The sequence below is a fragment of the Schistocerca americana genome, chromosome 2 (assembly GCF_021461395.2).
Source record: "Schistocerca americana isolate TAMUIC-IGC-003095 chromosome 2, iqSchAmer2.1, whole genome shotgun sequence".
NCBI lineage: Eukaryota > Metazoa > Arthropoda > Insecta > Orthoptera > Acrididae > Schistocerca > Schistocerca americana.
The window spans coordinates 693,068,823-693,273,272 of record NC_060120.1 but is presented as its reverse complement, the minus strand read 5'-3'; the positions used below and the strand labels follow the sequence as shown (position 1 = coordinate 693,273,272).

The 204,450-nt window shown below is 40.9% G+C and overlaps 1 protein-coding gene across 1 annotated transcript; it reads left to right on the top strand.

Annotated features, from left to right (window-relative positions):
* The first annotated feature begins 72,246 nt into the window (after window positions 1-72,246).
* LOC124595503 (neutral alpha-glucosidase AB) lies at window positions 72,247-193,147 on the top strand. The gene is made up of 17 exons (XM_047134266.1): window positions 72,247-72,463; window positions 88,824-88,919; window positions 100,487-100,723; window positions 100,824-100,997; window positions 103,914-104,120; window positions 105,482-105,583; window positions 112,752-113,001; window positions 122,277-122,416; window positions 136,468-136,655; window positions 143,390-143,628; window positions 143,882-144,139; window positions 164,227-164,476; window positions 174,308-174,459; window positions 174,606-174,719; window positions 186,376-186,485; window positions 192,615-192,718; window positions 192,806-193,147. The coding sequence occupies exons 1-17, from the start codon at window positions 72,450-72,452 to the stop codon at window positions 192,913-192,915; spliced, it is 2,745 nt and encodes a 914-aa protein (XP_046990222.1). The 5' UTR covers window positions 72,247-72,449; the 3' UTR covers window positions 192,916-193,147.
* The last annotated feature ends 11,303 nt before the right edge of the window (window positions 193,148-204,450 follow it).

Below are 204,450 nucleotides of genomic sequence, written 5' to 3'. Positions count from 1 at the left end.
GCCTCTGCAACTACCTGCCCCAGGGGAGAGCATATATTACCAAAATGATCCACCATGCTGCTGCAGCATCCAGTCTACAGGACAACAAAAGAGGCAACCTGTCCCTTGGTGGAGTCCTGAATGCCGCTCTGCAATCAGGACCAGGTGTGGTGCTCTGCGTAGGTTCAAGGTCAGCCAACTGCACAGAATCTTGAAGCCTTTCGGGTGGCGAGGACAAAGTGTCGTCGAATTATTCGAGAGAGCCGCCACTGGATAAGCAGCTGCCAGCAGCAAGTCATATACTCTTAGCTCACTTATTTGTTACATAGTTTAATTCGTAATATCTTTGCATGTTTTTGGGTACTTGCATTGTTTAATTCATAAATTTCGGGCTTATTATAGTGTTTGAGTTGTAGCATCGCGTTTTAGTACCTAAATAGTATAAAATCGCGTAGTCTCCTTCTGCCGGCGAGCAGTGTGTCAGCAGCGCGCACGTAGCGCATTACTGCATTTATTAGGCAATCTTGTATTTTAATAACCGTTTAAATTTTGTGTCGAAGTGTTCGTGCTTTCTGTAGATTAGTTCAGACGTTCTTTGCACAACAGTATTTGGCATGGATAGGGACTGCGACTGCTGTGTTCAGATGCGGGCTGAGTTGGCATCCCTTCACTCCCAGCCTCAGGCAGTGTTGGCTTCAGTCACACAGCTTGAGGCTGTTGCCAGTGGGCATCACTGTGTGGGTCCAGATGGGGGTTTGTTGAGCACGACCAGCTCATGGCACGCATCTCGCGGTCGGACTACGGCAGTGGCTGCCCGGGATACTGCCCACATTGAGGCTGAACCCTCACCCGTGGTAGAGTGGGAGATCGTCTCGAGGTGTGGCAGGGGGCGAAAGACATTCTGGAGGGCTGAACGGAAGGCCTCTCCAGTTTGTCTGATGAACGGGTTTCAGGCTCTGTCTCCGGCTGATACTGATCTTCAGCCAGACATGGCTGCTTGTCCTGTTCCAGAGGTTGCTCCCCTCAGTCTGCAAGATCCGGGAGGTCACAGAGGGTGGGTTACTGGTAGTTGGGAGCTCCAATGTCAGGTGCATAATGGGGCCCCTTAGGGATATGGCAGCAAGAGAGGGGAAGAAAACCAATGTGTACTCCGTGTGCATACCGGGGGGAGTCATTCCAGATGTGGAAAGGGTCCTTCCGGATGCCATGAAGGGTACAGGATGCACCCACCTGCAGGTGGTCGCTCATGTTGGCACCAATGATGTGTGTCACTATAGATCGGAGGAAATCCTCTCTGGCTTCCGGCGGCTATCTGATTTGGTGAATACTGCCAGTCTCGCTAGTGGGATGAAAGCAGAGCTCACCATCTGCAGCATCACCGACAGGACTGACTGCGAACCTTTGGTACAGAGCTGAGTCCAGGGTCTGAATCAGAGGCTGAGATGGTTCTGCGACCATGTGGGCTGCAGATTCCTCGACTTGCGCCATAGGGTGGTGGGGTTTCGGGTTCCGCTGGATAGGTCAGGCGTCCACTACACACAGCAGGCGGCTACACGGGTAGCAGGGGTTGTGTGGCGTGGACTGGGCGGTTTTTTAGGTTATATGGCCTCGGGCAAGTACAGAAAAGGCAACAGCCTCAAAGGGTGCAGGGCAAAGTCAGGACATGTGGGGACCAAGCAGCAATCGGTATTGTAATTGTAAACTGTGGAAGCTGCATCGATAAAGCACCGGAACTTCAAGCGCTGATAGAAAGCACCGAAGCTGAAATCGTTATAGGTATGGAAAGCTGGCTGAAGCCAAAGATAAATTCTGCCGAAATTTTTACAAAGGCACAGACGGTGTTTAGAAAGGATAGATTGCATGCAACTGGTGGTGGCGTGTTTGTCGCTGTTAGTAGTAGTTTGTCCTGTAGTGAAGTAGAAGTGGATAGTTCCTGTGAATTATTATGGGTGGAGGTTACACTCAACAACCGAGCTAGGTTAATAATTGACTACTTTTACCGACCTCCCGACTCAGCAGCATTAGTGGCAGAACAACTGAGAGAAAATCTGGAATACATTTCACATAAATTTTCTCAGCATGTTACAGTCTTTGGTGGAGATTTCAATTTACCAGATATAGACTGGGACACTCAGATGTTTAGGACGGGTGGTAAGGACAGAGCATCGAGTGAAATTATACTGAGTGCACTATCCGAAAATTACCTCGAGCAATTAAACAGAGAACCGACTCGTGGAGGTAACATCTTGGACCTACTGATAAAAACAGACCCGAAATTTTCGACTCTGTAAGCGCAGAACAGAGAATCAGTGATCATAAGGCCGTTGCAGCATCCCTGAATATGGAAGTAAATAGGAATATAAAAAAAGGGAGGAAGGTTTATCTGTCTAGCAAGAGTAGTAGGAGGTAGATTTCAGACTACCTAACAGATCAAAACGAAAATTTCTGTTCTGACACTGACAATGTTGAGTGTTTATGGAAAAAGTTCAAGGCAATCGTAAAATGAGTTTTAGACGGGTACATGCCGAGTAAAACTGTGAGGGATGGGAAAAACCCACCGTGGTTCAACAACAAAGTTGGGAAACTACTGCGAAAACAGAGAGCTTCACTGCAAGTTTAAACGCAGCCAAAACTTCTCAGACAAACAGAAGCTAAACGATTTCAAAGTTAGCGTAAGGAGGGCTATGCATGAAGCGTTCAGTGAATTCGAAAGTAAAATTGTACCGACTTGACAGAAATTCCTAGGAAGTTCTGGCCTTACGTTAAATCAGTAAGTGGCTCGAAACAGCATATCCAGACACTATGGGATGATCATGGCATTGAAACAGAGGATGACACGTGTAAAGCTGAAATACTAAACACCTTTTTCCAAAGCTGTTTCACAGAGGAAGACCGCACTGCGGTTCCTTCTCTAAATCCTCGCACAAACGAAAAAATGGCTGACATCGAAATAAGTGTCCAAGGAATTGAAAAGCAACTGGAATCACTCAACAGAGGAAAGTCCACTGGACCTGATGGGATACCAATTCGACTCTACACAGAGTAGAAACCCAGAATCTACTCTGTAGGAATCAACATGGATTCCGGAAATAGCGATCGTGTGAGACCCAACTCGCTTTATTTGTTCATGAGACCTAGAAAATATTAGATACAGGTTCCCAAGTAGATGCCATTTTCCTCGACTTCCGGAAGGCGTGAGATAACAGTTCCGCACTGTAGCCTGATAAACAAAGTAAGAGCCTACGAAATATCAGACCAGCTGTGTGGCTGGATTGAAGAATTTTTAGCAAACAGAACACAGCGTGTTGTTCTCAATGGAGAGACGTCTACAGACATTAAAGTAACCTCTGGCGTGCCACAGGGGAGTGTTGTGGGACCATTGCTTTTCACAATATATGTAAATGACCTACTAGATAGTGTCGGAAGTTCCATGCAGCTTTTCGCGGATGATGCTGTAGTATACAGAGAAGTTGCAGCATTAGAAAATTGCAGCGAAATGCAGGAGGATCTGCAGCGGATAGGCACTTGGTGAGGGAGTGGCAACTGACCCTTAACATAGACAAATGTAATGTATTGCGAATACATAGAAAGAAGGATCCTTTATTGTATGATTATATGATAGTGGAACAAACACTGGTAGCAGTTACTTCTGTAAAACATCTGGGAGCATGTGTGCGGAGCGATTTGAAGTGGAATGATCATTTAAAATTAATTGTTTGTAAGGCAGGTGCCAGGTTGAGATTCATTGGGAGAGTCCTTAGAAAATGTAGTCCATCAACAAAGGAGGTGGCTTACAAAACACTCGTTTGACCTATACTTAAGTATTGCGCATCAGTGTGGATTCTGTGCCAGGTCGGGTTGACAGAGGAGATAAAGAAGATCCAAAGAAGAGCGGCGCGTTTCGTTACACGGTTATTTGGTAAGCGTGATAGCGTTACAGATATGTTTAGCAAACTCAAGTGGCAGACTATGCAAGAGAGGCTCTCTGCATCGCGGTGTAGCTTACTGTCCAGGTTTCGAGAGGGTGCGTTTCTGGATGAGGTATCGAATACATTGCTTCCCCCTACTTATACCTCCCGAGATCATCACGAATGTAAAATTAGAGAGATTCGAGCGCGCACGGAGGCTTTCCGGCAGTCGTTCTTCCCGCAAACCCTACGCGACTGGAACAGGAAAGGGAGGTAATGACAGTGGCACGTAAAGTGCCCTCCGCCACACACCGTTGGGTGGCTTGCAGAGTACAAATGTAGATGTAGAAGTCTTTGCAACAGTTCCTGAACACCTTATTTGTTCCACCAAATGTTCTGTGGTGTCTGAGACACTCAGGAGAATTTCTGGGAGAGGAGGCAGGTGCCCCATGGCTGCTGTAAAGGGGAATGGCACTGTCCTAAACAATCCAAGACACATTGCCCAGACTATGGTGTCGTATTTGATCACAGTTACTGCAACAGCCAGTCAGGATCCAGTTTTCCAGCTCCATGGAGCGGTTGCTGAGAGGTGTAGTTTGGAATTTCAGTCCACCTCTGATGAAGATTACAACCGGCCATTTTCCATGTGGGGGCTGGATTCTACAGTGTCTGAAGCTCGTGGCACATCCCCTGGTCACGACAGGATCCCTTACAGTATGCTGGGGCACCTCACAAATGACCCTTCTCGCACTTTTTAATTCCATTTGGGCGTCAGACCACTTTTCCGACTCATGACGTGAGGCAGTTTTAATTTCTCTTTTAAAACCTGCGAAAGACCATGCATGCCCAAGTTGTTACTGTAGTGTTGCCCCCACTAGCTGCGAGGGGAGGACCTTGGAGCGGACAGTCAACTGCCGCCTTGTCTGGATTTTGGAATCAAGGCATCTCCTTAGTCGCTTTCAGTGTGGGTTCAGGAGATACCGCTCCACTTTTGATAACCTGGCCCTTCTGGAGGCACCTATACTACAGGCTTTCCTACGCCAGAATCACCTTCTTGGTATATTTTTTGACATCGAGAAGGCCTACAATATTATTTGAAGGCATCTTACCCTGGAGTAACTTTACAATTGGATTTGCGTTCCCATTTTTATTCAGTCCTTCCTTTCGCCACGATATCTTAGATACCGAGTCCGTGATGTCCTGTCTGATCGCTTTGAGCAGGAGAATAGTGTCTGTAAAGATAGCGTTTTAAGTGTGACCCTCTTTGCCATAGCCATTAACAGCATTACGTCCATAGCGAAAAGTCCTGTCCAGTGTTCTTTGTTTGTGGATGACTTCTCTGTGTTTTCCTCTTCTGCAAGCCTCGCAACGACAAAAAATCAGTTACAACTAATTATTCGACGCTTGGATGAATGCGAGCGTAAGAGTGGTTTTGCGTTTTCAACCGAGAAGTTTGTGTGTGTTCTTTTTAACCGTTTTCGTTTCATTTTAAACTTTGAATTGAGAATGAGGAACACCGACCTTACTTTTAAAGACACAGTGAGGCTTCTGGGCCTAATATTTGACTCTAAGCTTACGTGGTTACCAGATCTTGACCTGAAAAAATGTCACTTAAGGCTTTAATTATTTTAAAATGTCTTAGCCACGGTACGTGGGGAGCAGACAGGTTCGATTGTGGGTGCACGGTGTATGGGTCTGTGAGGCCCTCTTATTTGAAGATGTTGGTCATGGTGCACCATCAGGGGATTCGGTTGGCCACTGGGGCATTCACAACAAGCCCGATATCAAGCATCTGTGCACAGGCTGGTGAACCGCCACTTTGTCACGCGACGACTACTTTCGGTGCACCAGGTGTATAAAACACTGTCCACACGTTACACATCCACCTATCATACCATTGCTCAAACTCCGCTGGAAAGGCTTTTTTGTAACCAGCAACAGGCAACGAGGCCCTCTGGGATTCGTGCACAGGATTACCTCCTAGATATGGATGTGGCCAGTTTTCATGTTTCACATCATGGTGGGAGCAAATTTTGCCCCTTGGCTTTTCCAGAGGCCCAGACTTATTTTAGACGTAACGAATTTTGAGGAAGGTCGTACATAAGATTTTACATTTCAATCTCTGTTTTTTAACATTTTTAGATATGCATCACAGTTTCACAGTAGTGTACACTAATGGCTCCAAACAAGGGAATCCCTTGGCTGCTCTGTCGTGTTCCCTGACCATATCACTAGGATTCGCCTTCCTGCTGGGTACAGCTTTTTCTCAGCGGAGCTCCACGCGATCCTGTAGGCACTGGAGCAGATGCGTCGTGTTTGGGCCAAACGGTTTCTCGTTTGCTCTGATTCCCTTAGTGCCTTACAATCGTTACAGAACCTGTACCCAGCTGAGGAGTTGGTCCAGCTGATGTATGACAAACTGTACTTGCTCCAATGGCAGGGTAAGCAGCTGTGATTCTGCTGGGTGCCATGTCATGTAGGGATATGGGGAATTGAACAGGCCAATCCAGCTGCCAAGGAGACCTGCAGAGGGCAGGATGTGGCATAGTGTCCTATTCCCTTGAAGGCTGTCATTCCTGCACTACAAAGGAAGTGTGTGAATTTGTGGGACAGGGAATGGTTGGCAGTGACGGTCAATAAGCTGTGGTTGGTGAAGCCAACAACCTGGCTGTGGCGTTTCTCCTGCCAGTTGCTCAGGCAGAATGAAGTCTTAGAATTGGGCACTGCCCTCTCACACATAGCTTTGTGCTACGGTGAGAGCATCCCCCATTTTGTGATGCTTGTGGCATGCGCTTCTCTATCCACCATATTTTAACAGAGTACATTTTATTTCGTGATGCAAGGGCAGAAGCAAATATTTGTGTGGATCTGTCCTCTATCTTAGCTAATGATGGGACAAGTGTAACTAATGTTTTAAAGATTTGTGATGTGTCTGGACTAAACTTTTAGGCTGGAGGTTTTAGAGTGTTGCAGAGTGGCTGTCTTCGCCTTGTGGTCATCCAGCCATGTCCATCTACTATATTGTTTTAACTCCTCCTACTACTTTCTTCCTGTGTTGTTAAATGTTTCACTACTGAAGCAATACTTCGTTCTGTGGTTATGTACAGGTATACACATAGTTTTTGAATAGTGGCATGTGTGGGGGAGGCAAATAATGGAAACTGGTCAATAATTGCTTCTTCAGTGTAAATCAGGTGTTTGACGCTTTCATGGGTAGTCAACGCTCACAGTAGTTAGGTTTGCACCCTTTGATTATTTGGTAGTACTCAAAGTTAGTTCAGCATCGTGATAAGTGACGTATTGCAGCTGTTTCCTTCTTCACATACTTCCACACTATCACATTCATATGTATCATAAACTTGTAACTATTTTATTTTGCGGTGCGGTCCTTTCTTATGTTTATATGGTACCTAACACTCTACAAGAATTTCTTTCTTCACTTTCAGACGTGTTGATGCATCGTTCCCTGGAAGAAAACAAACTTAATACTAACTTAAAACTATATCTTCATAGATAAGTGTATAGTGGCTCGATGGCTATTAATACCTATATCATATATTCAACAATGTATTTATTCACTTCAGTGTGCTTTCGTGTTATCGCAAAATTTGTTTAATGTCATCTGTGCATCTCTACTTACATTATAAATCTGAAAGATAGTGTATTGTAGGTGTGGTGCGACGTCTTATTCAGTTTACCACTTATGCTGTACTCGCTTGTTTAACTGCAGCAAGATATAGTAAGAAATTTAGCATCATTCAGTTTTATAAGCTGTTCCTCTAAATTGTCTGGACGTGTTCAGACTGGTACAATAATCTTATTAAAGTTATGCACAATGAGGACCAAGTACACTTTGCTATCTGGCTTGCTTATGGCCAAAATAGGACTACAATAAGGGGAAAATGATGGTTGTATTATGTCCCATTCAAGCACTCTTTTAATATCTTTTCTTACTGTTTCCCTTTTTGGCCACGGTATAGGGTATGAAATAGAACAAAAAGGATATACTTCCACTTTGTACATATAATCCTTAACGATGCCTGGTCCTTTTTTCATATATATATATATATATATATAATATGTGTGTGTGTTTGTGTGAATTCCCATGAGACCAAACTGCTGAGGTCATAAGTCCCTAGACTTACACACTATTTAAACTAACTTATCTAAGAATAACACACGCACACCCATGCTCGAGGGAGGACTCAAACCACCTGCAGGAGGGACCAAACTGTCCCAATTGGATGAAAATTAAGGCTTGTATTGTGGCTCCTTTCGATTTTTGACCCATGGCAGTTTGTACCTTGCAATTGTGCACTATCAATGTGTGTATACACCCACGTTTCTTCAGTTCTTGAAAGAATCCCTGTGAGGTCAAATTAGTCATTGCACCTGTGTCGAGCACAATGGATACAGCAAAGTCAAATAGTTTGGCTTTAATAGTAGCTTGTACCTTGCTCTCTGTCAAGTTTTTCTGTGTATACTCTTTACTTTGATACAGATCATTTTTCTTATCACTACTTTGATCGTATTTGATGAAGCAAGTGTCGATCAAATCCGTGCCTCCACTCTCCTCCCAGATCAGAGAAGGGGGGCCTATCGAGACTGGTTCAAGTTTTCCGGCATCGCGGTGGCATCGGTCTGTGGGTTAGGTGTAACTTCTAGTATATGGACTGTTGGTGTTTGATTACGCCAATTAGTATCCTGTGAGGTACTCGACTAAAGTTCTCTTTGCCGTTGCGCGTTATTCCACATACGTGCGTTACTTTGCTGGCCGAATTCCGGTGTCTGTGGATCATTCGCTGGCTGGTATTGTTTTGTGTTTGCCAAGCGATCGGCCGGTACCTCGTGTCTATACATATTCTGCAGTTTGGCCATATGCTACTCGCCCTTTGTAGTTGTTTCTGTTAAGTTTTTGCCCATTTCTTTTATATCCGCCCCTTAACTTTAACTTTATCATAGCCATTGTGATTACTGTTACCAAAGGTCTGTGTGGGGTAAGGCTGCCACCCGTGTTGTACTACTAGTCCGTTATTCACATGTTGGTCCGTAAATCTATGGGTCTATCTGTCTACTATCAGGCTTGGGTAGTACTGGTCTCTCTTTGTATATCAAATCTATTGAGTCCAGTACAGATAGAAAGTATTCAGTGTCGTGTTTCAGAATGGTAATGAGTTTTCCCCTAATGTGGGCAGGAAGATGGCTCTTTAAAATTTTCGGCACATCTACTTAAGGTAACGGGTTCGTCCAGTATCTGATTTTATTCAAATATTTTTCAAAATAGCCCCTTAAGCTTCCATGTTTGCTATTGAATGGAGCTGGGCTGAATACCTCACGTCTGAGCCTATCTTGTATGGCCTCAGACCAATATTTATTCAGAAAGGCTCTCTCAAACCGTTCATGGTAGTGCAACGTTCTGCCACGACCGTAGCCCATAGCAGTACGTCACCCTGTGTATCCAATAACAAATTTAATTTTCTGGGCTTCAGTCCAGGTACGAGGTAAAACATTTCGTAATGCTCTGATAAAGACAACTGGGTTTGTTCTTTTCCCTCCAGAGGTAAATGCCGGAAATTGTCGATGCCTAAGTAACCCTTCATCTGTAAGTAATGTTGACAAACATCCCACGCTGTCAGTGATAGGCGTGTTTGTGTTCGATTGTGGCGTAGCGCATGGCAATTGCCCTTTCTCGACAGGTACAGTTGCCGGCAAGTGTTGCATTCTGCAACCTTCGCTATTTTCCTTCGATGGGCTAACCACGTATTGTGGTTAATCAGTGAAAATATCTCACTTCTCTAAAAGCATTGGTTTGTTTTCTGTCAAATGTCCGAGAATGAGTCATCGGTCCTGTATACCCCAACTGCCTATGACTGGTGCTCGCCCTGGTGGTGATCTCCTTAGAACTTCTTTTGCCGCTACGCTCTTCGTCACCTTTCCGCTTGTTGGCTGTCGCTGGAGCTTCAAATTTACCCTGGGTTGCAGGATCCTTATAGGGCATAATTCGAAGGACGTGGACCTTATCTCTGATCTTTCGTCGTCTCGTGTCGGGGTCGAAATCTTCAACTTCATAAGTAACATCAGACAACTGTCTTACAACCGTATAAGGTCCAAAGTAGCGCCTGAGGAGATTCTCAGAGAGACCAACGTTCCGAAGAGATCCAGACGATGTCACCAGGGTGGTAGACAACAGGGCGGTGGCTCGCGCTATACCTTCGGCGATCGTTTTCTTGAGCCTGCAGCGTTCGGAGTCGAGCTAACGGGCGAGCTTCCTCAGCTCTGGTTAACACCTGGCCGATGTAGTCGTCGTCCACATCATCAAGATGTAACAGAAACACAGTGTCCATCGTCATAGTCGTCTCACGCCCATGCCACAGGAAAAATGGCGTAAATCTTGTGGTGTCTTGTTAGCAAACGTCACGAAAGGTAGCACCTCATACCAGTTGCTCTGCTCAACATTGACGAACATTCATAGCATGTCGGCCAAGGTCTTATTAAGGCATTCAGTAAGCCAGTTAGTTTGCGGATGGTAGGCAGTAGTCATGTGATGAGTAATGTTGCGCCGACGGTTTATCTCTGTCACGAGATTCGATTGAGAAACGTTTCCTCGATCTGTAATTAACGGCCTTGGGGCACCGTGTTTTAATACAATGTCTTCCACAATGAATTTGGCAACCTCGGATGCTTCGGCTGCTTTCACGGCTTTTGTAATGGCATAGCGTGTCAGATAATCTGTGCAAACAATAATCCATCTATTGCCACTAGCAGACGTTGGAAATCGTCCGAGGTGGTCTGTCCCAACACGGTGGAAAGGCGATTCGGCTGGTGGAATTGGTATGAGTTGGCCAGTCGGTTTCTGAGGAGCTGCCTTTCTCCTCTGGCACTCTCGACATTGCATAACATAGTGACGGACACTCCTAATTAAACCTAGCCAGAAAAATCTCTTGCGGTTCATGTCGTATATCTCAATAAATCCTACATGTCCGGCCTCAGGTGTGTCATAAAATTTCTGTAGAACATCTGAGCGCATGTGTTTAGGGACCACTGGTAGCCACCTCTTTCCAAATGGATCAAAGTTTTTCTAGCAAAGCAATCCATTAACTACCTTAAATTGTCCTTTCACATCCTGTGACCTATTTAAGGCAAGCATAATTTGAGATATCTTGGCGTCCTCCTCCTGCTCAGCAGAGACATCCTGGAGTGCAGCAAGACAGTCACTATCTTCATCGAAGTCTTGTTGGTCTTGCACAAGGTTTCTTGAGAGACAGTCAGCATCTTGGTGTTTTCTTCCACTTTTGTACACTATGGTAATATCATACTCTTGAAGATGTAGTGCCCACCTGGCGAGTCGTCCTGTTGGATTCATAAGACCTGTCAACCAACAAAGTGAATGGTGGTCTGTAACAACCGTTAATGGCCTTCTATAGAGATACTGTCGAAATTTGCGCATGGCCCAGAACACAGCAAGACATTCTCTTTCTGTAGTTGAGTAGTTTCGGCTTTTGTAAGTGTCCTAGAAGCATAGGCTATAACCTTCTCTTTTCCATCCGAAATTTGCTCCAGAACAGCACCGATCCCATACGTGTTGGCATCTGTGTGTAGTTCTGTAGGTGCTCTCTCATCATACAGACCAAGTACAGGGTCAGTCATCAGAGGTTTTCACAGCACATCAAAAGAATCACCCAGAGGACCACTCCAGATAAATTTAGTATCAGCTCTTAACAACTCTTGGAGTGGCCTGGCTTTGATACAAAGTCTTTGATAAAACGACAGTAATAAGAACCTAATCTGAGGAAGCTTCTCACATCTCTAATACTTTTAGGCATAGGAAATTTCGTTATAGCTCTTTTCTGGATCTGGTCGCACACCTTCGTTTGACACAAGGTGTCAAAGTATATTGATTTATTTTGCTCCAAAGACACACTTTCTTGGATTAAGTTTCAGTCTGCCTTGTTGGAGACACTTAAGAACGGCCCTCAGTCTTTTTATATGTTCATCAAATGTGTCTGAGAACTCTATAATGCCATCTAAATTACAAAGACACATCGTCCACTTCAGGTGACGTAGAAGATTATCCATCATCTGTTCACAACTTGCTGGTGCATTACACAAACCAAACGGCATTAGCTTAAACTCATACACGCCCTCAGGGGTGATGAATGCAGTTATCTCACGATCAGCCTCATCTGCTTCGATTTGTCAGTATCCCGAGTACATGTCCATGATTGAGAAAAATTTAGCCCCCTTCAGACTATCTAGTGTAACATCAACTCGTGGAAGGGGGTAAACGTCCTTTTTAGTTACCTTATTAAGCTTCCTGTAATCAACACAAAAGCGCCAAATGCCATCCTTCTTCCTGACGAGGACCACTGGTGACGACCATGGGCTCTGCGAAGGCTGAATGATGTCATTCTTCATCATTTTCTCTACCTCGTCGTGAATTATTCGATGTTCCGTTGCTGACACACGGTATGCTGTCTGGTTTATTGGTTGATGGTCTCCAGTGCTAATCCGATGCTTCACCGACGATTTCTCTAATTTGCTCTTCATCTGCGGATTGAATCATTCAGAGAACTCTTGAAGAATGGCAAGTAGCTTCCCCTGTTGTTCCTTAGTGAGATTTGGTGAACTCGAGCTAGAAGATCTTGTCCTTTGAAAAAAAAAATTGTTTACTACTACTACTACTACTACTACTAGGCTAATTACTGTTTAGCTCTACTGGACATTTATACTGAAATGTTTCCCACACCGCCTTGTATTGTCTTTCTGTTTGTGAGTAACTGTATGTTCACTGTTGTGGGTAAATACATACACCGTACACAGGGCGATGTGTGAAACTAATTGCGATTACTCGCTTCCGCTGTTGTGGAAATCTGCTCCAGCTGCTGCAGATACCGTGTTGAGCTGAAAGTGGTAACCAAAGTACGGAGAAATATTCTTCGGGGCTCTGTTGCATTGCAATCAGATTGCTTTCAGTTCTGAGACATGTCCAGGTACAATAGTAGATTTGAATGTTCCATGGAGTGACTTCTTTTCCGAAGAAAGCATCGAACTATTTCTTTAGAACTGAACGCGCCCGTCGAAACTGTTCTCAAGCTGGTATTCATTATTAAATCACAATAGAAGTATACTCTGGTTGTAGAATAACACGTACCTTCTTGAAATGAACAATATTTTATTGTTCTATTAACTGATTTCCTTCCATATACACGTATATTTTACAATGTGAATCAAAATCTCCCAATGGCGTCGATTTTTACATCAGAAGAATGGTTCTTTTCTTGTAAAATTACTCTTAACAAGAACAAAAGCTCCATATCCTAAGAATAATTGTGAGCGCTGACCGCCACAGAGTAATAAACAATATCTCTCTCTCTCTCTCTCTCTCTCTCTCTCTCTCTCTCTCTGTCTCTGTCACAGCTAGTTACGCTGCATGATACATCACATACATCACATCGTATAGTGTTAATTTCACCCACAGCCTTGGCATGGGAAGTTTCTATGACGCTCGTTAATTTATCTTTGTCGCGGTCTATAAGTCATTCAGTCTACATATTTACATATAGCTTACATGTATAAAAAAAAAAAAAAAAAAAAAAAAAAAAAAAAAAAAAAAAAAAAAAAAAAAAAAACAGAAAAAATAAAATTATTCAACATATTTTCCAACAGCATTGTGTTTTACGTGCTGTTTTATCTTCCTGGCTTGTGTATTTTAATGACACTCATCTCAATCTGTTTTCGCATGTGCGCTAAAGTTCTTGCTGTCATGCGCCCATACAGACATATCCATGTCATGTCCATGTAACTACAAGCTTAGGCATTTCATACAGTGAAGATAGTTATAAAACAATAAAATAATAAATTACAATTATTCCACATAACAAGTTACAAATCTGATAGAACTGCATTGCTCACCAGTTACTAGCTAACAAAATTGTACTGCCAGCCTTGTCCCTTTCTTTTCTTGGGAGCTTGTGCTGTGTTTCTTATGATGGAAACGCGACAAAAAAGAAAATGCACAAGCGACTCTAGGTAAACAAGTATATGAACAACAGATATACAGAAAATGCAAAGTGATGACAACGTTTTCTCCGCAAATTTCAGAAGAAGTCACGAGATTTCACATTTTGTACCTGCTGCGATGCCTACGGCCTTGTCGCAGTGGTAACACCAGTTACCGTCAGATCACGGAAGTCAAGCGCTGTCGGGCTGGGCTAGCACTTGGATGGGTGACCATCCGGCCTGCCAAGCGCTGTTGCACTCAGCCCTCGTGACGCAAACTGAGGAGCTACTTGATTGAGAAGTAGCGGCTCCAGTCTTGGAAACTGATGTACGGCTGGGAGAGCAGTGTGCCCCTCCATATCCGCATCTGGTGACGCCTGTGGGTGAGGATGACACGGTGGCCGCTCGGTACCGTTGGGCCTTCATGGCTGTTCGGGAGGTGTTTAGTTTACTTTAAACTGCAGCGATAAGGCTAGCAATAAATTTTGTTACCCTTTTCATCACAATAAACACAGCACAACCTCCCAAACAAATAAAGTGACTCAAAACACGTGGCTTGCCCAATGAGGCAAGGTGTGGACACAATAATCTCTGTGCGTTCCTTACACAAATTTTTGTACTTCCCATTTTATTCCCGTGCGTCTGTGAGTGTTCACAATGAAAGAGGAATCGCGTGGAAATAACTAACTCTGGCTAGGCGCACTGACTGGCAACACAGTGGGCTGTGGCAGTTGCTAAAGGAAGCCTTTTCTTCTATTCGAGCAGCTATGCTACGTCTGCGCCTGAGGTCTAGTGGTAAACTGCGAGTCATCTGAATGCAACGTCTTGCGGTTGAAATCACTGATTGCCTAAAATTTTTAAAGCACCTTTTCCCTTAATTTTTAACCCCTGAGCGTAATGGTAGCACAGCTACACTATAGTTCACTTGCGGATACAACAGTAGGAAAAGTTCCATTCGAACAAAGATTTCTTGGCTAATCATGTGCCTATGAACGCCGCATGCATCAGAGCTCTGTGGAGCCCATTTTCTGGCAACAACCAGTAACTGCTGTGGTGGTGCTGTGTTTCCTCGCCCTTTGCTGAAAGCATTAGCCACCATTAGTAGTGGGACGAAGAGAGCATCACCCCACTCTGGATTGTTGCCAAATTTATTCAAGATAGCAGCGATAGATATGGCAACGACGCAATGACATAATGTTGAGAAGTTCAAATTTTGGCGGGAAAATAGGTCAGTTGGACTACCTCCACTATCCTCATCCCCTCCCCTCCCCCCCCCCCTCCCATCACCTTCCAGCCTCCACTCACCCAGAAAATGGCCGGAAGTTATAATTTTGGTGGAAAAAAGGTCACTTGGACTACCTGCACTAACCTAAGTCATCTGACCACCACCTCTTCCTTGGAATTGGCGGTAAATGGACTCAACCTGTGCTGAGCTGCTGCAAAGGAAGATGTAAGTCTTTATTCTGCAGGCAGTGTTTATTTAAACAATTTGAGGCAGTAACTCCATTCGTGTGTTCACCATGAAGTCTGGAGTCCAATGAACCTAGTGCACAGTACCACCACCAGAGGGCAGTGTCATCCCTTCCATGACATAATCCAAGAGGGAGTCTGTGGAAAAAATGGCGGAAAAAGGTCTCAGCCTGTTCTGGGTTGCTGGATAGGAAGGAGCGTCTTTTATTTATTTTGGAACAATTTATTTAGGGATGGATTTCATGTAGTTTATTACACTTATAAAAAACACTCCTTTGTGCTTCTGGCCACAATACAGAGCCTACAGACCAGTAAATAACTCTCAAGTCACCAAAATAATGCAGTACACTGATGTGCAGACACAAACACGTAAATTGTGAAAATAATGCATGTAAACTGCTCTGCAGACACGCTCACTAATTCTAAACTGTCCAAATAATGCATAGCACAGCCTACAGACCTGTTCACCAAATGATGCAACAAACATGTCCACTACACATGAAGTTGTCAAAATAGTGCATATATAATGCTCTGTCAACACACTCACAACGATTGAACAGCCGAAAATAGTCTACTGCACAAACACTCATTGCACATAAAAATCACTTTCGAAACTGTCATCAACCGCAACATATCAAAAGCTCCAACACAGGCACATGCAGATGCTGCCACGAGCTACCTCCAGACAGACGAACGCAGGGGCGCAAGCCTTTGCTCTCAGGTCGCTCCCACCTACAGCCAGCAGGTGAAAGTCGCATATGTTTTCGGGTATACAGTTAGAATTCTTCGAGTGTTATGCTGATATCAAGCCTTATGTAAATAAGAGCCGAGTCACCCTCTGGACAACGTGTTTACCGTTGCTGGTACGATGCCTCTCTTCATGCACTTCAGCGAAGACCTAATTGCCAAGCGACTCATCCTTGCAGATGCAGCCAGAAGGTTCTCAATGTTATACTGACATCACACGTTGCACTATGAAAATCTGTTCCAATGCTTCCCAGAATAGCACAGGGTGCGTTGTACCTAGAGATGCTAATGGGACATGCGAGCAACAGCTAGCCATGCACACGTTTACCTGTCCATCGTGCCTAACGCATTGCCACAAAATGTTCACTTAGCAACTCACCATCGCAAGCGCATCTAAAATGTTCTCAATGTTAAACTGATGTCACATCGCTATGTAAATAAGAGCCAAGTCGACCTCTCGGAAAATGTAAAGTGTCGGCGAAATAGTTAATGGTCACTTTTGTAGGAGCTTTCATGATGTCTCAGCTTGTCCACATGAAAATTCTTGTTCTAAAAGAACATGTTTACGAAAATTGCCCAGAATAACCCTGAATGCATTCCTCCTGATGGTCCTAAAATGGCACTCCATCCTGGAAATCGTTAAGTCTGGCTTTCAACAAACATCTCCGATACGCAAACATTCTCACCACTATGTAAACGCTCCTACATCCTGGCACAAAGGATGTCTTTTGAATGAATGGAGCATTATGATCGGTTCTTACTGACTTTACCCACAAGATTACTTATGCTGCCAGTGAGGAAGCACTGTCTGCCTTTTTCTTTCTGCAGACGAGACTTTGAGGGAAAACTATTTTGTACAGATTGCCATATTGCACTGACAGTTAACCCTGTAAATGTGGCCTACAGATCGCTAAACACAGAAGACCTGTACTCAAAATTACACTGCTCTGTCACTGAGGACAGAAGCTTGAATATTAGTGTGAAACTGATCTCCAACCCGACAATATATCACCGACTACCATGTCGATGTATTAAACATACAATTCGTATAGTGCACCACACAAAATGCCCCTTTTGCCTCATACATATAGCTATCGACCACCAGACACTTGTACATATACCATGAAGACAGACAGCATAAGCACATGCACCATAGGTATACTCCTCGCAGCACAAGATATTTTCCTGCAAGGTTAGGCAGTGATCCACTGCAGCCAATAGTCACAAGTCATCCGCTCCCGATGCGTGACCAGAGCGCCCTCAATAGACCGAAATCACTCTCTGAACTGTTGTACAAAGACGAGGCTCATATCCCCTTGGCACAAAAGTGTTAGTGTTTCTGGCTCTGACCTGCATGCTTGCTTGCTCTCTACACTCATCTCCAGACTCTGGAATTACAGGACCATATGTAATTTCACATGTTTCGCCAGAATATCATACCATTTACGCGATACTCCTAAGATATAGAATGGAAATTATTTCTCCAGAAACCTGAAATTTTAATGAGGTGTAACGTGTTGTAAACCACTGAGTAACTAGAAACTTATACCATCTTTGAAGACCCTTACGTGAGAACTCGAAAAAAAAATAGCGGAAACTGATATTTCCACTTGTGAATACCGATGTCGGTGACATAACAGATTCCAAATCATTCGCATAATTCACAAAGTCAACTAAGGTGCTTCTCATGTCTAGAGAACCAGCAAACGTGTCTTCCACATGTCTTTCACCCGCTAGATGCACCCACCACAATTTATGTTCACTCATCTAAATAAAGGCGCGAAAGTAGTTGTACCAGTCAACTGGACAATTTACATGGGAGGGAATAATGTTCCATCGTGAACAGACGTCCATGTTGGATCTTCTCAAATTTCCAGGCGAGTGCGAAAGCTGTCCAACACAAATGAAGTATGACTCCGCTATTCGGCCATCTAGAGGTCATCATGGTTACGTCCGCTAGATTCCTGCATCCCAACAGGCCTCTCCATTCTGACAGCTCCTATCATTAGCTGGAAACGTGAATCAGTCCCTCCACAGGCCACCGGGCGAGACAGAATCTTCCTTGGAAACTGGCAACATATATATTTTATCACTGTACTTACAATTAAATATTACGATCGCGGTCTCAATTGGACGACATTCGACAGTGAGTGAAGTATCGCAAATACACCCTGCTGACGGCTGTTGCTCTGGAAACAGACATATCTCTGCCATTTTTATTACTAGACGTACTTTCCCCTTTGTTATCACAGTATTCCACTTCAAGTCTGGATAAAACCACTTCATTCAGAGGTAATGCCATACCTCGATTTATAAAGCTGGTATAGCTTTTAACATGGATACATGTCTGCACCTGTAGAACCAAGACTGCTTGTGACAGTAATATGGTCGTTTCTATCGTGTTTTTTTAACATATAGCGGTTTGTAAGACGATTATGCCTCTCTTTTTTTTAAGACACAGTGGTAGCACTCACAAGAAAATCTTATGACACATGTCCACCCATCGCTGATTTCTGTTTAGTATTATTTCGTATTGCCAGCAATCAGCTATTGGCGGAGTATTATACTTAGTAGTAGGGGATGCATAATAGGTTCACCTTGAGCATCAGGCTTATAAAGTATGTGTGTTTGTTCTGACACGTACAAAGGGACTGACTATATCCAGTCATAAGGAAGGTATGGATTTGATGTGGAATACTGCGATAGCAAATGGGAAAGTATGTCAAGTCATAAAAATGGTACAGATATGTCTATTTCCAGAGCCACAGCCGTCAGTAGGGTGTATATGCGACACTTCACTCATTGCCGAATGTCGTCAAATTGAGACAGCGATCGTAATATTTAATTGTAAGTACAGTGATAAAATATATATGTGGCCGCTTTTCAAGGAAGATTCTGTCTGGCCTGGTGGCCTGTGGCGGGACTGATTCACTTTTCTGGCTAACGGTAGGAGCTGACAGAATGGAGAGGCCTGTTGAGATGCAGGAATGTAGCTGACTTAACCATGACGTCCTCTAGATAGCCGAATAGCGGACTAATACTTAGTATGTGCTGGATAGCTTTCGCAATGGCCTGGTAGTTTGAGAAGATTCAATATGGACGTGTATTTACATTGGACCATCGATTATGGTGTGTGCATATAGTGTATGAAAGACATGTGGTAGACACGTTTGCTGGTTTCCCAGACATGATAAACACCTTAGTTCACTTTGTGAATCATGCGAATGATTTGGAATTGTTATGTCACCGACATCGATATTCACAAGTGGAAATATCAGTTTCCGCTTTTTTTTTACTGGTCTCACGCAAAGGTCTTCAAAGACGGTATAAGTGTCTAATTACTCAGTGGTTTACAGCACGCTACACCTCATTAAAATTTCGGGTTTCTGGAGAAATAATTTCCATTCTATATCTTAGGAGTATCACTTAAATGGTATGATATTCTAGAGAAACATGTGAAATTACATATGTTCCTGTAATTCCAGAGTCTGGAGATGGGTGTAGAGAGCAAGCAAGCAAGCATGCAGGTCGCGGCCAGAAACAGTAACGCCTTTGTGATGAGGGGAGATGAGCCCGTCTTTGTACAACAGTTCAGAGAGTGTACTTAACGATTTCCAGGAAGGGTAATACGTGATGGCTGGGGTGCCACATTAGGACGATCAGGAGGAATGCATTCGGCGTTATTCTGGGCAATTTTCGTAAACATGTTCTGTTACTACAAGAACTTCCATGCGGGCAAGCTGATACATCACGAAAGCTGCTACCAAAGCGACCGTTAACTATTTCGGTGACACTTTACAATTTCCGAGAGGTCGACTTGGTTCTTATTTACATAGCCATGTGACATCAGTATAACGTTGAGAATCTTTTAGCTGTGTCTGCAACAGTGAGTCGCTCTGTAATTAGGTCTTCACTGGAGCACAAGTAGAGAGGCATTGTGCAAACAACAGTAAAGATGTGCGCATCTAGAGGGTGACTTCGCTCTTATTTACATAGACATGTAAAGTCAGCATAACACTTGAAGAATTTTGACTGTATACCCGAAAATAGACGCGACTTTCATCTGCTGGCTGTAGGCGAGAGCGGTCTGAGAGCAATGGCTCATGCTTCTGCATTTGTCTCTTCGGAGGTGGCTCGTGGCAGTGTCGGTGCGTTTGCACATTGGAGCCTCTGATACGTTGCTGTTGACGATAGTTTGAAAGCGTTTTATACTTGCAATGAGTGTTTGTGCAGTAGACTTTTTTCGGCTGTTTAAGCACTGTTAGTGTGTTGGCAGAGCGTTATATATGCATTATTTTGACAATTTCATGTGTAGTGGACGTGTCTGTAGGCTGCGCTATGCATTATTTGGACAGTTTAGGATTAGTGAGCGTGTCTGCAAAGCATCTTACATGCATTATTTCGACAATTTACAAGTTGTTTTCATGACTGTTCATCAGTTTACTGCATTATTTCGATGACCTACGAGTAGTTTGCAGGTCTGTATTGTGAGCCCAAGCACGTCAGGGCGCGTGTTTTTTATCAGTGTCATAAATAAACTACATGAAATCCATCCCTAAATAAATTGTTCCATAATAAATAAAATACACTCCTTCCTATCCAGCAGCCCAGAACAGGCTGAGTGCTTTTCCCTCCATTTTTCCCACAGACCCCCATCTTGGATTACATCATGGAAGGGATGACAGCGCCCTCTGGTGGTGGTACTGTGCACTAAGTCAGTTGCACTCCAGACTTCATGGTGAACACACTGGATGGTCTACTGCCTCAAATTGTTTAAATAAACACTGCCTGCAAAATAAAGACTTACGTCCATCCTTTTCAGCAGCCCAGCCCTGGCTGAGTCCTTTGCCAGCCAATCCAAGGAAGAGGTGCTGGTCGGATGACTTAGGTTAGTGGAAGTAGCCCAAATGACCTAATTTCCGCCATTTTCTTAGGTTAGTAGAGTTAGCCTAATTGACCTACTTTCCCACCCAAATTTGAACTTCCCGCCATTACCTCACTGCGATGTTGCCATATCTATTGCCACCATTTTGGATCCGCTATCTTGAATAAATTTGACAACAATGCAGAGTAGGGTGACGCTCTTTCGGCCCTACTACTACCACCGTTCATCGCTTTGGAGAGTATAAAGTGATTTACTGGTGAACAATGCTCCACAAAAGTCTATGATTTGCATTTAATGCTCGATAGCAATGGACACAGAGGACCATTTTTAGTATGATGAGTGTTGTATTACACTAATATGGAAGACATGAGTGTGGCTCAAAACTTATTTTATAGTTTATGATCCAATCACAATACCTCACTACATTGTTTAGTGTTATTATTAATACGTTCTATATCGTTTCTTTTCCTATTAAAACCGGCCCTTCACGCCATTTTTGTCAGGAATTCGTATTTTTTATCAAACTACAGTGAATAACTGTGGTGTAATGTGTTTTACTTCCGTTGTTCGCTTTATTACGCTACATGCATGTGATAAACTGTGAATACCTTGCTCTGCAATATTTGAGGCACACTGCACGTTTTGAGGTCCATGTATGGATTCATAGATAACTTAAATTTGATGAAAAGTGATATTTAAGGTATTCAACTAACGCCACCTCGCATTGGCCAGCACAGCACCATCATTTCAAGGGGTATTCACAACGTCCGTCACATCACGGCATGTCAAGTCAATTGTCACGTGATATCGTCTCACATACGTACCTGCAACTGTTATTTTCGCGGTAACTGCAATCTTCGCAACGTGATTTTCAACTGTTTTTACACGCGAAGTGCACATTCACAATATGGAAGCTTATAGACGTGGATGCTATAGTTCTCGTCATGCAGAAGGTAGCCCTACTTTCAGCTGTTCTGCGGATCCTCCACTGATAACTTCTAGCAGCCAATAAGATTCATTCTCTCTCCGAGCCGCTAGCCACGAGTTACAAAATTATACTATGAGAATCTCTCTCCTGCATGCTTCCCTGTTGCCGTATTCCGCGACAATGCAGCATCATTCAGAGCGACCGAATTATTCATTCAGATGTCGATGTTACTTTCTTATACCAGTATAGCTGTGAAAGTGTATCTGTAAATGTTTTAGTGTGATTTCAAAATGAATATGTCAGGTGGCGGCAATAAACTTGTATTTCCTCACAAGCAACAATTGCTGTGCCTATGGAGCAGCGTCTTACTTTTGGGACTGGGTTCATGATTTCCTGTCAGAAGGCACACAGTGTATAGTAACTGACGGAAAGTCATCGACTAAAACAGAAGTGAAGTCTGGCGTTTGCAAGGAAGCGTTGTAGGCCTTCTGCTGTTCCTGATCTAATAAATGATTTAGGAGACAATCTGAACAGCCCTCTTAGACTGTTTACAGATGATACTGTGATTTACCGTCTTATAACGTCATCAGATATTTAAAACAACTTATAAAATGCTTTATACAAGATATTTATATGGTGAGGAAAGTGGCAATGGACTCCAAATAGTGAAAAGTCCGACGTCGTCCATGTGAGTACTAAAAGGAATTTGCTAAGTTTCGGTTTACAGCATAATACACACAAACCTAAAGGCTGTAAATTCAGCCAAACACTTAGGTATTAAAATTATGAATAACTTTAATTACAAAGACCTCATGGATAATGTTGTACGGAAAACAAACCAAAGACTGTGATTCATTGGTAGAATACTTACCAAACGTAACATGTCTACTAAAGACACTACTTACAACACGCTTTTCCGCCCTCTTCTGGAGTACTGCTGTTCGGTGTGGGATCCACAGAAGATTGGATCGATCGAAAATTTCAAAGAAGGGCAGTTCGTTTTGTATTATCAGGAAATGTTGAGAGACTACCACGGATATGATACCTTAACTGGGGTGGCAATCAAAAAACAAAGGCATTTTTCGTTGTGGCAGGATCTTCTCATGAAATTTCAGTCGACAGCTTTCTCCTCGGAGTGTGAAAATACTTCGTTGGCGCCCAACTACATAGGGAGGAATGATCATCATAAGAAGAAAAAAAAAAGAGAAATTACAGCTCGCATGGAAAGATTTAAAGTGCTCATGTTTCCTCCGCGCTATTAGAGAGTGGAACAGTAGGGAATAAGCATGTAGGTGGTTCGATGAATCCTCTCCCAAACACTTAATTGTGTGAATTGCAGAGTGATCATATAGTTGTAGATGCTTCACAAGCAGACGTGGAGGTTTATCTCCCACATTTATAACTTTTTCAAATTTGAATCCGAGAGCCAGACTCTGTTTTTGACGTTTTGAAGACTTGCAGAAGCACATGTTGGCAAGAGTACTGCACAGAGAATAGTGAACAATAGTGTCGTCGCTGTAGAAACCTCAAGAAAATTTCTTTGCTTGTCGCCTGGAAAGCTTCGAAATCGCAAGATACCTGTAACACAAATACCTGTGGATGGTTTTGACAACAATATTTTGAAGCACTGCGTGTTTGAAATGTGTTTAATAAGGGAGTACCAGACATCATAAAAACTTGTTACAATTATGCCTGAGCAAATTGGCTTCAAGGGTAGCGCTTCGTCAGTGCAAAGAATTAGAAGATATTTGGTTGAAAAATGTTAAGAAGAGCGTTTTTAATTGAAAGAAGTGACAAGGAGCAGCACGAACCGTGTCCCTGATAAAGAGGCTCGATACAAGAGGAGTTAGTTCTACAGTGTGTTGTATTGATGAAATGTGGGTGAGTCAGAATCATTCCGTGAATACCTGCTGGAAAATGAGTGATGGTACTGGTGGTTTTAAAATTCCCATAGGAACAGGTTATCGGATACTTCTTCTGATTTGGTTCCTGAGAGTAAACTTGTATTTAGGTGTAAGAAAACAGCAGTGACTACCATTCGGGGAAAAAAGCTGCCATTTTCAGGAAGTGGTTCACTGAACAGTTCTCGCCATACCTTGCTTTGAAGTTGGTCATTGTAATTGCCTTGCCAGTTATCATTCAACGGTTACAGAGAAAACACCAAGTACAAGCACCAGGAAAGGGGATTTTGTGCTCTGGCTGAAAAATAAAAATATTCCAGACAATATAAGCCAGGCTCATGCTGAACTGCTACAGGTCATTAATTTGCAAAAGTCGTGCGACAGACTGTACAATTTTGACTTTCTTGCATGTGAATGTGGTCACACAGTTTTTTGCGTTTACCCACATATCACTATCAGTATAGTCCAATATAGTTAATTTGCGCACGGGTTACAAGCTATGTGGGGGGAAAAAAAGCAAAACATACCAGATAACAGACACTGAAACGCTTGTGCATGAAGCAACAGACAGCATCCCCTTCACCATGGCCACACTTTGTGCAGCAAGCTGAAAAATCCCAGAAAGAAGACTTTGGCAGGGGATAACGGCTTTGAACCTATCATACTAAATTTACAATCAGATGGTTCGGATAGCAGATGGTATTATGATGTAGACTTTGAAACAAGGTAAAGTAATAATCTTCTTGGTTTAAAATTTTTTTTGTCAACATATCAATTGCAAACGTAGTAATTGAGGGCTTCCTAGCTTTTATTGATTAGGAATATGTAACCTATGAAGTATTCGGACTATGATGTTCGACACGCTGCCCAAGGAGAAGTTAAGCTTTTCCCACTGTGGTGTATGCTGTAATTACTCGCAAGAATGCAATCAGATAAATTCATCCAAAACTCCAATATTTCGACAAGGAAACCCCTGTCATTATCAAGGCATGGGTTGTAAAATGCCTTAAAATGAAAGGGAGGATCACGTGTCAAGATACCGGTGGTTTTCGACGTTATCGGTCAGCATTCCGCCAAGTTATTCACAAAAGATGGGTAATTGTTTGCTTGTTCAATGGGTCATAAATGCGTTCCGCACTGTAACGTCGAACGAATGGTTTAAACTCATATGTCTGTTGACACCAAAAAATATGACAACATACTGACCATTTTTACGATAGTCTTCTGCTCTAGTCTCTGATACTAGTAATTCTTTTTTACACATAATGATGTACATTGAACTGCAACGAAACATTCCCACATATGAGCATTAGACACATTTAAAACAATTTTATGGAGGAGAAGCAGTTGTCAAATAGATAAAATGATTTCAGTTTTTTGCGTTTGAAGTTTATTTAGTTGTGTATTTTTTTATTCATAATATAGTCCAAATCGAAATAAATGACTATTATTGTATCGATATTCGTTGATCTTGTAGTTAGACAATCGTCGGTTTGAGAAAAGTTGTACTTGACATCTCACATAACTGCGTCAGCTGTTACGTCATACAGATGTTGCTATGGAGCAGTGGACACAACCTCAAGACGTGAAGTAACATTTCTCTCCTGTAGACGACTGATCGAAATGGTTTTAAAATGTATTATTCCCTCATTGATTTGAACGTATAATGCGATGTAGCGAAGGCAAATTAACTTGATTGTTATCCACAGCAACACACTTCAGCAACACTAACTTTGCCCTCTCTCTGCCACGATGCATGTGCAGACCTCATCCCCTCCACGCTCCCCCATCGCTCCGCCTCAAGGGGATATCCCGGCCAATAAATGCCTTACGATCATTTCATTTCATTTCATTTTATACACAGAAGCACCGTCCTACGTGACGTGGGCTACAGAGTCCACATTTGCACGAAAATGGCATTTATGGAACTTAAATAGTTTGGAGCTTGCAGTGACAGCACATGTGATAGAGAAGGAATGCAGAAGTGCAAAACAACACAAGAAGAATGTGGGTCCGAAAAATGTCATTACTTGCCACGAAGGGAAATTTCACACACAATGCAAAGAGCTTGAGGAAGAGAAAACTACATTTTATATTTTAGAAAGTCCAACCATCAGTTTTGTTCATTTGTTACGTCAAACTGCACACATAACCATTAAAAGGAACACTATGTTACGAGGTGCCATCACATCCCCTGAAAAACTGTTTGTTTAAGGTTTAGTTGCTACTCCGGTGCAAATTTTTGTACAATTGTCAATCTCCTTCGAGATTTATATGTTTTCTTTACGTTTTGTATTTGGCTTGTAACAGTTCCAGTGCCTTATTTGTACTGGGGTTATGTGCTGCCCCTAAGTAAAAATGAGTAGCTATGTAGCGAAATGCTCGTTGTTTTCATCTAATATAAGATCTCAGAGGGAAGGTGTGAGCATATTTGCGTTTTATGCAGTGCTGTTTCCAGATAATTTTAACATTGGCTATCCAGCCATCTAAATCCAAGGCATTCAATTAGATTTAAACTAGTGTTCCTCTTACTGTTAAAGCCTGTGTTATACAGGGTCTCTCATATACAAAACATTTAGTTGCCTGTTTATCAGAGATGCTTGAAGTGGTGGTCATGGGCATTTGAGACAGTGACTACTTCACAAGCACTTTGACTAGAGATGATTAACCACTACATGATGTATACTGCTTTTATATGGGACACTCTGTATAATTTCAGCACAGGGATACCAAAGCTAGTGATACTAGTTTCTGCTCATGTTTCATACAGCATGTGAAATATGGAAGTATATAATATCCCATCACAATTACAATTTCCCCAAGATATGAACGAATAAAACACTTACTTTGATATTTTCCAAAATAGACTTATTTCAGTGGAATAAAAAGTAATTGGAAATTAGCCTTTTCTACACCTCATAAACAGTAAGATATCAAACACTTAATACCGCAAAACTGATGGTGTCTGAATGTATTCCTGAGCCACATACAAATAGAATTTAATGATTACCATGAGAATGCAGAAGTATGTTGGTGGTAATGAAGGCAAGAAGAGAAGGTATTACCTAATTATTCGGTGTGAGGCAGAAATCAGTTCATTTGAGGATTCAGAAGAGAACAAATTAAAAATTACGTGACCCACAAAGTAAACTGTATATGTGGACAAAGTACACATCTATCTCATCTTCAGTTTGTTCACCTTGAGGTGTATACATAGAATACATGGTAACCAGCCTCTTCATTGCTGTCATGATGTTCCTCTCTTGTTTGGTTCCTACAGGATGCAAAGAATCCAAATCCATATCACTTATCATTCCATATAATTTTTCCAGTGACACTTTTTATTTGTTGCTTCGCATTCGCAAAGTAGAGCACTGTGTCTGCTCCCTTGAGGCGTTGGATTGAAGTTGCCATGAGATTTATGAATTGTTTTCATAGCCAATATTACAAGTGAAACACACAGATGTCTACTGGGAATTTTCATATCATTTTACATAGCTATGGAAAGAAGAAAATTATGAAAACCTAATATCTCCATTGGCATAACTCATTGGAAAGTAGCAGCACAAAACAATCAGTCTTCCATTTACAGTTGTAAAACTGTAACTTGCAAAATAATAACGAATGAAGTTTATTGCGTTACAAGAGCATATTGACAATCAAATATAAAAGTTGACTAATCATCTGGTTGGCGCAATGAAAAGGTTGTCGTAGCATTTTGTTACTCAGTTGTTGTTAGTTAGTTACATACTTACATGTTCCATGTATGATTCTGCATGATAAGTCCTAATGATGTGGAATGAATCATTTTACATTCAAATTATAAATTAAATTGTACATACTGTTACATTCTGAACATTTGTAAGTTTTTTTATTTTTATTACAAAAGAAAAAAGATACACAGGGTTGAGTTAGTAATTCCTACCTACCACTTATTATGCATTACAATTTAGAAATTATTATGTGGAACAGGAGTTGTCAATTAGAAACACTCTCAGTTTGTTTTCAAATTTTACTTTGGTACCTATCAGACATTTTATACCACTGGGTAAGAGATCAAAAATTTTTGTTGCAGGATTGTGCCCACATTTTTGCACTAAACATAATGTTAATGTGAAGTAATGAGTGTCATTTTTCCTTCTGGTATTGTAATTATGAATCTCATTGTTCTTTTAGATTATTTATAAGAAACTTCATGAGGGACTAAATATACTTTAATGCAGTAGTCAGAACGCTAAACTCCTTAAACAGATGTCTACAAGACGATTGTGGGTGAGTACCACATACCATTCTTATAGGACGTTTTTGTGCAATGAAGACTTTCTTTCTTAAAGATGAGTTACTGCAGAACAATATTCCAATTATTGAATGAAAAAAATACAAAACGTATTAACTTATTGATTTGTCTCTACCCAAGATTTTCAATGATTCTAAGTGCAAATGTGGCTGAACTAAGTTGTTTTGCGAGACACAAAATGTGCTTTTTCCAATTTAAATTCTCTTCAATAAAGAAAGAATTTTGAAGTTTCCACCATATTTATTATTTTCTCACCATGAGTTACACATCATTGGTGTAGTACCCCTAGGTTTGCAGAACTGAATGTGCTGTATCTTTTTTTTTTAATGAAGTTTAAGACCATCAGCCAAAAACCAGTCAATGATACTTTTAAGAAGTTTTTTTACCACTTTTCTTACTCTGTACATACACTTGAATTTATTATAGCACTAGTGTCACCTGCAAAAAGACCTAATTATGCTTTTTTACATATATGAGGAACACTAGCCGGCCTAAGACCGAGCCTTGGGAAACTGCCTACATGACTTCTCCCTAGTCACAATTATGTCCCCAGACTACATTACTTGAACTACTAAATACAACTTTCTACATTCTGTTGGTTGGATAGAACATTAGCCATTGGTTGGCTGTACCATCAATCCCAAAAATGTCCATTTATGTAGGAGGATTTATCTGGCTATTTGTACAGAAAAATAACGAAAAGAACTTAAGTGGTACACATCAGTAGTCCAATGAGACCTGAATCAACAACAACTGTTGCCTTTTATCAACTAAAAATGTGTGCAAAATGACATTCACCAGAATGTCAAGAGACAGTAAGATACTATGCACTGTTGAATTCAAATGGACTCTATCTACATCCAGTCTTACCATTCACAAATCCAAACCAGGAACACCATCAAAATGTGAATGTAATATGGATAACAGACTAATACATCGTTGTCATGGAGTAATAAATCAGATTCTAGATTCACAAGAAAAAATTGAGTGTATGACTTCTGAACCAGAAGCAAAACAGAGGAATTAGGGCAAATATGCAGTTGAGCACTTTCATATGTTTTCAACTCTAGATGTACATTAGGTAATGTGTAACTTTTCCCACTTTGTTTGATACCGAGATAATGGGCAATATATAAATATGTGGCACTGACAGTTCCCTCGATTTTCTCTTGTTTTGTTGGTGATGTAACTTGCTATTTGCGTAGCAGATGACTATGGCTACTCCTGTGATGTCACCAGGAGACTTATGACATGGAGGGTCAAGAGCTGTAACTCATTTGGGAGAGTTAGTAGTGCTGTTAAAGTGGTAGCAAAAGGAAGTGATAAGGTACAGCTTTTGCAGCAAAGCTGGAACTGATTTAGAAAGCAGCTTCCGTTTTAAAAAATGAACACCTCACAACTAAGTGGTTGAGATATTGCTGCAGCACTCTCAACTGATGTAGATAGCTCACAATATGAAAGATGAGAATAGGGGTAGCTTATGTATGAAACGACCACTTTGGGATGAAAAAAATAGACTTTACAAACTCCACGTGATATCTTAAGATGAAATTTTTCCGCATATTTTACTGAGATGACAAGAAAACATCAAGCGAATTTAGCAGAATAAATCAGTTTTACACCTTCAAACCACTGTTATGACAAGTTGACAATCAGTGTCTACAGTGTTCCATGATCTTGACTTTGTCAGGGGCAATATCGGTTCAATACATCCAATCTGCTCCACAGATATCAGATATTCTTTATTTTTGAATCGCTTTATAAATCGCAGCTTGAAGGTAAAACGATTTGATGCTATGTAACAGTGAAAAGTTTTGTGCATGTCTGCATTAAGTTTAAACTGCCAGATGACATCAAAATCATCAAGGCAGGCAACAGTAAGAGAAACGTGAAATCCATTCAGTACACCATCGTGTTAATATCAGCCAGAAACTGAATGGCACCTAACATAGCAAGGTATTTTAACTATCGAACAAAGATATAATTCAAATATATAATTTAAAATACATATATATAAAATACATATATAAAATACATATATATAATTTAAAATACCACCAGCACCAAAAGTATACACAACATCTGTCTTTTAATAGCGCACTGATTTATTTCTATTTGCAATTATGACACTTCACCATGGAAGATAACAGATTTATTATCTATGGCTCGAAAATAAAAAAAATTATTACCTATGACTGAAACTTGACATCATCAGTCAAAGCCGAAGAGTTGTATTCTTTTCTTCAGTTGGCCCGACATGTGCTGTGATGTTACAGTGAAACAAGTACAGTGGTGGTGACTAAGGATAACGCAATTTCAAGGTAGTTGTGCACATAATGTCAAGACGTTCAGCATGTGCTCGTGAGATATCAAATAAAAAATTCAGAAAAGCCGACTCCCAGGTGCAATAATATTGTAGTTCACTAATATATTACTCAACAGTCGAATATGTAGTGTGGACTCGGTCACTGTCACATATAACTCTGTATTTGTGACCATGACCATGCTTTTACCATTGGCACAGCTGCTGGTTATAGTGTTACAACTGTAAATGAACGACTATGTTCACGAATTTTGTTCTGTTGCTGATCCAGTGTGTTATGCCAATGGATAAATTATGTTTCATTGTGCTTTTGTTTACACAGCTACATAAAATGATATGGAAATTCTGAGTAGCCAACTACGTGTTTCACTTGTAATATTCAATATTGGGTTGAAGCTTGAGTTTATAGCGTTTTCTGTCATTTTAATAAACATAACATATATACATAACAGAGACTTTAGCCACCAATAATATATTTTCCTACACTATTTACAACAGCCTGTCAACGCTGATTTAATAAATACAACAGATACGATTAACAGAGACTTTATTTACAACAGTTTGTCAACGGTGTGGTACCTATTTCATAACGCGACTGTAGAAATCAATTGGTTTTGAGGCGCAGAACTAGCCGAGCGATGTTCAGAGCGCATTTTCATCTGGGAAGGAAGTTCTTTGAAGATTGTTCGATGGAGAGAGGAAAACGTAAGGGTGTAAGATCATGTGAATATCTAGCAGAATGCTGGCAGGCGTTATCATAAAGAAGTAGCTTCACTTTGCGCCAGTCTAACTGTCCATTGTTCTTGGAATGCATCTGCAAAGATATCTCACTAGCTGACAATAAATGTCAGCGGTGATGGTTACACCTCTGGGAAACAATTTGTAGTGTATAAAACCATCGCTGTTCCACCATATACATGGTATTATCTTTCGTGAATGTGTGCAGGACTTTGCATGGTGAATTGCTGCTTTGTTTGGGTTCAACCATTCCCATCTTTTCCTTAGGTTAGAATAAAGACACTATTTGTCATCACCAGTAACAATACAGGATAGGAGTGGTGGGTGTTGGTCATGAAAAAATTGATGACATATTGATTGATGCACATATGGCCTTCTGCTGATTTTTGTGATTTTGGCTTAGCATGGTGTGGGTTCCTGTTGTCATGTCCTAGTTCATGAACCACGGGCAACGTATGAGTGGCCAAGTAAGTGGTTCTGACAGTCGGGATACCAGTTACTTTGGAACAAGGCTGGGCATCTCGGACATATTCTGAGTCGTGGTCACCTTTGTGCTCAGACGGCAAAGTCTACCAAACCCACCGGTTAGTCCCTCAACCATTAGGGATAAAACTCAATGGGACCTGGGGCAAGTAAGGCTAGCAACCTGCTTGCTTGGTACTTTAAATATGATGCTGCCAACAATCAGAGCAAAATGCATCGGACCTTTGGAGGTGACGGAGTCCCACCTCTAATTGACAAACCAGGGAATCCTAAGATACGACTCAGCAAACAAATGGTAACGAGATGGGGAGCTATTAATATCAATGGGGGCTACTCTGGGAAGAAGGTAGAGCTGCCAGAGGCTGCAAGTAAGATGGGGTTGGACGTTTTTGCTGTTAGTGACATTCGGGTAAGGGGTAAGAAAGAAGAGGAAGTGGGAGAATACAAGGTCTACCTGTCAGGAGTCAAAGCAGGAATAGGACAATGGGGTGTAGGGCTTTACATCAGGAAAGAAATGGAACCCAGCGTAGTTGCAATAAGGTATGTAAACGAATGACTGATGTGGATAGATTTGACAGTATCTAGCAAGAAAATTAGGATTGTGTCAGTATATTCTCATTGTGAAGGGACAGACCAAGATAGGATGGATAGTATTTATGATGCACTCAGTGACTCAGTGATGTAGTTGTTAGAGTAAAGGACGAGGACAGTGTTCTCCTCATGATTGATTTTAATGCCAGGATTGGAAATCGAACAGAAGGGTATGAAAAGGTTATGGGTAAATTTGGAGAGGATATGGAGGCCAACAGGAACGGGAAACAACTCTTGGATTTCTGTGCCAGTATGGGCTTAGTAATCACAAACTCCTTTTTTAAACATAAGACCATTCACCGGTATACTTGGGAAGGCAGGGGAACCAGAACTGTCATTGACTACATAATAACAGATCAGGAATTCAGGAAGGCTGTGAGGGACACATGTGTATTCAGAGGATTCTTTGATGACACTGATGACTATTTAATCTGCAGTGAAATTGGTATTGTGAGGCCGAAAGTGCAGGAGCTCAGGTCCATATGTAGGAGGATAAGAGTGGAGAAGGATAAGGAAATCAGGCACAAGTACATAACAGTGATCTCAGAAAGGTACCAGTTAGTGGAATGTAGGCAATTACAGTCATTGGAAAAGGAACAGACAAGGTACAGGAACACAGTACTAGAAGTGGCTAAAGAATGTCTTGGAACAGTAGTGTGTAAAGGTAGGATGAAGCAAAAAGCTTGGTGGAATGACACAGTCAAGGCAGCCTGTAAAAGGAAAAAGAAGCCGTATCAAAAATGGCTACATACTAGAACTCAGGTAGACAGAGAAAGTTATGTTGAAGAAAGAAACAAAGCCAAACAGGTAATTGCAGCATCCAAGAAGAAATCTTGGGAAGACTTTGGAAACAGGTTGGAGTGTAATTAGCAGCCTTCTAAAGGGAGGTAAGAAGGAAATGACAAGTATTTTGGACAGGTCAGGAAGACTGCTGGTGAATCCTGTGGATGCCTTGGGCAGATGGAGGGAATATTTTGAAGAGTTGCTCAATGTAGGTGAAAATACGTTCAGTAATGCTTCAGATTTCGATGTAGAATGGGATAGGAATGATGATGGAAATAGGATCACATTTGAGGAAGTGGAGAATATGGTCAATAGATTGCAGTGCAATAAAGCGGCTGGGGTGGATGAAATTAAGTCGGAACTCATCAAATACAGTAGAATGTCAGCTCTTAAATGGCTACACAGGATAACTGAAATGGCGTGGGAGTCGGGACAGGTCCATTCAGACTCGACTAAAGCAGTAATCACACCAATTTTTAAACATGGAAGCAGAAAAGATTGTAACAACTACAGAGGTATCTCATTAATCAGCGTTGTGGGTAAAATCTTCTCAGGTATTGTTGAAAGGAAAGTGTGAGTATTAGTTGAGGACAAATTGGATGAAAATCAGTGTGGGTTTGGGCCTCTTAGAGGTTGTCAGGACTAGATCTTTAGCTTACGGCAAATAATGGAGAAGTGTTACGAGTGGAACAGGGAATTGTACCTATGCTTTATAGATCTAGAAAAGGCATATGACCGGGTTCCTAGGAGGAAGTTATTGTCTGTCCTACGACATTATGGAATAGGAGGGAAACTTTTGCAAGCAATTAAAGGTCTTTACATAGATAGTCAGGCAGCAGTTAGAGTTGACGGTAAATTGAGTTCATGGTGCAGAGTAGTTTCAGGGTAAGACAAGTCTGGAACCTGTCTCCACTGTTGTTCATATTATTTATGGATCATATGTTGAAAACAATAAACTGGCTGGGTGAGTTTAAGCTATGTGAACACAAAATAAGCAGTCTTGCATATGCGAATGACTTAGTTGTGATGGCAGATAAGATTGAAAGTTTGCAAAGTAATATTTCAGAGTTCGATCAGAAATGTAAGGACTATGGTATGAAGATTAGCATCTCCAAAACGAAAGTAATGTCAGTGGGAAAGAGATATAAACGGATTGAGTGCAAAATAGGACGAACAAAGGTAGAACAGGTGGACGGTTTCAAGTGCTTAGGGTGCATAGTCTCACAGGATGGCAACATAGTGAAAGAACTGGAAGCGAGGTGTAGCAAAGCTAATGCAGTGAGCGCTCAGCTACGATCTACTCCCTTCTGCAAGAAGGACGTCAGTACCAAGACTAAGTTATCTGTGCACCGTTCAATATTTCGACCAACTTTGTTGTCTGGGAGCGAAAGCTGGGTGGATTCAGGTTACCTTATCAATAAGGTTGAGGTTACGGATATGAAAGTACCTAGGATGATTGCAGGTACTAGTAGATGGGAACAATGGCAGGAGGGTGTCCACAATGACGAAATCAAAGAAAAACTGGGAATGAACTCTGTAGATGTAGCAGTCAGGGTGAACAGGCTTAGATGGTGGGGTCATGTTACACGCATGAGAGAAGCAAGGTTACCCAAGAGTCTCATAGGTTCAGTAGTAATGGGTAGGAGGAGTCGGGGGAGACCAAGGAGAAGGTACCTGGATTCGGTTAAGAATGATTTTGAAGTAATAGGCTTAACATCAGAAGAGGCACCAATGTTAGCACTGAATAGGGGATCATGGAGGAATTTTATAAGGGGAACTATGCTCCAGACTGAACGCTGAAAGGCATAATCAGTCTTAAATGTTGTTGTTGATGATGATGATGGTTTAGAGCATGTGATACCCACACATCCTATTTTTGAACGTTCCCCATTGCATGCAAAGGTCGCACAATGGTGGAATCATCACAGTTGATCACATTTGCTGGTTCTCAAACACACTCATTTGGGTCTCACATTGTGGATTAATGCGTTTAAGCGAGCTTCATCTAACCCTGGAGGTTTTCTTGAGTGTGGAGAGCAACTAACGTCAAAAGTATCCTCCTTAATACGGGAAAACCATTTTCTTGCCGTCCTCTGGCCAGTTGCATTATCATAAGACATGGTGCGAATGTTTCAGGTTGCTTCTGCTGCTGTCACCTCTCTATTTACTCAAATAGATGAGTATGTCGGAAATGTTCCTATTTCTCCACTTGGCACTACATTTTCTAGCGTCCACACCTCCATTCAACATCTCCAAATGACAATATATTAAACCCAAATACCAACAGTGAACTACAAATAAAAAATAACGGTCGATAAATAAACCCAAAACAACGGGAACACCAATATGCAAAACAAAAGTGCCATGAACTAATACAAGGCACCAACCTAATACAATTCGTTAAGTCTTCCGGCAACCATGACTCGATATTTAATGGGAACAGGCTAGTTAGTACACATTATATGTATAGATCTCAAGGTAAACATAAGAAAGCGCACAATTGCACATTGTCAGCGTTTACAGTTTACTGTCAGTGTAACATAAATTTCAGTTTTTTCCCTTCTGAATCGTCAAATGAAGTGATTACTGGTTCACATCGAATAAACAGTTAGTACCTTCTCTTCTTACCATCAGCCCCACCAATATACTTCTGCAATCTCATGGTAGTCGTTAAATTCTATTTGTATATGACCCAAGACTACAGTACATACAGATGCAGTCAATTTTGAGGAGCAAAGTGTTTGATGTTGTGTCGTGAGGTGTGGGCCAAGATTGATTTCCAATTATCTTTTATTCCATTGAAATAAATTTTCGTTGCCAACTATCAAAGTAAGTGTTTCATTCGTTTGTATTTTGGAAAATTGTGATCATGATGGAAAAATTATATACCTCAGTACTTCACATGCTGTATGTTGCATGAGCGAATACGAACATCACTAGCTTTGCTGTCCCTGCGTTGAAATCATACATATAATACCGGCATTAACAGCCTCCTTGCACTCCAGAAAGCTTTAAACATTAAATGTGACTGAAAGTCTGAATATAGGCAGCTGGATGACCAACGTTAGAAATTATCTGAACATAACACTGCACAAAAAGCAAATGCGCTAGCATTTTCCATCTGAGAGTCCCTATAAGATGAGTATGGAAAGCATTTTGCTACATAGGTACCCCTGGCACATTTAAGAAGTGGCAACATCATTGCAAATATTTGGCAATCCTATGATAGTGAGTTACTTCCATATAAGGTCACGAATTTCTCTGCTAATTCACTTCGTGTTGCCTTACAATTTTGATGACTTAGGCTACATAATGTTCATGTAAATGAGATCATGGTTTGAAAATTTAATTTTGGACTCCAGTAATGCCGCACTTCACGTAAGTAACAAATGCATATATCTTTAATGCTGCATTATGAGGCTTGCGATGCAAGGGTAGTGTTGAGTTGTCAGTTCTAAGCGGTGCAGACCTGTGCACTCTAGGTTCTTCTTTTCTATTTTATGTTATAGAGCTGCAAATTACAAGAAAAAATTCTATAACAAAATCTGAAGAAAAGCTTTACATATTAAGTCTTCTCTCAAGCTGTAGTCAGTAAGGTGTTTGAAGTTCATCAAAATCAGAAGGGGGAAGAAGCGATCTGTGTGTACTTTAAAGAAATCTGTATAGAAATGATCGCTTTCAAAACTACTTTTTATTGACTGGTTTCGACAGGTAAGACAGTTATCATAGTATGAAAGCTTTCACAACCGGATGACATATCTTCTGGTAAACCTTCCGGGAGCTGAAGAGTTTCATAGACCACGACCTTACATCCCGGAAGGTTTACCAGAAGATAAGACAGTTATCTTCAGATCTTCAAAAAATTTTTTGGTTGTACTTCATGTTCCATTATGCATTCATTACTGGTGCCATGTTAACATTTTGGTGGAGAATATGATGCACATTCTACACAGGTTTGTAAAAACTGTAATCAAAGTCAGGTTTGACACAAGTAAAAATATACACAGCTAAAATGCACTGTGAGGAACTTAGCATGTCTAGACATGTAGCACTCCTTTGATGCTCGACAGTTGTTAAAATGCACAATATATAGTAAAACTGCACATTTATTCCTATGTTTACATTTACATGACAAGTGAAGCAGACTGTGGAACCTTCTCACTCGAAATACATAGTGCAGATGACAGCCTTACCTGTCGAAACCAGTCAATAAAAACTTATTTTCAATTCAATTCGATCTGTTTATACATCCATTAACAATATACATTGCATGGATGTAGTCAATTACAATATAGTTTCTTATATTTAATTTGTTTCAAAAACTTGGATAACAAATAAAAATATTTTATATCAGTATATATAAGTAATATTACTTTTCCATATTCAGATATTCTTCAATGTTATAAAAACTATGTGTTAGTAAAAATTGTTTAAGATCTACCTTGAATATATGAAATTCTTTAATTTTCTTTATTGTAGAAGGCAATGCACTAAAAAGTATTTTGAGCTGGTAGATTACACATTTTTGGTAGAGTGCTCCTTTGTGGGTGTCTCTGTGAAAATCATCCCTGTTCCTTGTTTCATGGTTATGAACCTGATTATTTAATGTTGAAAATTCCTGGTGAGTTTTCAGAAAGCATACTCATTCATAGATGTATAAGCTAGAAAGAGTCATTATTTCAAATTCTTTAAATATTTCCCTGCATGGCACTCTGCGGGGAACGCCTTACATTATACTTATGGCCCTTTTTTTGAAGTTTGAAAACTTGTTTTGCCATACCTGTATTTCCCCATAAGATCACACTGTATCCAAACAAACTGTTCATGTAAGGATAATAGGCACACAGCAGTGATTCAGCAATCCCAAAGCATTCTTAGCACAGAGCAACATTTACTTAATTTTCTACTCAAAACTTCTAGATCCTTTTCCCATCTCAAGTGCTCATCTACCCATATACCTAGGAATTTTGTGTATGGAGCTTGTGCAATAACATAGTTGGCTAATTCACCTTTTACTTTTCTTCTAGCTTTCCTTTTAATATAACTGAAATTCATCAATACCGTTTTATCCTTATTTATGATTAAAGCATTATCGCTAAACCATTTACCTATCTCATTTATTTTCCTAGAGACACTCTGCTGTAAATTATCCTCAGTGTGTCCTCTTATAAAAATGTTAGTGTCATCAGTGGACATCACCATTTCCGCAACTGTCAGATGGTTTGGCAAATCGTTTCTGTACATCCTTAACAGCAGAGGGCCTAACACAGAACCGTGGGGCACTCTGTAGCACGTTTTTTGAAATCTGAAAGATACTTTTTGCCGTCATGACATATTTGCACTTTCTGTCATCTAACAGAGAGATAAGACTCAAACCATTTGAACGCAAGTTCCAGACCCCATAAAATTCTAGTTTCATAAGCAATAAGTGAAGGCTGATTAGATCAAACGCTTTAGATAAATCTAAGAATGTCCTACAGCTTAATTCGTTCTTGTCAAAGGCATGTAGAACCATTTTCATAAATTGGAAGACTGCCGTAACTGTGTATCTGTTCCTTCTAAACCCATTTTGAGCATTAGTCAGTATTTTATTTATATTCAGGAAGTCAGCTAGCCTTTCACACATTACTCTTTCAATTACTTTAGAGAAGCCTGACAATAATGACACTGCCCTCTACTTATTTATGTGAACTGTACTATCCTTTTCGTGAACTGGCTTTATTATGGAGAGTTTTAGTTTTGATGGGAACACCCCTGTCTTGAAAGAAGTATTAATAATGTCAGTTATGTGGTTACGTATACTGGTAGAACTATGTTTGATTACCTTGTCTGTAATTCCATCAATACCACAAGACATTTTATTTTTTAGTTTATTAATATCATTTGTAACTTTACATTCTGTTACTGGGTACAGAAACATTGTATTTTCAGAAATTGGTACTTTTATGTTTTTGTTGTTTGAATTGCACAGTCCTTAAATTAGGTTCGGTGCTATGTTCACATAATGTTAATCGAATATATTGCCTACCTATTGAGCATCTTCTATCACTTTACCTTCACTTCTAATTTTGCAATTATGGGTCTTGGTTTTAAATTCTCCTATGCTGTTGTCTAAAATCTTGCAAATCGATTTTGATTTATTATTTCCCTTATTAATATATGAATAATTGCTTAGACCTTTTGCCAACTGTAAAACTTTCCTATAGACTCTTCTTTATTTCCTATAGTATGGTTTTATTGTTATATTTATTTTAGCATGTTTGCTTAGGTTTCTAAGGGTGGTTGATGATTTTTTTAATCCCTTGTGTTACCAATGTGCTTGTCTTCTCCCCGACTTTAATTCTTTTTAATGGGAATGCTACATTATAGCAATATTTGTAATCAATGAGAAAACTGTCATACTTTTTGTCTACATCATCAGTTTGTTCTATGCCCCACTACACCCTTTTTAGCATACTATTAAATACCCTTATGTTGTTTGCATTAATAAGTCTTCTTTGTACATATTTTTCTGTAACTTAGCATTTCTTATTTTTCCCATTCCTTATTATCAGTGTTAAAGCCTTCTGGTCAGAAAAGCCTGTATCTGTTACTTCAATATTGTACTCACAGCTTTGTTTGTTGGTAAATATCTGATCAAGTGTTGTTTCAGACCCATCCCCCACATCTGATAATTTCCTGCACAAGAGGTCGCATGTTGTATGCGTTAAACAGATTTAATAAATGTATGTTGTTCTTATTACTTTTGTTAAAATTAATGTTAAAGTCACAAAGAACTATTGTGCAATTTGACCTGCCTCTCAATTCATTTGAAAGATCATCTATATAATATAAGAATTGGGTAAAGTCACCTGATGGGGGCCCGTAGATGCAAGCAATGATAGTTTGACAGTCTGTAAGTTTACAAATACAATATTCAAAATCTTTTACTGTACACTTCACCTTTGCTAAGTTGTACCTCCTTAGATTTAATATTACTTCTAATATAGATGCATACACCTCCACATTGAAACGTAACATCCCATTAAGACCCACTTAAAACGAACATTTTCCAGTCTTATTCAGTATCGCATATGTAAACAAAATATGTAACTTGTTATGAAAAAAATTATAACTGAAAAAATCACTGTTTTATCTCGTTCACTTCAAAGTGTAGAAGCTCTGTAAATGGAAGGTACAATTCCCTTGAAGGGAGTCTCTACTAATTAATAAAAAATGTAAATGTATTATTGTAAATACATATTAGAGAAGTTATTCTTGAATAAAATAACAGACATGTACTAATATCGTAGTGTATTAGCTGTTCTGGAGTGAACATACGTTTATATATGTATTTTCAGTTTTTCTATGTCAATTTTAATTGTTAATTAATCAAAAAAAGATTCTGAACAATGCCGAGGATTGTTCAGGATTGTTACGAAAGTATAAATAGTTACAGCCATGTTGGCAAAGGGGGTCAGTACTTTGTGTATATTTGGACGGAAAACATGTAGCTTATTGAGCATAATTCATTTCATTATTGTAAGTATGATACAACTTATTTCAGATTTCTCAAGATGCTTTTATTTACTTTGAGACTGTAATAAATATTCAGATGAAACACTGTACTGGATTAAATACTGATTTTACTTTATAGTAAAAACGTACGATTGCTGTTTTCCAGGACTTCTGCATTGACAGATTGCCAGCTACGATGAGTAAATTATCGCATAGTATCGTTTTATGTGGTGTATGGAGCTGGGATGCAGTGTAATTCAGTAAACTAATCTTGTATTTTGTTTGAAAGGTAATTCGCTTGTTGAAATATTATTCTATTTTTTTTCGAAAAGTGAACAATGAAGAAAGTGAGTAACACTACAAAGGACTTAATGATACTTATGTGAAAACCTAACTTGGAGAACTAACCGTAAATACAAAACTTATTTGAATTTTTACTTTTGGAAATTGTTTTTTCGTCTGCATTCTCATTACGGAGAATAATAGGGAGGTTAACAACAATATGGAAGTTGATCATAATGGGGAGGTTAATGGAAACATGCAAAATAGCGTAGATATTACTAGTAATAATGTTGTTAATCGCGACAATGAAACCAGAGAGGATAGTGATCATAGTAGTGTATGCTAACCCGTTCGTGGATTTGAACCTAATGTATCAGCCTTGAATAGGTTAATTCACCTTATGGAAAGACAAAAGCAGTCAACTGATGAGCATAGAATCACTCTTGATCAAAAGCTTGATTCGGTAGATAAAAAATTAGACGAACAGGGAAACCAAATTCACGAGACAAAAGAGAGTTTAAAAAAATGCTTGGAAAAATTAGACGAAAATACCAGAAATGTATCGACTATAGAAGGGGAAATGGTCACCTTGAAGCAGGACCACTAAAAATTCGAAGAGAGACTAGATTCCGTGGAAAATTTCGAAAAAGTTGCTACTGTTGAAGTGTTACAATTGAAAAAGCTCAATAAAGATTTCGTAAAGAAATTCACAGAAACAGACGAAAGTATACAAAATTTCACTAAAGTTGCAAATGAGAATTTTGCAGAATTAAAAGAGAAAGTTAGCACTTGCTTAGGTGAACTTCAAATCTAAATTCCAAGAAATTGAAGATTCTGTTGCTGTGAGGTACAGTCCATTGTGGTACAATGTCAACATAAAAACATTTTCAGGGGAGGGCAATATACATTCAGTTGATTTCATGTACCAATTTCAATGGCAAAATGAGTGATAATTTGAGAATTAAATTTTTTTTAAAAGTTTTTAGATGGGAAGGCTTTGTCATGGGCGAACCAATCAATCAAAGCCGAAATGTCGTTTAATGAGGTAGAACGAGCTTTCATGAACAAATTCTGGTCAGAAACTAAACAAGCCAAAATTAAGTCAGAAATTTTGAATGGGTCAAATTTCAAACAAGGTAGTGGATGCATGAAAATCTTTTGTCAACAACAATTATGTACTTCGGTGCATCTTGATAAACCACTGGATGAGATGATCCAGATAGGTGCATTAAAACATAGATTGTCCAACAGGGTACAGTGGAGTCTTTTCTACAGACCTGATGATACAATTGAACAATTTCTTAGATATATAGATAAATTACACTTAGCATGGGAGAGAAATGGCAGATGTAAAGACAGACCTGATGATAGCAGGAATAACAATAACAGCAGAGTCAGAAATTACGGCAGAAGAAATGGGGTGAGAAATGATAGGCAGAGACCAGAGAACAGGAATTTCGAACCAAGAAATAGGCAGGGGGGGGGGCAAAATCAGGGAAACAATAGTAACAATTTTGAAAATAGAAGAAATGGTCCGGTAAACAAAGACCTGCCTCTTTCGGAGCTTGGCAAAATGGGGCAAATAGATATGGGGATTACAATCAGGCACATTAGATATATAGATAAATTACACTTAGCATGGGAGAGAAATGACAGATGTAAAGGCAGACCTGATGATAGCAGGAATAACAATAACAGGAGAGTCAGAAATGACAACAGAAGAAATGGGGAGAGAAATGATAGGCGGAGACCAGAGAACAGGAATTTCGAACCAAGAAATAGGCAGGAGGGGGGGGGGGGGGCAAAATCAGGGAAACAATAGTAACAATTTTGAAAATAGAAGAAATGGTCCAGTAAACAAAGACCTGCCTCTTTCGGAGCTTGGCAAAATGGGGCAAATAGATATGGGGATTACAATCAGGCACATTGTAGTAATTTCGGAAGGGGATTGGGCAGAACAAATAGAACATACCATAATGTTGTACCCAGAATACAACCAGAAGTGAACAGAATGAACTTAGATATGGAATTTAGGAAAATTTTTTGACTGGAAACAAAGATGAACAAAAAAGTAGAAAATCTGAGTTTATATTAGAAGAAAACACTTTGAAAAATTTCTTTGACAATAGTAATGCAGTAGTTGTTGATAGTAATGATAACAGTTCTGATGAGTATGGTTTGGTGAGAATGTTGAGTGACTGTGAAATGAGTGAAAAAGCTGATACTGGTGCTGTATGTGTGGAAGCTGATGTCATGTGCTTGGCAATGGAAATGAGAGTGACAGAGTAATTCCAGATGACGTTGCAGTAGATAATAGACAGGAAAATGAGGATGTGGTAGAACAGAGTACTCACTGTGTTGAGGTTGTTGAAGAAGTGTGTGAAGAGAGAAATGAGTTTGGTGTTGAAAATAATATTAAGTGTGGTGTTTCTGATGAGAATGTTTCAGATGATGATGATAATCATGTTGATATTAATATATTACTTACAGAATTAGATGGATTGGTATATGTAGAAGTTAAAGTTGAAGATTTTATGCTGAATGATTCTGGAAATTCTGGTGTGTGTTCGAGTAATGAGTTAGACACCAGTAGGGCAGTGCCTGATAGCTTAATGTTACCAGTTGACGTTAGTGATGTTGTGTCTGAATGTGTTTGTGAAAATGGAAAAGAAGATCTAATTAGTGATAGAGTACTAACTGTATTTCAATGACTATAGAAGCAAATGTCAGTATGGTATTCAAAAGTGTAAGGTCTTAAGTGAAATTTGTCAAAGTGTGTACTCAGACGATAAAATTGCCATGAAAAATATGGCACAGTCTCCTGGTGGTAATATGATTAATCAATGAGTAGAATCTGTAATAAAAGGTAGTGATTGCGATAAAGGGGTCAATTATTGGGACATAGAAGAGGATTTGTTATTTGAAAATGAGGTCAATGAAATGAGTTAAGAACTTGGAAGTCCATATATTGTAGTACAGATTAATGATTGGATAGGAAACTGTCTTCTGGATACAGGCAGCCCAATTACAGGAATATCAAGAAAGCTAAGAGAAGTGATCAAAAATAATAAAAATTTCACAGAATTTCCAGTAACAGGGGTAAGGATATAAGCGGCATCAAGAAAAAGCAGTAAGTTGATTACCAGACAAGTCTTACTTGAATTTAAGATTAATTATATACAATTTATACAAGGATGCTTAGTAATTGATGATCTGAATGAAAACTTGATACTAGGTATCGTTTAGTGCCTGAATCTAGACACTTGAATAAATATTTGGAGAGAGAAACTGACCACCCTGAAAGTATAGATGACCTACTAAATAAGTTTGAAAATGTAAAATATATGACTAGCCTTGACTTGATTTCTGGATTTCATCAGATTAAATTAGAAAGAGATTCTAGAAAATACACTGCATTTTTGTTTGATGGGAAATGTTTTCAACATTGAGTTGTACCATTCGGTTTAAATATATCTGTGGCAGAATTTATTAGGCGATTGAACTTTGTTTTGGGTAAAGAACTCTTAGAAAAGTTAATTATTTATGTGGATGTCATTTTGGTGTCAAGTAAGACCTGGGAGGAACATATTCAGATTTTAGAGGAAATTGGAGAGAAAATGAGACAGGGGGTATAACTTAGAAATTAGAAAAATGTAAGTTTGCAATGAAACAATTAAAATTTCTTGGCCATTGCATAAATGAAAAGGGATTTTGTCTGATGGAGAAAAGATAGAGGCTATCGCAAAATCCCCAAAACCTAGAAATAAAAAAGATTTAAAGTCTTATTTTGGATTAGTAAACTTCTATCGAAAATATGTGAAAACACAGGCATTTAGTGCTGAGTTGTTGAACAACATGTTAAGAAAAAATGCAGTGTGGGATTGGTCTGATGAATACCAGTTAGCCTTTGACGGAATTAAGAAGGAATTGGTAGAAAGTGAAATCTTTTATAGACTTGATTTATCTTTACCATTTTGTTTGATGAAGACAGTTGTGATTGTGGACTGGGGGTGCATTTATTCCAAGAGAAAGAAATTAATGGGAATACTGAACATCATTCTATAGCAGTTGCAAGCAGAACATTACAAAAACATGAGAGAAATTACATGATAACTGAGAAGGAACTTTTGGCAGTTGTATGGGGATTCAAAAAATTTAAAAGTTATTTGTTTGGGCATGAGGTCAAAGTTTATACAGTTCCTAAAACATTAACTTACTTACAAGGGTGTAAATTGTATCATGGGAGAATTACCAGGTGCTGCGACAGATAGCCAGCTACGATGAGTGAATTAACACAAAATAATGTTTTAACATTTATAAGTTTCCCTGCAAAAGATACTTATTAAATCAAAGTCTGGTATATTTGCTGCACAAATCTGAGTGTCCTGGAGCCAGTGGTCACTGATACACAGCACAGAAACCTCCTTAAGATTACAGTTTAAAATTTCTTCTATCTCACACATTTTGTAGCCTAGTCCTTGTACATTCTGATACTATGGAGCGAGTAGGGGAGATGCCAGCTTGAGATTCATTGGAAGAATCCTCGGGAAATGTAGGCCATCAGCAAAGGAATTAGCTTACAAACCACTCGTTTACCCAATATTTGAATATTGCTTGGCAGTGTGGGATCCATACCAGATAGAACTGACAGAGGAAATAAAGATGATCCAAAGAAGAGCAGCACATTTCATTACAGGTTCAGTTAGTAAGCATGCAAGTGTTAGAGAGATAGTCAGCCAACCTCAGTATCAAATGCTGCAAGAGAGATATCCCATATCATATGGTATGATCTACTGCTAAAGCCCTGTGAGCATCATTCATAGAGTCATAAAATTAGTGAGATTCGAGCCCACATGGAGACTTACCAGCAACTGTTCTTCTTGAAAACCATATGTAATCAGAGCAGGAAAGGGGGGAAATAGCACTGGTACACAAAGTACCCTCTTCCACACATCATAAGGGAGTATACATGTAATTGTACAAAATTCTTGTATTGAAATGAAAGAATGTACAGCAGGTGTCTGAGAAATGTTGTCACACTTAATTCAAGATTATTTGATATTGCTCACCCTTGTCTTCCAGCATGCACTGGATAAGTTAGTTAAGAAGTTTGAGCCTTTTGTAGCCATAATTAACCAACATCAAGCAGAATAGCAATAATCATTCATTGTTAGATAGGAAACTAAACTTTGAGAAGATTATTAACATGTGAATGTTACATTTTAGTAATCATGACAGGACTTTAAGTGATATATTGCTGGAAGAGAATTAGAAAATGAAATACTAATACTAACAATCAGAAAATGAAATTATTTAAGATTAATTTTGAATGAAGATTTAGATGAAAACAATGTGGTACATCAATAAAAAACAAGTCAATAACAGATCGTCAAGAAGTGCATAGCTAAACTCACAGTCACAGACAACAATTGAAAAGGAACAAATTGCTGATAAATTATGAATAAAGTTACTGACATAATATATGTCACTGATGAGAATTAAACCCATGAGTCGGAATATTGGCAGATGACTGTTTTCAACTGACACCCTATGACTATACATCAGGTGGCTGTATCAATGGCAGCTGTGGAACAGTTTACCATCCCAAAGCTTTACTAAACTGCAGTGAAATGCATCATTCAGTGTGATGATGTGGTGTGTTGCTCAACTAAGTTTGGGGAGCTGTATTGAAGCCAATAATGTTTTAAATTTGTGTTTGGTTAATTTTATTTTTTAGTAGAAACTGTCTAACAGAGTGTTTGTGACTGTTGTTAATTAGGAAAAGTATTTATAAACTTAATATTGCCGGCTGGAGTGGTCGAGCAGTTCTAGGCGCTACAGTCGGGAACCGCGCGACCGCTACGGTCGCAGGTTCGACTCCTGCCTCGGGCATGGATGTGTGTGATGTCCTTGGGTTAGTTAAGTTTAAGTAGTTCTAAGTTCTAGGTGATGATGACCTCAGAAGTTAAGTCGCATAGTGCTCAGAGCCATTTGAACCATTTGAAGGTTTAATTAGTTCTAAGTTCTAGGTGACTGGTGACGTCAGAAGTTAAGTCGCATAGTGCTCAGAGCCATTTGAACCATTTGAAACTTAATATTGTTTGTGTACCAATAATAACTAGAAAGGAAGAGGAAATGCTAAAAGCTATCTATGAGCTAAATAATAGAATTGGGCAGTTAATAAAATACACTACTGACTTAAAGGTGCAAGGTACTGTGTTAAAATCTGAACTAAATAATAAACTAAATACCTCTAGTGCTGACTTAAAGATTGAGTTAAATGCAACATTATATGTTAAAGGGGCTAAATTTGAAAAATGTGATACTGAGACAATGTGAAACTAGGTATGACTAACAGTAAAACAGATCTATATGTTACAGACTCCTATCAGGAATATGTTGAAATAAATAATAAACAGAAAATTACTATGTAATTTCTAAAATTTAAAGCAGGAATTACATTCTGAGTTAGTTAAACTGTGTGATTTACTAATGAATGAGCCAAACAAACAATTTAGAGATGTGAATTTGCTGAGGTACACCTATAAATTTCAGACACTACAATAAGATTAGGAATATACTACAAGCTCCTATGTATCGCTATTGTAGAGATCTTGAGGACAAGATTAGATTAATTACAGCAAACATGGAGGCATTTAATCAATCATTATTCCCATGTTCCAAACATGAATGAAATGGGAAAGAAACCCTAATAACTGGTACAATGGGATGTACCCTCTGCCGTCCACATCACAGTGCTTTGCAGATATAGAGTTAGATGTGGAAGACTAAATTGTTTATAGGAAAAAAAGATTCGGATGAACTGCAACTTCGGGTTCCACTCTTGCAATATTGGAGGAACACATCAGTAACTAACTGAATAAAAGATTCAGCAAAGTAAGTTGAGTTATCTGTAAACATACCTGATTTCCAGATAAACGAGAGGTTATTTAACTTTAGTACACAGCTACAGCTGAATTGATGGGACAGACTTAAATGATTTTTGAGGAAAATTTAGAACTAACTGCATCTACTTTGGTCATCAAATAGAATATTATGTTAATTTTCAGAGATATGTGTTTTTTGGGTGTAAGATTAAGTAACTGAATCTTTACATTAGTATTAAAAGAGGAGGTTACTGATTAAAAGAGAAAGGAAAGATTCAGTGGCATGTTCAAGTTGAAACTGTATGTTGCAAATAATGAGGAATATTAATATTTTTGGAGAATAAAGAACATATGCAAAGGAAAACTTGAAGTGAAAGTCGAATCTCTCAGCCCCATATTAAGCAGAAGGATGTAGGTGAGTCAATAGGTCTAGCCAGATATGAGTATTGGGATTTGCTTTTCAACAACACTAGCATGCTGTGTTTATAGTTCTGTGTCAAGGCTTTAGGGGATTTGTATTGTTTGTGAATTTTGTAGAGCGATGCTTACAAGGACCTAAGTTGATTTCTGTATTTGAAGAGCCTTTCTTCAGAGTCAATAAATGCTCAGTTGTTCAAAATTTATATTTTTGTAGTTACAAATCAAGCTTGTTGCCATGCATGACTTGCTGAAACGGTTTTGTCAAAAGCCGATATTTACTTATTGCTATAGCCCAGATCACAGAAGAAAACGATTGACTGCCGTATGGCAAAACAGGCAACCGCACAAATAGTTTGTTGGTCTATGTTGTTGTGGTCTTCAGTCCAAAGACTGGTTTGATGCGCCCTCCATGCTACTCTATCCTGCGCATGGTTCTTCATCTCCAATTAACTACTGCAACCTACATCCTTCTGAATCTCCTTAGTGTATTCATCTGTTGGTCTCCCTCTATGGTTTTTACCCTTTATGTTACCCTCCAATACTAAATTGGTGATCCCTTGATGCCTCAGATCGTGTTCGACCAACTGATCCCTTCTTGTAGTCAAGTTGTGCCACAAATTCCTCTCCTCCCCAATTCTATTCAGTACCTCCTCATTAGTTACGTGATCTATCCACCTAATATTCAGCATTCTTGTGTAACACCACATTTAGAAAGCTTCTATTCTCTTATCTGAACTACTTATCGTCCACGTTTCACTTCCATACATGGCTACAGTCGATGCAAATACTTTCAGAAATAACTTTCTGACACTTAAATCTATACTCGATGTTAACAAATTTCTCTTCTTCAGAAAAGCTTTCCTTGCCATTGCCAGCCTACATTTTATATCCTCTCTACTTCGACCATCATCAGTTATATTGCTCCCAAAATAGGAAAACTCATCTACTACTTTAAATGTCTCATTTCCTAATCTTAATTCCCTCTGCATCACCTGATTTAATTCGACTACATTCCATTATCCTCGTTTAGCTTTTGTTGATGTTCATCTTATATCCTCCTTTCAACACACTGTCCATTCCGTTCAGCTACTCTTCCAGATCCTTTGCTGTCTCTGACAGAATTACAATGTTATGGGCAAACCGCAAAGTTTTTATTTCTTCTTCGTGGATATTAATTCCTACTGCTTGCTCCTCAATATACAGATTGAATAACATCAGGGATAGGCAACAAACCCGTCTCACTCCCTTCCCAACCACTGCTTCCCTTTCATGCCCCTCGACTCTTATAATTGCCATCTGGTTCCTGTACAGATTGTAAATAGCCTTTCGCTCCCTGTATTTGACTGCTGCCAGCGTCAGAATTTGAAAGAGAGTATTCCAGTCAACATTGTCAGAAGCCTTCTCTAAGTCTACAAATGCTAGAAACGTAGGTTTGCCTTTCCTTAACCTATCTTCTAACATAAGTCGTAGGGACGGTATTGCCTTCACGTGTTCCAACATTTCTACGGAATCCAACTTCTATGTATCACGGAATTGGCAACCGATTGGTTGGTTACGCATTCACGCGCGGCTGGCCCGTACACGTCATTCTGACGTCACTTCCGAATGCTTTCAGAGGAAGACTTAAGTCCATTCTACACGGGGCCTGTGAGCTTGCAAGATTACCCATGACGCACCATTTCCGCCAGTGCCTACCGTATGGACGGGGCCACTTGCACCAAGTCGACGAGTACGATCGCTAGAAGGCGGAATAGGGCGGATCCTATTCTCACGCGTATTTGCGTGCTTCGCACATTCGCAACCGACCAAGTTGGAAGCACAGCTGACAAACGGGACAAAGTTCTGTGTGAATTGGATACCTTGCACCTGTTCAGCTAAACGTAGTACAGGAAATCTTTCGTCTCATAAAAGTTAACAAGTAAAACGTCTGCAATTTTCGGTAAGTACACTACCGGACATTAAAATTGCTACACCACGAAGATGACGTGCTACAGATTTGAAATTTAACCGACGGGAAGAAGATGCTGTGCTATGCAAATGATCAGCTTTTCATAGCATTCACACAAGGTTGGCGCCGATGGCGACACCTACAACGTGCTGACATGAGGAAAGTTTCCAACCGATTTCTCATACACAAACAGCAGTTGACCGGCGTCGCCTGGTGAAACGTTCTTGTGATGCCTCGTGTAAGGAGGAGAAATGCGCACCATCACGTTTCCGACTTTGATAAAGGTCGAATTGTAGCCTATTGCGTTTGCGGTTTATCGTATCGCGACATTGCTGCTCGCGTTGGTCGAGATCCAATGACTGTTAGCAGAATATGGAATCGGTGGGTTCAGGAGGGTAATAGGTACGCCGTGCTGGATCCCAACGGCCTCGTATCACGAGCGGTCGAGATGACAGGCATCTTTTCCGCATGGCTGTAACGGATCGTGCAGCCACGTTATCGATCCCTGAGTCAACAGATAGGGACGTTTGCAACAACTATCTGCACGAACAGTTCGACGACGTTTGCAGCAGCATGTACCATCAGCTCGGAGACCATGCCTGCGGTTACCCTTGACGCTGCATCACAGACAGGAGCCCCTGCGATGGTGTACTCAACGACGAACCTGGGTGCACGAATGGCAAAACGTCATTTTTTCGGATGAATCCATGTTCTGTTTACAGCATCATGATGGTCGCATCCGTGTTTTGCGACATCGCGGTGAATGCACATTGGAAGCGTGTATTCGTCATCGCCTTACTGGCGTATCACCCCGCGTGATGGTATGGGATGCCATTGGTTACACGTCTTGGTCACCTCTTACTCGCATTGACGGCACTTTGAAAAGTGGACGTTGCATTTCAGATGTGTTATGACCTATGGCTCTACTCTGCATTCGATCCCTGTGAAACCCTACATTACAGCAGGATAATGCACGACCGCATGTTGCAGGTCCTGTACGGGCCTTTCTGGATACAGAAAATGTTCGACTGCTGCCCTGGCCAGCACATTCTCCAGATCTCTCACCAATTGAAAACATCTGGTCAATGGTGGCTGAGCAACTGGCTCATCACAATCCGCTAGTCACTACTCTTGATGAACTGTGATATCGTGTTGAAGTTGCATGGGCAGCTGTATCTATACACACCATCCAAGCTCTGTTTGACTCAATGCCCAGGCGTATCAAGGCCGTTATTGCGGCCAGAGGTGGTTGTTCTGGGTACTGATTTCTCAGGATCTATCCACCCAAATTGCGTGAAAATCTAATCACATGTCAGTTCTAGTATAATATATTTGTCCAATGAATACCCGTTTATCATCTGCATTTCTTCGTGGTGTAGCAATTTTAGTGGCCAGTACTGTATTATTTGAAGCTTTATCTAAGTTACACAATTTGTCAAATGTTGCTGCTATTCTTGGCCATTCCTCTTCAGTTGCTGGAGCCTCTAAGAAAGTAGAAGTGAAGTAAAGTTCTCACTTTTCTTTACGTTCATAAATACAAGAAACAAGTGCCTTCAAATACTTATCCGTCAAAGAGTTACGGATTTAACAGCATACATCTATTATCCATTTAGACAGACTCGAAACTGAAATACCATGCGCATACAACAAGCTCTTGTAAGATTCGCCAGGAATCGCAATGTAACTGTTAACCTGGAAAGGACTAAGATGGGATAATTTTCGGCTAATATAGTATGAAATAATATACATACAAAATTAAAATCTTGCTTTCTGTTTGGCGAAATTGCTTCCCTCATAACGGTGTATCGCAGGCGAATATTGGGGTCAATGAAGGATGACAGCTTGTCAAAACAAGCTGCATCCATTCTCACAAAATTTTAAACTGAAGTGGGTCCTCCAGTCTCAAATCCTTCATCAATAGTTTTTTTTCCTGGCCCCTTCTTTGAAGCCATGGTCGAACTCAGCAGCTTTTTTTTTTGTCGCGTCTTTCTTCCGATTTTTTTCTTTATGATGAAAACCCTAGCTACGGTAATAACACCAAGGCAATATCTTCTTCCATCATTATGAGCCTTGTCTTTTGAAAGTATTAAAGCGGCTTTTATAACGAGACCGCTTACATATGTGAGCGACTTATAGTTTCATATAAACTATGTGAAAACAGTTAAATTCAGTAGTGACCATCTAAAGTACAAATAAATGAAGTACCCTTAGAAAAAGACATAAAATACCCGAAAGTCTCGAAAGTGAACAAAAGCCATCGATTCATGTGCTGGAAGTTTCCAACAAAGAGCAAACATGTGAAGCAGACGCCGTGGCATGTGCCGTATAAACGGTACTTTGTGGTTGGACGTTCTACCGCATGGAGCGCTGCAGTGGACAACGACATTCTTGTGAGAGTTCCACGGGCTTGAGTGACTTCAGCAAGACCCGCTTCTGTAACATGATCGTTCGAACTGTCTGCTTCAGTGGTACTATCACACAATGGTACCAAATCTTAGCACACTAAGCATTCCTGGAAAATTTTTGTACCCTGTTCTATATAAATTAGTTGTATAACATTGCTCAGGATTTATAATAATTATTGTAATAATTTTACAGTTTCTATTCAGAGGTCTTCGATGACATTAGTCTCATTTGGTCATTGAAATGAATTAACCTGGACTCGAACCTGGATCTCCCCCTTAATGAAAGAAGCAGCATTAAAGGCCTCAGCCATCCGAGCACGCTTCCCATCCGAGCTAAATTCCCAGCCTTTTACACACTAAGGGCATAGCGTCACCTACAGTATAACCCCTCACTCGTCATTTCAGATTTCTGCAAGAGATCGGGCTTGGTGTGCACCAGTCTTGAATGAATGGATCTGTGGTATCTGATAGAACTGAACATTTATTTCCACATAAAAAACGTCTGTAAAAGATAGCTTACAAGAATGGAGGGCTTTACAGTTACTGTGAAGAGCAGCATTGTATGCTCTGTATCTCTAATGTTGAAGAGTTCCTGTAATGACAGATACTAGTCACATGGAATGTGTATACACATCTGTGCACTCGCGTTTGCGAGGACAGATGATACATGACTCCCTCCCTAGTGTTAACTATATCGCGGATTAAACTTCAAGTGTCGTCCTGAACACGTTACCACTGCTTTCTTGAAACCTGGCATTGTGCCGCAGGAGTCGGTGGTTCCAGTGGGAAGTGAGATAATAGTCTTCGGCCTCGTTTTTTTCTCTGAGGCGCCTGGAGCCTGTAGTGTCTAATGGTGCCTGTGGGGTACTTTTTCTGGTGCTACATTCTTGTCTTCTAGTTTCTCTCTTGCAGTACATGTTGTGTCTAATGCGCGGAAATAAGCGGGCTTGTGTCGGCCCAGTGTGACGGTGGTAGGCATACCATTTATTCTAATCTGAATGTGTGGCCCCCTCTGCTAATCACCTGATGTCGTTCATCGTTTGGTGGCTGCAATAGCTTGCATACTGAACCACTGCGTAAGAAAAGTCTGCGCAATTCTAAAGATCTGCGAACACAAACGAGCGTCTCCCAGCCGGAGTACCGGGGCACCAGTGGTCTGAACTGGCGTATGTGCTCTCATGATGTAGCAGCAAAGTCTGAGGCATGGAGTGTATCTGCTGCCATGCTGTGCAAGAACTCTCCCAGCAGACGTAGCGTTTGCTCGTACCCTGTCTCTACTGCCGCAGCCTTTAGATCGCTTTTGAATGACGTCCGCAGTCTGAGGAGTACAATAGGTAGTGCCTCCATCCAATTCTCCATCGCGTGACTTAGCAAAGCTGCTTTCAGTTGGCGATGCAGGCGTTGAACTATATTATTTGATGCAGGATGATAGGCTGTTGTGTGTACATCTCACGCCTAATAATGTAGCTAATACTTGGAAGAGCTAGGTTTCGAATTTTCGTCCTTGGTCTCTGGTAATGCGCAGTGGTACACCGAATCGGGGGATCCAACCTCGAAAAAAATGTCTGCGTCACGGTTTCGGCTGTGATATCCTTCATGGGGATTGCTTCAGGCCACCTTGTAAATCGGTCCACAACTGTAAGACAATAACTACAGTCTTCTGAGACAGTGAGCGAGCCTACGATATCGACATGCACATGTTCGAAACGTTGAATCGGCCCAGAAATGCGCCTAGCAGTGCGCTGACATAATGCGTGATCTTATTCCTCTGACTCGCAATGCATTGCTTGACAAATGTTTTGCAATCTGCATGTACAAGGTGCATCCAAGTTCCAAGGCCTCCGATTTTTTTCCCCGGACTGGAAAGAGATAGAAACATGCTCAGTGTTTTAAAATGGGGCCGCATTCATTGTCAATACGTCCCAGAGATGGCAGCACCGTACGGCAGATGGAATTTTACCGCCAGCGGCGAGAATGAGAACTGTTTTAAATACTTAAAATGGCGACGTTTTCCGTACTTGAACAGAGTGCAATCATTCGTTTTCTGAATTTACGTGGTGTGAAACCAATTGAAATTCATCGACAGTTGAAGGAGACATGTGGTGATGGAGTTATGGATGTGTCGAAAGTGCGTTCGTGGGTGTGACAGTTTAATGAAGGCAGAACATCGTGTGACAACAAACTGAAACAACCTCGGGCTCGGACAAGCCGGTCTGACAACATGATCGAGAAAGTGGAGAGAATTGTTTTGGGGGATCACCGAATGACTGTTGAACAGATCGCCTCCAGAGTTGGCATTTCTGTGGGTTCTGTGCACACAGTCCTGCATGACGACCTGAAAATGCGAAAAGTGTCATCCAGGTGGGTGCCACGAATGCTGACGGACGACCACATGGCTGCCCGTGTGGCATGTTGCCAAGCAATGTTGACGTGCAACGACAGCATGAGTGGTACTTTCTTTTCGTCAGTTGTGACAATGGATGAGACGTGGATGCCATTTTTCAATACAGAAACAAAGCGCCAGTCAGCTCAATGGAAGCACACAGATTCACTGCCACCAAAAAGTTTTGGGTAACCGCCAGTGCTGAAAAAATGATGGTGTCCATGTTCTGGGACAGCGAGGGCGTAATCCCTACCCATTGCGTTCCAAACGGCACTACGGTAACAGGTGCGTCCTACGAAAATGTTTTGAAGAACAAATTCCTGCCTGCACTGCAACAAAAACGTCCGGGAAGGGCTGCGCGTGTGCTGTTTCACCAAGACAACGCACCCGCACATCGACCTAACGTTACGCAACAGTTTCTTCGTGATAACAACTTTGAAGTGATTCCTCATGCTCCCTACTCACCTGACCTGGCTCCTAGTGACTTTTGGCTTTTTCCAACAATGAAAGACACTCTCCGTGGCCGCACATTCACCAGCCGTGCTGCTATTGCCTCAGCGATTTTCCAGTGGTCAAAACAGACTCCTAAAGAAGCCTTCGCCGCTGCCATGGAATCATGGCGTCAGCGTTGTGAAAAACGTGTACGTCTACAGGGCGATTACGTCGAGAAGTAACGCCAGTTTCATCGATTTCGGGTGAGTAGTTAATTAGAAAAAAAATTCGGAGGCCTTAGAACTTGAATGCACCTCGTATTCCACGTCAGATGAAACTTTATTTGACCAGTCTAATAGTCGCTTGTACTCCTGGATGTGCCAGATAGTGTACTGATGTAATTGCTTGTGCTCGAAAGTGTTGCGGTACAAATGGACATGCTTTCAATCCAGATAGGTCACAACACAATTCAACATTCGCTTCACGTATCACAGCATGTTGAAACTTCAGTCGTCCTGTTTGTTTCAACAAATCTTGTAACTTATCTTCGCGTTGTTGAGCTTGTGTGAGGGCATCAAAATGTTCAAATGTGTGTGAAATCTTATGGGACTTAACTGCTAAGGTCATCAGTCCCTAAGCTTAGACACTACTTAACCTAAACTATCCTAAGGACAAACACACCCACCCATGCCCGAGGGAGGACTCGAACCTCCGCCGGGACCAGCCGCACAATCCATAACTGCAGCGCCTGAGACCGCTCAGCTAATCCTGCGCCGCATCAAAATCAATGATAGCTACTACAGCTTCAGCGTATGAGCAAGTGTCTGCTGTCGCATTCACAGTCTCTAAACGTGATAGCGCATTTGCTGATATGTTTCCTTGTATGTAAATAATGCGAGTGGTGAATTGCCTAATGTAATCTACATGGCATAGTTGCCTCGGCGATGCTTTCTCTGGTTTTACAGAAAACGCGTACGTTAGCGACTTACTATCTGTATAAATAGTGAACTCTCGGCACTCTAGTAAGTGTCTTGAGTTTTTTTGACTGCCGCGTAAGCTGCATACAGTTCGCGGTTATAAGTTGCCCAGCGTTGCTGTGAAGGTGACAAGTTGTTACTGAAGAATGCTGTGGGCTGCCAATAGTGCTTGACCTGTACCTGCAGTGCAGCGCCAATGGCAGTAGACAAGGCATCAGCCATTAGTGCAAGTGTGCTAATTGTGCAGCCTCTGCAATTGCTATTTTCGCGGCTTGAAAAGCGTCATCTGACTTGCTTGTCCAATGCAACCTGTCGTTTGGCTTCGGAGTGTCCTTAAGAAATTCTTTTAGGGGAGCTATTACTGATGCGTAATTGCATACAGATCTTTGGTAAAGATTTATGACCCTTAAAATCCAGCGTAACCAGCATACCTCTCTGATTGTAATGGGGCGAGGGTACTTTTTTTGGTTATGGCTTCCATTTTATCTTGCTTCGGTCGAATACCATCCCGTCTACGGTGTAACCCAGAAAATGCAATTCCCTCTCTCCTAAAGTACGCTTTGAAGGATTAATTACCAAGCTTTGTGTGAGTAAACGATTAAGTACCTGTGCCAGATGTGTAACAAGTGTAAGTGAAACCAAGTTGATTAATTTGATTGATTGATTTTAACAGGGAAGCTAAAACAGCTTAGGTCTGACCCGCCACTGCTCTCACCGAAACTAGGTTTATTGTGCGGTATCACTCCCTGTATATACAGTAAAGCCAGCTAGTGCCCTTAAATAGTACAATGAGTCCCTCTACCAGTTTTTTGTTAGACACAATTTCTTCAGATCCTACATTTAGGGTCCTCTTCTGTTATACACATTGTGTGTAGGTGTTTTTCTGAAATTCCCATGGCCAGTCATCAGTCCAGTCATGAGTTTGATCTCTTTCCTGTTCAATCCCAGGATTACAGAGCTTCTTTTAAAACATGGCTTGGTCGTCATTACCTTACCATGTTTTTGTTTTGGACTTGGTCCAGTATCCTACGTGCTGTTTCCTATGCCAGTTCCGTAGTTCTTATTTGATCATAGCCTTGGTGATTGTCAGGACAGATTCCGATCAAATAAATGGATTTGTTGCCCCCATCCTAGCCTATCGGCTTGTTCATTTCCTCCGATCCATGAGTGGCCAGGGACCCACACTAGGTTTACCCTATTGCATCCCCCTAGCTCCACTAGAGCCCTGTGGCAATTGGAAACAATCTTAGATCTTGTTGCAGGAGCTGCCAATGATTTCAGGGCTGCCTGGCTGTCTGAATAGATGTAGATACTATGGCCATTTCAGCATCTAGGCATATTCTCCTCCACACATGCCCTGATTGCAGTAATTTCAGCTTGGAATACAGAGACCAGTTTCCTAGCGAGATGATGCTCTCCAGTCTTGGCTGAACCCCGTACACCGCTACCCCAGCGCCTTGGTCTGTTTTCGACCCATCAGTGAACCAAATGATGTCCCCCGTATGGTGTCAAATGGTTTTTTCCCACTGCTCCCTACTTCCAATTATTATGTTGTAAGGCTTGTCGAAGCAGCTGGGAGTTATTACATAGTTAGCAGGCATTTCCCCAGCCATTCCTATATTTACCTCACTCACTATGTTAGTGTGTGATTCTGGATATCCGAATAAGACCCAGTTTTTGCCAGTTTTAAGTCTGTGTGCCCCAGGTGCTGCCTCAATCTTGACCCAAAGGTGAAGTGGAGGCATATCCAGCATGGCTTCCATTCCAGCAGTTGGTGTGCTGATAATTCCGCCTGTTATGTCTAAGTAGGCCAATCACTTTACCTTAGCAAGCTCCTTAGTAGCAACCCACTGTTCAACCTTCTTCCACCACACTACAGCCCCATAGGAAATCCTAGGTCTAACCATTGTGGTGTATATCCAGTGCATACCCCTGGGGCTTAGGACCCAGTTTTTGCCACAAGCCCTCCCAGTACTCACTAGAGTACTTTTTGCGTTGGAGCAGATGTTCTTAATGTGAGGGGTCCAAGTTAGCTTCTCATCCAAGGTTACCCCTAGATATTTCAGTATCCCCTTCATAGGTAGAGTTTCATCGAAGAGCTTTAGATTCCAACTTGAGTCTTGAATATGTCTTTTCATTAATGGCACTACAACAGTCTTCTTAGGATTAACTCTCAGATCCTGTTTAATGCATCATTTTTGCACAATGTCCAATCCTCTTTGCGCCATATTCCTAACTGTGTTAGTGAATTTGCCAAGTATTACTATGACAAGGTCATCTGCATATCCTTGGCAGAAGCATTGTCTAGAAATTAGTTCCTCAATGAGTTCGTTCACCACTAGATTCCACAATAGAGGAGACAAAATTCGTCCTTGTGGGCAGCCTCTAGTGGTCTTAACTACCATCTTTTCGTTCATCATGGTAGCCTCTACCTTCCTTCCACTAAGCATGGCCCTGGTCCACCTACATACAGTGGTCCCCAGGTCATGCACCTCTGCTGCCCTTACCGTGGAATCGAAGGTCGAGTTACTAAAGGCCTCCTCGATATCCAGGAATATGCAGAGGGATATTTCTCGGAAGTGAAGTGCTTTTACCACCTTAACAACGAGTTGGTGGAGAGCTGTCTCACATGATTTACCTGGTTGGTATGCGTGTTGGTTTGAGTGTAGAAGGGCCCTACATAGCCTCCTCTCCCCAACATATACATTAACCAGTTTTTCCAATGTTTTGAGAATGAAGGAGGACAGACTGATTGGTCTCATATCATTGGCCTTGGTATGATCAATTCTCCCTGGCTTTGGAATGAAGACAACCTTCACTGCACTCCAGGCATTGGGAATGATTCCTACTGCTAGGCTAACCCTGAATAGCCTGCCCAGGACTCTTATGAGCGTTTCTCCTGCCTGTTGAAGGAGAGCTGGAAAAAGTCCATCTGGTCCAAGTGACTTGAATGGTTGGAATGTTCCTACCGCCCACTGCATTTTGTTGAAGTTCACACACTCCTTGGCTGATTCCCAGTCCTCTCTTCAAGTGCCTAAGAACCATTGTCTCTCTGGGGTCACATACTGGTCTGTGTTGTCCGGCAGAGCATATTGAGGAAAGTAAGTTTTGAAGAGCAATTCCGGTGTTTCATATGCTGTCATTGTATATTCCCCATTGTCCTTCCTCAACATTCCTCCTGGATTCGTTGGTGCTCCAGTGAGAATCTTTCGAAGTCTGGCTTGTGCAACTGTGCTTACCATTTCCTCACAGAACGAATTCCAGGATGCCTCCTTTGCTTGTCTGATTGCAAGATTGTAATTTGCAAGGGCCTCACGGTATTTAGCCCATTGTCCTTTACGTCTCGCAATATTAAACAGTCTCCATACCTGTTTTCTTTGCATTTATAGTTTGTTATTCCACCAAGGAACACTCCTATTTGTGCACTTCCTGGTGATTGTGCAGTTGCCCTGATATGAGGTCACTATGACAGAGGTAACAGCCTCTGCTACTTCTTCAAGTTCTACTGGATTCCTTATCGAGGTTTTAATTTCTGATGAGCCTAAGTCAAGGTCCTTGCTATATGTTTCCCAGTGTGTTTTCCTGGGATTCCTATAGGTCATGGTCTGTCTGGTTTCCATTTCAACCTTGAATTTGATATACATGTGGTCCGATGAGGATGGCTCCAACACCACATGTCATTGTTTGACATAGCTATCCATTGTCATGGAACCAAACGTAATGTCAATTACTTCTTCCCTTCAGCTATTTCTGAAAGTAGGTTCATTGCCCCTATTCAGGACTTCTAAGTAGTTAGCTGAAAGCAATTCAAGAAGGTTCACCTCTACTCTTGGTGTCCTTGCTGCCCCACACTAGGTTGTGGGCATTGGCATTGCATCCCACCACCTTGCCGATGGCAAGTCTCTACCAGTCTCCTCACCTCCAAAGGAGGAGGAGAGCTGTCTTTGTAAGGAAGATATGCTGAGGCCAAAATAATTTCCCTTGTGATACCTTCCTCACATTGCTCCATTTTAATGGTCATTAAGTCCCTAGATCAGAAATCCATCAGTGGCATTTCTTACATAGATGCATGTTCTGGAGTTTCTTAGATTCCTAGCATAGATCAGCTTACATCCAGTGCCACCGAGTCCTGATGTACCCCCTTTGTAAAAATAGGGTTCTTGTATCAGGGCCACGTCCACATCCTGTCTCCCCAGGCAGTGCGTCAGGGCAGCAGAGGCCCCTTTACTGTGCTGCAGATTAATCTGCAGCACCTCCAGGATCTATCTTGCTGCCATCTTTGAGGTTTTCGAGAAACCTGATGGTGACCTGCAAGAACCCTAAAAACAGTTTCAGGTCCTGCTCCCACATCACCTTCAGGGACTTCTCACTGACCTCCACCATCAGGGTTTGTCCTTCCGGAGCAACCTTCTGGTTAATCACTCTCCGATATTCTGTCGAGACTTTTGTGTTCTGGGCCCCTATTTTCCCGAACAGAGTCTTGGGAGATACTTCCTTAAGGATTTTGGGTACCCATAATGATATCTTTGTGGTCTTAAGAAGCTCCGCTGTCATCTTAACCAGCAGCTTCGCATCTTCCCACGGGGATATCATGGGCACCTTGTCCTTGAGCCATTCCACCGTGTGCACTCCCTCACAGACAAAAATGAGTGCACCACGATCTAGATAGACCCTCCTGAAGTTGGGTCCTGGACCAGCGTCCCCCCCCCCCCCCCCAATCTTTTCAAAGAGGGCCATCTGTACCAGTTCCTACTGCTGCAAGGTGATGGCCACCAATGGATAACCTTCCTGGATAACTGCCATCCTAAAAACCGACACTGGAGTACTATAGGTCTGTTCCCTATTTCTTGCCTCGGTTTTTTCTGGACTCACTTATCCAGGGAGGAGGGAGTCTTTGATTCCTCCCTTATCCGCTTACTAGCTGTCTTTGACGTTGTGGGGGTCTGCATATCCCCTTCAACCTGAGACAGTTTCTTCCTAGGGGTCTTAGGTTCTAGTCCCTCCACTTGTCTTTAGGAAGCCATTCTTTCCCTTCCTTTTTCCTCTGTTCCCTGAGTAGCTTCCTCCTCTGGGCTCCAGACAAGCCTTTGATCTTAATCTGGTCTAGCTTCTCGGTTACAGTTCGCACTTCTGGCTCAGGTCTAGACCCTGATTCAGTAGTGGGAATGCCTTCCATCGGTTCTGTCCCCGATGTTTGGGTATCTGAGGTCTCAATTTGCCCCTCAGTTTGTTTTTCTTTATTTTCTATAATCGTGTCCACATTGGTCCCACAAGATTTGGGGATCTAGAAGGTCCACACCACGAATGCCCCACTCAGTGTAAGGCTAATTACTCAGAGAGGTCACCCAGTATCCCTGAGGCTCCGTTTGCGACACATCTTCCCATGTGCCACGCACCTCTCGGCACGGATCGCATCACACCTTGGCCTGGGTCAGGGAACAGGGTAGGACTAGAAGTGGATAGGGAAGATGGGACGTTGTGGGACACTCTTAGCCTGATCCATCAGCTAAGGCCTTTCCGGCAGTAGGTCCTCTACCTTCGGCATAGCCCTCAGCTTCCCACAGATATGCAAGCGTCTCCGCCTGCACAGACAGTGCTTCATCAAGGTGGTGTCCCCCAGAGAGGAAACCAAGTTAATTGTTGGATGTTTTTACTGGCAACCCGATTCTCCTGACAGTTCAAGAGTCTTCAAAGAATGTCTATAGTCAATAGCACGAAAATAACCAGATCATTCAACACTGGCTGGAGACGCCTTTAACCTGCCAAGTATAGAGTGTAATGTATATGGATTCATTTTTTTTGGGGCGGGGGGGGGGGGGGGTGGGGGGTACAGACAGACATTCACGCGAAATACTTTTTCTTTTGAACACGTTTTCTGAAAATTCTCTTGACCAGCTATCTCGGCAGCCTATATGCAATGGAAATATCGTAGACCTTGTAGCTACAAATAGGTAGGACCTTATCGACAACGTCAGTATAGAAACGGTGAGTAGCGAACATTATGTTATTATAGCAACTATGATTACGAAAGTTAATAAATCAGTGAAGAAGGCTGGGAGAGCGTTTCTGCTAGGTAGAGCAGATAAGCAATTTTTAACATCTCACTTAGACAATGAATTGGCATCAGTTAATTCTAGTAAAGTGGTTGAGCGGAATTATGGGCAAAGTTTAAGCAGATTGTAAATCGTGGTCTGGAGAGTTACATGCCTGGATGATGGATGGAAAAGACCCACTGTGGCTTAATAACGAAATTCGGCGATGCTGAGGAAGCTGACGCTGTTGCACTCTACGTTAACTACCACCGTCACACCTTAGCAAAATATCTGCCAGAGAACCCCAGAAAATTCTGGTCATATTTACATTCGCTAAGCGAGTCTAAAGTTTCCATTCAGTCCCTTGTTGAGTAGTCTGGTGTGGTAGTTGAAGATAGCAAAACGAAAGCTGAAGTGAAGGATGTGAAAGCAAATAAATCACCATATTCAGATGGAATCCCAGTTCGATTTTACAACGAGTACTCTACGGCATAGGCCCCTTACTTAGCTTGCATTCATCGTGACTCTCTCACCCAGCGCCAAGTCCCAAGCGACTGGAAAAAAGCGCAGGTGACTTCAGTGTATAAGAAAGGTAAACGAACGTATCCGCAAAGATTACAGATTGGCATCCCTAAGTTCTGTTTGCTGCAGAATCCTTGAACATGTTCTCAGTTCGAACATAATAAACTTTCTCGAGGCTGAGAAGCCTATGTGCACGAACCAGCTTGGTTTTAAAAAGCTGCTTGCCTTTTCTCACATGATATACTGAGAACTGTGGATGAAGGGCAACATTCAGATTCCATATATCTAGCTTTCCGGAAAGCGTTTGACACGGTGCCCCACTGAAGGCTGTTAATGAAGGTATGAACATATGCCATAAGTTCACAGATATGTGAGTGGCTCAAAGACTTCTTAAATAATAGAATCCAGTTTGTTCTCCTTGATGACGACTGTTCATCAGAGACAAGGGTATCATCAGGACTGCCCCAGGGAAGTGTGATATGACGAGTGACGTTCTTTATGTACATAAATGATTTTGCTGACTGGGTAGGTTGCAATCTGCGGTTGTTTGCTGATTATGCAGTGGTGTACGGTAAGGTGTCAAGTTGAGTGACTGTAGGGAGATAGATACCAGACGACTTAGACAAAATTTCCAATTGGTATGATCAATGGCAGCTATCCCTAAATGTGGGAAAATGTGAGTTAATGCGTATGAGTAGGGAGATCAAACCTGTAATGTTCGGATACAGTATTAGTAGTGTCCTACTCTATTCTCGATTACTGCTCGAGTGTTTGGGATCCATACCAGGTCAGACTGAAGGAAGATATCGAAGCAATTCAGATGCGGACTGCTAGATTGTTATCGGTAGGTTCGAGCAGTATGTGTTATGGAGGTGCTTTGGGAACTCAAATGGGAGTCCCTGGAGGGAAGGTGACATTCTTTTCCAGAAACACTATTGAGGAAATTTAGAGGACCGGCATTTAAAGCTGACTGCCGAACGACTCTACTGACGCCAACATATAATGCGCTCAAGGCTTGTGTTCACATCTACCCAGCAGCTGGCAGCCGACACCGGCTGCCCAGTTATGGAGGTGAAGAGCTTACGGGACGTTTCACACCTACCCGACAGACGACGTGGCCGGCAGGACGACAGCCGAAAGCCGGGCCGATGCCGTGGGATGCCGGCGGCCCCTACTGTGTCGGCCTGGTGCCGGCTGTCATGGGGAACACCCGGCACGTGTAGTGGGACGGGCAACAGTGGACTTCACATCTACTGTCGTCTGCCGATCAGTTGCGTTTTGCTTTGTTCTTTTGGTTCAGCCTGTTCTGAAGATTTCTAGTGTGCCATGGCGGAAATCGATGTCGAAATTCTGATAACATTAACGCAGGATCGACCAGTTTTAAGGGAAAAGACTTTAAGTAGTTATAAGGACAGAATACAAACCAGGAATGCGTGGATCGAAGTCTGCAAAGAATTGAACGAAGGTTTTGAATGGATGTGTGACAAGGATAGAGACAACTATGGTAAGTACATATCTTTATTTTTTATGTTAAACCCACAACATTTTTTATAATCAGTGGTACATTAAATTTTAGATAATTGCCATTTCACAGATCCTTCATTCACAACATTTTTTACAATCAATGGCACATTAAATTTTAGATAATTGCCATGTCACAGATACTTCAGGTGTTATAAAATAGTCCGTCATGATGTTGCGTACATTATTGGCAGAAATTCCCCCACATGCACATTCACTTCTTGTTATACTTTCAAGTCCAGTTATGGGCAGAACATCCTTGCAGTTGTAGCCTTCGTTTTTAAGAACAAAATTGTGCAAAACAACACATGCCTTAACAATGTCAAGAGCAAAATCGGGTTTTAAATTTATAGCTCTGTGGAAAATCCTCCATTTATTAGTCAGTATCCCAAATGAACACTCTACATACCTCCAGGCTCTTGAAAGGCGACAATTGAAGACTCTTTTAGCAGCTGTTAATTGGTGTCCGGAGAACGGTCGTAGAAGGTGTTGTTGCAGTTCAAACGCTTCATCACCAACAAAAGAATAAGGTACCTTTGGAGTTACTGTACTAGGGAGGCATCTGTCTTCATGAATTACCAGCTTCTTTTCCATCAATGATTCCCACAAAGAACATTCTTCAAATATAGTAGAGTCATCCTTTTTGCGATAACTGCCGATATGTGCGTAGATAAAATTATAGTCTGAGTCTGCCACAGCCATCAGCACTATTAATGAACATCTTTTGTAATTATAATACATTGAGTTAGATGGATGGATGACACGAACATGCTTTCCATCTACAGCCCCCATGCAATGAGGAATATTTGCTCTTTGCTCAAATTTTGCAGCAATGTTTTCGAAGTCTTCTTTGGTGAGTAGAGGCATGTATTCACAATGTAGACGCCAAATAGCTTGACACACATATCTGACTATTTTACTGATAGTGGAAATGCCAACTCTGTAACTATAATGAAGATCTGTGAACGTACAGCCAATGGTCAGATATCTGAAAAGAAAGTTTCAGTATTGTAGAATGTCTGTGTAGCTTTCTGGAAAAGTAAATTGAATATAGCATGTGCTGTAACGTAAGCAATAAAATGAACTATCCTACAATAGGCCCAATCCATGCACAGTGATCTAAAATCGGAAAGTATTCCTGCATGAACATCACAGATTTTGATTAAATTTTGTATGAACATTGACACAATATCACCAATGACAAATGGCAATGTTTAACGTTAACCAATTAAATACTTCTGGAAATATTTTCCCCTATTGTGCACCTTTCAACAGTCTGCCCCTATTTTTTGACAACATTGAGATATATCTCTGGCAATATATTTGTGAAGGAAACAAATCTACGACATATTGTAGAACGTTTTGACCTTCTTACATGAAATAACAAAAAAAAATTGCATGACCAATCTTCATAAAGGCGATTTGAAAAGAAGACTGACGAAACAGTAGTCGCTTGAAAGAAGTGTGAGATCAGGCTTTTCATATGTCGATTGCACGATAAACCTTAAACTTCGTGTGTAATAACTTATCAACATACGGTTTTACAATGCAAAATTTCATTTTCCTACTGCTTTCCAATACTTTTTATATTGTAGACAACACTGATTTTTTAAAAACGTTAATTTCTGAACCACTAGACACTCTAATTTTTCCAGCTTTCATAACGCTTTTATATCAGACAGGTTGAAAACCATTAGACTTCTTTTTGTAAGGATGGTAGTGTGATGTACCTCTTCAGTTAGCATTTTTGTTTCAGGCAAATTGGATATGAAGAAGTGGGCGAATATTCGCGATTCTTTCCAAAGAAGCGAGAGAATGTATAAGTCATCTCTAAAATCTGGGAGTGAGAGGCAACCACCCAGAACGTACATATACAGTCAACAGCTTCAATTTTTGAAGAAAACGACAGAAGCACGTCCGACTGCCGACAGTTTCTCGCTCACTGAAAATGCGACCACGGAAAGACCAGTTTTTGATGACACTTTTTCCTTCACTGACGATACTCAGGATCCAGAAACTGATTGTAATGAGACATTCACAGAGGAAGTACGTAATTCTGACATACCGAAATCACGCAGTAACAAGAAGAGGAAGCTTGACCCTGTAGAAGTAGAGCTGATCAATGCACTACACAGAAAATCCAATCGCCATATGTCTTTTTTCAGCGGGATAGTTCCAACGCTGGTAACATTTGATGACGATAAGGTTGTAGAGTTTCAATTAAGAGTTGTTTCTTAGATTAGATTAATTATTCATTCCATAGACCCATAAAAGAGGGAATCCTTCTGGGTGTGGAACATGTCAGATAAACACATTACAAAAATGTAATTAGAAAAACTTGAGTTTCATTAATTTTAATGCTCCTCAGTCAATAAACAGTAAAATTATGTACATGAATTAAATTTAAACTTCTAATAATTACAGGTTTAATACTTACATCTGCTTTCATTAATTCCATCATTCAGACACTTGCCAGTTTCTTGGCTATTACAACCAAGTAATTAAAGTAAATTATTCATTTCAGTGATCCTCAGTTAAGAACAGTCAGATTATGTACAAGATTTAAAATTAAACTTCGACTATTTACAGACTTAAGACTTACTTCTGATATTAAACAGCGTAAAAAGTTGTGGGATAAAAATAATACTATCACTCATCCTAGTACATCATGTGAATACACACGTTTACCCCTTTATGAGGTACAAGCAATTACAAATGCAGAAGTCAATAGGCAACGACCCACAACCGACACACAGTGTTACCAACAAGCAGTGGAGTAATTTTTCAGGGACATGTTCCAGATCGTCTACGCCATCACAAACCTCTGAAAATTCATGTGCTGGGTCGTTCAATTTTTAAGCTATGTTTCATTTTTTTAATATGATTATAAAAATGCACATCCTTCAGAGTAATAAACTTTTTAAAAATTTAACTATTGTTTATCCCACTAACCTGATCGTAATTGTCAACATTTGTTTAGACTGGATACATTCTCGGAAGAACGTGTTGCGGCGCTGAATGGAACTCTTCATTCGATCATGTAGATCGTCAAAAGTTCGTAAACTCATCCGAAAATAATTAAAAAAACTTATCTTCATCTTCCCTATCCTCAAAAAGAACAAAAAATGCACCCACTTCGTCTCTTCTCACTTTGAGTGGATGAACCCAATGCAACCTTCTTCTTCTTCTTCTTCTCTTCAAACGTCTGTACAAGACAAGCCACGATAATAACTGGTCGGGCTCCATTTATCATTTGAAAGCAACTGCTGGTGGAAGGACGGCACCGGAGGGCATGCTGTGCTACTGTCAGGTAAGTGCGAAGAGACGCGGCTCTTGTGTAGGCCCGGCAAGAATGCCGGCTTGTCGGCTGCCAGGTAGATGTGAAGTAAGCCTAAGGGCCGTGAAGATAAGGTACGAGAAATTAGGGCTCATGTGGAGGTATACAGACAGTCGTTTTTCCCTCGCTCTATTTGCAGTTGAATAGGAAAGAAAATGACAGGTAGTAGTATAGGGTACCCTCTGCCACGCACTGTATGGTGCAGAGTATCTATATAGATGTAGCTGTAGATTTAAATGTTCTTTTTCCATCGCAGATATCACCAAAATGCCATCTATGTAAACATAACAGAAGCCTAAATCCCTAGTGATCTCATCCATGAAACGCTGAAACGTCTGTGCCGCATTGCACAGACCAAAAGGCATCCTAAAGAACTCGAATAGACCAAAAGGTGTCGTCACCGCTGTATTGGGGATATCTTCCACGGCAATGGGGACTGATAACATGCTGGGCTGGATCAATAGTTGAATGTATAGAGTTCCCATGAATAGTAGCAAAGAAGTCTCATACATGTGGCACCAGATACCAACCTGGGATGGTCCTTGCATGGAACTGCCGGTAATCGCCACACGGACGCCATCTGTTCTTCTTGGATACCACATAGATTGGGGCTGCCCAGCTGCTACTCGAAACTCTGCAAATACCCATTGACAGCGTGCTGTGGAATTCCTATTTCACCACTCGCAACTTCTCTGGCGTCAAACATCTAGGCCCAGCGTCAGATGGCGGGCCTGGCGCGGTCAAAATGTGATGCACCACTGTGTGTTTAACCGACGGGAGAGCAGGCGACTGCTGCATGATTTCGAGAAATTCTTTTAGTAATCACGTGTACAGCATATCTTCTGCAACCGTAAGTACCGCCATTGGAGTGAGGCCTTCCTTAGACTATGCATGTTTTTAGAGGAATTTAACTGATGCTTGCGTCCGAGGTCAGGTATCAGACCATAAAAGGATAAGAAATCGACTGCTATGATAGGCTGTGGTGTATCTGTTACTTTGAAGCGCCACACAAGTGTATGGCGTAGTCCAAGGTAGAACAACAATGTGACCTGACCGTATGTTTTAATCTTAAGAGTTGTTAGCTGCAAACAGACAAGAACCGTCGCAGCTCTGGCGTGGTACACGAGTTAACAGGTACACCGACACTTCTGCCCCTGTGTACATTAGGTATTATGCTTTCATGTTGCGGCCTGTGATAAAAATTCGACACACATTACCGGCATGAGTAGGTGTTGCTACTACGGTTTCTGCTTCCTGTTTCCACTTGCATGGTGCTATACACTTTTGCGCGTCATTGCCGAATTTATCGTGGTTGTTGTTGTTGTGGTCTTCAGTCCTGAGACTGGTTTGATGCAGCTCTCCATGCTACTCCATCCTGTGCAAGCCTCTTCATCTCCCAGTACCTACTGCAGCCTACATCCTTCTGAATCTGCTTAGTGTATTCATCTCTTGGTCTCCCTCTACGATTTTTACCCTCCACGCTGCCCTCCAGTACTAAATTGGTGATCCCTTGATGCCTCAGAACATGTCCTACCAACCGATCCCTTCTTCTAGCCAAGTTGTGCCACAAACTCCTCTTCTCCCCAATTCTATTCAGTACCTCCTCATTAGTTATGTGATCTACCCATCTAATCTTCAGCATTCTTCTGTAGCACCACATTTAGAAAGCTTCTATTCTCTTCTTGTCCAAACTATTTATCGTCCACATTTCACTTCCATACATGGATACACTCCATACAAATACTTTCAGAAACAACTTCCTGACACTTAAATCAATACTCGATGTTAACAAATTTCTCTTCTTCAGAAACGCTTTCCTTGTCATTGCCAGTCTACATTTTATATCCTCTCTACTTCGACCATCATCAGTTATTTTGCTCCCCAAATAGCAAAACTCCTTTACTACTTTAAGTGTCTCATTTCCTAATCTAATTCCCGCAGCATCACCCGACTTAATTCGACTACATTCCATTATCCTCGTTTTGCTTTTGTTGATGTTCATCTTATACCCTCCTTTCAAGACACTGTCCATTCCGTTCAACTGCTCTTCCAAGTCCTTTGCTGTCTCTGAAATTACAATGTCATGGGCAAACCGCAAAGTTTTTATTTCTTCTCCATGGATTCTAATACCTACTCCGAACTTTTCTTTCGTTTCCTTTACTGCTTGCTCAATATACAGATTGAATAACATCGGGGAGAGGCTACAACCCTGTCTCACTCCCTTCCCAACCACTGCTTCCCTTTCATGTCCCTCGACTCTTTATAACTGCCATCTGCTTTCTGTACAAATTGTAAATAGCCTTTCGCTCCCTGCATTTTACCCCTGCCACCTTCAGAATTTGAAAGAGACTATTCCTGTCAACATTGTCAAAAGCTTTCTCTAAGTCTACAAATGCTAGAAACGTAGGTTTGCCTGTCCTTAATCTTTCTTCTGAGATAAGTCGTAGGGTCAGTATTGCCTTCACGTGTTCCAACATTTCTACGGAATCCAAACCGATCTTCCCAGAGGTCGGCTTCTACCAGTTTTTCCGTGGTACTAGCACAAATTTTGTGCCGATGCGGACTCCTGGACGACCGGGGGCGCGGTCGCTGACGTGCGTGCGTTGTTTGTAATGCAGCTACTTGCGTGCTAGCTCCGCTAATTGCGACTGTTGTTATGCTAGTGCCACTGCAGACATATTCTCTTGCCACAATGACAGTGTTGCCACATTTGTTGCGGACTACAACTCGACGATCCTGTTCGCCGTTTACGCTAGTGCATTTCAATCACACGCGCACACCGTCAGAAGTTTTTGAGTGTCCGAGAGTAATCAGGACAACCAGATATTGCGCAGCACGTCGTCACCCACATGTGCGCAAACGGCGTAAAAGCTGTGACGGGTTTCGATCGCCGAGCTCCTTTAGTCCCTTCGCTTCCGACGGTGACATGCGCGTCACTAGCGCGTTCTTAATTGACGCATACCGTTCAGCGTTGGACGGTGCAGCAAGGAATCTTGTACCACAGCGGCCAAGTCTTCTGTTAGTGCTGCGACTGCATAGCTAGACCTCGTTTCGTCTGCTGATATCTGTGCAAGGACGAAATGGCTTTCAAGCTGCGCAAACCACATCAGGTTGTGTTGCGAGAAGGGCGGCGGTTTAATAGTAGCCCTATTAATTTTACTGCTCGCAGCTGGCTCTGTGTTGACTGGCGGAATGTCCATTTTGTGCGAGAACAAGCGCGGCGCGGCTGATGCGGAAGTAATGAATGTTCACTTTACGATGAGGTGTGAACGCTGAAGCCGACGCGGTTGTATTTTGTGTTCCCGTCGAGATCACCAAATCTATGGTATCTGATAGAGTTGAACATTTATTTCCACGTAAAACACGTCTATGCAAGATAGCTTACAAACGGCCAAGGCTATACAGTTACTGTAAAGAGCGGCATGGAATGGTTTGTATTTCTAACGTTAAGGAGTAAATGGAACGACATTTACTACAGTCAGATCCACGAACGATGGCGGTTCGCGCATATCGAGACAGAACGGGGAATGCATTGTTGCCGGTTCCAAGCAACAGTTTGCGGCACGCCCATACGCTTGATTTGCGGTTGATGTAAGCGTTTATCCGGCAAATTATGTCTCTCGCTTGCTTGTGTAGAATTTGTCGCTTACCGCCACCATCAGCCATGACAACTCGCAACAAATGAAATAAAAATTCACTAAATAACTACCTGCTATCGTGTTAAATGGTCGCATTGCATACAACATTCACAGCACAGCTGTGCGCTCATTGGCTGTCGGTGAATGATGATGCATGTGTGTGGAACGACCCTAAACTCGACCGCCATCGCTCGTGACTCCAAGTATAGTCACATCACAGGGAATATTTATAAGCCACTGTATACTCGTGTTTGCGGAGACAGAGTGAGATGCTTCTGGTCTTATTCAAGTTGTGTGTCACATATTAATGGTTTCAAATGTAAGCTGAAATAACCACAAATAGTTCATTGAGACTATTAATATCAACATAATGTTTTCCCGACATTTAGGGCTTCATTAAATCTGCATATTGATGTTTTACATAAATATGAAACAGTGTATCTCTTCATTCATTTTTAATGAGGTAACTATATTTTATACGGAAAACTCATCTTACGATGTTTATTTCCTTCGGTTAGGGTAATTTTTAGCAAATTTTATTACAGTGTTTCTTTCGATTTTTTACGTTTCAGAGGCAATTAACTGTTTTCAAATTCGAAGTGCACGAGTAGGTGAGCAAATAAAGATCTATCTTTCTATCTTAAGCAATGACACGGGTACTAAACCAAAGAAACATTATTTTTGTAGAAATGTGCGACAGTCCTTCGTTCTCGTTGTATGTACAACGAAACAGTAAATTGTTAGTAAGTCTTGATTCTTTGTAGAAATGTGCGACACCGCATCGTTTTCGTTGTACGTACAACGAAACAGTAAATTGTTAGTGAGTCTTGATTCTTGGCACGAATAAACCTCTGTTATGTCGTATTGTCAATAAACCGCGCACGAGGACACGTGTCTTCACAGAAATGCCTCGTGCAGCGATGCTGTTTTGTAATCAGGTTTATCAGATTGCAGCCAACGTGGTTATCAGTAAAGGGAAACAATATATATTTCATTGAGTCAAAAATTTAAAAAAAATTAGTTGATGGCGATCTCATTTTTCATACTGCACGCAATCTTCACGGATAGTTATCTTTGATCGTTACTGCGTTTGGTAAGGAGAAAAGCAGTCGTGACTGTGAGTTAGAGCCGGCAAGATGTGGCGCAGAGTGTAAGTAAAGTGAAAATATAAACAAACTTTAGGAATTTATGACCGTAGAATATGATTTCCGCTAGAAAAATTCGTTAACTGTGTATATCTGAGAACCCCTGAAAAGTTAGAAGGGTTATTCTACAAGTCTTTCTTATCCTGTTTCGCAGATCACTGTGTTTTTGTTGTGTCCTTATGTCAACGAAATCGTCTCTCAACTTTGCGTATCAGTATTTACATAAAACAAACCATCCAGCGAGTTTGTTTTACCGAATATGTGTTTTGTACATTAATATTTAAGACGTGAAATTTAAATATAACACTAGTTGTATGGAATGTAATTTGCAAATGAGTGATACGTAGACCTACTCCAATGTATTATTTGAGATTTCGTGATTCGTGCCCAAACGAGATTATTAAACAATCAGGGCAAGTTTTTTTAGTGCCTGAACTGCAGCTATTAGAAAGGCTTTTCAGCTAAGTGCTATTGCGAGATACACCTCTCAGTTCCGTCACTGTGGGCTCCTGTGGCAGCATTTGGCATATTGCAGGAATGTGTCCAGTTTTGTTGTTCATCCTCAGTGTAATAACTGGACTTTTTCCTGCTTCGCTAAGAAAATCGAAGCCCCCCCCCCCCCTACCTATATTTGTCGTCGCCTCTTCTGATAATAGTCTAAGCTTTGTCGCCTTAGTCTGCCCCATCCGAAGTTTGGAGCTACGTTTCCTCTCTCAAATCGTTTTGGATCATACAAACTGTGGATCAGTACGTAAGTTCTGACATTTATCAAATTATCATTGTTGAAGGATGGTTTTCAGAAAGTCTGTACTGCTTAGTTCGTTCACTTTCTAGGTGTTTAACGTTTGCTGTTTGTTGTACCTGTTAATCTGCAGAGGGGTGTATGGTTTTACTCTTCTGTTTCACCTTTTATAAATGACATTGTGCACTAATATTATGCGTTCTTCTGTTAAGGAAGTGCTTTGTCACCTGCATTGGGAATTGAGATAATCCATCAAGTTATCAGGGTTTGGCTGCTGTGGGATCTTTTTTGCTGTTTTAGCAATGTTTATGTATGTGTAAAGTCTGATAAACTGAAGCCTTTGGTACCACTATGTCAGCTCACAACAAGACTTGTCACCTTTCACTCTAATCCATATCTTGACGCACACTACAGGATAAGTTGGTCACCACAACCTACCTCACTGACATAATATAAATGCTAAAAAAGCCAGTTTTCCCCCACTCCCTGTTTGTGCATGAATGATGTCACATGCCACATCATCATCATGTCGCGGGGCGAAGTTTCTATCCGGTATTGACGGGTTAAGTTGCCTCAGATAATCTGTTTGAGCCACAGTAACTAGCTGGATGAGTCAAGAAATGGACTACACCTAATTAGTGGGTGTCTTGTGAATAATGCAAGCTATCAGTAAATTCTTTGAAGTTGCACAGATGGCATATCTTGGATATTTTGGTTTGTATTTTTCAGTTGAAGACAACTGCTGTGGGTTTTGTTTAGAAGTTACCTATTTCTTACAGCCAGTGATTCTTATCATGTTGTACACTATGTCCATGTAGGTGTCATGAAGATATAAATCCTTTGAGGGAAATTTTTTTAGACTGTGTTGTATACCAGACTGTATACAATATGTTTTTATGTTGAAGTGCTGACAGATTGAACTGTAGCTTGGACTGAAGTCTGAGTTAGGTTCGAAACTGAGAATTTGGTCAAGAGAGGGCGAAACAAACTAACGTATCATGACAATCTTTCTTGGATATAAAGTGCGTATTCCATAGTTGAATCTACTTCTGCGTTCAGAATTGCTGTTTTTCCCACTGTGATCTGATGGTTTTGAGTTTCTAATAACATGAAAATTCCTGCCCTCTTCTCGCATTCCTGAAAAAGTCCTGACAGTTTGTGTATTTGTGCCAAATTATGCAATAAATTGCAGAGAACTGTCGAAGTTGCAATATTATTATTATTATTTTTTTTTTTTAATCACTTGATTACAAATTGTGAGCCCAGCCTCATTATCAAATCATCCAGTAAGCTGTGCAGTAATATACATTGCAACAGGCACATGACTGTGCGTTTAGGTATACATCGTGTAAAGCAGTGCATTTCATTCAGCGTGCATTTGTGTTATTAGTGATGGGTCATTCCATGCCAAGTGGTCTAAACCTTCCCACCATCATGTCTCCAATTTTCTTCAAATTTTATCTGTAGCACTAGTCAAGTGCTAAATTAAGTTTCTCAAGATTTCAAGCCTCTAGCTGCAATACTTGCTGATCTACACCCCCTTGTCTGAAGGGTAGTAAGTTCGCATGCGCGCGACATCAGACAAAATGCCATTTTTGGGGTCTCATAAAATTGAAACCAATTCATAAGAATGGTTAGTAAGATGAGACCCTGTACAGTTTTTTGTGCTGATTCAAACGAAATTAATTATAAGATTACTGATGCAAAATCCGGTCAAACAAGTCGACTCAAAGTGTACCCCTAATTCTGTCGTGACTTAATGCGACAAATTTTGACCAATATTCAGACTGCAATAATTTCCTTGCAGATAAAGATATGGACTTGAACTTTTTACCAAGTCTTATCTTTGTGCTGGACATAATACAGCTGGATTTCCAACTACCCAGGCTTTATAGTCGCCTTGCAAAATCTCTTCAAATTTGGCAGTGTCAGCGCAAATGGCTTTATTTACCAAAGTTGAAAGCCCATTACTACAAAATAGTCAGCCTGGATTTAATTGTGAATAGTATCATCTGAAAGAGAAACTCTTGCTCTACGAGATGGATATATTTTTCTTTTGCAACGCTTCCATTAAGTGCTTATTTACTCAGGTCAAAGTATCTTATATTTTGTGTGCGCAGTGCCCTGCGTTGGTCCATGATGGCTGAGCCATTACTGGTTATCACAATAAAACCAGCATCCCCATCGCCATAGGGGCCACGCCCGATAGCCATGCAGTAACAGCCACGGGTGGGTATCTTTACTGCAGGTTCCCAAGCCTGATTACAGGGTGTCTTTACCACAGGATCCCAAGCCTGATTGTGGGTTTCTTTATGCAGGTTCCCAAGCCTGTCTTCCTCAGTTACTTCATCATTCTGGAAGCATCGTTGATTTGCAAGAGAATGCTTTCAGGAAAACTGTATTGCCGACCAGATGATGTCACTGATGGAGCTGGAATAACACCAATGATAAGTTGTTCTGGAATCCAGCAAGTATCACGTCTTAAGGGCCAATAAAATGAACTTGCAGGACCATGAGGATGCATAAAGCTTATGAAAGCATCTTTCTGTTCGACTGAGATTTCAACGATGTTTCCAATCCACCATTTCTTTTCATAAATGCAAGCAACATACTGCCCAGGCTGAAGATCCATGACTTGAACTACTACTTCAGCAGCACTAATTTTGGCCAAAAAAGATGTCGCATCATTAGAAACTCTACTGACCTTAATTGTCGTCATATCAATGGGCAAAAAATGGTGGTTTTCTCTTGTGCCAGCTAGAGTGTGCCCTTGCAGGAATCTTTCTTCTTGAGAAGCTTTTTCTTCTTCAACTTCCTCTTTGCTGATGAAAAAGAATTTGATTCCATTGATATTATCATTGCAGAAGTTGAAAAGATCTTTGGGTGTTAGAATCTGGTTTTCATATGGACGTTGCAAACTTGCTCTTGCTGCCAACCGTTTTGTTGTGCCTCCAATGCCATCACAAGGCGACTTTCCATGGCTTGTTCCAAAGAAATTCCATTCTGCTGTTATTTCAAAATCTTCTTTGTGATAGCATAAGTTGAGAAAATTCTTGAAATTCTTATATTGTGCAGCTGAACCATCACTGAAGTAGTGGATGTGGCTTATTTTGGAAAATTGCATCTTCAGGTAATTGATTACTTTTCCAATGTAAACATGGACAGTAATCGTATCGTGTCGAAGGCAGTCACTAATAACACAAAGATTCACACATTGCACCTCTTCGTTTTCACAGTAGTAGACTACAAATGGATGAACTGTTGCTTGACTGTTTTCCCAGTGAAAGCCTTGCACTGCATCTTGAACAATAAATGAATAGTTTTCAGCAAAATCCATTAGTATTATGAATTCGCCTTCTTTCAAATCAGTTTTGAGAGCTTTCAGGTGCTGGCTTTGATGCTTGGCAATGTAGTGATGACAAGACAGGTTCCAAATTTTTGCTGCAATATCTTCAACATACTCTTCTGTTGAAAGCTGCTTTGTTTCTAAAGTATCCCTGTCGGTATGAATCCATTGTTTGTACTCAATCAGTTCTTCAGGGTCATTATCTTCAAAATATGTTGCAATAACTGCTTCTACACCTTCTGGACCAGGGCAGTTTTCACAACGATGAAGCATACAATCCTTGTTTTCCAAGCTGCAAACAGCTTTGCTAAGAATTTCCTTGTAGTCTTCATTGATTGATGCACCAGTGAGCATAAGCTTGACATTTTGGTGTATTGTACAGACACAAACTGAGTGCATTCCAGCAGAGCCAACTGTAACACACCATTTTGGTCTAAGCTCGCAAAACTTTGAGAAGCCAATTTCTGGTCCATTTTGCTTCTGATAAGACACGTACATTTCCTTCAAATTGCAAAGCAACAACCGCTTTTGCTTGTACACCTTTGTTCCTGAAATTCTCACAGGCACACAGTCTTTCTTCCCTGGACAAAGTCTGCTGAATTCGTCATCTTGAAAAAAGTCATGTACTTTCTGAACAACTTCATCTGAAAGCTTCCTTCCTTGCCGATTTGCTGGAAAAGCTAGAACACCTTGCTCATTCTTCAGTTTTCTCGCTTGCTTTACCATTCTTTCTGATACATTAAATGCTGTTGTCGTATCTTTAATTGTCCAGCTTCTTGGAACCAAGGTCAATATTTGAACTTTTGTCCTACGATTTGACACTTTACATTTTTCTTTCAACTCTTCTATAAGATTATCAAGATCTGCACAATTATTGCATGGGCGACTTTTACTTGAACTTGGCTGTTCATCGTAATTGATTCCTACAGCAGCAGCAATTTGATTCCCAATTAAACTTTGTGCATCCAAGATCTTTCTTTTTGCATAGCTTTGCTTATCTCTTTTACTTAGTTGTCTTCTTTTCAATGGTGAAGCACCAATAAATGATAAACTTTTGTTGATGGCTGGTTCAGTTTCATCCGTTGTGAAATCTTGTTCAGATTGGGTTGATAGTGATGATGAATCTTCTAGCTTTTGGTTCAGTGCCGACATGCAGCGAGGGCAAAGCTTCTGACCAGGTTTTATATCAATCACTTCTTTTTTCTTTAACAGGCAAAGTTTGGCAGCTGTTTCATTATCAAGCAGTCTAAGTCCAGCTTTTACATTGTGATTCCTCTTCTTGAATGGATTGCAACATTTCTTTTGCATCGCTTGATATTCATGTAGGAAGAGGGCTTCATGGTGGAAGCAAATGATGGAATTTTCGTCAAGTTTGGCTTCTGAACGCGAAACAAGCAATTTCTGGTCACATTCTGTGAAATCACTAAACGCTTTGAATCCAGTCTTCTTAGCATAGAAGATAACATGGCACTTCGATGCAGCAGCATCTTTTCCAATTGAACAGGGGGCCAACGATTCTTCTTCTTCATTAACTTCTGACATCTCTCACTGGCCAATCACTGAATAAAACACGAATGAAATATCCAATTATATCAGTAATTCTAAGCGACTATTAAGATTCAAATTCCTAGAAATGAAGAAAAATTAGTGCATCGCGCATACAAAATATAACAACTTTGATGTGAGTTAATGAGTACTTAATGGTCGCGTTGCAAAAAAAACAAATGTCAGTCTTGTAGAGCAAGAGTTTCTCTTTTAGGTGATACTATTCACAAGCAGATTCAGGCCAACTATTTTTTAGTAATTGGCTTGAAACTTTGGTAAATTTTACCGTTTGTGCTGACACTGCCTAATTTGAAGAGATACTGCAGGGCGACCATATGGCCTGGATCATTGCAAATCCGGCTGCATTATGTCTAGCACAAGCATGAAGCTTGGCCAAAAGTTCAAGTCCATATCTTCAACTGCAAGGAAATCATTGCAGTCTTAATATTGGTCAAAATTTGTCGCGTTGTGTCACGACAAATTTTGAAGTATACTTTGAGTCGAGTTATTTGACCGGGGTTTGCATGAGTAATGTTATACATAATTTCGTTGGAATCAGCAAAAAAAACTGTACAGGGTCGCATCTTACTAACCATTCTTATGAATTAGTTTCGATTTTATTAGACTCCAAATATGACATTTTTTTTATGTTGCATGCACACGGACTAAGTACACTTCAGACAAGGGGGTCTAGATCAGCAGCTATTGCAGCTAGAGGCCTGAAATCTTGGGAAACTTACTTCAACACTTGACTAAAGCTACAGTTAAAATTTGACGAAAATTGGAGACCATGATGGTGGGAACTTTTTTCAGTTTTAGACCACTTGGTGTGGAATGACCCTGATGTCATCTCTCTATTGGCATAGTTTTGTGTTGTTAATGAATCCCTTCATTCGGGCATTACATCAAACAGGACCATTCTGTGTGAAACACAGGAGTAACAGAGACTGGGATACCACCCACCTGCTTTGACCACTGATGTCATCACCATGCCAAAAACCCCTATTTCGAACATATCCAACGTGGCTACCAACACATCTGCAAAACCACAGGTAACATACGAAGTAGTTCAGTGACTAAGCCCAGTGAACTGCGGAAAATGGGGTTGTGGATGGGGACAAACTAAGAATTCAATAACAAGAACAAAAACACTGTTTAAGGTGCAACACTCCACAAAAAACAAAACACTAGAAACCATCAAAAAATAAAACTAAACAAAGTCATAAAAAATGCAACATAAGGTCATGGTATCCCAAACTCAAGGTAACCTATATAGCCTAACTCAAACTTAGTCCAGGATACCAATAACCCCCCATTTCCCCCCACCACAACTACAAAAGGCGGTATCCCAGTCTCCACTTAACCTATATAGTTCAAATCTAGACCCGCGTAGCAATAACATATACCGCTAAAGCATGCCACCTCTTCATATGCTGTGCCCTCTACCACATGTCATTTCCATTGAGACCGACAACCTTGCAGGTTGGTCTCCTCCCCCAAATCAACCCTCCAACCCTCATTTCCATTCCAAAACCCAGACAAATGGCTCACATTATGATCAAGGTAAAAATCACGTACATGCTGAACAGTTTTCTCACACAGTATCTTACGTGGCTTTGGATTTGGTGTCACTAGTATAACATGTTTTGCTATAAAATGATTTGCTCTTCGAATGATGTAATCTGAAGCAGAAAATTCTTTCATGGTTTCCCTTTACTCCAGCTCGTTGGAAGTACTATCAAAATTTGTATTTTGTCATACATGCAATCTGAACCCTTCAAATAATCTTTCAGCTGGGCTTTGATTTCTCCTTTTCCATTTCTTTCACGTTGTTCTTTTTCCAGTTGTGCCACATAAGTATGCTTCAACACTGAGGCAATCTCTTTCAGTTTTTGCTTTGGGTACTTTATCTCACTCTGAAGCCTCCTTTTCTTCACAGGAGACTCACCTAAATACTGAAGGCTAGTATTTAAAGAATAAAGTGTCAATCCAATGCTGTTTCATCTTCAGTTAAATTTTCTCTGGAAGTACGTAGTACAGCTGGAGCAACACCTGCAGGTATTGATGAGTTTTGAGATATTTGCTTCCCAAATTTGCTGAAAACGTTTCCACCTAGCAATACATTAGGATAATGTTTTACTATCCACTCTTGACACATGCTTCAAATTCTTCTGTATTCTTGTGTGACCTCCTTTAAAGTCGAATTGCAATATAATTTCTACTTGGAATCCATTTTTTGCAAACTACTCCTAAATACTACAGCAACTATACACTGCAAGTTGGGTACACTCATGAAGCAAGTTAATGATTAGTGATTGAAAAAAAAAAGTCTCTCTGATTAGCTGTGCACAAGAAGAAATGTTCACCAGTTGCTTAGAATAAATTGTGGACATGATGCCTTTGGTGTGTCATCGTGATATACACCATCTGTATAGTAATGTATTGGAACAATTCAATACATTTTTTTCAAAAAAATTGATGATTATGTTTTGAGGTATATAAGGTTAAAGTCAATGAGCTTCAACATGTAAATTCGTAGAAACCTGTCCTGTTGCGTACCAGTGTAAAGCTCTACTCTTTAGCGTTTTGGTGATGTAAGTTTCATTGCTTTATCTGGGTTAGAATCAGAATTATAATCATTTATGTTGAGACATATGCATGTAAATTTCACACAGTTTCCAAACTAGCAGACCTATAAGTTTCTTCACAACTGTCATATAATGTTACAAATTGGTATTTTCCATCTCTTACTTGGATCCTTCCCCCCCCCCCCCCCCCCCCCCCCCCACCCTTTCCCTCCCCGCTGCAGGTCCAGGGATTAGAATATGTCTGAGGTATTCCTGCCTATCGTAAGAGGCGACTAAAAGAAGTTTCACACATTTTGGCCTTTATGTGATGGTTCCCTGTAGGGTTTTACCTCCATTTTTCAAAATTTTCCTGAAGAGCTAGCCAAATGGGGAAGGGAACATTACATGGTGCATCGTACCTTGAAATCTTTAGCCCACTTTATCGTCGTCGCACTGCAGTCCAGCTCATTCTCCATCTCTTGGGTGAGAACACCTTCCTGGTTGCATTTTCCACCATGCACTATGCAGTTTTGCTTTTTCCACCGGCGATGAGGATGGTCTTCTTTGCACCTCATATCCTGCACCGTAGCCAGTCTGTTGTGGTGGGGCCCCTATGTACCCTGTTAGTTGTAGCCCCTTGACAACATAGGGATCGCTCTGCTGATACCTGCGCTGTTAACTCCCCACATATGCAAAGGAGTAGATGGCCATCACTTTGGGGCATCGGGACCCCTCAGCAAAGGCCATCCTGCCAGGTGGCTTTTGCAGCAGCTGGGTGGCACCCGTAGGGAGGGCCCCTGGTTGGAGTGGGTGGCATCAGGGCAGATGACGCGCAATGAAGCATCACTTGCTGGTGATCAAACACCAGCAGTTCTCTAAGCATTCCAAGTCTCAGTACAATGCAAGAACGTATGACTGTATATCATTCCCCTCCCTGGCCACACCATGGGAGGAACACCAGGCTAAGGATGTCAGCGAACCTTATTCACCCTGGTACCTCGTATGTACGAGAACTAATGAAGAATCCTTTGTTTCGATGAAGCCACAGATTTTTGTAGAGCATTTAGAGGACAAGTTTGGGGAGGTGGAGGGCTTGTCCAAAAATGCAATCTGGGTCAATCTTGATAGAAACAGCATCCTCCGCCCAGTCATGGGCTTTACTTGCTTGTAACAAGTTGGGGGATGATTCTGTACCATCATGCTGCATAAGAGCTTAAATATGGTCCAAGTTATTATATTCCACAGGGTCCTTCTTTTGCAATCTGATGACAAGCTGCGCACCAATTTAGAGTGGCGAGATGATCATTTTGTCCAGCGCATCCATCGGGGTCTGAGGGATAATCCGGTTGCCACCAGTGCCTTCATCTTGGGTGACACCTTACCCGAGGTGGTCAAGGTGATGGTCTGCCACTGTGATGTCAAGCCATATATCCCTCCCCCAATGCGGTTCTTTAAATGCTGGAAGTTCGGGCATATGTCTTTCCGCTGTACTTCCAGCAACACATGTCGAGATTGCGGATGTCCATCACATCCCAATGCTCCATGTGCCCTGCCTCCCATCTGTGTCAACTGCGGAGAGCATCATTCACCTTGCTCACCAGACTGCAGCATTTTACAGAAAGAGAGGGAAAAAAATGGAATACAAGACACTGGACCGTCTGACCTACACTGAAGCTAACAGAAAACATGAGTGCCTACATCGCGTGGCTATGACCACCTCATACGCCACCACTACGAGAACAGTTGTAGCCCCATCAGTTCCGCGAATTCCAGTCAGGTCTCAGAGCCAGAAGGTTACATTTGCCCTCTTGATGGTGAGGGGCACTTCCACCATTGTTGTTCCTGCACTATGTACCTCGGGAGCACTGCCCCCCCCCCCCCCCCCCCCCGCCCCTAAACATTGGGGACACCAGTCCCCACTTCTCAGCTGGAGAAGCATAAGTGTTCTTCGGCTCCTCTCGCCAGGAAGTGGTCCCTTGGGTCACCCCTTTCCCAGCTTTCTGCTACTGGGAAAGATGGCACCTGCCAGAGGCTGAAGAGCCCAAAAGTAGATGGTCATAGGGCTTCACACTCATCGTCAGTCCTGGAGACTTAATCAGTGAAGCCTTCCCAGTCAGAGAAACCTAAGGAGTAGCTAGAAAAGTCCAGAAAGAAGACCCCTAAGACCAAGGAAATTGTGGTGGCACTGATACTACCACTACCTACTAGCTCTGTGTCGGGGGATAGGGTGAAGGTTCTGGTGTCCGCTGAGAACCTAGATCTCGCTGGACCCTCAGACACAATGGATGTAGACTGCTCAAGCACTAAGTCGGTGGCAGCAGGTGACCCTGAGACGTAAACTGCGTCATTGAATGTTCCATGCCTTCCCAATCTCATGACGTCGTCATCCTCCAGTGGAATTGCGCCAGTTTTTTCCACTGCCTGGCTGAGCTACTGCAGCTGTTAAGCTTTACACCTGCTATCTGCATTGCCCTCCAGAAAACCTGGTTCCCGGCATTGAGGACCCCTGCCCTCCACAGTTATGAGGGATATTACAGGAACCATAGCGACTATAATCGAGTGTCAGGTGGAGTTTGCATTTGTGTCCTAAACTCAGTCTGCGCTGAAACTGTGCCTCTTCAAACCCATCTTGAAGCTGTGGCTGTCAGAATAAGGAAAACACGGGAAATAACTGTTGCAGTGTATATCTTCCTCGAAATGGTGCAGTACCTCTGGATGTATTAACTGCACTGATTGATCAACTCCCTAAACCATTCCTACTTTTAGGAGATTTTAATACCCATAACCCCTTGTGGGGTGCCACCTTGCTTACTGGCCGAGGCAGAGATGTCGCAACTTTACTGTCTCTGTTCGACCCCTGCCTCTTAAATACTGGGGCTGCCACACATTTCAGTGTGGGTCGTGGTAGTTACCCAGCCATTGTTTTATCCATTTGCAGCCCAGGACTTCTCCCAACTAGCCACTGGAGAGCACATGGCCTGTGTGGCAGTGACCACTTCCCCTTCTTCCTGTCACTGCCCTGGCATCAGGCTCATGGACGCTTGCCCAGGTGGGCTTTAAACAAGGCAGAATGGGAAACTTTCACCTCTGTGGTCACCGTTGACTCTCGCCCACACGGTAGCATTGATGTGATGTTTGAGCAGGTGACTACAACAATCGTTACTGTGTTGGAAAACGTGAGCCCTCGCTCTTTAGGGTGCCCCGGCGAAAGGCGGTCCCTTGGTGGTCGCCGGAAGTCGTTGAGGCAATTAAGGAGCATCGCTGAGCTCTACAGCGGCATAAGCGGCACCCTTCCCTGGAGCACCTCATAGCCTTTAAGGGGCTCCATGCCCACGTTCGCCAGCTTATCAAAAGACGGAAGCAGGAGTGTTGGGAGATATATGTCTCAACCATTGGGTGCCATACGTCACCTTCCCAAGTCTGGATGAAGATCAGACATCTTTTTGGGTACCAGACCCCAACAAGTGTCCCTGGCATTAACATCAGTGGCATTTTATCTACTGAAGCAGACGCAATTGCTGAGCACTATGCTCGAGCCTCTGCATCGGAGACTGCCCCCTAGCCTTTCTCACCCTCAAATGGTGGATGGAAAGGGAAGTCCTCTCATTCGCTACACGCCACAGTGAACCCTATAATACCCCATTTACAGACAGAATGGGAGCTCCTCATTACCCTTGCACATTACCCCAACACAGCTCCTGAGCCAGATCGGATCCATGGTCAGATGATTAAACATCTTTCATCTGACTACAAGCAACATCTCCCCCATCATCCTCAACCAGATCTGGTGCGACGGCATCTTTCCATCGCAGTGACAGTAGAGCACCATTGTTCTGGTGCTTAAACTTGGTAAAAACCCATTTGATGTGGATAGCTATCGGCCCATCAGTCTCACCAATGTTGTTTATAAGCTGCTGTAATGTATGGTTTGTCGGCAGTTGGGTTGGGTCCTGGAGTCACGTAGCCTACTGGCTCCATGTCAGGGCAGCTTCTGCCAGGGTCGCTCTACCACTGATAGTCTTGTGTCCTCAAGTCTACCATCCGAACACCTGGTTGCCATGTTTTTTGATTTACGAAAAGCGTATCACATGACCTGGCGACATCATCCTTGCCACATTATACGAGTGGGGTCTCCAAGGCCCTCTCCAGATTTTTTTTTTAAAATATCCAAAATTTCCTGTCACTTTGTACTTTCCGTGTCCAAGTTGGTGCCTCCTATAGTCCCCTCCCCCCCCCCCCCCCCCCTATTCATATCCAGGAGAATGGGGTCCTGCAGGGCTCCATATTGAGTGTATGTCTATTTTTAGTGACCATTAATGGTCTAGCAGAAGCTGTAGGGCCATCCGTCTCACCTTCTCTGTATGCAGACGATTTCTGCATTTCGTACTGCTCCACCAGTACTGGTGTTGCTGAGCGGTGCCTACAGGAAGCCATCTACAAGGCACAGCCATGGGCTCTAGCCCACGGTTTCCAGTTTTCGGCTGCAAAGTTGTGTGTTATGTGCTTCTGTCGTTGCCATACTGTTCATCCAGAACCAGAACTTTACTTTAATGATGATCCACTCATTGTAGTGGAGACATATCGATTCTTATGACTGGTTTTCAACGCCCGATTGACTTGGCTTCCTCACCTCCATCAGCGTAAGCGAAAGTGCTGACAGCACCTCAGTGCCTTCCGCTGCCTGAGCAACACCAACTGGGGTGCAGATCGCTCTACACTGCTGCAGCTCTACAGAGCCCTTGTTCAATCCCGCCTTGACTATGGGAGTCTGGTTTATGGTTTGGCGGTGCATCAGCGTTGGGTTTACTTGACCCAGTGCACCACTGTGGCGTTCGCCTAGCGACAGGAGCTTTTTGGATGAGTCCGGTGACCAGTGTCCTGGTGAGACCAGAGTCCCTCCATTGCAGGTTAGGTGTGTGCAATTGCTCTCCAATTATGTTGCACACATTCATAGTTCTCCTGCGAATCCAAATTATGGTCTCCTTTTCCTGCCCACGGCGGTTCATCTCCCACATCGGCGGCTCAGGTCAGGGCTTACAATTGCAGTTCGTGTGAGATCCCTTCTCTCCGAACTGGAGTCCTTGCCTTTACCACCTTACTTGAGGTTCTTTCACGAACACCTCCATGATGTACACCTAGGGCGCTGCTTCGCCTGGACCTTTCATATGGCCCTAAGGATTCAGTTAACCGTGCGTCTCTCCGCTGTCACTTCCTCTCGATTATCGACACTTACCGGGGCCATGAAGTGGTTTACACCGATGGCTTGATGGCTGATTGTCACGTTGGCTTTGCCTATGTTCATGGAGAACATAGAACAGCCCTCCTTGCCAGATGGCTGCAGTGTTTTCACTGCAGAGCTGGCGGCCATATCTTGTGCTCTTGAGCACATCTGTTCACACCCAGGAGAGTCATTTCTCCTGTGTACTGACTCCTTGAGCAGCATATAAGCTATCAACCAGTGCTACCCTCATCATCCTTTGGTAGCGACCATCCAGGAGCCCGTCTATACCCTGGACTGGTCCAGTCATTCAGTGGTATTTGTGTGGACCCCAGGTCACGTTGGAATCCCAAGCAACGAACTTGCCGACAGGCTGGCCAAACAGGCTACGTGGAAACTGCTTATGGAGATCGGCTTCTCTGAAACTGATCTGCGTTTAGTATTACGCCACAAGGTTTTGCTGCTTTCGGAGACAGAATGGCATAACCCAAGTATGCAAAACAAGATGCACGCCATTAAGGAAACTATGAATGTGTGGAAGACCTCAATGCGCGCCTCTTTCAGGGGCTCTGTAGTTCTCTGTCGGCTCCGCATTGGCCATACGTGGCTGACACATGGTTACCACCTCTGTCGCGAGGACCCACCTCGGTGTCGCTGTGGCTCACGAATGCTGGTCGTTCATCTCTTGCTGGACTGCTCACTTTGAGCCACTCTGCGGTGGATTTTTAACTTTCCCAGCACCCTACCTTTGGTGTTCTGTGACGATACCTCAACAGCAGCTTTAGTTTTACGTTATATTTGCGAGGTGAGTTTTATCATTTGCTCTAAGTTTTAGTATATGTCCTTTGTCCCTGTGCGTCCTCCACCCTAGTGCTTTCAGGGTGGAGGTTTTGATGTGTTGCAGGGTGGCTGGCTTTTCCTTTTTATCCTCATGGTCAGCCAGCTATGGTAACCTGCTTTCTTGTTTTAAGCTCTTCTACCTGTTTCTTGCGTCTTTGTGGTTTTCTTGTCCCCTTCTGTCCATTTCAGTGTTTGTTGCCCTTCAGTCGTTGTGGTTTTTCCTTTCATTCTGTTTTGTGTTCTAAGTCTCATTGTCTTATTTTCAACCTTGTGACATTGTTTCCTTCGGAACAAGGGACCGATGACCTTGTAGTTTGCCCCCTTCCCCTTCTTTTAAACCAACCAACTTATCTGGACCATTGAATGAACCAAATTTGAAAGAAATCTAAGTGTGTCTGGATGAGTGCTGGGTTGAATTAATGTGGAATTGCACATTTCTTTTTAATTGAGTAAACTTATTGCTTCTGTTTGTGTTGATATCACTTCTTTGTATTTGTATCAAAATACACTAAAATAAAAAAAAATCATGCCATGAAGGAATTATATGGATGGGGGGATCTGTAGATGTGATGTAGATGTACAGATAAACAAATCATTACACTTTCAGAAAAACTGGATGATTTATTCAAGAGAAAGGGCCTCAGAAATTGAGCACAAGTCAGTAACGCATTGGTCCACCTCTGGTCCTTATGCAAGCAGTTATTCAGCTTGACATTAATTGATAGTTGTTGGATGTCCTGCTGATGGATAATATGCCAGATTCTGTCCAGTTTATGCGCTAAGTCATCAAAATCCTGAGCTGGTTGGAGGGCACAGTTCATAATACTCCAATCATTCCCAGTTAGAGAGAGATCTGGTGACCTTGCTGATCAAGGTAGTGTTTGGCAAGCACAAAAACAAGCTGTAGAGACTCTTGCCGTATGGGGGCAGGCATTATCTTGCTGAAATATAAGCCCAGAGTGGCTTGCCATGAAGGGCAACAAAAGAGGTCGTAGAAAATCATCTACATACCGCTGCGCTGTTAGGATGCTGCCCATAATAACCAAAGGAATCCTACTGTGAAAAGAAATGGCACCCCAGCTCATCACACCTCATTGTTGGGCCGTATGGCAGGCAACAGTCAGGTTCGTATCCCACCACTGTCGGAGGTGTCTCCGGACATGTCTGTAGCCTGGAATCTCGTGGCCTGGTGTAGAATGTCTTCAGTGACGAGTCCCACTTCTAATTGAGCACCACTGACCAGCGAAGACATGTATGTAGACTCCTCAGACGGCAGTGGGATACCAACTTGACTGTAAACTGCTATACAACCAACAATGAGGAGTGGTGATGGAAGGTACTATTTCTTTCACAGCAGGACCCCTTCGGTTTTCACCTGCAGCACCCTTAAAGCACGGTGGTATGTTGATGATATTATATGCCCCATTTTGTTGCGCTTCATGGCAAGCCATCTTGGGCTTACATTTCTGCATCATAATGCCTGCTCGCACACGGTGAAAGTTTCTACTGCCTATCTTTATGCTCTGAATCCAAAATTGGCCAGCAAGATTGCAAAATCTCTTGCCAATTGAGGACATTTGAAACATTATGGGCAGGGCGCTCAGACCACCTAAAGTGCCAGTTGGACAAAATTTGGCATGATACCCTCAAGAGGACATCCAGCAACTCTTATCAGTCCATACTAAGCTGAATAACTGCTTGTTTAATGGCCACAGGTGGACATGTGCATTACATCATCTGATTTTTCTGAAATTGTAGTCATCTCTTTGTTTGTACATGTACATCACGTCTACAGATTTGTCCCATTCAGATAATTCCTTCGTGGTGTGTCTTTTTTTTTTAGTGTACTTACAAAACTGCCATAAATGTCACGATTTTAAATTAATAAAATGAAATTACTTTCTAAACATAAAAGCTCTGGCATCTTTTTATGAATAATTGTGAAGGCAACCATGATATACCTTTAAGACAAATTATATAGCTTTTTTGTTCTTGATACCATGTTTTTTTGTCTCTTCAGCCTTGTTGCGAGGTGTTTTTCCTGCCCCCCCCCCCTTCCGTGTGTTTATTAAATCCTAACATTCATGTGACTTATGTTCTGTTTCAGGCTGCATCTACATCTAGTGTTTCTGATTTTGCTAAGCAGTTCGCTAGGTGTGGACAGAGGAAATTTCAAAGCATGTCATCAAAGCAGCTTTTGCAAGTATGTAAATATATAATTGTGTGTGAGTGTAAAATTTCACATATTATTAGATTAATTTCACGTTAGTCGCTTAAAAAAAGTATTTAAAAGGGGTTGTATTGTGACATCATGCAATTCAGATTTTGATTGTTGTGCGTTAGAATGACTTCTGACCCTTAACAGTTAGACATACAGGGAGTGTTGGATAGAACTGTTGCCAGTGTGTGCTGACCGTGTCACACAGAAACCACTGATACTCGTTGCTACTTACTGATGGTATGGCAACAGATTGCACAGTACCAGCTGAACTATTAGTGGCACAGGAAGGGAAAGGTGGTTTCATATTGGAGTTACCATGGCAACTGAGTCAGGCTCCTCTTTTGCCAGATATACATTCTTTTATCATGTGTTTCATGAAGCTTTACTTTAATCATACTGTAAATTAATTGGTGCTGCGATGTTGCAAGTATGCCTATTTCTCAGTTGCTGTCAATTTGCCGTACAGCATTTTTACTGTTTCTGCATGCCTGAGTTGCTCTGCTCTGATCAGCATAGAACACTTTTGATTGAAATGTCAGCTGTATAAGACCAAAGAATCCCAGGTTGGATATATGTAGGTTGAGGAAGATATATGTAGATTGAGGAAGCAGCTCATTAGAAGTTTCCAATGTGGATTCGCTATCTTTCTATTCAAGATAACACCACTCTATTCTTGACCTCTCTGCAGGAAGTTTTTTACGTGAGTGAATGTTGTCCATCAAGAGACATTGGTTCATGTAGTGATAAGATGGTTTGACCAGAGGTATGCCTGTGATTTTAAGTAACAATTGGACAAGGATTTTAAAGTTTTGTGGGAAAGCATGACTCCTAAGATGATAGGGAATAGATTTTACTGATTAAGTGGCTGATTTTTTGATGTTTCTCAAATTATATTCCAATCCACAAATGATGGCGGTACACGCAACTTAAGACACGGAGGGGACTGGCATTGTTGATGATTCCAAACAACTGTCGCAGTACGCTTACGCGTGTGCTTTCCACTTGAAGACTTGAGGGAAGCTATATCCTGCAAATTCTCTCTCTCACTTGCTTATGTAGAATTTATATTTACCACGACCATCAGCAGTGATAACTCGCAACACATGAAATAGAAATTTCACTAAACAACTCGCTACAATCACGTTTAATGCTTGTATTAGCTACGGCATTCAGAGCAGAGCACTCGGAACACTACTGAACGCTCATTGCCTGTCGAAGTATGCAACCACCATCATTTGTGACTCTTAACAATAGTGATCAGTCAGTGACATGTATCTGTAGTAGTGTCATTTCATGAAAACATATTTTAAGTTAAGACTGCAGTAATTTTACTTAACTGTGAGGACATGTGTTTGAGCATGTGTGATCTCTCTCTCTCTCTCTCTCTCTCTCTCTCTCTCTCTCTCTCTCACACACACACACACACACACACACACACACACACACACACACACACACATATAATTATAATTTTAATTATTGAAATTAAACTTTTACATTTTTTATATTCAGCTGCTCAGTATAATCTTTCATCTGAGTCAATATTGTTCTGGGCAGTGTTAATGTTGGTGTATATGTGGGAAACAGGTCTCCTGCCTCTAGCTCGTTTTGTAGGGATGCCATTTCACATGGTCCTCCCACATGGTGATATGATTTCTTATTTCCAAAAAAGTGCTAATATATCTCTGTGGTGCACCACTACTGTAATATCCTTGCTTGCTTCACAGGCAGTATTAATATTCAGCAAGGATGCTTATAACCATCCCATTGCATGCTCTAAAACCAATATCATTATTGTCGGCCTCCAAGATGATTAATATATTTTCAGTAGTCATTAAATAACTTAGCAGATTATTAAGTGCAGTATATGGTCATCTCTTCCACTTACAAAGACTTAGAAGGTCATGGTGAGTGAGGGAAGTAACTTTGAAGATATATCAGTGAAGGTAAGCTTGTATAGCAAATCCTGTATCTCAACACGCCATCCTCTTACCTGAAGCAAGATCAGTGTTGAAATATGATCACTTAGGAGGAAGAGTGCCTGAAAATGATAATGAGCTGCAGTTGGTAAAGCCAACTGCTTAATCACGACGTTACCCTGTTTTCAGCCTCTCATAGTGGAAGTGTTTTAACATGACTGTGTATGTTACACAGATAATGATGCATAGCTTCCTGCACAAATGACCAATGTATGGTGCTTATAATTATATTTTCTATTTAGACAAGTGGGGAAAGACGAGATAGAATGAGTCCTGCCCAATTTTAGTAACATTTTGACACTTGGAGTCAGTGCCCAAAAAAATGTGAGTAATGTAATGGGCCTGTCTGAAAATACACTCCTGGAAATGGAAAAAAGAACACATTGACACCGGTGTGTCAGACCCACCATACTTGCTCCGGACACTGCGAGAGGGCTGTACAAGCAATGATCACACGCACGGCACAGCGGACACACCAGGAACCGCGGTGTTGGCCGTCGAATGGCGCTAGCTGCGCAGCATTTGTGCACCGCCGCCGTCAGTGTCAGCCAGTTTGCCGTGGTATACAGAGCTCCATCGCAGTCTTTAACACTGGTAGCATGCCGCGACAGCGTGGACGTGAACCGTATGTGCAGTTGACGGACTTTGAGTGAGGGCGTATAGTGGGCATGCGGGAGGCCGGGTGGACGTACCGCTGAATTGCTCAACACGTGGGGCGTGAGGTCTCCACAGTACATCGATGTTGTCGCCAGTGGTCGGCGGAAGGTGCACGTGCCCGTCGACCTGGGACCGGACCGCAGCGACACACGGATGCACGCCAAGACCGTAGGATCCTACGCAGTGCCGTGCCACTTCCCAGCAAATTAGGGACACTGTTGCTCCTGGGGTATCGGCGAGGACCATTCGCAACCGTCTCCATGATGCTGGGCTACGGTCCCGCACACCGTTAGGCCGTCTTCCGCTCACGCCCCAACATCGTGCAGCCCGCCTCCAGTGGTGTCGCGACAGGCGTGAATGGAGGGACGAATGGAGACGTGTCATCTTCAGCGATGGGAGTCGCTTCTGCCTTGGTGCCAATGATTGTCGTATGCGTGTTTGGCGCCGTGCAGGTGAGCGCCACAATCAGGACTGCATACGACCGAGGCACACAGGGCCAATACCCGGCATCATGGTGTGGGGAGTGATCTCCTACACTGGCCGTACACCACTGGTGATCGTCGAGGCGACACTGAATAGTGCACGGTACATCCAAACCGTCATGGAACCCATCGTTCTACCATTCCTAGACCGGCAAGGGAACTTGCTGTTCCAACAGGACAATGCACGTCCGCATGTATCCCGTGCCACCCAACGTGCTCTAGAAGGTGTAAGTCAACTACCCTGGCCAGCAAGATCTCCGGATCTGTCCCCCATTGAGCATGTTTGGGACTGGATGAAGCGTCGTCTCACGCGGTCTGCACGTCCAGCACGAACGCTGGTCCAACTGAGGCGCCAGGTGGAAATGGCATGGCAAGCCGTTCCACAGGACTACATCTAGCATCTCTACGATCGTCTCCATGGGAGAATAGCAGCCTGCATTGCTGCGAAAGGTGGATACACACTGTACTAGTGCCGACATTGTGCATGCTCTGTTACCTGTGTCTATGTGCCTGTGGTATCATGTGATGTATCTGACCCCAGGAATGTGGCAATAAAGTTTCCCCTTCCTGGGACAATGAATTCACGGTGTTCTTATTTCAATTTCCAGGATTGTATGTGGACCATGTTTTTACTGGCTCTCTTTCTCAATTTTTCACATAGTTCCATGTGTGTTTTAATATTTCCTGCACATGCAGGTGCCTCTGTGGAGACTGTAATTAAGGTATTGTTTGCTAATGATAAAGTCGTGCTGAAGTAGCCTGTATGTTTCTTTCCTTTTGTCTCTTCACTGTGGTCTATTTATGTGTGTGTTAGTTTTGTTGCATAAATATGCCAAGATGCAGTTATGCCATTGTTAAAATTGCTTAGATTAATCCTATGATTTTGAAGATAATGAGACTGATTTTGTGGTAGATGTTGTTGCAGATGATTGTGGGGATGATGTGATCTATATTCAAGAAGAAATTTGAGAGAGTTCAGACAGTGATACTTTCAAACAAAATGCTTGCCATTTTTATTAAGATTTCAGTTGGCAGTGCTTTCAGAGTGATTTTATTTTAAAATATGACTTTGTAGTAGAATCAGGAGAGTAAGGCTGATATGTAGGGCGACAACAGACCGAGTATAGGTGGATCATCACTTATCATGTACTAGATACTACTGTATTTTTGGGGCTATCCAGACAGCTCAACTGCTTTTTTTTCCTTGCTTCTAACATATTGTGTTATGAAAAACATGGAGGGCAAACCAATGTATATGCCAAACAAAGCATAAGATATTTATGAAGCATATATTACTTCCCTTACCCGTACACTATCCAAGTGGGAGTTTCTTTTGTTGAAATGAGTAATGTGCTCTCAGGAAGGCAAGATGATGATTGGAAAAGTGTGACACTGTGACTGTGAAAGACAGTAAACTGTGAGGGTCCCAACAAGAGTGACAAGCCCTTACTGAACTATGAAACAACAGTGCTATAATCCTTCAGACGACAAGGAGAATGCCTGTATGGTGATAACTGATAGAAAAATGACCACAGAATGTAAGAGGTACTCAGGGATCCCATATATATATGGAACTTAAAGGAGATTCTATGGCTCAGATTATCAGAAAGATGTATGCATTGCTTAAGGAGACTATAGAGACCCACATAGATTCCACACATGAGATCCGGGCAAACAGTTGTAAGGTGCACCACACAGGTTGCAGATACTAGAACTGTCAGAGGCCACTCATAGATGCACGCACAGCCTTTCCTCCGTGCATTCTACTGGCCAGCCGACAGCTTACAAAGTTGGGCCAGGCCAGCCTTGCCCTCAGTTACATGTTGGCATTCTGACTAGGATTCTCAGACTAGTTGTGTAGTTACTCAGTAGCAAGTGTCTTCTTGTACAAGTTACTTCTAGATGCAGTAGTGTTGTGTCCATCATCGTGTGTAGGTTCTTGTGGTTAGAACACGTTGTCAATGAGTAGGGTTGTATTTTCACATGTTTTTTGTTGTGTGGTTGCTTTTCGCATATTGTTGTGACACGGAGTGTCAAACCTTGGTGCAACAACGGAAGGATCTCATCGTGGTCATGCAACAGGCTTTGCCAGGTTTGCTCTCTGAACCTTTGTCTCCAGCTCTGCTTCCTCCTCTGCTCCCACCATTTGATGAGGCAACAGAAGATTGGGAAGTGTACGAAAACTGCCTGTGGCAACATTTCCGTGCATTTCATGTTACGGATGTGGAGGTATATCGTGCACTGTTTTTGTCATGTATCGGGTATTGTGGCTGTTGGCCCCATTGAAGGAACCTTCCTCATCGTCATTTGACAATTTGTGCTCACGGTTGTTTTCCTGTTCTTGCTGCTGCATTCAGATCGTGGCAGCTAGGGTTGAATTCTACCACTGCAACAAACAGCCTCATGAGTCTAATCATGCCTGGGCCACGACCCTCCATGGTCTTCATCGCAAGTGCCACTTTGTCACAGGCAAGTCAAAAGAATTGTATGCAGGCATCACGATTTGCAGTATCAACAACTGTTCTGCCCCATATAAGGATGTCCAGTAACGGACCCTCCAGTTAGAGAACCCCTCCCTTGAACAAGTTTTGTCAATTTTCCAGTTTTATTAGATGGCTGGAACACTGTTTTTGTGCTGTGTGGAAATCGCCAGATTATCCTGCTTGCACTGCCGCTACATCGTTCTTTCTGGAACACAGTGCATTCAGTCAGGCCACTGTACCGCCGTGACACCGCAACAGGTTTCCAGCTGCCGATCAGAGCAGCTGGAAACCTGGTGCTGTGTCACGGCGGTACAGTGGCCTGACTGCATACACTGTGTTCCAGGCAGAACGATGTAGTGGCAATGCAAGCAGGCTAATCTGGCGATTTCCACACAGCACAAAAACGGCTTTCCAGCCACCACTCTCTCTTGCCATCCTGTCCATCATTACTACTGAAATAACAGATCAGCGTGTCCCTAGTATTGGGCTGTCTGTCATTAAGTGTAAAAAAGAAAAGACAACCTTGTGGTAGCCTGCCACTTAGCTCAGAGAACGTTCCAACAGATAGTGTGGATATGGATGTCCAGGAAGTGTTGTCGTCAGGGCTGGTTTCTGATCAGGATTCCGACAACCTTTTTGTCGAGGTTTTGGTTCTCTCACAACCGCACCTACAGTTAGAGACTAGCACAGCAGTTTCCCTGCCTAATGCCCAAAAATATTCATACCTTATCTCTCTGCCACTGTCACTGGTAAACAGGCACCTATGGTAAACAGCGAATCTTCTTGCTTGGCCAATTCACAGCTGAAGTTACTACAATCTCTCACAACCGCACCTACAGTTAGAGACTAGCACAGCAGTTTCCCTGCCTAATGCCCAAAAATATTCATACCTTATCTCTCTGCCACTGTCGCTGGTAAACAGGCACCTATGGTAAACAGCGAATCTTCTTGCTTGGCCAATTCACAGCTGAAGTTACTACAAGTCAGTGACTTGTCTATTACCTTTGTCATCCTTGATGCTAGTTCAGCAAACCTTTTCATGTTTGATGTCTTTCAGGCCTTTGACTTATCAGTCACGGACTCCATACAGTTGCTATCTGCCAAAGTCCCCTATCAATTATTGGAATCTCTGTGCTCAGAATTTCAGGATATCATTATGGAAGACCCAGGGTGCACCACAGACTTTCAAGCCCACATAACCTTGAAGAAGTCTCTCATCCTAGATTTTTTCATCCTGGGTAGATTCTTGTGCCTCTATGCTCACAAGTCAATGTGGAGCTGGACTAGCTCCTCTCTCCCAGGTTTATGGTTCCCATTTCTTCTAATTCAAGGAGCACACCCTTTCTAATCATGCAGAAATCCTCTGGTCAATTGTGACTTTGTGGTGATATTGAGGTCACTGTGAATTCAGCCCATGGTAGACACGTACCCACTGCCACGTCCGGATGAACTGTTCACATGCTTATTAGGGGTTCAGTTCTTCTCGAAACTAGATCTCTCCAAAGCATATCACCAGTTACCCCTAGATGAGGAGTCCAAGCATATCATTGTTTGTAATACTGCTTTTGGCCTCTATCAATACCAACAGTTGATTTTTGGGGTGGCAAGTGCCCTTGCAATTTTTCAGCACTACATGGAACAGGTCACATCTGCTATTCCGTGCTGTTTCAAGTACCTGGATGAAAATGTCATTACCAGATGTACTACAAGCTGCCACATGCACAAGCTCTGGACCCTTTTTCAAAAAATTCTGGGATGTAGGTCTGCATTGCACTGCGCAGAAGCCCAGTTTTTTTCAGCCATCCCTCGAGTATCTTGGCCACAGCATCTCGGGTCAGGTTTTCTGACCTCTGGAGATTCTTGTTTGGCCCATTACGGACCTGCCACATTCCTCATTGTTGCAAGAGCTGCAGGCTTTCCTGGGTAAAATTGCCTATTACCACTGGTTCATTCCTAGGGCATCCACCATTGCCTGCCGCACCCCCCCCCCTCCCCCGCCTCTCTCTCTCTCTCTCTCTCTCTCTCTCTCTCTCTCTCTCTCTCTCTCTCTCTCCACTCACTCTCACTCTCACTGTGCAAAGGTGCTTCTTTTGTCTGGTCTCTGACTTGCGACCAGGCCTTCACCATGCTGAAGGAATGGCTCAGGTCAGTATTGTGTCTAACTACTTTCAATCCTAACAAATCATTTGTCTTGACTACAGATGCCTTGCAGTAAGCTATGGGGTCAGTTCTCATCCATCGGAATGCAGGTGGTTCGGAGCAGCCACTGATGTTTTCATCCAGTCCATGCCCACTACTCCCAGGTCAAGGACATATAAGGTGGCTCACAGCTTGCAGTGGTGGGCTGTGTCCCTCTCTAAATACAACTATGAGACTCATTTTCACCTCACTGGGCACCATCCCAATGTGTAAGGTCTCTTGGTCACTCTCTTTTCTGACAATGGACCTCAGTTCCTGTCTCCTGTCCCAAGGGTTTTGCGATTTCTGTGTGCGGTCAGGTAATTTCTATGTTCACTGTCCTCCCTTTCATCCCAACCTAACAGGGAAGCCGAGGGCATGGTTCACACCTTTAAAACACAGATGAAAAAATATCTGCAGAACTTCCTCACTGAGGAGGCATTACAGTTTTTTCTGATGGCCTTCTGGGTGACTCCTATTGGTTCCTGTAGCCCTGTCAAGCTTCTCTATGGGCACCAATCACAGTCAAAGATGCTGCTCCACCTCCTAAGTATGGTATTTTGCCTGCCATAGTGTCCCACAATACCAAGCTTTCTGTCTGGGATGGCAGTCTGTGCCTGTGGTTTCGGGCAGTGCCCTCACTGGTTACCAGCAGTCATCGTGTGTCAGGACAGCTGCTGTGTCTACACCATCAGGACTGGAGGCCAGGAAGTCTGCCGCCACAAATCAGCTCAGGAGCCCACGTGTGGGTATGCAGCCCCTCACCTTGTCCCCCCTCCAATGCTGCTTTCCCCCCACCCCCTCTTCAGATGCACCACTGCTTTCGCCCCGGTCACTGGATGTAGTGTATCCAGCCACCTCTTCCACACTCATCAGCACCTCTGTCTGATGAGGCTACTACTCCACAACTTGTATGGCACCAGCTCCAATGCCCCTCCAACTGGTGGAAATACCCCTTGTGGGATTCATGTCTCCTGCACAGCCTCAGCCTGCAGCAGAGTCACCTCCACCTTCAACACCGCTGCTGGATGTCACCAGAGATTCCAGCTTGGACTGCCCATCGCTGGTCCTGTCATCGGTCCTGTCATCTCGTGCTCCAATGGGGGAGGGTGTTTCAGGGCACTCCTTGTGCCGACCACTTTCGCCTGTATTCTAAGGCCTCTGAGGACCAGGAGTTGATCTCCCATCTCATCTGTGATATCTTCATGGACGTGGATGTCGTCTCCGCATCACGGCCGTCACATCTTGCCCATGGAATTAGCGATGCTCTGCCTCCTCCCAAGGGGGAAGGAGTGTAGTGAACCGCATAGGTTACACACCTGAGATCTGTGCACACAGTTAATTGATACACCACAGAACCCGACAGACACTAGAAGAGTCAGAGGCAGCCTCTCCTCTATGCACTCTTCCGGGTGGCCAACAGCTTATGGAGTCGGGCCCGGTCAGCCTTGCCCTCAGTTTCCTGTTGACATTCTGACTATGATCACGATTATCAGACTAGTAGTGTAGCCATTCTGTGGCAAGTGTCCTGTTGTACAAGTTATTTCCCAACATAATACAGTGATAGGTCTTCATTGCTTGTGTGTTTTTGTGTTTACAACAAAGACCAAAATAAATTTCAACACAACCATTAGAGCAATTCTGGGAGTCCCAAATGTGTCTAGAATATACGAGATGCAAAATATACATAAAAAGGCTTTTCCACTGAGACTAGTAGTAAATGGGATAAGTTCGTCAACATACAACTTGGTGGAATACCTAACAGGTTGCCAGATGGTACTCGTAGTCACACAGTCCATAGGAAGCTCAACAGCACTGGTAGATATCAACACAAAATATCACACCACCCCACACAGCTGAAGAATTCAGTTTTATATATACTACGTAATATCGCTCACTGGATCTCAGATGTCCATAATTTAAAGTTGAACTCACAAGCTTCATAGTACTATCAGAGCTAACAAATACAGAAATGAAATTAACACAAAATAACACCCAAAAATGCATAAGAGCAAAAGAGACGAAGAGATTGAACAATCATGCAGCACTTCTGTACTGTATGTCCAGGGAGTTCGCGACAGAGTGGGAAAAATTTACTTACTGAGTGAGCAACAGACCAACATATCAGAGCAACTACAAAATTAGACTCTTGCTGGGTTCAGCAGAAGATGCAGTTTATACGTTATGCACACTGATAGTTAACGAGGTCAGATGCAAGTGTGGAGTAATTTATATTGGCGAGATGGTACAATCTATCAGAAGACATTTTAAAGGTTTCCAGAGTCACCTAAAGTTAGGACGTCGTCATAAATCTATAGTACCAGAACACCATAATGAATGCATAAAACATAAAGTGTAAAGGTGACATGTATGCTAGCTAGACAACAGAGTACCTTCAAAAGAAATATAAGGGAGGTGATAGAGATAGTCAGTCGTCCCACCATCCGCGACTGTAAAGATTCCCGCAGAAAGCATACAACATGCTGGCCTGTCCTAACTGCCATCAGACACTGAAAATAGCACCACATCCCAAAAGCAGATCACTCCTGGTTCACCAATGTGGGCCAGTAAAATTCCATTTTAAATCACAGACAATAAGAAACATCAGATCACATTCTCTTTACTTCTGACAACCAGCTGTGTGATGAATGTAGGTAGTGCTGCTTTTCAGCGACTACACGAGCAGTAGTGGAGACAGTATTTAAGAATTAAAAGCAGTGCTGCCGCAGTTGTATTACACTTTAATATGAAGGCCATTTGCAATAGTAACATAAATGTTCTTACATTTTACAACACAACACCGTCTACAATCCAGAAGAATTGTATGAACAGAGTATCAGTCTTGTTCGAGGACTGATACTTCACCTGTGCTGAATGCTGTGGGGCAGTAGAGGGCCAAGAAAGTGAAGAAATGAAAATATTTTGAGTGTTAGGCAAGAGACCCATCAGTACAAACGTATGTAGCAGCTAGTATGACAATTCTGCAACTAAAAGTTTTTTTTAGGGTCAACAACTGCAGTATGCACTGTTCACTAAAATTCCAATTAATTTACACCTGAAGAAATTGTGAGAAATTTTCTTCCAAGTTTTGTTGTGCAAGTCAAAATGCAATAAAGTATCTCTATAAATATTCTCAGTATGTGAACTTCCTGCGTTAAAAAATCATTAATTGTGAATTTTGAATTGATGTAAGAAGGAAGAATAAAAATGTAATAATTTAAGGACATTCTTGTAACAGGCAAAGAACTGACAAAATACTAATGTAAGAAATTCATGAAAATGAACCCACAGGATTTGTAATCATTTGTGTTGCAATAAACGTTTTGCATCAACATTAATCAGTCATCATCATAAATGGTCCACATAGAAAGAAAATGAAACAAATGAATACTCTCAAAATAAAGCTTGGCCACTACATTGAACACTGCTCTTCTGGGGGGATTTAACAGGGCTCTTTCAAACATATAGCAGACTCCAATATTAGAACTAATTTTTCAGCACATCTATTCAAGATAGTAGAAACATTGTGTTTGCTCTAACTTAGTTTGAATTTTTGCTTTTTTACATTTCTTAATGCTACTTTACCACCTATGGATTTACAAATTTTAACTTACATGATTTGTCACAGGATTTAATAAGTTTTTCAGTTTCAGCAAATGATTCAAATTTGTACTTGAAAATCTACTTTTATTGAAATCTTTAACATTATAAATAGATTTTTAAGGTTAAACTGAACGTATGAATAAGGCATAGTGTTTTTGTTTTTACAGGAGGTGCCGTGCAGTGGAACCTGATAAATCAGTGTATGTCCTTCATTTGAATACGCTAAAAATAGAAGACAGTGTCATGAGTGCTGAGATACAGAACACACAGAACTTGGTAAAATTCAAATTTGAGTTGTTTTCCTTGTCAGATGCAACTTTCCGCATGAAAATAAATGAATTGTCACCATTGAAACCACGCTATGAAGTTGAACATGTCTTAGTAGGTGAACCTCAGCTAGAAAGGTGACTGATATTTTAATGGCAAACATTATTTATTACAAACAATTTAATTCAGTCTTTGTCAGTAATGTCGTAATTACTTGTAAATATCTGTATGCTTCAGGCTTGAAGTTAAAGAAAGAGCAGCAGAGTATATCATTGTCTCATCTGGCAACATAAAAGCAAAAATTTACGGAACACCATTCAGAGTTGATTTCTATCATGGAGACAGCTTAGCAGTTACTGCTAATGCTAAAGGCTTAATGAAATTTGAACACATTCGCATTAAACCTGAAAGGTAAGGTGTGACAATATTTGGAACTCTCTTCATATGTGTATAGCTGCATTGATATTAGCCAAAAGATGCCTTGTTTGGTCTGTCGCCAGATTTTAATCTCCATTTTTCTTCTCATTTTGTTGTTTCCTCCTCTTGCTGTGTAATATTTATTTTCAGATACCTAAAAGTTTTAGAAAGTCTGAAGAATTTAGGATCAGCATATTTTTCCACAAAATACTATTCTATACTACAGGGCAGTGAAAGTGGCAGCTGGGATGGGTATGTCAGTTCTCCCATATCTCAACTTCCATCGGTTTCCAAGTGTCAGTAGAAGCCTTTGGGCTAGTCTGGCGTGGCCTGTGACTCAAAAGCTCACACTGTGGCCACAGCCTCATTTTTGCCACAGATGCCACTCAGGTGTCATTGTAAGAAGCAATATCTATCAAACGCACCTATTGTCAAGAATTTTTATATAGTTAGACTGTGCTTAATTCATTTATTCTGCTGCTGGCATTGCTTTGCCACTTTGTTGCTGTCCACTGTCCATTTGCTATCCACTGTGCAGCAATCGTTCAAGCATGCACTGCATTGGCGTGCAATTTTGTGAAGAGAACAGAGCTGTACATTGAATAGTATTGCTATTTTTGTTTGAAATTTAAGATGAGTGTGTTTCAGGACAGTCAGAGTCAGTCATGTAAGAGGTATATGGATTTCTTAATGACCTTAAGGACAAGAGAAGAGAGAAAATCATTGACACCATTTACAGCAACAGCAAAGCTGTGTGCTTTTTTTTTCACTCCAAACTGTGCAGAGAAAATGTGCAAAAGCATGGAGAACACACACACCTGTATTTTAGAAACAACTGTTGCTGATTTAGATTATTTCTAGAAAGACAGTTCATTGTACTGTCTTGTAAGTTTATGATCATGGCGAGTATCATACTGATGGAGAGCTCTGCTATTTTAGCAGCCAGGGCTACTTTTCTGAGAAAAATGCGCAATATAAGAAAAGAAAGTCATTGTTGCTCCATTATTTATCTTGATGAGACCTAACTGACCAAAATCACTCCAGGAAGCACATCTTGGAGCAGTCAAAGGGCAATAGTGATTTGAAAGTGCCAAGTGGCAAAGGAAACAGACATCAAATATGAAAAATAGCATTTATGATATTGTGTTCGACTTGAAAATGAGCTACAATCGAAACCAGTAGCAGTAAATAAAATATATTTAAAAAAAAGCAGCTGTGTTGGATTATCTTTACAATGCATTTCATTCAGTTTGGAGTGTCAGAATAGCATACAAAATAGATACACAAAAAATAAATGGAAATACATATTGTCTGTCGCCCAGGATTGCCGGAACATGGCTTTATCTAAAGTGCAAATCTAATATTTACATTTTGCAAATCCAGTGATTATCATGAAGGGATTTTAGTGATGCATTTAAGCACTGTATTTTAGATTTATTAATGGTTTAGAAGAAGGTTGTGTGATCATCATGGTGGGTGGACGAAGTCAAGCAGCACAAGCACCTTTACATTCAATTGGAACTTAAGCAGAATTGCACCACAGGGTTGTGACTCTGCTCCCCCTTCCCCCCCCCCCCTCCCCCCCCTCCCTTTCCCCTTATCCCTAGCAATATAGGCAAACACAAAGTGTATGAAAATGAAAGATCACATCCAGAAATTGCAGATTCAGAATGAAAAAAGTAAGCAAATAATGATGTCATGGTGGAAAACTAGATTAAGTATGTATGCTGTGCTGAAAATTTGCAAACAAGCAGCTTTCTCAAGGAGGTCATCCAAGAGAAATTTGTTGAAAGCACTGTCTTTGCTGCAAATGATTTCTCGAATAATGAGTCTTCAAAACAGTACAATTAAACAGCAACAAATTGCATTAAATTTTTGTTTCTTCTTCCTTCTTCCCAAAGCTGTAAATGCTGTTCCCTGTCCCTACACCTGTGTTTTCTGCTTTGTACTGGGGCTAAAACTGACATTCAAAAGTAAAGAATGCTTAAATGTTCTCATAATCAAAACTGAAAAGCTTTTAACATTCAACAAAGGAACAGTGATAATGTATTTGGCTAAAATATACCTTTTAAAATACATGAGAGTACATTAATATAGAGAGGCTGTGTTTTCACTACAGTGTTTTCTAAACATTTCTTGACATGATGTTTCTCAGCCATAATAAACTCTTTAAAATAGGCATCTGACCACTTCTGTATGTAATATCACTATGCTATCTGCCAGTCTTTGGTATCGTATGATATTCAAGTGAGTGTTTTGTAATGCAGTTGAGCATAAGTGCGCCAGATGGCATTGTCTAATAGCAAAGTTTGCTTTGTTCAGCTTGATACGCTCAGGCTGAAGGCCAGTAAGTTGTGGCAACTGTAATGTATGGCGAGAAGTTGAGTGGGTGAAGTTTGGAGAAGAGATGGGGGAGGGATGCCTTGGTGGCTTCTGTGCATGTCCCTCCAGCTGCCACTTTTGCAGCTCCCTAGTATAATTGCACATGTGCGCAGGTACCACAAAATTGATGTGGATACCTAATGCTTCTCAAGATATTTCCTTGTCAAAATTTGATATTTTCTGCTGACAACTTGGATAGTTGAATTTTTGGTTTAACTTCAAATATTTACTATTGTGGCAAACCTTTTTTAACATACCCTCAGAGCTCATAAAACATTTAATATACAACCATAGTTAATAGCTTCATTAAAACTAAGCAGAGAATAATAATTGCGAAACACGTGTATTTTCTTTTCAAAACGGAATTGAAAAGTTGCGACTGTCAACAAAATTTGATCAAAAAAGTTGTTGTTTCAAAGTGTGTAATTCATATGATTTCTGATCCTTTCAGCTGCAGTAAGAAGCTATCTGTGTTTGATTAATTGAAAACATAGATATATGTTGCAATTAATTTTCTTCTATTCACAGCAAGGATGATGGCAGTGAACAGCCTGATAACCAGGTCAACGATGACACAGCTTCAGATCCAGGGGCCTGGGAGGAAAATTTCAAATCCCATCATGATTCGAAACCTAATGGTCCAACTGCGGTTGCCTTGGACTTCACTTTTGCGGGTGCTCATTATGCTTATGGAATTCCTTTACATGCAGATTCATTTGCGTTAAAGTCAACTAAGTAAGTATTGTTCTATCCTGAATTGTACATTGTACTAAAATCATTAGTGTGGTGTAAAATCTTTTGGTGGAGGTGTGATATACACTGAGGTGACAGAAGTCAAGGGATAGTGATACGCACATATACAGATGTCAGTAATATTGTATAAACAAGGTATAAGTGGGCAGTACATTGGCAGAGCTGTCATTTGTACTCGTGTGATTCATATCGGAAGGTTTCAGGTGTGATTGTGGCCGCACGACATGAATTAACAGACGTTGAACGCAGAATGGTAGTTGAAGCTAGACACATGGAACATTCCATTTCAGAAATCCTTGGGGAGTTAGATATTCTGAGACCCACAGAGCCGAGAGTGCGTCGGTAATACAAAATTTAAGGCATTACCTCTCACCAAGGACAATGCAGTGACTGAAGGCTTTCACTTAACTATCGAGAGCAGCAACAGCAGCAGTGTTTGCATAGAGTTTTTGGTGTTAATGGAAAAGCAATACCATGTGAAATAATCACAGAAATCAATGTTTGAAGAATGTATCCGTTAGGACAGTAGAGCAAAATTTAGGCATTAATGGATTATTGCAGCAGATGACTAACGCAAGTGCCTTTGCTGATAGGATGACATTATCTGCAGTGCCTTCCCTGGGCTCAAGACAATATCAGTTGAACTCTAGATTACTGGGAAACCTGACCTGACCTCGTTAGATGAGTCCTGATTTCAGTTGATAGAGCTGATGGTAGTGTTTGAGTGTGGTGCAGACCCCATGAAGCCATGAATCCAAGTTGTCATTGTTTAAGCTGGTCATAGCTTCTTAATGGTGTGGGCTGTGTTTACAGGGAATGGAATGGGTCCTTTGGTCCAACTGAGCCAGTCATTAACTGGAAATGGTTATGCTTGGCTACTTGAAGACAATTTCCAGCCATTCATGGTCTTCACGTTCCCAAACAATGGTGCACCATGTTACTGGGGCACAATTGTTCACGAATAGTTTGAAGAACATTCTGGACAATTTGAATGAATGATTTAGCATCCCATATCGCCCAACATGAATAATCCCATCGAACATTTATGGGACATTATTGATTGGCAACACTTTCACAATTTTGGATGGCTGTAAGGCAGCATGGCACAGTATTTCTGTAGGGGACTTCTAATGACTCGTTGAGTCCAGGACACACAGAGATTCTGCATTATGCTGGGCAAAAGGTGGTCTGACATTACTTTTGTCACATCAGTGTTTTAGAGTATGTAAGAATATATATGAAAGTTCCGAGGAAATATTTGCCAATTACATCTCCTCTATCTTACCGTGTGTTCATGAAAGATGGTATCTAATATTTGAAATTGCATGTCATTTATTTTGCAGAAATGGTGATCCATATCGCCTCTTTAATCTCGATGTTTTTGAATATGAGTTAAATAATCCTATGGCTCTTTATGGATCAATTCCAATGCTGGTTGCACATGGGTAAGTAAAAGTAGCGTACTTAAGGCCTATAAACATCTGTATTCTCTTTATATTCATAAACTTCTAAAAGCAAGGATTTTGTTTACAGAATATCCACAACTGAGCTGTATGGTGAGATTGAAAATATCTGCTTCAGTTTTGACTTGGTTTTATTATAAACAATTTAAATAAATTTTTTATTATATATATACAACATTTTTATAACAACATTATGACAAGACAGTCCTAGCTGCGGAGACATTTTTGGCGTTGTTCGTGTGGGTTCTCTGACACCCAACACCGACAGTTCTGTACATTATCATAAGCATCCAGATGAAGTGGGCTTCATCACTCAAGAATACTGGGACATCTGTATCTTCCATTAGAATACCATCTATTATGTCACAAAATTCTCTGCACTGCAAAAAACCAGTTTCATGTAACTTCTGGTCAGTCACTATTTTGGTAAGAGTGAAATTTGAAGTCATCATGTAAGATGTGATGTAGTGAATGACATGACATACCCAGCGATACAGCCAGTCGCCTGGCAGATTGTTTCAGACTAGTAAGAACTGCTCTTCTCATTCTTAAGTTTTCCAGAGTCGGAGCTGAAGGGAGAAGACCAAGTGGTTTCCTTGCAATCACAAATCCAGTACTTCTAAGGACTGCAGCCCATCGGAGTGTAGTGTTTCGATCTTTGACTGCATCTCAATGTCCGACATAAAATTGTTTGACAGAAAAGTCGTGTAACCATGACCACAGAATCATTGTTTCTAAAGGAGTACTCAACCATGAACTCACGATGCTCATGCTCCAACGCTCCATAGCAACAGAAACTGCATTGTCGGCGAAGTCTGCCAACAGTTGCATAAGATCAGTGCCCCCACACATTGCTGTGATTTAAAAAACATGTTTCCTCTGCTCAATCTGATATTATAAAAATATGTGTGTGTGTGTGTGTGTGTGTGTGTGTGTGTGTGTGTGTGTGTTTCCCCATCTCCTCTTAAAGCACTGCACCAATTTGAATCAAACTTCGTACACATATCCCTTACTGTCAGACAACAATCGCTGTGGTGGTAAGAACGACCTACCTGTTGTAGTTCAGGAGATATGATGTTATAAACAATGAAAAGAAGCTGCATTATGCATTACATTTAAATGTATTGCTTCTGTGCTACTATTTGTATTTGTAATAAATTTTTCAGGCAGCATACAAATGTGCCTCTAAATGCACTTGCAGAAGTATATCATGGTACCACAAAAGTTCAGGAGATATGAAGTCATAAACACAGATATACATGGAAAACTGCCACATTGTGTATGACATTTAAATTTATTACTTTGTTGATACTAACTCTATTTGCAACATATTTCGCTGACAGTATCCACATAGGTCACTGAATATACCTTGTATGACAGGTAGTTCAGGAGATATGATGTCATAAATACTGAAATATGCGAAAAAATACAGAATAGTGCATGAAGTTTTAATACATTTATTCTTTACCACTAAGAAACTCCTATAGTTGAGTCTACATAAGGAAGTCCTTGACATTTGACAGCACTTTGGACAGCTTTCAACTGTGAAGTGCAAATGGCTGTAGGCGAAAATGATTGCCATGTGCAGAGCTACAAAGACGCATTTCCATGGAGACATTTACATAATAGTGTGGTAGACATGTTGAGCAGCTGTGCCCAGTGTGCAGACACTTTCCTGGATCATGTTTTTTAAGGGCATATACATATACATTTGTGTGTTATGCATATTTCTTTCTATGACTGTTTCATAATTTCAAAGGCGTTTTCATGAATACAGGGAAATAAAATTTTTTCGATACTTTGCTACAAACACAGTTCATTTTTTATTTTTGTTTCTAATAGAAAATTGAATATCCGGGAAATACCGGGTTTGTCAGCTAGTGAATAGTAATGACACAGTACAATGTTACAAGCTATTTTTATGTACTTTAATTTTTGTAGATAAAAAGATAAAATTTATGTATTTGTTTTTAGTAAAGTCTAATGTATTGTGTATTTTTCATGGCATACCACATTGTTATGAAAATTCTACGTATTTCCCTTTCCCCAGTGGAATTACTGAGTGAGGTAGTGCATTGGTTAGCGCATTGGGCTCTTTCGGGAGGTCGGTGGCTAAAATCCACATCCAGTCATCCATCCAGATTTAAGTTTGTCATGATTTCCCTAAATAGCTCCTGTCAAATTCTGGGATGGTTTCTTTCAAAGGGCCTGTTCGAAAACCAAATTCAGTAAATGAAACTATTATAAGAAACCACTGTTTAGTAGATCACAGCATACACATTAGTAGTGCAATACAATTTAGTGGCATGTACAAGACTGCAGCCAGAGCCAGTGCACAGCAGTAAAAAGACCATTTTGCCTGCCAGGCTATTGGCTGCAGGTAATTGAGGTCCATGATTGACGGCCTCTGTTGGGGGCCTGGAGTAGCCAAATAGCATGATAGTCAAATGTATTACATTCACCACGGTAATGGCGGCGGAGATGAAGTGATGTGCTGGTTTCTACACAGCCGATTTCCTTCCCCATCATTGAAGCTGCCAAAGTTCTGTCTCTAATGACCTCGTTGGGTGTTAAATACAGGGAGATCCGGGAGAAACCCGGGAATTTTTTCATCCGGGAGAAAACTGGGAAAAACCTGGGAATTTTCATTGTCTTAGTTTTCAATTAAATTTTTTAACTTTGACTGGTAAGAACCAATTTTCTAACAATTTTCTAACAAAGGATATTACTGTATCTTGCTACTGCAGAATAATAATGCAGCAATAAAACATGAATGAGAGAAAAAAGAAAATAAAACTTAAGTTGCAAAGGAAATGCACCATAGACAACAACAAAACACAGTGCTCATACAAGTGTCTGCCAACAGAAAAATGTGTCAAAGGCTTTAGAAAGACTATGCAATGCTTCATAACAACAAATTGCCTCCTATGAGCATGACGTCCCAACTGTTAACGTTAGATTCGTTTGAGCGTTGCGAGTGAGCTCAAGCACATGCTCAGTTGAGTCGCCTATGAGTTGTACCTTCTCTCGCTTCTGACTGCAGAAGTGTGGCAATATAAGCAATAGTAGCAAGCAGCCAGATGCTATCCTCAAAAATTTTACTGGTGCGCCTAAGCTGCCAGATTCACATATGCGCAACAGGCCCGGAACTAGGGGGTGGGGATAAACTGGGGTGTCTGCCCCAAGCGGCAATTTCAGGGAGAAAAAGACTTTGTTTCACAAAGCGCGTAGCATCCAGTGCACGTTGGTCTATTGATTATTCATATAATTTTGAAATGCATCACTGTTGTGAACATTTTTGAACAGATTTGAAGTCGATTCCTGAATGAACCATAAGTTGAGTTTTGAATACATGCATAGTGTATGTGATGTCTCTGCCAGGGGAATCCCCGTCACATCTAGAAATAAACTTTCCTGCAGACAAAAGGGGACGGGGCTATACGAGCTGAGCAGAATAAATCCGAACGTGTGAATGCTACTCGCTATTATGTGGTTGACTGGGTTTGCAAATGATCAGCGTTGTTATAATTAATAGTGAAATCCATAGACTCAGACTACCAGAGTGGAAATAAATGACTAACAGAAATAACAGTGACAAAGATTACATATTATCTTTTCCATATATCCAAGAAGATGAAATTTTGACAAAAAAATTTTTGATAAGACCGCTACCCTAGTAAGGCTAGCAACCGCTAAAGTTCTTATCTGGGAGTAGCGCGGCAAACGTGTACGAACACGTAATAAAGCCTAATCGGAAAATAAATGCGGGATAACTAAACCGGTGATTGTGGCAGGGCTAGTGAAGTTAACCAAGAGAATAAGTTTTGACACTGGAAGGAATAGGTACAGAATTAGTGATAACAGGATCGCTTGTTAGAACGGGGAAGGAGAAGAAACGGGGACTCATACAAATTATGGAAGAATGTGACAATTCCAAATTTATATAAAAATTTTGTACTACCACTTTTCGATCTTACGCTCAGAAGCTAGAGAGTATGAATGAGATGTGAAACTGTTTCCTAACACAAAACTTTTTGCTTGTATAGTAGGCCTAATAAGCATTTGATATTGGTACTTCGTTAATTATATTCCGTTGTGTTATAAAAACGGCCATTTGTTCCAAAACAGTCTCATTTATTTGGTGTATGTAACAATTGCTGGAATATTAGGTAGGCCTATTTTGTTTTATCTAACAGACAATGACAAAATATACATAATCAGATCGAGAAACCACACCAGTCTTGGGTACTATTTGTATTAACAGCTTTTCTAGTATTAGACAACGACATTTCATTTTGCATGTAGCAAAACGTTGAGGAACTTTTATGAGGTGATCGATCCTTTCCCAGAAAGGAAAGTACGCCATATAAAGCAGTGACAAGATAAGAGAGAAAAAATGCTAGGACTTTAGGATTGAAGAATGTGTGCTGTCTTGCTTGTCTTTACTAGTTTTATGTATATATTTTTAATTTTACGTCGCACAAAACAGCGAGTTATTAGCTAATATGCAATAAAGACTGCAAGTTTTCTGAAGAGTTCTTGTTCTGCTGGTTACAAATAATCCCGTCCAGTATTAATTGTATTTTTCTTTTTATTTTTATTTTATTTTATTTTATTTTATTTTATTTTATTTTTTAAAAGAGGGGTCAAGAAAGTCAACCCGGCCGACTGGAAGCAGGAGAGGCACCACAGGATATTTTAATTTCCTGTGGCCTGAATAAAGTTTGATGGCACCCATTACAAAATATTACACATTTGAATTCCACAGACTGAAATACAGATACATACGATGGAAGAATGCTGTGTGAAGAGGCATGGCACTGCATTTTGGCACACTTTCGACCAAATAACATGTCTTACGTTCCATAACATGTTTTACATTCTCTTGAAGATATATGCTTTATGTATCAGACGCTTCAGAAAGATGTGCGCTACAAAATCCAGATATTTTTGAAAAGTCAATTTTTTACATTTTTGGCGTTCTACCTCAAACGCTCCAGGGAGGGGGAGCACCACTATCTAATATTGCCCCGGTTCGGAATATCGTAGATCCGGACACGATATACAGAGCAGTCTGAGTGGTAGTGGGGAGGTGATAGTCTCCACGTGACCCGTGTTTATGTTAAGTGATTTTGCTGTTTCCTCTTCGTTTATTGCTCTCACGTCAAATGAAAACAAAACTGATTTCTGTGGCTGGGAGCTCTCAAGTGAATTAAAATACATTCACATAATTACGGAAGGCTAAAATATGTTATTAGTTTCAGATTTTATTTTATTTCTACCTTTCTGACAGTCAAGCATTAATCGCTTTGCAGAACAATGAAGTTATTTTTGTCGGTTTGTTAAAGAAATTTGACTTTTATTAATCTTTTCTGCTGAGACAGTGTGTTTAATTCCACACTATTGGCTAGTTTCAACTGTTGCTGCATTTCAAGTGCACGTTTTCATCGTCTAGCACGTATGGCATTATGCTATAATAAAGAACCAAACATGAGGTGATACAGTACTGGTACTCCAAGAAAATTTACATCCGAATGTGGACATAATGAATGGCACTTTAAGCCGATTTATGCATTTTAGTATGGTTCACAAAACTCCCACACTCTTGGAGTATCCTCTAATGTTTCTTTTGTGAGAAAATGTAAGATCTTTTAATGTTTTACACGTACGAATGTACCGGCTTCGTGCGTCATCGTAGCTGTGCAAGTGCGGTGACGCGTGTTATCTGGCGCTCTCTGGCAACTGCTGAAGCGAACCTATTTGTAACAGGTTGCGGAAAAATATTCCAAACGGTTGTTCGAAAAGCATTACTTTCACAGTAAATTTCCTTTTAATCAAGATGAACTCTGTGCTCGAATGTACGATGAACCTCTTAAATCACAGAGCGTTTGTTTGTCTCTTACTCAAAAATCAACTCTTGGAGGATGACCATTTAGAATAATTTCTAGCCCAGAAGACCAAACATTTATGTCATTGTTAAAAATTTCATTGGCACATTTGTGTGATGTATCTTAAAGTGTAACACGCGCAAAAAATATCTCTATATAGTGTGAAAGCTTAGCTTCTCTTGCAGCTTATTAATCTTAGAGACCAATATTATATGTGAAAGCTCTTCTTTTCTTGTAGCAACACTATATATATTAATTTAAGCCATTACCTTTTCTTTTTGTGTGTTTGTGCTATGTAACAGTTATATTGCTACTGGCTGACTACATTACATGTCCTGTGCTCTGAATATCCGCTGCCATCGACTGGCGAGATCGCTTGACATGAGCTACGACTGGCTTACACCCTTGTTTATGTTGCTGCACATCAGGCATCTTCCAAAAAGGTTTTTTTCCCCCTGAGTTTCGTTTTCTAAAGTGCTGGGAAATTCTACGCCGGTTGTGTATAAAACCACAACCGTTGAAAGGATTGATAAGTTTTACAGTTCCGAGGAAAAGTATACTGTTACTTAACACGGAAATAGTGTATTTTGATCCGGGAGAAAATGTATTTTTAACCGGGAAATCAGGGAAAAATCCGGAAATTTTTTTTCCTCGTCCACTTATACACCCTGAAATACTAATCTTTCCTTTGTTCCCAGTAGAATTTGAGGTCTTGCTACCTTATCTTAAAGTACAAATGAGATAACATCACTTGTGAAACCCCAGCCGACACCAAGCTTGCTCATCGTGTGTATACAGTTTGTGTAAAATAAGCCATTTAAAATGGCACAAATTAAAGATACAGGGTTAAGTGTGCTTTAATTATCATATCACTAGATGTGATATGCAACACAGTTAGTGCTAGATGAAAACCTAGAGAATAAGTGACTAGTGTGTCTTATATTAGGTGTTTAACTTTTTACAACCACCTTTTTGTTGTAGTTCCTGCACTACGCGTATTTCCTCCTTGTTAGCATTACTGTCATGCCATTTTCACACTGGATTTTGTATTTGGACACAGCTTCTTTCCTTACTCTATAAACCAGTTAAGTTTCGTCTGTAACTGGTGATTTTTGTGCTGCAGAAGTTTTGGCGTCGTATGTAGTGTTAATAGTACCTTATGCCTTTGAAGCATACTTCACATGTAGATAATTTTTTAGAATATGCCCTATGTGTTAAATGTAATTATATGGAAAGACTGTTTTATTTTGTTTTCTTTTCAGGCCATCAATAACATCAGGAGTTTTCTGGTTAAATGCAGCAGAAACCTGGGTTGATATAGAAGGCACGCATGATCAGAATGTAATGTCATCTATAGTGAACTTTGTCTCTGGGTCTGTGCGTACACCAGAAGTTAATGCACATTTCATGTCAGAGAGTGGAATTATTGATGTATTTTTCATGTTGGGACCGGAACCTAAGAATGTGGTTCAGCAATATGCAAAACTGACAGGGACTACCCCTCTGCCTCCAGTAAGTTAAACATTCTTCTGTGCTTAATCTTGCATGCAACACTGAATTTTGAACAAATTACATATCAATTCAAATATCGTTGCTCTGTTTATAACAACAGATTACATTACAAGTAACAGGTTACACTACACAACAAACATGAATTAACATATTGTTATTGTATTTTTACGTAGATAGTGGTCAGTATTCGCTGTGGTATTAAGACTGTGCTGTAAGTTCCATTTTGGGGGGGGGGGGGGATAAATAAATCACATTTTCCTTTCATAATTGAGCTTACTACATGACAGTTGCAGTGAGGGATAAAAGGGCAATATATATATCACATAGTTCGAAGAATTGCCAGAGGGAGAAATAGTTGTTAATTAATGGAATACCACTTCAATGATTTCCAACAAACGTCACCATCAATCTCTGGTAGTTGCCAAAGCCTTAGCACTCTATTACATATGCCACAATCCAGAGATTCCCTCCCCCATACAACACAATGTAGAATTCAGATAAGTTCGTGTCCCTTCACCTTCTGGTGCTTTATTGGTGTCCACTTCACCTCCCTCAATGCGGGTATTCTTAATGTCCTTGGTCTTGCCATAACTGAATGTCACCTCTGCCGTCCCTGCCCTCAGTCTGTTACTTATTAAAATGTTGGCTCATCTAACTGAAATATCTTTATGGTGGTAAATTAAGAATATACTATTTGATACAAGTAAACTATTGTTTGGTGTGTTTGTTGAAAACCTCAATGTTTGACTCATCATTGTGTGATCTAGTGAAAGACCTTTCCAAATACTGGAAATAAAGATTGGCCTGCAGTGAAAATGAAATATATTGGTGTGCAATATTTCAAGAGATACCTACCTTCATAAACTGGTTCCATGAAATAAGGTGCGAAGAAGTTTATTTGGGTGGAAATTTAGTGTGAGAAGAAGGGGAGAAATTTTTCTGGAGACTGGGATTGAAGATTGAGCACATAAAATGTGGGGCTGGATCGTTTTAAAAAACGTCGTAAATTTAAATGGAGGAAATGGGTCTGTGGAATATTGAAAAAACAGGACTTTGCTAAGGCTAATGTAAGGAAATATTTTCAGTTTGGGACATTGTGGTCTTATACAATTCAGTTCTCTCAGAAATCTGATCTTATCAAGGAGGATGTGTGTGATGGAGACAAAATGAGCAAAGAAAAATTGTCAACTTTGTTGTGTGATGATAATGGATATGATAAGTTTCCATCATCAATACTTAGGAAGTGTAAAATTGGATGCCCTGAAACATTTCAGGATGTTTTACAGTTGAGCTTTATTAACTATGCATGAACAACTGCAGAAATTTTTTGAAGGTTTATTCTTAATATAGGCATCTGATCAAAGACTCCCGACAGTCGTCAGGATGTTCTGAGCAGGGTATGGTGATGAGAATCATCTTATGCTTGAGAGTGCCATGAAAACATCATTCACAGTGCCATATTTGTTGTTCAGAAATGTCTAATCATCTTCCCATAGAGCTGGCAGCTGAGTCTCCTGACCCTGTCGACAGTGGCTGGCACCCATCTGCCTGTTAGCACTGTTGCATAGTGGATGGCTCATGTGACAGCTGTTATGACACGCCCAGACAGTCCCAGCCAATGTCATAGCCCACACTGTATGCTGATTGACAGCAGCTGTGTGAGCTGATTTCTGAAACATTCTCATTGACATCAGAGATGTGCACCCTGGAGACTCTCCCTCCAGCCCAACCTGAAATACTCATTGCTGTGCAGAGTTCGACCCATGACCTCCATTTACGAGACAGAGGCTGGCAACATCAGTGTCAGCCACAAGAATGGGACGAGCGGCAACAGTGGCTTCCCCTCACTGTGGCAGTTGGCAAATAGCTTTTTGGGCCTGCTGGTCAAGCCTCCAGTAGGCCAACAGGTTGATAGTGGTCTGGGCACCCCATTGGTCATGACCCAGAAACTGGCACTGCACCATGTAGTGGCAGTCTCTCCAGAAAAACTTGCCTATTGCTCACATGGTACACATTTCCTGGCACATTGTTCAATGTCTCATTTCCTGGCCCCCTCTAAAATTATTCAGCAATCCATCTTTAGTCGATTTCCGTCAACCATTGCCTCCCAACAGATGGTCATGTACTTGTTTCAAAACTTTTTCCCATAATGCTGCAGGTCCTGCCACTCAGAGTCTGCACTTCGTTCTGTACAGTAAGCTGTCATGCATAACCAACTGTGATCATGACTTGAATATCAGAGAGTGTCAGCCGCTAGGTCATTTTGCCACACAGCAATGCTTTTGCCCAGTCCTTGCAGAAATGCAGTTGCCTACTCAAACAATCTGCATTGGTATATGCCTTTTCCTAGTCTTGTGTAATACGTTGAATCCTGCTTACTCATCAAATGTGGGGTGTCTAAGAAACCTGCTTTCCTGGATCGCTAGACAAACAGTTCAAGCAAATCGTATTAATAAGTTCTCTTACAAAATGAGCAATGACGGTACTTAACTTTGACAGTAACACAGAAGCGCCGCAAGCAAAGGGCGACATGCAAATAAGAAATCTCTTCAGTATGTACAATTCGTAAGTCGCTGCTCTGGAAGTGCCTAATCTTGATGCTGCTATAGAAATGGCCGCAGCCAGTTGGTGCTTATGTCCTTTTCGTATAGAGACCGTTGCCATTGTGTTGTCATCCTGTAGAGGGGTCGGTCAGCGTGCAACTGGCTGACGTCTTCTTCACAGCCCTCTCTGCTCACTCATTTTTGATTGGTGTGCCAGCAGTTAACTTTATGCATTAACACACTGTATAATCAGTTGTAGGGCCCATTTTGTCGGTATACTGGAAGGGCCCTTCAGTCCTAGTAACCATTTTAATGTGGCTTGAACTGTCACTACTTTAAACTTTTGGTCACATAAATAACAGCAAAAGAAAGAAATAAGATAGGTAACTACCAGCATATCCTTCTCAGTTGTGGAATAATTTCACTCTGCTTTGTTCAGCGAGGTGCATGCCACATTGTGTTCTTCATTACCTATATTCTGGCCAAGGACACAACCAACCTCTGTATTGCTTGCATTGGAAGACAGAGTGAATTCTTTTTCAAACTTTGGAACTTGACAGTAACACTTGTTTCAAAGTATCAAACACTGACCTTTGACAGTTCATTAAAATTTTCTCTTTTATGCAGGGTGTTACAAAAGGTACGGCCAAACTTTCGGGAAACATTCCTCACACACAAAGAAAGAAAATATGTTATGTGGACATGTGTCCGGAAATGCTTACTTTCCATGTTAGAGCTCATTTTATTACTTCTCTTCAAATTGCATTAATCATGGAATGGAAACACACAGCAACAGAACGTACCAGCGTGACTTCAAACACTTTGTTACAGGAAATGTTCAAAATATCCTCCGTCAGCGAGGATACAAGCATCCACTCTCCGTCGCATGGAATCCCTGATGCGCTGATGCAGCCCTGGAGAATGGCGTATTGTATTACATCCGTCCACAATACGCGCACAAAGAGTCTCTACATTTGGTACCGGGTTACGCAGACAAGAGCTTTCAAATGCCCCCATAAATGAAAGTCAAGAGGGTTGAGGTCAGGAGAGCATGGAGGCCATGGAATTGGTCTGCCTCTACCAATCCATCGGTCACCGAATCTGTTGTTGAGAAGCGTATGAACACTTTGATTGAAATGTGCAGGAGCTCCATCGTGCATGAACCACATGTTGTGTCGTACTTGTAAAGGCACATGTTGTAGCAGCACAGGTAGAGTATCCCGTACGAAATCATGGCGGTGAATCAAGGAAATACAGTACATACTGACGAAACTAAAATGAGCTCTAACATGGAAATTAAGCGTTTCCGGACACATGTCCACATAACATCTTTTCTTTATTTGTGTGTGAGGAATGTTTCCTGAAAGTTTGGCCGTACCTTTTTGTAACACCCTGTATAAGAAATTCTTCAGAAGTTTGGCAATTTCAGTAGAGTTCTTCACAAATTTATGATGATGATTATAGAGAACTAAGAAAGATTCCAATTGTTTAGCTCCGATTGTTTAGCTGACTCTGGTTATGAGAAGTTTCGAACTGCTGAGATTAAGCGTGGATCTCATCACACCATCCTGACTAATCACATGCCCAAGACAGTTGTACTTCTGTTGCTGCAAAATGACATTTAGGAATACTTAGAATTAGTCGTGTTATCCACAGTCTTTTGAACACTTCCTCCAGCCACCATACATGTTCTTCCATGTCCTTGAAAACACTATGATGTCATCAACATAAACCATACGTTGTTTCGGCTTTGGTCCTCTATGTACCCATCCAGCAACCTTCGAAAAGTTGTGGGTGCGTTCTTGAGTCCAAATGACAGTCAGCAGTACTGAAGATGGCCCCATGGGATGGTAGACGCTGTCTTTGGCTGATCTTCTGGTGCTATCATCAGTTAATGAAACCAGCTCTTGAAATCCATGGTGGAGAAATATTTACAGTGATCCAAATTGTCCAAAGTCTCCATTACATTTGGTAAGGCATATGCATCAGTGATTGTTCATGCATTCAGGTGTTGGCAGTCACAGCAAATTGTGTACTTTTATGATTCCATACCTCAGTTGATAAAAGTGGAATCATTATAGAATCATGTTGTTGTCTTCGTGTCTGTCCATCCAGCTGTTGAGTTAGATGCATCAAGCAGAAATTTGTCAAATGCTAAGGTCTGTGGTTCCTTGGCATTGCGAAAACTTTAAGTTTCTAAATCAGTGTGCCATTTATAACACGTATTTTGATATTTGGAAACCCATTTATCTAGAATCATGAAATTTGGCAAGAAGCAGGTTTTTACAGCATGAATAAAGGAAAAAATCCAAAAATTATTAAATTTTAATTACATCACAAAAGATATGTTTTTCATTAGAGCTTAACGTTGCATTCGTCATCTGTCAAAAGCATAATAGAAAAGTATTACTGCATGCAAATATAAAATGTAAGCTATAGTCATGTTTTAGTAAGTAAATAAGAAATATTAAATCCTCTGTCTCTACGTATATAAACTGAAGTCCCCTGCCCGCTTCTTCTTGTATGTCCAGGCTAGTGTCAGGAACAGTCGTTGAAACTTGGATATGGTTTTTCTTAATAGTAGACAGATTTACAAGGAAGCTTTGCACTTGTAGTCAGAGACCACTCTAGGAGTGGGCAACTTGGACATTTGTCTGGGGTGTCAGAACTGAGGGACACCATTTTGGCTCTAAGTGTGTGAAAAATATTGATGTGTTAAATGCTGAGTAATAGAAAAATTTTATTGCATGCAAACATAAAATGATAAGTTTTAGCCATGCAAGTGTTTTCTGTTGATTATGTATGCTTCCATTATAATGATGTCTCTTGTGGCATGACCCATTGCTGTGGAATTGAGAGCGTCTGTTTGATATTCTCTGCTCCATGCAGTGGCGAGTGTTCTGAGCATGCTCAGACGTCTGTGTGGCTAATGGGGAAGCGAGTAAGCAGCCATGCACCGCTCATGGTATGGAACCCTCAGAACACAAGTTCTACTCGCACTTGCCTAGTGTTTCTTTTGTACTATCTGGTGACTTCTTTGGGACCAAAATGACTGGTGCTCTCCACGGACTATAACTATATTCAGTAATATTGTTTGGTAGCCATTGGTTAATAAATTCTTACATTACCAGTTGCTTACATTTCAGAATTCTGTATGCAACGTTATTCCCTGCTGGTATTGTGTGCAGTATGACTGACACTGCTGGTAATGGAAAACTTGGATTAAATAAATTCATGAACTGCAGTAACAAGGCTTCCATTGCTTTCTTATTGTATTCTCGTAATTGTTTTACTTTTTCATGTAATGCAAATGTGTTGAAGGTTTGCTTGCGGCAGAGGTACTCACTTTACCTATATGTGTCACTTTCCTCTAAAACATCTAACTTGGCAATCAACAAACTCTTTGGCAGATTCATTTTATCCATGTCAAAATTATTGAGTCTGACTGGAACAATAAAATCTCCATTTGCTTCACTGATGTGTGCTATATTTATGCATACAAAACAATGTGGCTTGTCCAATTCTTCATTAATTTCCAATGGCTCTACAACACATAATAAACCCTTTGGTAAGTCCGTGCCCGTGCTAACCCTGATCAACTTCCCTGTACCTTGCGGTACTGTATCGTGTGAATTGGTGTTCAGTGCCTCTGTCTACAGTTTGTTTGATACCACCTTCACCTTGCGACATAATAAAACTTGCGGCTGATGCATAGTGGAAACAATGTCCCATCAAGTTCAATTGTGTGCTGTGATGGGTACATTTTTCTGTGATATTTAACAAGAAAGTCTAGTCCCAGGATCGCACAGTATCCTTCCTCAATATGTGACGACATTTCCACATCCTCCCAAAAATGCTTATTTCCCACATGAAAACTGGGCAGTGTTGTCCCTAATGGCCTCACATAATTATCACCCACCCCCACAGCCTATGCTGTGGAGACATCAGTCTTTTTCTGCCTGAGAGATCCAGACTGATGTCCGATACGTGAGCCACTGTGCCACTAGAAATTTATGTTCCTTACTATTCTCTTTGCCTAGCAAGGAGCATTCTGTCTCTACATACACTTGTGCAGTCTCGTGTTCTACTGGCATTGCTGTCCAATGGATGAGAGACTCCCATTCCCATGTAAGAACCAATTATTCGGACATTGCTTGTCCCATGTTTTCTTCCAGTCATTATGTGCCTTATGTTCCACCTTCCCACATTTTATAACATTTCAGCTGATATTACTTCCTGATGTGGCCCCTAAGCCCACATCTATAACACTACCCCTCAGACAAGAAAACACCACAATCACCCTGCCTCCACGTGGCAATGTTGATTTCCTTTAGTTATGTGTTTATTGCAGACCATTTCCTCCAATCATTTTTGGAAATCAGCAGCAGACTTCACATTGGCAATAAAAGCAGATATGTCCTATGTTGCTTCCCCAAAAATATAAGGTTAGCTGCTACAGGATCAACTGAAGGTGGCTTCACTCAACACAGTTTTGGTCTCCCCTGGATCAGAACATACTTGTCCACCAGTGGTTTCCTATCCCTAACTCTCCTATGCAATGGCTCATTGTCAGGCTCTTGTTCTGTTGTTGTCTCCAAAAATGTGGCTATTTGCTCCTTCAGGGCTTCCACTGTGTCATTCAAGGTCACTGCCTGCATGTCTGCCATTATACAAGAAAAATAAGGAAACAATACACCCAATACACAAATAAGAACAAAACTGCACTTAATCTTTGCACCTTATCTTAGCCCAATGGGACTGTCCCCTGCTGTGTCTTGTGACCATACCTTTTATACATGCTATATGTAACTGATGCAATGCGAGTGGCATCTCATGCTCGGACAAATGACAATACGGACATCTCACTGGCTGCAGGCAAACCACCCTACTATTTCCACGGAACAAAGCCAGATCCATAGGTTCTTGAGGGCTTACAAGTGACACTTTTAACGTACTGTGGAGATCTGTATGACTCAAAATGGCCACTACAAAAGACACAAGAAGAAGGGCAACAAATATCACACTACATGCAGCGAACTGCAATCCGTAGCCGTTGACCTTACAGCAGAGCTGTGCAGACAGTGCTAGCAGCTGCTACTGCTGCTGTAAATGTGTGGGTGTTGCACCAGGCCTAGTTGTCTCAACCGCTGGCATCCACTTGCTGACACCAGATACAGGGTACTGGTCTAAACTCCCACAGTTATCAGGATTGTGCTGAGCAGTGTGAGATGAGAACCTGCTTACTTGAAGAGTGCCGAGAAAACATTCCTTCCAGTGACATATCTATTGCCCAGAAACTCAGAGGCGTCTTCCCAGAGATCTGGTAGCTCAGTTGGACTGATTGTATGTGGACCCTGTCAGCAGTGGAAGGTGGTACTGCTGCTAGTAGACGGCTCGTGTGACAACTGTTACGTCACACCCAGTTGGTGCTCCTGATGTCGTAGCCTGCAAGGCACACACTGGACACAGTGGACAGCAGCTATGCGAGCTGATCTTCGAAGTGCTCTCATTGACATCAAAGACATGCATCCAGGAGACTTGCCCTACACGCTAGCCTGAAATACTTGTTGCCATAAAAAGTTCAACTCGCAACTTCCAGCTATGAGACAGGCAACAGCATCAGTGTTGGTTGCAGTAATTGGGGTGAGCAGCAACAGTGGCTCCACCTTACAATGGCGGATGGTGACAAACAGCTCCTTTGCCTTGCTGGTCAAGCCTCCAGTTGGCCAGCAGGTTGATGGCGATTTCTGTAACTCATCAGTGATGACCCAGGAACTGGTGTATAGCGGCAGAATCTTTTCAGTGAAACTTATGGATTCATAGTTTATCATGGATGATTAGGCACGCAGAGTGTCAACTGACATAGTCACCCCCTCCACAGGACAGCTGCAGCTGAGATCATTGATTAAGAAAGGTGTAGTATTTACGCTGGCACTTCATGTGCACTTCGCTGTAGCAACTAAGTCATGTGTACTAGTTCTGTCATTTGATCAGCTGTTTGAACACAACACTAATGTAGTGTGAGATTGCCCTAACCGCTCCCCACACCCCACAGTTTTCTACAAAGAGCCGTTATGGATTTATGATGTAATAAGAAAGATGTGTTGGAATTAAAGAATTAAACCTTTCATTCTGTAGCATCATTTACAGTATATTTTCTCAGTAATCAAACGTTACTCTCTGTGTAATTGAAATTCACCCCTGTCTGGTTGTGGAAATATTTTTGAAGTGTATATATATAGTGGTGTGATAAATTCTGGCACTACTTCTATACCTTTAGAAAGGTTCAGGCCTAATGCTTTACGAAACAAAATTTCATTCTGGTGTATGAACTAAAACTTTGACAGATTTAGGCACTATCCTCTCTCTCTCTCTCTCTCTCTCTCTCTCTCTCTCTCCCCCCCTCTCTCTCCCCCCCCCCCTCTCCCCCCCCCCCCCCCATCCCCTTCATCTATAATACACTTTATGATCTGAAACTTTATTCTCATTCCTGTAAGCTTCACAGATAGTATCTTACAGTGTAGAAGTAATACCTGGTGAGAAAGTATGTGATGGACAATGGTTTAGTCATAACTTAAGCTTAGTTATAGATTGCACTGACTACAGAAATGTCAATTTTTTTCAGGATTTTGCAAAAGTTTGTATAGAATATAACTGTCATGTTAAAGAGAATGTTGGTGTTGTAGTTCCTTGTATAACAGAAATTTTTGTAAGCTTTTAATTTTTTTTTAGTACTTTGCTATAGGATATCACCAGTCAAGATGGAATTACAACGACCAAGACGATGTAAGAAATGTTGATGCCAAATTTGATGAATACAACCTACCAATGGATGTGATGTGGTTGGATATAGAGCACACTGATAACAAAAAGTAAGTTACTATAAAATTATTATTTGAAATTGAATTTCAATTTTTACATTTTAAGTGAAAGCAAAGTGGCTGGCAAAATACCATATTTGCTCGACTAGATGATGACACTGAATATAGTATGACCCCCACTTTTTTTATGTTTTAAGACTCACTGAGAAAATTGTATTTAATATATTTTGTTCTGATGAATAAGCTTTTTGTTGATATAAAACTTACGCCTAAAAGAGTTAGCATTACAACTATTCTAAATTTGTGCCATTTATTGTCTACATTTTGATAAGGAAATGGCTTCTCTTAATTTTTATCTTTGCTTCATTTTTTGTTTGCAGACAATTCTGTTGTATACTGTTTTTAACCATGACCACCACCACCACCACCACCACCACCACCACCACCGCCACCACTGATATCATTATTTTCATTTTTAAGCGTACTGGTGTTTTTTCGTTCCTGATACTCCTCCCATATCATATCATCTTGTGAACCATCCATAGCATTGGATATGTAGTACTTTTTGTGAATCCCCTCATAATAGATTCACTTCAGATTCTGCCATGGGCAGTAAGGATCCTTTGGCCAAGCGTAGATATTTAGGGTTTCTTTAACTGTCTGCTGTAGTGTAGGCATGGTATCCTTGGATAAGCCACTCACTACAAAGCTGTCACAGGTGAGCCTCGAAAGGTCTGTTCACATCATCATCCATTATTTGAAGTTGTGATGTCATGTTGCCAGGAATTCTTACCAGATCTGTGTTGTTCTTTGCTATCAGATACTTAACTTCCTGGTAGAATTGTCCTCTCAAAGAATCAAGCACCATTCTCCTTCTGCTAAGCAAAGTGTGTAGTATTCTGGTCCAAACAACTTTCAACCAATCTAGCAACAGGTCACTTATCAACATTCCATTTTGTTTGCGTCTTAAAATATCAAAAATATCTGCGAGTAGGTTTCATTTCACTATCAAAGAATGGCTAATGGGGGCATCTTCCTTCACCTTGGTAGTGTACCAACATTACTGTTATCTGGCTTTTTCATTGCCAGAACTTCTTATACAAACTCTTTTAATCCCCTCCACATCAACAGTAATCTTTGACATCACATCAAAATAGACAGACATCTGATCATCGCTTACCATATGACCTAACAAATAGTCATGCTGTTTCCTTCAAATGATTGTATGACACTGTATGCAAGTAGTTTTTGCCATATGCTGTGGGGAACCACTGAGCAAGCATTGTTCGGTGACTTGAAGTAAACCCTGTCCATCCTCAAGCACCAGCCAGTACTTGCTTTGAATTCTGGAACATATGCAGTTGGAAAATGCTTTCTTATTTCTACTGCCTTTATTGGGATAATTTCTCAAGTAATTGGGAAGCCTTCACTGCACTTCCCTTTCATGTACTGAGCAACCTGCTGCTCCATTTCGTGAAACCATTCCTACTTGGCAAGTAGAGGTGGCTTTTTTTTAGTATGTTCATTAAACACCACCTTCAAACATTCACTTCTTTGACACAAATTATCTTCATGCTGCAAAGTTGTATGTGACCTCTGCTTCATAAATCACCATTAACTTAAAAGTAACATAATATTGTCTGCATAAACCAAAGGAACTGTTTTGGACTCAGAGGTCTGTGCTTCTCGACTCAGTCACAGTTGTAGTTGGTATCGATTATCGATTGCTACTATTTACAGTTCTTACAGTGCTGTCAATATAAGCAAGTTGAATGACAACAATGCATGTGTTTCCAGCTCCCTACAGCTGAAATGTCAGAAATTGTACAACTTCAGATTAATACTGTAGCTGACCTTGCACATCAGAAATGCTGTAGAGCAGTGGCAGCTTTAGAACTGTCATTAAAACTAAAGTTTTATTTATCAGTTACTCTGTGTAACATATTTTTGTTAACATTAGTTTGTCTCCTGGGCTAAAGTCTAGATTGAGACCACTGCCAGTTGTGGCAGTGTGTGTCCAATGCTCACACACTGGCGAAGTGTCAGCTGCATGTAGCTAATGGGGCAATAGATTCACCTTTCATATTTTGCATCTATATTGATTTGAGAATGTGACAATATTTTTCAGAATAAATCGTCATATGACCTCACTTACCAAAGCTCCATACTGTCTTACCATTTGGTACAAACTAAAATTTGAAAATTCCAGAATCTTCGCTGTTGCGCCGTTATATTGGGATACCGTTATAAAGGAAGTTTGTAAGATTAGAATAAACCGCAACAATTTTAATAGACCAGGGGTACACATTTAGTAGGAAATATCGAGCAAAAACAAAGGTTCTAAGAAGCTGGGAGTGCCAGTTTTAAACGTGGCGCCGACTAATATAGGCACTTGATATCACTCCATCCCACAGTGGCCCAGAGCTACAGTGAGCTGCCAGACTCAGCTTTCCATGCATATCACTGCAGCCCTCTTTGGAAAGTTCCAGATGCTGCTGTCACATCTATTAGAAAGACACCACCATAGCCCTGGCAAGTGCTACTACTTGTATATAGGCATATGTTGGCAAAAAATGTTGTGTGACATTTTGTGGTGAGTTGTTATATTCCTGCCTATCTGAAGATTATTTGCAGAAAAATAATTTGGTGATTCCTTTACACATACTTTTTACATAATGATCGTGATGGTAAAATTAGATATTCAAGTCTATAAAGATATACGTATGGTTGTATGTATATATTTATCAGGGTGTATACGACCCGGGAAATCCGGGAAAATCCCGGGAATTTTTTCATCCTGGAGAAAACCAGGAAAAACCCGGGAATTTTTCGGAATTCCGGGAATTTTTCATTGTTTTAGCTTTCAGTTAAATTTTTGTAATTTTTGACTGCAGAATTGATTCTCTAGCAAAGAATGTTATTGTATCCTGCTACTGGAGAACGATACTGCAGTAAGAAAATATAAACGACAGGGAAAAAATAAAACTTTAGTGGCAAAGGAAATGTGCAATTTACAACAACAAAACACCGTGCATACACAAACGTCTGCAAATAGCAAAAATATGTCAAAGGCCATAGGGCACAGACTATAATTCTTCGTAACAATAAACTGCTTGCTATGAGCATGACGTCACAACTGTTCACATTAGGTTCATTTGACCCTAGTGCCAGCGGTCTGTTGCACATGTGCATTTGACTCGCGTATAAGCAGTACCTTCTCCCGCTACTTGAAGTTTGGCTGTTAGCTGTATCGGTAGTAGCAGCAAGCAGCCAGATGCAAACGAGAAAAATTTTTCTCGCGCGCCCTAGCTGCCAGATTCGCGCTTGCACAGAGTTGTCTGAGTTGTAGTGGGGAGGGGGTTAGTCTCCACGTGACCCGTGTTTACGTTAAGTGATTTCGCTGCTTCTCTTCGTGTACAACTCCCACGGCAAATGAAAACAAAATGGGATTTCTGTGGCCGGGAGCTATCAAGTGAATTAAAATACATTCACATAATTACGGAGGGCAAAAATATATTATTAATTTCAGTTTTCTGATTTTATTTTATTCCCAAGTTTGTAGCAGTCAAGCATTAATCGCCTTGCAGAACAGTGAAGTTAATTTTGCAAGTTTGCTAAAGAAATTTGGCTTTATTAATCTTTCCGCTGAGGCAATCATTTTATTTGAAACGAAGTGTTTCATTCTACAGTATTGCCTAGTTCCAACTGTTTGCTGAATTTCAAGTGCATGTTATCATCATCTGCCATATATGGCATTATGCCATAATAAAGAACCAAAAATGAGATCTCAGAGTACTGGTACTCCAAGAAAATTTACATCCCAAAAACCACACTGAAAAGCTTAATATCAGATGCGACCTACTTCATTGTCAATCTGGAAAAAGCCAATTTGCACTGAAGCCGAATTATGCATTTTAGTATGGTTTACAAAATTCCGATGCTCTTTGGAGTACCCTCCGACGCCCTGTTTCTTTTATGGTGTGATGCAAGCTCTGTTAGTGCTTTATACACATGAACATGCGAGCTTCCTACACCACTACAGTTGCACACGCACAATAATGCCTACTTTTCTGGCGCTCTCTGGCAACTGGTAAATCGAACCTATTTCTAACAGTCTCCGGATAGTATTGCGCACGGTGGTTAGAAAAGCGTTACTTTCAAAGTAAATTTCTTTTTACGCAAGATGAATTATGTTCCGTGTGAGAAAGTGGATGGATATCTAAATCACAAAGCGTTCAAAACTGAACAGTTTGAGGACCAGCACTTACAAGAATTTCGAGCTGAGACATTTATGTCAGAATTTTAAATTTACTTGCACATTTGTGTGATGTATCTTAAAGTATAACACTCACAAAAAAAATCAGTATTACATGTGAAAGCTTAGCTTCTGTTGTAGCGTGTTAATCTTAGAGACCAAAATTATATGTGAAAGCTTAGCTTTTCATGTAGATATACGGTACTGTGTACATTAATGTAAACCGTTAACTTTTCCTCTTGCGTGTTCGCGCTATGTAACCAGTGATCTTGCTATTGGCTGACTATAACACGTGTCCTATGCTCTGAATAGCTGTTGTCATCGGCTGACGAGATCTCGTGGCTTTGAGGTATGACTCGCTTACAAAAGGACATCGCAACCTCGGTTTCAACACTCTGGAAACTAACGCGCTGTGTTTGGTGCAATTCGAATTTATAATTCCGTAATACGAAAATATGCAGCGTATATGTTCCTGCAAATCAAAGGTCTTTCCAAAACTTCTCTCCTTTTTTTTTTATTAAGTCTCTCCAAAACTTCTCTGTCCCGTCTTTTCTTTTTTTTTTCCGGGAAGCTCTGCGCGATTGTATAAAACGTTAACCATTCAAAGGATTGATAAGTTTTACAGTTCCGAGGGAAAATCTACGGAAAACCTACTGTCACTTAGCACAGAAAAAGCGTATTTTCGCCGTGGAAAAAGCATATTTTTTAAACGGGATATCCGGGAGAAATCCGGAAATAGTCCGGGAATTTTTTTTCCTTGTCCCCGTATACACCCTGTTTATGTATGTTTTTATGTAATGTATGTATGCTCCCAAAATTTTAAGAGTAATCCTATGTCCGACTCTGTCTTCCTTGTAATGTCTCCCACTGCAGTTTGCTGACCATTCCTCTGATAGTGTCATAGCAGGTAGACAGATCTGACTCTCTTCTCAGACTCTTCAGTGTTTGTATTGATCCAACTTAATAGTAATGGTGACCATAATGTTATTTGGCTTACAGCGGATACAATAATTTTGATATGACACTGTTTTGGCAGTTGGTGTGTCAATGTCTGCTTATTTCTTCATGTATTATCTTAATCCAAACTTTTCCATTGGAGAAAAATCTGAAGTGGTCCCTGGAAATTAATTGGAGAAATTTCCACCAACGTTCAGCCTGTTAACTTGTTTAGAATTCCTGACTAATAAAGGCTCTAGGTGATGAAGGTGCCAATGTGCACACACTGTGCAATTTCTCCCTTCAGTCTCACAACAGGTGGTATAATACTATATGCCAACAGAACAAATAGTCCTGTTCCAGAGAAAACAATGTGTAACAATATTATACAGAGAATTGTGCATATAGTATACACATCATAAACATGCCTGCTTCCCACAACTGTCGTTCAATGTTACTTTTCTGTCATCTCGGTCACTGTAGAGCTGTACCGTGGGAAGCAAGGAGAGGATGTTGTTTGGTGGCCGGTATCCTCTTCTATAACACAAACTGCACGCATATATTAACTGGGTTCCTTACTCATAAGGATAGAAAATTACTTACCTCAACATAGTCCAAGTGTTGTAGTACAAGCTCTTCGTAATAGACCACATTAGCCTCACTGCTGGTGAAGTTCAAGTCTGCTCTGAACACTACTCTGGTCACTACATGTTGCCTGCGACTGGCTGTGACTGCAAGTGACTGGGCTGCAACTGATGTCTCGGTGACTCACTGGATGACAGACTGGGCCCTCTGGTCCACTTCTAAAATATTGGTGGCCGAGAGGGCATTGGTGGCGCATTTCGTGCGAGTCTGTCTTTGGCCTCTATCAATCTTCTCGCAACCTCTTTGTCGCCTGGTGTTCTGGTGCCATCTTACACCAGCACATTCCTCCTGCTCCCCTCCAACACCTTCCCTCCCCGAAATGTCGCATCATTGTCATGCATTGAGGCTGTGAACAACGGGGAGGGAGGCAGGACGCTGGACATAGAGATGAACCAGTACCCGTAGCCTTTGAGGATGGAATACTTCCAACTGTACCCCACCATCTGGCTTGCGAAGCAGTAGGAAAATCCTCCTGAAAACTGCTTCCAGGGCACACGTCCAGGCCTGAGGGCGTCTCTTGGGGCAATGACGGCGACAGCGTTGGTGAGTTCAGGTCCATGGAGTCAGCGAGTGGGGACGCAGGGGCTATGGTGCATCATCCATCCGCTCTTCCTGTGGTGCCCTGGTGGCACCAGCAGGCGGATGTGAAGGCCACGCAGTCCTGTGAAACTGTGGATCAGGGGGAAGAAAAGATGCAGAATCATGGGGCAAATGACATGCGCGGAGTTGGTTCTGGTGGTGGGGCCCTGCAAACCATTGGTATCTGCAATCAAATACATATAAGAACCAATGCATTCCTGGATTACGCCTCTTTCCCAGTACCCACAGTTGCCATAAATCCTGAAGAGAATGATATCCCGCGGCGTAAAGTTATACTTGCGGACCATTGGCAGTGCCGGATGCTGTGGTGGGTGTAGCACCCCATCCAATGGCGGCAGCCTTGCAGAAGTTGCACCAGTGATTATCCGTCTCAAGGGTGGGAGCAATAGCTGGCGAGAAAGAGCTACAGTGCCTTTCCCCGTGTGTGGGTGGAGCAAAGCTTGGCCATCTGTTGCTTGAAAGTGCATACGAAGCATTGTGCTTCTCCATTGGACTGTGGGTGAAACGGAACACTTGTTTGATGACAAATGCCATTTCATTCACAAAACTGTTCAGAATCATGTGAAGTGAACTGTTGTCCTTTGTCCGACACAAGTACTTCTGGCAAACCTTCTATGCAAAATATCGATGACAACACTTGAATGGGGCTACATGATGTAGAGTTTATAGGCACCACCAATGGGAACTTGCTAAAAGAGTCTACCATTATGAGCCAATGAGTGTTTCAGAATGGCCCTGCAAAGTCTGTGTGCACTCCTTGTTATGGCGATTGAGTCTTAGGTCAAGCTGAGAATGTCTGTGGCGGAGTGGATTGGTTTTCCCCACATGCACGACATCATTTGTTCAATGTGGGCGTCTATGCACTCCCAAGTACAGTGCCATCACACTAACTGTTTAGTGCAAACAATTCCCCAATGTTCTGGTGGAGCAGTCACAACCCATCCTTTTGTAATACTTTGGGAATAAGCACAAGCGATTGTCCACTGTCATTTTCAGTCACACATTGTTGAACTGAAGGGTTATGCCAACGTGCAATATATCAGCAAACAACTGAGTTCTGGATACTGTTCAATGAGCAAGGCGAAGACGTTCAAATGTAATGCAACAAAATCTTGAGATCTAGTTCTGCTTCTGTGACCTGTGCAGTTTTTCCATAGTGCAAGGGAAAAGTTTCCAGCAATTCTGAGTCCTGCACATTGATTTGGCAACAAGATGCAGCAGATTCATTACAATCAGAGTGTGGGCCAATTGGAAGGTGAAATAGGGCACCTGCATTGCCATGCTTTGCCATAGGTCTGTACACAATTTCATACTGATACTGTGAAAGCAACAAAAGTCCATCATTGCAATTTTTAAGCAGTGCGTGTAGGAACCAGCTTTGATGGATGAAACAAGGACTGCAAAGGCTTGTGATCTGCCCCTAAATAGAACTTGCAACCATACAAATTTGTCGCACCATACACAATAGTGAGAGCCACATTTTCTATTTGAGAATTATTGCACTGAGTTTGAGTTAACAACTTTGAGGCAAAAGCAATAGGTTTGTCTTGTGCACCTATTCTGTGCAAAAGCACAGCGCTGATTCCGTAGGAAGAAGCATCGACTTGCAAAACTACTGGCTAGGCAGGGTCAAAATGTACTAAACATCTGTCAATGAGCAAGGCATTTTTGAATTTCTGAAATGTCTTGACAGTCTTTAGTCCACACAAAAGGTGCATATTTCCAATGCAAATGATGCAATGAAGCCACAATCTGAGCAGCATTCGGTATGAACCGATTGTAGTATGTCATGTGGGCTAGTACTGACTGCAGTTCAGATACATTGTGAGGAACAGGCAGGTCAGGGATTGCAAGCAAATGAGATTGGAGGGGGTGCACACCCAGACTGTTTATCATATGGCCAAAGTACTTGAGTTCAGTTTGAAAAAAAAATCGCACTTTTGAGACAATACTTGAGTCCTGCTTCTGACGACACTCGAGAAAGAGTACGCAAATTGGCACTGTGTTCCTCTGGCATACAGCCTGAGACGACAATATCATCAAGGTAGTTTGAACAAAATTGCACTTTTGCAGTCAGCTGCTCCAAGTAACACTGAAAAATGGCAGGTGCCAAAGCACTGCCAAAGGGCAAACACAAATACTTGAATAGTCCTAAGTGTATATTTACAACAAACAATTTCTGTGATTCTTCATCCAATGTAATTTGCAAGTATGCATCACACAAATCTATCTTAGAAAAGTAACATCCCGCACCAAGGCTGTCCATGATTTCCTCAGGGCAAGCTAATGGATAAGTGTCAACTACTGTCTGTGGGTTGACTGTAGACTTGAAGTCAACACAAATGCGGATGTCACCAGAGGGCTTAGGCAACAAAATGAGAGGATTTGTCCACTGCCTAGCTTGAATGGGAGCAATTACACTGCCACACCATTATCTTGCAATTCTTTCAATTAACTGGCTACTTTGTCTCGTAAAGCAATTGGAATGGTCCGGACCTAGAAAATGTAACATGCACTACAAAGTTATTAGCTTTTTCCATTCCTCTTGAAAATAGTTCAGGAAATTCTTTAACCAAGCTAGCAACACTTTCTTTTGGATCACAAGCTGATATGGGAAGTGCATTGTCTTGGTTGCTAAGGCCAAACAGATCAAAGGCATCTAAACCGAAAATGTTGTCATTTCCCTAAATCGCTCCAGGCAAATACTGGGATTGTTCCTTTGCAAGGGCATGGTCGACTTCCTTCCCCATCCTTTCTTAATCCGATGAGACCGATGACCTCGCTGTTTGGTATCCTCCCACAAACAACCTCCAACGAGCACTTGATTTAGAAAGGCATCGTGAGCCTAACTGTTTGTACGTGGCATGATTAAACAAAGTCACTGAGTCACCTGTGTCAAACTGAAAGTTAACACGATTGCCAGCAATGCTTAATGAGACAAATATTTGGTTAGAACGTCATTGCACAGCTCTAGGGCGAGAATGAGACATAATCTTAATCTTACTTTTGTCAGAACCTGTTGTAGGTTTAGAAAACACAATGTTCGCTGCATGGGTATGAGCTTGTTTTTTCTGGGAGCAGGCAAAATTGGCATTTTTGTGCCATTGCAAACAAACTGCTTGGACATGGCCTTCTTTTGCACACATACAACACATTGTGTTATGGTGAGCAAAACATGTAGGACAAGACTTCACTGAATTCACAGGCCTGTTTACATGTTTATGTGGCTGTCCGCGCAGCTGTGTAGGCACTCAATGTAGGGGCTGCTGGGAGCGCTCGTGAGGAAGGGGGCGGCTCGACCCGACAAATTGGGGCCTGGTCAGTCAAACTTATCGGCTGGAGTCATATTGCTCTAAGATTCGCAACACTTGAGGAAGTGATGGATCAGAGTACTTTAGGCTCTGTTCCTTACTATCGAGGACATTGAATGTTATAGCATCTCTAATCATTAAATCACTGTAAAAGTTGCCACAACTACAATTAAATTTACACTCCTTAGTCATTCCCGTTAGTTCCGTGTACCACTAGCAGTACATCTATTCTGGCGTTTTCTGCAAGCGAAAGAGCTGATATCTGGCTGCAGCTGCTTGGGCTTGCTGATCATAATATTGAGTTAATGCAGCGATTACTTGGTCATAACTGTGTTCGTCAGGAGACACAGTTGGGAATAGTTTTTGTATTAACCTGAACACTGGGGACGCCACAATCGAAACGAAGTATTGTAGTTTTACAGGACCTTGTAGACAGTAAAATTACGATGTGCTTGGAACTAACTGTCAGGTATTTGAGCCATTCCTCTTCGGTGCCGTTAAATTGCCGGAACGTTGGTATGCTGGTCAGCGGCACTTGTTGGGCTAGTAAGTTGGTGGTTGTTGTTGTTGTTGTTGTTGTTGTGCAGCCAACGTGACTTGTGCAGCCAGAAGTTGTCATACTGTCATCAACAAAGCAGCAATTTGTTGGTTCTGAAACTGAAAAGCTTGTGTTAGATCCATCACAGTGGCCGTCTGCGGCTTAGGCGCAGGGGCAGGGGGTGGAGGGGGCAGGTTAGCCATGGTTCACACAAATATGTTACAGCAAAAAAAAGCAAGCAAAGCCTCCGAAAAGGGAAATTTGATTAGAACTGTGAACTATGATCACCTCTGCAATCTGAAACACAAGAGAAGCAAGCAAAATCTGCACTGGATTATACTCGTTTCCATTTTTTATGTTGTCTCGTTGTCACTATAGAGCTGTACCATGGGAAGCGTGGAGTGGATGTTGTTTGGTGGCCGGTATCTTCTTCTATAACATAAACTGCACACTTATATTAACTTGGTACGTTATTCATAAGAATAGAAAATTAATTAACTCAAGATAGTCCAGGTGTTGTAGTTAAAGCTCTCCGTAATAGACCACATTAGCATCCCCACTGGTGAAGTAAAAGTCCGCTATGAACACTACTCTGGTCGCTATGTGCTGCCTACAGTTGTGTGTGACTGCAAGTGACTGGGCTGTAACTGAAGTCTCTGTGATTCACTGGGTGACAGACTGGATCAAACTGCACCCTGCACCCTGCTGCAGTGGTGATCTAAATACTGGCGGCCAAGAGGGCATTGGTGACGCGTTTCGTGAGAGTCTGTCTTTGGCCTCTATCGATCTTCTCGCAACCTCTTTGCTGCCTGATATGCTGGCACCAGCTTACACCAGCACTGTTACACCCTTTTACAGGCTTTGACCGTGATGTCACTAATGGGTATGGAAATCAGACTATTAGTTCTTTTTCTAAGAATTTTCTAGTTGTTAGAAAGAACATAGTAAAAATGGGATAACACTGAAGCTAGGACCTTCCTGTACCAAGGTCATTAAGTGGTTTGTTGAATGGATTTACAGTCACCAGCCTATGTAGACAAAGAAATGGTTAAGTTTCAGAAAAGCAGAAGTAAATTTGGGCTACTTTCTGCTGTTCCCTAACATAACTTCACAAATAAATATAACTTTTCAGGATATGGTTCTGAGAAAGACACAGGAATCTTTCAGCTGCTACACCCACATGCATACATAGTTCTGATCTAGAAAGCCCATGATTTTTTAATCGTCACTATGTGCTAAAAAAAAATTTGGCCAGGAGGGACTTCTGTGTTTGTATTTTGTGTACTTAAATATTCTAATAGTTAATACAGACATTTAAATGTGTTAAGGCACTTTGTTTATACCTTTCTCTTAATAAATAATCCATCAAAAGCCAAAGGTAGGGTGTGATAACTCCATATTGTCATTCAGAATTTTTACGCAACCCTACTTCAGTGTTAGTGAGCCACGTAAGCAACTTTCTTTTTACAGTACTTTGTACTTCACTGAATTTCATTTATAACTTAAAGAATTTTATCTTTACTTTACTCAAGACTTAAATTTGCAAAACCTCATTGTTTATATATGACAAGTTTGACTTTTTTTAGCAGAACTTATTTTTTTGCTTTCACTGTACCTATTACCACAAAGAGAGTAAGAATATTAAAATCATTAAATTTTTATGGAAACAGCTACTTCCGTACTAAAGCAAAATTTCACTTCATCATTTCTACTACATAAGTCATACAGTACTTTTACTAGCACTTTAAAAGATAGTATGCAGCAATTATATACAGACATCATCTAACACCAAGAAAGAACCATATATAGGTGAATGATTAGGAATAAAATAACAGGGTGAACCAATTTTTATGTTTTGCACAATAATTATTCAAAAACAATTAATTTTAAATAATGGCTAATGCTTCTACAACTCTAATTATGAAGTTCGTAACTTGTTGGCTGTAATCATTGGGTGTGCAGATAGTAATGGCGGCTACAGTACCCATGGTATGGTGTACAAGTTTCTTGAAGTATGGACTAATTAATTCTTCTTCTTGTCATTTTAACATCCATAACATAGTCCGATGACCTCTACTAAGGTCGTAATAATGCAGCAATTGTCATTCGAGACTATTGTGCAACAATTTCCAGGCAAGGCATCCCGTGCTTCTTCTGAGTGTTGCCTCTTTCACTGCTGTCTACAGACTGTGTCCTCTCATTCCTTCTCACTCTACAGGTAGTGCACCAAAAACCCAGTCCACCTTTTGTGCTTCCCACAGTAACTTCTGTACAGTACAAAGCACTCCATCTTTTACATAACACATATCCTACACATTCTCCCTAAGCATGTACCATGTTATACAATGACAACTTGTAAGAACATTTTCATTTCATTAATCCATGACAAAATATTAATTAGTAAATTAAACATTTCACATATTTCTTTACATAAGATACAAACATACATTAGCAAAGCATTTTAACATCACATATATCACACTTTCCATATAATCTTTGCATATCACTGTCATGACAAATTTTTAAGGCAAAAAAATTGCGAGATGACGAACTGAATAATAGTGTTATAACATGTCCTCTCATCGTGGAGCCTAAGTGATCTGCCTTTCCTTTCTAACCTATCCCAACTTTTCCCTATCTTCTCTCTGAGGGTGTAACAAAAAATCTAGGGTAGTGTCATGTTCTTTTATATTTGTCTCTGAGAAGTACTGATTTTTTTCCATCTGTGGCACATAGTAGCCAGCAACTCTGTCTCATAATTTCATACATCTGACCACTTCATATTCTGTCAACTATTTGTGCTGGCGTTAGTAGATCCAAAATACACTCTTAAGCAGTTGAATTACACAGACCTGCCTAGTAGAGTGAAGCATACCTGCCCAACAATGGCAGAAATGCACCATGCAGTGGGCTGCCCAAGAGATTAAAGGTGCTTGGGAGCCACACTGATCCAAGACCACTCAACTACTGCCAACATCTCATGGAGGTAGTCGGAGCTGGATCTGAGGTTCTCCCATCTTACTCAATGGCGCCTCCATATGTACTGCGTGGGACTGAATTCAGGTGGCCTGGCTTCTGTACTACATGTGGAATATTCCACAAATTATACAACAACAGTTTGGTAGCAGTTTGGGTATATTGTCTTTTTAAAGGTGCAGGTCACCTTTATGGTGCTGTAGGTCAACTAATGGATACCACATAACTGGACAGTAGATTCCTGTATTGTATGCCTGCAGGAGATGCTGCAAGGTATATCGCGGACCTATTCCCATCTTCTGCATAAAGATATTCCATGATAGAATACCTCCAACACATGTTCATGTGGTTTATGTTGTTTTGGTGCTCTACCATCGCTGTGTACCAGTATGTACCAAAACTCATCAGTCCAAGTGACCTCTTTCCATGAAAGGAGTGTTCAGTAGCAATGGTCACATGCCCACATGCCCATACATTTCTCAATGCCCTATGAAATGTGGTGAGCTGACATAGGGGAGTGAAGGGGGTGCCGTTTGTACCACACTGTAAGGAGACTGCTCACTTGTTGGTGTGAGTGAGCGAAGAAATATTAAAAAAAAACCTCTCTTTATGTAATTGTACTGAGAACACATTCGCTTACTGTTTATCAACATGAGTTTTTAGGCTTGCATGATATTTGAAACTCACACTTTACAGATTATGAATAATTTTATTTTTGATTTACATTTGCCTAGTAAATTATAATTTTTAGTATATTTATGTATAATTTCAATCGATTTGTTATGTTAGACATCAAAGATCATGAGAGAGTGGATAACCTCAAGGCTTCACTGCTTTTTAGGTATTTTACATGGGACTCCAGGCGTTTCTCTCAGCCAGCTGAAATGATTAATAATTTAACTGCAAAAGGAAGAAAATTAGTTGCTATTGTAGATCCTCATGTCAAAAGAGATAACAGCTACTTCCTGCACAATGATGCCGAAAACAATGATTTCTATATTAAAAATAAAGATGGAAAAATCTATGAAGGTAACTATTTCAAACTTTTTAGATGTTGGTTTTGTCACTTAATGTCGAAAAGCAGAAGACAAACAGTTGGAACAGAATGACTCATACCAAAAATTGTCTGCAAATTGTGGTTAGTTACAAAACAAGTATTAATTTGTTTTGAAAAGTCAGTAACAATTTTTTTAACAAAACATGAAACTGAAAGGTTTTATTTAAATTATTTTCTCTTAATCTAATGATTTTGCAGTTTATAAACATTACTTCTTTGTATGAATTGCATTAGCTTTTAAAGATTCAAACTATAAACTGAATAATAGTAGAAATGGATTGTAAAATACACGAAACAGTTTCAGGCACAATGATATTTCTTACGCATAAAATTCTGATAGGAGTAAAGCAGATAAGTAGTATCAAAAGTATAAGTAGAAATTCCAGTAGACAGTTGTTTTTTGAAAGCAACAACATAAAAATTAAAATTGTTTAGGAAATCAGTCAGAGGAAGGAAAACCTAACCTGTTATGTCATTAATGCTAGAACTGTTAGCCCATAGGAAGCAAGTTTTCTTCATGTTAGCTAAAAACAGTCATCCTTCACAAGTGAAGAAAGAATAGAGTGTTTAAGTTTCCACCTTCAACTAGATGCACAAAATATAAACTGAATATGAGGATGGAAAACAGAAGATAAAAGATGATGAACGAATAGAAACTGGATATACAATTATGCTAGCAAGAGCAGGGGACTGGAAGATGATTGGAGAGATGTGAGCTGAACCATATTTCCAGGGGTTTTCTGTTGGTTGAGTTGCAGAACAGAGAACTACAATAAAAGGAGTGCAAGGGACAATATTTTCTGTGGAATAATATTTTCCCATTTTTGAAACAGCTTTGACATAATTTATGTATGCTTTTCTGTACTGCAACAGAACCTCAACTTCACTTACATTTAGAATTGATGCTTCAATTGGATGGACACATATACACTTTGTGGTTTTTCGAAACAGTTTACCGGATGAGTCAAGAAAACCACATCAAAAGAATTTATGTATTTATTTGTTCTTCACGTGTTATTGATAAGCCATCTTGAGTGACAAGGTAGTAGATTTAGCTCATAATGGAGTAATGTCTGAAATAAACATAATACATCATTGTACTAAGAAATCCTGAGCCGACTTGAAATGTAGCACAAACATATCTGAATACGGCATAGAAATGACTCTTACTTTCCTCAGTTATCTTCATACTACTCCCTAGGATGACTTCTTGGCAGCTGTCTGTAGTCTGAATACCTTTTTGCAATCTAACAAGGAGAGGTCCATAGAGGTGAGATAAACTTTTTGAAACAACCTGTATGCTGGTGTAGCTTAAGGTCCAAGGAATCACACATTGCAGTCGTTCAGCCTGGTGAGCCCTCATTTGTAAGTAATCGACAAAAAAGAAAAAGAAAAAAGAAATCAGAATTTCGTGTTACAGTCTGTAGGTTGAAGGATAGTAACATTTTTTACAGAGTGGTTGCATTGTGTAATTGTTAAGATTCTGTTTGAGTCTCATCAGGTACACTGGATTTCTTTTTTTAATCTTCTTCGAAATGACTTTGATCACTGTTTTTATGCAGTTCACGTATATGTGGTTTCTTTTATTTGTATTCCTTTGTCACATTATTTTAATCAATGCTAGAACTTCATTTGCTCTTATTGTTTCTTCCTATCATTCTTTTTCAAATTGGAATTTTTGAACATGTAAATTTAATTACTTTTATTTACCTATTACAGTGTTTAAACATTTAAAATTGCTGATCTTTTGGTTAAAAAATAAAAGATGGAGTAATATATTTGTATTGACTGTGTAGTGGTGTCAAAATGTATTTTTTTTTTTTTTTTAATTGCAAGATGTAAATCTGATTTTGGTGGCAATCGCAGGGTGTGATTCTTTGGACCTTATCCTACATCACTGTATAGATTGTTTCAAAAAGTTGATCCCACCTCTTTTTGTGAGAGAATTGCTACCCTATATATACACTATGTCAGGATCAAGTAAGAGAAAATTGTCAGTTACTAATTTGTGGATGTTGCAAACAATAAAAGCTTTTAATCATTTCCAGTTTTAGTTTTTCTCCTTCAAAAATTCTCAAATTCTCACGTGTACTTGAAAGCTCTTTTGAATATTCCAGTTGACACTTGTTATTTGCAGAAAGTATACAAATTTCTAATTTTCATTTCATTTGAGAGTCTGTGTTATCTTGCGTGATTCTTGTATTAAAAATTTTAAGCAAGATTATAATTTAGATCTTGTTTAGGGCTACACAAGATTGTATGTGTTCTTATGATGACTCAGGGCTTTTGCGATAAGAATGAGTAAATCAAAAGTTAACGAAATCAGTATCTTTACTGCAGGTTCACTCACTACGTTAACGACATTCATCTCACAAATTGTTATTAAATTTCTTTCTGGTGTTCATTTACCTGGAAATTCTGAATTTGTGTTCTTAGATTTGGCAGTGAGACTGAAACACTTGGTGGAGGCATTAATAAATATTGTATTCAGTTTGTGCTAATTAAAATTTTATGCTCTGCAAATGGATTCTTGTTCCCTCTTTGTTAACAATATCTCATTTTATACTTCATTGGTGATTGCTTTTGACTAACAGATACTGCAAGCTTAATCACCACTTACATGCCGTGCTTCCAGTCTGAAGTCTGTGTAGAATTACAGGAATACATTTTTTTAAATCCTTATCAGGTTCTAGAGTAAACTGTTATTTCTTTCTTACCCACTAATGGGATACTCATAAGAGATTGGTTTATAGAGAGTGTAATTAGCTTTATGATTTTGTAGCCAAAAGATGAACAGGTTCTCATAATACATTTCCTGCAAAAATTTAGAATTTACCATTTCATAACAAATTTAACTTTAATTCAAAAATCTGTCTGTATAATGTTTCTCTTTCATAAGAACTTGCTACAGGTAACTTGAATATTGGGTCATAAGGCTTTTTATTAGGTTATGCTTGTAGTGGAGGTCATTTCTCTGATCTTGTGTGGTCTGGTGATACAGCGTAACACACACCCTGCTAGCTTTAGAGACTGGGAGGTGAGCCAGGTCTGAACCGAATCTGCTGCCAGATTAACGACTGCTGGTCTGTCACACCTGCCAAGCTAAGTATAGTTCTTAGGTGGTTTTACATGCTAATTTTGGGCAAATTCTAGGCTAGTTTCCAACTCTACCTCAGATAATACTGTACATAAACACACAGAACAAAATTTACACAGTTTACATACAGAGGACACAATTTCCATGACTGAGGCTAACAGATGATGATGAAAGGAAGAGCATCAGACCACTAAGTTGAAATAAAGTAAAACTACCAAATCATGAAAGACAGTGAGTGGCCCCTGATGTCAGGACAAACGTTAGAAAAGATATTCTTTGGATCTGCTTACAGTGTTTATTCATCAATTTGTTAAGGCTGTCATAAGAGTGGTACAAATTATCTATAAATGGCTTCTGCTTGCATTGTAATTGCTTCACATAGCACATCTACGGATTCTACACAAGTGCCAGCATCACTTGAGAGTTTTAATTTGCTCATATTTAATAGGAAACTGACTGGCCATGAACACATGCATCTCACATGTCGAACATTTTGCAGGAATGTGATCATGTTCTCGCCAGGTTTTCTGGAAAAAGAAGGCACAAAACAGACTATCAGAAGGGTCCTAGCTACACCTGGCGTGTAGTTTACTGTATGTACCGCAACGGCCCTTGAAGAGCATGCAGCTGTTTGATTGAAGCTTGTCTAGTGATGTGATCAATTTCATGCATCACAGTGTTAAGCTGTACCTGTAGCTATAATTTTTCCAAATCTAGGGTTTTCATTTGCACTTGGAGTAGAGTGAGACGGTCTAGCTTAATGTTTCCCACAGCAGCTGCATCAAGAGCCATTTCCGACCATTCTTGTAACTGATAAAATGCAAATGAGGCATGAATACAGCTTTAGGATCACAATTGTAGAAACCAATGACCTTACAAGGAAAAGGGCTCTCAAGTGTACCCAGAAAAATACTAAACCTATCTAGGATGGAAGCTTGCATAAAGGAAGATAGTGATAAGTATGTGCGTATAGCAGCAAGACTTATATTAGTTTTCAGCACTGGTTGAAGTGGCGAGAAGATGCCAGTGTCAGTGAATCAGCAACATGGCATGGAGCTTGGTGATGGCAATGGTGGTTGCATTGACAGTGACAATAACGACAGCACAGACCCTCAGCAACATAATTGCAGGACTCGCCATGGGCGCAGCACGGCTGCATCGGCAGAGTGCACCAGAGTGGCATGCAGACATCTCAGCAGCACGGTGACCCTGAGAGCACACCCATGTGCCAACGGGGTCATCTATCTTCAACATGGCAACTGTATGCCCCACACGCATTTGCATGTGACAAAATGTATGGTGTGTGCTTCCAAGTGCAAAAGAGGAAAGTCAAGCTTTCGCGAGCCCAGTCCACAGTAGTTAAACTACGGGCTAACCGTGCACTACCATCTCTTACTGGTAAGGATATTTGTGGTGACTATCTGCAAAAGGAATTCATGCCAGTTACTAAACCCACATTAGGTCAAATCCCACTGAACTGATACCAGTTTGTATGGGGAATGGCTGTGGTTTGGTGGTAGTGGGAAGTGGGCATCCGGCTTGTCAGGATAATTTTGGCAGAGATTCAGAACCAGACAGTTCGCAGATTCAAAAGTGGAGTTTTTTTACTGATCCACACATGTTCTCTAAGGGGCACAGCTATGTAGCATTCTGCAGAGACAGAGGGCTGTGGCAGCCAGATTGAAAGGCATATTGCCCGGAAGCAAAGGAGGAGCTGGGAACCTGTCCAGTCAGAAGAAGACCTGGCAGGCTAAAGAGTGACTAATTGATATCGGGACACACTCACCAATCCACTCCATGTCCCCACATGACAATTTCCAGCACTTCCATTAGGTGGTCAAGGGGCACTATGCGCATCCTTCGGTCAGCAGTAATAGTGTAATAGCATCCCATTGTCAGCAGCACCTGCTGTGGGAATGCCGCCACTTGAACTGAGCATGGTTAGCTGCTTATCTACCAGCATCTGGTACCACACCAGAGCAGGCCCAGCCACAGTTCTTACACAAGACGAGGTTCTAGATAATGTAATGTAACAAAGAAACTGAAAAAAAGTTTGGTGCATTAATCCCTCGGTGTGTCTGCTCGCCATGCACAGCATACATTTTTTATTGTGCTTTTGAATGAAAAATTATTTTATGCAGGAAAGATAAATATGTCATCCTGTATTAAACTGTTGACAACATATTTTTTCTTAATATCAATTTGAAGTAATGAGAGAATGCTTTCTTTTGAAAAAACTAGCAACATTGTGTGATGTGGAAGTGTCTGTTCTTAAATTGATTAGTTTTAATGGGTTTGAAGTAAAGTTTTTTTTTTATGTGGAACCAAATAAGATGTGAAATGCCAATAAATGTAATTATAAGTAATTGGATAGGTGAAAGATCTACTCACCAAGCAGCGGAAGAGTGAGTAGATTTTTTTATCTATCCATCATATCTTTAAAAATTTATTACTTGTGTTGATACAATAAATCTAATTGATAGATATATATCCATCTTTAGCATAAGACTTAAAAAAAAAAATTAAATATGACAAAAATAAAGAATGTAATCGAAAAGTAAAAAATAAAGAATGTAATCGAAAAGTAAGTAGTCAGAAAAAAAAAACTGGGCAAGAAGCAAAATTATTTTTTTCTGTCACTACTTACTGCAAAAATTGATTCATCAATGAACACAGATTCTTTTTACTGCATAACCTTTCCCCTAAAGTTGCTTGAAAACAGCTATCTGTTGGTGTCCAAACGTTGTACCAAGAACGCACCATTAGAAACAGAACACACACACACACACACACACACACATATATATATATATATATATATATATATATATATATATATATATATATATACCAAATGAAAGTGCTGGCAGGTCGACAGACACACAAACATACACACAAAATTCAAGCTTTCGCAACAAACTGTTGCCTCATCAGGAAAGAGGGAAGGAGAGGGAAAGACGAAAGGATGTGGGTTTTAAGGGAGAGGGTAAGGAGTCATTCCAATCACGGGAGCGGAAAGACTTACCTTAGGGGGAAAAAAGGACGGGTATACACTCGCGCGCGCACACACACACATCCATCCACACATATACAGACACAAGCAGATGCATGTTTTTAGATATATTTTTCCTACGTGTAATGTTTCCCTCTAAAACACACAGATGCATCAGACATTTTTTGTTGCTTATGCATTTAGGAGACATGCATAGGTTACTTCCAAGCAATTAAATATTTTGTTACATGTTTTTGTACTTGTAGTTTTTTTCCCTATGCTATCTACAATCGGTAAATGACACAAGATAGGATGGTCATGGCTTGATAGCTCAGGCTCAGGTTGTATGTTCCATCACATAATGCTCAATTAGATTAATTATATACAGTACTTTCATTCAGTTTATTTTCATGATACGGTTTGCCCTTTGGAAAGTCAGAACAAATGATATTGAATTCAGTTGCAGTGACAGAACACAGTATTATATAGTTTTTAAAAGGATTCTAATGTAGTGTTGAACCTATATTTGCCAACATTATTAGCAGTTAAGAACAGACTTTTGTTTACAGTAACCATAAGAACCAAGCTTTATTTCAATGTATTCATGGTTTTTACAGGGTGGTGTTGGCCAGGATCATCCAGTTACCCAGACTTCTTCAACCCTGCAGTCCGTGACTATTATAAGACAAGATATTTATTAGAAAATTACCATGGCTCAACATTAGACATGCACATTTGGAATGATATGAATGAACCCTCTGTTTTCAATGGGCCTGAAGTAACTATTCCTAAGGATGTTCTTCACTTTGGTGGCTGGGAGAATCGTGATGTTCACAACCAGTACGGATTTATGTATGTAAGTTAGTTGATTAATCATTTATGGAGTGTTAGGGCCTTTAAACATTTGTTTCATTTATTGAGAATGGTCAACAAATTATTTGAATATCAAAATGTATGAAAAAGCTCAACAAATTTGTGGTTTGCAAGGAGTAGAAAATGGTAATGCTTAAAACAGTACATTGTTTTAAGAGAGAGATATTGAAAATAAAATCAAAACTGTTTGCCTGTGTTTCCATATTTGACCTACAGTTTATGTATTTGATTTTCAGACAATAGCTACATATGAAGGTTTGATGGCAAGAAGTAATGGAAAATTTCGTCCTTTTATTCTGACGAGAGCATTTTTTGCTGGATCCCAACGTTACACAGCTATGTGGACAGGTGATAACACTGCTGATTGGGGACACTTAAAAATCAGCATTCCCATGTGTTTATCAGTATCTGTAGCTGGTTACCCATTCTGTGGAGCAGATGTTGGTGGTTTCTTCAACAACCCAAATTCGGAATTGATAACAAGATGGTACCAGGTATGTAGACAATAGGCATTAAGAAGATAAGTTCATAAAATAAGTTTCTGTTGTTAAAAAAAAGCTTCTCTCTTGAATGTTGCAGGGTACATTATTTATTTATAGGATGTTACAATTAGATAAACATTTAATAATATGGATGGTGTTTTTTCCATTATCTTTTCTTCTTGAATGCATGCCTAAGTGGGCACATGTTAGCCAGATTTAGTTTAAAAAATTTTATGTGAAGGCAAGGGGCTGAGGGGGAGTTAACAGTGATTTTACATTTAATACTTTTGATCATTGTTAAGCTGTGCAACATGTGACAAGGAAAAATAAATATGGAGGAGAGACTTAAGTTGCACTTTTCTTCTACTACTACTACTACTACTACTACTATTATTATTATTATTATTATTATTATTATTATTATTATTATTGCTGTTACTATTACTATGTTATGGAAGTGATTCACAATTGCTAACATAGATTGTGATGTTGCATAACTTGAATACGGAAGGATTAAATAAGAAAAATTGTAAACTATGCGAGGAATGAAAGAAATGTGAATTTCTCTTGATTATAACTCTTGACACCTATGAAGAGTCTATTTTTGTATATACACAAAGCAAATTTGTGATACTTGGCAGCATACCATTTGAGTATTTTGCAGCTATCATTTAAGAGCTTCGTTTGTTATCCTAGCATAATAGGTGTGTTGTTTGAGTAGCTTCTGTGTTTGCTTTGGTTGCCAATAGTTTTCATGTGATTACATAACTATGATAGTCAGGAGGCATTCAAACTGTGACTACTGCTCTTATTGACTGAAAGACCAAAATTTGTGTCAGTTATCTATAGTTACACTGATCTGTATCTTGAAGGAGACGTGATAAAATTACCTGAGATTGAAGTGATGAGTTAGTCAATGTCCTGTGAACAGTGAGTTGGGAGTTTCATAGTTGCATGGGATTTTAAGATTGTAATTATGGGTCAAATAGACTAGCAGTTACAGTATATGGAGGAAGCATGCAATGAGATTACAATTCTTTTTGTGGACATCTAATGTATAAGGGGTGTTTGGAGAGAATTTGTTGTTTAGTCTAAGGGGAGGAGTCTTTTTTTGTGACACATTTATGTAAGAGGACAGTGTTCACCAACTGGAGGAGGCTACAGCCAAAAAGAACACACTTCTCTAGGTTGGAGTAAGCTGAATAAACTCTCTTGTTTCAATGGCATTATTTCCAGTATAAAATGTCTGTTCAACTCCAAAGGCTTTTAACTGTTGTGCTGAGCTTTCCTCCTGCCGCTTTACACCACTACCACCACCGTCGCCACCATCCATTCACATATTTCATTGTTGGTTCTGCAGGACACAAGTAGAGAAGATTGAACTGGCACCTGTTATCTTCTCTGTCAGTAGTCAAACTTGTGGGGTTTTCTAAGTAGAAGTCAGTGCCATAGTTCCCAATTATCAGAATAAGAGTTAAGACTATTTAACTTTGCCTTGTGGGGCAAAGCGAGGCTGGTGAACCTTATTTAAAACAGTTTCACAAGTAAAGGAGTGTTGAAGATGATATGGCTCCATTGGTTAATGTTTCCTTCTTTGAAAGTTGTGTAACAAGTCTCATAGTACACTGGTGTGTGCTGCATATCACCAAGAGCATATGACCGACAACAGGTGGTGCTTTTTGTGAGTGTGGAGGAAATGAAAATTTAAAAAAATGTGCTTCTACAAATTTATTGATGATATCTTTTCTCCTGTCTTGTGTAGGTAGAAAAACGCACACTCCATACATGATCTGTCACACAACTTTACATGTCAACTTTACCTTCCAAATAACCATTATTGAAGTTAATTGTTGTTGTGGAGGTGCTATGTTGTGTGACTTCTTCTCCTTTGCAGCTGGGGTGGCTGCTGAAAGAGAGCTCTGATCTATTTAAGCTACAGAAATGACGTAATCAGGTTTTCAATAACTTTTCTGTATTATAACAGCCATATTTCCCACAGCACATTTACTTTTAAAATGGCCGGTGATGCAGATGGTTCATAAGTAGTAATTTACAATAGATTATAACAGGTGTTTTCTATGCTTTGACATTTGATAGTGAAGTGACAGAATGACAGTTCTCAAGTTCTCTTCATTTGTTACATCATTTACATTCTTTCTGCGTTCTTTTTCTCCTCAATTTCCCAGCCGTGATGGCAAAGCGTAAGGGGGGCCTTTGCAGCACTTGGAGGTGTGCAGTCGCCATTGGGCTTTGCTGATATGCTGAGGTGACTTCCGCTTGCTTCCATCTGTACATACATCAAATGAGGGCACATGCAGTGGGATTTTCCACACTTAACAACTACCCAGACTATGTTTTCAGTTTCCATTAACATCTTTCGTTGGCCTTAGAAGACAAAAATGGAACGTGATTTTCCTTAGAAACCTGTATTTTGGTGATCACACACACACACACACACACACACACACACACACACACACAGAGAGAGAGAGAGAGAGAGAGAGAGAGAGAGAGAGAGAGAGAGAGAGGAGAGAGCAGTGCCAGCCCTCTTCAAGATCGGATGCTGCCTGGTGGTGTTGCAGGCACATGAAGCAGTAAGCAAAGCATTTAAAAAAGAGCAGAGACAAATTGAAATCATTCTCTCCACACATGAGCCATAAATGGGGTAATCTACCATAATCAACTTAAGCAAAGGACAGATTGTTATGGCATCATGTCTGAGTTCATGTGCTACTCTTGTGAGCATATATGGAAAATGGCTGAAGGTTGGTGAAGCAGGCAGTAAGGTGTTGGACATCCACACCATATCACAGAACGTGGAAGCTGGAGGCTTGCCCACTCTGTAAAGCAGGACAAGCAGTGATATGTGGCACATCTGACAACGGTGTTGGCCCAAGTGTTTCAGAGGACATTGTTCAGTGCGCATTGTTGAACATGGAGTTCCACAGCAGACAGTCCCCTGTGTGTTCACTGTGTTGACCTAATGACATCGTCATTTAAGGTTGCAGTGGTCATAGCATCACTGAGATTGGGCTGTGGCTCAGTTAAGGAAAGACTGTCTTTCCTTTTCATCCTGCCTGGTAAATCACCCCTGACCCGCGGTTTTAGGTGACTTTCCTGAAATCTTCCCCTTTTCCTAGACTCACCAGTTCTTTTCCTTCACCCCTCTTCCTTCCTCTTCAACCTTTCTGTCTGAAGAAGGAGCCACTGGCTCCGAAAGCTTGCCTAATTATAAATTTCTTTTATGTGTGTGTTCTGCTGCTGCTTGATGAGTAGTTTTTTTATCTGTCCACTTGATTTATTTACACCAGATATGTTGCCTTTTAGGTTGTTTGTTTGTACACAACACAACTATTCGCTACTGCTAAAAGAAATAAATGAAAGAAAACCTTTTTCCACCATTTCAATGTCTTCTGAGAGAAAGGATAATTGATTGATAGCTTGTCGACCATATCTACTCCAGTTTTTCCCTTTATATAATCTACTACATCATCTGGTTTATGTCTGTATATTTGTCCTCCTTTGTTTCTGGTACTAGTAGCAGTTGAAGTTGCTAGATGTTTGGTCGAAATACAGTTCACATTCCTGGTTGATTTCCATTTTACCACAAGTAAATATTCCTTCCTCCAGAACGTCATTTCCCCCTTCCTAACCTTCAAAGTCTTCATTTGATTAGGTAGACCCTTCCCACTTTTCATTGCAGCGTGTACACCGAAGGTTTCATTCTGCTACAGATAGTCCAACACAGCAGGGTTTGTGTAGAACCTCTCGATATAAATGCCATGTGCTTTGCCAAAATAATCTTCACACAACCTTCCAGTTACTGACAAGACAGTTATCTACATTGTTTGCTTTACCTGTGTAAATACCACAATTCAAAGCATAACCTGTTAAGTCACACGGTAAATAAAGTTTGATTCTGTATTTATTTGGTTTGCTTTTTGCATACATTCTGAATCCTGTTCTGCTTCTGAAGGTTCATGTGTGATTTGAAGTTATTCTTAAGGCCTAATTTTGTACAGTGGATCGTGTCCTAGCTGACGTCCTTTTATGAATTTCATGTTGTTCAAGTGCAACATAAACAAAATTGAAGGAAATCTGTCCCTACTCATTACCTTTTCGCCCATGAAGTTTTTATAAATGCATCCTTTGACCAATAATCACTCATTCTTGGCAACTTCACTACACTCCTATGCAAAATAATACAGAAAAACAAGTACATTTCATGTATCTTTTCTGTTGACCACCATTGCCACATAGACTTCCTTTTCATATACTACTTATTATTCATTTCATAAATTTTTAGTCTTGCATACCTTTTTGTTTCAACTTTTATTGTTTTTATCATTTCATTTTCGAAAAATGCTGAGAAGCATCCAGATACACTAAAATTTTCATCCATTTGCAAAATTACACCACTAGCACTATTGAATATTGGGAAATCAGCCTGGTTGTCAACTCTTGGCCAGTTGCTCACATCAGTGATCACATTTTGCAGTGTATCAGGACAAGCATCAGTACTAGAACCCTCATCTTCATCTGTCCATAAATAAATACACGTATAAACCACTATAAAAATATCCAAATAATTTGAGTCAATATTTGCATTTATAGTAACATGCATACTATTTTGTAACAATATTTTTCAACAGTATTAATCCAGTTATGTGACTGTACCTTTGAAAACCAATTGTGTGTTGCCTACTCTCAAGCTGCCGACTCCTAGTGGCCTCTGTCGAAAGGAAATGAACTACCCCAGCCGCCAGTTCCACTTACGAAACATACAGCATACATATTCGCATTACAAACACTCAGGAAACAAAGCAACGTACAGCATACAGGCTCCGTCAAGAGAGGTGTGTGTTGTTGGTTGCCAAGTTGGTCTGATCATTTATGAAATGTTTCATTTCTCTTGTGCTTTTATGAAGGTGGTAGTTTTGTTGTTGTGTTAGTTGAGTAATAACATGATTTCTGTGATTGTGCCTGTGTTGGGAATTTTATGTTTGTATTGGTGTAAATGTTCAGCAAGAGTTGCAATTAAAAAAGAATCTGATGTCAAATATTGTAGGTAGATTCCATGGTGACTCACGTTACATTTTGAAATCAGTGTTTTATTATGTTGACATCTTATCAATCTATAAAACGACATTTTCTTTTGTAACAAATTGTGTTATTCAGGCAAAGATCTTGAAGTGTTTTTTTAAGCCGGTAAGAGAATTAAAATTAAAGAACAAGAATGTAATTTATGTTGTGACTCATGTCAAAAATTTGGGACATCCTATTCCTAATGTGCATTTTAGGTCAAAAGTGTCCTCAAACTGTTAGGAGTGTGAATCTGGTTTTTATCACAGAAGATGCATATTAGATTGGCACTCAAATGACAGAGTTACAGATTTCTAAAAATATTTATACAATTTTCAATATAGTAATATATTGAAGAAGGTGTATGACTCAATGTTACATGACTCATGTTACTTGCTACTTCTTGTTGGAAAAACTTTTTTCCTGCAAGCAGAGAAATGAAAATATGACATTATGTGCCAAACAAGATAAACTTAACATTAACATTTCACTTTTCAAACACTATGAAAAGTTATAAGAGCATGGCATCTGGGAAAATGAACTGTAAATTCAGTTGAGTCAGAACTGAAAAATATCCTCTTGCATTGACAACATCAAGTGGATTAATTCTCTTTATAATTTCATCACATTTTACAGGCCATTTTAATAGTGATCAGCACACTCCATTGCACTGATTAAGCAAGAATTTCCAAAAACTGCACGTAATTCTCCAGCATTGAATTTACTGTCATAGTCTACTTTGTACCAGTCTCCAATTTTCACACTTTCTATAGTGTCTTCAGGATGATGATCTGCAGCAGCAAAATCCTTTGGAGACGGCAGATATGTTTGTAGTACTCTTTTCTCGTAGTGAAAGCAGTGAATGCTTTTTATGTTTTGTAATGATGGTGCCGAAGAAAATATTGGAGCCAGATTAAGTTTCACTTTGGTTCCTTTAATTTCAGCAATAGACACGTGAAAAACCTGCATAGTTGTGCTACTTGCAGCTACCTGAGTGAAAAGTTGATGCATCACCTACTATGAATTTTTGCTTTTTTACCGCATTTCCCACTAGCCGTTCCTCAACTGCACCAATTCCATATACATCTTCTTTACCATGGGATGTAGCAAATAAGTTCCAATAGTTTTCCACATTATGAAATTACTGAAACTGAGGTACAGGAGCGGTAATATACTTGTTTTTAAATTGTGAGGCAGGTCCATCTGATCAGATTGAAACTACCTTCACATTTTCATGCATAGTTGGCAGTACCTTCTAACGTAAGCAATTGCTGCACTTGAGCCATGGCTTTATCCAGAGCACTATGTGACTTACATGGTGACAAACTTGCTTTACTAGGTTGCTGATCTTACATCTTACATTGCCTATCTTTTTCTAACACACTTCATATTTTTAACTCTTCTTTCCTCTAATAACAGCCCTTGCTTATGTTGGCTCAACTGTAGAAACTTCTGTTTCTGCTTCTGCTAGCTTTTTTGAGCTGCTTCCAGATATTTCTTCTTAAATTCTTCATATTTTTCTTCACCCTAACTTTTCCCTCCCCCTACTCGGTCTTTCTGCTGCTGCGGGCATCTTGTTCTTCTAATCTTAAAGTAATACAACTGTGACTCAGATTATGTGGCATACGTTACACATTTCATTTTCTGTTTTTACAATATTGGTTGAAATTGGGAAATTTTTAGTAGTGATATTAGTTAAACGTTCACTCTCAGAAGCAAATTACTGAACAAGATAAAGTTATCTCTGATATCTCTCTTGGTGTAAAAACTTAATTACATGAAAGTCACTCATGTTACATGAAAGTTCATGCTGTTATGTTATATTGTTTACCCCAACCTATGATTCACTTACTTCTGTTTTATACTCTTTGTGCAATGCATTAGGGTATGTAACAGTAACATAAATGATATGCTAATTCTTACCTGCCAATTAGTTGAAATGAAGGTCCAGAATCTCCAATAATTCACACTCTCATCACATGAAAAACATATTGCATTATAAAACTGGCTACAAATTATGGAGGGAAAGCAATAATGAGCCACAAACCATTGTTGCCATACAGTAAAAAGTCCAGCCTTTTCAAAAAATATGTAAAAAGTACCAAATTCTGAACTTTTAAATATCGTAACTGTGTTCTACTTTACATGAAATAGCCCTGTACTGTTTTGTCCTACATCCACCACAAGTATTACACCTCAGTTGGTAGGTTCATGATTCCAGATATAGATCTGTTCCTTTCCCTGTTACTTTAATGGGAATGTGTTTTAATTGAGTTGTTGGTTTGGTGAATTAAGTACACCAGACAAAAAAATTGGTTATACCCCAGAAAAAACATATTACTGCTGTGTTACACTTACAATCTTGATAACGGCCTCAGTTTTGTGGTGAAGAGAGTAAACAATTTTCTTCAGGCATGCCTCATTCACCCGAAGCCTCTCGTATACAGGTGTACAGGATCGAATCATCACTTTCATGGAATGTTGATTGCTACATTTCATCTGCTGGTCCAAATATCCCCAGACATTTTCTATTGGGTTAAGATCAGATGATTCAGTGACCCAGTTCAGGTGTTATACAAGGCTAATCCCAAAAGTAAGGTCTCCAAAGTGGTGGGGCCACAGGGAAGCTGTTTGCGTAGCTGATGAGCACACTGTTTTCTTTGTTGCTGCCTCCACTCTGTTCAGAAACCACCGCACAGCTGCTGGAGCTTTCAGTCTTGGTTTTGGCAGCCTGTTGTAATAGAGCTCTTGTTAACCACTACCATCAGGTACAAAGTTCACGCAATTATTCGCTTTTTGAGTGCGAAAGGCGTTAAACCAATGACACTTATTGACAGTTGATGGCAGTGTATCGAGAGTTGTGTGTTGTTGTTGTCTTGAGTCCAGAGACTGGTTTGCTGCAACTCTCCATGTTACTCTATCCTGTGCTTACTTCAACGTAGGTCTTTCAATCTCAGAGTAACTACTGCAACCTACATCCTTCTGAATCTGCTTAGTGTATTCATCTTTTGGTCTCCCTCTACTATTTTTACCCCCCACACTTCCCTCCAGTACTAAATTGGTTATCCCTTGATGTCTCAGAATGTGTTCTACCAAGCGATCCCTTCTTTTAGCCAGATTGTGCCACAAATTCCTCTTCAGTACCTCCTCATTAGCTACAGAATCTACCCATCTAATCTTCAACATTCTTCTGTAACACAACATTTCGAAAGCTTCTATTCTCGTCTTGTCTAAATTATTTATCATCCATGTTTCACTTCTATACATGGTTACACTCCATACAAATACTTTCAGAAAGAACTTCCTGACACTTAAACCTATACTTGATGTTAATAAATTTTTCTTCTTCAGAAATGCTTTCGTTGCCATTGCCAGTCTACATTTTATATCCTCTCTACTTCGGCCCTCATCAGTTACTTTGTTCCCCAAATAGCAAAATCCATCCACTGCTTTTAAGTGTCTCATTTCCTAATCTAATTCCCTCAGCATTTCCTGATTTTACTGCATTCCATTATTCTTATTTTGCATTTGTTGATGTTCCCTCAACTGCTCTTCCAAGTACTCTGCTGTCTCTTACAGGATTACAAAGTCATTGGCAAACCTCAAAGTTTTTATTGCTTGTCCATGGATTTTAATTCCTACTCTAAATTTTTCTTTTGTTTCCTTTACTGCTTGCTCTGCATACAGCTTGAATAACATCGGGGATAGTCTACAACCCTGTCTCACTCCCTTCCCAACCACAGTTTCCCTTTCATGCCCCTTGTCTGTTATAGCTGCCATCTGGTTTGTGCACAAATTGTAAATAGCCTTCTGTTTCCTGTATTTGACCCCTGCCACCTTCAAAATGTGAAAGAGTATTCCAGTCAACATTGTCCTAAGCATTCTCTTAAGTCTACAAATGCTAGAAATGTAGGTTTGCCTTTCCTTAATCTATGTTCTATGAGAAGATGTAGGGTCAGTATTGCCTTGTGTGTTCCAACATTTCTACAGAATCCAAACTGATCTTCCCCGAGGTCGGCTTCTACTAGTTTTTCCATTCGTCTGTAAAGAATGCGTGTTGGTATTTTGCAGCTATGAATTATTAAACTGATAGTTCGGTAATTTTCACACCTGTCAACACCTGCTTTTCTCAGCAGATGGTAGAGTTTTGTCAGGGCTTTTATCGCATCATACATTTCTTCAATCTCTTCATCATCTGCGGAGCTGGTTGGCATATAAACTTGTACTATTGTGGCAGGCATGGGCTTTGTGTCTATCTTGGCTACAATAATGGATTCATTATGCTGTTCATAGTAGCTTACTTGCACTCCTATTTATTTATTTATTTATTTATTTACAACAGATACCCCTCCATTGTGGTTGCACCTAAGGCACGGCTATCTGTATCACTGAGGCACACAAGCCTCCCCCCCACAAATGGCAAGGTCCATGGTTCATGGGGGGAAGGAGAGTCACATATGGATGTCAAAAACATCCGCAAGGTGTGTAGAGAGCTTGTGAATGGTCGTACTGAGATTCATGTTGACGAAAGTTAGTGGGAGACCGTGAAGACGCAATCACAAAGGTTGGACAAATCGTGTTACAAGAGTGGCATATTGCTTTTGATGAGCTCTGTAATGTTGTTCCTTAAGTTTTTCGAAGCACCATTCACTGGCCATTGACTGAAGTGTTGAAATTTCGAAAGGTGTGCACAAGATGGTTCACAAGAATGCTGACAGAAGACCACAAATGACTAAGCGTTGAAACTTCCCACCAATTTCTTCAACGCTATGCAGATGAAAAGGACAACCTTCTTGATTCAGTAGTCATGAGTGATGAAACTTGGGCTTTCTATTTCGCACCTGAGACCAAAGAACAATCATGTGTGTGATGGAATTCCGATTCGCCCTTCCGTGAAATTTCAAAAGAACAGTCTGCCAGTATAGTCATGGCAGCCATGTTTTGGGATCGAAATGTGATATTGTTGATTGTCTTCATGGTCCCTGGGACAACAATAAATGCCAACAGATACTGTCAAACATTAAAATACTCAGACGGGTGATTCAGAACTGAAGAAGAGGAATGTTGAGGGACGGCATAAGCCTTCTCCATGACAACGCTTGCCCCATCACATCACCTGTCAAACTGTGGATATTCTGTAACAGTTTGTATGGGACATCATCACTTATGCGCACTATAGTTCAGACTTAGGGTCCAGTGACCACCACTTGTTTCCCAAGTTAAAAGAACACTTTGCTGGAAGGCATTTCAGTGACAACAGTGAGGTGAAAGATGGGAGGTCCGATGCTTATTCAATAGCACAGTGGCAGGCTGGTATGACATGGGCATACAAAAGCTGCTACAGTGTTTCCAGAAATTCATCAATTGAAATGACAATTATGTGGAAAAGTGGAAAAATACTCAACCTCGAAAACTATGTACAATTTATTGTGAATAAATGTTTCTTTATATTTAAAAAAAATGGAGACCTTACTTTTGGAATCACCCTTGTAGGTTCCTGAATATTGGTCAAAACAGGAATATATGCATGCACTCCTGTGAACATGGCTGTTGTCGTCTTGGAAGATGAGTGCCCACAGCGTATTCATCATGTAAATGTAGAAGAAAGTGCAAAACCTGCTCACAGAGGATGTTGAAATGAACATCCTGGTTTATTTTCAAAGTAACATGAATGAGAAGGCCAAGTCATGGAACAAGAAATATTCCCTGAACATCTCAAAACCACCTCTTGCTTCAACTACATGCTCCACACATGACGAGTTAAACTGGACTGTTGCAAGACACTGAGTGCACCATCATTTGGTGAGAGGCAACATCATTACTTGCCAGATCACTACATGCTCAAATCAACTATTGTCCAGTTCCTGTGTTGTGTATCCAACTAAAGATATGCAGCTGATGTACCACTCCGAGTAACGGCAATTTGCTAGGAAACCTGACTCCAGATGTTCATTGCAGGCATTGGATGGACATGTATTCACTGACTGCAACAAATCATCTCAGGTTTGAAACAGATTGACATTGACACTAAGTGACTCTCTCCTCTACTCCCTGTTAGTTGATTCTTTTTACAAACAGTGTTCTTACACTGACAGTGAACTGTTGGCAGTGGAACATTATTCCTGTAGGTACACTGGACAGTCATGTTGATGCTCCAACAGATTGGACAACTGTGTTCATCTTGTGATCATGAGCACTTGCAAACATGATAGCTTCTTTTTGCCATTGTGTCATGTCTTCATACCCACTCATCTTACTGCACTGACTCCATACAACCAAGTGGCACATTCACACCATTTCATTGCTGTAACTTGCAGCAGGTGGAGGCTCATATGGCTGCCTAGTATCAGATAGACACCATCTACCTGTAAAGAGCTCTAAAGTGACCAGTGTGCTTTTTGAATGGAATGAGTAATATTTAGTCTTATTTTGAACTCTTGTTTTCTGAAAATTTGAGATACTTTTTCATATGTTTATGGTTTTATGTCATTGTATACCATCTTTTGTTTTCTTCATCTCTTTCACTGTCATTTGCTCTTGTTGTCTTTTATGTTCATTTGTGAAGAACTGTGCCCTTGTGTTCCTGGTAGGCAGCTATTTACCGAAACTTCCTGGCAGATTTAAAATGTGTGCCAGACCAAGACTCTAGTTCAGGACCTTTCACTGGCAAATATCCTACTGACTGAGCTACCCAAGCATAACTCATGACAAGTCCTCACAGCTTTACTTCTGCCAGTTCCTTGATCAAATCTTACAGAAGCTCACCTGTGAAACTTGCAAGACTAGATTCCTGAAAGAAGGGACATTGCAGAGACATGGTTTAGCTACTGCCTGGGGGATGTTTCCAGAAGCTGTAAGGACAGGTCGTGAGTCATGCTTGGGTAGCTCACTTGGTAGAGCACTTGTCTGTTAAAGGTTCCTGAGTTAGAGTCTCAGTCCAGCACACAGTTTTAATCTGCCAGGAAGTTTGGAGTCAGTGCACACTCCACTACAGAGTGAAAATTTCATTCTAAGGTGTTTATTGATTTTTGTTTCTTAATTTTGTTGCTCAGCTTTGTTACTATATTTTATTAGTATCGATTGTTGGTTGCTGTTTTTACTATGGTACGGTTCTTTGTTGTATTTGTCTAGTAGTATTGTGTTAGGCTGAGGAGAATGTTTCGAAGTGCTGCTTGTTTAAGTTTGCGTGATTTGATGTTTGGTGTATTAGTTATCAGTTGTTGCACATGTGCTGGTTGTTCTGAGTCTTTATGCTAATATCTAAGAAATCTTGTCTGTTTTGCTCTTTCTCCATTGCAAAATTTCATCTTATCATGGATTAGATTTGTGACTCTGTGTAACTGGTCAATTAAGCTTTCTGGTTCATCTGCGTGGCATATGAAATGTGATTGGAAAGTTTTAAGAATGGATCTGCTACTGCTTACTGGTTTGGCAGGCAGGTACACAGAGGATGGGGAATGAGTCATTGCCTTGTCCTTGAACACCCTCCGACCGGAAACTGCGTTTCCTTTATTCAGTTCATTGTGGCAGCTGCTTGAGTGTGGGTCTGTTAGGGCTTGTTGCCAGATTTTGTCTGCGTGAAAATTGATTTAAAAACGGAGCAACGAGTTTGTGTGAAATTTCTGAGACTTACAGATGTGATCCTGAAACCGAAGTGCAGTCGCAGTGGAAGATTTCAGGTTCACCATGACTGAAAAAAGCATGGCAAAGTTGGTCGAAGGTAGAGACAATTTTGGTGATTTTTTTTTTTTTTTTTTTCAATTCTGCTGGTATTGTGCATCATGAATTTACCCCTGGAGGACAGACAATTAACCAGGAATACTATAAATGTGTCCTTGAGCATCTGCGCAGGAAGGTGTGGAAGAAAAAGCCTGCATTTTGGAAAGACAGGAGTCGGGTGCTACACCATGACAACGCCTCCGGCTCATCATGCCTTCTCCATTGTTGAATTTATGACCAAATTCAACATTCCTGTGCTTCCCACAACCGCCATATTCCCTTGATTGGCCCCCCTGCGGACTTTGGACTGTTTCCTAAACTGCAATTTTCACTGAAAGGGAAGTGATTTGACTCAATTGAAGACATCCAGGCAAATACGGAGAGCATCCTTAACGTACTTCAGGAAAAAAATTTCCAGCAATGTTTCCAAAAGTGGAAACACCAGGGGAGTCGGTGTGTTCAGTCAGAAGGGGGCTATTTTGAAGGAGATGTGTCACAGTAGCATGTAAGTACCACCATTGTACGATTACAAGCCCATTCATAAAACTTTCCATTCACACCTCATAGAATGCCATCTGTGCATATCTAATCCAGTATATCTAATCCAGTTCAAACAGTGAAAGCTCCTCTCCTTTTCTGCTCCTCCCCCCCACCCACCCTCCTCCCACTCTCCCTACCCCCACAACCTCCTGATGCTGCACTTGTTGGCATTCTAGTCCCTGCACATTCTGCCTCACAGCTTTCGTCTCTCCTATTCCTTGCCCTTCCCCCCCCTTCCTCCAGATTGCTGCTTGTATCTCACATTATAGTTGCATTGTGCCAGAGGAGTTGGCAGTCATGTGTGGATGAGGTGTGCTTGTTTGTGTATATGAATGGTGTGTGTTTCTCTTTCGCTGACAAAGGCTGTGGAGAAAACTTATTTAAGTGTCATTTAATTGTACCTCTCTGGAACTTAACATGTCTTCTTTAGGGTTAAGTAGCAATCTATCTTTTCTTAAATTGATAATCCAGTTCATGATGATGTATAAATCTGATGTTACTTCGTCAAATATGAGATATTCTCTATGGTTCTTAAATATATTTGCTATGTTCTGGACACTGGTAATCCCATTGATAAGTATTCAATTTGCAAATTGAAATCGTTATTGAATTGGAAACAGTTCTGCTCTGTTATCAACAGTTAACAACTTGTCTTCTTTGTCCCATTAATGTGGACATGTTCTGTGTGTTTTAAGATTTTGTTCTACCAGATTTGTTGTTTCTGTTATTGGTACATTAGAATACACATTCCTTACATAAGATGGGGGGGGGGGGGGGGGGGGAGGGGGGGGGGTGGCTGTGCTTTTGTGTGGTGTTTCTTGTAATTCTATGAACTTGTAATTTATAGTGTTATGACATTTTCAACGTGTCTTTCAAGTAAGTTGGTGAGAACATTCTGGTAGCTCATGGTAAGTCTGACTGAGGTCCTCCTTCTATAACTTAAGTTAGTAACAGGGGGAGGATGCGCTGGGTCTTGTTTGTAACCTGTTTGTTTTCTTTGTCTTCTAATGTGTCTTTGTGTATTTTCAACTTTGTCTGGCAGCTGTTCAGTGGATCTGATTTTGGTTTTGTAATTTTGTTTTTTGTGATAAAACTCAGGTCTTATTAACGCGGAGCTCTTTGTTCATAAGTACCGCTGTGTTTCCTTTTTCGCTTTTATTCGGTGGTGTTATATTCCTAGTTTCCTTTTGAGTTTTGTGAGTTGTGGACTCTGTACAAAGGTTTACAGTGTTTTGTTTCATTTATGATATTATGTTTTTGACTTCTTTGGGTACAAGCTCTCTTGTTAGACCAATGTTTAGCCTGCTTGTTTTTTTTCTACTTTGTGTATAAGGATTCTTTTTGATTCAGCTATGATGTTTTTATGTATGTTTAATCTATTTGTGTATTTAAGTTGTGCTTCAGACCTTCTTGAAGCGGTTTCATTTCCTTATTATATCACAGTGAAGAAATACAGAAAAAAAAAATGCAGAAATAAAATTGCTTGAAAAAGCTGTTACCTTTTACTTGTTCTCTCCCCCTCCCCTCCCTCCCCCTCCCCTCCTCCTCTTCCCATCCTCCTGTCCCCTCCCTTCTTCCTCTCCTCCCCCTCCCCTCTTCCCCTCTCCCCTCCCCTCTTCTTCTCTCCCCTCCCCCTTTCCCCTCCCCTCTTTGCCTCCCCCTCCCCTCCCCTCTTTGCCTCCCCCTCCCCTCCCCTCTTCGCCTCACCCTCCCCTCCCCTCTTTGCCTCACCCTCCCCTCCCCTCTTCCCCTCCCCTCTTCCCCTCCCCTCTTCCCCTCCCCTCTTCCCCTCCCCTCTTCCCCTCCCCTCTTCCCCTCCCCTCTTCCCCTCCCCTCTTCCCCTCCCCTCTTCCCCTCCCCTCTTTCCCCTCCCCTCTTCACCTCCCCTCTCTCCCCTCCCCTCTTCCCCCTCCCCTCTTCCCCTCCCCTCCTTCCCCTCCCCTCTTCCCCCTCCCCTCTTCCCCTCCCCCTCTTCCCCTCCCCTCTTCCCCTCCCCTCTTTCCCCTCCCCTCTTCCCCTCCCCTCTTCACCTCCCTCTTCACCTCCCCTCTTCCCCTCCCCTCTTCCCCTCCCCTCTTCCCCTCCCCTCTTCCCCTCCCCTCTTCCCCTCCCCTCTTCCCCTCCCCTCTTCACCTCCCCTCTTCCCCCTCCCCTCTTCACCTCCCCTCTTCCCCTCCCCTCTTCACCTCCCCTCTTCCCCTCCCCCTCTTCCCCTCCCCTCTTCCCCCTCCCCTCCCCTCCCCTCCCCTCCCTCTCCTCCCCTCCCTCCCCTCCCCCTCCCCTCCCTCTCCTCCCCCTCCCCTCCCTCTCCTCCCCTCCCCTCCCTCTCCTCCCCTCCCCTCCCTCTCCTCCCTCCCCCTCCCTCTCCTCTCCTCCCTCCCCTCCCCCTCCCCTCCCCTCCCCTCTCCTCCCCTCCCCTCCCCTCCATTCCTCTCCCCTCTCCTCCATTCCCCTCCCCTCCCTCTCCTCCCCTCGTCTTTGGACTGAAGGTGGCACAGAAAACTACCTTATTATCTTGGACCTCCTACTTTCTCTGATGCTTCCTGCTTCATCTTTGTCTCCGATCATCTTTGCAGAAGGTGGGTGCTGCTCAGCTTGGGGTCTCGTTTCTAACCTTCCCCATCCCATCCCATTTTCCTCATTGAGGAATAATCCAACAGTTCGTAAAGCTCTAATAGTTTTTTTCTGCTTTTGTGTGGCTGCATTGGTACTATTTAGAATTTCATTTCATGAAGGTAGGTACTGGCCAGCCGTTATGTCTCATTGTGACTTTATAAATCCAATATACGACTATATTCAGATGGTGAGAATTTCATACAACTAAGCTAAGATTGTACCAGTAAAATTAAATTTTGCCACACACAAATCATAGCAAATTGAAAGGATTACGAACGAGAAAGAAGGGTAGGGGAGAGCAGCTGAATTGTATTTTTAGAAAAAAAATTATCAAAATAAAGATAATTTGTCAGTTGATCGAGAGTCCCATTAATGTAGTCTCTGAATATTACACTCCTGACTTCAGTAAATTCATAGTGAATGAAAGTAAGTGATGCATCTTGCTCTTCCATGTGATAAGTGGTTGGCCACAGGCTGCTGGAAAGCACCACAAATTTCAGTCCACTAAGTTCTATATGAAAAGTGAAGTTGTTAAGAGACACTGGACTTGTGTTGCGCGCGCGCGTGCGCGCGCCGCGCACACACACACACACACACACACACACACACACCACACACACACACACACACACAAAGCAGCCAGTATATGTGCAGACCATTGCAGATATTTTACTGCAGCCCACTTTTTTTGTGGTCATACAAACCAACATTCGTGTGCTCCCAGTCTTGGCTTTAAAATACCTCACCTGTTGTAGCACCTCTCATTAGCTGCAAAATATATCTTCCCACCAACTACCAGAAAGTAGCTGACATTACTTGTGTATCTTAAGCAGATTATCAGAAAATATCCAGGTCTTTAACGAAACTTAAGTGCGGTATGTATGTGTCCCACTGAATTTTGTTTAATACTTGTATTTGCAGTCAAACCAAATAAAACTGCTATTCCACTAAAGAAATATGTTAAGTGAGCTTCTAAGTTCCTATACCATAATTGACTTTATAAATAGGATACAGTACAATATTTGTATTTTTGCTGCTTGCACATAAAATCACATTTAAAGAGATTTACTGGCTCATTAACAGTGACGTTTAACTACATTTCTGGAAAAAAATTAATGCACACTTTCAAAGGTTTCCAGTTCACTAAAGATTTATTGTTGCAACAACACACATGGATTACAGATCAATAGCACAAGTGGTACTTGAGTATTAGGTATCAACCCATGCTGAAACACCCATATTAGTACATGGTATAGCCTTCATGGGTTGCAACACACATGCTAACTCTGACATTCAGCCCAATTTTACAAATGTGGAATACTGTCCTGGGATAATTATGCCATGCCTGCTTGACCTGTTCGCGTAGTTCTGTAATAGTTGTTGGTTGACGAGTTGCACGAGTCACTTCTTGTCCCTTCATATCCCACACATGCCCGGCTGGAAACAAGTCTGGAGATCGTGCTCGCTAGGGAACTTTCTGCACATCTTGCAGAGTGCATTTTCACAGGCAGTGTGTGAGTGAGCATTATCCCATTGGAACAACATAGCACCTTCCTCTTGCGAAAACAGCAAAAGAACCTGGCTGATAACATTCTGCATATACTGAGCGCTGGCTAATGTCCTCTCCAGAAACACGAAAGGTGAATGTGAGCTGTCGCTTATTGCACCCCAGATAATAAGGGCTCGGATGGGGCCGGTGATTCTTGGACGAATGCACTCTATGAGGCAGCGCCCAAGAGGTCTAGGTTGTACATGCAAATGACCGTCTCTTGCATACAGGCAGAATTTGCCATCATTGCTGAAGACCATGACATGCCATTCCATCTTAAGTGATCCTTATCTCTGCTTTGGTAGCTGTATGATCTGCCACTGCTGCCCTTACAATATGACAATCCTGCCGGGTGTCTGTGCTGCGTGGACATCCAGAACTTCTGCAGGCGTGATTATGATCGTGTAACCAGTGATACAGCAACATTGCATAACTTACGCAGCACATCTAACTTGTATGGTAATTCTTAGAAAGGACCACACTGCCACACGAAAGGAAACAATTTGACCCCTTTCAAACTCACTCAAATGGCTCTTGGAAGCATGTGTGCAGCATCTCCATGGCGTGGTTACCTGCTTGCTTCATATGTTTTCACCACGCTGAGCCTTCTGGCTGTGAGCATTCCCAATTAAAGGGTAGACACTGATCGTGTGCTGTTGGCTGTATGACTATACTCTCTGATGGCACATGATGTTGAAACCACTATCAGTACATGGGGCATCATTGGATCAAAATCGACATAAGTCTTTCCAGGTGTACTTTTTTTCTCTCCCAGTAGTGTATTATAAGGAAGTGAATAATTTTAATGCATTGTACATGATATATTGCACTAAAAACTAAAGAGTGAGGATGTAGCAATAAGGATTTTGTATGATTAATTTGCATTTCATCTAAAATAGTGAGACATGAAATATTTGACCATAAATTTCTATAATATATTCCAGTTTATATCTATATTTTAATTACACTAGCCTTTTCTGAAAAGGAATTATCCAATTACTCAACAGGAACAATCAGTGTACATTTGTATTTCGAGCGTATACTGATCCTCCTCACAGTTGAATTAGTAGATAATTCTTATATAAATTACTGCCTTGTCAGAAACAATGTAATCCTATTATTAAAGAAATAGCTTATGTGTGAGTGAGTGTATTGTTAAATGAAAAGTAAAATGGTCTTGTTATGTCTTAACTACACCAAGCATGTCAAAAGAAGAAGAAATATACAGGATGACTCAAAAGAACAGGAAATTTTGTAATGAAGGTTAATGGATGAGAAGAATTACTTTACTCATATTTATTTATATCAATATATAATACAAAGTATGCCATTATTTAATGTCACAAGCGTTTTTATTTTATTTCCTGAATATCACATCCAATTGATGAGCTCCCCATCAGTGCTCACGTCACTGCAGCCTGATAGGAGTGTTATGCATGGCTCAACTTGACATTTTAGTAGGAATCCCGGAAATTTCTTCTCGTATTCTTGATTTTAAGTTCTTCGGTCATAGGAGGTCAAGTGCGATAAACTGCACTCTTACAGTGGCCCTTGTCAGGTCAGACGATCTTCGGGACCGTGCAATGTTACTGTGCCTTGATATCACACAGTTACCAAACAACCATCCCATGGCTTCCATCAGTATCTGTGCCGTTGCTCCTTCATGTTGAAACCAACTGTTGGCAGGAAAATGAGGCAATTCATGCGCAAGAAAACTTTCCGTAATGGCAATATAATGAACAGACATTACAGTGGTTGCACAACTGACACTCGTGTAGCTGATGTGGATTCTGTCTACTGAGAAAGCCATTGAGGCAGAAGCAGCTTCATCTGACATCAACAGGTTGTTGATGAAACTGTTCTCGTTTCGCACTTTTGCTAACACGCTTTCAGCATATCGTCTCTGCATTAGCAGATCACTAGAGGTTGCTGAATGATCTTCAACTTATAGAAATGGAACTTTGGATCCACTTTCATTATTTGTTGAACACTCCAGTGATGCAACTGTAGAGAAATTGCATGACTTTGAACAGAGTGCTGTGGGCTTCTTATGAAAGCAGTTCGGACAGCCTTGATATTGTCTCTTGTATGAGCAGTATGGGGTCTCCCTGCAGATTGCTACGTCAATGCAGAACCTGTTGCTTCAAAATTGGTGACCCATGTGTTGATTGCGTGTGCTGAGGGGACAACACTATACCATCAGATGTTGAAATGAAATGATGGTGAAATTGTCGATGTGCAGCCCTTACACTTCCATTCTTGAAATAACCTTTTACCACAAAAGCATGCTGTACACCATTCCATTGCTCCTTGTTTACTGTTAACTGAATTGCAAGACAATGCAAGCAGCAGTCTATGTATCATTCAGTGCCATCTCCCTCGCAGTGTTGCCACAACACATTCCAAAATTTCCCGTTCTTTTGACACCCTGTATTTCAAAGATTGTTTGCAGAATTAACTAGAATGCAAAGCTGTTAATGTGCCATGTATTTTTAATGTAATAATTTGTAATTAGAAGTTTGTATAAACATGCTTAAGGTCTTTGTGTTTTTGCTGTATTATTAGCTAAATACCTGTTTTATTGATGTTGCAGGCTGGTGCATTTCAACCATTTTTCCGCTCCCACTCTCATATTGATACAAAGCGTCGAGAGCCATGGTTGTTTGATGATGCAACACTGCACCACATTAGGGAAGCTTTGAACAAGCGCTATGCATTGCTTCCATACATTTACACCTTGTTTTTTGAACATGAAATTTCAGGGTTACCAGTCATGTGGCCATTGTGGCTGGAATTTCCATCTGAAACAGCTGTCTTTGCTGTAGACGATGAATATCTTCTAGGTGAGATTCAGTTCAATTTTCTATTTGATTAATAGAATTTTGAAAATATACTCCAGCTTGTGTTGTTCTAACCATACTTGAAAATGGTTTCATAAAACTGTCATAACTGCCAAATATTTTACCATAAAACATTAAACTCTCTAAGGCAGATGTGGAAAACCAAGGAGTTTGTGACCCATATTGTTGTTGCAAATGTGTTGGAAGATAAATTTCATTTTCCTGGAGTGGATGAAAACACACATGAAAATGTAAATCAGAGTAACTGGACAGTTATTTGAACTTCCTATGTTCAGAAATGAGAGTCCAGTGTTATGCAGAGCAGCACTTTGCTCAGTTGTTTATTTACTGCAAAAATTAGTTACTATTAGTAATGTTTGGAAGACAGATATGACATGTTGTGTCGATGTCTTCATTTTGCTGTGGAGACAGAAAAATTTCTGTAATACTGCACGTCTATCCTTTCCTATCACCAGTTATTTATCCATTGACTCATACTAGCCTTTCATTTGGTCAGACTAAATGACGCTTGAATAGTACCTGCAAAAAAGGTAAATTGAGGATAAACTTACTTTAGATGACTAAGAATTTTTTGTGGGCCTGTGTTTACAAATGCAGATCAATCTTGGAATAAAGTAGATACATGCAGAAGAGGGTTGAAAGATAGGGATTAAGATAGCCAGTGAAATGAAGAATATAAAACTACATTAATACTGAAATAAAGCATAAAATTCAGTAATTGAAAACACTATGTGCACCATATGGCCTGTGTAGTTCCTGTTCTTCACTCTATTCTCGTGTTTCTACTTTCTTTGTGTTGTGTCATGCCTGTTAGTCAAATACAGGGTGCTAGGAAAACTGCCTTCTCGGATCGCTAGACAACAATTCAAGCAAATTGTATTAATGAAGTTTATCACAGGAAATAAATGACAGTATTTAACTTTGAGCATTTACAATGATGGGTTGCAAGTAAATGACAACAGACAAATAAGAAGTCTCATCAGTATAGACAATGCCTAATACAAGTGAAATTGTACAGTTCCTAAGTCACTGCTGTAGCACTTGTAAATGGCTAGTCTTCAACTGGACTGTGGCCAGGCGGAGCAGCGCTTATGTTCTCTTCACCTAGAGGCTGCTGCTATTTCGGTGTTGTCTTAAAGAGGGGTCGGTCAGCGTACGATTGGCTGATGTTGTCTCGTGGCCCTCTCCGCTCTAATAACATTCTTGACTGACGTGCCGGTGCTCGACGTTACGCCAGAACATCCTCTCCCAAAGTGACGGACCATCGTAGTATAGGGAGCTTGCAGGGTAGGGGCAGGCAGGAGTATGGACGTTGTGCTAGACCAGAAGCTGTGGATGCAAGAGACGTCAGGCTTCTGGTCGTACCCTGCCATCCAGCCTTCGCTCTGGCGGAAATGTCCCCCGCAAAATGACCAGAACAGTACGCATCCACCTCCTGAGGCCCATAACCTGACGTAGAAGGCATTGGGTGCTGCGGTGTGGGCAGGTCCAGCTCCATTGGTAGGACGAATGCAGGCGGAGGCAGTGAAGGCTCTGTCTCCATGGAGTCGTTCCGCGATGTTGTGACGACACCCTCTGGCAGTTGCTGTGGCTGCGCTGTCCTCGGGATCTGTGAATGTGGGTGAAGTGACACAGAAGGATCACTGTGCACGTGGCAGTGATGAATTTGTTAGTGATGTCGGTGCTGCATCCTGTCTGGGCCTGAAATGAGATACATGCATGTGTGAAGTCGATGGAGGATCTCACCTCGGCCCACCATCTGCTGTTGCTTAAAAGTGTGAAAAACACAATATCATGTGACGCGAAAAGATACTTTCAGCCTCCTTTTGCACTGGATGCTGAGGAGGGTGGAGCATATGGAGCAGTGTCTGATGGCGGCGGCCGTGAATTAATTCAGCCAGCGATGGTCCATCTCGTGGATGCAAACGATAGGAGGCAAGAAACACTTGCGGTGCTTGATCCCTGTAGTGTGCAGTGCAAAGTTTGGCCATCTGCTGCGTGAAGGTTCTAAAAAAATGTTATGCTTTGCCTTTTGATTGTGGATGGACCAGTGCAGTAGTTAGATGCTGTATGCCAGTGCATTCACAGAATGTTTCAAATTCATTTGACGTAAACTTGTCCGACACTTTGATTTCTGGCAAATCTTCGAGCCAAAAATAGTGTACAGCACCTGAATTGTGCTTTGTGACATTGTTGAGTTTATTGGCACAGCAAAAGGAAACTTAATATAAGAGTCTACCACAATTAACCAACGAATGTTCCAAAAGGGTCCTGCAAAGTCTACGTGCACACATTGCCATGGTGATTGCAACATAAGCCAAGCAGAGAACTTTTGTGGCGGAGCGGACTGATTTTCCACACATGCATGACACTGTGATGTCATCTGTTCTATTTGGGTGTCCATACCCTGCCAAGTGTTGATGCGCTAACTGTTTCGTATGAACAATCCCCCCAGTGTCCTTAGTGAAGTAACTGCGACACTTCTTTTTGCAAAGCCTTAGGGATCAACACGTGACTTTCGGCTGTCATTTTGAACAAGAATCACACCTTGCTGTATAGCAAGGCTATACTGATGTGCAAAGTATCAGTCCACAACTGAGTTCTTTATGCTATGCAGTGAGTGAGGCCAAGATGTGCAAATGTATTTTAGCAAAATGTTCAAATTTGAAACAGCGTCCGTGGCCTGTGTAATTTTCCAATAGTTCAGAGGAAAAGATTGTAGCAATTCAGAATCCTGATCATCAGTGTGACAACAAGATACAGCAGAAGCGTCAAAGTCTGTATCAGAGCCAATCGGAAGACATGAAAGTGCGTCCGCATTACCATATTGAGCCTTCGGATGTTACACAATCTTGTACTGATATTGAGACAGCAATGAAGCCTCTTTCTCAATTTGTGAATGGTTACACTGAGCTTTGGACAACACTTTTGATGCGAAAGCAATAGGCCTGTCTTTATAACCAGTGCTGTGTGAAAGCATTGCCCCGATTCCGTAAGAGGAAGCGCAGGATGTATATGCTCCGGGACAACTGGGAAATCTGGGAAAAACCTGGGAATTTTTTCATCCGGGAGAAAACTGGGAAAAACCCGGGAATTTTTAAGTGTTCCAGAATTTTTTATTCTCCTAGTTTTCAGTTAAATTTTTTTTAGTTTTTGCCAGTAAGAACTGATACTCTAACATAGAATTTTGATTTAGCTCATTACTGCAATATAATACTGCAGCAATAAAACATAAATGAGGAAAAAAATAGATAAAACTTAAGTTGCAAAGGAAATGTGCTATTTACAGCAACAAAACACAGTGCACACACAAGCGTCTGCCAATAGCTTTAGCACGAAGACTATGCAATATGTCATAACAACAAACTGCTTCCGATGGGCGTTACATCACAACATGTTACATTAGGTTCGTTTGAGCAGTTGCCAGCGGGCTTCTGTGCATGCGCAGTTGAGTTACGTATGAGCAGTACCTTCTCCCGCTTCTGGCTGCTTCAAATGCAGCTGTTAGCTGTATCAAGGTAACTAGACATGAGCTGTATCAGCAATAGCAACAAGCAGCCAAATGCTACCCGGAAACATTTTTCTGGCGCACCCAAGCTGCCAGATTTGCACATACGCAGAGCAGTCTTGAGTTGTAGTGGGATGAGGGGTAGTCTCCATGTGAACGATGTTTACGTTTAAGTGATTTTGCTGTTTCCTCTTGGTTTACAGCTCTCAAGAACAAAACGGATTTCTATGGCCGGGAGCTATAAAGGGAATTAAAATATTCACATAATTATGGGAGGCTAAAATATGTTATTAGTTTTCTGATTTAATTTTATTTCTAGGATTTTGGCAATTGGCTATTAATTATCTTGCCGAACAACTAAGTTATTCTTGTCGATTTACTATAAAAGTTGGACTTAATTAATCTTTTCCACAGAGGCAGTCAATATATTTGAAATACTATTGGCTAGTGTCAGCTATGTGCGAAATATATTTGAAATACTATTGGCTAGTGTCAGCTATGTGCGAAATTTCAAGTGCATGTTGTTATCTTTGGGGACGTATGGCATTGTGCCATAATAAAGAACTAAACATGAGATAATACAGTACTGGTACTCTAAGAAAATTTGCATTCCGAAAACCACACTGAAAAGTTGAATATCATCTTGGGGCCTACTTCTTTGTGAATCTGGACATACAAATGTTCTCTTCAAGTCAAATTATTTGTTTTAGTTTGATTTACGAAATTCTGAGCCGGCCGCGGTGGCCGTGCGGTTCTAGGCGCTCCAGTCCGGAGCCGCGCTGCTGCTACGGTCGCAGGTTCGAATCCTGCCTTGGGCATGGATGTGTGTGATGTCCTTAGCTTAGTTAGGTTTAAGTAGTTCTTAGTTCTAGGGGACTGATGACCACAGCAGTTGAGTCCCATAGTGCTCAGAGCCATTTGAACCATTTTTGAACGAAATTCCGATGCTCGAAGTATCTGTTGATGTCCTGTTGCATTTATCACATAATGCCATATACGTACACACATACAGGCTACCAACATCATCGTAGCTGTGCATGCACAGTAACACTATTTTCTGGTGCTTTCTGACAACTGCTGAAACGAATTCTGACAGGTCGCGGGAAAATATTGCAATTGCTTGTTTGAAAATGCATTACTTTCAAACCACATTTTACTGTACACAATACGAGTTATGTCAATTGTGCGAATGTGCTTTGAATTTTTTAAACCACAGAGCGTTTGATTTTAATTTAAAGCTTAATCCTTTGAGAGCCAGCCACTTAGAAGAATTTCGAACCCAGAAGACCAGACATTTGCATCATTACTTTAAATTTTGCAGACACATTTGTGTGATGTATCGAAGTGTAACACACGCAAAAAGACAAATGTTACATATGAAAGCTTAGCTTTTCTTGTAGCTACACTGTGTACATTAATTTAAACCATTAACTTTACCTATTTGAGTGTTTGCGCTACTTAACAGTGATGTTGCTATAGGCTGACTACATCACATGTCCTATGCTCTGAATCATTACGTTTACATGCGACACGTTTTCTGAAAGACGAAAACAGAATTTCGGAAACTGTTTTTCACTATCGTGTTTACACTTTAAGGTGTGAAGTGGATTCGTCAGCGCGGTTAAGTACAGCACCTGGAAAACAGCTGTTACAGTTTCTGATTTCGTCAGCACAATCGCTATTTCACTTCAACTAGACTAGTTGTAGATAGTTAGTCTAACATTCCTACTTATCATTCACTTTACAAAAAGCTACTCCGTCCACATTACCGAAATTTTTTAAAAATAAGATGAAACCTGATAGCCCAAGCACATTTTAAAAGAGGTTGTGTTTACATGGGAGCAAAAATTGATTGCAGGTTTGGAAAACCAGCAACCAGAAGCGGATTTCCAGAACGGATTTTGAAATGTTTACAGGACCACCCAGGAGCGGTACTGGGAGACCGGTTTACGAAGTCCAGTTTTGGGAGCCCCATGTAAACGCGATGAATATCTGCTATCATCGGGTAGTGAGATCACGTGACATGAGCTATGATTGGCTTACAAAAACACTTTGTGATCACAATTTCAATGCTTTAGAAACAAACGTTCTGCCGTTTGGTGGAATTTGACTATATATTTTCGTAATACAAAAATATGCAGTGTACATGTTGCTGCACATCAAAGATCTTTCCAAAAACACATTTTTTCTTCTGGGGTTCATTTCTTAAAGTAGCAGGAGGTTCTATGCCGGTGTGTAAAACCTTAACCATTCAAAGGATTGCTAAGTTTTATGATCCCAAGGGAAAGTATATTGTCACTTAACATGGAAAAAGCATATTTTCACCCAGGAGAAAGTGTATTTTGTAACCTGGAAATCTGGGAAACACCCTGGAATTTTTTTCCTTGTCCGCGTATACACCCTGAAGCGTCAACGTGCAACACAACTGGTTTTTGAGGATCAAAATGATCTAAGCAGCAATCACTGAGCAATGCATCTTTTTAGTTTGTGAAAAGCTTCTTGACACACATCTGTCCAGACAAAGGGAACATGTGCAGCATTTGGTATGAACCGAATATAATAGTTCATTTCCCCTAAAAATAACTGCAATTCTGTGACATTGCAAGGAACTGGCAAATCACCTATGGCGAACAAATGCAAATGAAGATGATGTACACCTTGACTGTTGATGACGTGACAGAGATACTGCAACTCAGGTTTAAAAAAGAAATCACACTTGTCCAGTCTGCACTTTAGTCCTGCATCAGGTAATACACGAAACAAAGCATGCAAATTTGCAATATGTTCTTCAGGTTTATGACCTGCTATGACAATATCATCCAAATAGTTTGAACAGTTTGGTGCTTGAGCAGTCAACTGTTCCAAAGTTCATTGGAAAATTGCGGGTGCAGAAGCACTGCCAAAAGGCAAACGCAAATATTTAAACAAGCCCAAACGAGTATTTACAACACCCACTTTTTGAGATTCTTCATCTAGTGGGATTTGAGGATATGCATCACAGAAATCGATTTTTCAAAAGTAACAACCAGCACCTAATCTGTCCACGAGATCCTCTGGCTGTAGCAATGAGTAAGTATCAGTCACAGTTTTTTTTTTTTTTTTTTTTTTTTTTTTTTTTACTGTAGACTTAGTCAATAAAGAGGCAAATGTGACCTGAAAACCAGTGGACTTGCCCATTGACTAGATTGTATGGGCCCAATAGCTCCGCTATCTTGCAATTCTTGAAGTTCAGCAGTGACTTTGTCCTGTAATGTAATGAGAACAGTTGTGGCCCATCAAAATTTCGGCTGAGCATTGTGTTTGTTAGTGATATGTGCAACAAAATTGTTATCCTTGCCTAAATCTTCAGATAAAAGTTCTGGGAATACTTTCAGGAAGCTAGCAACACTGTCTTTTGCATTGAATGCGGACTCTGACAATACATTGTCCTGAATGTTAAAGCCAAACAAATCAAATGAATCAAGGTCAAGTGTGTTCTCACAAGCAAGTGATTGTAGCACAGTGAAAGTTACTGTACACGTATGCGAGTGATATGTGGCAGGCAATTTGCCAAGTATGGGAATGTCTTGTCCATTACAAGCTGTCAGGTGCATGCTAGTTTTAGACAGATGTGAGGAACCTAACAGTTCATGTGTGTTAAGATTCAGCAGTGTAACAGAGGCACTCGTGTCCAACAGAAATTTCACACATTTTCCACAAAGGAGCAAATGAGCAAAAATTTTGTTGGACTGGCATAGCACTGAAGAAAATGTTCGCTTGCTGGTTTTGCTAATGCCCGCAGCAGGCTTTGAATACATTGCATTAATTACAAGGGCCTTGTGACGAAATTTTTGTGAGTGGGCAGATTTCTTAAGTTTGTTCCGATGCAAACATACGGATGGTACATGTCCTTTCATGACACAAGCATAACATCGTGCATGTTGGGATGGGCAGTCTTGGCATTTGTGTCGTGAATAGCACCAAGGGCATAACTTAATTCCAATCGCCTGTCTAAAGAGCTGTTTGCTCAGCGTGGTGTGCACGAGCTGCCGCTGCCTAATGCTCAAACTTATCGGCCTACACAGCACCAGATTCATACTGTTCTAGTATTTGCACTACGTGCTGAAATGATAGGTTGGACTGTTTCAAAATCTGTTCTCTGAATCTGACATCAGTTACATTGTACACAATCTCATCATGCAACATCACATCTGAATACAAAGCACCACAAGCACATTTGCATTTGCATGTCCTTGTCATACCCTGAAAATCTATTACACACGATAAGTTTATTCTGACCGTTTCTTGCAATTAAAGAATTGACACATAGCTGCATAATAGTTAGCGAATGTACAACCTGATCATACGGAAGTTCACTCAGGTTTGTGTTAGGATGATTCTGAACACTGCTCTTCCTACCATGGACAAGAAATAGAAAAGTTTCACTGTACCTGGTACATTGTGAGCAATTACATGGGCTTCAAACAGTTGCAACCACTAGAGCAAGTCTTCTTCTAGTTCATGGAACTGGTGAAAAGGCAGTATAGCACTTGGAGCTGCTGTAGGTGGCTGCTGTACTACTGCATTCATTTGATTCGCCAGGAGCTGTTGTACTGTACTGAGTAGAGATGCAATCTCTTGCGTCTGAAGCTGAAACATCTGTATGAGGTGTGTTGCATCTGTCGCTTGAAGCTCAGGCACCTGTGTGTGTGGGGGGGATTGAGGTTGGTGAAGTGGGTTGTTCATATTTGAAAATACAAAGGCAATAAACAGACAAGGCAAGCAGAAAAAATAAGTACAAAAGTAAAGAAATTTTCTGCACTGCCCACCTGAAAACACTGATTAGCAAAAATACTACAAGAGATGGTTAAAGCAAGTAAACACACCCCTGCAAAGAGAAGCAAATGAAGAATTAATGCGCCAGCAAAACTCAAAAGAAAATTTCTGGCAGCCAGGCTCAGGGTGTTGCTATGGAATCCTTTGACCACTTCGTTGCCAATGTTGTGTCCGATCCACTTGTCCAATATGGGGTGGCTAAGAAACCTGCTTTCTCGGATTGCTAGACAACAGTTCAAGCAAATCATATTAATGAAGTTTATTACAGAAAATAAATGACAGTACTTAACTTTGAGCATTTACAATGATGGGTTGCAAGCAAATGTTGTTGTTGTTGTTGTTGTTGTTGTTGTCTTCAGTCCTGAGACTGGTTTGATGCAGCTCTCCATGCTACTCTATCCTGTGCAAGCTTCATCATCTCCCAGTACTTACTGCAACCTACATCCTTCTGAATCTGCTTGGTGTATCTTGGTCTCCCTCTATGATTTTTACCCTCCACGCTGCCCTCCAATACTAAATTTGTGATCCCTTGATGCCTCAGAATATGTCCTACCAACTGGTCCCTTCTTCTAGTTAAGTTGTGCCACAAACTCCTCCCCAATTCTCTTCAATACCTCCTCATTAGTGTCCCATCTAATCTTCAGCATTCTTCTGTAGCACCTAATTTCGAAAGCTTCTATACTCTTCTTGTCCAAACTATTTATTGTCCATGTTTCATTTCTGTACATGGCTACACTCCATACAAATACTTTCAGAAACGACTTCCTGACATTTTAATCTATACATGATGTTAACAAATTTCTCTTCTTCAGAAACGCTTTCCTTGCCATTGCCAGTCTACAAGCAAGCAAATGGCAACAGACAAATTAGAAATCTCATCAGTATAGAAAGTGCCTAATACAAGTGAAATTGTACAGTTCCTAAGTCACTGCTTTAGATCTCATAGACAGCTAGTCTTCAACTGGGCTGCGGCCAGGCAGAACGGTGCTTATGTTCTCATCACCTAGAGGCTGCTGCTGTCTCAGTGTTGTCTTAAAGAGAGGTCGGTCAATGTACTATTGGCTGATGTCGTCTCGCAGCCCTCTTGGCTCTAACATTCTTGACTGTCAAGCTTGCGCTTGACATTACGCCGGAACACTTTGTATGTTGTAATCAATTGTATTCTATAGTTTTTACTTTGTTTTCTGTTATTATAAGTGTGAGCACTACTGTATGTGGAAGAAGGCTACTTTGCCTGTATTTCTTCCTAGTTTTCTGTTCTTTCTGGACCATTGCTGGTACAGTTGTGTGTCCACTTGTTCATTCACACCTTCCCTTTTATTACAAAATGCTATAAATTCACAAAATAGCTGACAGAAGTCTACTCATTGCTAATCCAAAGCTTCTTTCCTGACCAGTTCACATCATTGAACCATTTAACTGCTAAAGATGCTGTACAGTAGTGTTCCAGAAATCATACAAATGAGTAGTCACCATAAGTTATTTTACAGGTGATTCTCTGCTTGTTCATCCCGTAACAAGTCCTGGGGCTACAGAAGTGACAGTGTACCACCCAGGCGTGTCAGAGATTTGGTATGATGTGGATACTTACCAGAAATTTGAAGGTGGAAAGCATACAAAAATTCCAGTCACCATTGACAAGGTAAAACAAAATTGGTACACTACATGAAACCTTTACTCATGATATAACTTCATTGTTTTGCCACTATAGATGTAGTTAATTTCCTCATGATGTTGAATACTATGTCACTGTTCTTATTTATTTTTACTTGTTTGCCTGGTGGCTAGATACCTGTGTATCAACGAGGAGGGAAAATCATTCCAAAGAAAGAAAGAATAAGGAGGGCATCAACATTGACATTAAATGATCCATTTACATTGTATGTGGCACTGAATCAAAATGTGAGTATTGAAAGTGACATAGATCTTTATTGATTTTTATTTATAATTGAAAAAAAGATTAAGACCGCAAAGGGAAACAGTATTTTCAGTGTCATCCTTGAACTACTAAATTATCAGCTGTTTGTTATTTATATATTTAATTATAAGTATGTGTTGTGAATAGTTGGCAATCTGTTTATTCTGATTGATGCATGAAAACTGTGAAGGAAAAATTGTTTGCCACTTTGTAACTGTTGCAGTACATTGTGCTAAACTGAAAATAAAAACGATATGGAAGTTCAAAGAAATTGCAGCTATCTTGCTGTTTATGCCAGTGCAGACTTCATTTTAAATGTGTTATCTACAGCCTGTGTTTCTTCAGAAGTTAGCTGCCGCCGTTGGATAAGCAGCTGCCAGGAGCAAGTCGTATACTCCTAGCTCACTTACTTGTTACATAGTTTAATTCTTAATTTCTTTGCGTGTTTTTGGGTACTTGCATTGTTTAATTCATAAATTTCGGGCGTATTATAGTATTTGAGATTTGTAGCATCGCGCTTCAGTGTTTACTTCGTAGATTCTAACTTAAATTGCGTGTGAGTTTCGTATAGGAGGTGTAATTTCGAGTTTTAGTTACTGTAATCGTAAATTCAGGCAGATTGTAGCGCAGTCGTTAGGCATTTGTACAGGTTAGTTCATACATTCTTTGCGTGTTTCCCTTGCGTTTTCTAGGCACTGACTCATGTTTCAGTAACTGTTGTTCAACATTGATTAGAATGGACAGGGACTGTGATTGCTGTGTTCGGATGAGGGCTGAGTTGGCATCCCTTTGCTCACAGCTGCAAGCGGCGCTGACTTCGGTCATGCAGCTTGAGGCTGTTGCCAATCGGCACCACTGTGGGGAGCCGGGCTTGGGTATCACGGGGATGGCAACCTCGTCCCGTCTGTCCCCAGATTCGTCTGCCGCTGTGGTTGTCCCGGTTGTTCCCTGCAGTGGAGCTGATCTCTCACCTGTGGTTGATTGGGAGGTCGTTCCAAGGCGTGGTAGGCAGTGAAAGACATCCCCGGAAGCTGATCAGAAAGCCTCCCCGTTGCGTCTGACAAACAGGTTTCAGGCACTGTCTCTGGCTGAGCCAGATGCTGCTGCCTGCCCTGTTTCAGAGGATCATTCTCAGCCTTCAAGGTCCGGGCAATCGCAGAGGGTGGGCTTATTGGTAGTTGGGAGCTCCAATTTTAGGCACGTAATGAGGCCCCTTAGGGATATGGCGGCTAAGGAGGGGAAGAAATCCAGTGTGCACTTCGTGTACATTCCGGGTGGAGTCATTCCTGATATGGAAAGGGTCCTTCCGGATGCCATGAAGAGCACAGGGTTCAGCCAGCTGCAGGTGGTGGCACATGTCGGCACTAATGACGTGTGTCGCTTTGGATCTAAGGAAATTCTCTCTGGATTCCAGCGGCTATCTGATTTGGTGAAGGCTGCCGGTCTTGCTTACGAGATGAAGGCAGAGCTCACCATCTGCAGCATCGTTGACAGAACCGACTGCTGACCTTTGGTGCAGAGCTGGGTGGAGGGTCTGAATCAGAGGCTCAGACGGTTTTGCGACCGTGTTGGCTGCAGATTCCTTGACTTGTGCCATAGGGTGGTGGGGTTTCGGGTTCCGCTGAATAGGTCAGGAGTTCACTACACTCAGCTGGTGGCTACACGGGTAGCGGAGGCTGTGTGGCGTGGACTGGACGGTTTTTTAGGTTAGAAGGCCTCGGGAAAGTACGGGGTGGGCTGCAATCTCAAAGGGTGCAGGACGTGCTTGGATCAAGGAACAGTTGGAATTGTAATTGTAAATTGTTATTGTTGTGCTGGGAAAGTCCCTGAGCTTCAAGTGCTAATAGAAAGCACAGAAGCTGAAATCATTAGAGGTACAGAAAGCTGGCTAAAGCCTGAAATAAGTTCTGCAGAAATTTTTACGAAGTCTCAGACGGTTTTCAGGAAAGATAGATTAGGCAGAATTGGTGGTGGAGTGTTTGTGTTTGTCAGTACTGGTTTATCTTGTAGTGAAGTCAAAGTAGATACTCAGTGCGAATTGGTATGGGTGGAGGTTATACTTAACAGCCGAACTAAGTTAATAATTGGCTCCTTCTACCGACCCCCAGACTCCGATGATATAGTTGCTGAACAGTTCAGAGAAAATCTGAGTCTCGTAACAAATAAATACCCCAATCATATGGTTATAGTTGGTGCGGACTTCAACCTTCCCTCTATATGTTGGCAAAAATACTTGTTCAAAACCGGTGGTAGGCAGAAAACATCTTCTGAGATTGTCCTAAATGCTTTCTCCGAAAATTATTGCGAGCAGTTAGTCCACGAACCCACACGAATTGTAAATGGTTGCGAAAACACGCTTGACCTCTTAGCCACAAACAATCCAGAGCTAATAGAGAGCATCATGACTGATACAGGGATTAGTGATCACAAGGTCGTTGTAGCTAGGCTCAATACCGTTTCTTCCAAATCCACCAGAAACAAACGCAAAACAATTTTATTTAAAAAAGCAGATAAAGTGTCACTAGAAGCCTTCCTAAGAGACAATCTCCATTCCTTCCGAACTAACTATGCAAATGTAGACAAGATGTGGCTCAAATTCAAAGATACAGTAGCAACAGCAATTGAGAGATTCATACCTCATAAATTGGTAAGAGATGGAACTGATCCCCCATGCTACACAAAACAGGTCCGAACGCTGTTGCAGAGCCAACGGAAAAAGCATGCGAAGTTCAGAAGAATGCGAAATCCCGAAGATTGGCTAAAATTTACAGACGTGCGAAATTTGGCACGGACTTCAATGCGAGATGCCTTTAATAGGTTCCACAACGAAACATTGTCTCGAAATTTGGTAGAAAATCCGAAGAAATTCTGGTCATATGTAAAGTACACAAGCGGCAAGACGCAGTCAATACCTTCGCTGCGCAGTGCCGATGGTACTGTTACCGATGACTGTGCCCTTAAATCGGAGTTTGTGAACGCGGCTTTCCGAAATTCCTTCACCAGGGAAGACGAATGGAATATTCCAGAGTTTGAAACACGAACAGCTGCTAGCATGAGTTTCTTAGAAGTAGATACCTTAGGGGTTGCGAAGCAACTCAAATCGTTTGATACGGGAAAGTCTTCAGGTCCAGATTGTATACTGGTTAGGTTCCTTTCAGATTATGCTGATACAATAGCTCCCTACTTAGCAATCATATACAACCGCTCGCTCACCGATAGATCTGTACCTACAGATTGGAAAATTGTGCAGGTCACACCAGTGTTTAAGAAGGGTGGTAGGAGTAATCCATCGAACTAAGGACCTATATCATTGACATCGGTTTGGAGTAGGGTTTTGGAGCATATACTGTATTCAAACATTACGAATCACCTCGAAGGGAACAATCTATTGATACGTAATCAGCATGGTTTCAGAAAACATCGTTCTTGTGCAACGCAGCTAGCTCTTTATTCGCACGAAGTAATGGCCGCTATCGACAGGGGATCTCAGTTTGATTCCGTATTTCTGGAAAGCTTTTGACACCGTTTCTCACAAGTGACTTCTAATCAAGCTGCGGGCCTATGGGGTATCGTCTCAGTTGTGCGACTGGATTCGTGATTTCCTGTCAGGAAGGTCGCAGTTCGTAGTAATAGATGGCAAATCATCGAGTAAAACTGAAGTGATATCAGGTGTTCCCCAGGGAAGCGTCCTGGGACCTCTGCTGTTCCTGATCTATATAAATGACCTGGGTGACAATCTGAGCAGTTCTCTTAGGTTGTTCGCAGATGATGCTGTAATTTACCGTCTAGTAAGGTCATCCGAAGACCAGTATCAGTTGCAAGCAATTTAGAAAAGATTGCTATATGGTGTGGCAGGTGGCAGTTGACGCTAAATAACAAAAGTGCGAGGTGATCCACATGAGTTCCAAAAGAAATCCGTTGGAATTCGATTACTTGATAAATAGTAAAATTCTCAAGGCTGTCAATTCAACTAAGTACCTGGGTGTTAAAATCACGAACAACTTCAGTTGGAAAGACCACATAGATAATATTGTGGGGAAGGCGAGCCAAAGGTTGTGTTTCATTGGCAGGACACTTAGAAGATGCAACAAGTCCACTAAAGAGACAACTTACACTACACTCGTTCGTCCTCTGTTAGAATATTGCTGCGCGGTGTGGGATCCTTACCAGGTGGGATTGACGGAGGACATCGAAAGGGTGCAAAAAAGGCAGCTCGTTTTGTATTATCGCGTAATAGGGGGAGAGAGTGTGGCAGATATGATACGCGAGTTGGGATGGAAGTCATTAAAGCAAAGACGTTTTTCGTCGCGGCGAGATCTATTTACGAAATTTCAGTCACCAACTTTCTCTTCCGAATGCGAAAATATTTTGTTGAGCCCAACCTACATAGGTAGGAATGATCATCAAAATAAAATAAGAGAAATCAGAGCTCGAACAGAGAGGTTTAGGTGTTCGTTTTTCCCGCGTGCTGTTCGGGAGTGGAATGGTAGAGAGATAGTATGATTGTGGTTCGATGAACCCTCTGCCAAGCACTTAAATGTGAGTTGCAGAGTAGTCATGTAGATGTAGATGTAGCTAGGGCTCTTTATGTGGTACTATGTTTCTTCTTTTCATGGTCTCACTAAGATGTGAAGCGTGTTCAATTGCATTGAAATTTTTGGTCTAATTTCAGATACAAATTAGTGTTTCCATACATGATATACCAAATTTTAAAGTTTTGTAACTTAAGCAATATCTTTTTTAAATCATTATAACAGTTTCTGTGCTACACAGGGATAATAGATCTTAATTTCCCCACAGCCCACTCCTTTTGGGCCATCCATAGATAAAATCTCTCTTCCAAAAAACTAATTAAAAGCCAATAGAAATAGCACTGTCTTTCATTAGTGACAAATGTGTAATATACCAAGTCCATCTAAAATTTTATGCAATTTTGTACTGAGCTGACAATTAACTTTGACTATAAGCCTGCTCTAAACAGTTCAACCATTAAGCATCATTTTCCACAACACCAATAAATGTGTTTCCCATGTATCCCCCCCCCCCCCCCCCCTCCCCCCTTGAAATGCCAAGCCCATGTTATTTCAGATCTGTCTCATATTCAAAATTAACAATGTAAGAAGAGACAGATCAGTACTAACCATAAGTATTACACATTAAATTGCAGACTGGTACAATTAGAGACATTTACACGCAAGCTGTAAGCCACAGCCTTCATCAGAAAAAGGGAAACACAGACCGTACATATGACTGCCAATTCTGGCAGCTCGAGCCAGAATGCATTTTGGCGCGAGCTGCCATAATTGGCGGTCATGTTTGCATGAGGTTTGCTTGCTTGTGTGAATGGATGGTGTGTGTTTTTCTTTTTCCAATAAAGACTGTGACCGAAAGTTTATGTGTAAGTGACCTTTTAATCGTGTCTGTCTGCAATTTAACATGTAATCTTTACAGTAAGCAGCAAGACATGTGGGAGAAAGTAATATGCTATCTGACTCTACCCAGAACATACTGCCTCAGAATTTCAGTTGTAAATATCTCTGTGATGCATGCCTTTCTTGTAGGGTAGAACAAACAAATAGGCTCAATTGCAGGTGCAGTAAATGACAGGATTGTGGGAAACCGGTGTTTGTTGGGAAAAGAGATTGCCTATGAAACAACTAAGGGAACAAGTACCATTGAGCATATGCCAAGAAAGATGTTTGCAGGTTTGTTTCATTGACGGTGGGGTGCAACAAAAATAATGATAAGTCATAACTAAAAGACACTTAAGTAAAGAGACCAAATTTTGTGAGAACCTGCTGAGACAATGCAAAAGAACTAGATCTTCTGGTAGAAACTGTGAATATTCTTCAGCCTCGCCTCCTCGGTATTTGTCTTATGGAGATTGCATTTCACATCTGATCCATGAGTGGAATGGAAAGAAACTTTTATAGATGGTCCAACAAAAATACACTTTAGCGTATATCTGAGATAGTCATCAAGTTCTGCATATTGCTAGAGGATCCAGAACACATTGGTACAGTCTGTTTCCACTTTCATCTGAGGGCTGTCTCTCTTGTTTTGGCACCTTTACTGGTATGCTAGAGTTCTGTGCCACAAACATTTTAATGTTTACCAGTATCACAGACTTGTGCTTACAAGCAATCAAAAAATTAATTATCAACAAAAATAATCAATTTTCAGTTTTTGAAAATATTATGTAACTGGGTAGATCGAAAATCTATGCCCCAAGTGGCAGCGGGAGAAACACACACACACACACACACACACACACACACACACACACACACAGATTAACAAAATTTGCAAGGTTTCAGAGCCAGTAGCTCCTTTTTCAGGCAGAAGAGTTGAGGAGCAACGAAGAAGAATGAAGGAAAATGACTGGCATTGTTTAGGAAATAGGGATAGTTTCGAAAAGTTGTCCAGAATCCTGGGCTAGGGGAGGTTTACTGGATAGGTTGAAAAGGAAAGATTGTTAGGAATAAACTGAGCAGGATTTGAAAACTTGAGAGTCTAGAATAGTCGGAGAGCATAATAAACAACACAGAGGTTACTGACAAAACATTGTGTAAGAGTTAATAAGAACAAAAAGCCAAGTGCATGGTGGAGTGTGGAGGGAAAATAGACAGGCAAAAAAATATAGAAAACTAAAAGAGAGTAATGAAAGGAATAGTTACTAAGAAGAAATGCTGATACCGAAGAAATTAATGTAAATTAAGGCCAGGTGGCATTGTTATGCCAGTACCTATCTGTTGAGTTCTGAGAACTTAGGGTCTGGGGAAGAATCCAGATGGCACATATGATGAAACAAGCACGAGGTCACAACTGTTGTGTTGTAGAGTGAGCTCTGCAACAGGATGTTGTGTTGCCAGTATATACCCTCTGTCTATATTCATTCATCCTGACTGATAACGTGATGTTAGTCATACCAATATAGAAGGCCGAATACTGTTTACATAACAGCTGGTACACAACATTCATCATTCCACTAGTGGCTCTACCTTTGATAATGTATGTTTTACCAGCAACAAGTCTGATGCAGGTAGTGGCAGGAGGGTGCATAGGACGAGTCCTACAGCAGAGACAGACACAGGGGTAGGAGCTGTAGGATAGGGAAATGGGTGGAGGAGGAGGATAAGGCCTGACATGGGTCTTGCATCTCTCTCATTGTACAAAATCTGCAGTTACCTGCCTCTCTTGTTTCCGTGCATGGTGTCATCTTCCAAGCCTGTTTCAAACTGTACAATAACAAGCCAGACTTCACCACAAAAAGCTATCCAATCTTATGCTAAACTACCTCAACAGTGGTGTTTTCCTTCCAACTTCTTTTCAGCTCCCAAAACAGCCACACCATCAACCACCATTCTCTCCTACAAACTGAGCTTGGCCAACATTCTTAACATTCCCTAGCCTTCAACACTGGCTCTGAGAGCAATGGTAACTCATGATCACAAGAGCCAGCCACATCAGTATAGTGTTCTCAACCCTTTCATGTAAGGCACTTGCACTTCCTGAATAACCTGGGGGAGGGGGTCTTACTTTCAGCCCTAAACATACATTTCTGGTTTGGTGAAGGACCTATTCTCTTCACATGTAGTGTCAACTGGAAACATCTCTTTGCAACCCAAACCCAAAACCTTTTCAACAGCAAACCTGACAGTGAACCTTGCCTTAAACAATTCTAACCATGATTCCAAATTGACCCACCACCACTACCTCAAAATCACGCCTTACAAGTCTTACAAGAAATCCGTAACATCTGGCATTGCTTCACATCCCTTTCTCAGGTCCCTACAACATGATCCTAGCCTATCCTCTGCAGAACTCTGGGCTCTTTGCCCCTTAAAAATTGATGATTCCATTATTATCAGCTGAGCGGACAAAGGATCTACACCAGCTGTCTGACAACTCATTGTACAGGATCTGCCATAAAGATTGCATCCCTATGATACAGAAAGATCTAAAGTCCCTCCTTAAAATGCCAGGCCTCTCACAAGAACTAACAGCTCAATCCATAGAACTTATTATCCCACCCAAACATCTCCACCTTTTACTTTCTTCCTAAGATCCACCAACCCATTTACCTTACCTGTCCCATAGTTGCTGGCTTCAGAGCACCCACCAAATGTATATCTCCCCATTTTGATCTACACCTGCAGTCTATAGTACAAAGATTTCCCTTCTGTATTAAAGACGCCAACCATTTATTAGTTCACAACCATTTACTAGTTCGTTTGAATCTGTGCCTGTCCCACTCCCATCACACACTTTGCTTCCCAATTGAAGGAACCTCCCTTTATACCAACACCCCCCATGTACTGCTGCTGAACATTACCACCATCAATGCCCACTTGATTCCAAACATATGACATCCTTCTTGGTCACAGTAATCAATTTCATTCTTGCCAGCAACTACCTTATCTTTGGTGGGGAGACATACAAACATATCAGGGGCGTGGCTGTGGGAATCAGGACAGCTCCTTGTATACCAAACTGTTCCTGGGTCTCTCCGAGGACGATTTCATGTTACCCAAAAGCCTTCAGGCACAGGTTTGGTTTAGATACATTGATGACATCTTTCCATATCGACTCAGGTGTGACTAACGTGTTAAAATTTGTGGAATCTCTACATACATTCTCCCAGTTAAATTTCACACTGCCTTATTCCGAATACCATGGCATGTTCCTTGATGTTGACCTCGGTCTCACAGAGGATCAGCTACACATTTCTGTTTTTATTAAATATACTGACAAACAGCAGTTCTCATAGTTTGACAGTTTCCATCCTTTCAATGTCAAACATTCCCTCCCGTACAGCCTTTGCACTTGGGGCAAATGTATTTGTTCAGATCCCACCAGCCTAGTTCAAAAGGAGATTTCCCAGACCATCACATCCAATCCTGGTACTGCTGATCTCTCCTTAAAACAACTTAGTACATCTTGTCACTCAATGTTATCCTGGTCCCAGGCAAATTGAGCAAATCAGTTTATTCTTTTGCCATTAGGTGTGGTCTAAGGTGGACACTATTTGTTCTGGGCAGTTCTTGAGACCCCCCTCCCCCCAAAAAATGTTTTTTGTGAAAAGTACCAGTTTTGGGGATGGCCCCTTCCCTTCTATAATTTCTATTCATGGCAGATTGTAAAACGTTTTACCTTATGTTCATAAGGTGATATCCTTAAAGGAAGTTTGAAACTTGTTTTGGCATCATTACTCAGTACCGTGATACAGAGGTTCAAAGTTACCTTACTTACGCCGCAAAAACATATCCACTCTGAGGCATAAATAAAGGTTTAACTAATGTATTGGACACATGGCAAGGGTTCTGAGGTGATAGGAAGGGTTCCGAGGTTACCGAACTATAATTTTAGTTGTCATTTTTTCACCAACAAAACTGTGACATGCTGTCTCTATATAATGGGCACTTCACACCTACACAGGCTGTCTTGACCTGGAAATTATTCAACGGTGCCAACTCATGGTATAAGTAACTTACAAAAAATTATTTTATCACATGAAATTCAGACATTGCGATTTTACTGGATGCTCTAGTTGTGGCCTAAAAATGTTGTGCATTTGAATATAAAGTAGTGTAAAGTTAACTTGCATAGGATGGGAGTCCTGTGCTCACTTTAAACTAGAAGCAGCTTATATTTTGTGGCGTGGTCACTTCGGATTGTACTTCTGTGGTACTGCTTTAATTTTTTTCTTTTTTTATTCCTCAAGGTGGTGGTTTTGTTTTTTTAATTTAGTGTAGGACTCTATTTATTGTATTTGGATGAAACAAAAGGCAATCCCCATTTGGATGAGAATAATTCCTATTCTGCATTCTGTGATAATCTATTATTCCTACCTATTTGTTGTTTATGTGCATCAAAGTATATAAATGTGTTGAAGTATATAAAAAGTCGAAACTTTACTGACCTACAGGATCCATTTTATGTAAGCACCCCCTCCCCCCGCTGTAACAGGGAAAAGAAAAGAACCAGCTGAAAAACGCAGTCTAATCACAAAAAAAGGCAACTAGGACTGAAAATTGGGAATCAACTGCTCTGGTCTTCATTCCACTTTCCTCAGCAAAACTTTTGGCATGCAAACATATTCACACGTTTTGTGCCAAAAGAGAGTGGCAGAGAGAAAGGAGACAGTGCCAGTGGGAGAGAAAGAGAGAAGAGATGCATGGTGAAGAGAGTGAGAGGTGGGTGAAGACAATAGCAGTGAGGGACAGTGGAAGTAAAAGAGAAATGGATGGAGAGTGAAACAGTGGGAGTGGGAGCAAAATATAGAAGAGACAGTGGAAATGAAAAATACAGATGAGTGGAGACCTTATATAGACTTGGAAAGTCTGGGCGCTTCTAGACCAGAGAACTTTAACATGTAGATATGGGGGAGGACACATTTTGGAGCAAAATAGGGTATAGTGGAAGAACTGAGTTGGACGCCACAACCACCCCCCCCCCCCCCCCCCTGAATTTTTAAGATGTCGAGGTGTAGTGGAGACAGTGGCCATGGGACAGAAAGGCTAAAGGAGACAGTATGGTGAGGGAGGCAGAATGAGGATTGACAAAGCTGGTTCCTGACTTTTCTGTCAAGTCTTTTAATGACTTTGTGCTCTGAGAGGAGCATTTTTCAGCTGGTTCTTATTTGTTTCATGAATAACATTTGCAGATGAATATTTTATGCATGCATTACTCCATATTACTGGGTAAAAGAAAACTGAACTTTCTGACTACTCTTTTTCTTACCTTTAGAAAAACAAGGTTATACACGCATATCTTAATATGATCAAATACAATCAGCAATATAGGTATGCTCCTGTAAGGTATTTTAAATGTCAAACCTGAAGATTTAAATAATGTGCAGTTGTTTTTGCAGAAATATCAGTAATATTGACATGCACAGTTCTGATATTGTATTTTATGGACTCAGATAATACAATGTATTTTTGTTGAGAAACTGAAAAGTAATGAAACTCTAATTAATAGAATGTTGATGAATAGAAATATAAGTTTTCTTCCTAATGTGATTACTGTTATAAAGTTATTGAAAATCATGCATAATGCATTGCAGTGTTCTGTTGTATAATGGTAGTCTTCTGATGTTTTGCTACATGCTGTTCAGACTTTATACTAAATATTATACAGGGTGCAACAGGAGGAATGGTCAATATTGAGGTATATGACAGGAATAACCACTCAAAGAAAAAAAAAATTCTAGTAAAGATGGGCTTTAAAATGCATACCTTAAAGGCTATGAGCACGGAGATGTATGAAATTAGGAAAGATGAAAAAGTCCTCATACCTCTCAAGTTAGTAGGCACTTCAGAGCCCATGTTTACTGGAATTTTTTTTCTTGTTTTGGACTGTACTATCACCTCTCAAAATATGGAGAGCAAAGGAGTTGCAGTAGAAGAGATTTGTTCATAGTATCGAAGATGGAAAAAGTGCTCTATCTCTAGAGGTATGCATTTTAGAGCCCAGGTTTAATAGACTTGTTTGCTTTCAGTGATTGTTCCTGCTGTAACCCTGAACATCGAGCGTTCCTCCTATGACATCCTGCAGGTGTTACTGTATTTTTGTACACGCACAGTGATATTTAAAGAATTTAGTTATTAAATTTGTCTTCCTTTTTTCTGCCCTTAGAAAACTGCTTCTGGCCGATTATACATGGATGATGGAGAGACCTTTGAATACAAGAAAGGAGCATATTTGTATTTATCTCTTGAATTTGCTGGAAATAAACTTACATCAAGGTAACTGAAAAAAGATAGAGAAAATTCTTAATTCAATATTTGTATAAAACCATTGACAGAAGCTGAGAAATGGGATTGTGTAATATATTTATTTAGGGTAAACTTAGCTAATTTTGCAGTATTAAGGTTTTTTTGCCTCTAGTATTTAAAAGAAATATTAAAAATGGAATTTTTGTGTCAAATGATAAGTAAAAGTAGTTTAATTCGTTGATATAAATGTTAAATATTGAAAGTTAAATTTCAGATACAAAAAGCTTTCTTAAAATAGTGCTGATTTACTGTATTAATAAGAACTCGGGCAATTTTTCAACCCTCGGGTAATTTCGCAGTAGCAGTTACAATTCTAAGAAAATACTTTGGTGTCATCAGAACATGATTTAATGTAACCAGAGCCATGCAGGGTAGCCGTGCAGTCTAAGGCGCCATGCCTCGGTTCACACGGCTCCTCCGCCCCCCCCCCCCCCCCCCCTCTCCGCCTTCCCCCATCGGAGGTTCGAGTCCTCCCGTGTGTGTGTGTGTGTGTGTGTGTGTGTGTTTTGTCCTTGGTGTAAGTTAGATTAAGCAGTGTGTATGCCTAGGGACCGATGATGTTAGCAGTTTGGTCCCATAGGAACTTACTTTACTTTGTTTACTATTACTACAGTAGTATAAGTAATGTAATCAAAGGTAATATGATCATTTAATTACATACTTTAACATAAAAATGAATAATAAAATAAACAAAATTATTTACTGCAGTCATACAAAATCTTAAAATCGGAAATGTAACTGAAGCTAGTTCTTAAAATCGAAAATGTGATTAAAGTTAATCGGAATCAGCATCACTGCATAAACAGCATGTGAACTGAGCATAATACACCTTCATTCTTCGCCAAGACAGATGAAACCAGCACTCTCACTTCAAACAACAAATCTACTCTTGGCCATCATTATATCATCTTCGTAATTTCCACCACACGATGAACAAATGTTGTCATCCTTTCCTGCATTTCTTATTAATCTTCTCTGTACAGGCATACATCATCTTGTTGAAGGAACTACTTGTGTGCACGCTTGCTATTTTCCAATTCTAGCTTTTGAAGTACTCATTTTCCTTGTTGCCTCTCTGCTGGAACATTCCCCTTTGATTTGGAATTTATTCTTTCTGCTTCCCTTTCTTCAGGGGCCTTCAGGCCTCATGCAACCAACATGCCTTCATCAGCAATAACTCTGGTTGAAGTAGCTGTATGTCTCCTCTTTCTCCATGATTTTATGGATTTAGGAAGAGGCATGTTAATTTCTTCCCAGATATTTTCAGTTTGATCTGTTGACACTTTTATCTCAGATGGCACATTATGAACAGCTTCTTTTTGCTGTGCTGGTACACATCCATCTACTGTTCTTTCAGGTAGCTCTACTTGCTGCGCATTGAAGGTCACATGAATTTGGGAAACCTTCAAAGTGACATCTAGAATGGCATCTCTATTTATGGGAAAAATTCTAGTTTTAGAAAAACCACTCTTGTTGGTGGCTGGAGATATAGTTTCGTCCTTGGACTTCTTGAACAGATGGTAAAAATCCATCCTTGTAGGCTCGTAACCACAGTTTTCATAAAGTATCTCACATTCCTTTCTAAGCCATTTTTAGAGGGCCAAACATGGACACATCACACGGCTGCAAGATCTGAGTGGTGTGATGGAAAGATAACAAAAATAATGCCATTATCATGTCTGAATTGTAGAGCTTCTGGAGAGACATGGCTAGAATGTGAGTCCATCAATAGCAGAACAGGACAAGTGAGAGGAATGTGATTAATGAAGTGCTTCAAGGACTCCAAGAACATTTCCGAATTTATTCAGCCATTTTTTGACTGCTAACTGGCTCAGTGGGAGCATTTTCCTTCAAGCTATCGGTGACACAAACCCCCTTGAAAATAAACAGGGGAGGTACTGTTTGTCCCATAGCATTGGCAGCAATCATAACTGTTGGTCTCCCCCTTTTCAGCAGTTGTCTTCTGGTTGACACATTTCCCTCCTTTCAATGAAACAATTTTATTGGCTTATTCGCCATTGGAAATCCTGTTTCGCTAGATTTCAAATTAGATTTGGCTTTGTCCCGAGCCATGTTTTCTCATACACAGTACGTATATATCATAAAAATCGTTCAAATTAGAACGATTCAAAGTTGCGGCCCTATGATATGACAGATTTTCTGGATGACGTAAACTTAAGCCATATCATTTCTTAAATGAATTCCACCAGTCCCATCCTGCCTTGTCTCTTTCTTTCCCAAATGGGTTCTCCTGAGGTATCTGCTGCTAATTTGCGAGCGTAACAACGCATATCACTTGCCGACAGTCCGAAACCCAGTTCTTGCCTTTCAGTTGCATACTTAACCGATTTAGTTTCCTCTTCCTTTTGTTAAAAAGAAGGGGCACCCCTTTTTCATGAGAGCACACTCCACAGGATTGGCATAAACTCTTGTCTATCCTTTAGGGTGTTGTAAGGTATGCCAAAATCTTTACTGTATCTATAAATTGACCAGCCATCCTTTAACACCCTTTGTACAGCTTCTTCCAAATCCTTTCTGCTGTACTGCTCTCCATATTTGCCTCTAGGTTTAGACATCTGTAATAAACTAAACCAATAAATACCTTAAGACTTCCTTTATGAGTGTCAGTATTGTGTTCAAATCATGAAAGCACTTTAATTCGGCATAACAACATGTAAAATACGTTCTTTTATTTGATTCGCGTGCTTCTCGAACTGCTTTATGCCCCCGCCAGCAGCACCAAATTTTTAAGAACTTCAGTACTGGAAAAAGTGAATTACAAGCAAACTATTGGTGTCAAAGTGGTGAACAAGACCTCGAAGTAAATAGAGGACTGTGAAGAAACCATCAATAAAAGTCTTATACTTACACTTCAGATTATATCAGCAGTATTGATAAAAAAAACCAGAAATCTGTCACCGAACACGTGCTACACTGAAAATATTCTCAACCACACTGGAAAAAATTTTGTCACAGCAACAAGGATGCTCTCCGGTAGCTGTTTTCTCAATCACACGCTGCTGGTAGGTGCTGCCACCTGTGGTGCAGTGTTCGTACTTAAAATCAGCTCGTACAATTTCGCAGTGAAAGGATATGTATGGTACTGCGAAATTAGCTGTACTACAAAATTAGCTGAGTTTGCCCTATTTTTCAGACCAGTGCTTATATTTCATAATTCTATGACAAATATCCATGTGCCACTTCTAATTTTGTGCCAAATAAAATTGTTTTGGTTCTTGCTGGAAAACTGTATCACCCAAGTCATATGATGTGCCACAAACTTTGTAGATGAAGCAAAGCTACATCTGTCTCTAGTTCATTTCTTAGTAAAACTTTTACTTTTGTGTAAAAAATTAAATACTGCTTTTGGGATTTGCATATGTTCTCCACTATGCAGTCCTCCTCATTTTGAATCTGAGGAAACTTTTTCATAAAAAAAAGAAAAAAAGAAAGAGAAAAAGAAAAAATTGATTTTTCCACATCTTATAGTTTGACATCACAGAGTGATAATGAATTGGTTTTCTTTTTGTTATTGCCCGTTGTTGTTGTGATAATTTGCCGGTAAGTAAATCACCGTGCATATTTTGGAAAGGTTGCTGTGAAGAATGTAGTTGTGGACTAGTTTGACTTTGGTGGATTGTAGGTCTCAGATTGCCACATATAGCTGTCATATCAAAATTGTTTCTAATGTTGGAACAAGAACAATATCTATTTACATTCTCAAAAAGATGTGTGAGATGTATTGGAGGTTGCTTGCCACAAGATTGGCAGTCACGTGCCTCTCATTTTGTTATTGCCACCTGCTATGCAGAGTGTGGTGCTGCCTCATGTTTCTCTTTTTCATATGCTCTCAGTACAAGCTGAAGCTGCAAACGAAAATCTTGCTGAAGTGAAAAGACACCGGGAGCCATCAGCTTTTGATGCTGACTGGATGCTTCCTCTTTTCTTCCCCCCCCCCCCCCCCCCCCCCCCCCAGTTTAAGCGTCCTGATTTCATTAAACTTTGTGACAGGCATAAAATAGATCTGGAACTTAACTAAATTCCTGTCACTTATGAATGTTGCTCATGCAGCTGGACAAAGCGGAGAAGTAAACAGGATTTTTCTTATCGTCATGGGACTCTCCCATTTTTTCAAATACATTTTCTGCCATTGTGTAGAGTTCATCACCCACTGCTGCACCTTCGATGGTGACTGATCTCACTTCAAGTCCAGCAACATTTTTTCTGAATACTCCTCAAATTGAATCACATACTACCTTATGATACTGAACTGTTGAGAAGTGCTGCCTGCAGTTGATTAATCTGTAACTATTATTTATGTATGTACCACCTTGAATAAAGTACCATACTAGGTGGTCTCATAAAAAATAAACTTTTCTTGGTTGCATTTTTAATGTCATTCACACACTTTCATCAGCTTACCTTATTGTATTTTGTAGTTCCTCAACAAGAGAAATAAAATGTCAAAAATTTATGTCCTGTTTTGTCAGAGTAGCCGATATTAGACTCATTCTGTAGAATACATGGAATTTATGTTCGTGTTGGAAGATCTCATGGGATACCACAGCCAAACTATGGTTGATATTTGTAGCATTGTATGGGTACACCAAGTACTTCCTTTTCTTTTTCAGGCTATTGAGCATTAAATCATAAGCCACAATAATGTCCTCTTCAGAATAGCTCATGATTGCAACAAACGGAAACTTGATTCCTGCTGTATCGTCATATGGAGAGTCCACCACATATCGGATCATCCCAGTGGGAACATAGTGTCAACTGATAAGCATAATGGCGAGTGATCATTATTGCAACATGCCATTCAATCTTCATTGCAGTGTGTTGTATCGCATATCATATTGTCTCAGTGTGAACCATGGCTGAAAGAAAACTTGGTCTGTGGTATGAATGAATAAAGATACACATTTCTAATATCCATTCAAAAAAAGTGTCAAAAGGCTTTTTATACCTTACAACGGAATTTTCATACAAGTAGAAGAGCACAGTTATGTACTCCTTAATTCCAATAAAAAATTCAATCATTTTAAATCTGATAGTGCTCTCTGTTAAGTTGCTGGTGGAACCCAAAATACATTCTCACTGTTCAACTTTTTAGGTACTTCCTGTTGCCAAATTTTCTATTCTCAAACTTTCTCTTTGTAGCAGAGAATATACAACAGTGAACCCCTGTAACATATTAAAACTGCCTGCTTGACTGAGGTCTGAGTCAGCTTTCTATCTGCTCTTCCAAATGAACCATCTGAGTGCAACCAACAAAAAGGAATAATCCTTGTTTGAACAATACTCCAGCACACACATCTAATTTGAAGCTTCTTCCAGTACTCCTTGTATAAAATTCACCCCAGAAAAATAAATCCAGACTATCTGGATAGTATGTTAGTGTATTTATTGATTAAATGCAAAAATTGCCTCTTTTTTTTAAGCAAACATTTGTCATTGTCCTGTGACAAATGCTTTTTTCAAGCATTACATGTTGCTAAAGTCCTCAATGTATCATCCAGTTGAAGAAATAATAAAAAGCAAATAATGTCCTTTGCATCTGCTTCTAGTGGTAGGAGTATTGTCAGTGTTCTCCATATATAGCCAGTCATCAAAAGTAGAGAGAAGTGATCGAAGGTATGGCCACCAAGTTTACTGATTGATACTTGTGTTCAAATGCTTTGAATCTTAATTGAAACAGCATTATAATTTAAAATAAATTTTATAGTTAATATCAGCAGCCAAGTGTTAATTTCTGATGATAACAAAATGTATAGTGTAATGGTATGATGAAAAATATTAAATTTAATAGTTGACATCAGAAGGGTTACCTGTAATTTAAATAATATACATAATTGGAAAGCGGATAGTAGTGTGTTTTTATTTGCAAATACTAACCTGTCCTGTGTCACCAAAAAGAAGTAAATCAGTGTTTTCTGTACACTTGGAGACCAATAATTATTTTCTTTTTGCTGCATTATTGCAATGAATGATTTAATTAATTTGAAGAAGAAATGTTAATTTTTGCTAATAATACTAGTAAAGTGAAACATTTTTTGCCAAGTAAACTAACTTTTTGCTTTTTTATTCCATTCTTTACAGGAAAATCAAGAAAGAAGGAAGTTTTTCAACCAAATCTTGGCTAGAAAGGGTGGTAATCATGGGTATTGAATCAGGAATTAAGAGTGCAGTTGTTGAAAGTAAAGGTAAGCTATAATCTCTCTACCCCTCATAGTCTTCGCTATGGTTCCAATTATTTACTGTTCATTTTTTAATTTTATTTTTTATTGCAGGTACTGGAAAAATAACTGTAAATACTATATATGACAACAACAGCAATGTGTTAGTAGTGCGAAAACCAAGTATAAATATGGCTGAAGAATGGAGTATATTGTTGCAGTGATTTTTGTAGCTCTCATTGTTTTTGTATGGCCAAAAATGGCTGACTGTCTTTAGGGAACATGGGTTGTCAGTGTAAGAGTTAAAAGTGGTAGAACAGTGTTTTTAAGAGATTTATTGTCAATACTGGATTACTTTTTTACTTAAAGTAAAGTTTTGAAGTGAGGTGTGCCTGTATATTTTGTATTTATTTTAGGAATATTTGTTTATGAAGTACAGATATTTTTTTATTTGTTTGCATGTGTTTAATGTGCATCCTGAATTTTGAATACAGTTCCTTATTGATCACTGTATCTATAATCACATTCCATTGTGAACAAAACATTTCAGTTGAATTATATTGTAAGTATTTTGCAGCTGTATACATCTCTAAGAATGAAAAATACACACACATAAAAGAATCAGTTTGGAACATTTTGCATCTGTTCATTTGTTGAGAAGATACATCACCTCTATAGAGTTTCAAAATCACATTACAGAATTCATCAATCAACCATGTTGAGAAAGTATGTCAGTTGCAGTAGTTTTGTTTTACCATATTTTTTAAAGTATGAACTGTTCTAAACTTGTCAAATGTATATGGGGGATAATATCTTTTTTTGGTTTCTTGTGTTCTGAATGACTGCATGTGTATTGTAAGATTGAAATGTTTAAATTATTATTTTTCCAGCTGTAGCTCGGACTTTTTCACTAGCATATGTAATTCTTTAGGGTCATATGTAAGATAATTACAAGAGGTTACTCTGCTTGTAGCATATTTTAAGAGTCAGTCTTATTTTTCAGCAATGCTGGCATTGTGCAGAAATGCTTGGTGTATTCCTGAACGGGGTGGTATAGTAGGCTGGAAGGTATACTCTTCTGATTCCTTTGAAGCACTGTAATCCATTCTAAGTGTAAAACAGGAAATCTGTTTATGGCAAAAAAATTAAGGGAAAATTGCTGAAAATGGTGAGAGCTGTGGATCGTGTTTGATATGATTCTTATGTAAAATACGGGAGAAGGAGAGTTGCTACTCACCATATAGCAGAGGTGCTGAGTCGCGATAGGCACCATAAAAAGATTCACGCAATCGTAGCTTTCTGCAGTTTCAGAGAGCAATATTGACCCTACAACTTATCTTAGAAAATAGATTAAGGAAAGGTAAACCTACATTTCTAGCATTTGTAGACCTAGAGAAAACTTATGACAATGTTGACTGGAATACTCTCTTTCAAATTCTGAAGGTGGCAGTGGTAAAATACAGGGAGCGAAAGGCTATTTTCAATTTGTACAGAAACCAGATGGCAGTTATAAGAGTCTAGGGGCATGAAAGGGAAGCAGTGGTTGGGAAGGGAGTGAGACGGGGTTGTGTAGTTTCTGCTCTCTGAAACCGCGGATGTCTGTGCAAGTTGCACTTGCGTGCGTGCGTGCGTGTGTGTGTGTGTGTGTGTGTGTGTGTGTGTGTGCATCTCCGGGCTGGGACTACTCAGGAGAATGTTGTTATCAGGAGAAAGAAAACTAGCGTTCTACGGGTCAGAGCGTGGAATGTCAGATCCCTTAATCGGACAGGTAGGTTAGAAAATTTAAAAAGGGAAATGTATAGGTTAAAGTGGGAATTAGCGAAGTTTGGTGGCAGGAGGAACAAGACTTCAGTTCAGGTGAATACAGAGTTATAAATACAAAATCAAATAGGGGTAATGCAGGAGTAGGTTTAATAATGAATTAAAAAGATAGGAGTGCGGGTAAGCTACTACAAACAGCAAAGTGAATGCATTACTGTGGCCAAGATAGACACGAAGCCTATGCCTACAACAGTAGTACAAGTTTATATGTCAACTAGCTCAGCAGATGACATGGAGACTGATGAAATGTATGATCAGATAAAAGAAATTATTCAGATAGTGAAGGGAGACAAACATTTAATAGTCATGGGTGACTGGAATTCGATAGTAGGAACAGGAAGAGAAGGAAACGTAGAAGGTGAATATGGAAGGGGGCTAAGAAATGAAAGAGGAAGCCGTCTGGTAGAATTTTGCACAGAGCATAACTTAATCATAGCTAACACTTGGTTCAAGAATCATGAAAGAAGGTTGTATACATGGAAGAGGCCTCGAGATACTCAAAGGTTTAAGATAGATTATATAGTGGTAAGACAGATTTAGGAACCAGGTTTTAAATTGTAAGACACTTCCAGGGGCAAATGTGGGTAGGAAAGGACATGTACAATCCGTATGTTTGTAACGGAACAAATATAAGAATTCGGCCCACTCACAAAAATCTAGTCACAAGGCCCATGTAATTAATGCAGTATATTCAAAGTCGGCAACAGGCATTAACGAAACAAGCAAGCATGCAGTTTCTTCAGTGATGCGCCAGTCCAACAAACTTTTAGTTCATTTGCTTCTGCCTGCTGGTGTGGCCGAGCGGTTCTAGGCACTTCAGTCTGGGACCGCGCGACCACTACAGTCGCAGGTTCGACTCCTGCCTTGGGCATGGATGTGTGTGATGTCCTTAGGTTGGTTAGGTTTAAGTAGTTCAAAGTTCTAGGGGACTGATGACCTCAGATGTTAAGTCTCATAGTGCTCAGAGCCATTTGAACCATTTGCTTCTTTGTGAGAAACATGTGAAATTTCAGCTGGATACAGGTGCCTTTCTCACATTGTTGAATCATCACACATACGAACTGTTAGGCTCCCCACACCTGTCTAAAACTAGTGTGCACTTGAGGGCTTATAATGGACAAGACATTCCCTTTCTCGGAAAATGTACATTGCCTGCCATGTATTGCTCACATACGTGAACTGTGACTTACCTGGTGCTACAGTCACTCAAGTGTGAGAACATTTTTGGTCTTGATTCTTTTGATTTGTTTGGCTTTAACATTCAGGACAATGTATTGTCAGTGTCTGCATTCTATACAAAAGACAGTGTAGCTAACTTACTAAAAGAATTCCCGGAACTCTCTTCTGAAAATTTAGGCAAGGCTAACAATTTTCTGGCACACAGATTAGACGCTGGATGCTACCTTTCAAAAATTGACTTGTGCGGCGCGTATCTTCAAATACCACTTGATAAAGAGTCTCAAATGTGTGTGTGTGTAGCAAATACTCATTTGGGTTTGTTTAAATATTTGTGTTTGCCTTTTGTTTCCGCACCTGCTATTTTCCAATGCTATTTGGAACAGCTGGCTGTATAAGTGCCAAACCGTTCAAAAAGAAGATTGCAAATGAAGAAATTATCGAAATGGTGTGGAAATGGTTCATAAGTGCGCGGGCAAGAAACTTAAGATCATCTCAACTATGCTGCAGAGTGAGGCTCTAAAAGTCGCTACAGAGCTTGGAATTATGGAGTTTAAGGCATCCGCAGGATGGCTGGACAGTTTCAAAGCTAGGCACAGCATTGTGTGGAATGAAGTGTGTTGGGAAGCTAAGAATGTGCAGGGAAGTGTAGCAACAGAATGGAAGACAATGCTGTCCAACTTAATTGTGAATGGCCTGAAAGACGTGTTCAGTGCCAATGAAACAGGACTGTGTTATTGCGTGCTGCCTTCAAAATCACTAGCAGTTCAAGGTGAAAAGCGCACCGTCGGAAAAATGTCCAAGGAAAGACTCACTGTACTGCTGTGTGGCTATGTGTTAGGTGAAATGGAGAAGCCACTGGTGACTGGAAAGGCAGCAAAACCTCTTTGTTTCAAAACAGACATCAGTAAGCTTCCAGTCACATGGCGAAGCAATAAAAAGGCATGGATGGTGAGTGGTCTTATGAAAGAATAGCTGGGCTCTTTCATTGCCAAAATGAAAAAAGGAAATCACCAAGTTCTACTTTTCCCAGACAATGCAACCTGCCACCCGAAAGTAATGTTATCAAACGTGAAATTGGCTTGGTTCCCTCCGGATTCTACCAGCCCCACACAACCCATGGACCAGGGGGTTATTTACACATTCAAGTGTCATTATAGGCAGTTACTAATGCAATCTCTTTTTCTTAGTGTTGAAGAAGCCAAAAGTGCATTTGCTCTTGCACGGTCAGTTTCTGTCCTGGATGCAGTATGTTGGATTGGCTTGATAGTAAAGGAAATAAAACCCGAAACTGTCACCAAGTGCTTCAACAACGCAGGGTTTGGGGGTCAAGAACAAGGCACTTCTGTGGCCATCGAAGTTCAAGAAAATGCAGCAACAATTGCAGAATTAATGAAAATGCGAAACATTTCATGTAGTGCAGATGATTACATTCAATGTTATGACTTTGTCAACTCACTCCTCTTTCACTTCAGCAACAGATTTAATAGAAATCTGCAACACAGAGGATGTTGATGAAGAAACAAAGGAAGAAGAAGAACAAAATGATATCCCTAGAAAAATTAATACGCCTGAAGAAGCCATTGAATACATAAATGATGTTATGCAATTTGCAGCACACACAAATTCTCCCAACTTGTTGGAACTATTGTAATGTGCAAAAAATTGCGTAGAAGAAAACAATTTTGAACAGGAAATTAAAACAAGTTCCCCTCATTGAAATGTGGCGAAAAAAGTGAAATCTAAGGAAAATAAACTTGGAATAATATGTATATCAATACAATAATAAAGGGATTTAAAGTTCGAGTATAAATATAGAAATACCATGTTATTTATCAATAGTCCAGTGTTCTGTTGTTCAATATGCAGTAAATGAACATACACTGTGCTGGAGTGAAGGTACGTAAATACAGTATATGCATAATTTAAAATTTTTAAAGTACTTTTGTGCGTGATACCTGACAAATTTTATGTAGCCCAGTGAGTTTTATGTAATCTGGAAACTTATCCAATTTGGAAAATTATTTTAGTCCCAGGCGATTCTATTTTAAGAAAGTTTTACAGTATCTCTATTTCCAACCACTAGCTCAATTTATAGTATCAATACTAGGAATAAGAACAATCTACATAAAGACCTAAAATCACTTACGTTGGTCCTAAAAGGGGTCCAATACTCAGGAACACACATTTTCAATAAATTGCCAGCAACCATTAAAAACTTGGTTTCAGATAAAGCACAGTTCAAACAGTTCGAAGGACTTTCTGAATGGCAACTACTCCTACTCTATAGATGAATATCTTAACAGAGCCTATTAAGTAAGCTTAAGTAAAAATGGCTGTTGGATTTCCATTTTGACAGCACTTGGTCACAACAGTCAAGATTAGGCACTTTGTGTATGATAAATTTATTAATAGTGAATAACAAAGTTTCATTCTGACAGTGTGTTAATTCTGTAAACATTAGCTGTTTCAGTTTACCCCATTGTATTCACCTGTTTTGACAATCTTGTGAGAAATGATCAAGATAGTATGTATTATATTCAAGTGTTTTATGTTATACTTTCTGAAATGTTCCACACCCATGAGAATCATCTCATTTTTTGGGTCTATGGAACGAAAACTGAATCTAATCTAATCTATTTTAAAAGATGGCCCTTTGGCCAAAAGCTTACTTGCTTAGCAGTCTTTTGTACCTGTCTGCGACTCAGCATCTCCTATATTTTGAGTAGCAATCTATCCTTTTCATAATAGTGTCATTTTTCCATCCCAAATTTTCCATTGTGTAAACTATACAGTAGGAAATTCTGTGGTAAGATCTTTTGCTACATCTACCACTTATTCCAAATATGGTGGTTAGTGCATGTGACATTCAGAGGTGGTGTAGCTACTGCTGGTTGCCCGGAACTTGGTAAATCTTAATGTTTCACAAGGCCTTTGTGGTGGTAAATACCACTACAGACAAGTTGTGTGTCCTTATGTCTTCTTACTAATGAATGATACACTACCTTATAGTTTTCATATGTACTTTAAGTAAAAACACAGATATTGTGGAGGGTTCTTGTTTTACTTGCTTGTGCCAAGAGATTTCTCTTGAAAATGGAATAGCGATCGCAACAACTTCATGAGAGGAAATACCTGCTCGGATGTGAATATATGAGTTCGGGAGATTGGTGACCTACTTTGAAGAGGTGCACAAGTTCTGATAAGATATAAATAAATAATTTCAACCCTGGTTCTTCATTGATTTAAAGAGACAAATGAACTCCTCTTTAGGTGTCATTTCTAACTGGAAATTCTGTGTTGGGACGTTGTAACTTACAGAAGGTATCAGAGTAATCCATTCAGTGATGTATGTGTTTACTGGCAATATGCAGTTGTTAATAGGAATGGATGTCTGGTGTTCTTTAAAGAGGATAGAATTGTGGACAAAGATACCTCACCTGCTGAAACACTGCACAGATGAAAGTGTGTTGAGTGATCATGACGATGGTCATTGAAGAGGATTGTGACAAAAAATAAGAGGATCACGATTGCAAAAGTCAATGCAGAACTCAGTGTCGCACTTGTGAATCCTGTCTGCACCAAAACAACACGAGAGCTTCAGAATCTGGTAATTGCAGGACAAGCTGTAATTCCAAAACCCCTCATCAGTGATACAAATGCCCTTAACAGGAAAATATGTTGTCATAACCACAACCTGGACTACCGAGCAATGGAAAAACTTCATTTGGTCAGATGAGTCTTGTTTCATGCATTTTCAAATTCTGAATGAGTTTACAACCAAAGAGTGAAATGTGCTGGAGGTTTAATTATGACTTGGGCAGCCATATCATAGTATTCCGTGGTTACTCTAACAGATCACATTACTGCCAAGGATTGTGAGACCATTTTGACTGATCAGATCCATCCCATGGTACATCATTCCACAATAGTGACCGTGTGTTCCAAGACAACACATCATCTATTCACACAGCTTGCATCATCCAGGACTGGTTTTGTGAGCACAATGATCAATTTTTACATCTCCCTTGGCCACAAAAGTCACTAGATTTCAATATTATTGAGACTTTGTGGTCTCTCTTTGGAGAGAAGGGTGCATGCTCGCTATCCACCATCATTATTATGTGAACTTACCACTGTTTTGCAAGAAGATTGGTGTAAGATTCCGCTCAAAACCATACGGGACCAGTATTCAGCCATTCCAGAGACTACTGGAAGCTGTTTTGAAAGCCAATGGATTTCCTGGACCGTATAAGACAAAGTAATTTTTTGTCTCCCATATTTCTGTAACCCACCCCCCTTTCCTGTACAAACAGGGTATCCATACCGGTAATTAAAGTTATAGTTTCCAAAGCTGAAGAAAGAGAAGCACTGCTCAAAATGACATCAATTTTGAACAGTGTATTACTGATGCAGGGGGAAACGTCATGGAACAACAAAAATTTAATGGAAATCTTACCAATAGATGGCACAGTAATCATCAGAATATGCACACCAACAGATGCGCAGCACATGGCTATTCTTCAATTTGCATCTGAGACAGTCAACACGACTGCCTTCATGAAGGATCACGCACTGCTGGTGAAACTGTTTTACGAGAATGGTGACTGTGCAGCAGTAATCGTGCAGAAGTTCTGCACACTCAAGGGTATGGAAGAAGGCATTGGTCCAAAGTCTGCTAAGGGTGTGGAAAAAATGATAACAGAATTAAAAAAAGGCAGGTGCTTTTGAAGTGAAGTGTGGCAGAGGGAGGAGATTAGTTGATCTACATTTGTCAAAGATGTGGACACAGCATTGCAGGAGGGGTCAAGCAGTGGGGAGCAACTTGTTCAGGAACTGCTTCTTGTTGACGTGACATCTAGATTCCACTCAAGCCTGCTTTTTTTTGTCATCATCCTCAATCTCAAGACTGATCTGATGTTATGGTCCATGCTAGTCTGTCATGCATAAATATCAACAGCTCTACTTATTTACTGCAACCACAATCCATTGGAACCTGTGTACCAATCAAGCCTTGGCATCCCTCTGCAATTGTGCCACAAAGATTTTTTCTCCCTGACTCGATTCAGTACTTCTTTACTGGAATCCCAACTTGCTCTCTCACCTTTAGCCTTCATCTGTAACCTCACATTTCAAAAGCTTCTTTTATTGTCTGTACCATTTATCGTTGTTTCACTTCAATATGATGTTACACTCAAGACAAATACTTTCAGAAAATATTTAACTTGACCAATTTGGATACATTGAACAGTGAGATTGTGTATTCATTGATTATAAGTAGGCGACTCTGACTACTCACCTATGAAGTATTTAACTAGTTTTTGAGCCATTTGAGGCTAATATTTAGATAAGGCATGCGGAATATATGTACTGATATTGGTAGTGTAACATTGAAAACTGGAATTCAGTTCTGTGACAAGAAGAAAGAAATACTTTAATGTATAGCCTTATGTTTTAATTAAAACTCTAAGAAAATGTCCCATTTGTTGTTAAACCCAGCAGATTATATCATTATAATTTGCTATAACATGATCTGCTGAACTGTTCTGATTATTAATTATTGTAATGGGCACAATTCCAAGTAACATTTTAGCTCTGTAAGCAGAATAGACTATAAAATATTTATTTACTAAAATTGTACAAAGTGTTAATAATAATTTCATGTGGCTCAGTGGCCGGGTGCAAGTCTTTCTATTTGGCGCCACTTGGTAACTTGCGTGTCTCAACTTACCCTATTTATCCTACTTGGGAAAGGAGATCCATAGTTTTAATTTGGAACCCAATGGTTAATCTCCACATCATTGAGAGTGATTGTTATGTTAAAATGCAGACTGAAAAATCTTTAGTGCGACCGCTTTGACTCCTGCAACCTTTTGGTTTCAAAGAATGTGCTTTACTTAGTCCACCAGTCCTGACTTGATTTTAATGTGACAGTATTTTCAGACTGCGACCATATTAACTTCCACATAACTACCAGTTGGTTCCAGGCGAGTCTTTTAAATTTCGTGAAGGGCAATGTGTGTGCCTGTGACGAAAGAAGGGGCAGAGCAAAATATAAATGTAATTAATGCAATTTCTAAATACACATCAGCATAAAACCAACTTGTCACAGGCACGGTTTCTTTGATTTTTTTGTGAAATCATTGAGTGCAACTTTAACTGTAAGTTTTCATTATTTATTTATTTATTTCACTGTCGCAATTGCAAGTGTGGAGTCATTTTCAAGTGGAAGATGAAAATTGAAACCAATAAAATGTGTGGATAGCAAAATGCAAGGCATCATATTATAACATTAAATGAAGACAATTTAAGGAGTGTTACTTAAAAAGTTAGTAAATATCAGACATGTCTAAATAGCATATCATCAGAATATTACAAAACATATGTGGACCTATATACCAGGCATCTCATCATACCCCCCTGCGGGTTCGGGGGTTAGAATAGGCCCGCGGTATTCCTGCCTGTCGTAAGAGGCGACTAAAAGGAGTCTCAAACGTTTCGGCCTTATGTGATGGTCCCCTCTCGGGTTTGACCTCCATCTATCCAAATTATTCCGAAGAGCGAGCCAATTGGGGAAGGGCACCTTACATGGTGCACTGTATCCTTCGTGCAATTAGACCTATTGCCGTCTTTCTCGTCGTTGCGATGGTGTCCCGCTCGTTTTCGATCTCATGGGCGATTACCACGCTGCACTCTGCAGTGTTTCTTTTAACTGTGACGACGACCTTGGCCATTTTTGCACCTAAGATCCAGCACGGTAGCCAGTCCGTTGTGGTGGGGTCGCCATGTACCCTCTTGGTTGTAGCCCCCTGACAACACAGGGATCGCTCTACTGATGCCTGCGCCGTTCACTCCCCACGTATGCCAAGGAGTAGATGCCCATCTCCCTGGGGCATCGGGACTCCCGGCAATGGCCATCCTGCCAGGTGGCTATTGCTGTGGCTGGGTGGCGCCCGTGGGGAGGGCCCTTGGTCGGAGTAGGTGGCATCAGGGCGGATGGCCCGCAATGAAGCGTGGTACATCATCTGTCGCTGGCGGCCAGCCGCCAGCAGTCTCTAAGCGTTCTCGGGCTCAATTTAATGCTGAAAAGTACAATCCGAAAACGTTCCCCTCTCTGGCCACGCCGTGGGAGGAACGTAAATCTCAGGATGGCAGTAGCACTTATTCGCCCCGATTCTTAGTTTGTACGAGAGCTGATGGGGAGTCTTTTCTCTCAACAAAGCCTCAGTTCTTCGTCGAGCATTTAGAGGACAAGTTTGGGGAGGTGGAGGGCTTGTCAAAAATGCGCTCTGGATCGGTCCTGATCCAAACGGCATCCTCTGCCCAGTCACGACGGTTACTTGCTTGTGATAAGTTGGGGGATGTTGCTGTTACGATCACACCGCATAAGAGTTTAAATATGGTCCAGGGAGTTATTTACCATAAGGACCTTCTTTTGCAATCTGATGACGAGCTGCGCGCCAACTTAGAGCGCAGAGGTGTACATTTCGTCCGGCGCGTTCATCGGGGTCCGAAGGAAAATCAGATAGCTACCGGTGCCTTCATCTTGGCCTTCGAGGGTGATACGTTACCGGAAAAGGTCAAGGTGATGGTCTACCGATGTGACGTCAGGCCCTATATTCCTCCCCCGATGCGGTGCTTCAAGTGCTGGAAGTTTGGCCATATGTCTTCCCGCTGCACTTCCAGCCTCACATGTCGAGATTGCGGACGCCCGTCTCATCCCGATACTCCATGTGCCCCGCCTCCCATCTGTGTCAATTGCGGGGAGCACCATTCACCTTGCTCGCCAGACTGCAGAATCTTCCAGAAAGAACGCAAAATCATGGAATATAAGACCCTGGACCGACTGACTTATACTGAAGCCAAGCGGAAATACGACCGATTACATCCCGTGCGAATGACGTCATCCTACGCCGCCGCTACGACACCTGTGCCCGCCCCATCAGTTTCACGACTTCCAGCCAGCTCGATAACCAGTAAGACTCCTCCTGCCCCCTTGCCAGTGGGGGGCTCTACCCACCGGGTTGCTCCTGCGCCACCTACCTCAGGGGCAACACCATCCCCCCCATCAGGGACGTCCGTCCCTGCTTCTAAGCCGGAGAAGTGTCCAACTTCTTCGGCTTCTCACGCTCGCAAGGGGTCCCTCGGGTCCCTCCCTTCCCAGGTTTCCACCAGTGGGAAGGCTGACGACCGCCAGTGGCGTAAGTGCCCGCAATCAGCTGGTCGACGGGCTTCACGATCCTCCTCAGTCCCGGAGACTGAATCGGTGAAGCCCTCCCAGCCAGTTAAACCCAAGGAGCAGCGTGAGAAATCAAAGAAGACGAGCTCTAAGCCCAAGGAACTCGCGGTGGCAGCCACCCCACCGCCACCTTACAGCTCTGCGTCTGAGGACGAGGTGGAGATCCTGGCGTCCGCTGAGGACCTAGAACTCGCCGGTCCCTCAGACGCCATGGATAACACTAGCACGGGTGCTCAATCGGAGGCAGCAGGTGACCCAGCGGCGTAATCTGCCTTCCCCGTCCTGTCACGCCTTTCTCAGCCATGGACAATACCATCCTCCAGTGGAACTGCAGCGGTTTCTTCCACCATTTAGCTGAGCTCCGCCAACTTCTCAGCCTTCGCCCTTTCTTCTGCATTGCTCTCCAGGAAACTTGGTTTCCGGCGATGCGAACCCCCGCCCTCCGTGGCTATCGGGGTTATTACAAGAACCGAGCAGCTTATGAAAGGGTGTCTGGTGGCGTCTGCATTTATGTCCTTCACAC

What these genes read in the sequence shown, in the direction of transcription:
- LOC124595503 (XM_047134266.1), top strand. An exon ending in CATCAAAGCAGCTTTTGCAA is followed by an intron (nt 88,920 to 100,486) that starts GTATGTAAATAT and finishes TTGTTTTTACAG; the next exon opens with GAGGTGCCGTGCAGTGGAAC. An exon ending in GAGCACACTGATAACAAAAA is followed by an intron (nt 122,417 to 136,467) that starts GTAAGTTACTAT and finishes ACTGCTTTTTAG; the next exon opens with GTATTTTACATGGGACTCCA.